Source organism: Dendropsophus ebraccatus, chromosome 12, assembly GCF_027789765.1.
Source record: "Dendropsophus ebraccatus isolate aDenEbr1 chromosome 12, aDenEbr1.pat, whole genome shotgun sequence".
Classification (NCBI taxonomy): Eukaryota; Metazoa; Chordata; class Amphibia; order Anura; family Hylidae; genus Dendropsophus; species Dendropsophus ebraccatus.
In genome coordinates, this window is record NC_091465.1 from 20,001 (window position 1) to 247,500 (window position 227,500).

Here is a 227,500-nt window from a genome sequence, read left to right on the forward strand (position 1 = left end):
AAAAAAATTGCATTTCTCTAAATTTGAAAGTCTCTGCTAATAAGAAAGATAGTTATACCATATAAATTATTGATTAATTCATATCTATAACATGTCTACTTTATGTTGGCAGCATTTGGTGAGCATGCTTTAACTTTTTTAGGATTTTAGAGGCCGTGATTGTTTAGTAGCAATTTTCTAAATTTTTGTGAAAATTTTAACTGGGATTTCTTTAGGGACCAGTTTAGTTTTGAAGCATATTCTAGAGGCCTGTATACTACAAACCCCCATAATTCACCCCATTTTGAACTCTTCACCCTTTGAAGTATTCAAATTGACATTTAAAACAGTTTTTAACCCTTTAGGCATTTCAGAGGAATAACTGCAAAGTAAGTGTGAAAAGTAAAAATTTCCATTTTCTTGGCAGACATTCCAATTCAATCCTATTTCTTTCATACCGCACAGCTATAAAAAGTAAAATACAATAAAACATTTATTCCTCTGAATCTGCAGTTTTTACAAATACCCCATTTGTGGGTGTAAACTGTTGTGCAGGCGCACAACATGGCTCAGAAGAGAAGGAGCACCCTTTAAATTTTGGAGTGGGGATTTGGCTGGAATAAATATAGGAGACCATGTTACAGTTACAGAGCCCCCCTAGTGCCGAGACAGTGGGAACCCTCCATAAGTGACCCCATTTTGAAAACTACACCCCTTAAAGAATGTAACAAGGGGTACAGTGGGCATGTGGACCCTACAGGTTTTTCACAGTTTTTTGCAAAAGTGGGCAGTGAAAATGAAAAATCACATTTTTCACACTTATACATTGATGAAACCTCAAATTTTTCAAATTTCAAAAAGCTTGGAGGAGAAAAAGCCCCCCGATATTTGTAAAGCAATCTGTACTGAGCACAGAAATACCCCATTTGTGAACATAGAGTATTGTGTGGGCGTACAACAGGGCTCAGAAGAGAAGGAGCACCTATGTCTGTGTGTGCACAGACGTTTACTGACACTTACTAATGGACACTGACTGACGGTTACTGACACTGACTGACGGTTACTGACACTTACTAATGGACACTGACTGACGGTTACTGACACTGACTGACGGTTACTGACACTTACTAATGGACACTGAATTACGGTTACTGACACTTACTAATGGACACTGAATTACGGTTACTAACACTTACTAATGGACACTGACTGACGGTTACTCACACTGACTGACTGACGGTTACTGACACTTACTAATGGACACTGACTGATGGTTACTGACACTGACTGACGGTTACTGATACTTACTAACGGATGCTGACTGACACTGATGTTTACTAACGGACACTGACTGACACTGACGCTTACTAATGGACGCTGACTGACACTGACGCTTACTAACGGACACTGACTGACACTGACGCTTACTAATGGGCGCTGACTGACGCTGACGATTACTAACGGATATAGACTGACACTGACGCTTACTAACGGACACTGACTGACGCTTACTAACAGACGCTGACGGACGCTTACTAACGGACGCTGACTGACGCTTACTAACGGACGCTGACTGACGCTTACTAACGGATGCTGACTGACGCTTACTAACGGACGCTGACTGACGCTTACTAATGGACACTGACTGACGGACGCTAACTAAGATCTCCCTTATTACTGGGAGATCACAGGGGAGGGGGTACTTTTTATTATATGTATGTGTGTGTGTGTGTGTTTTTTTTTTACAGTATATGGATGCAGGCTCTGATCTTCTCACAAAGTGAGTGATCAAAGCCTGCATCCATGCTCTGCCACGATCAAATACTGTGATTGGCAGCTCTGATCACAGAGCTGCCAATCACAGTATATAGCAGCATGTACCAGCGTCATCACACAGACGCTGGTACATGCTGCTGCAGCACTGGCTCCCCGTTCCCGGAACTCTCTCTAAGCTCCGGGATCCGGGGAGCCAGTGCTGCCAGGAGGAGGGGGAAGGAGACATCTCCTGTGACCCCCTCCGGTGGCAGCGACGGCGGCTGTAGCGGCGATCCGGGGGGGATCATGCTGCAGCAGGAGGGGTTCATAGCAGAGATCGCATCTGCTGTGACCCTCCAGCACATCGGCGGCGGCGGGATGGCCCGGGCGGCAGACACGGCGGGAGCGGCGGGAGGGGCGGGGGGGGGGGGCGGGACATCGGCGGACATCTTCAGACACGGCGGGGGGGGGGGGCGGGACATCGGCGGACATCTTCAGACACGGCAGGGGGGAGGCGGAATGGATCGGCAGCAGCTTCCCCCGGATCCCGGAACTCGGCAGAGACCGGGACCCGGGGGTTTACTGCTCGCTTTACCGGTATCAGTGGATCGTTACCGATCCACTGATGCCGGTGATTGGCTGTGCTGGACACCTTCAAAGGGTCCAGGGGCAGCTACACTAAACTGTCAGCTATCAGCTGACAGTTTAGTTTAGTTTTTGTGTAAACAGTGAGCACCGGGAGCCGGGAAGTTATAGTACGTCCTGGTGCGGAAAGTAACCTCCTGCCAGGACGTACTATAACGTCCTAGTGCGTCTATGGGTTAAATATAGATACAAATCATAATTCATAAATCACTCTTGCCACACATGCTTTACCAATTTTCTTATTGGCGATAATAAGCCATTGTTTTCATGTGAGATCCATACATAGGGAGAACCCTATACCATCTTGAGCCCAAAGGAACCAACTTAAATTTATAATTCTTGTACCATATTGATACCCTACTCCCGTGCCATATTAAGATGGTGATAAGCATAGTACTCTGATATCATATCCAAGCCAGGATAAACCTGCCCTACTTGTTATATTACCATGCCCCATACACAAATTGCATCATGATTGGACACACCAGATACTATCATATAGTTCTGGTGGACACACAGTAATCTAGTAGCCTGTTCAAAGCGTGACTCTGATACCACATTTGTTAGACTATTGTATTTATGATACTTATGAACAATAAATCATAACCATAATTTTTGATAGAGATTATTAGATTATATTGCGTTACACATTTATGATTATTAGATTATATTGATTTACACATTTATGATATTAGTTACATATCACTATGAACTTCTTCATCACGTCTGGAATTGTAGTGGATTGGAGTGGGGAAGTGTTTTTTGTTCACTTTTTGTTTGTTTTTTACTTGTGTGTTTTTGTTGTGCTCTATTTTGTGGTTCATGTATATGTGTCTTTTTCCAGGGGATCTGACCATACAGCTAGTGATTTGGGGGAATATATTGCCAGTCATTGGGAAGTACTCCATACTATATCCAGAGCCAGTCATTGGGAAGTATTCCACATTATATCCAGAGGTCTGAGAATACAGAGATCATGGAGGACGATCATATGGGGTTCTCAGGATCTGACATCCAATAACAGTGGCGAGTGATGTGCGATGGGGCTTTGTGAGGTCTCTCTACATAAGGAAGTAAAGAAGGAAGACTTTGTTACAGGAGACATAGATGGGAGCTGTGTGGAACTAAGGACTTTGGATTGAAGCGAAAAATGCGGGTCCCATCTGTGACTTGGGCTAGCATATAATACAAATTCATGATACATGATATATCATTCCACTGAACATATTGATTGTGTATATAATATTTTGTGTTTTGTTATTATTTTTTCAAATTATATTGATTCACACTCACAGGTGTCTATGTCCATTGAGGGGGAACATCCATTGTTGTCAGCTCTATGGAGTATCTTGGTTATGATTTATTGTTCATAAGTATCATAAATACAATAGTCTAACAAATGTGGTATCAGAGTCACGCTTTGAACAGGCTACTAGATTACTGTGTGTCCACCAGAACTATATGATAGTATCTGGTGTGTCCAATCATGATGCAATTTGTGTATGGGGCATGGTAATATAACAAGCAGGGCAGGTTTATCCTGGCTTGGATATGATATCAGAGTACTATGCTTATCACCATCTTAATATGGCACGGGAGTAAGGTATCAATATGGTACAAGAATTATAAATCTAAGTTGGTTCCTTTGGGCTCAAGATGGTATAGCGTTCTCCCTATTTATGGATCTCACATGAAAACAATGGCTTATTATCGCCAATAAGAAAATTGGTAAAGCATGTGTGGCAAGAGTGATTTAGGAATTATGATTTGTATCTATATTTAATAGCCTTTGCCGCTATGGTTTAGAGATAAACATAGGTTTATAGAAGAAGTAACATAAATGTGCTGAACATATATTTGTAAATATTATTGTATACGATTTACCACATCTAGATGTTCTAGTTAATACATGTAAGTATTAGTTAGTAAGTATGCATTCAATTTAGTAACATTTGGTTGGTATTTATCATGTTTGGAATATTGTTTATGTGAGTAGCGTCACCTAGCGATCATGTGGCTTGGTGGAACGCAATCATGTGACTCCAGATGGAGCGCATGGTCGAGTTCCGGGATTCATCATGGTGAAAAGCACTTCCGGTCATGCGCATCTGGTGACACGCACACCGGCAGGGTCGGACTGGGCCACCGGGGAGCGGAGGATCCCCTTGGTGGGCCCCGGCCCCACCCCCTCCTCCCTCTTGCAGGGCCCTTCCCCTAAGCCAGAGAGGGGCCTCCCGTTTGGAAGCTGCCTAGTGTCGGGAGCTCAAGGGGCCCCCTGCTGGCTCCCACACTGCTGGGGTGAGTTCAGCACGGCATCAGGGCCCGTTCTCTCTGTAATCATGGGCCCTCCCTCCCCTCCCCCTGCTCACCTGGCTCCTTACATCAGCTCCGGGCCTCAGCGCTGCCCTCTTCCTGCCTGTCACAAGATGCCGAGAGCAGCAGCAGCAGGCCCCTCCATCCCCCTCCCCTCTGCAATCACATGACTCTCCTGTTGCTGTGTGTGCAGTCGGTGCACAGGAGATGGGGAGAGGCTGCAGGCTGCCCGGCCCGGCTGGGAGAAGATGGAGACAAGAAGACTGAAGCTTCCTGCCCTGCTGAACATGTGAGTGTGTGTGTATATACTTGTCTATCTGTCATCAGTGTGTGTCTGTACATGTGTCATGTGTTTATGCATGTGATATATATATATGTGTGTTTTCTATCATGTATATAGTGTATATTATGTAATGTAGTTCTATAGATGGTTTATATGTGTAATCTGCATGCTTTTGTAACGGAATCCATGTTGGTGAGTCTGTGTGTGTTAGTATGATTAGATGTATATATGTAAGGTGAGTTGTGTCTGCATGTTTGTGTATGTCTGCAGTATGTCTATTTGTGTATATATGTATACAGTGTGTATGTCTGCAGTATGTCTATTTGTGTATATATGTATACAGTGTGTATGTCTGCAGTATGTCTATTTGTGTATATATGTATACAGTGTGTATGTCTGCAGTATGTCTATTTGAGTATATAAGTATACAGTGTGTATGTCTGCAGTATGTCTATTTGTGTATATATGTATACAGTGTGTATGGCTGCAGTATGTCTATTTGAGTATATAAGTATACAGTGTGTATGTCTGCAGTATGTCTATTTGTGTATATATGTATACAGTGTGTATGGCTGCAGTATGTCTATTTGTGTATATACGTATACTGTATGTATGTCTGCAGTATGTCTATTTGAGTATATAAGTATACAGTGTGTATGTCTGCAGTATGTCTATTTGTGTATATATGTATATAGTGTGTATGTCTGCAGTATGTCTATTTGTGTATATATGTATACAGTGTGTATGTCTGCAGTATGTCTATTTGAGTATATAAGTATACAGTGTGTATGTCTGCAGTATGTCTATTTATGTATATACGTATACCGTGTGTATGTCTGCAGTATGTCTATTTGTGTATATATGTATACTAGGGATGGTCCAAACCCGCAGAGGTTCGGGTTCGGCTGAACCCGAACGCTCGGCATCGGATTACCGCTGTCTGCCCGCTCCGTGCAGCGGGCAGATAAAGCAGGAGGACCGCCTGGAAAACTGGGATACAGCCTATGGCTATGACTGTATCCCAGTTTTCCAGGCGTTCCTCCCGCTGGATCCGCCCGCTGCACGGAGCGGGCAGACAGCGGTAATCATTGCGGATGGTTCGGGTTCGTACAAACTCGGTTCAGACCATCCCTAATGTATACAGTATGTATGTCTGCAGTATGTCTATTTGTGTATATATGTATACAGTGTGTATGTCTGCAGTATGTCTATTTGTGTATATATGTATACAGTGTGTATGTCTGCAGTATGTCTATTTGTGTATATATGTATACAGTGTGTATGTCTGCAGTATGTCTATTTTAGTATATATGTATACAGTATGTATGTCTGCAGTATGTCTATTTGAGTATATATGTATACAGTATGTAGGTCTGCAGTATGTCTATTTGTGTATATATGTATACAGTGTGTATGGCTGCAGTATGACTATTTGTGTATATATGTATACGGTGTGTATGGCTGCAGTATGTCTATTTGTGTATATATGTATACAGTATGTATGTCTGCAGTATGTCTATTTGTGTATATATGTATACAGTATGTATGTCTGCAGTATGTCTATTTGTGTATATATGTATACAGTGTGTATGGCTGCAGTATGTCTATTTGTGTATATATGTATACTGTATGTATGTCTGCAGTATGTCTATTTGTGTATATATGTATATAGTGTGTATGGCTGCAGTATGTCTATTTGTGTATATATGTATACAGTGTGTATGGCTGCAGTATGTCTATTTGTGTATATATGTATACAGTGCGTATGGCTGCAGTATGTCTATTTGTGTATATATGTATACAGTGTGTATGTGATGAGAAGTTCACACTTTGGAGGTCCAGTTGTGCAGGAGATCCGTGAGGCTTGGGCTCTGATCAGCTGAGGATTCTCACATCAAAGATGATAGGAGTTGTAGTAGATACAACAGTAATTGATTTGATTTGACATTGATTTGTCTTACTCCTACGTCTACTACAACTCCTATCATCTGTGATGTGAGAATCCCAAGCCTCACAGATCTCCTGCACAACTAGGACCTCTAGAGTGCAAACTTCTTCTCAACTATTGTACCAACTCAAGAATAAAAATATAATGCCCCCCTCACCAGACTGCACCCCCTCCGGAGCAGCAGCAGTATCAGTGATAGGTAGGATTATGCCCCCCTCACCAGACTGCACCCCCTCCGGAGCAGCAGCAGTATCAGTGATAGGTAGGATTATGCCCCCCCTCACCAGACTGCACCCCCTCCGGAGCAGCAGCAGTATCAGTGATAGGTAGGATTATGCCCCCCTCACCAGACTGCACCCCCTCTGGAGCAGCAGCAGTATCAGTGATAGGTAGGATTATGCCCCCCTCACCAGACTGCACCCCCTCCGGAGCAGCAGCAGTAGTATCAGTGATAGGTAGGATAATGCCCCCCCTCACCAGACTGCACCCCCTCTGGAGCAGTAGTATCAGTGATAGGTAGGATAATGCCCCCCCTCACCAGACTGCACCCCCTCCGGAGCAGCAGCAGTATCAGTGATAGGTAGGATAATACCCCCTCACCAGACTGCACCCCCTCCGGAGCAGCAGCAGTATCAGTGATAGGTAGGATTATGCCCCCCTCACCAGACTGCACCCCCTCCGGAGCAGCAGTAGTATCAGTGATGGGTAGGATAATGCCCCCCTCACCAGACTGCACCCCCTCCGGAGCAGCAGTAGTATCAGTGATAGGTAGGATTATGCCCCCCTCACCAGACTGCACCCCCTCCGGAGCAGCAGCAGTAGTATCAGTGATAGGTAGGATTATGCCCCCCTCACCAGACTGCACCCCCTCCGGAGCAGCAGTAGTATCAGTGATAGGTAGGATTATGCCCCCTCACCAGACTGCACCTCCACCGGAGCAGCAGCAGTATCAGTGATAGGTAGGATTATGCCCCCCTCAACAGACTGCACCCCCTCCGGAGCAGCAGCAGTATCAGTGATAGGTAGGATTATGCCCCCCCCCCCCTCACCAGACTGCACCCCCTCCGGAGCAGCAGTAGTATCAGTGATAGGTAGGATAATACCCCCTCACCAGACTGCACCCCCTCCGGAGCAGTAGTATCAGTGATAGGTAGGATAATGCCCCCTCACCAGACTGCACCCCCTCTGGAGCAGCAGTAGTATCAGTGATAGGTAGGATTATGCCCCCCTCACCAGACTGCACCCCCTCCGGAGCAGCAGTAGTATCAGTGATAGGTAGGATTATGCCCCCCTCACCAGACTGCACCCCCTCCGGAGCAGTAGTATCAGTGATAGGTAGGATAATGCCCCCTCACCAGACTGCACCCCCTCTGGAGCAGCAGCAGTAGTATCAGTGATAGGTAGGATTATGCCCCCCTCACCAGACTGCACCCCCTCCGGAGCAGCAGTAGTATCAGTGATAGGTAGGATTATGCCCCCCTCACCAGACTGCACCCCCTCCGGAGCAGTAGTATCAGTGATAGGTAGGATAATACCCCCTCACCAGACTGCACCCCCTCCGGAGCAGTAGTATCAGTGATAGGTAGGATAATACCCCCTCACCAGACTGCACCCCCTCCGGAGCAGCAGTAGTATCAGTGATAGGTAGGATTATGCCCCCCCTCATCTGACTGCACCCCCTCCGGAGCAGCAGTAGTATCAGTGATAGGTAGGATTATACCCCCCCCCTCACCAGACTGCACCCCCTCCGGAGCAGTAGTATCAGTGATAGGTAGGATTATACCCCCCCTCACCAGACTGCACCCCCTCCGGAGCAGTAGTATCAGTGATAGGTAGGATTATACCCCCCCTCACCAGACTGCACCCCCTCCGGAGCAGCAGTATCAGTGACAGGTAGGATAATACCCCCGCACCAGACTGCACCCCCTCCGGAGCAGTAGTATCAGTGATAGGTAGGATAATACCCCCTCACCAGACTGCACCCCCTCCGGAGCAACAGCAGTATCAGTGATAGGTAGGATTATGCCCCCCACTCACCAGACTGCACCCCCTCCGGAGCAGTAGTATCAGTGATAGGTAGGATTATGCCCCCCCTCACCAGACTGCACCCCCTCCGGAGCAGTAGTATCATTGATAGGTAGGATTATGCCCCCTCACCAGACTGCACCCCCTCCGGAGCAGTAGTATCAGTGATAGGTAGGATAATACCCCCTCACCAGACTGCACCCCCTCCGGAGCAGCAGCAGTATCAGTGATAGGTAGGATAATACCCCCCCTCACCAGACTGCACCCCCTCCGGAGCAGTAGTATCAGTGATAGGTAGGATTATGCCCCCCTCACCAGACTGCACCCCCTCTGGAGCAGCAGCAGCAGTATCAGTGATAGGTAGGATAATACCCCCTCACCAGACTGCACCCCCTCCGGAGCAGCAGTATCAGTGATAGGTAGGATAATACCCCCTCACCAGACTGCACCCCCTCCGGAGCAGCAGTATCAGCACTAAAGTAGTAATAATTCTTGTGATTTTATTCTCACCCTCTAGCGCGATGTTTCGTTTTAGTTCTGAGAAAGGCAAAACATTGCACAAGAGGGAGTGAATAAAGTCACAAGATTTTTGACTACTTTGGTGCTGTCTTCGCTGCTGAATTATTGTACCAAGTCTCCTGGTTCCTTTGAAAGGGCTGCAAGTGGCATCAAGGTGTACAAACCACCGCTAAAGTGACTGGCGGTATTGGGCTTGTAGCATGACCGCCCAAGGTGAGCAACAAGTTTAGCCACTTACACACATGTTCTGCAGTAATACGCTATGTGCGCCGCATGGTGTTCTCTCTCTTCTATTAGTAGATGTATAAAATGGCAGATTACATCTTAAAGCCATGTTCACACAACGTATGTTTTGCATAAATCTTAGCTGTTGTTGCAATTTGCAATAACAGCCGCGATTTATGCAAAACATACGTTGTATTGGAATGAATGGAATCCCAGACGGAGCGTATACACATAGTATATGCTTCAGCCCCACGAAAAACTGACATGTCATTTTTCTGCGGCCGCTAATAGGCCGTACAGACATGGCAGTTCACACAATGGAGCGTGCAGCTCCGGCCACACGCTCCATTGTGTGCAGTGGTGAATTCGGATGCGGGTGCACACTGGTGCACCTGCATCCGAATTCAGCAGAAATGAAGATCATCCGGCCAGTACTGCAGTACTATCCGGGATGATCTCCAGTAACATTGGCCGCTCTGTGACCCAGCTGCGTCACAAAATGGACGGTGTTATATGTGGTGTGAACCCAGCCTAAATCTAGGTTCACACACAGTATTTTTGCTCAGTATTTTGCAACCAAAACCAGGAGTAGATTGAAAACACAGAAAGGCTATGTTCCCACACTGTAGAAATTTAGTGGACGGCCGCCATTTAATGGCAAATAATTGGTGTTATTTTAAATTTCAACAGTGTGTGAACAGAGCCTTTCTGTGTTTCAAATCCACTCCCGATTTTGGTTACATAAAAATGACCAAAATACTGTGTGAACCTAGCTGTGTGACACCATGCTTACCGCTTTCTTTCCACTGCAAAAACGCTTTTCCTTCCACTAAAAACTTTTGACATCATGCAGACGTGTGAAATGTTTCGATCAGTCGGGGTGTCAGTGCTGGGACCTCCTGTGGTGGCTAGATCATCACTCCATCAGTCATGTTACACATGACGGGCCCATAGACTATAATGGAACCCATCTCCTATAATGAGTGCTCTGCCCCTCACTTGCATTATGATGGACTGAGTGACATTCTGGACATTGTTGGGTGTCTCAACCCTGAGACCGATTAAACTTTTAATCACATCTGTCTGACATTTTGTATTGACCTTAATGGTGCGTTCACACCTACAGGATCTGCAGCAGATTTGATGCTGTGTTCAGTTATTTAAATAAAATCTGCTGCAGAAAATCAGCTGCAGATCCTGTAGGTGTGAACGCACCATAAAGGGGTATTCCGGTGAAAAATATTTTTTCAAACTAACTGGTGTGAGGAAGTTATACGAATTTGTTTATTACTTCTAATTAAAAATCTCCAGTCTTCCAGTACTTTTCAACTGCTGTATGTCCTGCAGGAAGTGGTGTATTCTCTCCAGTCTGACACAGTGCTTTCTGCTGCCACCTCTGTCCATGTCAGGAACTGTCCAGAGCAGGAGAGGTTTTCTATGGGGATTTGCTGCTGCTCTGGACAGTTCCTGACATGGACAGAGGTGGCAGCAGAGAGCACTGTGTCAGATTAATAAGAATACACCACTTCCTGCAGGACATACAGCAGCTGATAAGTACTGAAATACTGAAGATTTTTAATTAGAAGTAATTTACTAGTCTGTAACTTCTGACATGAGATTTAAAAAAATATATATATTTTTTTTATCAGAGTACCCCTTTAACGCTTTAATGACCACTGATATGACTTTCATGATGGTCCTTTAAAGTCTTATTCTATCCCAACACCTTATGGTGAGGCTAGAATAAACCGTCATGGGTCTCCTTTGCTGGAGATTGTAATAGAGGAGCAGACTAGATGGTCATTTTTTCCTTAATCTTCTGAGGCTGTGTTCACACATGACATTTGTGTTTTTACAGCAATATTGTTGGAATTTCATTAAAGTTTCTACATAAATGGTGCAGTTTTACCACAACTGCATAAACCAGTAACAACTGTATAAGTGACTGGCACTGCACTAGCGTTGCTGGTCACATACACAGCTCTATGCAAAGTCGCTGTAGTAACGTTAAAGGTTTGGCGCTGATTATGTCTTTATATATTGGGTGGACCCCAAGAATCAATTTCCCTGGTGGGCCAAGGTACCCCAGTCCGACACTGCACACCGGGATCCGCCATGATGGGTGCAAGTGGATGTTCTCCCTCAGTGGATACGGTAATGGGCACCTGATTGTTGTTGGTATTCATGTATTTTTTTGGGCAAATGGGTATATAAGGATGTATTAAATGTAGAACCATTACCCCTGACGAAGTCACGTGATGTGACGATACGCGTAGGGTTTGCAGACCGGATATACGCTGTTATACACTATTATACGCTGTTATACCTTATTATAGGCTGTTATACACTGTTGTACACTGTTATACACTATTATATGCTGTTCTACACTATTAAACAGTACTCCTATACAAGGCTCAAGTAGTGCGGTCCATGCGCACCCAACACTAACCAACACAAAACCGAAAAAGAATCTATCACGGATGCAAGACCAGTATATATAAATTTACTTTATTGTTTGCATATCAGAAAGTGAAATTGTTTAAAAACAGATACATCACAAGGGGGCTAGAGCTGATACAAATCCCCATAAAAGCGGTGGATTAACAAGGTTCTTGGTTATAAAATATACCGTCACAGAGCAAAATACAAAATGATGAACCTATACATGTACTGGGCACTGGGCTGGGATTACATACAATAAATAAGTATAAATATAACTCACAGTGAGTATACAAAGATAAATAAATACCATCCTCCTATGATAAAACATTACCCATACGTGTCCTTAGTTCATGTATCCACCTCACCGTACACCCGACGCACGTTTCGCTTGTTGCTTTATCGAGGGTGATAAAAGCAAACAAGCGAAACGTGCGTCGGGTGTACGGTGAGGTGGATACATGAACTAAGGACACGTATGGGTAATGTTTTATCATAGGAGGATGGTATTTATTTATCTTTGTATACTCACTGTGAGTTATATTTATACTTATTTATTGTATGTAATCCCAGCCCAGTGCCCAGTACATGTATAGGTTCATCATTTTGTATTTTGCTCTGTGACGGTATATTTTATAACCAAGAACCTTGTTAATCCACCGCTTTTATGGGGATTTGTATCAGCTCTAGCCCCCTTGTGATGTATCTGTTTTTAAACAATTTCACTTTCTGATATGCAAACAATAAAGTAAATTTATATATACTGGTCTTGCATCCGTGATAGATTCTTTTTCGGTTTTGTGTTGACTATTAAACAGTGTTATACATTATTATACACTCAAGAAGGTTTCACTCATCTGAGGTACGATGCGTGGAGTCCCTGGAAGCCTGGCGCAGAGCGAATCAGCCACGGATAGTAGTCCGATAGATGATGGGAGTCGTGGTGTTAGATTGTTAGACACCTTTAATAATATGACGTAAAAACCATACGTTTCGAGGGTGGCCCTCTTCATCAGATTATTACAAACATAGATCCTTCTCAGGGCTTTATAATCAGCCTTTCCTAACAAACTGATTGAAGATGCTCAAGAAAGAGCCGCTGCTCTCACCCAGGTAGACTGCCTAGAAGAAAAAAGAATGGTGCGGGATGGCGAAATAAGGCCATCTACGAGCTTTATCACGACCTATACCACGGACCATAATAAATTAAGCAAAGTTCTAAAAAAACATTGGCACATTTTGAAATTAGACCCTTTCTTTAAGGATAGCATACCTGAACAGCCCAGGATCATCTATCGGAGAGCACCGAATCTCAAAGGGTTATTGGCCCCCAGTCGTTTGAGGAAACATACTAAAGGAGCATCGGAATCAATCCCCCTACCTAAAGGGATTTACAAATGTGGCAAAAAGAGATGTCTATGCTGCCAATCGTTAAAAGTTGGAATCACCGAATTCAACAGCAGAGATGGAAAAAAGTTTCCCATTAAAAATCATTTTACATGTACCTCCAGCCACGTAATTTAAGTGATCGAATGCCCTTGCACATATTAATATGTAGGGCGTACGACACAACCGTTACATTTAAGACTAAATGGTCATAGATTGAATATAAAGAGGGGTTTTTTAAAACACGGGGTATCCAAGCATTTCCTTGAGGAACATGAGTGTGATTTTAGTCAACTGAAGATCTACCCGATTGACCATGTACCAGAATATATGAACAACAGATTTAGTAATCTGGTAAGGAAAGAAATGTATTGAATTTACCGCTTAAACACGCTGCAACCGAATGGCCTTAACGAAGTTACTGAAATGATAGATTAGTAGAAAACACAATATTGTATTCCATACTAGACCATCTCTATGTGATAAGAATATTGGAAGAAGCCTTTATTTCAGCAAAAACTATGCATTTCACCATGCATTTGTGAATTCACACAGGAGAGAAGCCACACCTACATGCAGAATGTATGGAAAGTTCTACTATCCTTGAGAACAAACATCTAGTAATCCTTTATATTCTCACCTCCTAGGGTCCACTTGCTTTCTTGCTACTTTTCTTTTCCACATCTCATTTTTCTTTTCCACATCTTATAATATCTTATCTCTATAGTGAACATTTAGCAAAGTCATTATGTAAAAAAAAAAAAATATAGACATATATGTTTTAGGTAGATACTATAAGGTCAAACTGGATTGTCATTTTAATTTATCTCATTAACTTCATTTTAAGCATTATCTAAAAACCTATCCCTCTCTGCTAGGACTCGAACCCAGGTCTGAGAGCACAGCAAACCCAACACTTACCACTGCACCACAGGTAGGTGCTGCTCAAACAGGGGAGAATTAGTTGATGAAATAGATCCCACTTCTTATAAACAAATAAAAAAGATGCTTTTAAAGAGTTTATTATATTTTTATTATATTGTTGTAATTTAGATACAATTCTATTTCAGCTTTTCTAGGCATGTGTTTTATGTTAGTTTAAGGAGGTTTAGAGGAAATAGGCAGTGTTAACAATGTATCCAATGACTGCATGACCCAGGGAACGTTGAAGCACCTGTGGGTCCTGATTATAAAGCCCTGAGAAGGATCTATGTTTGTAATAATCTGATGAAGAAACGTATGGTTTTTACGTCATATTATTAAAGGTGCCTAACAATCTAACACCACGACTCCCATCATCTACTGGATTACTATCTGTGGCTGATTCGCTCTGCGCCAGGCTTCCAGGGACTCCACGCATCGTACCTCAGATGAGTGAAACCTTCTTGGATCTTCTCACCGAATTTACAGACCCTCGGATGGGCAGCGGGCATTAAGTTGGTTCAGCTAAAGCTTCAGGCGGTGTCGGCTCGTAGCGCAACCGCCAAAGGTGATACTATTATACGCTGTTATACACTGTTATACGCTGTTATACACTATTATAGGCTGTTATACACTGTTGTACACTGTTATACACTGTTATACGCTATTATACACTATTATAAGCTGTTATACACTATTATACACTAGTAGATGCTGTTATACACTGTTTTACAATATTAAACACTGTTATACGCTGTTTTACACAATTATTCGCTTTTATACACTGTTATACACTATTATACGCTGTTAGGCTGGGTTCACACTATGTAACTGTGCGGCTGTATTTTTTATGCGGCTGTAAATGTGCGGATGAAACTACGGCCGTGGGAAAAAATAGACATGCGGCTCAAAACATACGGTCATTTACTTGGAAATCTGGTTCAACTAAAAATAACAAATAAAATCTTAAGAAAGTGATGGAAACACCTCTGGATGCATCTGGGAAAGCAGGGAAACAGTTTACATGAATCGCTATTACCGGGGTTTGCGATCCTCTGCAGTATGCCGATGCCTCTAATAGTTAATATATTAAAATAATAAAACACATTTTCGTTGTAATAAAGTCCCTTTCATTGGTCAATAATTAAATTTAAACTAATCCATCATTTTGCAATTAAATATCCTGTTAAAATAAATATATATATAAATAAATGTATATTTATATATATAATTATTTTTTGACAGTATATTTAATTGCACAATGATGGATTCATTAGAATTAAATTATTGAATAACGAAACTGAATTTATTTCAACGAAAATGTGTTTTATTAATTAAATATTAATTAGTACAGGAAGCTCTATAAGCCGTTAATTCATATTGCCGGTAATAGAGCTTTCTGTACTAATCATCACTTTACTTTAATGAAAACATCAAATGTTTCTTCTAATTATGTTATCACAATAGCATTATTAGAGGAAACATTTAGAATTATATGTGCGCTCAGCTGATTGGCTGATCGGCTGAGCGCACATATAATTAGCGGGTCCGCAGTACAGTGACTTCATTGTGCTGCGGACCAGCGAAGAGACAACATCGGGGTGAGTATAGAGCTCTCCCCACCCCCTCCCCAGCACTGCACCCCTCCCAGCAAGGAAGGGGGGTCACTTAACCCCTTCCTTGCTGGGATGGGTGCAGTCTGACATCAGTCTGGCCCCCAAGGGGTTAAGGGGGATACAATACATCCTCCCTTAACCCCTTGGGGGCCAGACTGTAAGCAGCGATCTGTAAAGATGCTGCATACTGTAAGGAGCACAACACCGCTCACAATGATGGGTGTTGTACTCCTGTTTGTGTGTTTTTTGTGTGTTTCTCCCTTTTTGTTTTTCAGATATCGGTATCCTGGGGATTACGTCGGATTCCATGGACTACGTCGATGACCAGCGTTTTTTTTGTTGTTTTTTTTTTAATAAAATGGTCAATGAGGGGTGTGGAGGTGTTTTTATTTGAATAAGAAATTTTTTTTAACTTGTGTCTTCTCTTTATTTCTTTACTTTATAGACTTAGTAGTGGAAGCCGTCTAAGAGACGGAATCCATTACTAAGTTGGGGCCTAAACCAATGGCTCTTCCCACCCTGGTGTTATCAGGCTGCTGTCGTTTGGTTTTTAACCCGGCTGGTTATAAAAATAGGGGGGATATTTATTTATTTAAAAAAAAAAAAACACGCATAGGGTCCCCCCTATTTTTATAACCAGCCGGGTTAAAAACCAAACGACAGCAGCCTGGTAACACCAGGGTGGGAAGAGCCATTGGTTTAGGCCCTCCCCAGCCTAAATCTTACCAGCCTGCTGCCGCCCGGTCCAGGAGCGCCAATTTTGACGCTCCGGGACCACTGGCACCCGGCTCTTCCCAGTACCCCTGGTGGCATTGGGTACTGGGGTAATAATGGGGGGTTAGTGTTAGCCATTTTATACCGGCTAACACTAGGCCCCAACTTAGTAATGGATTCCGTCTATTAGACAGCTTCCACTACTAAGTCTATAAAGTAAAGAAATAAAGACAAGACACAAGTTAAAATTTTTTTTAATCAAATAAAAACACCCCCACACCCCTCATTGACCATTTTATTAAAAAACAAAAAAAACCGCTGGTCATCGACGTAGTCCACGGAATCCGACGTAATCCACAGGATACCGATATCTGAAAAACAAAAAGGGAGAAACACACAAAAAACACACAAACAGGAGCACAACCCCCATCATTGTGAGCGGTGATCTTTACAGATCGCTGCTTACAGTCTGGCCCCCAAGGGGTTAAGGGAGGATGTATTGCATCCCCCTTAACCCCTTGGGGGCCAGACTGATGTCAGACTGCACCCATCTCAGCAAGGAAGGGGTTAACTGACCCCCCCTTCTTTGCTGGGAGGGGTGCAGTGTAGGGGAGGGGTGGGGAGAGCTCTATACTCACCCCGATGTGTCCTCTTCGCTGGTCCGCAGCACAATGAAGTCACTGTACTGCGGACCGGCTCATTATATGTGCGCTGAGCCGATCAGCCAATCAGCTGAGCGCACATATAATTCTAAATGTTTCTTCTAATAATGCTATTGTGATAACATAATTAGAAGAAACATTTGATGTTTTCATTAAAGTAAAGTGATGATTAGTACAGAAAGCTCTATTACCGGCAATATGAATTAACGGCTTATGGAGCTTCCTGTACTAATTAATATTTAATTAATAAAACACATTTTCGATGAAATAAATTCAGTTTCGTTGTTCAATAATTTAATTCTAACGAATCCATCATTGTGAAATTAAATATACTGTCAAAAAATAAATATATAGATAAATATACATTTATTTATATATATATTTATTTTAACAGTATATTTAATTGCACAATGATGGATTCGTTAGAATTAAATTATTGACCAACGAAAGGGACTTTATTACAAAGAAAATGTGTTTTATTAATTTAATATATTAACTATTAGAGGCATCGGCATTCGGCATCATTGCCGGCTATTTTTGAAGTACGGACCGCCTGTCAATCCACGGCCGCGTTTCCAGCCGCAAACAATGGTCTTGTTCATTTTTTACGGGTCCGTTTACGATCGGGCTGTAGATTCATACATAGTGTGCACTGTGCAGCCGTATATCGTATACTTTCCAGCGTACGCATGAACCACCAAAAATACCGTCGCACAATTACAGCCGCAAATACAGCCGCACAGTTACATAGTCTGAACCTGGCCTTATACACTATTATACGCTGTTATACACTATTATTTGCTTTTATACACTTTTATACACTATTATACATTGTTATACACTGTTATACGCTGTTATACACTATTCTATGCTGGTTTACACTATTATACGCTGTTATATACTATTATATGCTGTTATACACTATTATATGCTGTTATATACTATTATACACTGTTATACGCGGTTGTACACTATTCTACGCTGTTATACACTATAGTACGCTGTTATACACTATTATACACTTTAATACACTGTTCTATGTTATACACTGTTACACGCTGTTATACACTGTTTTAGACTATTATACACTGTTATACACTATTATTCGCTGTTATACACTACTGCACTGTTATACACTATTATACACTGTTATACACTGTTCTACACTATTATACACTATCATACACTGTTATACGCTGTTATACACTATTATATGCTGTTATACACTATTATACGCTGTTATGCATTGTTCTACACTGTTATACGCTGTTATACACTATAATACGCTGTTAAACACTGTTATAAACTGATATACACTATTACACACTGTTATACACTGTTTCACACTGATACGCTGTTATACAATATTATACGCTGTCATACACTGCTATACGCTGTTATACTCTATAATACACTGTTATACACTAATATACGCTTTAATACACTGTTATGCGCTGTTATACACTATTATACGCTGTTATACACTATTATACACTGTTATATGCTGTTATACACTATTATACGCTGTTATACACTGTTATACACTATTATACGCGGTTATACACTATTATACACTGTTATATACTATAATACACTGTTATACACTATTATACACTATTATACGCTGTTATTCACTATTATACACTATTATATGCTGTTATACACTATTATACGCTGTTATACACTATTATACGCGGTTATACACTATTATACACTGTTATATGCTGTTATACACTATTATACGCTGTTATACACTATTATACGCTGTTATACACTATTATACACTGTTATATGCTGTTATACACTATTATACGCTGTTATACACTATTATACGCGGTTATACACTATTATACACTGTTATATGCTGTTATACACTATAATACACTGTTATACACTATTATACACTATTATACGCTGTTATTCACTATTATACACTATTATACGCTGTTATACACTATTATACGCTGTTATACACTATTATACACTGTTATATGCTGTTATACACTATAATACACTGTTATACACTATAATACACTGTTATACACTATAATACACTATTATACGCTGTTATACACTATTATACACTGTTATATGCTGTTATACACTATAATATGCTGTTATACACTATTATATGCTGTTATACACTATAATACACTGTTATACACTATTATACGCTGTTATACACTATTATACACTGTTATATGCTGTTATACACTATAATACGCTGTTATACACTATTATATGCTGTTATACACTATAATACACTGTTATATGCTGTTATACACTATAATACGCTGTTATACACTATAATACACTGTTATACACTATTATACACTGTTATATGCTGTTATACACTATTATACACTGTTATATGCTGTTATACACTTTAAGGCTATGTTCACACTACGTAAGAGACCGGCCGTTCCTTGACCCTGGCTGGGTCATGGAATGGCTGGTCTCTGGCCGGATCATCTTGGCCGGATCATCATTATACGCTGTTATACACTATTATACACTGTTATATGCTGTTATACACTATTATACGCTGTTATACACTGTTATACACTATTATACGCTGTTATACACTATTATACGCTGTTATTCACTATTATACACTGTTATATGCTGTTATACACTATTATACGCTGTTATACACTGTTATACACTATTATACGCTGTTATACACTATTATACGCTGTTATACACTATTATACGCTGTTATACACTATTATACACTGTTATATGCTGTTATACACTATTATACGCTGTTATACACTGTTATACACTATTATACGCTGTTATACACTATTATACGCTGTTATACACTGTTATACACTATTATACGCTGTTATACACTATTATACGCTGTTATTCACTATTATACACTATTATACGCTGTTATACACTATTATACGCTGTTATATGCTGTTATACACTATAATACACTGTTATACACTATAATACACTGTTATACACTATAATACACTATTATACGCTGTTATACACTATTATACACTGTTATATGCTGTTATACACTATTATACACTATTATATGCTGTTATACACTATAATACACTGTTATACACTATTATACACTGTTATATGCTGTTATACACTTTAAGGCTATGTTCACACTACGTAAGAGACCGGCCGTTCCTTGACCCCGGCTGGGTCATGGAATGGCTGGTCTCTGGCCGGATCATCTTGGCCGGTACTTAAGTACCGGCCAGATGATCCTTCTGGCCGCAGAGCTCTGATGCGGGCGCATAAGCGTGTGCCCGCATCAGAGCTTCCCATAGCCCACAGTGAAGCAAGCGGATGGAGCCGCTCGCTTCACTGTGTGAACTGACAGGGCTTTCTGCGGCTGGAATGCACTAAATTCCGGCCGCAGAAAACTGACGTCAGTTGTTTGTGGCGGCGTATGAGATCCAGGCCGGAGCACACACGATGTGTGTACGCTCAGGACGGGATCCCATAGAACAACAGGCATTGTTCCACCGCAGTAAAAGTACGGCCGTTGTTGCCATCAGCAACAACAGCCGTACTTTTACGTAGTGTGAACATAGCTTATACTGGAATATTAAGGAAGATACAGGTGCCGGCACTGTCTGAATACTGCTCAAACAGTGGCTATGCGCTGGAGTCGGATAAGGGGCTTAAGAAGGTGCACTGATCAATGGCTGCGGTGCTCAGAGACAAGGTAGAAAAAAGTCCAAGCAGTCACCGAATCCAACATCCTGGCAGAGCACATTACTACTTGGGTTGAGACTCTCACGGCACCCTCCTCTCTACTACGCCATCTCAGCACAACTCTACCAACTCTGCTACATCCTACTCAGCACTTATCATACAGATCTGGTGGTCCTATGTTCAAGTATTTATTGGAACTTTATTAAGTGTATATCCAGGCTCATCTGTATTACCTGTTGCACAATAGTAAATCAAGTCAATGTTATCCACGGAGTCTGTGATTATTCACTACCACCTGCACAGCATGAGACATCTCCCCTTTCTGTGGGTGGCGGGCCCTACTACTCGGGAGGGTCATTACACCGCTCTGGCCACCTGTGACTGCATCATCCATGACTACACTATCCCAAAGGGACCCGGTAGCAACCTGACAGGACACCGACCACAGGGGAAAAAGGGTACAACCGGCCTTACACCTTATCTCGACCTGTATCTCGGCCATCCACCACTGGAGTGGCGTCACACTTCCATCTAGCAAGTGACCGTCCGTCCCACCGCTGTAACACCATCCGGGGGCTCACCACACATGCATGCATTTAGACCAGAATAGAGGATTCAGGATTGGGAGAGGCTGGTGCCCCTTTCAGCCTTGCACCTAAGGCAGCTGCCACCCACGCCCCTGCTCTTATAATTCTGGGTCACCCTGGACAGGTGTGGTTATGAAAATGGTAGGAACCCTACACATTTTTTCATTAATAAATTTTAAAAAAAAGCGTTTAGGGTTCCCCCTATTTTCATAACCAGCCAGGTTAAAAACAAAACAAACAACAGCAACCTAATAATAGCAGACTGGGAAGAGCCATTTATTTTGGCCCACCCCAGCCTAAGAATACCAGCCTGTAACCGCCCAGTCCAGGAGCGCCAATTTTGAGGAACCAAAACTACTGGCACCCAGCTGTTCCCAGTACACTTGGTGTGGTGGGTACTGGGGTAATAATGGGGAAGTTACTGTTGGCCATTTTACCCACTAACACAAAGCTGTTTATCAGACAGCTTCCACTACTAATCCTGTAAAGTAAAGAAGAAAAACACAATACACATTTGATCAATATTTTTATTGATTATTATTTTTATTCTTTCTTCACCAGAGCCCGGCACACTGAACTTGAAGTGTGTCGGGCTTTGGATCTTCAAATTCCTCAGCCACTGATTAGCTGATGAAGTAAATACTGTGAGAAGCCCTGTAGGGTAAGTTGAACCCCCCCTTCCCCAACGGAGCACAGTCTGGCCCACACAAGGTTAACTTAACCCCCTGGGAGCCAGACAGTGGCCTTTTCTGTACAGAAAAACACTACTTAAAAATGCCACAAAAGCTATGGCTAGTTTGCCAAAAAAAAAGCCATACCCTCAGCTTGCTGCAGAAAAACTTTCAAAGAGCCTCAAAAATGCCAGAGAGGAGAGAAAAATGCAAGTGTAAGGAATATCATAAAGTACCATTGACTAACATCTGGCCGCCGGAGTTTTTGTTGGCGTTTTTCCACATGCCAATGTACACTGCTCAAAAAATAAATAAAGGGAGCACTTAGGGTCCATTTACACAGAAGGATTATCTGACAGATTGTCTGCCAAAGATTTGAAGCCAAAGCCAGGAATGGATTTGGAAAGATAAAATATCTCAGCTTTCCTTTATGACCTGACCTCTGTTTATAATCCATTTCTGACTTTGGCTTCAAATCTTTGGCAGATAATCTTTCTGTGTAAATTGACCCTTATGCTGCGTTTACATGGAACGATTATCGTTCGAATTTCGCAATAACGATCGCATTTGAGCGATAATCGTTCCGTGTTAACACAGCAAACGATCAAGCGACGAGCGAGAAATCGTTATTTTTGATCTTGATGTTCTCAAATCATTGTTCGCAAAAAAATCCCAGATCGCTTTGTGTAAACAGTGTTTCAAAGATTCACCCAATGTGAAAGATGGGCTTAAGCGATCTTAAAAACGATCGCAATAACAATTTTTCTTACAAATTTTCTAACGATTTATTCGTCTAAACGTTGATCGTTATAAAAAACAAATAGTTGCTTCAAAATCGTTAGACGATCGATTGGGTGAATTATCGCTCTGTGTAAACTCAGCATTAAACAACACAATATACCTCCAAGTAAATCAATCTTCTGTGAAATTAAACTGTCCACTTAGGAAGCAACACTGATTGACAATCAATTTCACCTGCAATTAGCAAGACATATGGTGCGTTTACACAGACAGATTTATCTGACAGATCTTTGAAGCCAAAGCCAGGAACAGACTATAAACAGGGATCAGGTCATAAAGGAAAGACTGGGATCTATCCTCTTTTTAAATCCATTCCTGGCTTTGGCTTCCAAAATCTGTCAGATAAATCTTTCTGTGTAAACGCACCCATACTCAATAAAGGAGTGGTTCTGCAAGTGGGGACCACAGACCAATTCACACTACCTATGCTTTCTGGCTGATAGTTTGGTCACTTCTGAATGTTGGTGGTGCTTTCACACTCGTGGTAGTAGTGCAGTTCTTCCAGGATGACACATCAATGCGAGCTGTGGCAAGAAGGTCTGCTGTGTCAGCCAGTGTACGGTCCAGAGGCTGGAAGCCCTACCAAGAGACAGGCCAGTACACCAGGAGATGTGAAGGAGGCCGTAGGAGGGTAACAATCCAGCAGCAAGACCACTACCTATGCCTTTGTGCAAGGAGGAGCACTGCCAGTGCCCTGTAAGAAGACCTCCAGCAGGTCAAGAATGTGCATGTGTCTGCACAAGTGGTTCGAAACCAACTCCATGAGGATGAGACAAGGGCCGATGTCCACAGATGGAAGTTGTGCTTACAGCCCAACACAGTAGAGGACTCTTGGCATTTGCCAGAGAATACCTAGATTGGCAAATTAGCCACTGGCGCCCTCTACTCTTCACAGATGAAAGCAGGTTAACACTGAGCATGTGACAGTCTGGAGATGCTGCAGAGATCGATCTGCTACCTGCAACATCCTTCAGCATGAGCGGTTTGGCAGTGGGTCAAGTAATGGTGTCAAGTGGCATCCTCAAAGCTCTTGTGAGACCATATGCTGGTGCAGTTGGCCCTGGGTTCCTCCTAAAGCAGGACAATGCTAGACCTCATGTGGCTGGAGTGTGTCAGCAGTTCCTGTAAGATGAAGGCCTTAAAGCTATGGACTGGCCTGCCCGTTCCCCAGACCTGAATCCGAATAAGCATATGAGGGACATGATGTCTAGCTTCTTCCACCAACGTCACGTTGCACCACAGACCGGCCAGGAGTTGGCGGATGCATTAGTCCAGGTCTGGGAGGAGATCCCTCAGACCATCCACCACCTTATCAGGAGCATGCTCAGGCGTTGTAGGCAGGTCATACATAGAACATGGAGGCCACACACAATACTAACCCTTACTATGACTTTTTCAGTTTTGTTTTTTGTGTGTGACTCCAAATTAAGGCCTCTGTTGTTTAATAAATTTGATTTCCATTGATGATTTTTGTGCGATTTTGTTGTCAGCACATTCAGCTTTGTACAGAACAAAGTATTCAATGAGAATATTTTATTTATTCAGATCTAAGAGCTGTTATTTGAGTGTTTCCTTAATTTTTTCAAACAGTGTATGTAACTGAAGAAGAAAGTAAGAATACGAATAAAAGACTAGAGGGAAATGGGAATGTCCCCCAATTCTTATAATCACACAATGAGGTGACACTAACAGATTGAGTCCTTGGGCCACGCGTGAATATGCTTCTGTGAGTCCACCCTCATCTTCCCCCTGGCATGTTCTGATATTTGTGGTCTGGAGTTCTTGTATGCAGATGATCCTGGTAACACTTCCTCTGCTCTTCTTCCTTTGTGTCTCCTTACGCTATTACTTCGGTACCTACGGTATTTAGAATAATTCCTTTATTATAAAACTTGTTACGCAGCACTTTATGTAACTCATATAGCTCCCTTCACAATGTAAATTCCAAACTCCCCTATCTCTATTATTTGGAGTGTTGCAGATAAACCATACACACACAGGGAGAACATGCAAACTCCTTGCAGACGCTATTTGTGGCGTGTGCGACTGGGGTGACCCACCAGTGGAACTGATCCTGGAGGCCACCATTGAAAAGCCAGTGCAAGGTGACATACTGACCCAGTTTTATCCTGGATTGATCTGTAGCTGCGTTGGGAGGTTTCCCAGAACTGGTCCAGGTTTTCCCAGCACCCGGGGAGGAGCGGCATGGAGTGGCAGTCAGATATAGGGCAGCTGGGAAGGAGCGGCAGTGAGATGTAAGGCAGCCGTGGAGAAGCGGCACAGAGGTGAGAAATAAAGCACCCGGGGAGGAGCGGCAGTCAGTTATATGGCACCAAGGGAGGAGCGGCACGGATGTGAGATATAAGGCAGCTGGGGAGGAGCAGCAGTCAGTTATAATGCAGCGGGGAAGAAGTGGCAGGCAGTTATATGGCAGCGGGGGAGGAACAACACGGAGTGACTGTAAGTTATAAGAAAGGGAGAAGCAGCATGGAGGTGAGATATAAGGCAGCCGGGGAGGAGGGGCACGGAGTGGCAGCCAGGGAGGAGCAGCAAGGAGAGTTGTTATAAATACCCCAAAGCCCCTTCCCCAATAGAGATTAAAATCACCCCCCTATCCCATTATATAAATAAAACATATAAAAATAATTAAACAAGCATATTATATACAGTAGCGTGCATAATTGTCCCATCCATGAAAATATAACAAATCATCATCCCGTACGGTGAACGACGTAAACAAATTGAGGGGGAAAAAAGTGCCATGATTAACGATTTTTTGTTACTATATATATATATATATATATATATATATAAAAAAAATAATAATAAAAAGTGATCAAAATGTCCGAGCTACACAAATGGTATTAATAAAAACTAGATATTATGGCACAAAAAACAACGCCCCATACAGCCCTGTAGGTGAAAAAATAAAACTGAGTCACAATAGGACCATTTTATTAATAATTAATTGCAAATATAGAACATTAGAAAATCTGTGTATCTGTTTACCATATAGCGCATTGCGTAGACACAGTAACCTCACAAAAGTTACCATATTGCATTCTTTTTTTCTAATTTCACCAATATACATATAATATTTTTGGGGTTCCATCATACATGTTTAGTAGAGATGAGCGAACGAGGTTCGGGTTCGAGTCCATCCGAACCCGATCTTTCAGTATTTGATTAACTGGGGCTGCTGAACTTTGATAAAGCTCTAAGGTTGTCTGGAAAACAGGTATACAGCCAATGACTATATCCATGATTTCCACATCGCCTTAGGGCTTTATCCAAGTTCAGCAGCCACCGCTAATCAAATGCCGAAAGTTCGGGTTCGGATGGACTCCAGCTGCTCCAGGTTCCCTCATCTCTAATGTTTAGTGATGAGTGAATACTGTTCGATCGAATAGATATTCGATTGATAGTAAGGTATTCGATCAAATATTATCGAATAGTTCGCCGAATATTTGATAAATATTCGATAAGCGTTCAGATCCCCCAGCTTCCGTTTTTTACCTCCAAGTGGTTGAATAGATGTTTTTCAATAATCCAATACTTGTTCCCATAGAATTTAATGGGATCATGTTATATTAGAATGAAAGGCACCACTACAAAGTCCACCTATTCCTGAATAATACAAGCCCTTACATGGCTCTGTAGATAGAGAAATTAGTGCGCTCAGAAGGTGAGGAGGAAAAAATAAAAACACAAAAATGAAAATTGGCACGGTCCACTTGGTCATTTTGGGCTTGGTCCTCAAAGGTTAAACCTGCCTGGGATAAACATATATCTATCCTAAGTAGAGATGAGCGAACCTCGAGCATGCTCGAGTCCATCCGAACCCAAATTTGATTAGCGGTGGCTGCTGAAGTTGGATAAAGCCCTAAGGCTACGTGGAAAACATGGATATAGTTATTGGCTGTATCCATGTTTTCCAGACAACCTTAGAGCTTTATCCAAGTTCAGCAGCCCCAGCTAATCAAATGCTGACTGTTCGGGTTCGGATCGACTCGAACCCGAACCCGGTTCGCTCATCTCTAATCCTAAATTAATAGAAAAGGAAAATACTAAAAGGGACGACTAAATGGTCTTTTTCTGTCGACAATTTTCTATGTTTCTATAAGGGAGCTGGGGAGGAGCGGCACAGAGCAGCAGTCAGTTATAAGGCAGTGGCTGATTAGCGCATTGTAGACATAACCAAGCACTTCATTTCATTATTACTGTAAATGCTCTCTGCTTCTCGATTTTTTTAATTACCTTTTTAAACAACGAACAGTAAATGCAGAACATTTAATAAAACAAGCATCCACTACTGGGAGCGGTGGCAACAGTGTCAAAACGCTTACAATTCAAATAGGATGTAAGGAGGGGAAGCGAGAAAAGTTACATGAAGATTCATAAGGTTGTTAAAATACTCAATATAGTAAACGTTCACCAGATTTAACAGTGCATTTTGCTTTAATCCCTTAAAGGGGAACTCCAGGTAGAGGTTAAAAAAAATGAAACTTCTGCAGAAGCATAACGCATTACTTACCTGTCTATCCCAGTTTTTGAAACTACCAAAAATCCATTTGTTTGAGGGGTTTTTGCTCTGTCTTGTGTTTCTGTCCTTCCTGGTTTAGCATTTCCCAGAATGCAATGCTTTCCCTCAGCTGATCACACAGTCCCCCACCCATCCCAATCAGTAAAATTAGTGCTGCAGCTGCTTCTGGCTGGTCAGAGGTGGTGAATCACTTAGGTGATTGTGTTATCCAGCCCCGCCTCCTGTGACATCACGCCCTGCCCCGTCTGCATCATCAGGAAAAACACACACAATGTGAGACAGAGGCATGGATGACAGGAGACAGTGAAAAAAAAAATGGCCTCTGTGCCAATTCACATTACCAGTGTGGCAGAACCGCACAGATATGGTAATACATTGTATAGACACATCTATATAAAACTTTTAATGTAATTTTAATAGAAAACAAGTTTTTCTTATCCGGAGTTCCCCTTTAACCCCTTGCCGCAAAATGACGTTCCAGGAAGGTCATGTAAAGCAGGTAGTTCCTGCAACATGACATTCCTGGAATGTCATGCTTTCCTTGCCTCCCCCAGCTGCCTCTAGCGGTGATCGGGCAGCGGAAGGAGGCTGTCTAACACAGCCTCCTCCCGCTGCCACTACCTGGAGAGGAGGAGCTCCCCCCGGGCAGTTAACCCCATAGGCGCAGCGTCTATGGGGAATCCGGAGGAAGGTCGGCTCCCTCCACCCCCCCCCCACCGAAGTCGCGCAAGCGCACAGGGCATAATCATTGCAACCCAGACACTGCCCAGTGCGTCTGGGCTGCTATGGATTATAGCATTATAATCTCTTTATTTTTATATTTTTTCCCCCTTTCAATTTTTTCATAAAAATAACATCATTACTGCATCATAACAGTATTCCATATACAAACATGTTACAGGAAAAAAAAAAGAAATAAAAACATCATACAGAAATTTGCCAAATTCAACCCCCCCCCTCCCCCAGTCTGCCATAAGAAACCCCCCCTTCAACCCCTAACCTCTAGTTCCCTTCTCCTTCACACTTTTCATAACACCTTTCCCATTTCTCACTACTTGGTGTCGAGGGAGCCATCCATTGTTTCATTAGAATAAGTCTAGCATAAAAAAGCATTCTCTGTACCATTTTATTACTCCTTTTTCTTGCTTTAATATTTGTAATATCTCCCAACAAAGCAGTAACTGGGTCCAGCTCAAATTTCTCCTTGCTCTTTTCCTCAATTCCTTTGTACACTCTCCCCCAGTACTCCTGCAAAGAGCCGCATGACCACAGCATGTGAGCAAAATCCGCCTCCCCACAGCCACATCTCGGACACTTACTATCCTTCCACTTCCCTATTTTAAAGAGGAGCCTTGGGGTGTAATATAATTGATGTACTATGTTAAATTGAATTATTCTATAGTTACCCACTCTTGACACTTCTTTAATACTTCTCAACACTTTTTCCCACCTATTTTCATCTATCCTCCCGATTACTCGCTCCCATTTATCCTTACTTTTAGTCCCTATATGTTGTTCCATTGTAAGGTGCGAGTATATATTGTGATCTCTTTCTTTTTAATTGATCCACTCCTTAATTTTACAACTAATGGGCCGGGGCTACATACTTGCAACTTAGTATTATTCTGACTTGCAACTAACACTTTTCTGCATCTAACATAAGAGAACCAGTGTCTTTCCTCTATCTTGTATTCTGCTTTTAGAGTGTCCCAACTCTTTATGTTGTTTCCGTCCATTATGTCTCTAACTGTTTTCACCCCCACCCCATCCACTACTTTTACTATTCCCAATTTCCTAACTTCTCCTAACTCATCATTTAACCATAATGGGGCAAATTCCAATACTCTCTGATTGTTTAGAGCTTTTTTTTACCCACTCCCACGTTCTAACTAAGGTCTTTACTATGGCCAATTTACTCCAAGCTTTCTTCCCCAGAACTCCTGTCTCCAGGATTTGAAAAATATCCCAAGTTCCATTACTAATGCTATTACTCAAATACAAAAAAAAGCCATCCTGCTTCCATCTGGCCAACCAATATATTTGAGAAGCATAATAGTATTTTTCCTTGTCTGGGACCCCTAATCCACCTCTAATCATTGGGATACATAAGTTCTCCAGTTTTGTTCTTACTCTCTTCCGTCCCCATATTAATGCATTTAACATTACCTTTATTCTTTTAAAATATTTTCTCTCTACCAGTGTGGGCGCAGCACTAAATACATACAAGAGTTTAGGTAGCAAGACTGTCTTAATTAGTACTATTTTGTCTGCCTTGGAGATCATCAGTCTTCCCCATATTCTCACTTTTTTTATCCATTGTGTTAATGATGGCCCCTATATTTGACTCATCCCTTGATACCTGGATTCCCAAGTATCTAAAACTTGTCCCCTCTTCTAAATTAGATAATGACGGAAAAAATACCTCCTGTTTCTTACCCAGGGTCATCAAAGTGGATTTGGACCAGTTTATTAATAGTCCCGAAAAAGTCCCCATTTCTTCCACTAGTTCTATAATTCTTGGGACCGCTACCAAAGGATTTAAAAAACAAAACAAAAGATCATCTGCATACAGGGATATCCTGTCCCCTCCACCCCAAACCCCTCTATTTGATGATCTGACCTAACCATAATTGCAAGGGGTTCAATTCCAAGGGCGAAGAGTAGAGGGGAGAGAGGACATCCCTGCCTAGTTCCCCTAGTGAGCCTAAACATCTCCGAATGGGTCTCCCCAGTCATTACCGCAGCCTTGGGGTTTTTATACAGTAACTGAACCATCTGCTATGGATTATAACGATCAGGCCCCTGCACTGAGGCAGTGACCTGATCGTTGTATGAGCTGTCAGTGTAATGCGGACAGCTCATACGCTGTATAATGCATTACAGCATACATCACGTGCTGTAATGTATTATATACTGTATATCTGCAAAAGTTAGTTAAAACACACAAATACATAAATAAGTTAAATAAATAAAATTTACACATTCCCCATCCCCCTTTATAAATGATCCCCTATAAATGAAAGACATATATTTGGTTTAGCCGTGTCCGTAACGACCCCGACTTTTAATCATGTTACATCTGTAAAAAAAAGCTATCAAAACGTCACATGTACCCAAAAGGTGAACCACTAAAAACGTCAACTTATGCTGCAAAAAAAAAAAAAGCCCTCACATAACTCGATTGGCGAAAAATAAAAATCTTACTCCTCTTACAATATGCAAGGCACAGTTTTTATAATATAAATACCATAAACTATAACAATTGCTATATAAAATGGATATCGCAGTAATCGTACCGACTTGACGAATAACGATAACATGTCATATGTGACGTATAGTGACAGCTATATAAAATGGATATCATTGTAATTGTACCGACCTGACGAATAATGATAACATGTCATATGTAACACTGCATACAAAAAAAATTATGTACCACCTCATTAAAAATAAATTAAAAAATTATCAGGGTGTCACAAGTCCCCAAAATGGTACCAATGGAAACGTCAACTTGTCTTACATAAATATTCTGGCACCGCAAGGCCTCTGTGACATGGTATAATGGCTAAAAAAAAACCTGAAATAAAAAAAGGCCCCAAAATTCACCAGTTCAGAGTCAGGTGACGCACTGCGAGGATTTCTAGAAACATTGGAATAAGGAGAATAAATATTTCAATTTCTCAGTTAGTATTTGCTGTGTTAGAGGAAAAAAATGAATTAAAATAGAATATCTGCCCAAAAAAAAAATTTAATAATTTCTCCTCCAACTTGCTTACATTTCTGAGAAATGCTTAATAAACTTAATAATAAAATGTTACCTAGAATACTTTGAGGGGTGCAGTTTTTACAGTGGAGATATACTAACATACAGGCCCCACAAATCTATTTCAGAACTGAACTGGTCCCTAAAAAAAAAATCAAAATTTTAAATTTTCCTGAAAATTTGAAAAATCATTGCAAAATTCCGAAGCCCTCTAACATTCTAAAAAGTAAAAGGACGTTCACCAAATGATGTCACCATAAAGCAGCCATGTTGTAGATGTTGCAGTAATAATTAGTTCATGTGCCATGACTATTTTTCTTAGAACAAGAGAATTTTGAATATAAAGAAACATATTTTCTAATTTTTGCGCAAATGTGTGTGTGTTTGTTTTTTTAACAAAAAAGTATACCACAAACAAAGAGGAATATGTCCCGAAAACAATCTCAGAATAACCGCGATAGTTGAAAGTATCACAGAGTTATCACTACATAAAGAGAGACAGGTCAGATTTGAAAAATAGGCCCTGGGCATTAAGGTCAAAACAGGCTGCGGAGGCAAGGGGGTAACAAGCTGCGGAGGCAAGGGGGTAACAAGCTGTAGAGACGAGGGGGTAACAGGCTTCAGAAGTGAGGGGGTAACAAGCTGCGGAGGCAAGGGGGTAACAAGCTGTAGAGACGAGGGGGTAACAGGCTTCAGAAGTGAGGGGGTAACAAGCTGCGGAGGCAAGGGGTAACAAGCTGTAGAGACGAGGGGGTAACAGGCTTCAGAAGTGAGGGGGTAACAAGCTGCGGAGGCAAGGGGGTAACAAGCTGTAGAGACGAGGGGGGAACAGGCTTCAGAAGTGAGGGGGTAACAAGCTGCGGAGGCAAGGGGGTAACAAGCTGTAGAGACGAGGGGGGAACAGGCTTCAGAAGTGAGGGGGTAACAAGCTGTGAAGGCAAGGGGTTAATGACTAAAATGGCCTTATTGACCCGGCGCCAATTTTCATTTTTGCGTTTTTGTTTTTTCCTTTCTTTTATTTCTCCACCTACAGGGCCATGTACAGGAATTTTTTTTTTTTTCAGGAACAAGTGTACTTTGTAAACGCAAATGAATGAGGAAACCCCCCAAATAATATTTATGGGGTGAAATTAGGAAAAAATGCAATTCCCAAATTTTGTGGGATTCTGTGTTTATGTAACAGTACTGTGTTTTACTTTACAGTAAATATGCAGGTTTACAGCTTTTCTAATGGTTTACACATTTTTTTAACAGTAAAAATGTATTTTTTTTGCAAATAGATGTGTGTTAAAATGGCTGTATTGTGACTTTATTTTTTCACCTTTGGGGCTGCATGGAATGTCATTTTGTGTGCCATGATCTTTAGTTTTTATTAGTATCATTTGTATAACTGAGGTATATTGGCATATTTTAAAAACTTTTTTTTTTTTTTTTTACAATGGGGGACTATTACATGTTATCATTGGATTGCATACACTAGTTGATGCTAAACCATAGCCTAGCATTGATCGTTGTTATCTGCCATCTTCTAGTAGAGCCTGCCTGTGGCTGAAGATTAGACTATAGGAGGTAAGCGGTATACCTCCGGCAGTCAGGCAATTTGCTTAGGACCGCCCAGTCACGCCGTGAGGGTCCCGATTAGAAAGTGACAGGAGTGGTTCTAGCCAGTCATAGTCCTCACCCACTATGAAGTGAGCTGTATACGCCAGGAAGGTGTAAATTTATGCCCAACTGCGTTAAAGCCCAGGCTCCAAGGGTCTATTTGTACACCCTCGGTCGTTGAGGGGTTACAGAGTGCATCTGCTCACCACTTTCATATAGTTCTTGGGCACTGTACCTCATCCCTCAACCTGAGCCTGTTTCTGTACCTTCTTCAGGGTCAGGGTAAGTCTGCAGATTAATGTATCTTATAATTGTGTTTTGAAATGTATTATTTATATTCCCATCTTTTTTTTTTACCGTGCTGCTCGTCAGCCCCTTTGCCTGGGGGGGCTGGGAGTGGGACCACCACCATGACTCAAGACTGAAAAAAATGTTTACATTCTCAAATATAAAAAAGGTGAAAATGTTCAAACTTGGTTTAATAAAGTTTTGTTTTTTTTTATTGATTACAAGTATATAAAAAGTATCACGATAGCCCCATCTAGAAGGTTAAGTGCTTTAAACAGCATAAAAGTTTTTGTTTAGTTTTTTCATTTTAAAACACGTCTGACAATCACAGGATTTCATGCCAGAATAAAAATAGCATAAACCACATTTTATGTTGTGTATACCTCTAAGTAAAATATATTTGTCAATGTTGCAAGGTTTAAAAGCAGTGACAACCGTAACTGTTCTTCTCAACAGTAATAAATTTCAATAAAATAGATTTAAAATCACTTATCAAAGTAAACAAGTAATAATAATAATAATATTAATAATGGAGAAAACAGCAAACTTCAGTACATAAACAACTTTTTTGTTTTTAGATTCACATCCCCAAAATATAAGCGGAAAAAAAACACAATACAAGCAACATGTTCGAAAACAATTTAAATAATTTTAAATATTTTTCTTTTTTTTTCCTTTTTATACTTAAACTTACTACAAATGCTTTGTACAGTTTCTGAACTTCCTTTCGAAGTTCCCTTTAGAGAATTGTAACAAAAAAAAAAAAAAAAAAAAAGGGAATGATAGTAAAAGCGATAAAGTGGCACAAATTCACCAAAACAAGTGTGGAACTACAGTCTAGGAGGTAGATTACTTGTTAAACTGATGGAGAAGGTCATATAGATGAATAAACCGAAGGATTACTGCTCTGAATAGTAGTGATAAAAACAAAAAAAACTAATTGTAGAATTTTCTAACAGGCCAAAATGACTTCTAGTTCCCTACAGTCCTAAGAACCAGACATGTGCAATAGATAGAACCAGTTACTTATCATACGGCCCCTATAATCATATGAAATCTATGTTACATACCTTTTAGACTACAGCTCTGTGTGAATATAAAAATGTGAAATTTGGTAAAAACAATGTAGTAGTAGTAAGAAGAGTAATGAAATCTTATTTCCTGTGTCTATTGGCTAGTGCTAGGAATCTTTAAGTTCCAAACTGTAATTGATATAATATTTTAGGCTTCAATTGCAGGATTAATAAAAAAAAAAAAAAATTCTATCCGTTTGGTACTTTCCATCAAAGTACTTGTGTCAAATGCAGCAATATTTGCAAAACCCTGAATTGCCAACGTTTTACATTTTTAGAAATACAGTTTGCAGTGGGAAAAAGATAAAATCCACATTCCCGTCTATCATTATCTTCACACTGGACTTGGCATGGCAATGAGCAGCTCCATGGTCAATGTTTGGAGTCTTCCTGGAATGAATAGTATTTCAGCATGCCAGACAAACATGGAGGAAATGCGGGAAAGCTGCAGAGATCGGCCATCAGTCAGGGTGCAGCCTGGATCTGTAGTGCTTATTTTATCCTCATCATGCAACAGCTCTTCCATCTACTGCTGATTACTGGGAAAGGATGAAACTTAGAACAACCCCCTGTAAAATTAAAAATGTTGTGTTAACCAAAGGCAGCCATAGACATCATGATCATACAATCCCCTGACTGATCTTCACATAGCAGCCATAGACATTACATACATACAGTCTTATCATACAATCATCTGACTGATCTTCACATAGCAGCCATAGACATTACATACATACAGTCTTATCATACAATCATCTGACTGATCTTCTCACAGAAGGCCATAGACATTACATACATACAGAAAAAAATTGAAATTTTGGCAGCACATCTATGACTCTGTTCACACTGCAGGTTGCACACTGCTTGTGGCTTAAGTACAGACAAAAAACAAAAGGTGCAACAACAACCCACAGGTGCAAGGGCTTACCGTATATACTCCTCCCAGCATACACACGGTAAACAACTGCTCTGTAGATATAAAAAATTAAAATATATATATATATATTATTTTTTTTTAGAAAAGTGAGGATCTTAGCAAACTATTTGATCAAAAATGTCCCTTTTTTTTTCTGTTGAATGTGGGGTGTGTGGCTACCTCCTGTTATATGTGGGGTGTGTGGCTACCTCCTGTTGTATCTGGAGGGGTGTGGCTACCTCCTGTTGTATCTGGAGGGGTGTGGCTACCTCCTGTTGTATGTGTGTGGGGTGTGTGGCTACCTCCTGTTGTATCTGGGGGGTGTGGCTACCTCCTGTTGTATCTGGGGGGTGTGGCTACCTCCTGTTGGCCTGCACTCCACCCATGTCCCAAGGCTGCTATAAAAGAGATCATTTGGCTCCTATCTGCCCAGTTGTAGCTTATTCAGCCCAGGAGAGGCCATTGCTAGTGTGAGGATGCTAGAGTAGGGACCATGTCTCTGAGGACGCCTTAACGTGGCGACATGGTACACTCTGTTTGATCAAATAGTTTGCTAAGATCCTCACTTTTCTAAAAAAAAAATAAAAAATATATATATATATATATATATATATATATTTAATTTTTTCATTACATACATACACACATGCAAACAGGTATACATTAATACATTTTGGAATCTGAGAAAAGTTAATAATTTTTAAAATGTTCACTCACATTTACCTAGATTCTTGCCTTCCATCTTCCCTCTTATCTGAATAGTCTGCAGAGCTTCTAGTTCGGGGACCACTTATCCTCTCTCTGGACTTTACACTGAACTTGTCCTTTTTTTTCTTCTTGGCTACATGCTTGTTTGGCAACTTGTTCTTCTGCATTCGCATGTGCAGCTTCCTTTGTGTTTTCCCAAAAGTTTGTTGCAGAACTTGGAGTGTGGCTTTCTTAGATTTTTTGCCCTCATAGATCATTTGGCCTTTAGGTAGTCTCACAGGGCTGGAGTTTCTTACAACAGGTACAGTCTGCTTTTTGGACTTCACGGGAGGAGTAGATTTCACATTCTGCTTAGATCTCATGGGCATTGTTGATGGTGGAACAGGGGCAGGTGCCAAACTCCTTGCTCTAGTTTTACCCAAATTTAACTCTGTGTTTTGCATCTGTATCTCAGCATCTGCCGTTCGGCGAGTGATGGTGGATTTTTTTTTCTGGATAGGCAATGGCTTCTTTGAAGGTTTGAGGCTTGTTTTTTTGGTGGGTGGTGAAGCTGGCTTTTTGGGACAACTAAAGGAAGCATGTTTGTTCAAGCTTTTAATATAGGTAAACTCTCGATTGCAATAGGGACAAAAATGAGGGGCTGAGTCGGTAGATCTTTGCCTTGCCTTCTTGTTCTTTTGTAAAATTGCCTTTTGAACTAGCTGGTTTTTCCTTTTTATTGCACCCAATTTGAGTTTTCCAGAAGACATTTTGCCAATTTCAATAGTAAAATTAAGTTTTTTAGGCGGACCTATTCGTCTGAATGAATTCTTATCTGCAGCCTCCAGAACTACAAGCCCTACTCCATTCTTAGGCTGCACAGTCTGTTTCAAGGGTATGGGATTTTTTTTGGGAGTGTACCTTTTCTTGTCACTGGCAGAAGCACATACCAATATATGCTTGTGTAATTCTGGCATATTGTCAACACTCTTTCCGCATTTAGTGCAACGTATAGCAGTAGTGAAAGTTTGAGGAATATTATGGGTAGTAAAATTTGTTGCAGTTGCCCCAAGACCCATGGGATTTTTGTTATGGTATTGGAAGGGTGGTGGCTTAAAGCTTGGGTAGTGCTGATTAAGTCCCATGCGCACATCTGGATCTTTACATTTTTCTCCAGCAGCCATAATTTTAATTGTCGTATATAGTTCTTCAGAAGAATCATTTAGATCGCCATCATCCTCTGGAGATGGCGTCATGGGGTCCTCATCCATTCTTTGACTTTGGATTAAACTTGCTTTGTTAGGATCTGTAAAATTCTGTGGCCTAAGAGTCCCACTTTCTAACTCCCTGTGTGTGTACTCTTTATCTGCATGCAGGTCCTGTTGATGTTGTTGCAAATTACAAAGAAAAGCAAACTCCTTTTTGCATATAGAACATACAAAAATCTTCCCCACCCCATGAAGCATCGAACGATGTTCTGAGAGATGTGAAACATCCTTAAAAAGTTGCACGCAGAATTCACATTTGAAAGGCCATTCCTCGGCATGCACAACAAGATGCTTGGCAAGGTCCTTAATAGAGACAAATGGAGAGTCACAAACATTGCAGACGAAGGACTTACTAAAACTTTCACAAATGGCGTCATTTTGACTTATCTGCAAAGAGTCTTCGGTTGGTGCTTCCTCATGATGCTTCTCTTGCTTAAATATAGGTGTAGAGGATTCTGAAGTCAGAGATGGAGATACAACTGAAGAAACTATGGACAAAGGTGGAGGAGAAGAACATGATGACGAAGGTGATGATGAAGTGGTAGAGGATGACGATGAAGAGGAAAGGGTAGGTGGGCCAGGAGAAGCACACCCAGAAGGATCATCAGTAGTAATGGAAGGAGATGGTGATACTGTGCGAGAAAGAACTGGAAGTGGAGATTGTGTACTGGCAGAAAGAGGTGAAGCACAGGATGGAGTAGGAGGTACACTGCATGAAGAATCTGGAAATGAAGGAACATTAGTTGTAAGAAGAGGCGGTGGCAATGCTAAGAATGGCGGACATGGTGTTGGTGAAGGAGCTTCAGAAGGTGTTAGTATTGGTGGAGACTCGCATACTGCTGCACATGTGCTCTCAACTAAAGCAACTTCCAAAGGAATAGGGGCATCTTCACTTGAGCCAGCACTAAGTTCTCCTAAAGGTCTAAGCTCATCTGTTCTGCAAGGAAGCACAAGAGTATCTGGTTGCAAAACACATTCCCCCGGAGTCTCTAAGCCATCATATTCATTTAACAGGACCTTTTTTAGCATACATGTTGTAGGCTTCTTCTTTTTTCCACCAATATTATTCCCTTTATATTCCTTTGCTTCACTGTCACAGAAGGGCTTCCTACTTATGCTGAGATCAAGTACAGACTCCCAGGGAACTTGTGATCGACACTTGCTTTCACATTTCTGTTTTACTCCGCTGGATAAGTCCAAGGGTTGCTGGTTACAAGCAGTGCCAAAGGATGCACTGGCAGCCCAGTCCTTAGTGACCTTTACGTCTTCACATGGGCTCAAGTTCTCTCTTTCTTCTCTACCAGATAAACTCCAGACAGGTGAGCTGCTTTGACTCTCCAATTTTGGTATTTTTGGGCCAAGTCCTTCATTCCAGGTGGTTTTTCCTTCTTTAGGAGCTGGGCTGATCTGTGGAGAACTTGGAGGAGAGCTGGTACGTCTTTTGAATCTGTTGGAGTTAGATGGCAAGGAAGACACGGCGGGGCTCAACTTTGGAATTTCAGAGAGTAATGATGGACTAATCTGAGACTTGTTACTTTCTTGCATTTGAAGAAGCTGTTTTAGTTTAGAGGATAAATAAACACTTTTTTCCTTAGGAAAGGGCAAATTGTCACCTACAGAAACACTTAAAGGGATTGTCAAGGAGCAAGATGGTGTAACTGGCTCAAGCTCAACTTCAGTTTTAATTTTTGACAGCAATGGAGGGCTAACTGTCCGCCTCTTCTTAGGCTCCAAGATTCCGCTGCCAGAAGAGTCACTGAGTGTATTATCAGGAGCTGCTTGGAGGGGTCTTACATTTTGAGAGACTTCAACCTTGATAGGGGTAAGCAAGCAGTTAATTCCTAGGACATCAGCAGTGTTGGTCTCTACTTCTATCACATCACATGTGCTACTTGTGCATGTCGGCAATTTCCCATCAATAAAGTAGGTTAGATTCTCAGATATGTTGTTGGAGATATCCATAATATATACATCGTCTGCTTCTCCATCTTCCTCTATCTCTGTGCTTGCTACATATATGTTCTCAGCTGGCGAGGACTGTTCGGGTTTTAGCTGTGGATCTTCAAGCAGGTGCCCTTTTCGTCTTACTCCCTTTGGAATAAGATGACGCTCATGAACTCTGCGTTGGTGCCGACGCATGTTTGTATGAGTTCCAAAGACTTTCTTACAGTATTTGCATGGGTGCAGTTCTCTGCTCGACTCACTGTTTTCTTCTGAGATTACTGAATGGGAAGTTTCCCTATCAGAATCAGTCATCTTACTTTGCATTTGAGAACTGCAGTATTCATCAGTTGCTTGCAGAGAATCTATTATGTGTTTGTGAGTGTGACCAAACTCACCAGAAGGGGACAACACCAAAGATTTCCTTTTAGGGCCTGACTCATGACGTCTCTCGTGTCTTCTCCGGTTAATTTGCGTTCCGAATGCCTTACCACAGTATCGACACTTAAATGCATGATTTACTGTAGAAACATGAATATGCATGTGTCGCTCCAGCCCTTGTTTTGTGGTGAATTTCCTCTCACAATGCTGACATGGGAACATAAAAGCCTCTGGTAAATCCCCATTAGGTTTTGGGATTTTAATAGGTTTCTTTTTGGGAGAACCCTCGGGAGTCTCATCAGATGTACTCCTCAGGTCATCCAGCATCTCTGCACTCTCTTCCTCCAAATTTACAGACTCTCGCTCCGAACTTTCTTTCTGCAAGTCATCAATAGGCTCCAGCTCGGTGAGTGCATCCTCCACAGCCAGGTTGTCTGGTAATGTAGGGAGTTCAGTGGTAGGGATGGAAATCCCATCTGGAAGGACATTATGATTTACCATTTCTTGAATCACAGCTGTCTGTTCAAGAGACAGGACAGGAGATCCTAGAGGCTTTGCGTTCTCTTCATTGGGAGCTGCAAAGAGGAGAGAAATTGTTTTAGACAAAAACTCCACCATAAATGTGCCACTACTTAACACATGTCCAGCAAATTAGAGTGCAGAGAGTGTCTTCTTTAGTCCTGGTCTCTGTATAATGATTCCAAACACCTTAGGCACTGGGCCAGGAATCTGCTACTAAATCTCATAGTTCAGGGACGCACAAAAAAAAAAAGCAGCAGTGCTGGACCGCTATTTACTTCAGCACACATGTGAACAGTAGGAGATTTCAGCTCAGAATGATAAATATAGCTCTGAACTAGAACACAGTATGTAAGTGATATAATGAATAACTAAATGTGAAGAATATGTAGCTTATGTAAACTTTGAAGAGGCAAACACTTAGTGTAGTATATAAGCCAATGCATAGGGCTGTGTTTACACGTTTCGCTTGTCAGTTTTACAGGTCTTACCGTCTGGTGAATCTTTCATGGCGGCAGAGGCAATGTCTGAGCTGCTCTTCTTTTCTTGTTTGCTTGTGTTTAGCTTCTTTTTAGCATAGAGCAACCTCCTCCTCCCTAAAACACATAAAGTACAGCGTCATTCATACCATAATATGTCAAATCTTTAGTGGTGCTGGATAGGTTGTTTTTCTATTTTTTTTCTATTTCTGCATTACCTTTTAGCTAAAAGTAGATAAAGAACCAGATTGAATAAAGTAAAAAAGAAAAGGCAAGAGCACTCGTCTCTTTCAGGCATTTCTATAGGAATGGTCACATGCTGTACCCGTGCCTGTATTCATAACAAAGGAGCCGAGGCCAATAAAGGAGATGGACGAGGGGGTACGGAGGTTGGACCCCCCGCGATCTATTACTTGTCTCCTATCCTGTGGATAGGGGACCAATTAGTTTTGCCTAGACAACCTCTTTAAAAAAAATCAATGAAATTAAAAACTAGCTTAAAGAAAATGTAGTAAAATAAAATAAAAAAGTGATATGAATTGGACTTATTTTCCCGATTCATTCTACAGACCAGAAGAAAAAATAAAAAACCCCAAAAAGTGGCCACCTTATTAACCTCTTAGTGCTGCAGCTAGTTTGGGCGCCATAATGCTTTAACATATGCTATTGATTCTGAGATTTTTTTTTGTGACATATTGTACTTTATATTAGGGGCAAAATTTGGTCACTATCTTGTGTGTTTTTTCTGAAAAACATCAAAATATCATGAAAAATTATCATTTATTTTTCCTGTTTTTTAATTATCAAACATACACTATTCAGCATGCGGTAAAAATAATTATTGTATTCTCTGGGTGATATTATTAATGATGTAGTCTTATAGATTGGGCTGTGGTGATACCAAACATGTATCGGTTTTAGGGTTTTTAGGTGGTTTTAGTTAACGATTTATTATATATGGGGAATTTAATGCATTTTTATTATTGGGGAGAGCTGGTGGGGATTTTTTTAATATGTTTTGGTGTTTGTTTTTTTGACTTTTTGACTAGTGTACATTACCGTACACTACTTTTGATCACTGTTACAATACACTGCAATACTACCGTAGTGCACTGTAATGCCCATGTCAGTACTGAGCTGGCATGGCTGTGTAGAGGCTTCACATACTGACAGCTGATCTCCTGCTGTATCGGCGCCTCTGTGCCAGAAGCATTTATTCTGTTCCCGCCGTTAAAAGCAGACGGGGACAGAATAAAGCCCAGTAGTGACCACCGTAAAAAGCCAATACAGTGTTCACTAAGGAGTTGTCTACTGCACTGCTTCTCAATTCCAGTCCTCATGGCCACCATGTTATGAGGATATCCCATACAAAGAACAGTAATAATACCTGATAAGTATAATATCACATGTGATACTACCTGATGGGTATAATTATATATCACCTGTGATAATACCTGATGGGTATAATGATATCACCTGTAATACTACCTGATGGGTATAATTATATATCAGCTGTGATACTACCTGATGGGTATAACGACATCACCTGTGATACTACCTGATGAGTATGATATATCACCTGTGATACTACCTGATGAGTATGATATATCACCTGTGATACTACCTGATGAGTATGATATATCACCTGTGATACTACCTGATGAGTATAATGACATATCACCTGTAAAACTACCTGATGGGTATAATTATATATCACCTGTGATACTACCTGATAAGTATAATGATATATCACCTGTGATACTACCTGATAAGTATAATGATATCACCTGTGATACTACCTGATGGGTATAATGATATATCACCTGTGATACTACCTGATGGGTATAATGACATCACCTGTGATACTACCTGATAAGTATAATGATATATCACCTGTGATACTACCTGATAAGTATAATGATATATCACCTGTAAAACTACCTGATGGGTATAATTATATATCACCTGTGATACTACCTGATGAGTATAATGACATATCACCTGTAAAACTACCTGATGGGTATAATTATATATCACCTGTGATACTACCTGATGGGTATAATGATATATCACCTGTGATACTACCTGATAAGTATAATGATATATCACCTGTGATACTACCTGATGGGTATAATGACATCACCTGTGATACTACCTGATAAGTATAATGATATCACCTGTGATACTACCTGATGGGTATAATGATATATCACCTGTGATACTACCTGATGGGTATAATGACATCACCTGTGATACTACCTGATGGTTATAATTATATATCACCTGTGATACTACCTGATAAGTATAATGATATCACCTGTGATACTACCTGATGGGTATAATTATATATCACCTGTGATACTACCTGATGGGTATAATTATATATCACCTGTGATACTACCTGATAGGTAGTATCACAGGTGATATCATTATACTTATCAGGTAGTATCACAGGTGATATATAATTATAACCATCAGGTAGTATCACAGGTGATATCATTATACTTGATGGTTATAATTATATATCACCTGTGATACTTCCTGATGTGTATAATTATATACCACCTGTGATACTACCTGATGAGTATAATGATATCACCTGTGATACTACCTGATAAGTATAATGATATATCACCTGTGATACTACCTGATGGGTATAATATCACCTGTGATACTACCTGATAAGTATAATGATATATCACCTGTGATACTACCTGATGGTTATAATTATATATCACCTGTGATACTTCCTGATGTGTATAATTATATATCACCTGTGATACTACCTGATAAGTATAATGATATCACCTGTGATACTACCTGATGAGTATAATTATATATCACCTGTGATACTTCCTGATGTGTATAATTATATACCACCTGTGATACTACCTGATGAGTATAATGATATCACCTGTGATACTACCTGATGAGTATAATGATATCACCTGTGATACTACCTGATGGGTATAATATCACCTGTGATACTACCTGATGGGTATAATGATATATCACCTGTGATACTACCTGATAAGTATAATGATATATCACCTGTGATACTACCTGATGGGTATAATGATATATCACCTGTGATACTACCTGATGGGTATAATGACATCACCTGTGATACTACCTGATAAGTATAATGATATATCACCTGTGATACTACCTGATGGTTATAATTATATATCACCTGTGATACTTCCTGATGTGTATAATTATATATCACCTGTGATACTACCTGATAAGTATAATGATATCACCTGTGATACTACCTGATGGTTATAATTATATATCACCTGTGATACTTCCTGATGTGTATAATTATATACCACCTGTGATACTACCTGATGAGTATAATGATATATCACCTGTGATACTACCTGATGAGTATAATGATATATCACCTGTGATACTACCTGATAAGTATAATGATATCACCTGTGATACTACCTGATGGGTATAATGACATCACCTGTGATACTACCTGATAAGTATAATGATATATCACCTGTAAAACTACCTGATGGGTATAATTATATATCACCTGTGATACTACCTGATGAGTATAATGATATCACCTGTGATACTACCTGATAAGTATAATGATATCACCTGTGATACTACCTGATGGGTATAATTATATATCAGCTGTGATACTACCTGATGGGTATAATGACATCACCTGTGATACTACCTGATGGGTATAATGATATATCACCTGTAAAACTACCTGATGGGTATAATTATATATCACCTGTGATACTACCTGATAAGTATAATGATATCACCTGTGATACTACCTGATGGTTATAATGATATATCACCTGTGATACTTCCTGATGTGTATAATTATATACCACCTGTGATACTACCTGATGAGTATAATGATATCACCTGTGATACTACCTGATGGGTATAATAATATACTACAAAATACGACATGGAGAGAGAGGAGCGGCTGCACATGTCAGTACCTCCATGTTTTTCCCATTCTGTCTGCAGCAGTGGTGGTGAGTGTAATACCATATTCATACTTGTGTTGTTTGGGGGCAGCCTTCTCCACCGGTGGTGCTGGCTGGGAATTGGTGGGGCATTTTGGGTTTGGTCCTGTGACATTGGGGTTGCAGGGCCATTCCATAGCCTCCCTTCCCTGCACGTGCACGCTTTTTGCAGGGTTGGCAGTCGCTAACCGACACAGTGTGGAGTTAGGGACCCGTGTGAACCAGGAGACTTCATACAGTCACACCCCATACTGACAGCAGTTCACATTCTTAATTTCATACTTCTTAAGAACTAAATGACCTAATGTCAGACTTAGTTCTTTATCTACCTTTAGGACCTGTGTGAAAATCTGAAGTCATTTTAGGTTAAATTTAAGGAAAAAAAAATAAAATCTGTAGGGTTCACAAACTTCCACGGTTTGGGTAATTTTTAAATACGCACACATCATACATAAAAGTTAGGTCAAACTGTGATGGCTTTTGGGCTTTAAAGGGGAAATCCAGGAATAGAAAAAACATGGCAGATCCCATCCAGAGACAGCTCCACTAAAGTGAATGAAGCTGTAATACCACACACAACCTAAAGACCGGGGTGATGCTGTGAGGTTTTCTCAATCCTGGTCAAGGTTTTAGGCTCGAGAGGTGGCATTTTCCTTCTATAAGATTGAATAGGAGATCCTCCTTCACCTTTGCACCAGTTGAGATAAGTCAACTTATTGTAAACTGGAATAAAAAAAAAGGAAGTTGCGAGAGATAATAGGTGGGGAATCTACAAATCTATTCACATCCAATAGGCTAGTGGTTACATCAACACCTGTCATGACAAAGGAAGGTAACAAACACAAAAAACAATAGTAATTCTATAATAAAGTCATGTATCTAGCTCCCTGATGGTGAGATTAACCCCTTCAGGACTGGGCTCATTTACGCTTTTGTTTTTTCCTCCCACGTCTGACCGCTCCTTCAGTGCATCATTCTCTGGCTCTTCTTCGCCCTAACCTCTTACTGTTAGGGTTCCCCTGGGATCAGTCCTGGGTCCCCTCCTCTTCTCCCTCTATACAGCCCCCAGCGGACAGACCATGAGCAGGTTTGGCCTTCAATACCATCTTTATGCCAATGACACCCAGTTATATACCTCCTCCTGTGACATCACCCCCAGTTATATACCTCCTCCTGTGACATCACCCCCTACTATATACCTCCTCCTGTAACATCACCCCCAGCTATATAGCTCCTCCTGTGACATCACCCCTGCATTCCTACATAATACCAGTGACTGTATCTGCTCTCTCTAATATTATGACCTCATTATTTCTCTAACTTAATCTAAAACTGAACTTATTGTATTCCCACCCTCTAGCCAACCTAAACTTAACATCTCACTCTTAGGGGCCTATTCCACGGAGCGATAATCGGACGAATCTGAATTCAGCCACTGAGGAGGGAACCCAGGAGTGATTCTGAAACGCGTTTGAAATAAACACAACACTGGCATACATTTTATTCATCTATATATCCACCGCATGTAGCCAGGGGCCCCGCTACCAACGATCAGATTGAGAACCCACTGGCATTAGGACCCAGCGATTTAGCACCTCAGCTCCCTGCATCTATCTGAGAACAAGGCCATGCTACTGATCAGCTGGTGAGAGCGCTCCCCATGAACTTAAACTAAGCCTAACCTGAACTGAACCGGCCTGATGACATCTCCAAGCCGAGGGATGAGTGAGAGGGGCCGCCGTGCACTGTACCTCTATTATAACACCAATATCACAATATTGTCTGGATTTCTCCTTTAACATCTCTCCCCTATGCTAATGAGCAGAGAGTCCATGGACTAACCAGGAGTCCAGCACCAGCACTCCATATACTAACCAGGAGTCCAGCACTCCATATACTAACCAGGAGTCCAGCACTCCATATACTAACCAGGAGTCCAGCACTCCATATACTAACCAGGAGTCCAGCACTCCATATACTAACCAGGAGTCCAGCACTCCATATACTAACCAGGAGTCCAGCACTCCATATACTAACCAGGAGTCCAGCACTCCATATACTAACCAGGAGTCCAGCACTCCATATACTAACCAGGAGTCCAGCACCAGCACTCCATATACTAACCAGGAGTCCAGCACCAGCACTCCATATACTAACCAGGAGTCCAGCACCAGCACTCCATATACTAACCAGGAGTCCAGCACTCCATATACTAACCAGGAGTCCAGCACTCCATATACTAACCAGGAGTCCAGCACTCCATATACTAACCAGGAGTCCAGCACTCCATATACTAACCAGGAGTCTAGCACTCCATATACTAACCAGGAGTCCAGCACTCCATATACTAACCAGGAGTCTAGCACTCCATATACTAACCAGGAGTCCAGCACTCCATATACTAACCAGGAGTCCAGCACCAGCACTCCATATACTAACCAGGAGTCCAGCACTCCATATACTAACCAGGAGTCCAGCACTCCATATACTAACCAGGAGTCCAGCACTCCATATACTAACCAGGAGTCCAGCACTCCATATACTAACCAGGAGTCCAGCACTCCATATACTAACCAGGAGTCCAGCACTCCATATACTAACCAGGAGTCCAGCACTCCATATACTAACCAGGAGTCCAGCACTCCATATACTAACCAGGAGTCCAGCACTCCATATACTAACCAGGAGTCCAGCACTCCATATACTAACCAGGAGTCCAGCACTCCATATACTAACCAGGAGTCCAGCACCAGCACTCCATATACTAACAGGAGTCCAACACTGATGCATTCATCCATGCTATGAGATTTTTATTATTATTATTAAATTGCATTTGATTTGGAATATCGAGTAGACATTAGGAATATTGCCTGGACATCCAGGCTCCTGGCTCTCTCTTCTTTTTTTTGGTAACTTAGGGTTGTCATTGCCTTTGATTTTAATTAGCTGCTTCTATTCTTGTCATTTTGTTGATTTTCACTCATCCATTTTACACATACCAATTTTTATGCATCTGCATACCCACACTAGCTGTGAGGTCTAGGCATGTTTCTTTTATTCTATGTTTGACATTTAGTGATTAGGGTAGTCACTGCCTAGTTGTGACCTCGGCCCCGGAGATTATAGTGAGCTGCACCCACCGCCTTTACGATCCTTGTTTCCCCTTCTGTTGTCCCCTTATCTTCTACTGTATATCTTTGATTCCATGCAATTCCATCCAGTCCTCCTAGTGTGTAAGCTCTTATGTCACCCCCCCAGTCCTCCTAGTGTGTAAGCTCGTGTCCCCCAGTCCTCCTAGTGTGTAAGCTCTTATGTCACCCCCCCAGTCCTCCTAGTGTGTAAGCTCGTGTCCCCCAGTCCTCCTAGTGTGTAAGCTCCTGTGTGCCCCAGTCCTCCTAGTGTGTAAGCTTGTGTGTGCCCCAGTCCTCCTAGTGTGTAAGCTCCTGTGTCCCCCCCAGTCCTCCTAGTGTGTAAGCTCCTGTGTCCCCCCCAGTCCTCCTAGTGTGTAAGCTTGTGTCCCCCAGTCCTCCTAGTGTGTAAGCTCCTGTGTGCCCCAGTCCTCCTAGTGTGTAAACTCGTGTGTGCACCAGTCCTCTTAGTGTGTAAGCTCCTGTGTGCCCCAGTCCTCCTAGTGTGTAAGCTCCTGTGTGCCCCAGTCCTCCTAGTGTGTAAGCTCGTGTGTGCCCCAGTCCTCCTAGTGTGTAAACTCGTGTGTGCACCAGTCCTCTTAGTGTGTAAGCTCCTGTGTGCCCCAGTCCTCCTAGTGTGTAAGCTCCTGTGTGCCCCAGTCCTCCTAGTGTGTAAGCTCCTGTGTGCCCCAGTCCTCCTAGTGTAAGCTTGTGTGTGCCCCAGTCCTCCTAGTGTGTAAGCTCCTGTGTGCCCCAGTCCTCCTAGTGTGTAAGCTCGTGTGTGCCCCAGTCCTCCTAGTGTGTAAGCTCCTGTGTGCCCCAGTCCTCCTAGTGTGTAAGCTCCTGTGTGCCCCAGTCCTCCTAGTGTGTAAGCTCCTGTGTGCCCGTCCTCCTAGTGTGTAAGCCCCTGTGTGCACCAGTCCTCTTAGTGTGTAAGCTCCTGTGTGCCCCAGTCCTCCTAGTGTGTAAGCTCCTGTGTGCCCCAGTCCTCCTAGTGTGTAAGCTCCTGTGTGCCCCAGTCCTCCTAGTGTGTAAGCTCCTGTGTGCCCGTCCTCCTAGTGTGTAAGCCCCTGTGTGCCCCAGTCCTCCTAGTGTGTAAACTCGTGTGTGCCCCAGTCCTCCTAGTGTGTAAACTTGTGTGTGCACCAGTCCTCCTAGTGTGTAGGCTCTCGTGAGCAGGTCCCTCGTTTCTTTTGTATCTTTATTTATTTTAATTATTTATTCCTTTAATGTGTAAATGTAACCCCTGTATTCTGTGTGAAAAAGCAATGAATCTGCGCTATGCAAATAACTATTATTATTACACATCCTAACAAGTGCCACACAGACTGCTAAGTATTATTCACATATTGTGACCTACATCCCCACAACAGCTTAGGTTCATGAGCCTAGTGATGCACCTACATCCCCCGCACCCTACACAACAGCTTAGGTTCATGAGCCTAGTGATGCACCTACATCCCCCGCACCCTACACAACAGCTTAGGTTCATGAGCCTAGTGATGCACCTACATCCCCCGCACCCTACACAACAGCTTAGGTTCATGAGCCTAGTGATGCACCTACATCCCCCGTACCCTACACAACAGCTTAGGTTCATGAGCCTAGTGATGCACCTACATCCCCCGTACACTACACAACAGCTTAGGTTCATGAGCCTAGTGATGCACCTACATCCCCCGTACACTACACAACAGCTTAGGTTCATGAGCCTAGTGATGCACCTACATCCCCCGTACACTGTACAACAGCTTAGGTTCATGAGCCTAGTGATGCACCTACATCCCCCGTACCCTACACAACAGCTTAGGTTCATGAGCCTAGTGATGCACCTACATCCCCCGTACACTGTACAACAGCTTAGGTTCATGAGCCTAGTGATGCACCTACATCCCCCGTACAACAGCTTAGGTTCATGAGCCTAGTGATGCACCTACATCCCCCGTACACTACACAACAGCTTAGGTTCATGAGCCTAGTGATGCACCTACATCCCCCGTACACTGTACAACAGCTTAGGTTCATGAGCCTAGTGATGCACCTACATCCCCCGTACCCTACACAACAGCTTAGGTTCATGAGCCTAGTGATGCACCTACATCCCCTGTACCCTAGCTTAGGTTCATGAGCCTAGTGATGCACCTACATCCCCCGCACCCTACACAACAGCTTAGGTTCATGAGCCTAGTGATGCACCTACATCCCCCGTACCCTACACAACAGCTTAGGTTCATGAGCCTAGTGATGCACCTACATCCCCTGTACCCTAGCTTAGGTTCATGAGCCTAGTGATGCACCTACATCCCCCGCACCCTACACAACAGCTTAGGTTCATGAGCCTAGTGATGCACCTACATCCCCTGTACCCTACACAACAGCTTAGGTTCATGAGCCTAGTGATGCACCTACATCCCCCGTACCCTACACAACAGCTTAGGTTCATGAGCCTAGTGATGCACCTACATCCCCTGTACACTACACAACAGCTTAGGTTCATGAGCCTAGTGATGCACCTACATCCCCCGTACACTGTACAACAGCTTAGGTTCATGAGCCTAGTGATGCACCTACATCCCCCATACACTACACAACAGCTTAGGTTCATGAGCCTAGTGATGCACCTACATCCCCTGTACCCTAGCTTAGGTTCATGAGCCTAGTGATGCACCTACATCCCCCGCACCCTACACAACAGCTTAGGTTCATGAGCCTAGTGATGCACCTACATCCCCCGTACCCTACACAACAGCTTAGGTTCATGAGCCTAGTGATGCACCTACATCCCCTGTACCCTACACAACAGCTTAGGTTCATGAGCCTAGTGATGCACCTACATCCCCTGTACCCTACACAACAGCTTAGGTTCATGAGCCTAGTGATGCACCTACATCCCCCGTACCCTACACAACAGCTTAGGTTCATGAGCCTAGTGATGCACCTACATCCCCTGTACCCTACACAACAGCTTAGGTTCATGAGCCTAGTGATGCACCTACATCCCCTGTACCCTACACAACAGCTTAGGTTCATGAGCCTAGTGATGCACCTACATCCCCCGTACCCTACACAACAGCTTAGGTTCATGAGCCTAGTGATGCACCTACATCCCCTGTACACTACACAACAGCTTAGGTTCATGAGCCTAGTGATGCACCTACATCCCCCGTACACTGTACAACAGCTTAGGTTCATGAGCCTAGTGATGCACCTACATCCCCCATACACTACACAACAGCTTAGGTTCATGAGCCTAGTGATGCACCTACATCCCCTGTACCCTAGCTTAGGTTCATGAGCCTAGTGATGCACCTACATCCCCCGCACCCTACACAACAGCTTAGGTTCATGAGCCTAGTGATGCACCTACATCCCCCGTACCCTACACAACAGCTTAGGTTCATGAGCCTAGTGATGCACCTACATCCCCTGTACCCTAGCTTAGGTTCATGAGCCTAGTGATGCACCTACATCCCCCGCACCCTACACAACAGCTTAGGTTCATGAGCCTAGTGATGCACCTACATCCCCTGTACACTACACAACAGCTTAGGTTCATGAGCCTAGTGATGCACCTACATCCCCCGTACACTACACAACAGCTTAGGTTCATGAGCCTAGTGATGCACCTACATCCCCCATACACTACACAACAGCTTAGGTTCATGAGCCTAGTGATGCACCTACATCCCCTGTACCCTAGCTTAGGTTCATGAGCCTAGTGATGCACCTACATCCCCCGCACCCTACACAACAGCTTAGGTTCATGAGCCTAGTGATGCACCTACATCCCCCGTACACTGTACAACAGCTTAGGTTCATGAGCCTAGTGATGCACCTACATCCCCTGTACAACAGCTTAGGTTCATGAGCCTAGTGATGCACCTACATCCCCCGCACCCTGTACAACAGCTTAGGTTCATGAGCCTAGTGATGCACCTACATCCCCCGCACCCTGTACAACAGCTTAGGTTCATGAGCCTAGTGATGCACCTACATCCCCCGCACCCTGTACAACAGCTTAGGTTCATGAGCCTAGTGATGCACCTACATCCCCTGTACCCTAGCTTAGGTTCATGAGCCTAGTGATGCACCTACATCCCCCGTACACTACACAACAGCTTAGGTTCATGAGCCTAGTGATGCACCTACATCCCCCGTACACTGTACAACAGCTTAGGTTCATGAGCCTAGTGATGCACCTACATCCCCCGTACAACAGCTTAGGTTCATGAGCCTAGTGATGCACCTACATCCCCCGTACACTACACAACAGCTTAGGTTCATGAGCCTAGTGATGCACCTACATCCCCCGTACCCTACACAACAGCTTAGATTCATGAGCCTAGTGATGCACCTACATCCCCCGTACCCTACACAACAGCTTAGATTCATTGGCCTAATAAACAGATTTCCAATTTAGATACTTGTACTTCCTGTTTTTCATATTATCACAAAGAAAATGCCCACCAATCAGTGCGGGACAGTCACTGTGGATACAGCACTGGTAGGAGACTAGTGATAGGTACATACATGTAGTTATCTTTTTAACCTTAGGCTATCAATGTAAACCGCATCAAGTCTTCTGCTTGGGCCCAATACATAATAATTCTGTACAGAGCCATTTACCTACATGAGCACAATTTATGTCCTAAGGCCAAAATCTACAAGTTGGTAAAAATTCTTTGCAAGCAGTGGGGTTGTCTCAGGAATAGATCTAACAATTACATTGATCACCTCCGCACTGCAGAGATCAGGAGAAGGGTCAGTACAGATCAAAGCAGCTAGGAAAGCTGGATGACAACCCCCTTAGGCACGGAAATGTAGGCCATATTGGCTTCTGAAACGTCCAGGGAACTCCCAGATAAAGGGAAGAACAGAATGTCACCCATGTGCCCCTGTGTCTTTTAATAAAAACCATTGCCCTGTAGTCTCTCTCTCTCTGACTCACCACAGAGAACATCAATCTCTATGATGTGTCGGGCTACTACCAGGAAGTCTAGCTTGAGGTCTTTTTTTACCTGAGGTCTGTATAACCTTAGCGGTCTAACCTGAGGTCTGTATTACCTTAGCAGTGTAACCTGAGGTCTGTATAACCTTAGCGGTCTAACCTGAGGTCTGTATTACCTTAGCGGTCTAACCTGAGGTCTGTATAACCTTAGCGGTCTAACCTGAGGTCTGTATTACCTTAGCGGTCTAACCTGAGGTCTGTATTACCTTAGCAGTGTAATCTGAGGTCTGTATAACCTTAGCAGTCTAACCTGAGGTCTGTATAACCTTAGCGGTCTAACCTGAGGTCTATATTACCTTAGCGGTCTAACCTGAGGTCTGTATTACCTTAGCGGTCTAACCTGAGGTCTGTATAACCTTAGCAGTCTAACCTGAGGTCTGTATTACCTTAGCGGTCTAACCTGAGGTCTGTATTACCTTAGCGGTCTAACCTGAGGTCTGTATAACCTTAGCGGTCTAACCTGAGGTCTGTATTACCTTAGCAGTGTAATCTGAGGTCTGTATAACCTTAGCGGTCTAACCTGAGGTCTGTATTACCTTAGCAGTCTAACCTGAGGTCTGTATAACCTTAGCGGTCTAACCTGAGGTCTATATTACCTTAGCGGTCTAACCTGAGGTCTGTATTACCTTAGCGGTCTAACCTGAGGTCTGTATTACTTTAGCAGTGTAATCTGAGGTCTGTATAACCTTAGCAGTCTAACCTGAGGTCTGTATTACCTTAGCGGTCTAACCTGAGGTCTGTATAACCTTAGCGGTCTAACCTGAGGTCTGTATAACCTTAGCAGTGTAATCTGAGGTCTGTATAACCTTAGCAGTGTAATCTGAGGTCTGTATAACCTTAGCGGTCTAACCTTAGGTCTATATTACCTTAGCGGTCTAACCTGAGGTCTGTATTACCTTAGCGGTCTAACCTGAGGTCTGTATTACCTTAGCGGTCTAACCTGAGGTCTGTATTACCTTAGCGGTCTAACCTGAGGTCTGTATTACCTTAGCGGTCTAACCTGAGGTCTATATTACCTTAGCAGTCTAACCTGAGGTCTGTATTACCTTAGCGGTCTAACCTGAGGTCTATATTACCTTAGCGGTCTAACCTGTGGTCTGTATAACCTTAGCAGTCTAACCTGAGGTCTGTATTACCTTAGCGGTCTAACCTGAGGTCTGTATTACCTTAGCGGTCTAACCTGAGGTCTGTATTACCTTAGCGGTCTAACCTGAGGTCTATATTACCTTAGCGGTCTAACCTGTGATCTGTATAACCTTAGCAGTCTAACCTGAGGTCTGTATTACCTTAGCGGTCTAACCTGAGGTCTGTATTACCTTAGCGGTCTAACCTGAGGTCTGTATAACCTTAGCAGTCTAACCTGAGGTCTGTATTACCTTAGCGGTCAAACCTGAGGTCTGTATTACCTTAGCAGTGTAACCTGAGGTCTGTATAACCTTAGCGGTCTAACCTGAGGTCTGTATTACCTTAGCGGTCTAACCTGAGGTCTGTATAACCTTAGCGGTCTAACCTGAGGTCTGTATTACCTTAGCGGTCTAACCTGAGGTCTGTATTACCTTAGCAGTGTAATCTGAGGTCTGTATAACCTTAGCAGTCTAACCTGAGGTCTGTATAACCTTAGCGGTCTAACCTGAGGTCTATATTACCTTAGCGGTCTAACCTGAGGTCTGTATTACCTTAGCGGTCTAACCTGAGGTCTGTATAACCTTAGCAGTCTAACCTGAGGTCTGTATTACCTTAGCGGTCTAACCTGAGGTCTGTATTACCTTAGCGGTCTAACCTGAGGTCTGTATAACCTTAGCGGTCTAACCTGAGGTCTGTATTACCTTAGCAGTGTAATCTGAGGTCTGTATAACCTTAGCAGTCTAACCTGAGGTCTGTATAACCTTAGCGGTCTAACCTGAGGTCTATATTACCTTAGCGGTCTAACCTGAGGTCTGTATTACCTTAGCGGTCTAACCTGAGGTCTGTATTACCTTAGCAGTGTAATCTGAGGTCTGTATAACCTTAGCAGTCTAACCTGAGGTCTGTATTACCTTAGCGGTCTAACCTGAGGTCTGTATAACCTTAGCGGTCTAACCTGAGGTCTGTATAACCTTAGCGGTCTAACCTGAGGTCTGTATAACCTTAGCGGTCTAGCCTGGGGTCTGTTTTATTTTAGGGAGTCAAGCATGGGGTCTGTATTACATGAGGAGGTCTAGCCTAGGGGTCTTTATTACTTTGGAGGGTCTAGTCTGGGGTCTGTACTACGTTAGGGGCTCTAACTTGAGGTCTTTATTACTTTAGAGCAGGGGTGGGGAACCTTTTCCCTATCAAGGGCCATTCGAGCATTAATAAAATCATTCGAGGACCGCTGCACTCAATGTTATACTTTGCATGGCAGTGTGGTAGCGTGGGTTAGCAGCACCCGAGCCAAGGCAAAGTATTGTTTCCCTAATGCCCCTGCTATTGTAGTTAACCCTCTGTAATGCCCCTGGTACCTGATGTAAATCCTTAGTGATGCCCAGTAGCCAGAGTTAACCCCCAGTGATGCCCCTGGTAGCTGCAGTTAACCCCTTAGTGATGTCCCTGGTAGTCTAATCCTCAGTGATGCCCCTGGTAGTCTAGTTAACCCCTTAGTGATGCCCCTGGTAGTTGAGTTAACCCCCAGGGAGGCCTCTGGTAGTCCTAGTTAACCCCCAGGGAGGCCTCTGGTAGTCCTAGTTAACCCCCAGTGATGTCCCTGGTAGTCCTAGCTAACCCACAGTGATGTCCCTGGTAGTCCTAGCTAACCCACAGTGATGTCCCTGGTAGTCCTAGCTAACCCACAGTGATGTCCCTGGTAGTCCTAGTTAACCCCCCAGTGTCTGTACCAAAAGAAAAAATAAACATCCCACACAGCCCAGGTCCTCTTCTTTGTCCTCTAGTCTGTGCTGGTCTTCTACTGAAGGCAGCGCGCAAAATAATGTCATCATGGGCTGCAGGAGCCTACTCTGGTAGTGTTTGGAGGCCGTTGCATTCACAGACACAGGAGGATGCTCTGCGTACCGGCTCCTGCCCCACCAGAGTGGCTCATGTCACAGGAGAGTCGTGGGCACGCATCAGGAGATCTCAAGGGCCGGAGGTTCCCCACCCCTGCTTTAGAGGGTCTAGCCTAAGGACTGTATTACCTTTGGGGGTCTAGCCTGAGGTCTGTATTACTTTAGAGGGGATAGCATGGGTTCTGTATTACCATAGGGGTTCTTGCCTGAGGTCTGTATTACCTTAAGAGATCTAGCATGAGTACTAACTTAGTAAGTAAGGTTGAAAGAAGACAAGAGTCCATCAGGTTCAACCTGTATTACTTTAGGGTGTCAAGCCTATCTGGTTGTCTCTAAGGTTCCAAAGAAGGGGATACAGGTAAGAACAGCCTGGGCAGCAGAAAAGACTCAAAGACCCTTTCGGCCAGATCGAACAGCTGCCATGTTTGCTAGTCTGAGGAATATGTATGAAATAAGGAATTCACGCTCAAACACTGCCTGCCAGAAGAACAAGCCAGACCGCTGAATACTTCACAGAACATCTCCAGGCACTACCTGCTCATATTACACAGCAAGCATGTGAGCACCAGAGGAAAGACAGCAGAGCCCATATAATCTGGAGGAACACTGCACCTAGAATGAATTCTGGGTCTTCAGCTACAGATACAGAGTTGTAAAAATCATGCAGCAAACACAGAGGCTATAGCCTCCTGACCCCTGAAGGAGATATGAGGGGCAAATTTACCCAATGGACAATCCTGGTCTCCTATTGGAAAAACAGCAGTGGGAGAGATCACAGGAAATGAGGAGAAGTTAACAATAATCTTGCCATTCAGCCATCCCTTGCAGGTTTCTGGCAGGAACTCTTGTCCTGTAGCTGCACATCATCATTCAGTTTAGGCTAAACCAAGGTGGAAGATGGGAGAGGGGTAGGGGAGTTAAAGGATAGGTAACAAATATCTGATTTCCCCACCAGTCACTGGAAACAGGGCACCCCCCCCCCCCCCATGGGAGTTTGGTCCAGCAGCATGCAAGCTTGATCGCCCCTCCAATAAAATGTGCCCATACACCTTATACTAAGTTTGGGTGAACCTGCCATGGGGTTTGGTATGGTGGTCTCTCAACTCCCCCAAACAGATTGCACCAGTGGAGTGAAGGGTTAAGTATGTTGGATTTTCACTACCCAAACTTATCGTTCTCAAAGAGATAAGATGGTGCCAAAGGTGTCTGCAGCTGTCCCCTCCCCATAGACAACACATAAATGTTAAAGCGTCCCTTTAAGACCAATTTTGGTACAGTCCCTTTAGGAGCAACTTTGGTATAGTCCCTCCAGGAGCGACTTTGGTGCCAACGCTTTGAGTGAGGTACCACCATTTGAAGACCACCTTGGGTACAGTCTCTTTAAGAGCGTCTCGGGTACCGTCCCTTTAAGATCGTCTCGGGTACCGTCCCTTAAAGAGCGACTTATGTAATGCCCCTTTAAGAGCAGCTTGGGTACCATCCCTTTAGGAGCGGCTTAGGTGCCGTCCCTTTAAGAGTGGCTTGGATACCGTGCCTTACTGAGCTACTGACTGAACTCTGCTACTTATAATGGTAAAGATCATTGCTCGGTTACCAGGACAATCTTACTCATGTCAGTGAGACAAAATCGTTAAAAGGGGTTATCCAGCGCTACAAAAACATGGCCACTTTTCCCCCTCTCTTGTCTCCACATTGGGTGGGGTTTCAAACTCACTTCCATTGAAGTAAATGGAGCTTAATTGCAAACCACACGTAAACTGAAGAGAGAGGGGGAAAAGTGGCCATGTTTTTGTAGCGCTGGATAACCACTTTAAGGACCTTCCATCTTCTACATCTTCTATTGGCCAATAGTGGACATGTGACTGTGTGGATGTCGTGAGGCATTAACTGACAAGACCTTAATATTTCTATTGGCTGCTATATTTCAGCTATTTGCATATGTGCTGTGATTGGCCGTTAGAGTTTACAGCGTGGCCATTATTTTCTATGGGAAATTAGGGGTCTCTAACCCCTTCCCACATATGGACGTAGCGGCACGTCCAAATCTGCATGTCGTTCCTGCAGATGGAAGCGCCGGCACATCCTCGGGATGACAGGGGTGCAGGAGCTGCGCTCCTGTCATCCCCGGCGGGGTCCGGCTGTCAGTGATAGCCGGGCACCCGCCGCAACTGCCGAGATCCGGGCCGTGCCCGGATCTTGGCACTTAACCCCTTAGTGACCGCCAATACGGCGGTCACTAATGGGCCAGCGCCACCGCTGCCTTTCCTCTCCCCCCACCGTGAATCCACGGCGGGGGAAGATGAAAAAAGTGAAACCAGACCCCAGATCAGCCCCCCTAGTAGGGCGATCACTAACCCCCCTCCCCCGACAGCCATCAGATCCAAGATGGCCGCCGCCATCGCTCTGAACAGACTATGTCTGTACACAGCGATGGAAAATAAATAAATAATCAAAGCCCCATGCTCTCCCGCACCGGAGGTAGCGGAGAGCATAGGGCAGTGTTTGGGACCCATAATCGCTTGTGCCATGTGCTAACCAGCTAACCCATGTGCTAATGTGCTAACCCATGTCACCATAAATCATTGGTGACAGGGGATAAAAAGTGATATTACTAGCTGCGGTTTTGCTCCAGCAAATTGGCGCTCCTTCCCTTCTGAGCCCTGCTGTCTGCCCATACAGTGGCTTATGCTCACATATGGGGTACCGTTGTACTCAGGACAACCTGCGTTACAGATTTTGGGGTACATTTTTTCTCCTGTTCCTCGTGAAATTTAGAAATTTCAAACTAAACCAACATATTATTGGAAAAATTCGCGTTTTTCATTTTTACTGGCCAATTTTGAATACTTTCCTCTAATACCTGTGGGGTAAAAATGCTCACCACACCCCAAAATAAATTCTTTGAGGGGTGCACTTTCCAAAATGGGATGACTTTTGGGGGGAATTCTATTCTGCTGACACTACAGGGGCTCTGCAAACGCACCTGGCGCTCAGAAACTTCTTCAAAAAAATCTGCATTGAAAATGCTAATTGGCGCTCCTTCCCTTCTGAGCCCGGCTGTGTGCCCATACAGTGGTTTATGCCCACATATGGGGTACCGTTCTACTCAGGAGAACCTGCGTTACAGATTTTGGGGTACTTTTTTTCTCTTGTTCCTCGTGAAATTGAGAAATTTCAAACTAAACGAACATATTATTGGAAAAATTCGAGTTTTTCATTTTTACTGTCTAATTTTGAATACTTTCCTCTAATACCTGTGGGGTCAAAATGCTCATCCTACCCCAAGATGAATTCTTTGAGGGGTGTACTTTCCAAAATGGGGTGACTTATGTTTTTTTTTCTCTCTGCTGACACTACAGGGGCACTTCAGCAAAATCTGCATTGGAAAAGCTAATTGGCGCTCCTTCCCTTCTGAGCCCGGCTGTGTGCCCATACAGTGGTTTACACCCACATGTGGGGTACCATTGTACTCAGGAGAACCTGCATTACAAATTTCGGGGTGCTTTTTCTCTCATGTTCCTTTTGAAAATGAGAAACTTTAATCTAAACGTATATATTATTGGGAAATTTTAATTTTCCATTTTTTTACGGCCTTAGGCTGGGTTCACACGACGTATATTTCAGTCAGTATTGTAACCAAAACCAGGAGTGGATTAAAAACACAGAAAGGCTCTGTTCACACAATGATGAAATTGAGTGGATGGCCGCCATATAACAGTAAATAACTGCCATTATTTCAATATAACAGACGTTGTTTTAAAATAACAGCAAATATTTGCCATTAAATGGCGGCCATCCACTCAATTTCCAACATTGTGTGAACAGATCCTTTCTGTGTTTTTAATACACTCCTGGTTTTGGTTGCAATACTGACTGAAATATACATATACTGACTGAAATATACGTAGTGTGAACGCAGCCTAATGGTGAATACTTTTCTCCAGCCCCTGTAGGGTCAAAATGCTCATTATATCCCAAGATTAATTTTTAAGGTGTGTAGTTTCCAAAATGGGGTCACTTATGAGTGTTTCCTGTATACAAGCCTCCTAAATCAACTTAAAAAAAGAACTGGTCCCTAAAAAAATCAGTTTTGGAAACTTTCACGAAAATGTGGTAATTTGCTGATAAATTTCTAAGCCCCATAACACCCTAAAAAAGGAAAATATGTTTATGAAATGAAGCCGGAATAAAGAGGACATATCGGTAATGTCACTTAGTAACTAATTTAACTAATACAACTTTCTTTTTTTAGAAGCAGAGAATTTCAAAGTTCATAAAATGCAAATTTTTAAAATTTTTTATGATATTTTGATGTTTTTCACAAAAAAAACACACAAAGTAGTGACCAAATTTTGCCACTAATATAAAGTGCCATATGTGACGAAAAAACAATCTCAGAATCGCTAGCATACGTTAAAGCATCACTGAGCTATAAGAGCATAAAGTGAGACAGGTCAGATTTTGAAAAATGAGCCTGGTCATTAAGGCCCAAATAGGCTTAGTCTTGAAGGGGTTAAACATAAATTTCTTAAAAACGACAAATCCGATCAAAACCGATCAAACAAAAATAGATAGCACACCTGTCACCCCCGAGGGCTTCGAAACGCAGAGTCTGTGCGCAAAGAGGTTTGGGCTGTATTAATCGCAGAAGAATTGCTGGAAGAAGAATACGGATTACAATATAGGGATTTGTACAGTGTCTGCAATCTAAGTATTGGAGGTAAAAGTCCCCCAGGGGGACTTAAAATGTGTTTTAAAAAAAAAAAAAAGTTAAAAAGTTTTTAAAGGAACCCCAAAGCCCCTCCCCCAATAAAAGTTAAAATCACCCCCCCTTTCCCATTATATAAATAAAACATATAAAAATAAACATATTATATACATATAAACATATTATATACCGTAGCGTGTGTAATTATCCAATCTATTAAAATATAACAATTGTCATTGCCAACAGAAAATGGCGTAAACGAAAAGAGGGAAAATAGTGCCAGGATTACAGATTTCTTGCTACATTTTATATATATATGTATTAAAAAGTGATCAAAATGCCCCATCTACACAAATATGGTGAAAAACTAAAACCGTTATAAGTGTCTCAATAGACACATTTTATTAATTGCAAAAATAAAAAGTATTTAATAAGAAAACATATAACATTAGAGAATCTGTATGTGGTTGTGTTCAGACCTATAGAATAATGGTATCATGTCGCTATTACTGTATACTGCATTACGTAGACACAGGAACCCCCCCAAAAGTTACCATTTTTTTACGATTTCACCAATTTATATCTTCATAAATAATATTTTGGGGTTCCATCATACATAATATATTTAGGGTTCCATCATACATGTTATGGTAGAATGAAAGACGCCATTACAAAGTACAACTATTCCTGTAAAAAAAAGCCCCCACACGGCCCTGTAGATAGAAAATTGAAAGTGCTAGAGCTCTTAAAAAGGGGAGGAGGAAAAAACGAAAACACAAAAATGAAAATTTGCGCGGTCCGCTGGGTCATTTTGGGCTTGGTCCTCAAAGGGTTAAAGCATCAGTCCCGGGCCCACTGCACCTGCATATCGTCTTACAATGGGTGTGAGGATCTCATCTTGGTACCTAATGGCAGTCAGGGTACCTCCGGCTAGCGCATGGAGGGCTGTGGGGCCCTCCGAAGAAATGCCTCCCCAGACGGTTACTATTACTGACGAAACCGGTCATGCTGAAGGATGTTGTAGGCAGCAGAACATTCTCTACGACATCTCTGCTCTCATCCGTCAAGAATACAGGGTGCCAATCTTAACAACTTGTCTTGGTCCTGTAACCCCACCCCCCACCCCATTCCCTTAATGACCTTGGTCGCCTCCTCTGCACCCGCTCCAGTTCAGCTGTGTTCTTCTTATATACCGGTGCCCTAAACTGTACACAGTATTCCATATGTGCTCTGACCAGTGATTTATAAAAAGGATAAACTGTTCTCATCTTTAGCATCTCGGGCTCTTTTGATGCCCCCCATTATTTTATTAGCCTTGGCAGCCGCTGCCTGGCACTGATCACTAAAGTTAATGGGGTTGTCCAGCGAAAATTGTTTTCTTTCAAATCAACTGTGTCAGAAAGTTAAATAGTTGTAACTTACTTCTATTTAAAAATCTCATCTTCCCATACTTATAAGCTACTATATATCCTGCAGGAAGTGTTGTTTGATTTACATTCAGAAACAGTGCTCTCTGCTGCCACCTCTGTCCATGTCAGGAACTGTTTAGAGCTGTAGCAAATCCCCATAGAAAACCTCTTCTGCTTAGGACAGTTCCTGTCTCGGCCAGAGATGTCAGCAGAGAGCACTGTGTCTTAATGTAAATAAAACGCTTCCAGCAGTACAATTAGTAGCTTAAAAGTATGGGAAGACTTGAGATTTTTAAATCGAAGTAAATTACAAATCTATATAACTTTCTGACACCAGTTGATTTGAAAAAAAAAAAATTCCGCTGGACAACCCCTTTAAGTTTATTGTCCACCAATACCCTCAGGTCTTTTTTTTTGCAGCAGTGTTACCCAGTGCTTTATTATTTAGCACAAAACGGTACTTATTATTTCTACTGTTTACGTGCATGACTACATTTATGCACATCAAAATTCATATGCCATTTCGGCTTCTCCAAATCCCTTTGTAATATTATATTTTCCTCTTCTGTGGTGATTGCCCAGTTTAGTATCATCTGCAAAAATGAAGATTCTACTCTGTAGCCTCTCTACATTTGTGCCGCCTTGTCGTCCAATCCTGCGCCAGCACCTACTAAACTATCTACAGTCCTGAAGAAAAGATGTGTTAGGCCTGTTATTTTAGATTGTGATGATGATAATGGGAATAATAATAATAATCCTCCATCTGATGTTGAAGATTGTGAATGTGTGATCCTTTTCTCATCCTAGATCATCCCCCTAGAAAGTAGCTGTTCAGTCTAGAGGATACCCAAGAACTTGACAGACAACCTTTGAGGTTTTGGGCCCACCTGGGATGTCCTAATTCCTAATTTTTGAATAGTTCAAGTCATCTCACCGATATCTTACCAGATAGAATTTGATTCTCTCTCTCGTTTTGTAGTTACAACTCAGGGCCCTTAGGGTGCGTTTACACCGAAAGATTTATCTGACAGATTTTGGAAGCCAAAGCCCGGAATGGATTTGAAAAGAGGATAGATCCCAGTCTTTTATGACCTGATCCTTGTTTATAGTCTGTTCCTGGCTTTGGCTTCAAAGATCTGTCAGATAAATCTGTCTATGTAAACACACTATTAGACTCAGAATCAAATATTAGCAGATGTTCAGCATCTCATTCAACTAGGAGAAGTTTGTCCAGTGCCTCTGAATAAAAGAGGTCAGGGCCATTACCTCCATTTATTTTTAGTAATGAAACTGAATGGAAAGGCACGTACCATCATCAATCTGAAAACACTCAACAAATGTGTCACTTAAGGAAAATTCAAAATGGGAACCATGAAATCTGCCACTCAACTAATAAAGGAAGGAACTGTTATGGTCACAATAGATTTAAAAGATGTTTACTATTATCTTCCTAATCATTAAGATCCTCAAGTTTCTCTGGTTTGCAGTGAAAATCACCGATCAAGTCAGCCTTCCATTCGGGCTTTTCTCTGCACCAAGAATTGTCATGATAGAGGTGATGGCAATTCTCAGGGAAGAAGCCATTGTTATTGTTCCCTATCTGAATGACATTCTCATTGTGGCAGATTTCGAACCCAAGCTTCAGAGAACCATACATCTTCTGAGCTCTCTGGGGTGGATTCTGAATATGGAAAAATCGGACTTGACACGCAGCCACAAGAAAGTGTTTCTGGCGACTTTTTTTTTTTATCTGGGGGAGAAACAATTGGCCCTTCAAACTCAGAGAAATGTATATGCCTAAGATCCTGCTCCATCCGTGTGGCACTATCTGTCCGGGGCCATCTAACAGCCTGCATTCAGATGGTTACATTGGCTCAATTTGATTAAAGACCACTACAAAAGCTAGTCATGTCAAATTGGAACAAGAAACAGGTTTCAAAGTGGGACAAAAAGAATGGTCCTCCCGCACAGAACCGAATCAGCCCTACACTTGTGGTTTCTAAGAAAAAGTTTATTCCACTGGCATCATGCAAGTCTTACAGAGATGATCACTGATGCAAGGGCCTCAGGGTGGGGGTGGGGGGCTCTCTCAGGATTAACCCTTTAGGGGAAATAGAGTCTAACATCTCAACAAAGGTCATCAAACTACTGAGAACTTCTGGCAGTTTGGAAAGCTCTGAAGGCCTCAAAACATCTTACACAAAACAGACATGTTCTAGTCCACTTGGACAATGTGACAGCGGTAGCATGTCTTCAACATCATGGAGGATCAAGACACGGACCCCTTCAGAACCTAGCACACAAGATATTTTGGGGGCAGAAAGACCGTGATCTCCCCTGAAACATTGGCTGATTGTTTCTTTAGGTCCAGACCTAAAATCATCGACTACACACCCGTTCCTGGCCAGTGATTGGCTGTAATGTATTAACTATTTGGGCATCTAACGATGTCCATGCAGCTCTTGTTAAATGATTAGGTCCACGTAATAGGTCCAGTAAACAAGCGCCGATCAAGCGCCTTACCCCCAATCCCACTAATATCTTGGGTCCCGGCAAAATTTATGCACCTTACCTCCAATCCCACTAATATTTCGGGTCTAAGCAAAATTTCTAGCTGCACACTAATATTGGTAGTTCCATCTTGGCCAAGATAAGCATATCCTCTTCTAAAAAATATGTCCATAGAAAATATAATACTGTTTCCACAGTCCCAAGACCTACTGATGCAGGGCCCAGTTTATCATCTCAACATCCAGAAGTTACATCTTTCGGCCTGGATACTGAAAAAGACTTACTAAGGAAAAAACTTGGAGGTTTGGAAGAAGGTTGCTTCCTGGTGCGGCTTAAATGTTTCTGTAGTCTCTCCAGAAATCCCCCTCATACTTGACTTTTTACAGGATGTTCTATAATTGGGACTAGGCCCCAGTCCCAAACGTATATTATATATACGTATATTATATATTTGTTTATTTTTATGTGTTTTATTTATATAATGGGAAAGGGGGGTGATTTAAACTTTCATTGGGGAAGGGGCTTTGGGGTATTTATAAAGACATTTTTACTTTTTTTTTTTTTTTTACACATTTTAAGTCTCCTTGGGGGACTTTTACATACAATTATTAGATTATACACACTAATCATTGTTATGCCTAATGGTATGTTTACACAGAGAGATTTATCTGACAGATTTTTGAAGCCAAAGCCAGTAACAGACTATGAACAGGGAACAAGTCAAAAAAGGAAAGATTGAGACAACTCCTCTTTCCGAATCCATTCCTGGATTTGGCTTCAAAAATCTGTCAGATAAATCTCTCTGTGTAAACACACCAATAGGCATAGCACTGATCAGTGTAATAGGCACTCTGCTGATTAAGCCTGCCTGTGGAAGACTTAGAGAGGATGTACCACCACAACAGTAACATAGACTTATGCATACCATCTCGTTGGCGCTGTTCTCTAGAATCCGGTGCTGTGGAGCATTTTCAAATCCGTTGCTGCTAAATCCGCCAAAATATAAATATGCTAATTAGCAGTGCTAAAGCACAGGAGGGCGGCCCGGCGTCTGTGTTTCAAGCTCTTCTCCTCCCCCCCTCAGTGACGCACCGGCCGCACACCCCGCCTCCTGTCTTCTGCCCGGTGGCTTAGCATAGGAGGCGTGCCAGCATGAACAGAGGCCGTCACGGAGGGGGGAGGAGAGGAGCTTGAATCACAGACGCCGGGCCGCCCTCCTGTGCTTCAGCACATTTATATTTCGGCGGATTTAACAGCAACGGATTTAAAAATGCTCCACATCGGCCGATTCTAGAGAACAGCGCCAACAGGATGGTATGCATAAGTCTATAATAGTGTTGTGGTGGTACATCCTCTTTAATCATCAGAGCGTCGATCGGACCGCACGGAGGAAGGTGAGAGACTTCCGGAGGACCGTTAAAACGATCCCTGTCACTTACACTTAAACGCTGCGGTCGTGCCGCAATCGCTGCGTTTAAGGGGTTAATGACACACTGCAGCCTGTCATTAACGGTGAGGGCCAGGCTGCTCACCGCAGCGGGCCCCCACCTCCTATGAAGAGCGCTCCTCTCCGAAGCGTGCTTCATAGCCCAGGACGTACCGGTACGCCCAGGCTCGTCTGTGGACAGTGACCCATAGCATACCAGTACGTCCTGGGTCGTCTAGGGGCTAAAGGAGAAGTCTGGCGGAAATTTTTATTAAAGTATTGTATTGCCCCCCAAAAGTTATACAAATCACCAATATAGACTTATTACAGGAAATGCTTATAAAGGGCTTTTTTCCCTGCACTTACTACTGCATCAAGGCTTCACTTCCTAGATCCGACTCCCAGAGCTGTGCGGGCTGTGGCTGCTGGAGAGGATGATGGCAGAGGGATGCTCAGTGTCCCTCCAGTGCCCCCCTGCCATCATCTTCTCCAGCTCAGCTCTGGGAGTTGGGTTGTGACATCACCATGTTATCCAGGAAGTGACGTCACCATGTTATCCAGGAAGTGACGTCACCATGTTATCCAGGAAGTGACGTCACCATGTTATCCAGGAAGTGAAGCCTTGATGCAGTAGTAGGTGCAGGGAAAAAAAAGCACTTTATAAGCATTCCCATATTAAGTGTATATTGGTAATTTGTATAACTTTTGGGGGGCAATACAATACTTTAACAACAGTTTTCACTGGACACATGACAAGTTATAGAGACAGTGATGTCTTGTTAGGATATACCCATCACTGGCGGATTATGTTTCAATAATATGTGAGAGATGAGGAATAGCATACTGTTACGCTCTGTCAAGGCCTTGATGGCTGTAGTCCGGAAACCTTTCTCCTCTCACTGGCAGAATATTTTATGGATTCATGAAATAAAGACTGTGAGCGCCGCTACAATGGTTTAAATACAATCTAAGCCCCACAGTATAGTCGCAGGATGGGAATTATATTACCCGGAAGAGAAGCCACAATGTTGACAGCAGAATTGTGAGTAGTTCAAGTAAACACACAGAGGGGATTTAACAAGATCGGCACCTCATGCACCAGTCTTAGAAAATTCTGCAGCTTAGTTGCTGTTAAATTCAAAGTTGAGCCCCTGAGCCACCTGGAATAGCTATTGCACAAGGAACATAGTTGACGATTCTGGCTCCTTTCATTTTGTATTTTTTTATATATATTTTTGCTAAACTTTGTCCTAGAACCACATCAGATTCCTAGCCCTAAAAGAAACTGACAATCTTGTCCTCAGTTTGGTTGCAGTTTTGCAACTTCATTTCATTTAAGTAAATGGAGCTGAACTGAAACACCACACACAATTTTTGCTATGCTTTGTCTAATCCTATATAACCCCCTTTAAGAAGGTAATTGGTGATCGGTCCTTCACATTCGTTTGGAGGAATTGTACCCACTCCTCATTACAGTCGGTGCTCACTTCAGGCCCTTCCACATTTGTACTAGATTAAGGTCAGGACCGTGACCTTACTGTGACCAGGGCTGGTCGTTCTAGAGCTGAACCTTTTTTTTTCTCCCTATAATCATTGTTTGCCAGAATATCTTGCACTCTTAAGGCTATGTTCACATCACGTTTTCAGCCCCACGTCGGGCTCCACGTGGAGAATCAATGAAAAAAGAACGCTGACGCGCAGCTCGGCATGTGGCCAACGGCCCCATTGACTTGAAAGGGCAGGACGGAGTCATTTTGTGACTATGTTTTGTCCATCTGGCCGACAGATACTTCTTTTGTGCTGGACTCAAAAGCACAGTCTTCCACACTCTGAAGATTTAGCTCATGGCCTGACCCAAACCCTGATCCTCCCACCCCTGTGTGTCACAGATAGGGTGAGGGTTAATGGTGGAATACAGGGTTCTCTCCAAGCATAACTTATCTCATTTATACCAGAACATTCAATTTTGATCTCGTCTATCCAGTTGCCTCCTGCCTTTTTTTTAATCTTAAGTAAAATGCAGAGGGGAAGCAATGTTCTCCTGTGATCTTTAACAATCTAAAGAGGGGCAACAATGATTACCTTGGATTCCTTTGTGACCTTGCAGACTGTTATCCAACTTGCTCTTGGCGTGATCTTTATTGATCACTTTTGAGTAGGCTAATATTAGTCTTGAATTTCCTCCATTTGTACACAATGACCCTGATTTAATAATCCGACTGAAACCAATACTGTCTAGTTTTGCCCACAGTACGCAATCACAGATCAATTTAAATTTTACCACAGTTTATAAAAAATTCAGACAGTATTGGTTTCAAACAGATAGATGAATCTGGGCGGTGTTGTCCAGACTCATTACAGGTGTTTTTTTTGGCCTTTTCTTACCTGATTGCCATCAACATGATCCCTTATTTTTTTGCGGCACCAATTGTACTTTGTAATGACAGACTTAATTTTTCCATAAAATATGCTGCAACACTGGGAGAAAAACTATTTGTGTATATGCAAGTTTTTGATCACTTTGCCATAATGTAATAGCTCTGGCAATTCCGCAGGCAGCGACACTAAATATGTTTATCTTTTTTTTTCTAATTCATAAAATGGAAAAAAAAGGGGGTGATTTAAACTTTAATAAATTTTCCCTTCTAAGACTTCTATATAAATACACTGATTGTTAATATAGATCAATGCAGTACATATACACTGCATTGATCTATGTTATCTGCACTGGATTACTATGGGCTGCTGGGGACCATAGTAATTCAATGCCGAGTCGGGATCTAAGGAGTGGATCGTCCCTCCAAAGAGACTAAATTACAAGAAGTCCTGTGTTTTTCAAGTCACCTGGGCTCACAGAGATTTGATGCTGTGACACTCAGCACTGGGCGGTACTTCAGGTGTCTAGTCTCTTTTTCTTAAGTCTAAAAAGCTTTAGGAGACTGGACCTGGATACAGTAAGTATAGCTGTTATATAGAAGCCTTCAGGAGACTGGACCTGGATACAAGTAAGTATGGCTGTTATATAGCAGCCTTCAGGAGACTGGACCTGGATACAAGTAAGTATGGCTGTTATATAGCAGCCTTCAGGAGACTGGACCTGGATACAAGTAAGTATGGCTGTTATATAGCAGCCTTCAGGAGACTGGACCTGGATACAAGTAAGTATGGCTGTTATATAGCAGCCTTCAGGAGACTGGACCTGGATACAAGTATAGCTGGTATATAGCTGCCTTCAGGAAACTGGACCTGGATACAAGTATAGCTGTTAATAATGATAACTAAAAAAAAATATAATAAATGTATATTGCAGACTTGCTTTATATCACACCCCCTGTTGATTTAGATATTGAAAGTTATAACAGGGACACTTTAATGCCCGGGCAATTATTGTATCCTTAAATTTTTAGTCAGGATCTGGGTACTTAGAAAACAAGCAAAAGGTCAGGAGCACAGGATAACAATGCAGGGCAAAGCTGGCGATGCAGGAAGACCAAACAATCACAGGCAGCTTTGAGGAACCCATAACCTCTCCTCTGGACTATTGCCTTTCCAATGAACAAGATAATGCCAAGATCCCTGGACTCTTCAGCAATCTAGAATTTGTGAGACCTTGCACTCCAACTGTCCCTCAACATCTACAGGAGGTCTCAAAGGTGATGGAACAAGAAGAATATATAGGAATTCAGCAGGGTAAATATTTCCCTATATCGCACAGGAAACAGAAGATGAAGGTAAGTTTCTTCATCCTCTGTGCCATTTCTGTGCTATTAGGAGTTTCATCTTTATGCTAATTGGGCCCCAGGCCGCCCCCCCTTTTTACTGAATATCAGCGGAGATTAAACTAATAGAGCGGAAACAGTGCTGAGCATGAAGGTAAGAAACTTACCTTCATCTTCAGAGCCCTGTGCGCTATAGGGACATGATAGCAGGTTAGACGCTTCTTTAATAGGGATCTATAGAGAATGTGTTATGAATGCAGAGACACCTAGGAATTTTAGGACAATAAGCCCCTGAATTTATAACCTCTAAAATCAAATATGCACCAATAAACCTAATTTACCAGAGGAGAAGTCCGGCCACAGGATTTGACGACAGATTATCTGCCAAAGATTTGAAGCCAAACCCAGGAGTGGATTTGAAAAGAGGAGAAATTTCAGTTTTCCTCTATGACCTGTTCTCTGATTATAGTCTATTCCTGGGTTTGGCTTCAAATCTTTGGCAGATAATCTGTCATCAGATCTGTTGGTGGAATGGGGCCTTTACTGAGCCTTTCCATCTGCCCATTGGATAACAAATAGAAGGCAGAGGAAAGGGTGATACCAAAGGCCTTACAGAGAGCTGCCCAGAAATGTGACAGTTTGCGCCCCCCCCCCCCCACACTGGAAGATCAGTCATGAAGTCCATAGGGGTGTGGGTCCAAGGAGACCCATTGTGACAAAGTCCACCTGCAAGAGGAATCCTTGGAGCCTAGGCTCAAGCACAAGCACATTTACAGACAGCTACATAGGATCCTACATCTTAGGTTAGGGATGGCCACCAATAAATTGGGGTCCCCAAAAATATAAATGGGAAAATCTCCTGATTTAGGCAAGATTGATAAAAAAAAATAAAAATTGTTTTTGGAGTGCCACAGACTTAATAATTTTCTGTTGTTTGTGATCTTTACCCCCGTCCCCGCTAACCTCCGATATTAGAAACTGAAAAAGTAGTAAATGCTTGGAACAAACTTTCAGCAGATGTGGTAGGTGAATCTACATTAAGTTAATGTAAACCCACCTGGTATATACATATATCTATCCTAAGATAATAAGAAATGAAATACTAACAGGGCAGACTAGATGGACCAAGTAGTCTCTTTCTGACAACAATCTTCTATGTTTAACTACTAGCCATAAATTACCAAAACAAAACAGCAAACGGTCCAATTTAGAGATTATTAGAGCCCTCCCAATGTCTTCACATGATGTCTCCATAAGACATCAAATTTTCACGAGGAAGTAATGCTACACCTCTGTAACATTGCACTGAGCCCCCACATTTCACTTCCAGCAAGAAGGACGTATACTGTATGTATATGATTTACAAGACGGAAGCATTACTTTTGCATACAAGATCACACGCCACAAACGCCATGACCTACATACAGGCAATGCTGCACATTACCCATTTCTTAGTCAGAAGCAAGACCAAGGAGTCATGGCAGCTCTTTATGTTAAAAGCTGTAAATCCAATAAAGGGAGAAGCTTAAAAGGAATGTATAGACTTTTTTCTCAGATACTGAATAATGTTCTTTTTGTATTTTTTTTACATTATTATGGAGGCAGCCATCTTGTCTGAGCTGTATAGAGAGATGTTTTACAGCAATCCCCATGGACCTAGCCAATAATGTCCCAACGACATGAATAGGAAATGTGTCTAGGCATGATCTGAGACTTTTGAAGAGGCCATTCCACAGGGAGGGGGAGGATGAGTTGTGAGCTTCATCTATTATTTTCTCTATCTACAGGTGTTATCTATACAGATTATTTTACAGCAGCCTCCTCCTTATCATCGCAGACAGAACAGAAAGTTATACGACCCGATAATCGTGCAGCAGGGGCTGTGTATGTATTGTTAGTGATGCCGCAGCACTGTCCCGGTGATTGATTGAGCGGCCAGTCACTTTAGACACTGCGGGGAGCGGGATGAAGCTAGCAGGACATCAAAGTGCATGGAGAGTTATGCTTTACTTTATTTTTATATTTTTTACAGATTTACACCACCAGGGTAAGGCCTTCAAAGCAAAACGTGACTGGTGCTATGCCGCAGTGTGCCCATAGTGATGTCACGTGTTTGGCTCTAATCCACATTGACATCAGATACCATATGAGATGATGTGAACAGGGGGTTTAATGAGGCCGGCACTTACATGTTCACAGCGGGATGACAGTCTGACTGCGAGTATGTAATCACATTGGAAATGACCGGAGAGTTATCCACCCGTGGATATGTTACAAGTGAATCTAGCCTTAGGGTGGTATTACACGGAACGATTATCGTTCGAAAAATCGTTAAATCGTTCGGATTTGAACGATACTCATTTCGTGTAATAGCAGGCAACGATTAAACGACCAACGAGAAATCGTTGATCGTTTAATAGGATCCGGACCTATTTTTATCGTTTGATCGTTCGCTCATCGTTCGCTGGAATAAGAATTCACAACTGAAACGTACGCAATAGCGACGACTAAACGACCGCAAAAACGATCATAAATAACGATCATCGTTTCGTGTACTTGGACAAACGATTTCGGGTCGTTTGCCTTAGCGGTCGTTTAAGATCGTTTATCGTTAGTCGTCGGAAAATTGCTTGGTGTAATAGTACCCTTAGACCATGTGTCTCCAAACTGCGGCCCTCCAGCTGTTGCAAAACTACATTTCCAATCATGCCTGGACAGCCAAATCCAAAGCTTTGGCTGTTCAGGCATGATGGGAAATGTAGTTTTGCAACAGCTGGAGGGCCGCAGTTTGGAGACCCATGCCTTAGACACTTCAAACTTTTTGGGCAGTGTCCTGAGTGAGGTAATCTTGATACAGAAGCGGTGGGGGGCACAGACTGCCAAGGAAAACACGGAGATGGGCCTCCAATGGTTAGTGTAGCTGAAATAGCGAGGAATGAGAGGCCACAGCACAGTCTCTTCCTTAGCATAGTGCATCAAGGGTTGGAGCTACAATAGCCAAACCCAAGAAGAGGAGATACAGAACATATTAGTCCCCGTCCTCGCTCCAAAACTGACCCTGCAACATCACGAGCACAGGACCCACAGGGTAACACCCCAATCCTTCAGGTCAGCTGATCTGCTTCCCTTTAAAAAAAATGGCAGCAGCTAATGGAGGCCATTACATAGTTATTAGAGATAATCACTCAGCTTTCCCAGAAGCCTGAAGAACAAATCATTGAAATGTGGTGAAAGGGAAACATCCAGCACTAGATATGACAGTCTGGAGTCTAAGAAAGCTGGATGATAACCGAGATCCTGGAGTCTAAGAAAGCTGGATGATAACCGAGATCAGAGATGTGATGGCAGCCATAGGGGCAGTCATCCAGCTTTTCTAGGAGCAGATAACTTCTTTAATGTACACATCAGCCTCTATTCACATGTGACTTCTTACACTGGAATTTCATCTCAGGATGTTGTGTAAAGGCCCTATTCCACCAACAGATCTGATGACAGATTATCTGCCAAAGATTTGAAGACAAATCCAGGAACAGACTATAAACAGAGATCAGCTCATAAAGGAAAGACTGGATTTCTCCTCTTTTCAGATCCACTCCTGGGTTTGGCTTCAAATCTTTGGCAGATAATCTGTCGTCAGATCTGTTGGTGGAATAGGGCCTTTACAGATCTAGAGAACTACATTAAAGTACAGACTAGGGCTGGGCGATTAATCAAATTAATTCGATTAATCGTCCAGAACGTTGAAATCGATTAGATTTTTTGTGAAAATCGTAAATTCGATTTTCACAAAAAATCATTTCGGGCTGCGGTGCCGGGGAGGAGCTGAGAGAAGGGGGGTTGCGGTGCAGGCCGGCGGGAGAGCCGTAGAGGGGCGGTGTGGGTGAGCGGGGAGAAGATGCTGGGTGGCCAGGCTGGAGAGGGGCGGTGCAGTGCCGGCGGCCTCCAGCCACTGACAGCGCCGCCGCTGATCTGCCCCCGCCCCTTCCACTGAGCGTCCCACTCCCCTCCCGGCCAGATATGGAGGTCCCGGGTCTGTGGAGGAGGAGGCCGCAGGGACTACAGTAGGTGGTGATCGCGGCGCTGCTCGTCCTGGAGCTATACAGCGGGAACGGGGGGCTCGCTGCAGACCCCCGTTCCCGCTGTATAGCTCCGTGACCCACAGCTATGTGATCACCACCTACTGTAGTCCCTGCGGCCTCCTCCTCCACAGACCCGGGACCTCCATATCTGGCCGGGAGGGGAGCGTGTGTGTGGAGGTGAGAGGAGGAGGAGATGTATGTGCCCTCCTGCTCCAATCACCTCCAGCTGCACCAGTCACCCCCCAGTCCCCTCAGTGTCCCCCCAATCCTCTCATTGTTCCCTCAGTGTCCCCCCCCCAGTCCCCTTCAGTGTCCCCCCCCCAGTCCCCTTCAGTGTCCCCCCCGTCCCCTCATTGTTCCCTCAGTGTCCCCCCCCGTCCCCTTCAGTGTGTCAACCCCCAGTCCCCTTCAGTGTCCCCCCCCAGTCCCCTTCAGTGTGTCCCCCCAGTCCCCTCATTGTTCCCTCAGGGTCCCCCCCCCAGTCCCCTCAGTGTCCCCCCAGTCCCCTCAGTGTCCCCCCAGTCCCCTTTAGTGTCCCCCATTGTCCCTCCAGTCCCCCAGTGTCACCCCAGTCCCCTTTAGTGTCCCCCAGTGTCACCCCAGTCCCCTTTAGTGTCCCCCAGTGTCACCCCAGTCCCCTTCAGTGTCCCCCCCCAGTCCCCTTCAGTGTGTCCCCCCCAGTCCCCTCATTGTTCCCTCAGTGTCCCCCCCCAATCCCCTCAGTGTTCCCTCAGTGTCCCCCCCAGTCCCCTGAGTGTTCCCCCCCAGTCCCCTCAGTGTCCCCCCAGTCCCCTTTAGTGTCCCCCATTGTCCCTCCAGTCCCCCAGTGTCACCCCAGTCCCCTTTAGTGTCCCCCAGTGTCACCCCAGTCCCCTTTAGTGTCCCCCATTGTTGTCCCTCTAGTCCCCCAGGGTCACCCCAGTCCCCTTTAGTGTCCCCCAGTCCCCTTTAGTGTCCCCCAGTGTCACCCCAGTCCCCTTTAGTGTCCCCCAGTCCCCTTAAGTGTCACCCCAGTCCCCTTCAGTTTTACCCCAGTCACCCCTCATCTATACCTGTACTACTACACCCCTTATCCACTATACCTCCACTCCTACACCCCCTATCCACTATACCTCCACTACTACACCCCCTATCCACTATACCTCCACTACTACACCCCCTATCCACTATACCTCCACTACTACACCCCCTATCCACTATACCTCCACTACTACACCCTACGTAGATGGAGGCACAAACATGATTTCCTATACTATATGGGGCCTCTGTTACACTGGAAATCAATACAGTTGTTGTCTAAAATATTAAAATAGTATCTGATGCTGCAGGGAGAAAATGTTCTGTTTATTTAGCAAAAAAGGAAAAAAAATCGAGATTTAAATCGAGAATCGTCAAAAAATTTAAAAAAAAAAATCGAGATTTTATTTTTTGCCCATACCGCCCAGCCCTAGTACAGACAGATCTCAATTTCCTTGTTCCCCCAACAGGCCCTGCACCAACCAACATTCATAACCTAACGTATATACCCACATACAGACAACACACATGTATATACTAGTACTGGACTACAATATAGTGTATGTATATATGCATTTACTGCCCAGCAAGTGTGTATAGACTAACAGTAACTGTAACACACATAAGCACACTTTATACACACAATATATAGCATATACATGACCTATACACTGGATAATATATATAGGATGTGACATGTACAATGTATACCGCCTTAAAACACAGACTATACAAAACATAATATATACACTACATGCATACAATATTTTGCATATAAATGTTGTGCACCACATAAACTATACACCACATATACTATACACAGGACATATATAAGTATACAGAGGGTGATGTGATAAGGACAGGTGGTCATATATTGGGATATAGAGGGTGATGTGGTGTAGACAGGACGGTCAAATGTTGGAGTGTGTATATATATACACACACACACACACACACACAGAGGGAGATGTGGTGAGGACAGGACAGGTTGCTATATACTGGGGTATACATACACAGAGGGGGCGATGTGGTCAGAACAAGACAGGCAGTCATAAACTGGGGTATAAATACGGGGAGATGTGAGGACAGGACAGGCGACTATATACTGGAGTATACAGAGGGTGATGTGAGGACAGGCGGCTATATACTGGGGTATACAGAGGGTGATGTTGTGAGGACAGGACAGGCGGCTATATACTGGGGTATACAGAGGGTGATGTTGTGAGGACAGGACAGGCGGCTATATACTGGAGTATACAGAGGGTGATGTTGTGAGGACAGGACAGGCGGCTATATACTGGAGTATACAGAGGGTGATGTTGTGAGGACAGGACAGGCGGCTATATACTAGGGTATACAGAGGATGATGAGGTGCGGACAGGACAGGCGGCTATATACTGGAGTATACAGAGGGTGATGTGGTGCAGACAGGACAGGCGACTATATACTGGAGTATACAGAGGGTGATGTGGTGAGGACAGGACAGGCGGCTATATACTAGGGTATACAGAGGATGATGTGGTGAGGACAGGCGGCTATATACTGGAGTATACAGAGGATGATGTGGTGAGGACAAGACTGGCGACTATATACTAGGGTATACAGAGGGTGATGTGGTGAGGACAGGACAGGCAGCTATATACTGGGGTATATATACAGAGGGTGATGTTGTGAGGACAGGACAGGCAGCTATATACTGGGGTATACAGAGGGTGATGTGGTGAGGACAGGACAGGCGGCTATATACTAGGGTATACAGAGGGTGATGTGATGTGGTGAGGACAGGACAGGCGGCTATATACTAGGGTATACAGAGGATGATGAGGTGCGGACAGGACAGGCAGCTATATACTGGAGTATACAGAGGATGATGTGGTGAGGACAAGACTGGCGACTATATACTAGGGTATACAGAGGATGATGTGGTGCGGACAGGACAGGCAGCTATATACTGGAGTATATAGAGGGTGATGTGGTGAGGACAGGCAGTAATCTCAGCCAATGATTGTTCTTTCCTCCACTGATATCCTCGGCTCTGATCTGCAGTGTAACCTCAATAACCAGAAGCAGCCGCCCCACGCACCTCTTGCCAGGCCAAGAACTTCACTTGCCATCAGAACTCCTGTCTGACACATAGAGAGGGGCTGCCAGCTCACCACCCGGCATACTGGAAGCTGCAGCAAAAGAAAAAACTAAGGATTTCGGCCTTCTGTGGCTGAAGGAGGAGGGGAGTCTATGCGGAGCTGGCACATACACATCATATGATTCAGCTGTAAGACATCATGCAGACAGTGCAGTCTGGGAAAGGTCACAGCGACATCCAACAGACACACGCACGGAGACATCCCCCCCCTCGCCCCCCATGATCCCAGCACTTCTTACCCCTCCTGGATTTGGGCGAGCTCTTCTTGCTCCTGAGGCTGGCAGCCCTCTCTTCCTCTATGGCAGCTGCTATCTCTGGGTTGTCTACTCCATTGTACCAGACTAAGAGCTCCTCTCCCGGCTCAATTGGCTGCAAGAATTACAGAGACAAATATAACACCAATCAGAGCGGAGGTTGTTAGTACATTGCAAAAAGGGAGAGGGAGAGAGACGCAGGCTGAGGGCCAGAGGGCGTGGAAGCAGCTCAGGGGATTATAAACAGCTGTACTCTGCACGGCGACATACTAACCAAACAGGAAGAGCAGCCTGCAAGACAGGAGGAGGGGAGAAAGCAGGGGGGGGGGAGGTGACAGCTACAGCCAGCTGCATGGCTGCCAGCCCCTCTGCTGGAGGGAGGACCGTATGACCCTCACAGGATAACAGACTACAGCCCAACTACCAGCCCCCTGCTGGAGGGAGGACTACATGACCCACAGACTACAGCCCGACTACCAACCCCCCTGCTGGAGGGAGGACCGTATGACCCACAGACTACAGCCCGACTACCAGCCCCCTGCTGGAGGGAGGACCGTATGACCCTCACAGTATAACAGACTACAGCCCGACTACCAGCCCCCTGCTGGAGGGAGGACTGTATGACCCACAGACTACAGCCCGGCTACCAAACCCCTGCTGGAGGGAGGACTGTATGACCCACAGACTACAGCCCGACTACCAAACCCCTGCTGGAGGGAGGACTACATGACCCACAGACTACAGCCCGACTACCAAACCCCTGCTGGAGGGAGGACCGTATGACCCACAGACTACAGCCCGACTACCAGCCCCCTGCTAGAGGGAGGACTGTATGACCCACAGACTACAGCCCGACTACCAAACCCCTGCTGGAGGGAGGACTATATGACCCACAGACTACAGCCCGGCTACCAGCCCCCCTGCTGGAGGGAGGACCGTATGACCCACAGACTACAGCCCGACTACCAGCCCCCCTGCTGGAGGGAGGACCGTATGACCCACAGACTACAGCCCAACTACCAAACCCCTGCTGGAGGGAGGACCGTATGACCCACAGACTACAGCCCGACTACCAAACCCCTGCTGGAGGGAGGACTACATGACCCACAGACTACAGCCCGACTACCAAACCCCTGCTGGAGGGAGGACCGTATGACCCACAGACTACAGCCCGACTACCAGCCCCCCTGCTGGAGGGAGGACTATATGACCCACAGACTACAGCCCAACTACCAGCCCCCTGCTGGAGGGAGGACTACATGACCCACAGACTACAGCCCGACTACCAAACCCCTGCTGGAGGGAGGACCGTATGACCCACAGACTACAGCCCGACTACCAACCCCCTGCTGGAGGGAGGACTGTATGACCCACAGACTACAGCCCGACTACCAAACCCCTGCTGGAGGGAGGACTATATGACCCACAGACTACAGCCCGACTACCAGCCCCCTGCTGGAGGGAGGACCGTATGACCCACAGACTACAGCCCGACTACCAGCCCCCCTGCTGGAGGGAGGACTACATGACCCACAGACTACAGCCCGACTACCAGCCCCCCTGCTGGAGGGAGGACTGTATGACCCACAGACTACAGCCCGACTACCAAACCCCTGCTGGAGGGAGGACCGTATGACCCACAGACTACAGCCCGACTACCAACCCCCTGCTGGAGGGAGGACTGTATGACCCACAGACTACAGCCCGACTACCAAACCCCTGCTGGAGGGAGGACTATATGACCCACAGACTACAGCCCAACTACCAGCCCCCTGCTGGAGGGAGGACCGTATGACCCACAGACTACAGCCCGACTACCAGCCCCCCTGCTGGAGGGAGGACTACATGACCCACAGACTACAGCCCGACTACCAGCCCCCCTGCTGGAGGGAGGACTGTATGACCCACAGACTACAGCCCGACTACCAAACCCCTGCTGGAGGGAGGACCATATGACCCACAGACTACAGCCCGACTACCAACCCCCTGCTGGAGGGAGGACTGTATGACCCACAGACTACAGCCCGACTACCAAACCCCTGCTGGAGGGAGGACTATATGACCCACAGACTACAGCCCAACTACCAGCCCCCTGCTGGAGGGAGGACCGTATGACCCACAGACTACAGCCCGACTACCAGCCCCCCTGCTGGAGGGAGGACTACATGACCCACAGACTACAGCCCGACTACCAGCCCCCCTGCTGGAGGGAGGACTGTATGACCCACAGACTACAGCCCGACTACCAACCCCCTGCTGGAGGGAGGACTGTATGACCCTCATAGGATAACAGACTACAGCCCGACTACCAACCCCCCTGCTGGAGGGAGGACTACATGACCCACAGACTACAGCCCGACTACCAACCCCCTGCTGGAGGGAGGACTATATGACCCACAGACTACAGCCCGACTACCAACCCCCTGCTGGAGGGAGGACTATATGACCCACAGACTACAGCCCGACTACCAGCCCCCTGCTGGAGGGAGTACTGTATGACCCTCACAGTATAACAGACTACAGCCCGACTACCAACCCCCCTGCTGGAGGACCGTATGACCCACAGACTACAGCCCGGCTACCAGCCCCCCTGCTGGAGGGAGGACTGTATGACCCTCACAGTATAACAGACTACAGCCCGACTACCAACCCCCCTGCTGGAGGGAGGACTGTATGACCCACAGACTACAGCCCGGCTACCAGCCCCTCTGCTGGAGGGAGGACTGTATGACCCTCGATTCCTGACCTACAAACTGTAAGATTATTACACTCCAGAAATGACACATTCTACAGTCTTGCTGCTCAGTAAAGAAAACTGGTGTGGTTAGTGTAGAGATGATGCCACCTATAGCCCTGACCTCAGAATCATAGACATGATTATCAGCTAAGAAAAGTGTGCAAGGTGGTCTGGGTTTCGACAGAGCTTTCATATGCCTTCTGAAACTCTAACCCATCAGACCTGGACAGCCTAAGCTTTCAAGGGAATCTGTCAGTACCCAGGCCTACCTAAGGTGCTGACCCTGTGCTGTAGCTGGCAGTCCCCTAGTGAGCATGGGGTCCATGCAGTGGATTATGCACCATCCTACTGTAATGCAGTGTCAAAGAGGAGTTGTTTGTGTTGCACTTCGGCACGCCTCACCTCCTACCTCTTCATGAGTAATCAATGCTTCCTGGCCTCCTGCTCACTGAGCTGTCAGCCAGTGTCTCTGCCGCCCGGCCTCCTGCTCGCTCAGCTGTCAGCCAGTGTCTCTGCCGCCCGGCCTGCTGCTCACTGAGCTGTCAGCCAGTGTCTCTGCCGCCCGGCCTGCTGCTCGCTCACCTGTCAGCCAATGTCTCTGCCGCCCGGCCTCCTGCTCACTGAGCTGTCAGCCAGTGTCTCTGCCGCCCGGCCTGCTGCTCACTGAGCTGTCAGCCAGTGTCTCTGCCGCCCGGCCTGCTGCTCGCTCACCTGTCAGCCAATGTCTCTGCCGCCCGGCCTGCTGCTCGCTCAGCTGTCAGCCAGTGTCTCTGCCAACTGGCCTCCTGCTCACTGAGCTGTCAGCCAGTGTCTCTGCCGCCCGGCCTGTTGCTCGCTCAGCTGTCAGCCAGTGTCTCTGCCGCCCGGCCTGTTGCTCGCTCAGCTGTCAGCCAGTGTCTCTGCTGCCCGGCCTGCTGCTCACTGAGCTGTCAGCCAGTGTCTCTGCCGCCCGGCCTCCTGCTCACTGAGCTGTCAGCCAGTGTCTCTGCCGCCCGGCCTCCTGCTCACTGAGCTGTCAGCCAGTGTCTCTGCCGCCCGGCCTCCTGCTCACTGAGCTGTCAGCCAGTGTCTCTGCCGCCCGGCCTGTTGCTCGCTCAGCTGTCAGCCAGTGTCTCTGCTGCCCGGCCTCCTGCTCAGTGAGCTGTCAGCCAGTGTCTCTGCCGCCCGGCCTCCTGCTCACTGAGCTGTCAGCAAGTGTCTCTGCCGCCCGGCCTGCTGCTCGCTCAGCTGTCAGCCAGTGCCTCTGTCGCCCGGCCTCCTGCTCGCTCAGCTGTCAGCCAGTGTCTCTGCCGCCCGGCCTGCTGCTCACTGAGCTGTCAGCCAGTGTCTCTGCCGCCCGGCCTGCTGCTCGCTCAGCTGTCAGCCAGTGTCTCTGCCGCCCGGCCTCCTGCTCACTGAGCTGTCAGCCAGTGTCTCTGCCGCCCGGCCTCCTGCTCACTGAGCTGTCAGCCAGTGTCTCTGCCACGCGGCCTGCTGCTCGCTCAGCTGTCAGCCAGTGTCTCTGCCGCCCGGCCTGCTGCTCACTGAGTTGTCAGCCAGTGTCTCTACCGCCCCGCCTTCTGCTCACTGAGCTGTCAGCCAGTGTCTCTGCCGCCCGGCCTGTTGCTCACTGAGCTGTCAGCCAGTGTCTCTGCCGCCCGGCCTCCTGCTCACTGAGCTGTCAGCCAGTGTCTCTGCCGCCCGGCCTGTTGCTCGCTCAGCTGTCAGCCAGTGTCTCTGCTGCCCGGCCTGCTGCTCACTGAGCTGTCAGCCAGTGTCTCTGCCGCTCGGCCTCCTGCTCACTGAGCTGTCAGCCAGTGTCTCTGCCGCCCGGCCTCCTGCTCACTGAGCTGTCAGCCAGTGTCTCTGCCGCCCGGCCTGTTGCTCGCTCAGCTGTCAGCCAGTGTCTCTGCTGCCCGGCCTCCTGCTCAGTGAGCTGTCAGCCAGTGTCTCTGCCGCCCGGCCTGCTGCTCACTGAGCTGTCAGCCAGTGTCTCTGCCGCCCGGCCTGCTGCTCACTGAGCTGTCAGCCAGTGTCTCTGCCGCCCGGCCTCCTGCTCACTGAGCTGTCAGCCAGTGTCTCTGCCGCCCGGCCTGTTGCTCGCTCAGCTGTCAGCCAGTGTCTCTGCTGCCCGGCCTCCTGCTCAGTGAGCTGTCAGCCAGTGTCTCTGCCGCCCGGCCTCCTGCTCACTGAGCTGTCAGCCAGTGTTTCTGCTGCCCGGCCTGCTCCTCACTGAGCTGTCAGCCAGTGTCTCTGCCGCCCGGCCTGCTGCTCGCTCAGCTGTCAGCCAGTGTCTCTGCCGCCCGGCCTGCTGCTCGCTCAGCTGTCAGCCAGTGTCTCTGCCGCCCGGCCTGCTGCTCGCTCAGCTGTCAGCCAGTGTCTCTGCTGCCCGGCCTGCTGCTAGTATCTCCTCTCTACAGTATAGTGTAATACTACATGTCCTGTACTGCTGTGTGTGCCTTGGGCACCAGGAGAGGGCAGCTTCATGTTATTTTTCTGGGACCCCGTGTGATCTGTACAGAACCCTCAAAACGCTCTAGTCCTCTACATAGAAATTTACAGTCTCTTGTAGCTCTGATTGCTGTGTATAAGGACTTGCTGTATCCATATTAGTTAGCTGCTTATTTTTGTTTAAATTTTCATTTTGTCTCATTTTGGGGGATTTAAAACCAATTACCAGTTTTACAATAGAGTTTTGGTCTCAACATAGAATGGTCATCCTGGAACCAATAAATATCATATGTTAAGGGACCCACTTTATTTGATTTCCATGAAGAGATTCAAACCAAAAGATGAACTGCTGGCAGGTCTGTAGCCAGGTAAGTTACTCCTAGACCACAGCCCCAACACATTTGGTCTTAGAGGTACAACTACAGTGGTGCCTTGGATTAGGAGCATAACTTATTCCAGGGCTGAGATTCAAATCCAAATCACTCTTAAACCAAAGCAAAATTTTCCTATAAGAAATCATATAAATGCAGATAATTGGTTCCACACCCCAAAAATAATGTTGTTTTTTCTTTAAATTCTGAACAGGCAAAACAAATAAAAAAAATCATTTAGAAACAGCTGAATATGTGATCGTATAAGTTAATGCACAGTATAGCAATCAGCATGTGGTGTATAATGTATAGTAACTGTATAACCCTGATAACACAGCAGCTGGATATGTGATATATAAGTTACTTACAGTATAGCAGCATGTGGTGTATAATGTATAGTAACTGTATAACCCTGATAACAATGCAGCAGCTGGATATGTGATATATAAGTTACTGTACAGTATAGCAGCATGTGGTGTATAATGTATAGTAACTGTATAACCCTGATAACACAGCAGCTGGATATGTGATATATAAGTTACTGTACAGTATAGCAGCATGTGGTATATAATGTATAGTAACTGTATAACCCTAATAACACAGCAGCTGGATATGTGATATATAAGTTACTGTACAGTATGGCAATCAGCATGTGGTGTATAATGTATAGTAACTGTATAACCCTGATAACACAGCAGCTGGATATGTGATATATAAGTTACTGTACAGTATAGCAGCATGTGGTATATAATGTATAGTAACTGTATAACCCTGATAATACAGCAGCTGGATATGTGATATATAAGTTACTGTACAGTATAGCAGCATGTGGTGTATAATGTATAGTAACTGTATAACCCTGATAACACAGCAGCTGGATATGTGATATATAAGTTACTGTACAGTATAGCAGCATGTGGTGTATAATGTATAGTAACTGTATAACCCTGATAACACAGCAGCAGCTGGATATGTGATATATAAGTTACTGTACAGTATAGCAGCATGTGGTATATAATGTATAGTAACTGTATAACCCTGATAACACAGCAGCTGGATATGTGATATATAAGTTACTGTACAGTATAGCAGCATGTGGTATATAATGTATAGTAACTGTATAACCCTGATAACACAGCAGCTGGATATGTGATATATAAGTTACTGTACAGTATAGAAAGATAGTAGGCAGATTATAGCAGCAATGTGTATAGCTGAGTGTGAGTGCAGGCACATTAGAGGAGGAATGGAGAGGATGGGAAACACAAGGGCTGACAAAGACTGCAGAGTAAATAAAGGAATGAGCAGGTCAGATGTGAGCACATAAATGCAGCACAGTTTGTCCGGGGAGAGAGGGGTTATAGTTATGAAGAGATTCGTCCACAGTCCTGTCCCCTGATGAAAGCCCCAGCCTGAAGTGGATCTGCCGTGATTTGGAAGGCGAGGGAGACTTCCTGGGTCAGAGTACAGTGCTGTAGGCCACTCTATGCAGACCATGCCCCTCCCCCACTACCCCCCTCCTCCCACCCAGTACAGGGAGCTCTTAAACCAAAGCAATGCTCTTAAACCAAGTTAAAATTTTAAAAACTTTGAGCTCTTCTTGCAAAGCACTCTCAATCCAAGTTACTCTTAAACTGAGGTACCACTGTACATCTGAGTGTTTCTTTTAGACACAACCGGCCTACAGAGAACTGATCTGCAATCAGAGACACTAGCTGACAGCAGAGTGAGCAGGAGGCCGAGCAGCAGTAATTATTCATGAACAAGAGGGAGAAGGAGGGAGGGGTGAGGCGGCCAGAGGCACATACAATACTTTGAAACGTCATTACAGTGGGATTATGCATAATGCACTGCACAAATAGATAAATTACCATATGGCACCATGCTCACTAGGGCAGTGATTTTCAACCTTTTTTGAGCCGCGGCACACTTTTTATACTTAAAAAATCTCGGGGCACACCACCAACCAAAATGGCACAAAATGACACTAAAACAGTACATATTATACATATAGTTAATAATATAGATTCTAAATGTATTTATACTCACTCAGTGTGAAACCTGGGCCTGTTTTCTTCTTCCCCCTGTGCTTCTCTCCACCATACTTCTCCCTGTGCTTCTCTCCACCATACTTCTCCCCCCTACTTCTCTCCTGTGCTTCTCTCCACCATACTTCTCCCCCCTGCTTCTCTCCTGTGCTTCTCTCCACCATACTTCTCCCCCCTGCTTCTCTCCACCATACTTCTCCCCCCTACTTCTCTCCTGTGCTTCTCTCCACCATACTTCTCCCCCCTGCTTCTCTCCACCATACTTCTCTCCCCCATACTTCTCTCCACCATACTTCTCCCTGTGCTTCTCTCCACCATACTTCTCCCCCCTACTTCTCTCCTGTGCTTCTCTCCACCATACTTCTCCCCCCTGCTTCTCTCCTGTGCTTCTCTCCACCATACTTCTCTCCCCCTGCTTCTCCCCACCATACTTCTCCCCGTGCTTCTCTCCTGTGCTTCTCTCCACCATACTTCTCTCCCCCCTGCTTCTCTCCCCCATCCCCATGTTTCTCTCCCCCCTGCTTCTCTCCCATGTTTCTCCCCCATCCCCAGGTTTCTCTCCCCCATTGTTTTCTCCTGTTTCACAGGGGCACCATAGTTTGGGGAACTTTCCCTGCGGCACACCCGACCATGTGTCGCGGCACACTAGTTGAAAATCACTGCACTAGGGGACTGCCAGCTACAGCACACTGGCAGCACCTTAGGTAGGGTCCGGGTGCTGACAGATTCCTTGAAAAAAAGTCTGCAGAGAAGTGAATGTAAAGTGTGTGACAAGATGTTGTAGACTCCTTGGTCATTTCACTGTCTGATGGCTGGGAATTGATAAAGACAGTGCCTAACAAAGGCCACAAACCTTCCTATGCATAGAAAATGATTGGGCCAAAGCATAATGGAAGAATAAAAGTAAAATTAGGTTTATAAAGGTTCATTAAAAACAACATGTTGGATTATTTGCTCCCCACAAAAAAAGAAGATAATTACTGAAATGACACTACTCATACTCACACTCAGCATATTTGGCCTGTAGGTGAAATTAATAAACAACCTAAAAGGTTCCATCTCCGGTAATATGTGGGGAATAAATATAGAACAACCACAACCACAAGCTTGTACATATAGTTCGGGTGGTTGTCCCTCTTGACAGAGTGGCGACTCCAAAAAAAGAGAACCCCCGATTTAAAGGGGAACTCCAGATAGAGGTTAAAAAAAATGAAACTTCTGCAGAAGCATAAAACATTACTTACCTATCTATTCCAGTCTTGAAACGACCAAAATCCATTTGTTTGGGGGGGGTGTTGTTCTGTTTCGTGTTTCCGTTCTTCCTGGTTGAGCAGTTGTACACAGTACTACAGGTTCCAGAATGCAATGCAATGCTGTTCATCACAGTCTTCCACCCTGCACATTCCCCGCCCAACATCTAGGCTGTGTTCACACATTGCAGTTTCATTGTGTTACTGAATTATTTGCAGTACTTTATCATTTCATTGTCCCATCCGCACAGCACGCTGTATTCTCTACCTGTAGCGCTGATATTGGAATAAAGTAAAAACTTTTTGAAATTTTTTTTCTTTTCATTTCCACGCACATATTATGATCAAGCATCTGTTATCTTTGAAGTTGAGCCCCACAATAAGGCTCTGATCCTCTCTGCCGATTAGCATCATTTACTTGTGCTACTGCATCATTTTTGTGAATATGTTGCAGTACTGCAATGACACTCCAACATGTGTGAACACAGCCCTAATTTCACTGAACACTTCTGCACCATCAGTGCAGCACCTGCTTCTGGCTGGTCAGAAATGGTGAATCACTCTGGATTGGGGGATCCAGCCCCGCCTCCTGTGACATCACACCCTGCCCCCTGTCTGCATCATCAGCCTGTGCTCAGCAAACACACACAATGTGAGACAGAAGCATGGAATATTTGTCTCCTAAGGTGGGAGAGCAGAAGGAGCAGGAGACAATGTGGATTGGCACAGAGGCCATTTTTCTTCACTTCCTGGATTTCAAACAGCTAACAGTGTGGCAGGACCGCACAGATACAGTAATACATTGTATAGACACATATATTTAACTTTTAATGTATTTTTAATAGAAAACAAGTTTTCCTTATCCGGAGTTCCCCTTTAACATCCATGACAAAGCCTCTGAAATTACAGCATTGCAGCTTCTCTCTGTTCAGGACACTGTTAGCCCGGGTTCAGCTATCCCCTGCTTCCTAATGCTGCCTACTAGTGGTGGTGTTACAGTGTACAGGACAGGTGTGTCTAGTGGTGGTGGTGTTACAGTGTACAGGACAGGTGTGTCTAGTGGTGGTGGTGGTGGTGGTGTTGTTACAGTGTACAGGACTGGTGTCTAGTGATGTTACAGTGTACAGGGCAGGTGTATCTAGTGGTGGTGTTACAGAACAGGACAGGTGTGTCTAGTGGTGGTGGTGTTACAGAACAGGACAGGTGTGTCTAGTGGTGGTGGTGTTACAGTGTACAGGACTGGTGTCTAGTGATGTTACAGTGTACAGGGCAGGTGTGTCTAGTGGTGGTGTTACAGTGTACAGGACAGGTGTGTCTAGTGGTGATGTTACAGTGTACAAGACTGGTGTCTAGTGGTGGTGTTACAGTGTACAGGACAGGTGTGTCTAGTGGTGGTGTTACAGTGTACAGGACAGGTGTGTCTAGTGGTGGTGGTGGTGTTACAGTGTACAGGACTGGTGTCTAGTGGTGGTGTTACAGTGTACAGGACAGGTGTGTCTAGTGGTGGTGGTGTTACAGTGTACAGGACAGGTGTGTCTAGTGGTGGTGGTGTTACAGTGTACAGGACAGGTGTGTCTAGTGGTGGTGGTGTTACAGTGTACATGACAGGTGTGTCTAGTGGTGGTGTTACAGTGTACAGGACAGGTGTGTCTAGTGGTGGTGGTGTTACAGTGTACAGGACAGGTGTGTCTAGTGGTGGTGGTGTTACAGTGTACAGGACAGGTGTGTCTAGTGGTGGTGGTGTTACAGTGTACATGACAGGTGTGTCTAGTGGTGGTGTTACAGTGTACAGGACAGGTGTGTCTAGTGGTGGTGGTGTTAGTGTACATGACAGGTGTGTCTAGTGGTGGTGATGTTAGTGTACAGGACAGGTGTGTCTAGTGGTGGTGTTACAGTGTACAGGGCAGGTGTGTCTAGTGGTGGTGTTACAGTGTACAGGACAGGTGTGTCTAGTGGTGGTGGTGTTACAGTGTACATGACAGGTGTGTCTAGTGGTGGTGTTACAGTGTACAGGACAGGTGTGTCTAGTGGTGGTGGTGTTACAGTGTACAGGACTGGTGTCTAGTGGTGGTGGTGTTACAGTGTACAGGACAGGTGTGTCTAGTGGTGGTGGTGTTACAGTGTACATGACAGGTGTGTCTAGTGGTGGTGTTACAGTGTACAGGACAGGTGTGTCTAGTGGTAGTGGTGGTGTTACAGTGTACAGGACAGGTGTGTCTAGTGGTGGTGGTGTTACAGTGTACATGACAGGTGTGTCTAGTGGTGGTGTTACAGTGTACAGGACAGGTGTGTCTAGTGGTGGTGGTGTTACAGTGTACAGGACAGGTGTGTCTAGTGGTGGTGGTGTTACAGTGTACATGACAGGTGTGTCTAGTGGTGGTGGTGTTACAGTGTACAGGACAGATGTGTCTAGTGGTGGTGGTGTTACAGTGTACAGGACTGGTGTCTAGTGGTGGTGTTACAGTGTACAGGACAGGTGTGTCTAGTGGTGGTGTTACAGTGTACAGGACAGGTGTGTCTAGTGGTGGTGGTGGTGTTACAGTGTACAGGACAGGTGTGTCTAGTGGTGGTGTTACAGTGTACAGGACTGGTGTCTAGTGGTGGTGTTACAGTGTACAGGACAGGTGTGTCTAGTGGTGGTGTTACAGTGTACAGGACAGGTGTGTCTAGTGGTGGTGGTGGTGTTACAGTGTACAGGACAGGTGTGTCTAGTGGTGGTGTTACAGTGTACAGGACAGGTGTGTCTAGTGGTGGTGGTGTCACAGTGTACAGGACAGGTGTGTCTAGTGGTGGTGGTGTCACAGTGTACAGGACAGGTGTGTCTAGTGGTGGTGGTGTCACAGTGTACAGGACAGGTGTGTCTAGTGGTGTCACAGTGTACAGGACAGGTGTGTCTAGTGGTGGTGGTGTTACAGTGTACAGGACAGGTGTGTCTAGTGATGGTGGTGTTACAGTGTACAGGACAGGTGTGTCTAGTGGTGGTAGTGTTACAGTGTACAGGACAGGTGTGTCTAGTGGTGGTGGTGTTGTTACAGTGTACAGGACAGGTGTGTCTAGTGGTAGTGGTGTTGTTACAGTGTACAGGACAGGTGTGTCTAGTGGTGGTGGTGTTGTTACAGTGTACTGGACAGATGTGTCCAGTGATGGTGTTACAGTGTACAGTGATATATGTCTATATAACAGTGTACAGTGATATATGTCTATATAACCATCAGATAAGAATGATGTATACTGACCACTTTGTACTGTGATAAAACTGGAAGTCACACACCGCGGTGGGGGAGGGTCATATATGTTTATATATCCATCAGATAAGAAGAAATATATAGTGACCACTCTGTACTGTGATATAGCTGGATGTAACACCACGCTAAGGGGGTCAAATATGTCTATATAACCATCAGATGGCACTGCACTACATTACGCTACAAGGAGACCAGGTGACAGGCTGGAGTAGAGGTCTGTCCTTCTCAATGATGAGCCGCCATGAAGAGGCCATCACAAGGGAACTTCACACCAGTGCTCCACCCTAAATTATGGTGATGGGGGGAGGGTTATAATGTACAATAGTCAGACTCCGCTATTCTTAACCCCTTAAGATCAAAGCCAATTTTCGTTTTTGCACTTTTGCTTTTTCCACTTTATGTTTAAAAGGCCATAGTGTTTGCATTTTTTCACCTAGAGACCCATATGAGCCCTTATTTTTTGTGAAACTAATTGTACTTTGCAATGACCGGCATTATTTTTCCATAAAATATGCTGCAAAACCAGAAAAAAATAATTTGCGCTGTCAAATTGAAAAAAAAAAAAAAAAAAAAAAAAAAGGAATTTGTTTTGATTTCAAGGAGTTTTGCATTTACGCCATTCGCCCTATGGTAAAACTGACTTGTTATCTATGTTCCTCCCATCAGAACTATAACAACGATATGTAATGTGCATAACTTTTATAAAATTAAAACCTTTTAAAAAAAACCTGTTTAAAATTGCCAGCCTTCTAACGCTTTTATTTTTTGGTCTATGGGGCTGTTTGAGGTGTCATTTTTTGCCCCGTGATCTGCTATGGATTGATACCTGGCCTTGGTTTTTCCCTTGTCATTACATTGACTTATAGGGCCACTTAATATGGTGGTTTCCCTACAGGAGCCGCACCTTGGCTGGGTCCTTCCCGGATGGATATCTGGCTAGTCCTGTGTTTTGAGACTTTTAAATGAGGCTCCACATGCTCTTCTTTTACATATTTATGTTACTGTGGGCAGACTGCGCAGTTGCTCAATACTACAATTCCCAGAATGCATTGCTTTCCCTCAGCTCTTAATTACAGACTTCCCACAGAACCCCAGCACTTGAAAAAACTCATTTCATCAATGAGATTGCAGCACCTGCACCAATGCAATGCACCATTTGTGACTAGGCAGCATGCTGTGAACACTCTGCACTCTTTCTAAATATCCCAATAAAGATATATATGAATCTTTGTGCATGACAGGAGAAAGTAATAGGGTAGGTTGTAGGGGCTGGGCAGAAGAGATTATTTCACTCATTAAGCGTGGCTAGAACTCAGAGACAAGATCCTGACAAGCCTCCTGTGACATAAGAGGATAAAGCGTAGTCTCTGGAAAGAGGAAGGAGCTGAAGACAGTACGCAACTGGTGACATCACTATATTACTATATCCTGGTGAGGCCGGCACTATTAGTGATATATATATATACTGGGGTGATCACACAGAAGGGGCCGGTACTATTAGTGATATTACTATATCTATATCATAAAAATGAAAGTCTGTCTGTCTGTCCTCTATAGACTTCCAAACGCCTGAACAGTTTGACGCCAAATTTGGCCCACAGATACATTGGGTGCCCGGGAAGGTTAGAGCGAAGGTCCCGTCCCCGCCAGATGTACAGGAGGGGAGGGGGAGGGGAAAGAGAGGCGCCCCATAGAGATGAATGGGAAAATCTCCTCACTGCACACACAGGTGATATAATTAGTGCTGCAGCTCCCCAGCAGAAACGTCAGCTGGAAGCCTTAGCAACCAATAGGATTACTGCTTTCATTTTCACAGGGAGCTGGAATCTGATTGGTTGCTTAGACCAGCTGCCTCACAACAGAGCCACAGAAATAAACACAGTAAGGATGTCTTCACACCTACTGAATGCGCAGCGGATATCCTGCTGCGGATGCAGTGTCATTCAACACTATGACACTACATACTCGCATTCCCTAACTCCCTAACCCTAACCCCTCGACAGCCAGAGCGTAACTTACATTGACAGAGACCTCCATCATTCTGCCCGCACAGACCGCTGTTAGATGGTGCAGGCTCCCCTCCAGTGTGTTCAGCGCTGTGCTGCTGCCAGGCACGGCTCTCTCCTCGCGGTTCTGGACGCTGCACACACCGCTCCAGCTTGCTTTGAGGGGGCCGTCCAGAGCCGTGAGGAGAGAGCTGTGCCCGGCAGCAGCACAGCACAGGCATATAAGCGCGTGTATGACCGTGCGCAGCGCTCATACTGAATACCATTTTTGACATGTCTGTCACTCCTGGGATCTCCATGGCTTCATAAACATGGAGACTGCAGCGGACTGGCAGACAGATCAGAGCCAGCTCAGGGGTCGGCAGCTGCTACCAATGCTTTGCTACAGGTGGTAAAGATTTCGGATTTTAATTGGAGAGAGCTTGGACTTTACCCCAGAATAAGAGGAGATTTGTTGTAAAACATTAACTGGGCTTCTGTAAGGAATGGTACAGAGCAAACCCCCAGAAGGGTGAGTGCAGGCAGTAGTGGTCCCATTACTGTATATATGCCCCCCTTTACTGCACTCCTTCACCCAACAAGGCTCATACAGGTCTAGAGCCTTCCTCTTGTGGGCACAGAGGGTGCAGACTGAATCCTGTGGGTCATGTATACAGACCCAGAACACTGGAACACAAAGGGGGACATTCATCACATTTACGGCCCGGCACAAATTTGCACCTTCTCCCTGGCGTACGCCTGCCGTATACCCCGCTCGCTCAATGGACAGGGGGGGTGTCGTGGCAAGTCGGAGAGGAGGCGTGGCCTCCTCCCGCACCTCATTTATCATGATTTACGCCGCTTGTGGGAGTAAATCATGATGCAAATGTACACCAGCTTGTAGATTTGGTAGGCCGGGTACAGGGTCAGGCGCATGGGGGGCCGGGTACAGGTTATTACTGCATGGGGGGCACAGGAAGGGAGATTATGAGTACTCATCAATTATTGCTACATGAGGGCACAATAGGAAGGATTATTGCTTCCCGGTGGCACAGGAGGATAGACTATTGCTACCAGGAGGCACAGGAGGTGGAATGATTGTTACCTGAGGGCACAGAAGGATGGACTGTTGCTACCGGGGGACACAGGAGGTGGGATTTTTGTTACCTTATGGCACAGGAGGGGTATTAGTGCTACCTGGGGACATAGACGGGGGTATTAGTGCTACCTTGGGGCACAGGAAGGGGGATTATTAATACTCAAAGGAGGCGGATTATTACAATTAAGGGGAACCGGATTATTGCTATTTGGAGACAAATAAATGGGGATTATTACTTAAGGGCATTTGAGGGTATTAATGCTACCTGGGGGGAAAGAAGGGGGATTACTACTACTTGGGGCACAGGAGAAGGGTTAGCAATATTCCGCTCTACTGTGTCCCCTAAGCAGTACTATTTGGGGACAAATAATGGGGATTATTGTTACTTAGGGGCATGAGAGGGTTAATGCTGTTTGGGGGGCACATAGGGGGGGATTATTGCTACTTGGGAAAACGGGAGATGGTATTAACGCTTCCTGAGGGCACAGGAGGTGGATTATTGCTACCTGGAGTTTTTTTTTTTTTTTTGGGGGGGGGGGGGGGGGGGGGGGGGGATGTGTATTATTGCTACCTGGAGGTTTTGGGGGGATTATTGCTACCTGGGGGCACAGATTAGAGGATTATTACTACTAAAGGCACAGGAGGTGGGATTATTGCTACCTGGAGGTTTGGGGGGGGGGATGTGTATTATTGCTACCTGGAGGTTTTGGGGGGGGGGGATTATTGCTACCTGGGGGCACAGATTACAGGATTATTACTACTAAAGGCACAGGAGGTGGGATTATTGCTACCTGGAGGTTTGGGGGATTATTGCTACCTGGGGGCACAGATTAGAGGATTATTACTACTAAAGGCACAGGAGGTGGGATTATTGCTACCTGGAGGTTTGGGGGGGGGGGGGAATGTGTATTATTGCAACCTGGAGGTTTGGGGGGGGATGTGTATTATTGCTACCTGGAGGTTTGGGGGGGATGTGTATTATTGCTACCTGGAGGTTTGGGGGGGGGGATGTGTATTATTGCTACCTGGAGGTTTTGGGGGGGGGGGGATTATTGCTACCTGGGGGCACAGATTACAGGATTATTACTACTAAAGGCACAGGAGGTGGGATTATTGCTACCTGGAGGTTTGGGGGGATTATTGCTACCTGGGGGCACAGATTAGAGGATTATTACTACTAAAGGCACAGGAGGTGGGATTATTGCTACCTGGAGGTTTGGGGGGGGGGGGGGAATGTGTATTATTGCTACCTGGAGGTTTGGGGGGGGATGTGTATTATTGCTACCTGGAGGTTTGGGGGGGGATGTGTATTATTGCTACCTGGAGGTTTGGGGGGGGGGGAATGTGTATTATTGCTACCTGGAGGTTTGGGGGGGATGTGTATTATTGCTACCTGGAGGTTTGGGGGGATGTGTATTATTGCTACCTGGAGGTTTGGGGGGGGGGGGATGTGTATTATTGCTACCTGGAGGTTTTGGGGGGGATGTGTATTATTGCTACCTGGGGGCACAGATTAGAGGATTATTACTACTAAAGGCACAGGAGGTGGGATTATTGTTACCTGGAGGTTTAGGAAGAGGGATTATTGTGTACAGTGTCCATATTAGGACATAGTCAAAAGTCAGAGTGAAGAATCATTTTGAAACAAGTGTGACAACTGACTTCTGACACCTGACAAATGATCTTGACTCCTGACTACTTATACCTGACTTCTGATAAAATAATGTGTGATATCTGATCTCGGAAAACTCAGTAGTTAAGTATTACAAGTCCCTATTCAGTTTGACTTCCACTTTCACATGATGTGTAATATCTTAACTAAGTTCCTATTCACTTTCACTTTCATTTGCTAGGCAGCCCCTAGCTTGCATTATTCAGGTAACAAAATTAAGTGATATCTGATCTTTGACTTGTCAGAAGTGAGAAGTCAGACATTCTGTCTCACTTGTTCATTGCATACAGAGCTGAATGTTGGAACATTGTATTTGTTTCAGTTATGCAAACAGCTGACCGGGAGCAGAATCCCAGACTGAATGTGCGGAATGTGTGGACTGAGTGTGTGGAGCCCTAAAGCTTCCCTGCATGAAAAATAAGTGCAGGACCGTTTTTACCACCATGGAAGACTAGGGACCACACTGAGCGCCAATCACAGTGATTGCATACTAGAGCTCATTGCATACTGACACCACTGCTCTGTCTGCAGCTGTGGGGATGACGCTGCCAGGGATGGGATGTTTGCAGTTGGACATGCTGCTTCACAGCTGGATGCTGTTGGCCGGAGGTAGAAAATATTGCTCATCACTTGTGCGGTCCCCAGTCTTCCACGCAGGGAAGGTTCTGGGCTCCACACATTCAGTCAGCAACTTTAGTGCTTCTGCTCCACGTCAGAAACAGGTCAGTTATTTGCAAAACTGAAACAAATACAGTGTTTCAAAACTCAGTTCTGTATACAATGAACACATAAAATATGACTTCTCACTTTTGATTTCTCACTTCAGAGATCAGATATCACTTCATTTTGTTGCCTAAATGATGCATGCTAGAGGCTTCCTAGCAATTGAAGTGAAACTCAAACTGAATAGGGACTTGTAATACTTAACTATTGGCATTTCAGAGATTAGATATTACATATTTTTTCAGGAGTCAGTTATAAGTAGTCAGATGTCAGTAGTCAGAAGTCAGGTGTCAGAAGTTAGTTCTCAATAATCAGGTATCAGAGTCAGGTGTCACTTGTTTCAAAATGATTGTGTGATATGGACACTGTAATTGCTACCTGGGAGCACAGATGGAAGGATCATTACTACTAAGGGCACATAAAGTAAGATTATTGCTCCCTTGGGGCACAGGAGGTGAATTATTGCTATCTGAGACTTGTATGTAGACCAAAGCGGGCTGATGGACCATGGATTACTCGGTTTAGGGTGGCCGAAACGCGTTGTGCCTAATAAATTTTAAAATACAGATTAACCATTGCCATATTCGTTTCTTTCTGAACACTTGCGCCCACACTAAGCCGAGTAATCCATGGTCCATCAGCCCGCTTTGGTCTACATACAAGTTACAGAATCGCACGTCCTCCTTGACGTGCTTCGGCAGGAGCTGCAGTGTTCCATTTTACCTCTTATGTGCTACATAGAGTTGTGCCTATAACTTTGCACAACTCCACCAGGTGAGTGAGACTCATCTTTGTTTCCCTGTAAGGACATCTTCCTCTCCCTGACATACTACACCAGGAGGCGCCCCCGTCTTTTCTCTTCCTTTGTTCCCCACCTATTGCTATCTGAGGGCACAGGAGGATGAGCTTTTGCTACCTGGGGGCACAGGAGGTGCGGTTATTGCTACCTGGGGCATAGAAGGGGGGATTATTGCTACTTGAGGGCACAGGAGGGTGATCTTATTAAGTGTCACCGTAAAATGGGAGGTATTAATAGCGTGGAGGAATAAAAGGAGCTTATTGCCATGTAGGTCTTAAATATTGGGAACTATTCATGTTTTGGACATAATTGAGGAGGTATAGATAAAATTTGTACCTGTAATTTTTCTTCAGAAGGCGGCACAGAAGGGATTCTCCATATCCAGTCTCCTCCCTAGGACCGCCCACCTAGAACAATTAACTTAATTGAGATTAGACACAGTATAAAGGCCTAGCAGGCAAGAACCACACTGTGATGAATAGATCAAAATAATGTAAAATTAACATTAATGGAAGGATATAAGTGTGCTGCCTTTTGACTCAAGGAAATAAAAATTACAGGTACAAATTTTGACTTTCCTTTTAGTCTTCAGGCAACACACAAGGGATTTGCAAAGAATCTGACCAATATAACATAACGGGAGGGGTTAAGATTGCAATCCTGTACCAAAGGCTGGATTCTGGTTGGAAATGTCTAGCCTGTAATGTCTTGAGAAAGTGAAAGCAGATGACCAGGAAGCAGCATTACAAATTTCCTGTAGAGGTTCCTGCGCGCTTTCTACTCATGACGTTGTGGTTGAGCAGGTAGAATGGGCTTTTATCAAGAACTGAGGCTCCCTATCTTGCAATTTATAGACTTCGTGAATCAAGGTCTTGATCCACCTTGCTAGCGTATCTTAGTACGTTTTTTTTCCCCTTATTGGGTCCAGCGAACTGTACAAAGATTCTCTTCTGAGCAAAAGGAAGCTCTGAAAGTATACATAAAAAGTGCTCTTTTGACATCCAGCGTATGTAACTTCTCTTCTTCATTACCAGGATTTTGACAGAACACAGGTAAGAACGTCTCTTTAGTCACATTACTGTCTGATTCAACTTTAGGAACAAACGACGGTACTGTCCTTAGGCTGACTCCATCTGGAACAAACTTAAAATAAGGCATACAGGAAGAAAGGGCAAGACAAGACAGACAAGAAAATAATTTTAAGTCAACCTCCTCCAGAGGTTCAAAAGGCTCTGTCATAATTCTTCTAAACACCAATTTCAAGTTCAAGGTAGCCACCGGTGGTCTAAGCAGAGGCCTAAGATTTGTTAATGCCTTAAATAATCTTGTAATCAAAGGGTGATTAAAAAAATTTACCATCAAAAAACGCATTAATGGCAGAAATATGAGAACGAAGGGCATTAGGCTTAAGACCTTTGTCAAAACCACTCGGTAGAAACTGAAGACCGACAGCAATCGTAAGGTCTTGATAATTATGTTGCTGCATCCAATAAGAGAATGTTTTCCTTAATTTGTTGTAGGTGGTATTAGTAGAAGGCTTCCTAGATGCCAAAAAGGTATCTATTACTTCTTGAAGAAGACCCTGTTCTTTTAATAACCAGGCCATCAGATGCAACTTGAAAACTTGTAGATGGAAAAAACCTTTCTGGACTAAAAAATCCTTGCACAGAGTCATCGTCCAGTATATAACTCGAGATAATTCCAGAAGAAGTGTTGACCAAGACCTGCGAGGCCAGAATGGTGTTGCAAGTATTGCAAGCAGCTTCAATATCATGATTTTCACAAGTATTCTGGGAATCAGTGGTACTGGCGGGAAAAGATACATTTCTTCTTCCGGGACATAGCGAAGGCGTCTAGGACATCCAGCCTGTCCTGTTTGTTCAAAGAGCAGAATTTGTGAACCTGCAGATTTTCTCGTTGCCATAAGATCCCAATCCGGAATCCCCCATGTCTCCACAATCTGTTTGAAGTAAACAGGATTCATGGACCACTCACTTGGCTTTATTGGAGTTGCGGCTGAGCAGGTCCGCCCTGTTCTTGCCTGTTCCCCTGATATGCACTGCAGATGGGGATAACATGCTCTCCTGCCCATAGCATGTTCTGATGACATACCTTCTATAATTGGTGACTCCCGGGGCCTCCCTGTTTGCATAGCAAACGGAAACATAGTTGTCTGAGTGAACGGTTTGTCCTTCAGTATGGGCTGAAAATGCTGCAGACCTAAAAGAATGGCTGAAAGCTCCTTCAGATTGGACAATACACCTCCTCTCCAAGTATGGGTCAGCTGGGTGCAGGTCCAATGGAAATTAAAAAATATTTACCATAAGGTAAAAATAACCACATTATTCAGACACAACGCGTTTCGAGAACGGTCTGGTCTCTATCAAGTGTCATGTGTCAAGTGTCTCGAAACGCGTTGTGTCTGAATAATTTATTTTTACCTTATGGTAAATATTTTTTCATTTCCATTGGACCTGTGCCCAGCTGACCCATACTTAGAGAGAAGGTGTATTGTCGTATGCTTGTTCCTATGAGGATCATATGGGAGTGGCAGCGGTCCTGTTTGCATGCTTACTCAAGAGTTGTGCCTTGCAGTTAGCAGAACTCCACTAGGTGAGAACCTCCATTACTGACTCACCTTTGTTACCTGTCAGAATTATGCCATGGAGCGCTGTGTTTTATTGTTTGTAGTATCCTGAACCTTCAGATTGGAGGACTTCTCCTTCAGGCTCTAGGACATTGTCCCTCAACAGTCCATATATAAGAAATAATGTGTGGTGTAATAGGTAGTATAATCTACCTTGCGATATTACCTCGTTCTTGCAGCGTTTTTTCAAGATGAGCTGTCCTTCTAAGATTAGAGAGACACATACTCACAATAGATGCTTTCCATTGTTTTATTTTTCTTTTTCATATGCAAGGTATATCGCAAACGTAGCTCACAGGCTGAGTAATTTCATGAACACATGCCAAACACCATGGCCTCCCGCCGGACGTTTCGGAGGACGGGACTCCTCCTTCCTCATGCGTGGAGAACGTAAGGGAAAGGAACGTCTTATAGGTTAAAGCACGTCATAAGATTAACCCTCAATGAGACTAAACCTAATACATATACCCTAAATTTATATCAATATTCAAATAATACTAAGACGCATGATCTAACAGGGAAGGAACCACTATTAGTCTATATACAATGATCGCATCACAAAAATGCTCGGAAGCTGCACACTTCATTAAGCCCTTGCGGGCTGAGTGTGCCCAGTTTAGTTATCCAATAGGTCTCTTTACGTAACAAGCGTTTACGGTTCTCATCACTGTCTGTGCACACCTCTATCTGCTCAAGCACCTGCCACCTGAGATCACATACATTGTGTCTCATTTCGGCAAAATGCCGCGCCACAGATGTCTCTCCAAATTCCGTACTCTCTTTCTGTTCTTTACTATTACTGAATTTCCTTATTGCAGCTTTATGTTCATTCAATCTAATTTTTACATTTCTGCTTGTCTGTCCGACGTATCCTAACCCACAGGGGCATTTCAGGAGATACACTACGTTCTTATCATTACAAGTGTAGAACCCTTTAATCTTAAATCTGGTACCCTGACTGGGATGGTGTATAGAATCCCCTTTAATTATACTATTGCAATGCTGACATTTCATGCATGCAAAAGTCCCTTTTCTACTACTGGCCAAGAATGTTTGTCTACTTTTTTTCTTCTTTTGGATATCACTTCTAACCAACATATTACCAATAGATGTATTCTTTTTGTACGCAAAAACTGGTTTATCTTTGAACAGTTGTCCATATCTGGGATCACTAGCCAGTAATCCCCAATACTTAAGGACACTCTTCCTAATTAGATTAGAATGTTTGTCATATGTCATACTGAACAAAGGTCTCTTATTACCCTTACTCTCCTTCTTTTTCTTACATCTTACTGTTCTCCTCTCCATACTCTTTACATCCTTTTCTATCTGCTTTACCTCTCGTCTATTGTAACCGCGAGCTACAAATTTTTCTGTCATCTTGATGGCATTCTTTTGGTACTCATCATCTGTACTCGAAATCCTTTTGGCCCTGATAAATTGAGATTTAGGAAGGCTTTTGAAAACATGCGGAGCATGTTGGCTCTTCCGGTGTAGCATGTTATTCCTGTCCATGGGCTTCGAGTACAGAGTGGTACCAAAAATATAATTTTCCTTTTTAACCTGTACATCCAAAAAATTTATTTTTTCAACATCGTAATCCAAAGTGAATTTGATAGAAGGATGACATGAATTTAAACGTGAAACAAACTCAAGTAAATCACTCTCGCTGCCAGTCCATAGCAGGCACACGTCGTCCACATAGCGAAGCCACGTGGACGACGTGGGCATGCCACAAGCAGCAATAAACCTCTCCTCAAAATTATGCATAAATATGTTGGCCAGGCTAGGTGCTACTGATGAGCCCATAGAAACGCCATACAGCTGTAAAAAGAAATCAGAATCAAACCTAAAATAATTCTTGGTCAGAACCAGATTAAGAAGACCCATGAGAAAATTAATCATTTCATTGGTTAACCTACAGTTCTTGCTTAGCTGTTCTCTGACACAGAACATTCCCTCATCTTGCGGAATATTAGTATAAAGACTCTGGACATCCAGAGTACAAAGAAATGTGATATCATGACAACTCACGGTCTCAAGGACATCCAGAAAATGTCCCGTGTCAGTCAAGCAGCGATCAAGTTTCTTAACTATATCCTGCAAAAATGAGTCTACATAGACCGACAAGGACTGCAGCAGCGAACCTGAGCCAGACACAATGGGTCGGCCAGGTGGGCTGCTGCAGTCCTTGTGTATCTTAGGAAGCAAATACAGAACAGGGACCCGAGGATGATCCACATACAACATTTTGGCTGTTTTTTCTGAAATAATGCCACCCAAGACAGCATCATTAACATACATATCCACATCTTTTTTAAACAATTTGGTGGGGTCACCACTCAACTTGCGATAGACCTTATCATCAGCCAACTGTTTCATGGCCTCAGCGACATAGGAGGAGCGATTCTGGACAACTATCGCTCCCCCCTTGTCTGCTTTCTTGATGATAATGGAGGAATCATTCTGTAAGTCCCTCAATGCATCCAATTCAGCTTTACAGAGGTTGACATGTCCAGAAGGGACCTTGTCCCATTGTGCTACGACCTCCTGCGTCACCATCCTTTCGAATAAGGTTAGGGAATCATTGTTCACCACTGGATCAAAGGTACTACGTTTCTGCAATGCAATAGGGATAACATCCAATGGAGATACATGACATCTCTCTTGCCTTTGTATATCATAGAAATGCACTTTGATCCTCATTTGTCTACAAAATTTGTAAAGATCAACTAAAAAGTCAAACTCCATCATACTCTTAGTAGGGACAAACCCAAGTCCTTTGTTAAGTACACTGATCTCCATATCATTTAATGGTCTATCGGAAATATTAACCACCAAGTTCTCTTTCGGTACACCATTAGCCATATTTACTTTTTCTTTCTTTCTCTGTTTTTTCCACGGTCTTTTCCTATATCTTTCTTTTCTTTCTCGGTTCCCTGAGATGTCCCCTCCTCTGACTGACTGCTTGTCCCTGATTCCTCTGTTGTTACTTTTTTGTGCGTCGTTTTTCCTAAAAAACGCAATTGCTTTTCTTGTGTCTTAATGCCTTGTTCAGACCCAGACGCGTCAGTGGAATAGTCAGTCGACTCTGAGGGTCTTTCACCTCTATTTCTGAATTTCTCTTGTCTACCACGTCTCCTCTCCTCTGCCCAGGTATAAACTCGGTTGAGGAGGTAATCGCGCGTATCGCGCTCAAATTTTTAAATCTTCCCTTGCAAAATGATATTACGCAATTTGTCCATAGACTCAGTTAAATCATCATTGATCTTTTGACATTCCTCAATGCTTTTAACAGTTTTAATTTTCTCTTCCGTTTCATAGATTTCCTTATTTACTTTTTCAATCGCTCCCTGTAGGTGCTGGACAGTCAGAAACATTAAATCAAGCGAGTGTTGGTTGTTTAATGCATACCATTTATGGTGATATACCGCGTCATCATGTAATAGAATTGGAGATAGTCTGCAGCGTAAACCGCGTGGTATCCTCTGTACCTTTAAGTATTCAGTTAAGGTGGAAGCATGCAATACCAAGCTGAGCTGTTTCTTTTTAAGGGTCTCAAGATGTTTAGCATAATCAACTTTACATAGATCTTTAGCTTTAGCTAGTGTCAGCCCCGCTGTGGTAGCTTGAGTAAGTATGCTCAAACGATCATCTTGTGTAAATGAAAAAACATCAGCCTTATTTTCTGTGAGCTGTGAGATTTCACTGAACGACATGTTCACATAGTGCGTTAGACAGACACAAAGCTGCAGTGGAAAATAGTCACTTTAAACAACCAACCAACATCGCACTTTCTAGGATCCTAATCCAAATCCACACATGTCCAGACTTCCACAGATCCGGTAATACAACAGTCCATATATAAGAAATAATGTGTGGTGTAATAGGTAGTATAATCTACCTTGCGATATTACCTCGTTCTTGCAGCGTTTTTTCAAGATGAGCTGTCCTTCTAAGATTAGAGAGACACATACTCACAATAGATGCTTTCCATTGTTTTATTTTTCTTTTTCATATGCAAGGTATATCGCAAACGTAGCTCACAGGCTGAGTAATTTCATGAACACATGCCAAACACCATGGCCTCCCGCCGGACGTTTCGGAGGACGGGACTCCTCCTTCCTCATGCGTGGAGAACGTAAGGGAAAGGAACGTCTAATAGGTTACTAAGAGTATGATGGAGTTTGACTTTTTAGTTGATCTTTACAAATTTTGTAGACAAATGAGGATCAAAGTGCATTTCTATGATATACAAAGGCAAGAGAGATGTCATGTATCTCCATTGGATGTTATCCCTATTGCATTGCAGAAACGTAGTACCTTTGATCCAGTGGTGAACAATGATTCCCTAACCTTATTCGAAAGGATGGTGACGCAGGAGGTCGTAGCACAATGGGACAAGGTCCCTTCTGGACATGTCAACCTCTGTAAAGCTGAATTGGATGCATTGAGGGACTTACAGAATGATTCCTCCATTATCATCAAGAAAGCAGACAAGGGGGGAGCGATAGTTGTCCAGAATCGCTCCTCCTATGTCGCTGAGGCCATGAAACAGTTGGCTGATGATAAGGTCTATCGCAAGTTGAGTGGTGACCCCACCAAATTGTTTAAAAAAGATGTGGATATGTATGTTAATGATGCTGTCTTGGGTGGCATTATTTCAGAAAAAACAGCCAAAATGTTGTATGTGGATCATCCTCGGGTCCCTGTTCTGTATTTGCTTCCTAAGATACACAAGGACTGCAGCAGCCCACCTGGCCGACCCATTGTGTCTGGCTCAGGTTCGCTGCTGCAGTCCTTGTCGGTCTATGTAGACTCATTTTTGCAGGATATAGTTAAGAAACTTGATCGCTGCTTGACTGACACGGGACATTTTCTGGATGTCCTTGAGACCGTGAGTTGTCATGATATCACATTTCTTTGTACTCTGGATGTCCAGAGTCTTTATACTAATATTCCGCAAGATGAGGGAATGTTCTGTGTCAGAGAACAGCTAAGCAAGAACTGTAGGTTAACCAATGAAATGATTAATTTTCTTATGGGTCTTCTTAATCTGGTTCTGACCAAGAATTATTTTAGGTTTGATTCTGATTTCTTTTTACAGCTGTATGGCGTTTCTATGGGCTCATCAGTAGCACCTAGCCTGGCCAACATATTTATGCATAATTTTGAGGAGAGGTTTATTGCTGCTTGTGGCATGCCCACGTCGTCCACGTGGCTTCGCTATGTGGACGACGTGTGCCTGCTATGGACTGGCAGCGAGAGTGATTTACTTGAGTTTGTTTCACGTTTAAATTCATGTCATCCTTCTATCAAATTCACTTTGGATTACGATGTTGAAAAAATAAATTTTTTGGATGTACAGGTTAAAAAGGAAAATGATATTTTTGGTACCACTCTGTACTCGAAGCCCATGGACAGGAATAACATGCTACACCGGAAGAGCCAACATGCTCCGCATGTTTTCAAAAGCCTTCCTAAATCTCAATTTATCAGGGCCAAAAGGATTTCGAGTACAGATGATGAGTACCAAAAGAATGCCATCAAGATGACAGAAAAATTTGTAGCTCGCGGTTACAATAGACGAGAGGTAAAGCAGATAGAAAAGGATGTAAAGAGTATGGAGAGGAGAACAGTAAGATGTAAGAAAAAGAAGGAGAGTAAGGGTAATAAGAGACCTTTGTTCAGTATGACATATGACAAACATTCTAATCTAATTAGGAAGAGTGTCCTTAAGTATTGGGGATTACTGGCTAGTGATCCCAGATATGGACAACTGTTCAAAGATAAACCAGTTTTTGCGTACAAAAAGAATACATCTATTGGTAATATGTTGGTTAGAAGTGATATCCAAAAGAAGAAAAAAGTAGACAAACATTCTTGGCCAGTAGTAGAAAAGGGACTTTTGCATGCATGAAATGTCAGCATTGCAATAGTATAATTAAAGGGGATTCTATACACCATCCCAGTCAGGGTACCAGATTTAAGATTAAAGGGTTCTACACTTGTAATGATAAGAACGTAGTGTATCTCCTGAAATGCCCCTGTGGGTTAGGATACGTCGGACAGACAAGCAGAAATGTAAAAATTAGATTGAATGAACATAAAGCTGCAATAAGGAAATTCAGTAATAGTAAAGAACAGAAAGAGAGTACGGAATTTGGAGAGACATCTGTGGCGCGGCATTTTGCCGAAATGAGACACAATGTATGTGATCTCAGGTGGCAGGTGCTTGAGCAGATAGAGGTGTGCACAGACAGTGATGAGAACCGTAAACGCTTGTTACGTAAAGAGACCTATTGGATAACTAAACTGGGCACACTCAGCCCGCAAGGGCTTAATGAAGTGTGCAGCTTCCGAGCATTTTTGTGATGCGATCATTGTATATAGACTAATAGTGGTTCCTTCCCTGTTAGATCATGCGTCTTAGTATTATTTGAATATTGATATAAATTTAGGGTATATGTATTAGGTTTAGTCTCATTGAGGGTTAATCTTATGACGTGCTTTAACCTATAAGACGTTCCTTTCCCTTACGTTCTCCACGCATGAGGAAGGAGGAGTCCCGTCCTCCGAAACGTCCGGCGGGAGGCCATGGTGTTTGGCATGTGTTCATGAAATTACTCAGCCTGTGAGCTACGTTTGCGATATACCTTGCATATGAAAAAGAAAAATAAAACAATGGAAAGCATCTATTGTGAGTATGTGTCTCTCTAATCTTAGAAGGACAGCTCATCTTGAAAAAACGCTGCAAGAACGAGGTAATATCGCAAGGTAGATTATACTACCTATTACACCACACATTATTTCTTATATATGGACTGTTGTATTACCGGATCTGTGGAAGTCTGGACATGTGTGGATTTGGATTAGGATCCTAGAAAGTGCAATGTTGGTTGGTTGTTTACATTGTCCCTCAACCCAATGATCTCTGAGATGAGCTCCCCTCCTTACATGGAAGTGTCAGTCACAAAAATAATGTGTTCTGGATTGAGAAAAGATCTCCCTTGAAGCAAGTTACTGTCTTTCAATCACCCACACATATCTTTGAGAGTAGATGGTGAGAGCTTTATGGGGAAGCCAAGTGGTCTAAAATCCTTGTTCCAAGTACTGAGAATCTCCTGCTGCAATGTCCTTATGTGAGCTTTGGCCCAAGGCACTGCCTCTATTGCAGTGGTCAAGTATCCCAGAATTCTCATTGCTGAACGAATATTCACTAGAGGGGCTTGAATCAGCAGATGAACTTCCTTCTTGATTTTCAGAGCCTTCTCTTCTGGTAGGAACAACCTCATGGATAAGGCATCTATCAGAAAACCCAGAAACTGGATCTTGGTGGTGGTAGTGAGATCTGACTTCTGCAGATTGATAATGAATCCTATCTTCTGAAGAAGGTGATGACAATCTGAAGATGATGTTCCTAAAGACGAGCTTCTGAATCCGTTATGATGATCCAATCATCTAGATAGGCAACAAGGTGGATTCCTTTTAATATGAAGGCAGCCACCAGGACCATAGCAACCTTTGTGAAGATCCTGGGGACAGGAGAGAGGCCAAAGGGCAGTGCTCTGAACTGAAAATGCCAAACCTTTCCCTGCACAGTAATGGCAACCCTGAGGAACCTTCTGGACTGATGGTAAATTGGTATATAAGGGTAGGCATCTTTTAGATCCAGAGATGCATTGATCCAGACATCATTTGGCTGACTATCACAGTTCATTTACGTAGTGTCCAATTTGAATTAGTCTTTCTGAAGACTTTGACTTGGGACTGGGATCTATGATGAGACACCATTTTTTTTGGCTTTGGAACAGGAAAAAGCCTTGAGTAGATCCCCAAGACGCCTTCTTCTGGGGGAACTGCTTCCAGAGCACTTTTTAGTAAGAATTCTGTGATAGGGTTTGTGACATGGTGATCTTCCGCATTATTTACAAAGCATCAATCTGGTGGCTGCTGCACAAACTTTAGAGCATAACCACCAGAAACAACAGACAGGACCCACTTGTCGTTGGTGACTTCTTCCCATTCCGATGAAGGCACTGAGCCTTGCCCCCACCGGAATGTTGCTCTGGGCATCATAAATCTTGAGATTTTTGGAGTCATTCTGTTTCTTCTGACTCTTGCCTTGAAATTTTCCCTTGAATTTCTTATCAGACTTGTCTTGTCCCATACAAATCGGCGAAAGTTTCCTCTTTAGGAACGAAACCGTCTGGTACCTCTTCCGCTGAAGAACTGAGGTAGAGATAACGATTTATTCCCATTTTTATTCTCTTCTAAAACTTTGTCAAGCTGAGAACCTATCAATCTGCCAGGTTTAAACGGTAAGGATATGAAGTTGTTTTTAGACACGTCACCAGTTCATGGTTTGAGCCAAATTGTCCTCCTGGCAGAATTAGCAATTGCCATATTCTTAGACGCCACCTTGAGAAGCCAGGTTACAGTGGGTCTTTTTTTTAACAGAGCATCGGCTTTCCTATCCATGGGGTCTTTTAATAGGGTAGAGTCATCTTCTGGAAAACAATGACTTCCTGCACACCTTTGCCACAGCCCAATCAACTCTAGAGGGATTTTCCCATTTCTCTAAAACAGAAGGATCAAGCTTATACACAGTTTTGAACCTAGAGCCTAGGTCCAAATGCTTCTTCCACTCTTTCTCCATAACAGTGTTTAACACCTGATGCCCAGGCAAGACACATGATTTCTTTTTAGGGCAGTAGAAGACTCTCCTTGTCCTGTGGGGTGGACTCATCCTTCTTGGACTCAATGCTTTTCTTTGCTAATATGATAAGTCTCTCAGCAAATTCTTTTTTAACCTCTTAAGGACATATGACGTACCGGTACGTCATATGTCCTCACTTGCACTTCAAAGCGGGGCCGCGCGGCGGCCCCGCTTTGAAGTGCCGCGATCCCGGGTGCCGCGAGTAGCCCGGGACCGCTGCTATTAGCGGGCACGGTCTGATCGCCGTGCCCGCTAATTAGCTAATCGGAGGCAGCTGTCAAAGTTGACAGCTGCCTCCGATTACCGGAGGCAACGTTTCCCTGGTGTCTAGTGGGGGAGATCGCTCCTCCGGGACCTTGTCCCGGAGGAGCGATCTCCGTTACTGATGCCGGCCGGGGACGCGTCCAAGATGGCGCCGTCCTCGGCTCGGCACTCGTTCGTTTTCGGCTGCAGCAGCCGAAAGCAAACGAGTGCCGATCTCATGGATCTCTGCAGCATATCTATGCTGCAGAGATCTCAATGAGAGATCCAAGTGTATATACTAGAAGTCCCCCAGGGGGGCTTCTAGTATATGTGTAAAAAAAAAAAAAAAAGTGTTGTTTATAGTAAAAATCCCCCTCCCCTAATAAAAGTCTGAATCACCCCCCTTTTCCCATAAACATGTTTGGTATCGCCGCGTGCGTAATCGCCCGAACTATTAATTAATCACATTCCTGATCTCGTACGGTAAACGGCGTCAGCGCAAAAAAATCCCAAAGTGCTGAATTGCGCATTTTTGGTCGCATCAAATCCAGAAAAAATGTAATAAAAAGCGATCAAAAAGACGTATATGGGCAATCAAGGTACCGATAGAAAGATCACATCATGGCGCAAAAAATGACACCTCGCACAGCCCCATAGACCAAAGGATAAAAGCGCTATAAGCCTGGGAATGGAGCGATTTTAAGGAACGTATATTGGTTAACAACGGTTTGAATTTTTTACAGGCCATCAGATACAATATAAGTTATACATGTTATATATCGTTTTAATCGTAACGACTTGAGGAACATGCATAACAAGTCAGTTTTACCCCAGGGCGAATGGCGTAAAAACACATTTCCCCCAAATAAAAGAAATGCGTTTTTTTTTTCAATTTCACCACACTTTGAATTTTTTTCTGGTTTCGCAGTGTACTTTATGCAAAAATTCAGCCTGTAATTGCAAAGTACAATTAGTGACGCAAAAAATAAGGGCTCATGTGGGTTTCTAGGTGGAAAAATGCAAGTGCTATGACCTTTTATGCACAAGGAGGAAAAACCGAAAACGTAAAAACGAAAATGGGCCATGTCCTTAAAGGGTTAAAGGGAACCTGTCACCCCCCGTGCTGGGGTGACAGGCTCACGACCCCCCGTTAGAGCCCTCTATACTTACCTAATCCCGCCGGGTCCCGCTTCTGGAGGTGGTCGGGTGATGAAGATCTCAGCCGCTGCAGCCCAGCGCGCGAGCTGAGAGATGAGTCCAACGCTCATAGAGAATGACGGAGCACTGGACTCTCCTGTCATTCTCTATGGGTGTTGGACTCATCTCTCAGTGCGCGCGCTGGGCTGCAGCGGCTGAGATCTTCATCACCCGACCACCTCCAGAAGCGGGACCCGGCGGGATTAGGTAAGTATATGGGGCTCTAACGGGGGGTCGGGAGCCTGTCACCCCGGCACGGGGGGTGACAGGTTCCCTTTAAAGAGAATGATCCTTGGATATATCGCTGCCAGAGTCCCAAGGGGTGGACCCTTGTTCATCTAACTTGAGGACGAAACAGTGGGCTTATGATAATGCTTTTTGCAGGAACCAACTCTTCCTTATGTGAGCGTAACCATACCAGCATCTCATTTAATTCATTCATTAGCCCCTGAGATTATTCTCTGGGGACACAACCAGGACAGATGTTTGATTCATGCCCTTCTGGTATGCTGTGAGAGCACACAAAGCAAAGGTTAGTCCTATGCCTGCAATGGGGCACTGGAGAGGAACTCTGTCTCTGAGCTAAACATGGGTCACATACATTTTCGGACAGCTCATCTGGCAAAGGTTGATCACAATCCTCACAAGCCCTGTAATGCGATTTTCCTTGCCTCGCTTGACCTCGCTTGGCAAGACATCTGTAAAACACATAACAGACAGTGAAGCCTATAATACACATAAACAACTCAGCATGGCCCTAAGGCCCCCAAGTACCCTACCACCATAATCTGGCTGCCAAGAAGCTACAGTGGCAGGGAATGCTGAATCCAGCGGCTTTATAAATACCCTGCAATTTGTGCATGCACGTGTAACGTGGCGCAATGTCGTGCCACAGCGACTCTTAAAATTGACATCAGCGCAGCATACGACACACATCCCCGCATGCCAACGCCAGCACCTGGCCCACGTGACACCGCACTCCAAAGACACACACTAAGCCTACCAGAAGGATCTGAAGTTGTGGCCACCATACTGGAGCTCCAGACAGCAAAGTTAAATATCAGGAATCCAAACTATTGTGGAGCTGCACTATTGTACTATTGTGGAGCTGCAGCTGGTATCTACACTTGACTCTACTGACATATATGAGCTACACACAACCTAATCAGGTGAGCCTTCAATCAGCGCCACATTATTGCCTTACTGTGGTCCCGAGCGTACTACCCCATCAGGCGCTCTGCCTGTTTTTTGTTTTTGTCAACTGTCAATCAAAAGGGCTTTGTTGCAGCTAGGACCCTGCAAGGCTGTATGCTTAAAGGGAACCAATCACCTCAAAAACACATAACCAGCTTTTGAAATGTGCGCCCAGAGGGGCGTGATTATAGTGGAAGAACGCCCAGGGGACCGTGACTACCTGCTAGCCACACACCGCCCGGATGACTACCTGAGGTAATTTGCATACAGGGCACCAGTTTTATAAAGTTACTTTGCGGCTTACACGGGGGAGGCAAGAAGGCTATGAAAACTGAAAACGTGTGGAAAGTGTGCTGTGTGGTCTAACAGCACATTTCAAAAGCTGGATATTTTTGAGGTGATTGGTACCCTTTACCCCCCCCCCCCCCCCAACAACATGTCTGCTTTATGGTGGTCATTTGGTGAACGTCCTTTTACATGCCAGAATGTTAGAGGACTTTGAAATTTTGCAGCGATTTTTTCGCATTTTCGTGAAAATTTAATTTCTGATTTTATTAGGGACCAGTTCAGTTCTGAAGTGGATTTGTGGGGCCTGTATGTTAGTTACCCCCATAAATCTCTCCACTGTAAAGACTGCACCCCTCAAAGTATTCAAAGTAACATTTCATAAGTGTATTAACCCTTTAGGTTTTAATAAATTTTTTCCTCTAACACAGCAAATACTAACTGAGAAATACCACTCACTATTGATTCCCCTTACTCCATCCTGATCATTTTTATAAAAATTTTTATGCCGTTTACTATACGTTACATATGACATGTTATCATTATCCGTCAGATCGGTACGGTTACAGTGATATCCATGTTATATAGCGGTTACTGTACGTTACACATGACATGTTATCATTATCCGTCAGGTCGGTACGGTTACAGTGATATCCATGTTATATAGCGGTTACTATACGTTACACATGACATGTTATCATTATCCGTCAGGTCGGTACGGTTACAGTGATATCCATGTTATATAGCGGTTACTATACGTTACATATGACATGTTATATAGCGGTTACTATACGTTACATATGACATGTTATTATCCGTCAGGTCGGTACGATTACAGTGATATCCATGTTATATAGCGGTTACTATACGTTACATATGACATGTTATATAGCGGTTACTATACGTTACACATGACATGTTATCATTATCCGTCAGGTCGGTACGGTTACAGTGATATCCATGTTATATAGCGGTTACTATACGTTACATATGACATGTTATTATCCGTCAGGTCGGTACGATTACAGTGATATCCATGTTATATAGCGGTTACTATACGTTACATATGACATGTTATATAGCGGTTACTATACGTTACATATGACATATTATATAGCGGTTACAGTGATATCCATGTTATATAGCGGTTACTATACGTTACATATGACATGTTATTATCCGTCAGGTCGGTACGATTACAGTGATATCCATGTTATATAGCGGTTACTGTACGTTACATATGACATGTTATATAGCGGTTACTATACGTTACATATGACATGTTATTATCCGTCAGGTCGGTACGATTACAGTGATATCCATGTTATATAGCGGTTACTATACGTTACATATGACATGTTATTATCCGTCAGGTCGGTACGATTACAGTGATATCCATGTTATATAGCGGTTACTATACGTTACATATGACATGTTATATAGCGGTTACTGTACGTTACATATGACATGTTATTATCCGCAGGTCGGTACGAGTACCGTAATATCCATGTTATATAGCGGTTACTATACCTTACATATGACATGTTATATAGCGGTTACTATACGTTACATATGACATGTTATATAGCGGTTACTGTACGTTACATATGACATGTTATTATCCGCAGGTCGGTACGAGTACCGTAATATCCATGTTATATAGCGGTTACTATACGTTACATATGACATGTTATATAGCGGTTACTATACGTTACATATGACATGTTATCCGTCAGGTCGGTACGAGTACCGTGATATCCATGTTATATAGCGGTTACTATACGTTACATATGACATGTTATCCGTCAGGTCGGTACGGTTACAGTGATATCCATGTTATATAGCGGTTACTATACCAGGGCTCCAGACTAAAAAATTTACCTAGGAGCCATTGGCTCCTAAACTGAAAAATTTAGGCGCCAAATAGAATATTTGGTCGCCAACATTTTAAAACATGTAAAATTAATGTTATGTTAAATGGGACTTACTGTGTGCAGAGGCCGCGGCAGCCTCCTCCTCCTCCTCCTCCTCCACCTCATCCTCCTCCTTTAGATCCTTTCTTTTCTTAATTTGAAAACGTTCAACATGGAAACTTGCAACTTGCAGTGTATACATACACACACTGAGGGAAGTGGTACTGTGCAGTGTATATACATACAGACACTGAGGGAAGTGGTACTGTGCAGTGTATATACATACACACACACTGAGGGAAGTGGTACTGTGCAGTGTATATACATACACACACTGAGGGAAGTGGTACTGTGCAGTGTATATACATACACACACTGAGGGAAGTGGTACTGTGCAGTGTATATACATACAGACACTGAGGGAAGTGGTACTGTGCAGTGTATATACATACACACACTGAGGGAAGTGGTACTGTGCAGTGTATATACATACAGACACTGAGGGAAGTGGTACTGTGCAGTGTATATACATACACACACACTGAGGGAAGTGGTACTGTGCAGTGTATATACATACAGACACTGAGGGGAGTGGTACTGTGCAGTGTATATACATACAGACACTGAGGGAAGTGGTACTGTGCAGTGTATATACATACAGACACTGAGGGAAGTGGTACTGTGCAGTGTATATACATACAGACACTGAGGGAAGTGGTACTGTGCAGTGTATATACATACACACACACTGAGGGAAGTGGTACTGTGCAGTGTATATACATACAGACACTGAGGGAAGTGGTACTGTGCAGTGTATATACATACAGACACTGAGGGAAGTGGTACTGTGCAGTCTATATATATACAGACACTGAGGGAAGTGGTACTGTGCAGTGTATACATACAGACACTGAGGGAAGTGGTACTGTGCAGTGTATATACATACAGACACTGAGGGAAGTGGTACTGTGCAGTGTATATACATACAGACACTGAGGGAAGTGGTACTGTGCAGTCTATATATACAGACACTGAGGGAAGTGGTACTGTGCAGTGTATATACATACACACACACTGAGGGAAGTGGTACTGTGCAGTGTATATACATACAGACACTGAGGGGAGTGGTACTGTGCAGTGTATATACATACAGACACTGAGGGAAGTGGTACTGTGCAGTGTATATACATACAGACACTGAGGGAAGTGGTACTGTGCAGTGTATATACATACAGACACTGAGGGAAGTGGTACTGTGCAGTGTATATACATACACACACACTGAGGGAAGTGGTACTGTGCAGTGTATATACATACAGACACTGAGGGAAGTGGTACTGTGCAGTGTATATACATACACACACACTGAGGGAAGTGGTACTGTGCAGTGTATATACATACAGACACTGAGGGAAGTGGTACTGTGCAGTGTATACATACACACACACTGAGGGAAGTGGTACTGTGCAGTGTATATACACACACACTGAGGGAAGTGGTACTGTGCAGTGTATACATACAGACACTGAGGGAAGTGGTACTGTGCAGTGTATACATACAGACACTGAGGGAAGTGGTACTGTGCAGTGTATATACACACACACTGAGGGAAGTGGTACTGTGCAGTGTATATACATACAGACACTGAGGGAAGTGGTACTGTGCAGTGTATATACATACAGACACTGAGGGAAGTGGTACTGTGCAGTGTATATACATACACACACACTGAGGGAAGTGGTACTGTGCAGTGTATATACATACAGACACTGAGGGAAGTAGTACTGTGCAGTGTATATACATACAGACACTGAGGGAAGTGGTACTGTGCAGTGTATATACATACAGACACTGAGGGAAGTGGTACTGTGCAGTGTATATACATACAGACACTGAGGGAAGTGGTACTGTGCAGTGTATACATACAGACACTGAGGGAAGTGGTACTGTGCAGTGTATATACATACAGACACTGAGGGGAGTGGTACTGTGCAGTGTATATACATACAGACACTGAGGGGAGTGGTACTGTGCAGTGTATATACATACAGACACTGAGGGGAGTGGTACTGTGCAGTGTATATACATACAGACACTGAGGGAAGTGGTACTGTGCAGTGTATATACATACAGACACTGAGGGAAGTGGTACTGTGCAGTGTATATACATACAGACACTGAGGGAAGTGGTACTGTGCAGTGTATATACATACAGACACTGAGGGAAGTGGTACTGTGCAGTGTATATACATACAGACACTGAGGGAAGTGGTACTGTGCAGTGTATATACAGACACTGAGGGAAGTGGTACTGTGCAGTCTATATATACAGACACTGAGGGAAGTGGTACTGTGCAGTCTATATATATACAGACACTGAGGGAAGTGGTACTGTGCAGTGTATATACATACAGACACTGAGGGAAGTGGTACTGTGCAGTGTATATACATACAGACACTGAGGGAAGTGGTACTGTGCAGTGTATATATACAGACACTGAGGGAAGTGGTACTGTGCAGTCTATATATATACAGACACTGAGGGAAGTGGTACTGTGCAGTGTATATACATACAGACACTGAGGGAAGTGGTACTGTGCAGTGTATATACATACAGACACTGAGGGAAGTGGTACTGTGCAGTCTATATATACAGACACTGAGGGAAGTGGTACTGTGCAGTCTATATATATACAGACACTGAGGGAAGTGGTACTGTGCAGTGTATATACATACAGACACTGAGGGAAGTGGTACTGTGCAGTGTATATACATACAGACACTGAGGGAAGTGGTACTGTGCAGTGTATATACATACAGACACTGAGGGAAGTGGTACTGTGCAGTGTATATACATACAGACACTGAGGGAAGTGGTACTGTGCAGTGTATATACATACAGACACTGAGGGAAGTGGTACTGTGCAGTCTATATATATACAGACACTGAGGGAAGTGGTACTGTGCAGTCTATATATATACAGACACTGAGGGAAGTGGTACTGTGCAGTGTATATACATACAGACACTGAGGGAAGTGGTACTGTGCAGTGTATATACATACAGACACTGAGGGAAGTGGTACTGTGCAGTGTATATACATACAGACACTGAGGGAAGTGGTACTGTGCAGTGTATATACATACAGACACTGAGGGAAGTGGTACTGTGCAGTCTATATATACAGACACTGATGATAGTGGGTTCACTGCTCTACATGTCCCCACAGCTTTCCGGGAGTCCTGAATGGCAGCTCTACATGCGGGTAGACACATCGCATTGGGATAAGCTGCTCTGAACGCTTGGAAAGCTGGATGAACACCAGTAAGGGACATATTAGATAAAGTGATTTTTTTTTAAACAATGGCAAACGAGATCATTTATCGTTAACCTGAAATCGTTCACAGTCTCATTTGCAATCGTTAAAAATCGCTTCATCGCATATGACTCTTACAGTGAAGTTTAACAATGATTTTGCCGTCAGCACCAAAAGAACGATGAATGATTTCTTATTGGTCGTCTGATTGTTGCTGCATTTACACAAAATGATGATCGCTTAAATTTGAACAATATAACGATAATTTGCACGATAATTGTCCCGTTTATTAGGGCCCTACATCCTACATTACAGCTACCACAAGGGCTGTCATCCAGCTTTCCTAGAGCCCTGAACGACAGATAACCTACACAGGCTCCTTGCTGACTTCACCCAGCTTTTCCAGGGTCATGAGTGGCATGTGGATACAATCTACATGGGTTATGCTTCACTGAGCTACCGGAAAGCAGGGTCATCGGTCCTCCATTACAGCTCCCGCAAGGCTCTTGAAGACTGCTAGGGCTTAATGGGAGCTGGAGTTATGGAAACCCACAAGTTGGTGACGGCAACACATACGTTCAGGTGATCTGGTCGGCTGGGCAGGCAGGATTCAGGAGACGGTGCTGGTGAGAGGCGCTGGAGGAGTGTGGCGCCTCTGCGGCCGTCCGTCCAATGAATGACGGACGTGCTGGATGACGTCACTGGAGAAGCGTGTCCCCGCACACGTCATCCAGCACGTCCGTCATTCATTGGACGGACGGCCGCAGAGGCGCCACGTGCTTCTGTGCAGCGTGCGGAAGGCGGAAGTCCTTAAAGAGACAGCCGCCGCCGGGGCCAGTCGCAAATGGCGCCCAGATTAATAAATCTGGGCGCCATTTGCAAGATGTTAGTCGCATTGTCGACCATTTTGGTCGCCATCTGGAGCCCTGTATACGTTACATATGACATGTTATATAACGGTTACTGTACGTTACATATGACATGTTATCATTATCCGTCAGGTCGGTACGAGTACCGTGATATCCATGTTATATAGCGGTTACTATACGTTACATATGACATGTTATCATTATCCGTCAGGTCGGTACGAGTACCGTGATATCCATGTTATATAGCGGTTACTATACGTTACATATGACGTTATCATTATCCGTCAGGTCGGTACGAGTACCGTGATATCCATGTTATATAGCGGTTACTGTACGTTACATATGACATGTTATTATCTGTCAGGTCGGTACGAGTACCGTAATATCCATGTTATATAGCGGTTACTATACGTTACATATGACATGTTATCCGTCAGGTCGGTACGGTTACAGTGATATCCATGTTATATAGCGGTTACTATACATTACATATGACATGTTATATAGCGGTTACTGTACGTTACATATGACATGTTAATTATCCGTCAGGTCGGTACGAGTACTGTGATATCCATGTTATATAGCGGTTACTATACGTTACATATGACATGTTATTATCCATCAGGTCGGTACGATTACAGTGATATGATATCCATATTATATAGCGGTTACAGTGATATCCATGTTATATAGCGGTTACTGTACGTTACATATGACATGTTATCATCCGTCAGGTCGGTACGAGTACTGTGATATCCATGTTATATAGCGGTTAATATACGTTACATATGATGTTATTATCCGTCAGGTCGGTACGGTTGCAGTGATATCCATATTAAATAGCGGTTAATATACGTTACATATGACATGTTATCTTTATTCATCAGGTTGGTACGATTACCGTGATATCCATGTTATATAGAGGTTACTATACGTTACATATGACACATAAGCGAAATTAGGGGGGGGGGGGCATGGGGGCAGTGGCTCCTGGGCCCACACTGGCAGGGGCCCACTGAGGTCTCAGAGGCTTAATGCTGTCTGCAAAAGCTATTTCTTTTGCAGACAGCCTGCAGAGCGATGAGGAAGGACCTGTGGTGACGTCATAAGGGGGCGGGGCTGAGAACGGGAGAAGATGCTGGTGCATGAAGGACATGTGATCATTGTCCTCTTATATCTCCTCATGTAATGAGATAGATAGATAGATAGATAGATAGATAGATAGATAGATAGATAGATAGGAGATAGATAGATAGATAGATAGATAGATAGATAGATAGATAGATAGATAGATAGATAGGAGATAGATAGATAGATAGATAGATAGATAGATTAGATAGAGTATTCCCTTTATTATTCAGAAAGCCTTCTCACCTGCTGAGGTTCCCTATTGGTAAGGTTGTTTGGGCGCCCACTCATACTCACTCGCCCCCCCTAGGCTGAACCCCTAGCTACGCCCCTGATATGACATGTTATCATTATCCGTCAGGTCGGTACGATTACAGTGATATCCATGTTATATAGCGGTTACTATACGTTACATATGACATGTTATTATCCGTCATGTCGGTACGATTACCGTGATGTCTATGTTATACAGCTTTTGTTATAGTTTATGGCATATATACTATAAAAACTGTCTGTGTCTTGCATATTGTAAGTGCTGTAATATATTTTTATTTTTTCGCCAATGGTGTGAGGGCTTTTTTGTTGTGGTATAAACTGACGTTTTTAGTGGTTCACCTTTTGGGTACATGTGACGTTTTGATAGCTTTTATCTATATTTTTTAGGGGATTCGTTTTTTATTTATCGGGCAGGATAATTAATGTAATAGGGTTATAGATGGGGTCATTACGGATGCGGAAATACCAAATACAGTGGTGCCTTGGATTAGGAACATAATTCGTTCCAAGGGCCGTGCTTGTAATCCAAATCTACTCTTAAAACAAAGCAAATTTTAAAATAAGAAATCATAGAAATGCAGACAATGGGTTCCACACCCCCAAATATAATGATTTATTATTCCGTAAAACAAATGAAACAAACATTCAGAAACAGCAGAATCTATGATATTATGAGTTACTGTACAGTAATGGAGAGGATGGGAAACACAAGGGCAGCGCCTGCAGGGAGCATTAGGGAATGAGCAGCGTATCGGGTGAACACAGTATAGCAGCGCTCTCTGTCCGGGGAGGGAGGGGTTACAGCTATGAAGAGATTACCCCCACAGTGCTGTCCCCTGATGCAAGCCCCAGCCTGAAGTGGATCTGCTATGATTTGGAAGGTGAGGGAGACTTCCTGGGTCAGAGTACAGGGCTGTAGACCCCGCTATGCAGGCCATGCCCCTCCCCCACTCCCCCTTCCACCCAGTACAGGGAGCTCTTACACCAAAGCAATGCTCTTACACCAAGTCACTATTTTGAAAAACTTTGAGCTCTTAAACCAAAACACTCTTAAACCAAGGTGCCACTGTATGTGTATTTTATTTATAGGGGATCATTTATAAAGGGGGATGGGGAATGTGTATATTTATTTATATTTATTAAATTTATTAATTTTTTCGTGTATTTGTGTGTGTGTGTGCTGTAACCTTTGCAGGTCCATCTATATTACATTACAGCACATGATCAGAACCTGACAGCTCATTCACACGATCAGGACCCTGCCTCAGTGCAGGGGCCTGATCGTTCTCATCCACAGCAGCCCAGACGCATTACGCAGCGTCTGGGTTGCTATGGTAACCCCCCCCCCCCCCCCCCCCTCAGAGAGGTAGCGGATCTCCCTCTGGTTGCCCCATAGACACCGCGTTGCCTATGGGGTTAACTGCCCGGGGGCGTGAGTGCGGCTCCCCTACGGGCAGGGGCCGCAGCCTCCTCCTGCTGCTCGATCGTTGTTTTAAGGACAGCGGGGGGAGGCAGGGACAGCATGTTGCAGGAACTACCTGCTTTACAAGACATTCCAGAAAGTTCATTTTGCGGCAAGGGGTTAAAGCGACTCTGTACCCACAATCTGCCCACCCCAAACCCCTTGTACCTTCGGATAGCTGCTTTTAATCCAAGCTCTGTCCTGGGGTCCATTCGGCAGGTGATGCAGTTATTGTCCTAAAAAACAACTTTTAAACTTCCAGCCCTGTGCCAAACTGCTGTGGTCTAGAGTATCTAACCTTGTATGCCCTAACCTTGCACCACCCCTGCCCTCCTCATCATTAGGAATGCCACTGGCAGGGTTTCGCCTATTCCTCTGCAATGAACACTGCACAGGTGCCTTAACGATCCAGCCTAAGTGCAGTACTCACACAGCTGATGAATAGGAGAATACCTGCCTGGGGCATTCCTAATGATGAAGAGGGTGGGGAGGAAGGACAGAGAGGGTGTGCCAGCCTAATACACAGGCACTCTTGGCTACAGCAGTTTGACACAGTGCTGCAAGTTTAAAAGTTGTTTTTTAGGACAATATCTGCATCACCTGCTGAACGGACCACAGGACAGATCATGGATTAAAAGCAGCTGTCCGAAGGTACAAGTGGTTTTGGGGGGGGGGGGGGGGCAGATTGTGGATACAGAGTCGCTTTAATGATGACTAGGTAGGCAAACAGGTGGAACATGTCCCAAGCTGGAAAGGAAGAGGACATGAAAAAACTGAATGTGGTTCTTGCCTGCTAGGCCTTTATACTGTGTCTAATCTCAATTAAGTTAATTGTTCTAGGTGGGCGGTCCTAGGGAGGAGACTGGTTACAGAATATCCCTTCAGTGCTGCCTGAAGACGAACATGAATGTTTAGGGATGAGGAGGGTGTTGGAAACATGCAGAGCCTGAAATGTTTGTCTGATAGATGCTGTGGCGTCAAGTCACAGTGACTCTTGCTGTCCAGGCTGCAGCTCAGTGCGCCTTGCTGGACATATTGGCAAAGATCTTGTCTGTTTAGTTCCCAGTCTTGCAACTTAATTGGCTCCTAAAAAAGTTTCACCTAAAACTTTGGTCCCATGACTTTGTGAAGACAGCGCTGGTGTTTCCAAGGAGTTTGGCAACTTTTCCTTTCATGCAATTTTACCCGGGCCCCACTCAAGGAGCATCCCGGCGTGCTACTCCATACTAGCTTGCAGTCTTGGGCACCAGGACCAGTCGGACTCTACATCGGTACCCCATTTCAGGGGTGATATGCATTAAGCCCAAGGGGCAACAAGGTGAGCCTCATACTCACCTCACCTTTCTTTTCCCTCACTGTACGGTATCACACGTTTCCTTTTTTTTTTCTACTACTCTCTACTCTCCTAGAGGTGAGTCAAGCAGTGCTCTGCTATCTCCAGTAGGTGGCACTAGAGTTCACGCTTTCTTTCTTAGGGTGCATGCACACTACGGAATACGCACATAATGGCCGCGGCGGATTCCATCGCTGGCCCCTGCTTGCGGGCACGCATCTCCGCCTGTGCCATAGACTCAATTCTAGGCACAGATGGATTCCGCCTGAATTGATGTCAATTCTTTTGGCAGACAGCGGAATCGGCCCAGTCATAAAATGGTGTTTATGGCACGGGTAGAGATACAGGCAGAGATGCGTGCTGGCGCGAGCAGGGCAAGCGACGGAATCCGCAGCGGCCTTTACGTGCGTATTCTGTAGTGTGCATGCACCCTTATGGTGGAGAGCGCGTTTACTTTCCCAGTGGAGCATTGCATGGTCTATAAGAATCCTCATGGTGGCACATTACCTTTTCAGTCCTGATAAGATACCAGAGGTACCAGAGTATCAGACAGTGATATATGAAATACAGAAACTAGACTGTAGATGTATGCTGGAAACCTTCTATAACACTGGATGGACAACAAATAAGAAGCAGGTAAGGTAGGTGACATGGTGTACACTAGGAAGGTCATGTATAGCCTGGGCTCAGATGTCATCAGATCACACTATGAAGCTTTCCATTCAGTGATGCAAAAAACTTAGCAGAGCCTCATTAAGGAGTCAAAACCCAGGACTGCAGGGAGGGACCTAGCCAAGGTGTGTCACCTGTACAGAGACCACCATATTAACGGGTCCTGGAGCGGCAAACCAGCTATGGCAGAGGGGAGAGGAGATTTGTGATTATTTGTTCCCCCCTGCTGGCTGGGACAGTTACCCGGCACTATCACTATCCAGCTCAGTCTGACTTTTTAGCATGTCTGAATTTCCCCAGGGGCAATGCACCTCGGTTTCCACTGTGTGGAGGGCTTTGAATTACAGGGTCTTCTTTATCTGCTCTCCGTGAGATGAGTGATGGTTTGTCTCCTTTATGCTGATGTAATGGTATTAGACTTTACACAGAAGGGGTTATCCACGGAATATACCACCTATCCACAGAATCGGGGACAACCAGCTAAACGGTGGCATCAGACAATCAAAGTGAATGGAATGGCAGTGTGTATGCTCAGCCACTCTATATGAGATCCAAACACTCAGCTATTGTAGGAAATCCTACAGGGTCCAGCATGTGTGCTTACACGCTGTTCACCCAAGGGGTAGACTGACCCCCATTAATCAGCTAATTATCACCTTATATAAGTATTGTTACTACAAGGGAAATTTAGAATCTCCCAAAAAGTGGCGGTAATCCATCTGGACCAGTGTTTCTCAACCTGCGGTACGCATAACATAGGGGGTAAGCAGCGCAGGTTGAGGGGGTACGCGCAGGGCCCTATCTGACACGAGTATCGGGCTACCCAGCTGCTCACACTGATTCAATTATATTCACAGCCGATAGACAGACTGTCAGCTGTGAATGTACCATATCTGGCCTTAGCACTGCAGCCTCCACTCACTAGGGGGCAGCATATCAGACATGTGTTCCCTTAGTGTGCAGCAGGTCTGTGTGGTACCTCAGAAGAGCAGGAGTTCAGCAGTCTAAAACAAGTAATCTGCAGACTGCCAAACTCCTTGTATTACCTAGTGTGAAAATGAGAAGATAGGCTGCTCACCTCCAGCAACAGAGCGTCCTGCATCTCCCATCCCCCCTCCTGCTCTGTTCTGCTTCACTGTGTACTGTATCAGGTACTCCGGGCTGCTGGCTGTAGATAGGATGGAGGGAGGTCGGAGCAGAGAGGAGGGGGAGGAGAGGGATGAGAGCAAGACACACACTGGAGGCTTCTGTGCTTGCTGTGACCCCCCTCCCCTCCACTATGGCTGCTGTGACCCCCCCCCTCCCCTCTACCACGGCTGCTGTGACCCCTCTCCCCTCCACTATGGCTGCTGTGACCCCCCCCCCCTCCCCTCTACCACGGCTGCTGTCACCCCCCCTCCCCTCTACCACGGCTGCTGTGACCCCGTCCCCTCCACTATGGCTGCTGTGACCCCCCCTCCCCACCACTATGGCTGCTGTGACCCCCCTCCCCTCCACTATGGCTGCTGTGACCCCCCCCCCCCCCCCCACTATGGCTGCTGTGACCCCCTCCCCTCCACTATGGCTTCTGTGACCCCCTCCCCTCCACTATGGCTGCTGTGACCCCCCCTCCCCTCTACCACAGCTGCTGTAACCCCCCCCCCCCTCCATCATGGCTGCTGTGACCCCCCCCTCCATCATGGCTGCTGTGACCCCCCCCCCTCCATCATGGCTGCTGTGACCCCCCTCCCCTCCATCATGGCTGCTGTGACCCCCCTCCCCTCTACAATGGCTGCTGTGACCCCCCTCCCCTCTACCACAGCTGCCGTGACCCCCCCCCCACCACCACCACCATGGCTGCTGTGACCCCCCCCCCCCCCTCCATCATGGCTGCTGTGACCCCCCCCCCCCCCTCCATCATGGCTGCTGTGACACCCCCCCCCCCTCCATCATGGCTGCTGTGACACGCCCCCCCCCCCCCCATCATGGCTGCTGTGACCCCCCCCCCCCCTCCATCATGGCTGCTGTGACCCCCCCCCCCCCCTCCATCATGGCTGCCCTCCCCTCCGGCTACTGTGACCCCCCCTCCCCTCCACTATGGCTACTGTGACCCCCCCTCCCCTCCACTATGGCTGCTGTGACCCCCCTCCCCTCTACCACGGCTGCTGTGACCCCCCCTCCCCTCTACCACGGCTGCTGTGACCCCCCCTCCCCTCTACCACGGCTGCTGTGACCCCCCTCCCCTCTACCACAGCTGCTGTGACCCCCCCTCCCCTCTACCACGGCTGCTGTGACCCCCCCTCCCCTCCACTATGGCTGCTGTGACCCCCCTCCCCTCCACTATGGCTGCTGTGACCCCCCTCCCCTCTACCACAGCTGCTGTGACCCCCCTCCCCTCTACCACGGCTGCTGTGACCCCCTCTCCCCTCCACTATGGCTGCTGTGACCCCCCTCCCCTCCACTATGGCTGCTGTGACCCCCCTCCCCTCTACCACGGCTGCTGTGACCCCCCTCCCCTCTACCACGGCTGCTGTGACCCCCTCTCCCCTCCACTATGGCTGCTGTGACCCCCCTCCCCTCCACTATGGCTGCTGTGACCCCCGCCTCCCCTCTACCACAGCTGCTGTGACCCCCCTCCCCTCTACCACGGCTGCTGTGACCCCCCCTCCCCTCTACCACAGCTGCTGTGACCCCCCTCCCCTCTACCACAGCTGCTGTGACCCCCCCTCCCCTCTACCACGGCTGCTGTGACTCCCCCCCCCCACCACGGCTGCTGTGACCCCTCTCCATTCTACCACGGCTGCTGTGACCCCCCCCCCCCCTTTTCCATCAAGGCTGCAGTCTGCAGGGTACTCTAGGTATACCTTGGCATATACTGTCGAAGGTCTATATACATCACCAGGTCCAGCACAGTGTACAGGAAGGAGACTGCCGCAGTATATAAGGAGTCAGTATATACTGTGCAGTGTCTCTATACACTGTGCCAGCCCTGATGGTGTGTATAGCCCTGCTGCACTGCCACAGTATATCCAGAGTCTGTATATACTGGGGCAGTCTCCTTCATGTACGGACATGGAGAGAAAAAGGAGCTGTTCACCTCACACCTATGGCTGACACTAATGCCTCTCGGCTACATTTAAAAACCAATGCCAGGTTGTTGGTATATTATTTGATCAAACCATATTGCCTCATGTACCACGTTCAGGTCTCCTGGCCAACATGAGTCCCTACACTAAGTCAACACTGGGTCGGTCAGCGACCGCCAACCCCGCAAAGTGCACTTCAGCAGCAATAGTAAACATTCATTAGTCAACATTTATAACCAATGGGGGTACTCGGCTGGAGCATCCCATCACATGGGGGTACTCGCTGGAGCATCCCATCACATGGGGGTACTCGCTGGAGCATCTCATCACATGGGGGTACTCGGCTGGAGCATCCCATCACATGGGGGTACTCGGCTGGAGCATCCCATCACATGGGGGTACTCGCTGGAGCATCTCATCACATGGGGGTACTCGGCTGGAGCATCCCATCACATGGGGGTACTCGGCTGGAGCATCCCATCACATGGGGGTACTCGGCTGGAGCATCCCATCACATGGGGGTACTCGGCTGGAGCATCCCATCACATGGGGGTACTCGGCTGGAGCATCCCATCACATGGGGGTACTCGGCTGGAGCATCCCATCACATGGGGGTACTCGCTGGAGCATCCCATCACATGGGGGTACTCGCTGGAGCATCTCATCACATGGGGGTACTCGGCTGGAGCATCCCATCACATGGGGGTACTCGCTGGAGCATCCCATCACATGGGGGTACTCGGCTGGAGCATCCCATCACATGGGGGTACTCGGCTGGAGCATCCCATCACATGGGGGTACTCGCTGGAGCATCTCATCACATGGGGGAACTCGGCTGGAGCATCCCATCACATGGGGGTACTCGCTGGAGCATCTCATCACATGGGGGTACTCGCTGGAGCATCCCATCACATGGGGGTACTCGGCTGGAGCATCTCATCACATGGGGGTACTCGGCTGGAGCATCTCATCACATGGGGGTACTCGGCTGGAGCATCCCATCACATGGGGGTACTCGCTGGAGCATCCCATCACATGGGGGTACTCGCTGGAGCATCTCATCACATGGGGGTACTCGCTGGAGCATCTCATCACATGGGGGTACTCGCTGGAGCATCCCATCACATGGGGGTACTCGCTGGAGCATCTCATCACATGGGGGTACTCGCTGGAGCATCCCATCACATGGGGGTACTCGGCTGGAGCATCCCATCACATGGGGGTACTCGCTGGAGCATCTCATCACATGGGGGTACTCGGCTGGAGCATCCCATCACATGGGGGTACTCGGCTGGAGCATCCCATCACATGGGGGTACTCGCTGGAGCATCCCATCACATGGGGGTACTCGGCTGGAGCATCCCATCACATGGGGGTACTCGCTGGAGCATCTCATCACATGGGGGTACTGGCTGGAGCATCCCATCACATGGGGGTACTCGCTGGAGCATCCCATCACATGGGGGTACTCGCTGGAGCATCTCATCACATGGGGGTACTCGCTGGAGCATCTCATCACATGGGGGTACTCGCTGGAGCATCTCATCACATGGGGGTACTCGGCTGGAGCATCTCATCACATGGGGGTACTCGCTGGAGCATCCCATCACATGGGGGTACTCGCTGGAGCATCTCATCACATGGGGGTACTCGCTGGAGCATCCCATCACATGGGGGTACTCGCTGGAGCATCTCATCACATGGGGGTACTCGGCTGGAGCATCTCATCACATGGGGGTACTCGCTGGAGCATCTCATCACATGGGGGTACTCGCTGGAGCATCCCATCACATGGGGGTACTTGGCTTGAAAAGGCTGAGAAACTGATCTGGACCAATAGGCTATCACAGACAGTAACCCCTAAATGGCTGAGCTAAGTTACAGCAGCTCCCATTGCTGCAAACTGGGCTCAGCCACATATTACATTATGTAATAGCACATTTCTCCTGCAGGGGTCCCTGCTGGGATAAGTCTGTCAGGGAGTCCAGTGGGCAGGCCTATAGGGTGGCTGCTATATGTGACATGGCGATTGGCCGCCCCGTCGGCCCCTCTCATCCATAATACACTGTACCTTCAGGGTTTTATAGAACACGGCTCGGTTAATCTCCAGAGGGCAGAGGTTTTGCTCCTTCGCTGATCGAGCACAGTTCACATAGCGTAGCCAGTTTCCTTTGTGTGGATCTGTGGCATCAACGCACATCCAGCCCAGGTTCGGGTAATAAACCTAAAAACACAAGAAAACAAATCAAACTCTAATGTAACAAATTACAGCACCAAAGGTGAGAAAACAGAATGAATCACTGATGGCAGCCTCAGCGTGGCACAAGCAGACGTGGTACATATCACTGGGGGGTACAGGCAGCCTCAGCGTGGCACAAGCAGACGTGGTACATATCACTGGGGGGTACAGGCAGCCTCAGCGTGGCACAAGCAGACGTGGTCCATATCACTGGGGGGTACAGGCAGCCTCAGCGTGGCACAAGCAGACGTGGTCCATATCACTGGGGGGTAACAGGCAGCCTCAGCGTGGCACAAGCAGACGTGGTACATATCACTGGCAGTACAGGCAGCAGACAGGCAGCAGACGTGGTACAAATCACTGGCAGTACAGGCAGCCTCAGCGTGGCACAAGCAGACGTGGTACATATCACTGGGGGGTACAGGCAGCCTCAGCGTGGCACAAGCAGACGTGGTACATATCACTGGGGGGTACAGGCAGCCTCAGCGTGGCACAAGCAGACGTGGTACATATCACTGGGGGGTACAGGCAGCCTCAGCGTGGCACAAGCAGACGTGGTACATATCACTGGGGGGTACAGGCAGCCTCAGCGTGGCACAAGCAGATGTGGTACATATCACTGGGGGGTACAGGCAGCCTCAGCGTGGCACAAGCAGACGTGGTACATATCACTGGGGGGTACAGGCAGTCTACACGGCAAGGAGCCATTTATGCCTCAACCAGTGACTTCAGCACTCAGATGGTGGTGGTGTAGGTAGGGCGTAGGCGATGATGTGGGTGACTGTGGGCTCTGGGTGACTGTGGGGTGTAGGTGGATTCTAGGTGGTGGTGGTGTGCGCGGTGTGGGTGACTGTGGGGTGTAGGTGGATTCTAGGTGGTGGTGTGCGCGGTGTGGGTGACTGTGGGGTGTAGGTGGGCTGTAGGTGATGGTGGCGTGTAGGTGGGCTGTAGGTGATGGTGGGGTGTAGGTGGGCTGTAGGTGATGGTGGGGTGTAGGTGGGCTGTAGGTGATGGTGGGGTGTAGGTAATGGTGGGTTGCGCGGTGTGGGTGACTGTGGGGTGTAGGTGGGCTGTAGGTGATGGTGGGGTGTGCGGTGTGGGTGACTGGGGTGTAGGTGATGGTGGGGTGTAGGTGGGCTGTAGGTGATGGTGGGGTGTAGGTGGGCTGTAGGTGATGGTGGGGTGTAGGTGGGCTCTAGGTGATGGTGGGGTGTAGGTGGGCTCTAGGTGATGGTGGGGTGTAGGTAATGGTGGGTTGCGCGGTGTGGGTGACTGTGGGGTGTAGGTGGGCTGTAGGTGATGGTGGGGTGTAGGTGACTGTGGGGTGTAGGTAATGGTGGGTTGCGCGGTGTGAGTGACTGTGGGGTGTAGGTGGGCTGTAGGTGATGGTGGGGTGTAGGTGGGCTGTAGGTGATGGTGGGGTGTGCGGTGTGGGTGACTGGGGTGTAGGTGATGGTGGGGTGTAGGTGGGCTGTAGGTGATGGTGGGGTGTAGGTAATGGTGGGTTGCACGGTGTGGGTGACTGTGGGGTGTAGGTGACTGTGGGGTGTAGGTGGGCTGTAGGTGATGGTGGGCTGTAGGTGACTGTGGGGTGTAGGTAATGGTGGGTTGCGCAGTGTGGGTGACTGTGGGGTGTAGGTGATGGTGGGGTGCCCGGTGTGGGTGACTGTGGGGTGTAGGTGGGCTGTAGGTGATGGTGGGGTGTAGGTGGGGTGTGGAGTGTAAATGAGCTGTAGGTGACTGTGGGGTGTAGATGGGCTCTAGGTGATTGTGGGGTGTAGGTAATGGTGGGTTGCACGGTGTGGGTGACTGTGGGGTGTAGGTGACTGTGGGGTGTAGGTGACTGTGGGGTGTAGGTGACTGTGGGGTGTAGGTGGGCTGTAGGTGACTGTGGGGTGTAGGTAATGGTGGGTTGCGCAGTGTGGGTGACTGTGGGGTGTAGGTGATGGTGGGGTGCCCGGTGTGGGTGACTGTGGGGTGTAGGTGGGCTGTAGGTGATGGTGGGGTGTAGGTGGGGTGTGGAGTGTAAATGAGCTGTAGGTGACTGTGGGGTGTAGATGGGCTCTAGGTGATTGTGGGGTGTAGGTAATGGTGGGTTGCGCAGTGCGGGTGACTGTGGGGTGTAGGTGATGGTGGGGTTTTCGGTGTGGGTGACTGTGGGGTGTAGGTGGGCTGTAGGTGATAGTGGGGTGTAGGTAATGGTGGGCTGCGCGGTGTGGGTGACTGTGGGGTGTAGGTGATGGTGGGGTGCCCGGTGTGGGTGACTGTGGGGTGTAGGTGGGCTGTAGGTGATGGTGGGGTGTAGGTGAAGGTGGGGTGTAAATGAGCTGTAGGTGACTGTGGGGTGTAGATGGGCTCTAGGTGGTGTGCACAGTGTGGGTGACTGTGGGGTGTAGGTGATGGTGGTGTGCACGGTGGGGTGCAGTAGACATGGTACTTTTTGTTCACTCGTCAGTGGAGCAGAGACCGTTATCCTTGTTTCCTTGTTGTAATGAGCAGTTGTGTCCATGTACGTCCATGCCACGCTCTGCCTCATCGCTGCTCACTCCTGCCATTCCAGCTTAGCCTCCATGCACATTGTTTTTAAAATTAGTGCTTGTGTCGCAGATGTATAGGATCACACACATCATGCATACTAAACCCATAGTCAGGATGAGCAGCGCACACAAACTGAGTTTCCCACTGAGGAAAGTGGCTTCAGGGGTTTAGTACACTGCTATTCCTGGTACACCGCTATTCCCAGCTACGGGTTTAGTATGCAGGACATGTGTGACCCTATACATCGGCGACACATGCATATTTTGAAATCAGTGCGCTTTCTGGAGGCTGAGCCGGAACGGCAGAAGGAAGCAGCGATGAGGCAGATTGCAGCAAGGACGTACAGACAGAACTCCTCATTACAACAAGAAAAAGAGGATTGCTCCGTTTCTGCTCCACAGATGGGTAAACAAAAGGTACCATGTCCACTAGTGCACTGTCCCCTACAACCCCCCCCCCCCCCCCCCACACACACACACAGTCACCTACACCCCACCGCCGCCCACACCGGTCACGTCTGAGCGCTGACATGTTACTTAGGAGTATAAAATTTGTGTTCCAGATGACTCTTACTGGGCCCATGGGGAGTACACCACAGTATATATGTTGGCGTTCCACAGGCTACTTATACTGGCACAAGCATACTAAACATGTAAGAGTTTGGTGCAGCCACTGGCTCCAGGATGGCGGGTGCTGTAACCTGTATGGCCACCTTTGTGGGTGACGCTCAGCATCTCAGGAGACATCGTAATAATGGAGAATGTGTTAGTAAACTGATCAGGATAGGAGGATTAGACCAGGAGTGGATGAGCAGGGTCCTCCCTCTCTTCTTTACCAGCCACCATCATGGCACATAGGTAAGCTCCTAACATGGGTGGAGGCGAATAGGTGGGACCCTCTACTCAGAGACACACAAAACAAGAATAAGGTTTTCATAGTCAACTATATAACTATAGGTTATTTGTTTCTTTGTTTTTTATGGATAAACATGAGGCCTCAGGATTTTCAGGAAAGAATTTGGTGCATTAAACCCAAAATGTGAAGAGTAGCCCCAAAATAACAAATAAACCTACAGCAGGCAGGTCACATGACAATGGGGCGCACGGTTATATCCAGTACATTAGAGATAAGCGAACGGGTTCGGGTTTGAGTCGATCGGAACGCGAACGTTCAGCATTTGATTAGCTGGGGCTGCTGAACTTGGATAAAGCTCTAAGGTTGTTTGGAAAACATGGATACAGCCAATAACTATATTCATGATTTCCACATAGCCTTAGGGCTTTATCCAAGTTCAGCAGCCACCACTCATCAAATGCTGAAAGTTCGGGTTTGAATCGACTCGAGCATGCTCCAGGTTCACTCATCTCTACAGTACATGCATCTGCAAGCGATAGGATAAAATGCCTGGTGCAAATAAGCCGACAGACATAACAGCAGCAAATGTGGTAGAAGTGGCAGCAAAGCAGCATATGTGCACAGCTCAGAAAGGAAGGAGCAAAACCACAGCTATTTTTTACATTGAAAAATAATGGTTAGTAGTAAATGAACTAATAAATGTTTACTAAAACGTATGACACATTATATATATATATATGCATAACCGTTATAAAACATATAATGCATAAGTGAGCATATAAAATAAAAATATATATAACCTAACAATTTTCAAGTAGGATCTTGTGGTGAATATTAAAAGTGCATGCTATTCTCCGTTGGCATCTTTGCAGGGCCCTTGCAAGTCGCCGATGATTTCCATATTGCACAACTGTGCTAAAAAGAATTGAGGTGTTTGTCCTCTAATTAAAAGTTGTAATAAGCTGTTTATCACTTATTAATAGCGGTCCCCATTGTCAATATTAGTGTATAGGTAAATAGTATGGAAAGTTGGGGGAAGTCCACCTCTCACCAATCCTGTAGCTGGTGATTCAGTATAGTCGTCATATCTGCGGCCGTAGAAGATTAGGAGCATATGAGCTGGATTGTAGCTTCCCTCGCTAATGTGTAGCGTCTCAGTGGATACTTTCCTTTAGTTCAGCGGCAAAGTTTTTGCATCGGAGGCCGTTGGTTTCAGAGAGATGTATTTGATGTCCAATGGTCTCTCCCGATGTGACCAGGTATTCACCCTTTTCTGGGCGTTCCTCCCGTGGTTGATGCAATGGCAGGAGTGTTCATAAGACATCCAGTATATGGATCAGATATATATATATATACTTGGGACTAACGTTAGAGAATGGCCCAGTGTGTCACTGTACTATATTCACCACTTGTTTCAGAATACTACTCTATTCCTACCTCAGTAATGAGTTGCAAATGACTTCTGTTTGCTTGTGTGGGATTTCAATATATGTTAAGTTCATGCTAATTACTGAAATGGAGTTTTCCAGGTTCCAGGAAACTGACGGACGTGATTTCTATCGGTCATTTAAAGAGTCACTGTCGTATTTTTTTTTTTTTGCAGAAATCAATAGTCCAGGTGATTTTAAGAAACTTTGTAATTGGGTTTATTAGCCAAATCTGCCATTATCTGCATGTAAAAAGCCTTTTCCCAGGTCCCCCCCTCCTTCCTCTTTTTTATCCACTCTGAAAAATCTGAAAATTGTGACTTGTTGCAGGAGTCGTCCCCTGTCTGCTCTATGGAGAGGGGAGGGGGGAGGAGGAAGGAGGGAGTTAGCCGGCAGCAGAAAGCAGATAACAGAGGATTACAGGCACGGAGCTGGGTGACAGCTGTAATCCGAGCTCAGACAGGTCACTGGTGATTGTCACAGGAGATATCCCGTGAGGGATTTGTAGATTAACTCTTTGTTGTCCTGTTTTGGTCTTGTATTTAGCTCTCTCCATAGGAGAACAATGAAGACAGGGGGGAGAGCTTCAAACGGCTTTTTCATGATAAAAATGCATTTTTCGGATAATAAACCCAATTACAAAGTTTCTTAAAATCGCCTGTACTATTGATTTCGGCAAAAAAAAAATGTCACGACAGTGACACTTTAACCTTAATGTAGAGAGGCTGTTATACAGTGCATGAACATACTTTTAAGGAAAAATATGAAATACTTATCTGTGTTACATTATGAATACCATTAGACATAGCACATGAAGTGTGTACAGGAGCGTATAGAGATATTTATAAGTGTATAGAAAACAGGTAGAAAACTTTATCATAAGGAAAAACTTTTAAATAATTCACGTGTCTTATAATGTACTGTAGTGACACACTGGGCCATTCTCTAATGTTAGTCCCCAGTATATATATATATATATATATATATATATATATCTGATCCATATACTGGATGTCTTATGAACACTCCTGCCATTGCATTAACCACGGGCGGAACGCCCAGAAAAGGGTGAATACCTGGTCACATCGGGAGAGACCATTGGACATCAAATACATCTCTCTGAAACCAACGGCCTCCGATGCAAAAACTTTGCCGCTGAACTAAAGGAAAGTATCCACTGAGACGCTACACATTAGCGAGGGAAGCTACAATCCAGCTCATATGCTCCTAATCTTCTACGGCCGCAGATATGACGACTATACTGAATCACCAGCTACAGGATTGGTGAGAGGTGGACTTCCCCCAACTTTCCATACTATTTACCTATACACTAATATTGACAATGGGGACCGCTATTAATAAGTGATAAACAGCTTATTACAACTTTTAGTTAGAGGACAAACACCTCAATTCTTTTTAGCACAGTTGTGCAATATGGAAATCATCGGCGACTTGCAAGGGCCCTGCAAAGATGCCAACGGAGAATAGCATGCACAAGCCAAAAAGACAGAAATGGCTGCACATCGCACCCATGGCTGACACGAAAGCTTATTCAGCTACATTTAAAACCAACATCAGAAGTTAGTATATAATTTGGCCAAACCATATTGCCTCATGTACCACGTGCAGGTCTTCTGATACACATGAGTCCCTAACCAAAAAACATCACTGTGCCGGTCAGTGACCACAATCCCCGCAAAACGTGCGCAAGCAGAGAAGGGGGGCCACGGAATGGCCCTGCAACCCCATTGTCACAGGACCAGACCCTAAAGGCCCCCCCAGACCCCACCGGCGGAAAAAGTGGACTCCAAGCAACACAAGTGTGAACAAGCTCTTACCTCTCTCTCCATTCCTCTGCAGGTAGAATGGGAGAATACTAGGAGATCCTCCCCTTATGTACACAGGTGCTTCCTGCTAATTTGGATCACATGGGTCTTACAAAGCACGAGTGCTAGCCACAATGAAAAAAGGGACAGAATACATAAAATATGCACAAGCCACAAATACAGAAATGGAGAATAGCATGCACTTTTAATTTTCACCACAAGACTCCTACTTGAATATTTTTAGGTTATATATGTTTTTATTTTATATGCCTACTTTTGCATATATGTTTTATAACGGTTATGCATAATATATATATATGTGTGTGTGTGTGTGTGTGTGTGTCAAACGTTTTAGCAACCATTTATTAGTTCATTTACTACTAACCATTATTTTTCATAGGAAGAATAAATAATGTATGTTCGCTACACCCTACTCTGGATATTGGGAAATATTGAGGAGTGTGTACTCCGAGTGCACTATTATTCCCAGTTACGCCAATCTTTTTATGGCGTACTGGGAGGAACACCATATCATACCCCTCCTGGGAGCAGACCTGTGGAAAAGATATATAGACGATATACTTATTTTTTGGACAGGGTCAGAGTCCGATTTCCCACAATTTGTCAACCATATGATACAAAATCAGTATAATTTATCATTCACATCACATCATAGTAAATTTTCATTCGAATATTTGGACTTACAAATTACGACACATTCATACAAATTACAGTGTAATACATTCCACAAACCAACTTCTAAAAATGGTTTTATACTTTTTGACAGTTGCCATTTACCCCAATGGCTACTCAATGTCTCATTTGGACAATTTAGGAGACTCAAAAGAAACTGTACCCTAGAGAGCCAATTCGAGGAAGAAGCACTGACGCTAAAAGATCAGTTTAGAGAAAAACAATACCCGGAAATAGCTCTAGAAAAAGCTCTCAACAAAGCCAGAAATTTAGGCAGAACCAAGCAACACAGAAACTATAGTAGACAAAAAACAGCAAGAAGCCAAACTCATTCTTCCATTCAATATCAATCACAAACACATTAGTAGAATAATCAATAAACATTGGCACCATTTCCGAGATAACAAGGTAATTGTCCTCCTCATACCTCACAAACCTCCTGTGGTCTACTCTAAGGCCCCAAATTTAGGACTTCAGATAGCACCCACAGTGAGTAGGAAAACCAACAGTACACAACCCACCATCTGCCCCGAAATTAAAGGTTTTTTTAGGTGCAGACTATGCAGTAATTGCAAAGTTACACAATTTCATAGACGAACAGAGAAAGTAACCTCAACACTTATTGGCAGGGAACATAGAATTAGAGAAACCTTATCATGCAACTCTGAGAATATCATTTACATGATCGAATGCCGGTGTCACAAACAATATATAGGGAGGAGATCACAAAGCATAAAGAAAAGAGTGGCCGAACATTTTTACAACATCAAAAGGGGATACGAGAAACACACACTCTCAGCTCACTACAAAGAATTCCATCACAGTAAACTTAGGGGTACGACATATACAGCCATACAAAAAATAGAAACAGATTGGAGAGGTGGAAATGTTATATCTAAGATGGCTAGACAAGAATCTCGCTACATTTTTGATTTTCAAGACTCTCACACCATACGGTTTAAATGCAGAGTTAGAAATCTTTGGTTTTCTGTAACAATTCCAGATTCTCTGGGAATAAGGTTGCGTGTGGGATTTGGGATCCAATCGACAGACGGTACAGTGCCAGACTGCTTATCAGTGCCTGGACCGTCTCTTAATGGATCCCATTCCTCTAACGCTATTCACCATTTACAATACGTATCTTTAAAGAAAAATGAAATGCTGACTAATGTGTTCCCCATACACCAAGAACAACTATATTGTGTCTTCATTAGGATCTATTATGTTTACTTCATTTCCCCCCCCCCCCCCCCCCCCCCGGTGATTTTATCACCACCATCCTCCTTTGTCCCCTCCTTGTCCCTTTCAACCTAAGTATTGCAAGTCTAAAAGTTTCCATAGAGAGAGTGAACGGTAGGCTGGAGATCGACCGACGGGTGGCCCAGTGCCCGACTGTTTATCAGTGCCTAGGCCCCCCTCTGTGACCTCCTGTCCTCTCATTTGCACCTTTTTATTGCTTCTATATTCTCCTATACTCTTCTATATTCTTCTATTTTTCACATACACTTTCTATGATTTTACATTACTAGGTCTACTATAGACAACACCTAGGTACAACATTTCATTCTCTATGTCAGTATATACATTACATACACACAATTGGTATATATATTACATACACACAATCCTTAATACAATATAACCATTTCACATGCACCATATGAATGAGAATATAAGTCATTATCATCATTCATTCATTATTTTCTAGCTCTCTCTTCTGCACTCTTAATAGCATATTACAACTATGTCACAATTCAGACTATATATGCGGTTTTCCAATCTATATGATGCGTTTTTTCTAACGGCACTATAATACATATTTCTATTTCTACTACTATACAAGTTAATTACATGTATTTCTCTACATCCTTTTTGTCCTCTATAGCCTCTATAAGATGTTACAAATATGCCGCAGTCCAGACTACACATGCGATTTTTCAATTTACATGTGTTTTTTTAATTAATTTGTGTCACATACCTCATAATACAGTATAACCTACGTATAACATGTTTCAAAAAAAAAAAAGGAGAAAAAGAGAAAATTATATATGAAGAGACACAAAAGTTCATCTGAAGGCAACTAAATGAAAATATGGAGAGAGACTGGGAAATCCAGTACATGTCTTATGAATCACCAAGAAAGAGATAGAAGATTAAACTATCACTATACGTACAGAGTTATCCATTCTTCACTGAGGAAAGGAGTGAGCATACTCCAGAAACGCGTCTGAAAAGGATAACTAAGTCGATAAAGATATTCTGGCTCATATCTATATACTCTCACAGCCTCCACCCTGCACTCGTAGGGACCGGTATTCAAACGAGCGCGAGCTCTATACCATGCTGACAAAGTGACAGCCTCCTACACACGCCGGCAAGTGAGAACAGCGGAGATCAGAAAGCCATACGCTCCTATACGGCTGCTGATCACTGGATGTTCGGTGAGAGGTGGAACATCCACCAACAAAGTTTGTTTATAATGTCAATTAAACAAGTATTTACCACATAGTACTGCACATGTGAGACATAATAAATCACCACTTTGATATGTGCACACAAAGTGGGATCTATTGAACTAAGCCCCAAATGTTGGACACAGTATATCCTCCAATTGGACAAGGGCATATAAATCAAGTCCTATTGAATTACTGAAACAATACGGCAATATTGTAACTATCACCATCCTGTCCCAAATAAGAACAAGGCAAGAGGCTAGAGAGTTTGGGAACATTCAAATATTATAAGGATACCTCTATTGTATGTGAGCCACAATCCAAATTGATAGATTAGTCAGCGCAAGGGCCCTGCGCTGACACTCTATTTTGGCAAATTATTGAATTACAGAACTTTGAATTTTGGATTTTAACCCATTATTGGTTTTTATGAACTGAGCTATTTATTTGTTTTTTATGATTTTGTTTTACATGATTATGTTTATGATATATGAATTTAGGATACATGAATTTATATTGGTTTTAAGTAGATAAAGATGTGACATATTTTAAACGTTAAATACCTCTCTGCAATTAATTCGCCTTCTACAGACATTAGACATATAGGACCTACTCCTTGAGAGCCTACGCATTATTTTTCATAGTCATTGCAAGGGGGTTTGCTAGAGAGCCTACTAGTATACAAAAATTACCTGGTTTATAGGTGCCAACCAAGTAGTGCACTCACAATACACCCCCACATCCCCATTTGTGTTACTAGGTAGAGTTCTTACTACACCAGAATAATTTTTTAGGGTAGCTTCACACGTACCGGATCCACAGCGATCTCACGCTGCGAGTTTGCAGCGGAATCCGCTGCGGATCCTTACTGTGAAGCTGAATAGGTCCCATACACGCAGCGGATCTGGCGGTGCGGTGCAGGGCGAGTAGTGATGTGCAGAGCGAGTGGGCAGTCCGCTTAACAGCCTCCAGCCGCGGCTGACCTGCCCCAGCCCGCTCCCCTCCCAGCCACACATGCAGGTCCCCAATCTCTGGAGGAGGCCGCAGGGACTGTACAATAGTGATAGCATCGCTGCGGGTCCTGGAGCCGTACAGCGGGATCGAGGGCTGCAGTGTCTCCTCCAGAGACCGGGGACCTGCATGTGTGCCAGGGTGAGGAAAGGAGGAGGAGGGCTATGGGCACTCCTGTCTTAGTCACCCCTGTACCTGTATTACTACTACACCCCTCATCTTTACCTGTACTACTACTACTATTATTACACCCCTCATCTTTACCTGTACTACTACAACTACACCCCTCATCTATACCTGTACTACTACTACTACACCCCTCATCTATACCTGTACTACTACTACACCCCTCATCTATACCTGTATTACTACTACACCCCTCATCTATACCTGTACTACTACTACTACACCCCTCATCTATACCTGTACTACTACACCCCTCATCTATACCTGTACTACTACACCCCTCATCTATACCTGTACTACTACAACTACACCCCTCATCTATACCTGTACTACTACAACTACACCCCTCATCTATACCTGTACTACTACACCCCTCACATTTACCTGTACTACTACTATAATTACACCCCTCATCTTTACCTGTACTACTACAACTACACCCCTCATCTATACCTGTACTACTACTACTACACCCCTCATCTATACCTGTACTACTACTACACCCCTCATCTATACCTGTATTACTACTACACCCCTCATCTATACCTGTACTACTACACCCCTCATCTTTACCTGTACTACTACTACTATTATTACACCCCTCATCTTTACCTGTACTACTACAACTACACCCCTCATCTATACCTGTACTACTACTACTACACCCCTCATCTATACCTGTACTACTACTACACCCCTCATCTATACCTGTATTACTACTACACCCCTCATCTATACCTGTACTACTACTATTATTACACCCCTCATCTTTACCTGTACTACTACAACTACACCCCTCATCTATACCTGTACTACTACTACTACTACACCCCTCATCTATACCTGTACTACTACTACACCCCTCATCTATACCTGTATTACTACTACACCCCTCATCTATACCTGTACTACTACTATTATTACACCCCTCATCTTTACCTGTACTACTACTACACCCCTCATCTATACCTGTACTACTACTACTACTACTACACCCCCATCTATACCTGTACTACTACTACACCCCTCATCTATACCTGTATTACTACTACACCCCCATCTATACCCGTACTACTACTACTACACCCCTCATCTATACCTGTACTACTACTACACCCCTCATCTATACCTGTACTACTACTACTACTACACCCCCATCTATACCTGTACTACTACTACTACACCCCTCATCTATACCTGCACTACTACTACACGCCTCATCTATACCTGTACTACTACTACACGCCTCATCTATACCTGTACTACTACTACACCCCTCATCTATACCTGTACTACTACTACTACTACACCCCCATCTATACCCGTACTACTACTACTACACCCCTCATCTATACCTGTACTACTACTATTATTACACCCCTCATCTTTACCTGTACTACTACTACACCCCTCATCTATACCTGTACTACTACTATTATTACACCCCTCATCTTTACCTGTACTACTACTACACCCCTCATCTATACCTGTACTACTACTACACCCCTCATCTATACCTGTACTACTACTATTATTACACCCCTCATCTTTACCTGTACTACTACTACACCCCTCATCTATACCTGTACTACTACTACACCCCTCATCTATACCTGTACTACTACTACTACTACTACACCCCTCATCTATACCTGTACTACTACTACTACACCCCTCATCTATACCTGTACTACTACTACACCCCTCATCTATACCTGTACTACTACTACTACACCCCTCATCTATACCTGTACTACTACTACACCCCTCATCTATACCTGTACTACTACTACTACTACTACTACACCTCTCATCTTTACCTGTACTACTACTACACCCCTCATCTATACCTGTACTACTACTACACCCCTCATCTATACCTGTACTACTACTATTATTACACCCCTCATCTTTACCTGTACTACTACTACACCCCTCATCTATACCTGTACTACTACTACACCCCTCATCTATACCTGTACTACTACTACACCCCTCATCTATACCTGTACTACTACTACATCCCCTCATCTATACCTGTACTACTACTACTACACCCCTCATCTATACCTGTACTACTACTACTACACCCCTCATCTATACCTGTACTACTACTACACCCCTCATCTATACCTGTACTACTACTATTATTACACCCCTCATCTTTACCTGTACTACTACTACACCCCTCATCTATACCTGTACTACTACTACACCCAGGGCCGCCATCAGGGCAGTATTAGCAGGACAGTTGTAAGGGGCCCGGGCCCAAACTAGAATTCAGGGGGCCCGCTGAAGCTCCTAACAACTGTACTGCACACAAGCGCACTGCTCCTGCTGTCTGTCAGCCGCTCACTGTCAGGAGCGGAGCTGAGAGAAGACACAAGCAGGGCCCCCTTCTCACTCCCCCCAGGCCTCTCCCCAGCCACCTCAGTACCTTCTCTGGCAGCGTTCTCTGTCGGGACAAGAAGGGGAGGGGCCCGGAGCCGGCTGTGTGCAGGAGAGAAGATGAGGACTGCACCTCATGCTGCCCCAGACTTTCCCTGCAGAACGTACGTGGACTGGTGCGTGTGTTAGTGAGTTGTGAGTGTGTTAGAGAGTTGGGGGGGGGTCATCTGGAGTGGGGGTTCTGCAGCATCTGAGGTGTATGATGAGGTTCTGCAGCAGCTGAGGTGTATGATGAGGTTCTGCAGCAGCTGAGGTGTATGATGAGGTTCTGCAGCAGCTGAGGTGTATGATGTTCTGCAGCAGCTGAGGTGTGTATAAGGTTCTGCAGCATCTGAGGTGTATGATGAGGTTCTGCAGCAGCTGAGGTAAGTATGAGGTTCTGCAGCAGCTGGGGTGTGTATGATGAGGTTCTGCAGCAGCTGGGGTGTGTATGATGAGGTTCTGCAGCAGCTGGGGTGTATGATGAGGTTCTGCAGCAGCTGAGGTGTATGATGAGGTTCTGCGGCATCGCTATCCAAGCAAAACAATGGTTTGGTACACAGATTTCCTGGTATTCGATACTTCATGTTAGGCTATGTTCACATGCCGGAAGAGACCGGCTGGGTCACGGAACGGCCGATCTCTGAAAAGATCATCCCGGCTGGTACTGCAGTACCGGCCAGATGATCTTTCCAGCTGCAATGTTCTGATGCGGGCGCATCAGCACGCGCCCGCATCAGAACTTCCTACAGCACATAATGAAGCGAGCGGCTGCTCCATAGTGTGCACTGACATGTCAGTTGTTTGCGGCGCCGCAAGGGATCCCGGCCGGAGTGTATACTATGTGTATATGCTCCAGCCGGTATCCCATAGTTGGTAAAGCAACGTATATTCTCATAATAATAATCACGGCCATTGTACAACGGCCGGGATTTTATGAAAATATACGTTGTGTGGACATAGCCTTAAGCTGCATAATAGCACAGTTTAACATAAAGTATAATACCGAGAACACAGCGGCCAGCTAACTGAGCGACGGCCATGTTCTCTGTGTGCCCTTAGTGTCACCCCCACAGCCCAGCCCAATCTCCGCTTCCAGTGGCCTCAACTTCAAATAGTCGGCACTTAGAGATCGCTTGTGCCGGCTATTTTACAGTGTAGATACCGCCGTCACAACTGACAGTGGCATTTAACCCCTCCAGAGCCGCTCCATATGAAGCAGGGGTCTGCTGTATATGGAGCAGGCCCTCACTGCCAATGACTGCGGCCCGCACTCACGCAGACAGCAGTCATTTTACCATTGCAGGGAACGCCCAGACACCCCTTCTCCCCAGGACCTGCAGGTGCAGCAGCAGCGGTCCCGCCCCCATCCTCTCCCCAGGACCCGTCATTGCAGTGGTCCTTTATCTCCCCCCGGGGACCACTGGTCCGGTGGTACAACAACTCCCAGCATACCTTCTTGTGCATTACAGTAGTACACAAGAAGTAGTGCACAAGAAGATATGCTGGGAGTTGTTGTGCCGGGAGGCTGTTGCTGCAGTGTCCGTTGTGCACTACGACTCCCAGCATGAGGTTCTGCAGCAGCTGAGGTGTAATATGAAGTTCTGCAGCAGCTGAGGTGTAATATGAAGTTCTGCAGCAGCTGAGGTGTAGTATAATGTCTGCTTACCTTCATAATACACCTCAGCCGCTCCATTACATCATAATACACCTCAGCTGCTGCAGAACCTCATCATACACCTCAGCTGCTGCAGAACCTCATCATACACCTCAGCTGCTGCAGAACCTCATAATACACCTCAGCTGCTGCAGAACCTCATAATACACCTCAGCTGCTGCAGAACCTCATCATACACCTCAGCTGCTGCAGAACCTCATCATACACCTCAGCTGCTGCAGAACCTCATAATACACCTCAGCTGCTGCAGAACCTCATCCTACACCTCAGCTGCTGCAGAACCTCATAATACACCTCAGCTGCTGCAGAACATCATCCTACACCTCAGCTGCTGCAGAACCTCATCCTACACCTCAGCTGCTGCAGAACCTCATCATACACCTCAGCTGCTGCAGAACCTCATCCTACTACACCTCAGCTGCTGCAGAACCTCATCCTACACCTCAGCTGCAGAAGAACCTCATCATACACCTCAGCTGCTGCAAAGCATCATCCTACACCTCAGCTGCTGCAGAACCTCATAATACCTCAGCTGCTGCAGAACCTCATCATACACCTCAGCTGCTGCAGAACCTCATCATACACCTCAGCTGCTGCAGAACATCATCCTACACCTCAGCTGCTGCAGAACATCATCCTACACCTCAGCTGCTGCAGAACATCATCCTACACCTCAGCTGCTGCAGAACCTCATCCTACACCTCAGCTGCTGCAGAACCTCACATTACACCTCAGCTGCAGAAGAACCTCATCATCCTACACCTCAGCTGCTGCAGAACCTCATAATACCTCAGCTGCTGCAAAGCATCATCCTACACCTCAGCTGCTGCAGAACCTCATAATACCTCAGCTGCTGCAGAACATCATCCTACACCTCAGCTGCAGAAGAACCTCATCATACACCTCAGCTGCTGCAAAGCATCATCCTACACCTCAGCTGCAGAAGAACCTCATCATACACCTCAGCTGCTGCAAAGCATCATCCTACACCTCAGCTGCTGCAGAACCTCATCACACACCTCAGCTGCTGCAGAACCTCATCATACACCTCAGCTGCTGCAGAACATCATCCTACACCTCAGCTGCTGCAGAACATCATCCTACACCTCAGCTGCTGCAGAACATCATCCTACACCTCAGCTGCTGCAGAACCTCATCACACACCTCAGCTGCTGCAGAACCTCATACTACACCTCAGCTGCTGCAGAACCTCATACTACACCTCAGCTGCTGCAGAACCTCATCATACACCTCAGCTGCTGCAGAACCTCATCCTACACCTCAGCTGCTGCAGAACCTCATCCTACACCTCAGCTGCTGCAGAACATCATCCTACACCTCAGCTGCTGCAGAACATCATCCTACACCTCAGCTGCTGCAGAACATCATCCTACACCTCAGCTGCTGCAGAACAACATCCTACACCTCAGCTGCTGCAGAACCTCATCACACACCTCAGCTGCTGCAGAACCTCATACTACACCTCAGCTGCTGCAGAACCTCATACTACACCTCAGCTGCTGCAGAACATCATCATACACCTCAGCTGCTGCAGAACCTCATCATACACCTCAGCTGCAGCAGAACCTCATCCTACACCTCAGCTGCTGCAGAACCTCATCCTACACCTCAGCTGCTGCAGAACATCATCATACACCTCAGCTGCTGCAGAACCTCATCATACACCTCAGCTACTGCAGAACCTCATCACACACCTCAGCTACTGCAGAACCTCATCATACACCTCAGCTGCTGCAGAACCTCATCATACACCTCAGATGCTGCAGAACCTCATCATACACCTCAGCTGCTGCAGAACCTCATCATACACCTCAGCTGCTGCAGAGCCTCATACTACACCTCAGCTACTGCAGAACCTCATCACACACCTCAGCTACTGCAGAACCTCATCATACACCTCAGCTGCTGCAGAACCTCATAATACCTCAGCTGCTGCGGAACCTCATAATACACCTCAGCTACAGCAGAACATCATACACCTCAGCTACAGCAGAACATCATCATACACCTCAGCTGCCGCAGAACCTCATCCTACACCTCAGCTGCTGCAGAACCTCATCATACACCTCAGCTGCTGCAGAACCTCATCATACACCTCAGCTACTGCAGAACCTCATCATACACCTCAGCTGCTGCAGAACCTCATCCTACATCTCAGCTGGTACAGAACCTCATAATACACCTCAGCTGCTGCAGAACCTCATCACACACCTCAGCTGCTGCAGAACCTCATCATAATACACCTCAGCTGCTGCAGAGCCTCATCATACACCTCAGCTGCTGCAGAACCTCATCATACACCTCAGCTGCTGCAGAACATCATCCTACACCTCAGCTGGTACAGAACCTCATAATACACCTCAGCTGCTGCAGAACCTCATCATACACCTCAGCTGCTGCAGAACCTCATCCCACACCTCAGCTGTTGCAGAACCTCATCATACACCTCAGCTGCTGCAGAACCTCATCCTACACCTCAGCTGCTGCAAAGCATCATCCTACACCTCAGCTGCTGCAGAACATCATCCTACACCTCAGCTGCTGCAGAACATCATCATACACCTCAGCTGCTGCAGAACATCATCATACACCTCAGCTGCTGCAGAACATCATCATACACCTCAGCTGCTGCAGAACATCATACACCTCAGCTGCTGCAGAACCTCATCCTACACCTCAGCTGGAGCAGAACCTCATAATACACCTCAGCTGCTGCAGAACCTCATCATACACCTCAGCTGCTGCAGAACATCATCATACACCTCAGCTGCTGCAGAACCTCATCATACACCTCAGCTGCTGCAGAACATCATCATACACCTCAGCTGCTGCAGAACCTCATCCTACACCTCAGCTGTTGCAGAACCTCATCATACACCTCAGCTGCTGCAGAACCTCATCATACACCTCAGCTGCTGCAGAACATCATCATACACCTCAGCTGCTGCAGAACATCATCATACACCTCAGCTGCTGCAGAACATCATCATACACCTCAGCTGCTGCAGAACATCATACACCTCAGCTGCTGCAGAACCTCATCCTACACCTCAGCTGGAGCAGAACCTCATAATACACCTCAGCTGCTGCAGAACCTCATAATACACCTCAGCTTCTGCAGAACCTCATAATACACCTCAGCTTCTGCAGAACCTCATAATACACCTCAGATGCGGCAGAACCTCATCATACATGGAAAAAAACAGGCTTATAATGTTAGTCTATGGTGTCTTTTTTTTTTCGTACACAGAGCGGGGGAGAGGATGCGCTGCAGTGGTCTTCTCCTGATCGGTATGGGTTTGACCGATCAAAACTTTTGATATGTCTCTATAACATGTCAAAAGTTTTTTTTAAATGACTGGTACCATTTAAATCAGTGATGGCTAGACTTGACACTCCAGCTGTGTCAAACCTACAATTCCCAAGGTTAGCCATCACTGCTTTAACGGGTACCTCTTTCAAAGTTGATGTCTCTGGAGTGGTGTTCAGACGCAGGTGCTACTGGGAGATTGGGTGGAACTGGTCTGGTGTGGGACATATCGAATAAAACCAAATCCTCTACAGGCAGCTGTGTCCCACGCCACACCAGAGACATCAGTCAAAGATATGTCCCGGATTTTTTATTAATGGGGGGCCCAGACACTTTGGGTGTATGGGGCCCAGAAATTCCTGATGGCGGCCCTGACTACACCCCTCATCTATACCTGTACTACTACTACACCCCTCATCTATACCTGTACTACTACACCCCTCATCTACACCTGTACTACTACTACTGCACCCCTCATCTATACCTGTACTACTACTACTACACCCCTCATCTATACCTGTACTACTACTATACCCCTCATCTATACCTGTACTACTACTACACCCCTCATCTATACCTGTACTACTACTACACCCCTCATCTATACCTGTACTACTACACCCCTACTACTACTACTACACCCCTCATCTATACCTGTACTACTACTACACCCCTCATCTATACCTGTACTACTACTACTACTACACCCCTCATCTATACTTGTACTACTACTACACCCCTCATCTATACCTGTACTACTACTACTACTACTACACCTCTCATCTATACCTGTACTACTACTACATCCCTCATCTATACCTGTACTACTACTACTACTACACCCCTCATCTATACCTGCACTACTACACCCCTCATCTATACCTGTACTACTACTACTACTACACCCCTCATCTATACCTGTACTACTACTATACCCCTCCTCTATACCTGTACTACTACTACTACACCCCTCATCTATACCTGTACTACTACTATACCCCTCCTCTATACCTGTACTACTACTATTACACCCCTCATCTATACCTGTACTACTACTACACCCCTAATCTCTACCTGTACTACTACTACTACTACACCCCTCATCTATACCTGTACTACTACTACTACACCCCTCATCTATACCTGTACTACTACTACACCCCTCATCTATACCTGTACTACTACACCCCTCATCTACACCTGTACTACTACTACTACACCCCTCATCTATACCTGTACTACTACTACTACACCCCTCATCTACACCTGTACTACTACTACTACACCCCTCATCTATACCTGTACTACTACTACTACACCCCCATCTATACCTGTACTACTACTACTACACCCCTCATCCATACCTGTACTACTACACCCCTCCTCTATACCTGTACTACTACTACACCCCTCATCTATACCTGTACTACTACACCCCTCATCTATACCTGTACTACTACTACACCCCTCATCTATACCTGTACTACTACTACTACACCCCTCATCTATACCTGTACTACTACTACTACACCCCTCATCTATACCTGTACTACTACTACACCCCTCATCTATACCTGTACTACTACTACACCCCTCATCTATACCTGTACTACTACTACTACACCCCTCATCTATACCTGTACTACTACTACACCCCTCATCCATACCTGTACTACTACACCCCTCCTCTATACTTGTACTACTACTACACCCCTCCTCTATACCTGTACTACTACTACACCCCTCATCTATACCTGTACTACTACTACTACACCCCTCATCTATACCTGTACTACTACTACTACTACTACTACACCCCTCCTCTATACCTGTACTACTACTACTACACCCCTCATCTATACCTGTACTATTACTACTACACCCCTCATCTATACCTGTACTACTATTACACCCCTCATCTATACCTGTACTACTACTACACCCCTCATCTATACCTGTACTACTACTACTACTACACCCCTCATCTATACCTGTACTACTACACCCCTCATCTATACCTGTACTACTACACCCCTCATCTATACCTGTACTACTACTACTACACCCCTAATCTCTACCTGTACTACTACTACACCCCTCATCTATACCTGTACTACTACTACACCCCTCATCTATACCTGTACTACTACTACACCCCTCATCTATACCTGTACTACTACTATTACACCCCTCATCTATACCTGTACTACTACTATTACACCCCTCATCTATACCTGTACTACTACTACACCCCTCATCTATACCTGTACTACTACTACTACACCCCTCATCTATACCTGTACTACTACATCCCTCATCTATACCTGTACTACTACTACTACACCCCTAATCTCTACCTGTACTACTACTACACCCCTCATCTATACCTGTACTACTACTACACCCCTCATCTATACCTGTACTACTACTAAACCCCTCATCTATACCTGTACTACTACTACTACACCCCTCATCTATACCTGTACTACTACTACTACACCCCTCATCTATACCTGTACTACTACTACACCCCTCATCTATACCTGTACTACTACTATTACACCCCTCATCTATACCTGTACTACTACTACATCCCTCATCTCTACCTGTACTACTACTACTACACCCCTCATCTATACCTGTACTACTACTACACCCCTCATCTATACCTGTACTACTACTACACCCCTCATCTATACCTGTACTACTACTACTACTACACCCCTCATCTATACCTGTACTACTACTACACCCCTCATCTATACCTGTACTACTACTACACCCCTCATCTATACCTGTACTACTACACCCCTCACATTTACCTGTACTACTACTACACCCCTCATCTATACCTGTACTACTACTACACCCCTCACATTTACCTGTACTACTACTACTACACCCCTCATCTATACCTGTACTACTACTACACCCCTCATCTATACCTGTACTACTACACCCCTCATCTATACCTGTACTACTACTACGCCCCTCATCTATACCTGTACTACTACTACACCCCTCATCTATACCTGTACTACTACTACACCCTCATCTATACCTGTACTACTACACCCCTCATCTATACCTGTACTACTACTACACCCCTCATCTATACCTGTACTACTACACCCCTCATCTATACCTGTACTACTACACCCCTCATCTATACCTGTACTACTACACCCCTCATCTATACCTGTGCTACTACTATTACACCCCTCATCTATACCTGTACTACTACTACTACTACACCCCTCATCTATACCTGTACTACTACACCCCTCACATTTACCTGTACTACTACACCCTACCTAGATGGAGGCACAAAGAAGATCTCCTACACTATATGGGGGCACAGAGTGGCACATATTTGGGAAAACTGCTTATATGGAGCACACAATGGGCTTGTCTACTACAGGGGGAGCTGGTACAGTGGGACAGAATACAGTTGTTGTCTCAAACATCATTAAAATAGTATCTGACGCTGCAAGGAAAAAAATGTTCTGTTTATTTAGCAAAAGGAAGAAAAAAAACAAACAAAAAAACCCGAGATTTAACCCAATCGAGAACCGTCCCAAAATTTTATTTATTTATTTTTAAATCAAGATTTCATTTTTTGGCCATATCACCCAGCCCTGGGGGGAGGGACATGTATTCTGCTACTCTACTGTGGATTCACGGTGAGCAGAAATTAAAGCGTGCCCGTTACCGATAGCCGTTATATTGTTAACAACAGCAATCGCTGGTGCAGGGATTGGCCGGGATGGACCCCAGACTCTGCCCCAACCCCACAGCTACCTCCAGGGGTTGTGGGCCTTACTGGTGCCGCTGCACTATTTTGTGCCAGCGCCGTGAAAAGCTGATGGCAGCACAATAGAGCCCATTAGGGCCCGTATCGGCGGTCACTAAGGGGTTAAACTTCCGCTATCCAGTGTACGGTAAAAATAACATAATAAATGTCTTCTCTGGGTCACTATTTTTTTAACCATTACCACTTTGGTACAATAGAAACTATCTTCCAAACAAAACCCCACAAAAACTGTCACCACATAATATATTTTGCGCCACAGTGCTGGTTTTGGGCTAATTTTTTGCGGGAATATGTGTAGTGTTTATTGATACCAAGTTTTACATATCCATGGTAATCCTTCAATAGGCCCCCGGGATTACCATGGAGGACCGTAGGGCGCTGCAGGACACCACAATCACGTCAGTATGCCCCACGGCCACCGGAACCAGTTACATGCCACTATAATGATTTAACAGCGGCATTTAACAGGTTAAACTACCCAAAGCGGAGGATCCTCCGTTCCAGATAGTTACAGGGGGAAATCAGCTGTCATAACAACAGCTGATCCCCCGCTGTGGCAGAGCATTCTGATACATACGCCATTAAAAGGCGTATATCAGAATAAAGCCAATTAGTGACCGCCGCGAAAACACGTATGGTCATCTTAAAAGATGCGCCTAACATCAGATGAAGTAACTTCCATGAGTCATTTGATTATTACCTGCATACATGGTCATGGAAAGAAACAGAGACCAGTCATAGAGACATAGAGACCTCGGAGACGCATCCTAAAAACCTGAGAAACACAGAGACACGTCCTAGAGGCCTCTAACATAGACACATGTCCTAGAGACCTGAGAGACATATCCTAGAGGCCTCTAACATAGACACATGTCCTAGAGACCTGAGAGACATATCCTAGAAACCATAGAGACGCATCCTAGAGACCGGAGAAACACAGAGACACGTCCTAGAGGCCTCTAACATAGACACATGTCCTAGAGACCTGAGAGACATATCCTAGAAACCATAGAGACGCATCCTAGAGACCGGAGAAACACAGAGACACATCCTAGAGGCCTCTAACATAGACACATGTCCTAGAGACCTGAGAGACATGTCCTAGAGGCCTCTAACATAGACACATGTCCTAGAGACCTGAGAGACATATCCTAGAGGCCTCTAACATAGACACATGTCCTAGAGACCTGAGAGACATATCCTAGAGGCCTCTAACATAGACACATGTCCTAGAGACCTGAGAGACATATCCTAGAGGCCTCTAACATAGACACATGTCCTAGAGACCTGAGAGACATATCCTAGAAACCATAGAGACGCATCCTAGAGACCTGAGAAACACAGAGACACGTCCTAGAGGCCTCTAACAGACATGTCCTAGAGACCTGAGAGACATATCCTAGAGGCCTCTAACATAGACACATGTCCTAGAGACCTGAGAGACATATCCTAGAAACCATAGAGACGCATCCTAGAGACCGGAGAAACACAGAGACACATCCTAGAGGCCTCTAACATTGACATGTCCTAGAGACCTGAGAGACACGTCCTAGAGACCTGAGAGACATATCCTAGAAACCATACAGACACATCCTAGAGACCTGAGAAACACAGAGACACGTCCTAGAGGCCTCTAACATAGACACATGTCCTAGAGACCTGAGAGACATATCCTAGAAACCATAGAGATGCATCCTAGAGACCTCTAACATAGACACATGTCCTAGAGACCTGAGAGACATATCCTAGAAACCATAGAGACTCATCCTAGAGACCTGAGAAACACAGAGACACGTCCTAGAGGCCTCTAACATAGACACATGTCCTAGAGACCTGAGAGACATATCCTAGAAACCATAGAGATGCATCCTAGAGGCCTCAAACATAGACACATGTCCTAGAGACCTGAGAGACATATCCTAGAAACCATAGACTCATCCTAGAGACCTGAGAAACACAGAGACACATCCTAGAGGCCTCTAACATTGACATGTCCTAGAGACCTGAGAGACAGGGGCGTAACTACCACTATAGCAGCCATAGCGGCTGCTATGGGGCCCGCCGCATCAGGGGGCCCCATGGCCTGCTCCTGCAATACACTGGGCCCCCTGAGCCGTCATCTTTTGCAGCACCGGGTGGCCCTGCTGGCTCCTGGGTTTTGCAAATGTCCCTTTAACTGCAAGCAGTCCTGACCAGAGCAGGTATGTAGTTATGACTTCACTTGACCGTTTAGTGGTCAGTCGGGGGGGGGGGGGGCACAATCAAAAGTTTGCTATGGGGCCCAGGCATTTCTAGTTACGCCCCTGCTGAGAGACATATCCTAGAAACCATAGAGACGATTCTGGCCGTGTTTGTATGCAGTGTTTAAACTGATAATTTCAATAAAAAATAAGTCATAAAAAAAAAAAAAAAAAGAAACCATAGAGACGCATCCTAGAGACCTGAGAAACACAGAGACACGTCCTAGAGGGCTCTAACATAGACATGTCCTAGAGACCTGAGACACATATCCTAGAGGCCTCAAACATAGACACATGTCCTAGAGACCTGAGAGACATATCCTAGAAACCATAGAGACGCATCCTAGAGACCGGAGAAACACAGAGACACGTCCTAGAGGCCTCTAACATAGACATGTCCTAGAGACCTGAGAGACACGTCCTAGGGACCTGAGACATAGAAACACATCCTAGAGGCCTCAGAGACATCTGACAGACAGCTCTATGTAAGAAAAAAAAAATCAAGCTCATAATGGAAGTCTACGGAGCTGGACGTGTCTCTACGTCTATCAGGTCTCTGGGGCGTGTCAAAAGTTTTTTGAAACGACAGGTACACTTTAAATTCAAACGATAACGGCAGGACAATCTTTCTGAGTAATAGAGCCCTTAGGCTGTGACCCCTGCGATCAAATGCAATGGCCGACATGGGTGACAGAAACTAAAGGCATTTGGGGTCCCTCAGGGCTTAAAGGGAACCAATCAAGTAAAAAATGTCTACTAAGCTCAGGAAGTGTGCTGAGAAATCATTCAGCACACTTCCCATACATATCCTCATCCCCCGTCCCTGCAAATAAAAAGGTATAATCTTACTTTTATACATTGGCGCGCTGTATAGTAATCCGCCCTAAGTAGTCTTCTGGATGGTGGGCTGTGGGCAGGTAGCCACAGTCCCCTGGGCGGTTCGGCAATGTAATCACGCCCCTCTGGGCGGGAGGGGCGTGATAACTCGAGTGAAGCTGTGACGTCCTCCGGAGACGTGCTGTAGCACCCGGCCGTGCACCAACATTTTGATTACGCTGCACAGGCGTAGTACATCCTATTCTGTGCTGTAGGCGGCGTGATGAGAACGTCGGCACGTCGCCGGGCGCTAAGGAGCGCCTCCAGAGCACGTCACAGCTTCACTGGAGTTTGAATCACGCCCCCCCCCCACCCAGAGGGGCGTGATTACTTAGCCGAACCGCCCAGGAAACCGCGACTACCTGCCCACAGCCCACCACCCAGATGACTACTTAGGGCGGATTACCATACAGCGTGCCAATGTATAAAAGTAAGATTATACGCTTTCATTTGTAGGGACGGGGGATATAAGGATATGTATGGGAAGTGTGCTGAATGATTTCTCAGCACACTTACTGAGCTTAACCTCTTAAGGACCCATGTCGTACCAGTACGTCATGGATCACTGTCACTTAAGGACCCATGACGTACCGGTACGCGGGTCCTTTAAGAGGGCGCTGCGGCCGGCCGGGTCCCGATCGGGGGAGATAGCCTGCTATAATACATAGCAGGCCATCTCTCCCTGTCGGCATGGAGGGTTGTTAACCCCCCCCCATGCCGACGATCGCCGCTATTGGCTGATAAGCCCATAGCGGCGATTGGAACCTTTCCGGCCCATCGGTGGCCCGATGACCCGGAAAAAAATGGCGGTCGGTGCTGTCCGAGGACGGCACCGACCGCCATTACTGTAAAAAGTAATGGTGGTCACGGTACCACCGTCCCGATCGCCGTGAACGGCCGGCCGGCCGTTCACGCCGATCAAAGTCCCCACAAGTAATAAATACCTGCTCCGGACCCCTCAGCTAGGTAGCTGAGGGGTCCAGAGCAGGTATTTGTACATTACTCACCTGTCCCGGGGTCCTGATCAGCGTCTTCCGGGTTCCCGGCGTCCTCTTCATCTTGTCGGGTCTTCGGCTTCTTCCGTGAGTCCCGATCGGCTTTTTTCGGCTCCAGCGTCGTCTTTTTTCGTATTTTTCCGGCTCCAGCGTCGTCTTTTTTCGGATCTTGCGCTCTGCTGCCCCCTAGCGGCTGATAAGTGTAATACACGTATCAGCCACTACAGGGATGTTCAGAATGTAGTAAAAAAAATTATTTTTTTCCCAATTTTTTTTTTTTCTATTTTCCGCACCCTATCGCCGCTGAGTGTTGATCAGCATCGCACGAAAGTGCGCTGCTAATCAGCAACTCCTCCTTTTTGGCGTAGGGTGGTTTTTTTTTATATCCTACTGCCACGGTCTGCTGATAAGTGCCGAACATAAGTGCGGCATTTATCAGCAACACCATTTTTGGCGTAGGTTTTTTTTGTATACTTACTGTAAAAAACACGTAAAAAAACACTACATTACACCACACTACATTGAATAAAGTTTTACACTACACCACTACATACCCCATATACCAATCCCTATATAAAAGTGGCCCCCAGGGTGTTTTCAGTATCGGACGCATACGTTATTATTGCCTCCGACACTGAAACAGCCAGTGAGGATAAATGGGGGGATCCTTCGTTCCTCCATTCATCCTCATCCTCCAATGACATGTCTGGGAGTAGCGTAGCGTACGCTGCCCCCCAGACACGTCTTTTCCGCCAGTACCGTCCCAATAAGAGATGACGGTATGGCGTGAAATTCTACAAACTCTGTGAGAGTACCTCAGGGTACTCTTACAGATTTAGGGTACGTGCACACTGCGGAATGGCGAAGGATAACCCTTCGTGCATTCCGCAGCTGGCACCCGCCGGCGGACTGATGCAGGCGCGCGTCTCCGCTCGTGTCATAGACTCTAACCTATGCATGGGCGGATTCCATCATCCGTCATTCCATCAACACGTTGGACGGAGAGCGGAATCCGCCCGTGCATAGAATGGAGTCTACGACACGGACGGAGACGTGCGCCTGCATCAGTCCGCCGGCGGGTGCCAGCTGCGGAATGCACAAAGGGTTATCCTTCGCGATTCCGCAGTGTGCACGTACCCTTAGAGTGTATGAAGGAAGGGACACCCGAATCCAGCCCCCAGATGCCCACTCCCCCCCCCCCCATCCTCCGAGTTAGTGGGAAGATCGTCCGGGAACTGATCATCCCACTGCTGGATAAAGGTCACCACCACCTGTACGGGGATAACTTTTATACCAGCACCCCCTCTTCTGCTTCCTCGCTGCCTGAGCTACTGTAGCTTGCGGCACGATCCGTAAATATCAGAAGCAGTAATAGCGCCCTAATATTTAGCAGCCATGGAGCGGACCCAGCGCTTCTGGATATGAAGGACCCCGGATCGCACCAGGACAACATTTTCCAGGTGACGTCCCCCACACTGGAGAAAGGGAGACCCCAGAAGAAGTGCAGAGTGTGGCGTAACAGGGGGATCAAAAAGGACACCATTTACCAGTGTGACACCTGTCCTGATCCCCCCGGCCTCTGCATACTGGATCGCTCCAAGGCGCACCACACGTCATTGGGGTTCTACATTTTCTAAATTCCGTCCCTTATTCCTATTTCAGGGGTCACGTCCTGATCCAGGGATTATTCTGATCGCCATTATGGAGTAGGGAAGGAATTTTTCCCCTGTGATGAGGCTACTGTCGTCTGCATCATGAGGGTTTTTTGCCTTCCTCTGGATCGACACAGGTTGAATTTGATGGACACCTGTCATTTTCAACCTTATAAACTAATAATTGGCCTAATACCCCCAAATAAATTAAAATTGTCCCTTTTCCCCAGCTAAATAGGTATGGCCGCCATGATGCAATTACAAAGCCTCTGTGCGGCCAGGACAGTAGAAACCCCCACAAGTGACCCCATTCTGGAAACTACACCCCATAAGGAATCTAACAAGTGGGGCAGCGGGTATATGGCCCCCAAGTGACGGCCACATTTGGGACGTGAAAATGAAAAAAATGGTATTTTTTTATTTTCACGGCACATGTTCTACACATGTGCCCATCACTAGTGGGGTCCATATGCTCACTGCACCCCTTGTTAGATTCCTTATGGGGTGTAGTTTCCAGAATTGGGTCACTTGTGGGGGGTTTCTACTGTCCTGGCAGCACAGGAGCTTTGTAATTGCAACATGGCCTCCATCCCCCATTCCAGCCTCTAAATGGCGCTCTGTCCCTTTGGTGGCTTGCCCTGTGCCCATATGGCACATTATGTCCACATGTGGGGTATTTTCGTACTCAGGGGAAACTACCCTACACGTTTTGTGTTCATTTTCTTTTTTAACCCCTTGTGGAAATGGAAAAAAAATCAAGGCTAGACCAACATTTAGTGTAATTTTTTTTTAATTTTTACTCTAAAATCATTGATCTTGTCTTGATTTTTTCATTTTCACAAGGGGTTAAAAGATAAAAAAAAAACACAATGTGTAGAGCAATTTCCCCTGAGTACGGGAATACCCCACATGTGGACATAAAGCGCCATGCGGGTGCAGGGTAAGCCTCCAAAGGGAAGGTGCGCCATTTGGTTTTTGAAGGCTGGATTTGAATGGAATGGATTTCGAGGGGCCATGTTGCATTCAAAAGGCCCCTCTGTTGCCAAGACAGTTAAACCCCCCCACAAGTGACCCTATTATGGAAACTACACCCCTCAAGGAATGTAACAAGGGGTGTAGTGAGCATATGGACCCCACTGGTGACGGGCATAAATGTGGAACAATGTGGCGTGAAAATGAAATATTAAATTTTTTACACTATAATGTTGGTCTAGCCTTGAATTTATCATTTTCACAAGGGGTTAAAAGAGAAAAAAAAAACACAAAATGTGTAGAGCAGTTTCCCCCGAGTCCGTAAATACCCCACATGTGGACATAAAGCGCCATGTGGGTGCAGGGCAAGCCTCCGAAGGGAAGGAGCGCCATTTGGATTTTAGAGGTTGGATTTGGCTAGAATGGATGATGAACGCCATGTCGCATTTACAGAGCCCTCGTGCTGCCAAAACACTGGAAACCCCCCACAAATGACCCCATTCTGGAAACTACACCCCTCAAGGAATCTAACAAGGGGTGCAATGAGGATATGGACCCCTGGATGACGGGCACATTTGTGCCATGAAAGTAAAAAAAAAGAAAATTTTCACTTTCACGTCACATTTTTCCACATTTGTGCCCGTCACCAGTGGGGTCCATATGCTCACTGCACCCCTTGTTAGATTCCTTGAGGGGTGTAGTTTCCAGAATGGGGTCACTTGTGGGGGGTTTCCAGTGTCTTGGCAGCACGAGGGCTCTGTAAATGCGACATGGCCCTTGAAATCCATTCCATCCAAATCCAGCTTCCAAAAGCCAATTGGCGCTCCTTCCCTTTGGAGGCTCGTCCTGCGCCCCCTTGGCACTTTATGTCCACATGTGGGGTATTTCTGTACTCGGGAGAAACTGCGCTACACATTTTGTGTTTTTTTTTTTTCCTTTTATCCCTTTGTGAAAATGAAAAATTGAAGTCTAGAACAACATTTTAGTGTAAAAAATACTTTAGTCTTTTTTCAAGCCATATTGTTTGGAAAACCTGTGAAGCACCTGTGGGGTCCAAATGCTCACCGCACCCCTTGTTACATTCCTTGAGGGGTGTAGTTTTCTAAATGGTGTCCCTTTAGGGGTGTTTTTTAGGTTTTGGCACCCCAGAGCCTCTGCCAACCTGAAGTGGTACAGTCAAAAATGACCAAAAATAACGGAGCCATTGAAATTCACTAGGCGCTCCTTTATATCTGAGGCTTGTGGTTGCGTCAAATAGCGCAATAGGGCCACATATGGGGTATGTCTATAAACTGCAGAAATGGGGCAATCAATATTGGGGTGCATTTCTCTGGTAATAAACTTATAATTATGAAAAATATTGGATTACAATAAAATCTCTGCACAGAAAATTAAAATTTTCAAATTTCTTACACACTTCGCTTTTATTTCTGTAACTCCCCTAAAGGGTTAAAAAACTTTCTGGATGTGCTTTTGCAGAGTTTAGGGGGTGCAGTTTCTGAAATGGGGTGCTTCGTGGGGCTTTCTAACATACAGGCCCCTCAAATACACTTTAAACCTGAACAGGTCCCTAAAAATATCTGATTTTGAAATTTTACTGAAAATTTGGAAATTTGCTGCTAATGTTTTAAGCTCCCTATTGTCTATAAAAAATGAAATATAGTTTAATAAATGGCGCCAACATAAAGTAGACATGTTGCTAATGCTATTTAATATATAATTTATGTGGTATAACCATTTTCTGTATAAGCAGAAAAGTTTTAAAGTTGGAAAAATGCATTTTTTCACAATTTTTCACGCTATTTTGGGTTTTTTCATAAAGATTCGTTATAAGTATCGATCTAGCAGATCGGCGCTCATTTACAGTTATTATTGGGCCCCCATCGGCCCTTGTAATAACACTCTAAGCCAGAGGTGTCAGTCAGGCGTCCCTCTAGTTGCAGCAAAACTACAATTTCCCTGATGACTGGACATCCAAAGCTTTTGATGTCCAGACATGATGAGAACACCCAGAGGGTGACAGTCTGACATCCCTGCTCTAAGCTCTCTAACTTCAGCCACATCCCTGTTTTTTTTCCCGGGAGTTTTTAGCAATATTCATGAAGTCACAACCATAAAAAAACTGAACATAAGCAAGCGATGCAGCCAGGCAATGAGAGGGCAGCCGCCATAGTGGCTGAAGTAGGGGGATTACCAGTGGGTGGAGAGAGGCCACATCAGGAGGAGAGCACTCACTGCTGGAGGTCACAGAGTGCTAATACCAGGCTAGAAAAAGAGATAACAGCAACTAGAGTGCACCGTCTCCAAGCAATAAAAACAGACAACAACCACTGAGATGACCATTAACTTGCAACTTCATCCCCGTAAGGACCCAACCAGGAGGCTGGATACCTTTATGGGCAACACCCTTGTCTATTTGCTGGGATTGGTATTATGACTCCCACTAACGTGACAAGGTCTGAGCTGTAACACCAGACACAATCCATGGACATGTGTGGCGGGGCGGTGGAGAGAGGAGAGGAGAGGAGAGAGAGAGAGAGAGAGAGAGAGAGAGAGAGAGAGAGAAGGAGGGAAGAGAGGAGGGAAAAGAGAGAGAGAGAGAGAGAGAGAGAAGGAAGGGGTGGAGAGGAGGGAAGGGGAGAGGAGAGAGAGACGCCCATGGGAGGAGGATCCACGTATAGTAATCTCTAAGCAGAGACCATGAGAGGAGGCTAGTCCTATGGTAAGCAGACATCTTACCTCCCACATGTAGACATTGTTCTTCACTTGAGAACGCTTTTTCTTCTCCCCAATAAAAGGTCCAAATTTCTTTCCCCTTGGAAGTGGCTTCTTGGCCCAGACACCTGAAACCATAATGATAATGGGAATTAAACCAATGACCTCCATATCTATACATCGGTAACAGTCTCCTACTGATGTCTCTCGATTTCTACATTCCCTTTGTTATGAGTGCATTTACATCCACAAAGGCTGAACACTTTTCACAGCTGAGGGTTTGCTACATTGTTATTACATTGTTAATGATACTGTGAACTGTGACACACAGCAATACATCAGCTGCAGCACTTGATGCTGTATATCTATGCCGTAACACATCACCCACTGGCCATACCGTGCAGTGTTGTTGGGGTCCATGGGACTGTGTGACGGCAGATGACAGGCTGTGTGACGGTGATGGCTGTGTGACAGATGTTACCTGTACATCATATTAGGACAGCAGTACGAATTGATTACAGTTGTGTTTCACAGGATAAAACGCAGATACAGTACTGTATATTAGCAGACACAATAAGTCACTGGACGACTTTAGTGCTTGCAGTGTGAAGAACCCTTCCATTCACCTCCAACAATGGAATTCACAATGCCGGTGTTATCGCCGCCCACAACATTCAGAAAATTCATACAATTCTCAGCAATTCTCCACAGCAAGCCGTTGCGGGAGTAACAGGGTCATTCTGACACCCAGCACCTTCTTTGCCATGCACCAACTCTTTTTTGCCGTATTAGCTTTGTTATACTTTAGCTTCTTATTGTTTGTTACTTCCTTGGTGGTTCTGTTGCTCATAGCCGCTCTGTCTCTTATTAGTGACAAGCGGAAACGGTGGGTGTGGCAACTCTAATATGGCTTCTAAATGGCTGATATTGGTGAAATAGGCCACAAAACCATCTGTAATGAGTCGGGACCCCACCGGTCCACAGTCAGACAGTTTGTAACCACTAAGCAACTAATGTCCTAATGCTCATGAGTCCACAGGAGGACCAACAATGGAGAGCATGGCAGGACTATAGGGAGAGAGCTGCTACTCCCCAAAGAGAACATTTATAGCCTGTCTTCAGATTGCTAAAGATCACAGGAGAACACTGTTACCCGTCTGCAGATTGGTACAGGTCACAGGAGAACACAGCTGCCCATCTGCAGATTGCTACAGGTCACAGGAGAACACAGCTGCCCATCTGTTATAGGTCACAGGAGAACACAGCTGCCCATCTGTTATAGGTCACAGGAGAACACAGCTGCCCATCTGCAGATTGCTACAGGTCACAGGAGAACACAGCTGCCCATCTGCAGATTGCTACAGGTCACAGGAGAACACTGTAGCAGACTGGAGTGAGGGGAATTTAGGAAAGAGGTTTTGATGAATAAATGAAGATATATCCTTGTCACAGGCCGAGTGGTAATAACTCTCCCCCTCCCTGAGGTAAATACGGCCACAGAGGTTATAGAGGGGACTACAACTATGTGGCTGGTGATGATGGTACTTGTAGTTCCCTCTGGGGCTTCTCTATTACTGCTGCCTGAGGTGTTGATGGAGAAGCCCTTGATGGTAATGAGGTGCAGAGAAAATCAGAAAACAGGGAGTGAAGGCAGTGAGGTGCAACAGTGACTTTTACTCACTGTCAATATGGCCGTCTGCCAGAGATGGGTCACTGTTAATACAGTGGAGATTGTTGGTGTATATGGAGTCGCCCTTTTGTATGTTGGCAGTGAACCACAATCCAGTCGCATAAGAATCCTTAAGAAGTTATGTGGGCCTAACATTTCAGATCCCAGAAGAACTAAGGAGACTTTGAGAAATTTTGAATTATAACTTAACGATAATTCGGTTTTCATGAGCCCATCATGACAGCACCACTGGAGAGATTGCCCCTTGACCCTGCCCGTTTACCAAACAAGAACTAGACCAACAGACATATACCAAGAGAGGGTAATATAAAAGTGTGCTGTCATGATGGGCTCTTGAAAACCGAATTATCGGTAAATTGTATTTCTAAATTTACAATTCGCCATCATGACAGCACCACTGGAGACATACCAAATTATAAACCTAGGGGGGGACAACAGCCTGGAGCACTCTGCGCCGAAGGACAAATCCTGTGCACACTCTAGATCCAGCTTATTGTGTCTGAAGAACATGTGCGGAATAGACCACGTGACAGCCCCGCAAATCTGCTTAATAGAAGTAGCAGCTTTCTCAGCCCAGGAGGAGGCTTTAAAGGACAACTCCGGCCAAAACTATTTTTTAATATGCTATTACTTACGGAAAGTTAAACAAATTTCTAATGTACATTAATTATGGGAAATGCACATATAGGGCTATTTCCCTTAATTTAGTAGATCAGGGAGAGTTCAGATTCTCTGAAATTCTGTGACATCACAAACCGGGGGTGTAATTCCTATGGAGTGTCCAGTAGGGGGCGCACTATATATAGAAGTCAATGAGTACCATTGACTTCTATATATAGTGCGCCCCTGCTGGACACTCCATTGGAATTACAATGGATGTGTATGTGAATGTAATATACAGTATGTTTTTGACTGAATACATTTATGGAATACTTTGGGGAGCAAGTGTCCTTGCTCCCCAAAGTATTCCATAAATGTAATCAGTCAGTACATATGGAGGGCACCGAGCAGGGAGGGAGAGGTGCATCTACCTCCCCCCTCCCTCCCTGCTCGGTGCTGCTGCCGCCATACATGCACACTATACTACTCCCCCATCATTTGCTCATAGTATGAGCAGATAATGGGGAAGTAGTACCATGGTCGATCTCCATGGTAACCCTGCCGAACCGCCACTCTGGACTACTAGTAGCTTGGTTATCGCTATTACATGGCTGATGCTGCGCAGGGGGGAGCAGCTCATCAGAGTGCAGCCATCATGTCCCTCCGCTCCCCTCTACTCCTCCTTCCTGGATCTTCAAACCCTATCCCATGGCTGACTCCCCGCCCGCCCGATCACACATACCGGCTCCCGCTGCTTCCTGGTGTCGCCGGCCGGCACGTGTGGGAGAGGGGAAGCACCGGGAGCCGGTATGTGTGATCGGGCGGGCGGGGAGTCAGCCATGGGATAGGGTTGAAGTTTGGCCGGATCCAGGAAGAAGGAGGAGGAGGGGTGAGCGGAGGGACATGATGGCTGCACTGTGATGAGCGGCTCCCCCCTGCGCGGCATCAGCCATGTAATAGCGATAACCAAATTACTACCACCCATCACCTGCTCATGCTATGAGCAGTTGATGGGAGTAATAGTCCAGAACGGCGGCGGACAGGCAGGGAGCGGCGGGCTTACCATGGAGATGGGCCATGGTACTACTCCCCCATTATCTGCTCATACTATGAGCAAATGATAGGGGAGTAATACAGTGTGTATGTATGGCAGCAGCACCGAGCAGGCAGGGAGGGGGGAGGTAAATGACTGATTACATTTATGGAATACTTTGGGGAGCAAGGACACTGAGCAGGGAGGGAGGGGGGAGGTAGATGCACCTCTCCCCCTCCCTGCTCGGTGCCCTCCAAATGTACTGACTGATTACATTTATGGAATACTTTGGGGAGCAAGGACACTTCCATAAATGTATTCAATCAAAAACACTGTATATTACATTTACATACACATCCATTGTAATTCCAATGGAGTGTCCAGCAGGGGCGCACTATATATAGAAGTCAATGAGTACCATTGACTTCTATATATAGTGCGCCCCCCGGCTGGACACTCTATTGTAATTACACCCCCGGTTCGTGACGTCACAGAGTGTTAGAGACTCTGAACTCTTCCCGATCTACTAAATTAAGGGAAATAGCCCTATATGTGCATTTCCCATAATTAATGTACATTAGAAATTTGTCTAACTTTCCATAAGTAATAACATATTAAAAAATAGTTTTGGCCGGACTTCTCCTTTAAGATCTGTAGGAACCTCTTCTTTTATGAGCTTGTAGGACTCGTGGATAGCACACTTTAACCATCGAGCAATGGAGGCTTTACATTCTTTCTTAGGACCTTGGAACTGGAGAAAAAGAGTGTTAGATTTTTTCCAATCGGCAGAACATTTCAAGTAGAGAAGCACGGCTCTTTTCACATCTAAAGTGTGCAACAGTCTTTCCTTATCATTGCTGGGATTACTGCAGAAGGATGGTAGAACGATGTCCTTCGACCAATGGAAGTCAGACACGACTTTAGGAAGGAACTCCGGACTAAGCCTGAATAAAATTCTATAGGAAAAAAGGGGGGCATAGCGAGGATCAACTAAAAAGAGGTGAGGAACAAAGGTGTATGGTAACCCTCACCTGGTAAGGTTGTGCTGTCAGGAGGCACAACACTTGTGAGCACATGTATAACGAACTGCAGCCACTCCCGATCTCCACAAGGGAATAACAGAAGAAAAACAGCCTCCAATCACACAACACGGGTAGTTAGGGCGCAGGTCCGGCACAAATGGGCACAAGGTAGATGTCCAAATTAAGAAAGTTTTTATACTAAAAAGACCCAATGCGTTTCAGAACCGTAGTAGTTCTTTTTTCAAGAGTCATACTACAAAACAGAAAAACATCACAATTTATACTAAAAGGAAGTAATGGGTGGAGCCAACAAACAGCTTTAACCCTTTCCATACTATAACTTGACTATATGAATATATACATATAAGAATTCATATACAACATAATACATACAAAGACATACATAGAACATATAAAGATGCATTAGAACAGTGATTTTCAACTAGTGTGCCGCGACACATGGTCGGGTGTGCCGCGGGGAAAGTTCCCCAAACTATGGTGCCCCTGCAGATCGCCCCACTGCTGCTGTCCGCCTCACCTACTGGCCGCCTGTAGAGCCCGGACGTGCTCCTCCTATCCAATCAGCGGAGACCGGGAGCGTGGAGCACTGTGGCGGGCCGTGATGCACGCATCCAATCAACGTGTGCGCTACGGCCAGTGCGCTATGGCCACAGCGCACCACGCTCGCGGTCTCTGCTGATTGGAGGAGCACGTCCAGGCCCTACGGGCGGCCAGTAGGTGAGTCGGACAGCAGCGGCGACCATCTCGGAGGAGGTGAGGAGGAAGGGGGGGAGAGAAACCTGGGGATGGGGGAGAGAAACCTGGGGATGGGGGAGAGAAACAGCGGAGAGAAGTAGAGGGGAGAGAAGTTTGGTGGAGAGAAGCAGGTGGGAGAGAAGTATGGTGGAGAGAAGCACAGGAGAGAAGCATGGGGGAGAGAAGCACAGGAGAGAAGCAGGGGGAGAGAAGTATGGTGGAGAGAAGCATGGAGGGGAGAAATATGGTGGCGAGAAGAAGGGGGGAGAGAAGTATGGTGGAGAAAAGCACAGGAGAGAAGCATAGGAGAGAAGCATGGGGGAGAAGTATGGTGGAGAGAAGCACAGGAGAGAAGTAGGGGGGAGAAGTATGGCGGAGAGAAGCAGGGGGGAGAAGAAAACAGGCCCAGGTTTCACACTGAGTGAGTATAAATACATTTAGAATCTAACAAAGTCCAGTGAAGTAAAGGAGAAACTGCGGCAACTCACCGGTCTGTAGTGAAATCTTCTTTATTAATTCAACATTCTTGTACAGAAAGGCATCAGGGGGGTGAATGGGAGGACGTACACACGGACATAGAGTGGATAGCGACAATCGTTTTGTGTGGACTAGCCACACTTTGTCTGGCTAACACGGTGTTAGCTAGATGAAGTGTGGCTAGTCCACACAAAACGATCGTCGCTATCCACTGTATGTCCGTGTGTACGTCCTCCTATTCACCCCAATGCCTTTCTGTACAAGAATGTTGAATCAATAAAGAAGATTTCACTACAGACCGGTGAGTTGCCGCAGTTTCTCCTTTACTTCACTGGACTTTGTTTGATACTATTAACTGTGTGCGTTCTGCTGAGCACCACCTGCTGTAATCACCCTTTCAGCTATTGGAACCCTGGACTCTCTGCTTGTTGTAGTAGTGCTGTAATAGTGCTTACTTCCTTTGTTTTGTACATTTAGAATCTATATTATTAACTATATGTTTATTATGTACTGTTTTAGTGTCATTTTGTGCCATTTTGGTTGGTGGTGTGCCCCGGGATTTTTTAAGTATAAAAAGTGTGCCGCGGCTCAAAAAAGGTTGAAAATCAATGCATTAGAAAATATAAATAAATATATATATATATATATATATATATATATATATATATATATAAATTATATAAAAAGATAAACACTAGCTGAAATAGAACATAGTTCAGACCTTAGTATTCTCTAACATTTCTTTTAGTCCACCAGGAGCATAATCTAAAGACTCAATTGGATTCTCTATTTATTAGTTGACTAAACTTATTTGGTACCTCTTCTGCAATATGTTCCAAGATTGTCAATTTGAGACTACTGAGGTCAGAGTTATGCTTAAAGGACACCTGTCACCCCCCGTGCCGGGGTGACAGGCTCCGGACCCCCTGTTAGACCCCCCTATACTTGCGTGATTCCGCCGGGTCCCGCTTCCTGAGTCGGCCGGGTCCCGGAGATATCAGCTCCCGAAGCCCGGCGCGCGCGCTGACAGCAGAGTCAGGCGCCCATAGAGAATGAATGGGGAGTCCGATGCTCCGTCATTCTCTATGGGCATCGGACTCACCTCTCAGCGCGCGCTCAGCGGGCTTCGGGAGCTGATATCTCCGGGACCCGGCCGACTCAGGAAGCGGGACCCGGCGGAATCACGCAAGTATAGGGGGGTCTAACAGGGGGTCCGGAGCCTGTCACCCCGGCACGGGGGGTGACAGGTCCTCTTTAAGGTAGTAGTGTCTAGAGACACTATGCTGCAGAAGATCATTTTTAATGTTGGCTCTGTGTTTGTTCATGCAGCACCGCATCGTCTGAACGGTGTGGCCCACATACTGCAATTTACACGGGCATTCAAGAAGATAAACTACGTACTGAGTCGAACAACAGTATATGCTACGGACCAGAAATATCTAATTAATAAACGTAGGTGATGGTATAACTCATAAACATCTGGCCACATTACATCGTATGGTACAAGTAGGACCAGTATTTTGAGTACTATTGTAAGTATCGAAGGTAATTTTCCGAAGCTTACTAGGTGCTAACTGGCTGCGCAGAGTTTTTGTTCTGCGGAAAATAACAGAAAGATGTTTGGGAAGAATAGGTTTCAGAACGAGGTCACCAAGTACTATCCCCCAATGTTTTGTTAAAACTTTCTTTAATTTCATGTGTACCACAGTTATACTCAGTGATTAATGATAACCCATAATTGTTCTTTTTCTCGGAAATGCCTTGGATCTGTGTTTTTCTCTCATCTTACCCAGAATGTTTTTCTGTGTATTATTTTTATTTCTATTATAAGCACTAGATAGTAAGCGTATGGGATAACCCCTATTAACAAAACTATTGTATAAAATCTGAATGATCATGAAAATCAGAATCCATAGTGCAATTCTTCCTAATGCGCCGATACTGTCCAAACGGCACATTTTTTAGCCAATTAGGGAGATGACAGCTAGTGAAATCTAAGAAGCTATTCACATCTACTTTTTAAAATATGTGGAACTAACAATAGAAGAGTTAGGACCATTACTGATCATTAAGTCTAAAAACTCTAGACCCGTATCTCCATAATTTTGTGTGAATTTAATACCCACTCATCCTGATTTCAAAGATTAACAAAAAGAAAAGCACAGTAGAGCTGCATATAATAATGGCCATAGGGATAACCTGACAAAAGGAGAAAGAAGTGCTTTAAGCACTTTAAAATCGAATACCCAGTTGGTTATACACCCTGTTGATAAAGGGGGTGGTACAGTTTTGCTAGATAGGTCTGATTACTTTGAGGAGGCTTACAGGAAGTTGTCCGATACAGATCTATATAATAAAAATGAAAGTCTGTCTGTCTGTCCCAAATAGACTTCCAAACGCCTGAACCGTTTGACCCCAAATTTGGCCCACAGATACATTGGGTACCCGGGAAGGTTATTGCGAAGGTCCCGTCCCCGCCAGATGTACAGGAGGGGAGGGGGAGGGGAAAGAGAGGCGCCTCATAGAGATGAATGGGAAAATCTCCTCACTGCACACAGGTGATATAATTAGCTGCAGCAGACACGGCAGTTGGAGCCTTAGCAACCAATAGGATTACTGCTTTCATTTTCACAGGGAGCAATGGTTGCTAGGGAAGCTGCCTGACAACATCCACAGTAATAACTGGTAGACCCCCTACTCCATCTATACAGTACATGTATACAGGGCCCCCTACTCCATCTATACAGTACATGTATATACAGGACCCCCTACTCCATCTATACAGTACATGTATATAGGACCCCCTACTCCATCTATACAGTACATGTATATACAGGACCCCTACTCCATCTATACAGTACATGTATATACAGGACCCCCTACTCCATCTATACAGTACATGTATATACAGGAGCCCCTACTCCATCCATACAGTACATGTATATACAGGACCTCCTACTCCATCCATACAGTACATATATATACAGGACCTCCTACTCCATCTATACAGTACATGTATATACAGGACCCCCTACTCCATCTATACAGTACATGTATATACAGGACCCCCTACTCCATCTATACAGTACATGTATACAGTACCCCCTACTCCATCTATATAGTACATGTATACAGGACCCCCTACTCCATCTATACAGTACATGTATATACAGGGCACTACAGGTATACCAAACTGACTGGGTAACACTGGATAACACCGCCACACCAGACCTGACCAATACCGCCATACTGTGCTGGATAACACTGTCATACCAGGCCTGACCAATACCGCCATACTGTGACTGGATAACACTGCCATACTAGACCTGACCAATACCGCCAAACTGTGACTGGGTAACACCGCCACACCAGACCTGACCAATACCGCCATACTGTGACTGGATAACACCATCATATCAGACCTGACCAATACCGCCATACTGTGACTGGATAACACCGCTATACCAGAGCTGACCAATACCGTCACACTGTGACTGGATAACACCGCTATACCAGACCTGACCAATACCGGCATACTGTGACTGGATAACACCGCTATACCAGACCTGACCAATACTAACATACTGTGACTGGGTAACACTGTCATAACACACCTGACCAATACTACCATACTGTGACTGAATAACACTGCCATACCAGACCTGACCAATACCGCCATACTGTGACTGGATAACACCGCTATACCAGACCTGACCAATACCGCCATACCCCCTCGAAAAGACACCAGATTTTCTGGCAAGTCTGAACTGGAGGGTACTGCCCCTCTGCAAGGTGCTACCCTACGCACCAGTCCATGGGTGCCTAATGGTAAATACGACCCTGCAGGTATACAGGACACTACAGGTATACAGGACCCCAAAACTATATACTACAGGTGCACGGGACCTCCACCAACTATATACTACAGGTATACAGGACCCCAAACTTTACACTACAGGTATACAGGACCTCCACCAACTATATAATTCAGGTATACAGGACCTCCACCAACTATATACTAGAGGTATACAGGACCCCAAACTATACACTACAGGTATACAGGACCCCAAAACTATACACTACAGGTATACAGTAACTCCACCAACTATATACTACAGGTATATAGGACCCCAAACTATACACTACAGGTATACAGGACCTACACCAACTCTATACTACAGGTATACAGCACCTTCACCAACTCTATACTACAGGTATACAGGACCCCAAAGCTATATACTACAGGTATACAGGAACTCCACCAACTATATACTACAGGTATATAGGACCCCAAACTATGCACTACAGGTATACAGGACCCCCGAACTATATACTACAGGTATACAAGACCTCCACCAATTATACACTACAGGTATCCAGGATCCTCAAACTATAAACTACAGGTATACAAGACCTCCACCAACTATACATCACAGGTATACAGCACCAACTATATACTACAGGTATACAGGACCCCCGAACTATACAGTACAGGTATACAGGACCTTCACCAACTGTACACTGCAGGTATACAGGACCTCCCTCAACTATACACTACAGGTATGCAGCCCCCCAACTACACACTACAGGTATACAGGACCCCCCCAACTATACACTATAGGTATACAGCCCCCCCAACTATGAACTACAGATATGCGAGACCCCTAAAAACTATACATTGTGGGTATACAGAACCCCTCCAACTATGCACTACAAGTATACACTAATTCCACTGATTAACTCAAATGAAACAATACCTTTAGATTGGCCTCCTGGGCACCTTAGAACAAATCTAATTAACACACTGACACTTTATACCCGGGCAGCGCCGGGTAAATTTTCTAGTTATTATATAAAACTTGATGCAGATCCGACTCATGAATACACTAGTGCTTATATTTCCTTTATACAGGTGACAGTTGGTGTAGGTATTTTGAATAAAAATGAAAAAGATTTCTGGTTTCTAATACTAGCCTTCTGTATTTTTATTATTTACCTAAAGTGCGACAAAAAAACACCAGGGAGGCCTATTACTTTGGGTGTGGGTTCTCTCACTTGTAATCTAATCTATCTCACTATATAGATTTGTTTCTTTAAAAAATATGTTTGGGAGTTACCTTCTTTTCTTAAAGACTCATCTCAACTCATTTCTGAACTACACGCTCTCACTTTACCTTCTGCATTGTACTCCAACTAGGGCTGGGCGATATGGCCAAAAAATCTTGATTTTTTTTTCTCGATTTAAAAGTAGTAGTAGAGCAGTATTGGGGTGGTAGTAGTAGAGCAGTATTGGGGGTAGTAGTAGAGCAGTATTAGGAGCAGTATTGGGGTGGTAGTAGTAGAGCAGTATTGGGGTGGTAGTAGTAGAGCAGTATTGGGGGTAGTAGTAGAGCAGTATTGGGGGTAGTAGTAGAGCAGTATTAGGAGCAGTATTGGGGGTAGTAGTAGAGCAGTATTGGGGTGGTAGTAGAGCAGTAGTGGGGGTAATAGTAGAGCAGTATTGGGGTGGTAGTAGTAGAGCAGTATTGGGAGTAGTAGTAGAGCAGTATTGGGGTGGTAGTAGTAGAGCAGTATTGGGGGTAGTAGTAGAGCAGTAGTCGGGGGTAGTAGTAGAGCAGTAGTGGGGGTAATAGTAGAGCAGTATTGGGGTAGTAGTAGTAGAGCAGTATTGGGGGTAGTAGTAGAGCAGTATTAGGAGCAGTATTGGGGTAGTAGTAGAGCAGTATTGGGGCTAGTAGTAGAGCAGTAGAGGGGGCAGTAGTAGAGCAGTATTGGGGGTAGTAGTAGAGCAGTATTGGGGGTAGTAGTAGAGCAGTATTGGGGTGTTAGTAGTAGAGCAGTATTGGGGTGGTAGTAGTAGAGCAGTATTGGGGTGGTAGTAGTAGAGCAGTATTGGGGTGGTAGTAGTAGAGCAGTATTGGGGGTAGTAGTAGAGCAGTATTGGGGGTAGTAGAGCAGTATTAGGAGTATTGGGGGTAGTAGTAGAGCAGTATTGGGGTGGTAGTAGTAGAGCAGTAGTGGGGGTAGTAGTAGAGCAGTATTAGGAGCAGTATTGGGGGTAGTAGTAGAGCAGTAGTGGGGGTAGTAGTAGAGCAGTATTAGGAGCAGTATTGGGGTAGTAGTAGAGCAGTATTGGGGGTAGTAGTAGAGCAGTATTGGGGGTAGTAGTAAAGCAGTATTGGGGGTAGTAGTAGAGCAGGTCGGAGGGCATTTTTTTTTTTTGCAGGTGATGTATTATACAGAGGTGATGATACGGGTTCCCTATTGTGATCCTCCCACCTCTCTTCTCTGTCCTGCAGCCTCCGCACAGAGTGGAAGACATAGCATCTGTAATCCCACACCCCCTTTACACAGAAGCTGCAGCCCTGCTGGCTGTGTCCTATGTCCTGGCTGTCAGTCATAGCTGCACTCACTCTCCTTAGGACGCGTCATGGTCACGTTCGTCCTCTTCCCAGTGACCTGCGACCCCTCAGCCTGTCCTCGTTTTCCCCTCATTACGGGGCAGCGGGTGGTTGTTATGGGGGTGGGCGGCTGCGGTTCCGCTCTGACCTGCAGGAGCGCCACTGGTCGGAGGGCATATAACCGAATCCTTCAGTCCCTGCAGCCTCCGGGGAACTCCATGTGCGGCCGGGAGGGAGAGAGTGTATACGTCCTGCTATGGGGGTAGGTGGACGCTGCTGGCTGCTCTCCCTCCTCAGTCTGTTTCATTAGCTGGAGGATGTGAGCAGCGCGCCTCCCTCCCAGCCGCCCGTGCACCCGCATCTAATGATTTTTTTTAATGATTTTGAAAAAAAATTTAATCGATTCTCAAATTCTGGGCGAATTAATTCGATTAATTGCCCAGCCCTAACTCCAACATCGACATTGAATTAGGGTTAGAATCTGTTTACTATTATTTGGTTAATGATTCTTTGTTATCTACACCACAATCCACATTCATTGTGGACAACAAGCATTTTTTTCTTGTAACACAATGCGTTTTCTTTTGAAGAGGAAGTGTTTCGTCAAATTAGGGGCTGTGCGATGGGCTCTCGCTTCACCCCTAGTTTTGCAAATTTATTTATGGGTCGTTTTGAGAGGGGAACTCATCGCATGGTCCCTGGTTTCAGATCATATTTTAAAAAGTAGATGTGAATAGCTTCTTAGATTTCACTAGCTGTCATCTCCCTAATTGGCTAAAAAAATTTGCCGTTTGGACAGTATCGGCGCATTAGGAAGAATTGCACTATGGATTCTGATTTTCATGATCATTTAAAAATTTTATACAATAGTTTTGTTAATAAGGGGTATCCCATACGCTTACTATCTAGTGCTTATAATAGAAAAAAAAAATAATACACAGAAAAACATTCTGGATAAGATGGAAGAAAGACACAAGATCCAAGGCACTTCCGAGAAAAAGAACAATTATGGGTTATCATTAATCACTGAGTATAACTGTGGTACACATGAAATTAAAGAAGTTTTAACAAAACATTGGGGGATAGTACTTATTGACCCCGTTCTGAAACCTATTCTTCCCAAATATCCTTGTTATTTTCCGCAGAACAAAAACTCTGCGCAGCCAGTTAGCACCTAGTAAGCTTCGGAAAATTACCTCCGATACTTACAATAGTACTCAAAATACTGGTCCTACTTGTACCATACGATGTAATGTGGCCAGATGTTTATGTTGTTACAGGATATGAGTTATACCATCACCTACGTTTATGTTCTCTGTAACCAATTAGATATTTCCGGTCCGTAGCATATACTGTTGCTCGACTCAGTACGTAGTTTATCTTCTTGAATGCCCGTGTAAATTGCAGTATGTGGGCCACACCGTTCAGACGATGTGGTGCCGCATGAACAAACACAGAGCCAACACTAAAAATGATCTTCTGCAGCATAGTGTCTCTAGACACTACTACCTTAAGCATAACTCTGACCTCAGTAGTCTCAAATTGACAATCTTGAAACATATTGTAGAAGAGGTACCAAATAAGTTTAGACAACTAATAAATAGAGAATCCTATTGAATCTTTAGATTATGCTCATGGCCTCCTGGTGGACTGAATAAAATGTTAGAGAATACTAAAGTCTGAACTATGTTCTATTAGAGAATACTAAAGTCTGAACTATGTTCTATTTCAGCTAGTGTTTATGTTTATATAATATATATATATAATATACAATATACACACACGCACACACTACTGTTCAAAAGTTTGGGGTCACCCAAACAATTTTGTGTTTTCCATGAAAAGTCACACTTATTCACCACCAGACGTTGTGAAATGAATAGAAAATAGAGGCAAGACATTGAGAAGGTTAGAAATACTGATTTGTATGTGAAATAACATTGTTCTTCCATCACACTTTGCTTCCGTCCCAGAATCCCCCTTTTGCAGCAATTCCAGCATTGCACACCTTTGGCATTCTAGCTATTAATCTGTTGGGGTAAACTGGAGAAATTGCCCCCCACGCTTCTAGAAGCAGCTCCCACAAGTTGGATTGGTTGGATGGGCACTTCTGGCGTACCATACGGTCCAGCTGCTCCCACAATGGGGTGGTGATCTGGTGACTGCGCTGGCCACTCCATTACCTATGATAGAATACCAGCTGCCGCTTCTGCTGGAAATAGTTCTTGCACATTTTGGAGGTATGTTTAGGGTCATTGTCCTGTTGTAGGATGAAATTGGCTCCAACCAAGCGCTGCCCACTGGGTATGGCATGGCGGTGCAGAGTGATAGCCTTCCTTATTCACAATCCCTTTTACCCTGTACAAATCTCCCACCTTACCAGCACCAACCCCAGACCATCACATGACCTCCACCATGTATAACAGATGGCGTCAGGCATTCTTCCAGCATCTTCTCATTTCTTCTAAGTCTCACAAACCTTCTTCTTTGTCATCCAAACACCTCAAACTTGGATTCATCCGTCCACAACACTTTTTTCCAGTCTTCCTCTGCCCAATGTCTGTGTTCTTTTGCCCATCTTAATCTTTTTCTTTTATTGGCCAGTCTCAGATATGGCTTTTTCTTTGCCACTCTGCCCTGAAGCCCAAAATCCGGCAGCCGCCTCTTCCCTGTAGATGGTGACACTGGTGTTTTGCGGGTACTATGTAATGAAGATGCCAGTTGGGGACCTGTGAGGCGTCTGTTTCTCAAACTAGAGACTCTAATGTGCTTATCTTCTTGCTTAGTTGTGCAACGTGGCCTCCCACTGGACTGTCGAGTTTCAGATGAAAGTTCTCTTTTTCTGGCCATTTTGAGCATTTAATTGACCCCACAAATGTGATGCTCCAGAAACACAATCTGCTCAAAGGAAGGTCAGTTTTGTAGCTTCTGTAACGAGCTAGACTGTTTTCAGATGTGTGAACATGATTGCACAAGGATTTTCTAATCATCAATTAGCCTTCTGAGCCAATGAGCAAACACCTTGTACCATTAGAAGACTGGAGTGATAGTTGCTGGAAATGGGCCTCTATACACCTATGTAGATATTGCACCAAAAACCAGAGATTTGCAGCTAGAATAGTCAGTTACCACATTAGCAATGTATAGAGTCTATTTGTTTAAAGTTAGGACTAGTTTAAAGTTATCTTCATTGAAAAGTACAGTGCTTTCAAAAATAGGGACATTTCAAAGTGACCCCAAACTTTTGAACGGTAGTGTATATATTTTTATATTTTCTAATGCATCTTTATATGTTCTATGTATGTGTTTGTATGTATTATGTTGTATTATTCTTATATGTATATATTCATATAGTCAAGTTGTAGTATGGAAAAGGGTTAAAGCTGTTTGTTCTGGTGGACTGAATGAAATGTTAGAGAATACTAAGGTCTGAACTATGTTCTATTTCAGCTAAAGTTTTTATAGATAAATGTTTTATATATATATATATATATATATATATATATATATATATATATATATATACACATACACTGTGTATATATATATATATATATATATATATATATATATATATATATTCATATAGTCCGGTTATATATTTATATTCATATAGTCCGGTTATATATACACTGTGTGTATATATATATATTTATATTCATATAGTCCGGTTATAGTATTGAACGGGTTAAAGCTGTTGGCTCCGCCCGTTATTTTCTTTTAGTATAAATTGTGGTATTTTTCCTCTTGAAAAAGAAACCGGTACAGTGCCGAAACACGTTGGGTCTTTTTAGAATAAAAACTTCCTTTATTTGGACATCTACCTTGTTCCCATTTGTGCCAGACCTGCGCCTTAACCTCTTAACGACGCATGACGGGTATACCCGTCATGCGGCCGTTAAGAGTAAACAGAGAGGGCTCCCGGCGTGAGCCCTCTCTGCAGCGCGCGGTCCCCGGTTGCTATGTGCAGCCAGGGACCGCGTGTATTAGCCGGCGCGGCCGATCGCCGCGGCCGGCTAATTAACCATTCAAATGCCGCTGTCAAAGCTGACAGCTGCATTTGAACAGTGAATGTGGCCCCTCTCCCTGGTGTCTAGTGGGGGATCTCCCCCCCCCCCCCCCGCGATGCGATCGCGGCGGGGAGATCCGTTGTACTGAGCCAGCCGGGGCTCAGCGTCGCTCTGACGCTGTTCCCGTCTCGGCAATCTATTTAGATGGTCTGCAGCAGACCATTATAATAGAGCCATGATCTGATGGATCATTGCTCTATTATATACACAGGATTGATCTCAATGGGAGATCAGTTCTGTGTATATAGAAGTCCCCCAGGGGGCTTCATATTACTGTAAGTGAAAGTAAAAAAAAAGTGTTTTTATTAATAAAAAATCCTCTCCCCTAATAAAAGTCTGAATCACCCCCCTTTTCCCATTTTACAAATAAATAAACAAACATGTTTGCTATCGCCGTGTGCATAATCGCCCGAACTATTAATTAATCACATTCCTGATCTCGCATTTTCAGTCGCATCAAATCCAGAAAAATTGTAATAAAAAGTGATCAAAAAGTCGCATATGCGCAATCAAGGTACCGTTAGAAAGTAAACATCATGGCACAAAAAATGACACCTCACACAGCCCCATAGGCCAAAGGATAAAAGCGCTATAAGCCTGGGAATAGAGCGATTTTAAGAAACGTATATTTGTTAACAATGGTTTTAATTTTTTACAGGCCCTCAGATACAATAAAAGTTATACATGTTACATATCGTTTTAATTGTAATGACTTGAGGAACATATATAACAACTACGTTTTTCCATAGGACACACGGCGTAAAAATGAAGCCCCCCCAAAGGAAAATAATTGCGTTTTTTTTTTCAATTTCACTGCGCATATAATTTTTTTCTGGTTTCGCAGCATATTTTATGGAAAAATTCAGCCTGTCATTGCAAAGTACAATTAGTGACGCAAAAAATAAGGGCTCATGTGGGTCTGTAGGTGTAAAATGCAAGTGCTATGACCTTTTAAGCACATGGAGGAAAAAACGAAAACGCAAAAACGAAAGTTAGCACGGTCCTTAAAGGGTTAATTGCCCGTGTTGTGTGGTTGGAGGCTGTTTTTCTTCTAAATACAATTCTGTGATCCAATACTGAAAAGTAAGGTTCTTCTATAGAAAGAGCCTGGAGCTCACCAACTCTTCGAGCTGTAATAACTGCAACCAAGAAGAGTTTTAAAAGGTGAGAAACCTCAGAGAAGCTTCTTCTAAAGGTTCAAAAATAGCCTGAGTAAAAACCGATATCACCAGATTAAGATTCCAAGGCGGGGCCCTGGTGGCCCTGGAGACAGCTTTGAAAAATCTCATGATCCACTTGTGATCACCCATAGGAAAATCATACACACAACCCAGAGAAGCCACTTGGACTTTAAGAGTACTTGGAGAAAGACCCTTATCAGGGCCATTTTGGAGAGTCTGGAGAGGAGTAGTCCCCAGAAGGACCAAACTTATTCCATTGTTTGAGATAGATTTTAGCTGTAGAAGGTTTTCTAATCAAAAGGAGAGTCTTGACAACCTTGTCTGAAAGGCCCTGATCTAGAAGCCTGGACTTTTCAAAATCCACACAGCCAGATGAGGGCTCCTTAGATCTGGGTACAGAACTGGACCTTGAAACAGCAGATCCTCCTTCTTCTTGGTAAGATGTAAGGATCCTCCTTTGACAGAGGATTCAGGAGACTGAACCAGCTCCTCTTCGGCCAGTGGGGAGCCACAACAACACTTGAGCTCCTCAGCCCCAAGCGCTGGAGTCTGTTGTAATGGATATGATGGGGTCCAGGATCCAGGAGAAACCTTTTGACGTTCAATCACCAATTTAGGAAGGTTCTTACAGACAGTGAAAGAGTCATCTTCTTCTCTAGGTGAAGAGGATTTTTGTCCCAAACTGCCAATAGCCTGCCCTGAAGAGGGCGCCAATGGAAGTGGCTCCAAAGAAACTGCTGGGATGCAAGAAGTCATGATACCCACCACCATCGCTTCCCGGATGGAACAGATATCTTCTGGAAATTCTGCAGCTTCCGTCTCACTGCTGACAGCTTCTCTGAAGGCAGAAATGTCTTCTGAGAAGAGGAATCTAGAATCATGCAAATAAAAATTATATAGTCCTCCAAGTCACAGCAGCCCTATGTGATATGGTATAGAAACATAATAAAATAAAATAAAATTTAATTATAATTTATAAAATCACATAATGCTCAGGGAAACAATACAGTACAATAAAAGGACAGAGATACTAGTAAAATGACGCCGAGCCCTGGCGGGAAATTAAATAAATTAATAAAATGATAAATTAGTGGAGATACCAGAACTGCGGGTTAAGTCTGTAATGGGTAATGTCCAAACAGCAGTAGGCAGAGTAGCTAAAGATGAACCCCTTACCGACCGTGGGCGTACATTTACGCCCCCACTGCCCGTGCCTTAGCGCAGGAGGGTGTAAATGTACACCCTGACGCGGTCCCGGGCTATGGATCGAGCTCACAAGCTGAGCTCGCTCCATAGCAAAAAAAAAAAAAAAAGTTTTACTGCTAAAAAAAATTAAATAAATAAAAAATAGTAAAATGTTAGAAAACATGCATATTGCTGTGTTCAGACTGACCTATAGAATAAAGAAAAAAAATGCCAGTTTTACCGCAAAGTGCATTACATAAACATGGAAGCCCCCCAAAATTTGTGGAATCGCATTTTTTGACCCAAGTTCACCTCATAAATGATATTTTGGGGGTTCCTTCATTCATTTTATGGCAGATTGAATGCCATTACAAAGTACACATGTTCCTGAAAAAAACAAGCCCTCACATGGCCCTGAAGGTGGAAAAATAAAAGAGTTATAAGTCTTAGAAGGCGAGGAGAAAAAAACGAAAACGCAAATGTGACAATTGGCCAAGCCCTTAAGGGGTTAATAGGTAGGCAGATATTAGCTTGCGGTATACAATACATCAGATGAAATCACATAGTTGTGGCAGTTTGTGCTACCCAAGGAAGTGATCTTGTAACAACCAGCAACAGTGAATGTTATCGGAACAAACAGATAGCAATCCATAGATAGTCTGTAACATATAGTAGAAAGCCACAAACTAGATTTTTAGCAGGATTCTTAGTGATTAGCTGCTGCCAAAACTGCTCAGGAGACATGAGTTGGTGAGTATCTGTAGTATGTTTTCAGTGTACCGGTACGGAGAAAACTGGGATTGCTGGGATCTGTAGTTCTATACAGTGCTAGTCCAAATATATTCTACAGATACTTGCTTATTTGTCTAGGGGAGAGGTTATGTAGTAGTAAAGAAAGAGCCTGGTGTCTGTGACACGTCTCACCTGTCCCGATGAACAGAGGAGCAGGAGCGGTCAGGGCTGGCCCGTGGCAGTGCGTCCTTGTGGAGTGGCACTAGCTGTTCACACACTCTGTGTTGCCTCCTTCTGGATGCATTCACTATTTTATAATTATAACACTATATTTAGGGTTTTTCAAACAAAAAGATACACAATAGGCAAAGTTGAGTCCAGTTTATAATGCAGGCACGCACTCATTGTCCTCTTGATGTCAGTTTCTAATGCAGCAATATTGAGGTATAACCAGCAGTTTGTTTGGAGAAAATGGATGTTGAGAGGGGCCCCAATAGTTAAAATGGTGTATATTTTGTTTGCATTTCTTGGTACACTATGCCACTTAAGGTAGGAACAGACCATATTTTAACCTTGGTCATTTGCGCTTAGACCTGTGAGCTACACCACCTCCTCCTTTCATTCTAGAATCATCCCTAGCTGCGGAATCTGTTGGCGCTATACAAATAAATATTATTATTATTATTATTATTCCTAGAAACAACTTCTTCTGGGAAGGGGACAAGTTGGACTTTGAAAAAATTACAATCCATCCCAGCTTCTGAAGACTTTGGATCCCTTGGGCTACTTGATGTAAGAGCTGAAGTCTGGATTCTGAGATGATCAGCAGATTGTCCAAGTAGGGTACCAGAAGGATCTTGGAAAGCCTTAACCAGGCCACTAACTCCACCATGATCTTCGTGAATATCCGAGTAGCAGATGCCAATACAGCTACAAACTGAAAATGCAGGATGTTCTTGCCTTTCTTTATGGCAAACCTGAGGTACTTCTGACAGTCCTTGTGGATTGGTACATGGAAGTAGGCGTCCTTCAGGTAGATTGTGAAAAGAAAATAATTTTTCTTGATCAACGGGATTGTTTTCTTCAAAGTCTCCATTTTAAAATGTTTGTAAGCCACAAACAGATTTAAAGCTTTTAAATTTATTATAGTCCTTGTGGTTCCTTTTGGCTTCAGGACCAAGAAAAGAGTGGAATAGTGGCCTCTTCCTACCTCAGAAAGGTGAACTGGACAAACTGCTCCTAACCGTAGCAGCTCGGCTATTCCATTAAAATTTTTTTGAAGCATCTGACGACAAGAAGGGTCCGTGATTTGGAATCTCCGGGGAGGCAAAGATGAGAACTCTATCCTGTAACCTTCTCTTAAGACGCTCAGAACCCACTGGTTTGAAGTTCTTTGTCTAGGCCGGATAGAAATGGAGGCAAATAGCAAAAAAAAGCGTCTAAGTCCTAGATGCCAGCTCTGGCATCTAGGAGTTTGACGCTTTTTTTCCGCTATTTGCCTGCACTTCTATGGGCCCCTTTGGGAGCATCACGGTCTGTCTCTCCCAGCTAGCTGCAGCCCTGAATACAGACGCCAAGTTGAAACAGGACACAGTACCCCATAAAGGGGTGATATGCAACAAGCCCAAGGGGCTTTAAGGTGAGCCTACATCTACCTTTCCATTCACCCACTGGCACCTACGGTATCACACGAGGCGCCGCCTCACGCCTTTCGCTTTTTTTCCTTTATCCTATCCGGATAGAAATGGGGCAGTCTGCCTTCCACGGGCCAGGAGTCACTGTTAACGCTCTGAGGAGTTGGGATTAAGAAAAAAGTCCTTTCCCTTGTCTCCTTTGGAATAGCTCCATCTCTCACCTTTCCCCTTCCCTCTATAACCCCGACCTCTGGAGTTTGAGAGACCAAAAAAAAAAAAACACTTTTCTTTTGGGACTTTTCTTCCAGAAACCTTTTCGAAGCCTCTTCTACAATTTTGTCCAAATCTGGGCTGAAGAGAAGCTTCCCTTCGAATGGGATGGAACAGAGCTTGTTCTAAGAAGCTGAATCCCCCCGCCAACGTCTAAGCCAGAGGGCCCTGCAGGCCTAGTTAGACGAGACTGCTGACTTGGCCAACATCCTCACTAATTCCGCAGATGCATCCGCTAGAAAACCCGCAGCTTTTAACATGGGTATAGAACAAGAATCTTCGGAGTCTTGGATTCAAGGTGAGCCTCCAACTGACTCAGCCAGACATACATATATGTAGCTATGCTGGTGGCCGCTATGTTGTGTTTTAGAATAGAGGCCTACGCCTTCCATGATTTCCACAGGAGACCTTCCATCTTGCGGTCCCATTGCCTCCTTCAGCTGAAAAGCATCTTCTAAAGGTAAAGCAGTCTTTTTGATTATCTTTGCCACTTGCACATCCACTTCGTGAATTTCTTCCCAAAGAGCTATATCTTACTTCTCAAAAGGGAAATCTGGACTTGAACTCTTTTTGGCCAATTGAAGGCACCGCTCAGGGTTTTTGCACTCATCTAAAATTAGAGCCTTGATGTTTTTATGGACAGGAAAACGTCTCTTTTTCGCTTTAGGCCTCCAAACATCTCTTCCTGGATAGACTTTGGCTCCACTGGGTCTTCAAGATCCAAAGTGCTACGGACAGCTCTCAGCAATGCATCACTCTGATCGTCCGGAAGGTCAGAATTATTACTCACCGATAATTCATTTTTCATGAGTCCATCATGACAGCACCACCTGGAGATTGATTCCCATAGGTCCTAATAGGAACAGGAAGCACAAGAGGTTAAAAAGGGCCCCACCCCTCATCACCCTCAGTGTTTACAGATTACTACTAACATAGTATAACAAACAAATCATCACGGGAGGGTAATAAATATCGGTGAGTAATAATTCTGACTTTTCAGAAACGTCCCTCATGACCGCAAAACCTGGAGACATACCAGATAATCCATTTAGGGTGGGACCACAGCCTGTAACGTCCTGAGATGATGTCACATTTAGCTTGTAATGTCTGTAAAACGTATGTGGTGACGACCAGGTTGCCGCTCTACAGATCTGCTCTAATAAAGCTGTGGATTTTTCGGCCCAGGAAACAAAGACCGCTCTGGTGGAATAGGCTTTAGGTTTTTCCGGAACTTGTTTCCCTGATGACTTGTTAGGCTTCAGATATTGTTGTTTTCATCCACCTGGCTATTGAAGCTTTGGAAGCCTTCTTCCTTTTATTAAGCCCTTGGAATTGCAGAAGTAAATTGGAATCCTTCCTCCATTCTCTGGTAGCTTTTAGATAAGTCATGACCGCTCTGCAAAACATCTAGAGAATGAAAACGAGCTTCTTTGTCATTATTTGGGGGATCACAGAATGAAGGCAGTACAATGTCTTGAGATCTGTGAAAGTCTGTTACTACCTTTGGAAGAAAAGACGGGTTTAATTTAAGGATAATTCTATTGTCTAACACAGTTAAGTAAAGCTCTTCAACCGACAATGCCTAGATTTCACAAACTCTTCTTGCTGAGGTTATTGCGATTAAGAACACAGTTTTGGAGGGTCAAAAATTTTATAGACAGGTTGTCAATTGGTTCAAAGGGCTTTTGGGTTAAGGCTTGGAGGACTAAATTAAGGTCCCAGGGAGAAGCAAGATTAGCGATTTTCGGTTTCATCCAGGAAATTGCTAAAAAAAAAAAATCTCTTAACCCACCTGTGTTCAGCGATAGGAGAATAAAAAAAAAAAAACATCCCAGCGCAGATACCTGGACCTTCAAGGACAACTCCCACGAAAATTTTTTTTAGATTATTTAACACACATTACAAAGTTATATAACTTTGTAATGTGGTTAATTACCCGGTCTGGCCCCCTTCCCCCACTTTCGGACCCCCGACCCCCCCGTCCGGAAGTTAAAGAATGTATACATTACCTATTACGATCGTCACGGTCCTCTTCTCCCTGGCGGTATCTGGTGACGACGACGTCAGAGCTGGGGGGCGGTCCGGGTCTTCTTCCTCCTCGGCGTCTTCATAGAGAGTGAATGGGACGGAAAAGGCTGCTGGTGCACATGCGCACCAGCAGCCTTTTCATTGGCTGGAGCGCATCACATGGCTTCCAGCTTGTTCAGCCCTGATTGGCTGAGGTTGCTGGAAGCCTTTTCCATCCCCAGGACCCGGAAGTCAGAGACATCGCTGGACGGCGGTGACGGTGAGGCATACGGCGGGCGAATCGAGTGGCGATCGTCACCGGAGGGATGGTGAGTATGATGTCTGTGTGTGTCTGTGTTTTTTTTTGGGGGGGGGGGGGGGCTACCCGGGTCTGGCTTGTTAATATTTTGTGTAGAGCTTTCCCCAGCAGTGGAAAGGGAGGGAATGTGTAGGCTAGGTGAAAGTCCCATGCTTGAACTAGTGCGTCCACTCCTTCGGAGAAAAAACGCTTTACCTTTTTGTTTTTCTTTGTTGCAAATAGGTCTATTTCTGGGACGCCCCATTTTTCTGCCACAATCTTGCTTGACCCCTTTAGGTAGACTGCTGTCAGAGATTGTAGGTGCAATTCTGCCAAGATGAAGATTTTTCCTGATAATCTTTGTAGAAGAGAGTGGCGTGTTCCTCCCTGATGATTTAGAAACGCCACAGTCGTCGCATTGTACGAATACACTTTGACATGTTGCCGGAAAAGCTGATGTTCTGCTTGTCTTAAAGCTTGGTATACTGCTCTTAGTTTCCGAAAATTGGAGGAACAAAGACTTATTCTCTCCTACCATCGTCCCTGAAGGTATAAGCCCTGTACATGGGTGCCCCAGCCCTGTTGACTGGCATCCGTGGTCAACGGTGTCACCAGAAACCAGAGAAGACCCTTGGTTAGGTTTTTTTTTCGTTTACCCACCATTTTAGTGATGCCTTCACTTGTCCGGATAGGATCCTTTTCGTATTCCATGACTTTAGGATTTGGGACTGCAATGTACGAGAGTGACTTTGGCACCAGGGTACTGCCAGGATACAAGAGGTCATCGATCCCTCTCGTATGGTCATCATTTTTCCTTGGAGAACTTCCTGAACTTTCGAGAGTTGACCTTTTCTTGTGGAAGGAATGTTGTCTGAAGTTCCGTATCCAAAAGCATGCAAGAAATTTTTCCCTGTGGGAAGGATGCAAGTCCGATTTTTGCAGGTTCATCCTAGTTTCTGGAGACAAGAGATGGTTACTGCAATGTGTGTCTCTAAGAGATTTCTTGACTGGGCTACAAGTAATAGGTCGTCTAGATATGGAACAATCGTTACATTTTGTAGTCTGAGATAGCCCACTACTTCTACCATGACCTTTGTGAATATACGTGGTGCCGAGGATATTCCAAATGCAAGGTGTCGTTGTGAACTATTGCGAATCTCAGATACTTTTGATAATTTTCGTATATGGGTATATGAAAATAAGCGTCCTTGAGGTCTTTCGTGGCTAACCAAGCACCCTTGGAAATGAGAGGGATGGCCGATTTTAGTGTTTCCATTTTGAATTATTTGTAAATGATCGCCCGGTTTAGCGGTTTGAGATTTATAATCGTTCTGTAGGTACCGGGAGTAATGGCCTTGACACTGTTGATCCAGAGGCACCTAGACAATTGCATCTAATGTTATAAGGTCTGTCACCCCTTGCCACAGACGCTCGTTTAACATGTCTGATCCTAGAGAGGTAGTACAATTTTTCTGAGAATTCTATCTTGTAACCACTTTCTAGAGATGACAGGATGAAAGGATTCTTTGTTATACTTTCCCACTGATAATAGAACTGAAAAAGTCTGCCCCCCACCGGAATGATATAATTGTTTTTTGTCGGAGGACTTTGCGTTGAGAAGGAACTCTCTCCCTTTTCCTCCCTTGGGGTAACTCCATCTCCCCGTTTTGCCTTTACTTCTATAGGATTTAGAAGGATTTTGCTTGAAGGAACGAAAATAATGTTTACTTTTGCAGACTTCTCCTCGGGGAACCCCTTCTTTCTGTTGGCCCCGTGTTCCAGGATAGTGTCAAGCACTGAACCGAACACCATGGAACCTTCAAAAGGAATGGCACATAATTTACTTTTAGATGTACTATCCCCCTGCCAATTTTTCAGCCATAGGGCTCTTCTGGCTGCAGTAGTCAGGGCCGCAGACTTGGCAGAGAATCGGACCAACTCGGCGGATATATCTACAAGAAAAGCAGTGGCCAGCTTGAGCATAGGAATGGAACCCAACATTTTTTCTAGATGACTCTCTAACTCCTGGAACCAGATAAATAAGGATCTGGCCACAGTAGTGGCTGCTACATTCGGATTTATAGCAGCAGATGTGGAGTTCCTTGCCCTGCGCAACAGTCTGTCTATTTTCCTGTCCATTGGGTCCTTTAATTGTGAGGCATCCTCAAAGGGGAGAGAAGTTTTTTTTCACCACTTTGGCAACCTGCACATCAATTTTTGGAGACTCAGTCCATAATTTTGTATCCCTATCATCAAAAGGAAACCTAGCTCTAAACGCTTTTGCAATTTGTAATTTCTTTTTCTGGTTCTTGCCACTCATCCAATTAACCCTTTTATGTTTTCATGTACAGGAAAACCCAGTCTTTTTTTAGGTTTGAGCCCAGCAAACATTTAATCTCGTTCTTTGGGGGTTTCTGTACCTCTTCAATATCCATTGTGCTCCTTATAGCACTTAGGATGTCCGTATCCTCCGCAGAGAAATAAAAATATTTTTTAACATCCTGCACAACATTTTCACTAACAGGCTCTATGTCTTCAGATTTGCCCCCGGAAGATATCTGAGTCTGACTGGGCTTGCTACAGAGGCCTGCTCTGCAGATTCAGAGCGGGGAGCATCCATGATACAAAGGAAGACTGGGCTTCTCTTACCTTTTTTTTTTTTTTTTTAATATTCCAACGTTACAAATTCACATAAAATACATTAAAAGGAAGCATTAATACAGTTATGTCTTAATTGCCGCACAAACAAAAATGATACTTTTTGCCAGTTTAGGTCACGATATCCAATTCTTCTCTCTTACCTTTAATATGCAGCAGATCTCAGATCAGCTTTAGGTTTGGCGCCAAAATGCCCGCAGCGTCCCCCCTCCTGCATCCCCAGTGTGGCGCCGCGCGACGCAGCGCAATGACGTACGTCAGCAGGGATCCTAGACCAGAAGAGGCCAGGGGAAACACACCCGTGCGCCTGAGACCAGGCTAAACAGCACAATAGCTGTTTCCCCGCTGCTTAAACACAAGGAGCGCGGCAGCGGGAAGAAGATGGGACCAGGACTACAGACAGTGTTGCGCAACCCGGTGCGGGCAGCCAAAGAGGAGCGGGAAATTCGGTCGCCTTCGCCCGCCTGGCAATCTAACACTGATCCCACGCCAGTCCCAGGACCAGGAAGGGGTAAACCTCTGTGTGCTTGTGTCCTGTAGGAACAGGAAAACACTGAGGGTGATAAGGTGTGGGGCCCTTTTTAACCTTTTGTGCTTCCTGTTCCTATTAGGACCTATGGGAATCAATCTCCAGGTGGTGCTGTCATGAGGGGAGAGCTCCCCTTCTTCTACAGACACTACTTCACCAGTAGCGTCATCAGAGTCCGAGTCAGACATAAGAATACAAGGCCTCTTGGACTGGGTACAGAGGGCGCAGTAGAAAACAAGGACATAGCCGCCTGAATCTTTTGCCTGATCATATCGTTAACGATTGTTATTGCGAAAGACCTGAAAACGTTCACTCATTTCCATGGAACGATAATCGTTACTTATGATCGTATTTGCGAACGATTGTTATTGCGAAAGACCTGAAAACGTTCACTCATTTCCATGGAACAATAATCGTTACTTATGATCGTATTTGCGATCGTTGTTTCTTCGCTATTGCGTTCATATCTACTGCAAATGACCGAAGACGTGTTATTCAATGCGAACGATTTGCGTAAGTTTTGCGAATGAGCACCGATAAAAATAGGTCCAGGTCTTATAAAGCGATCAACGATTTCTCGTTCGGTCGTTAATCGTTAACTTCATTTCAACCAAACGATTATCGTTTAGACTCAAACGATTTAACGATAATCTGAACGATAATCATCTGGTGGAATGGGGCCCTTAGGATCCCCCATTGATCTGTAGAGCATGGTGATGACAGATTAAACAGAATTGTAGTACTTGCTATCTTAAGAGATTATTCATTATAACGCAATTTAATAAAGGGGTTGTGCAGATTTAGGGCCCTATTCCACTGGACGATTATCGTTCAGATTATCATTAAATCGTTCAAATCTAAACGATAATCGTTCGGTTGAAATGCAGTTAACGATTAACCACCGAACGAGAAATCGTTGATCACTTTATAGGACCTGGACCTATTTTTATTGTTGCTCGTTCGCAAATCGTTCGCATTGAAGAAGACGTCGTTTGCAGTAGATACGAACTCAATACCAAAGAAATAGCGAAGAAAATCGCAAATACGATCATTATCCGGAGCTTCTGATTTCTCCTTGTCCAAGACCTTAGAAATAAAGGATCTGGATATCGATTTCTTATATATCTCAGGCAGAGAGTGCATTTGTTAAGGTGACTTTTCCCTCTCTCTATCTTTATCCTTTTTAGAAGGCATTTTCACTCCCTAAAGGAGAGAAACACAGAGAGGGGAGAGACAAACATAAATAGCCATAGTAGCAAACAAGACCCCACACCCAAATCACCCACCGACCCCACACCCAAATCACCCACCGGCACCACAACTTACTGTGCTGGCTGCAGAGGAGGACTGCAGGATTCATAATGCATAAGACACCAAGTGAACGCACCAAACTCAGACGTGCGCTGTTTTGAAGAATTCCCTACCGTATCTGCATTTTCCCTCCTCTGAGAAATAAAATCTTGGCGCCAAATGGACTGGTGGACGTCCCATCCGTGCCAGCCCGGAGACTGATGCACGCTAAATGCCAGCACCGAAGGAGACGCCGCCTCCAGGACACTCTTCCGGCCCCAGCGCTCCGTCATTTGGCATCATTTGGTGAATTTCCTTTTTCAACGATTTTTAAGTTTCAGGAAAATTTTTAATTCTGATTTTATAAGGGACCAGTTCAGTTTGAAGTGGATTTGTGGGGCTTGTATGTTAGTTACTCCCATAAATCTCTCCACTGTAAAAACTGCACCCCTCAAAGTAGCATTTCATAAGTGTATTAACCCTTTAGGTATTTTGCATAAATTTAAGCAAGGTGGAGGAGAAATTTAACATTTTCATTTTTTTGGCAGATATTCCATTTTAATCCATTTTTTCCTCTAAGGGTGCCTTCACACCTACCGATTTGCAGCGTTAATAACGCTGCAAGTCGGCTAGGTCCTGGCAGATCACTGTCTGAACGCCCGCTGCGTGTATGTAAATCTGCCGGCCACTAAACCCCTTCTGATGCCGGCCGCCTCCCGCTCAGCTCTGTATACATTACCTCCTCGTTCCACGGGGTCCCGGCGTACTGCTCTCGCGCCCGGCCAATCAGTGTGTTGCCCTGCCGCAGCCACTGATTGGCCGGGCGGGAGAGCAGGACGCCGGGACCCCGTGGAGCGAAGAGGTAATGTATACAGAGCTGAGCGGGAGGCGGCCGGCCGGCATCAGAAGGGGTTAAGTGGCCGGCAGATTTACATACACGCAGCGGCTGTTCAGACCACTGCGTGTATGTACTGACAGTGATCTGCCAGGACCTAGCCGACTTGCAGCGTTATTAACGCTGCGAGTCGGTAGGTGTGAAGGCACCCTAACACAGCAAATACTAACTGAGAAATGGAACTCAATATTTATTCCGCTTATTCCAATGTTTCTAAAAATCCCCCATACTGTATGTGATTGCAGTGCTTCACCTGACTCAACCACAGGCCGCAGAAATGACAGAGGCCTGATGAATTTCAGGTTTTTTATAGCCATTATACTATGTCACAGAAGCCTTGCGGTGCCAAAATATTTGTGTAGGACAAGTTGACATTTCCATTGTTACTATTCTGGGGGACATGTGACACCCTGATCTTTTTTTAATTTTGTTATGAGGTGGTACGAATAAAAAACACAATTTAGCAGCTGTTTTTCAGAATTTTTTTGTATGTTATATATCGGTTACTATACGTTACATATGACATGTTATTCGTCAGGTCGGTACGGTTACAGCGATATCCATTTTATATAGTTTGTTTTATTTTATGGCATTTATACTATAAAAACTGTTTGCGTTTTGCATATTGTCAGAGCTGTAATATTTTTATTTTTTCGCCAATGGAGTTATGTGAGGGCTTTTGTTTTTTTTGCCTCAAAGGCTGACGTTTTTAGTGGTACACCTTTTGGGTACATGTGACGTTTTGATAGCTTTTATCTATATTTTTTTAGGGGGTGGGGTTAACAAAAAGAATGTCATTTTGGTTAGTTTTTTATTTTTATTTTTTTACAGCGTTAATCGGGTGGGATAATTAATGTAACGCATTAACAGAAGGGGTCATAATGGACGCGGCGATACCAAATATGTGTATCTTATTCATATGGGATCGTTTATAAGGAGGGGGGGGGGGAATGTGTATATTTATTTAACTATTTATGTGTGTGTGTGTGTGTGTGTTTTTAAACCTTTGCAGGTAGATCTATAATACATTACAGCACCTGATGTGTTCTGTAATGTATTATACAGCATATGACAGCTCATACAATGATCAGTCCCCTGCCTCAGTGCAGGGGCCTGACCGCTATAACCATAGCAGCCCATACGCATTGGGCAGCATCTGGAAGATCAGAGGGAGTGCAGTTTCCCTCCGGGCAGTGGCAGCAGGAGGAGGCTGTATGAGACAGCCTCCTCCCACTGCCTGATCACCACTAGGGAAAGCGGGGGGGAGGCAGGCACAACATGACGTTCCAGGAACTACCTGCTTTACATGACGTTCCTGGAGTGTCATTTTGCGGCAAGAGGTTAAAAAAAAGTGTAAATAGTACGTAGGCTCTCTAGGATTAAGTCCTATATGTCTAATGTTTGTGGAAGGCGAAATAATGGCAGAGGTAGTTAACGTTAAAATATATCACACTTTTATCTTCTTAAAAACACAATAAAAAAATTTCATAAATTCATATATCATAAACATAATCATGTAGAATAAATCATAAACAAATAATTCAGTTCATAAAAAACAAAAGAGTTTAAATCCAAATTCAAAGTTCTATGATATGATTTGCCAAAAATAGAGCGTCCGAGCAGGGCCCTTGCGCTGACTATTCTAACAATTGGGATTGTGGCTCACATAATACAGTGGGTATCCTTATGGCATTTGGACTCTCTAGCCTCTTGCCTCGAATTAGTTTGGGACCGGATGATGAAAGTTGCAATATTGCAATATAATTTCAGTGTTTCAATGGGGCTTGATTTATACGCCCTTGTCCAATTGCAGGTTACACTGTATCCAACTTATATGGCTTAGATCAATAGATCCCACTTTGTGTGCACGTATCAAAGTGGTGATCTGTTACATATGCAATATGACAACAATCACAGAGGGTGCCCCAGAACTTCATGCTATGTACACTAGTACCATACCCAAAATTCCAACAAACTATGAAGTTCTAGAATTAAAACATAACTTTTATTAATAATATTATTAAGATAAATGTGCAAAAGTGATAGTTAAAAATTGGATGGAAAAGCTTCACTATTTATTGCTATAATTAAAGAGTTGCTTATATTGATTGCTACACACTGTCCTTAATTATATGAACGTCTAGGTATCGTGGGAACCTAGTTCCTAACCACCGGCTCTTTAGACACCCTGTTACGGATATTGTATGCAATTGCTTGTTGCTGTAGCGATAATTTTACTGTAATAGTGGGATTGTCGATGTAATGCTAGCAGGAATAATGTGCTGAATAAATATACAAACACTAGGATTGGTAATAGGTACCCGTGCGGTACTAGGATCTGGTGATAAATAACCGTATAGTGCTATGGACAGCGATCCAGGGATTATCCCCTTTAGATATCGCTGTACTGCACAGAAGGTGAACACCAGATTAGTGACCGTATAGTGCTATAGACAGCGATCTAGGGATTATCCCCTTTGGATATCGCTGTACTGCACAGAGGGTAAGTACCAAATTAGTATCACTAGTTATTGCGCTTAGATAGTAGTAATATTGCTAGCAGATGCGTAAATCCCAGAAAGCAGTTATATTGGGAGATTGTCATATCCAGCATACACTTGGATGCGTGTTCGCTATGGTGTACAGACTATTGCTGAAAACTAGTATCAATAGCAGGTAGTAATGTTGTTGTAATCAGACACAATAGCGTTTATCGGTCCTGCTCGGCACAGCGGCCGCCTGTGCCGGGACCTATATGAACGCTAACTTAATCTACAAATATTAATAGTATAGAAGCTATTCCATCATATTAAAACCTATTACAAAACCCACCACCACCCCCCCAACGTTTCACCACTAAGTGTGGCTTTATCAAGGGGACCCAGACTATAGTGACGTGCCCGCGATTTGCGGTATCTTTTAAAGGGGTTGGAGTATTCAAAACCACCCACTTATTCAAAACAGGCCAATGAATAGATGAATATGCTAATAGGCCAATCAGGTGACCAAGGGGAGGTATTACCTTAGCGCATGGCAATTAACTTAGAAGACTCAAAAGGAAAGTGCTTCTAATGCGCATGACAAGAGACTTAGAGGATAATAGGAAGATGTGGTTCCCTTGCGCATGACATTGAACTTAGAAAATAGCAAGAAGATACGTCTCCTTTGCGCATGACATAGAACTTAGACGATATTGAGTGAAAAAAAACCCTGTGCGCATGACAAAGGACTTAGAGGATCGTGGAGAAATGTCGCTCCATTGTACATGGCCCGGGATTTGTCTAGGATTCACACCCTATTGGAAAGAATATGACGCTGTCGCGGATGTCAGGGAGATTAGAAGTTTTTATCTCTGATATCAATAATATAGGTATGAGGATCCAAGCTCTCTTCTAGTCATGGCATAGTCTAAGGGCACATAGGTCGTACCTTATATATATATATTTAAGGCTAGTATCAATAGCCATGCCATTACACATTATATATATTATTATCAGGTCTTTAACTTTTTGATTTATTAACAGGTACCTACGTGTCTATTTGTTGGATATGATCCAAGAAAAAACGAGTTTTAACCCCTTAGTGACCGCCGATACGGCTTTTTACGGCGGTCACTAAGGGTCCTTATTCTGCTGCCATCAGCTTTTTACGGCGATGGCAGAGAATAAGGCTGCGGGGCCGGGACGGCCCCCACCCCATCCCCCCGGCTACCGGAGGTAGCTGAGGGGTTGGGGCAGTGTGTGGGGTCCGTCCCGGCCCCCCCCCCCCCTAACCGACGATCGCCGCTATTAACGTTATAGCGGCGGCCGTCGGTAAAGGGGATTACCGGTGCTGCCGCCGTCTTTCATCTCCCCCCGCCGTGAATCTACGGCGGGGGGAGATGAAATAAGTGTCCCCCAGACCCCAGATCAGCCCCCCCTAGTAGGGCGATCACTAACCCCCCTCCCCCGGCGGCCATCATTTCCAAGATGGCCTCTGCCATCGCTGTGAACTGACTAATGTCGGTTCACAGCGATGGAAAAGTTAAAATGAATGAAAGCCCCATGCTCTCCGCCACCGGAGGTAGCGGAGAGCATGGGGCAGTCATCGGGGACCCCCCTGTTGGGTCCCGTTACAAGCGATCAGCGGTATATACGATATACCGCTGATCGCTTGTACCATGTGCTCCTGGCACTTTTTATAAAAAGTGATGTCCCCCCCACCCCCCAAGTCGCCCCCCACCCCCCCCTGTCACCCCCGTCCCCCAGTCACCCCCCCCCCTTCCCCATATACTCACCTGATCCTGGGGCTCCTTCCTCCTCGGTGTCCTGGCTGGTTATGAAGTGCGCATGCGCTTGACAACCAGCCAACTCTGAAAATTTTAAGTGACAGAGACCAATTTGGTCTCTGTCACTAAACTATGATTACTGAGATAGAAAATATCACAGTAATCATAGTAATACAGTGAAAATGAATATGTAAAGTACAAAAAGTGACAAACATACAAAAAAATAAAACACTTTTTATTATAGTAATAATTGCAGTTTACTCCCAAATTACCCCTAACCCCTCCCCAGATTACCCGTAACCACCGCACGTTGCCCGTAACCACCGCAAATTGCCAGTGACCCCCTCCCGATTGCCCGTAACCACCCCAAATTACATGTACCCACCCCAGATTACCTATAAGCACTTCAGTTTATCAGTAACAATCCCAGATTGTCTGTAACCCTTCCAGGTTGCACATAACCCCCCCAGGTTCACCGTAATCATGCCAGATTACATGTAACCCCCCCAGATTGCACGTAACCACCGCGCGCTGCCTCTGAACACGCCACGATGCCTATGACCACGCCACGTCGCCTCTGACCACGCCACGTCGCCTCTGACCACCGCACGTCGCCTCTGACCACCGCACGTCGCCTCTGACCACCGCACGTCGCCTCTGACCACCCCAAATTGCCAATGACCCCCTCCAGATTGCGGTGCCCATGCCAGATTACAGGTATCCACCCCAGATTGCCTATAAGAACTTCAGTTTATCCGTAACCACCCCACATTGCCCGTAACCACCCCACATTGCCCGTAACCACCCCAGATTGTCAGTAAGCACTGCAGGTTGCCCGTAACCACCCCAGATTATCTGTAAGCACTGCAGGTTGCCCGTAACCACCCCACGTTGCCCGTATCCACCCCAGATTGTCTGTAAGCACTGTAGGTTGCCCGTAACCACCCCACGTTTCCCGTAACCATCCCAGATTGTCTGTAAGCACAGCAGGTTGCCCGTAATCAGCCCACGTTGCCTGTAACCAGCCCACGTTGCCTGTAACCACCCCACGTTGCCGTAACCACAGCAGGTTGCCCGTGACCACCACACGTTGCCCATAACCACCCCACGTTACCTGTAACCACCCCACGTTGCCCGTAACCACCCCACGTTGCCTGTAACCACCCCACGTTGCCGTAACCACAGCAGCTTGCCCGTGACCACCCCATGTTGTCCGTAACCACCCCAGGTTGCCCATAACCACCCCTGGTTGCCCGTAACCACCCCACATTACCTGTAATCTCTTTTTTTTTATTTTATTTTAGTAACTGCGCTATTCTAATAACCATTACTAGCTGCGGTTTTGCTCCTGTAAATTGGCGCTCCTTCCCTTCTATGCCCTGCTGTGTGCCCATACAGTGGTTTATGCCCACATATGGGGTACCGTTGTACTCAGGAGAACCTGTGTTACAGATTTTGGGGTACGTTTTCTCTCCTGTTCCTCGTCAAATTGAGAAATTTCAAACTAAACCAACATATTATTGGAAAAATTCGAGTTTTTCATTTTTACTGGCCAATTTTGAATACTTTCCTCTAATACCTGTGGGGTAAAAATGGTCACCACACCCCAAGATGAATTCTTTGAGGGGTGCACTTTCCAAAATGGGGTGACTTTTCGGGGGAATCTATTCTGCTGACACTACAGGGGCTCTGCAAACGCACCTGGCGCTCAGAAACTTCTTCAGAAAAATCTGCACTGAAAATGCTAATTGGCGCTCCTTCCCTTCTGAGCCCGGCTGTGTGCCCATGCAGTGGTTTATGCCCACATATGGGGTACCGTTCTACTCAGGAGAACCTGCTTTACATATATTGGGGTGACATTTCTCTCCTGTTCCTCGTGAAATTGAGAAATTTCAAACTAAAGGAACATATTATTGGAAAAAATCGAGTTTTTCATTTTTACTGTCTAATTTTGAATACTTTCCTCAAATACCTGTGGGGTCAAAATGCTCACCACACCCCAAAATAAATTCTTTGAGGGGTGCACTTTCCAAAATGGGGTGACTTATTGGGAGATTTTACTCTGCGGACACTACAGGGGTGCTGCAAACGCACCTGTCGCTCGGAAACTTCTGCAGCAAAATCTGCATTGAAAAAGCTAATTGGCGCTCCTTCCCTTCTGAGCCCGGCTGTGTGCCCATACAGTGGTTTACGCCCACATATGGGGTACCATTGTACTCAGGAGAACCTGCGTTACAAATTTTGGGGTACTTTTTTCCTCTTGTTCCTCGTGAAATTGAGAAATTTCAAACTAAACGAACATATTATTGGAAGAATTCGAGTTTTTCATTTTTACTGTCTTCTTTTGAATACTTTCCTGTAATACCTGTGGGGTCAAAATGGTCACCACACACCAAGATGAATTCTTTGAGGGGTGCACTTTCCAAAATGGGGTGACTTATGGGGGGGTTTTCTCTCTGCTGACACTACAGGGGCACTGCAAACGCACCTGGCGCTCAAACTTCTTCAGCAAAATTTGCATTGGAAAAGCTAATTGGCGCTCCTTCCCTTCTGAGCCCTCCTGTGTGCCCATACAGTGGTTTACGCCCACATATGGGGTACCGTTGTACTCAAGAGAACCTGCATTACAAATTTTGGGGTGCTTTTTGTCTCATATTCCTTTTGAAAATGAGAAACTTTAAAGGGGTTGTCCGGCGATAAAAAATTATTCACAGAATAACACACATTACAAAGTTATACAACTTTGTAATGTATGTTATGTCTGTGAATGGCCCCGTTCCCCGTGTCCCACCACCCCCACCCGTGTACCCGGAAGTGTGGTGCGCTATACAATAGGATGCGGTAAATGTTTGTAATTGATAGTATAAACAAACTGCGTTGGTGGATATTCCACCTCTCACCAAACATCCAGTGGTCAGTAGCCGTGTAGAAGATGGATTGGTCCGGCTCTAGTGCGTATCGCTCTCCGGTCTCCGCTGTTCTCACTTGCCGGCGTGTGTAGGATCCAACAGGAGGCTATCACTGTGTCCGCATGGTGTAGAGCGTGCGCTCGTTTGAACCTTTGATAACGGTCCCTACGAGTACAGAGTGGAGGCCACGGGAGTATGTAAATATGGGCCAAAATGTCTTTATCGGTTAAGTTATCCTTTTCAGATGCGTTTCTGGAGTATGCTCACTCCTTTCCTCAGTGAAGAATGGATAACGCGTCTGAAAAGGATAACTTAACAGATAAAGACATTTTGGCCTATATTTACATACTCACGTAGCCTCCACTCTGTACTCGCAGGGACCGTTATCAAAGGTTCAAACGAGCGCGCGCTCCACACCATGGGGACACAGTGACAGCCTCCTGTTGGATCCTATACACGCCGGCAAGTGAGAACAGCTGAGACCGGAGAGCGATACCCTCCAGAGCCGGACCAATCCATCTTCTACACGGCTACTGACCACTGGATGTTTGGTGAGAGGTGGAATATCCACCAACGCAGTTTGTTTATACTATCAATTACAAACATTTACCGCATCATATTGCATATGTAACAGATAACCACTTTGATACGTGCACACAAAGTGGGATCTAGTGAACTAAGCCATATACGTTGGATACAGTGTAACCTGCAATTGGACAAGGGCGTATAAATCAAGCCCCATTGAAACACTGAAATTATATTGCAATATTGCAACTATCATCATCCGGTCCCAAACTAGTATGAGGCAAGAGGCTAGAGAGTCCAAATGCCATAAGGATACCCACTGTATTATGTGAGCCACAATCCCAATCGTTAGAATAGTCAGCGCAAGGGCCCTGCTCGGACGCTCTATTTTTGGCAAATGATATCATAGAACTTTGAATTTGGATTTAAACTCTTGTTTTTTATGAACTGAATTGTTTGTTATGATTTATTCTACATGATTATGTTTATGATATATAAATTTATGAAAATTTTTTAATTGTGTTTTTAAGAAGATAAAAGTGTGATATATTTTAACGTTAACTACCTCTGCCATTAATTTGCCTTCCACAAACATTAGACATATAGGACTTACTCCTAGAGAGCCTACGTACTATTTACACTTTGCATTATTCCTGGGCGTCAGAATAGTAGTGCACTCGGAGTACATACCTCCCAATATCCATAGTAGGGTGTAGCGAACATACATCACATATTCTTTCTAGGTTAAAAAAAGAGTGAAGTGCATCAGGCTCCATCTCTGGTCAATAATAAGAATAAATAAGTTTAATAGCATCATAGCTGCCATCTGTCACACTGGCACAGCCCTTGTTCACTGGCTCCTAAGAATCTCCTCACAGAGCTCGTGGTCCCCTTCGCTGATGAGGTTCCTCCTACCACAGGGGCAACAACTCCCTGTGCCAACTGCCTCTAAAGGGGAGCTCATTAGAATAGCTCCACCCTCCTTCTGGACCTTTCTCCTATCTGATTTAGTTACTCCCTGAGAGAGGGGGGGTGTGAATAGCTATAATAACCCATCTCCAGCATGGCTCCTTTATATAATACCCCAAAGAACAACCAATATATTAACCAATCTATATCAATGCAATATAGGGTCCATTCTCTGCTCAACCTTAGGGAGACCCCCAACTCCTGTACACGACAGAACTGCTGTACACAAAGTACACAGGGAGCGGCTGTCAGTATATACAGTGAGTACAGGGAGCGGCTGCCAGTATACACAGTGAGTACAGGGAGCTGCTGTCAGTATACACAGTGAGTACAGGGAGCTGCTGTCAGTATATACAGTGAGTACACAGGGAACTGCTGTCAGTATATACAGTGAGTACAGGGAGCGGCTGTCAGTATATACAGTGAGTACAGGGAGCGGCTGTCAGTATATACAGTGAGTACAGGGAGCGGCTGCCAGTATACACAGTGAGTACAGGGAGCTGCTGTCAGTATACACAGTGAGTACAGGGAGCTGCTGTCAGTATATACAGTGAGTACACAGGGAACTGCTGTCAGTATATACAGTGAGTACACAGGGAGCTGCTGTCAGTATATACAGTGAGTACACAGGGAGCTGCTGTCAGTATATACAGTGAGTGCACAGGGAGCTGCTGTCAGTATATACAGTGAGTGCACAGGGAGCTGCTGTCAGTATATACAGTGAGTGCACAGGGAGCTGTCAGTATATACAGTGAGTGCACAGGGAGCTGTCAGTATATACAGTGAGTGCACAGGGAGCTGCTGTCAGTATATACAGTGAGTACACAGGGAGCTGTCAGTATATACAGTGAGTGCACAGGGAGCTGCTGTCAGTATATACAGTGAGTACACAGGGAGCTGCTGTCAGTATACACAGTGAGTACAGGGAGCTGCTGTCAGTATATACAGTGAGTACACAGGGAGCTGCTGTCAGTATACACAGTGAGTACAGGGAGCTGCTGTCAGTATATACAGTGAGTACACAGGGAGCTGCTGTCAGTATATACAGTGAGTGCACAGGGAGCTGCTGTCAGTATATACAGTGAGTGCACAGGGAGCTGCTGTCAGTATATACAGTGAGTGCACAGGGAGCTGTCAGTATATACAGTGAGTGCACAGGGAGCTGCTGTCAGTATATACAGTGAGTACACAGGGAGCTGTCAGTATATACAGTGAGTGCACAGGGAGCTGCTGTCAGTATATACAGTGAGTGCACAGGGAGCTGCTGTCAGTATATACAGTGAGTGCAAAGGGAGCTGCTGTCAGTATATACAGTGAGTACACAGGGAGCTGCTGTCAGTATATACAGTGAGTACACAGGGAGCTGCTGTCTGTCATGAATGGAACTTTGGCGCAGTCCTCGGTGTGTAAGGTACGACCGAGACTGCGATTTTGGCCATAATCTTCCATTTATTCTGTGTTTTGTTTGCCTTGTTTTTGCCCTGTCTGAACTGTGTCTTATTTCTTCTGGTATGCTAATTGTTTTCCCTGCCCCACCCGTGTCTGTGCTGCTAAGTTTCCTCTGGTCATGTAACAGTTAACCTGCCTTGCCTCAGTGATTGACAGCTGGTCCCTCCAATCATTTTCTGTACTTGGTTCCTGGTCTCCTATTTTAGTTAGCTGTTTCTGCCTGTGCCTTGCCGGTTATTGACTTAGTCTCTGCCTGCTTGTGTGTTCTGGTTTCTGGTTTCTCCTGATTTCTGCCTTGTATCTTTTGACCTCACTTGCTTGCTGCATGCCCCCGACCATATTGCCTGTTATTTGACTACTCTTTTGGATCCTGATTTTGTACCTTTGCTGCCAGACTGTTGTGACCCGGATTGTTGACCATTCTTATTGTGTTTGTTTGTTTTGTCTTGTCTATTGTTTCACGTATCCAGGCCAGGGATCGCCGCTAAGTTGTCCGCTGCCATTTTAGGGCAGATTGCGGCAATTAGGTAGGGACAGTGGGTGGGGCTGAGCTCAGGGCTCACTGTCTCTGTGTGTTTGGTGTGACTGGTCCTGACACTGTCAGTATATACAGTGAGTGCACAGGGAGCTGCTGTCAGTATATAAAGTGAGTACACAGGGAGCTGCTGTCAGTATATACAGTGAGTGCACAGGGAGCTGCTGTCAGTATATACAGTGAGTACACAGGGAGCTGCTGTCAGTATATACAGTGAGTACAGGGAGCCGCTGTCAGTATATAAAGTGAGTACAGGGAGCGGCTGTCAGTATATACAGTGAGTACAGGGAGCAGCTGTCAGCATATAAAGTGAGTACACTTACTAATACTGTAAACTGAGCAATTTTTCTATTAAGTGGCCGACCCCTTCAATCTAGTACAAATGTGGAAGGACCTGTAGTAAGCACCGGCATAGCAGAGCTGAAGCTGTGCTGAGGAGTGGCTACAATTCCTCCAGGCCGATCCGCAGGACTGATCACCAATTACCAGGAAGGTTTAGATGCAGATATTACTGTACAAGCAATGGTTCACATACTTTTACCACTCACAGATACTCGATATTTGATCATTTACCTCATTAAATAAATGACCAGCTCTGTTTTTGTTTGATTTGGTTCTTTATTGAGTTTTAGGTCAAATTATACAGAAATATAGAATATTATGAAGAGTTCACAAACCTCCTCTCATAGCGGTCACACACTGGGCACCCTATGACGTTTCAGCCGACATGGCCAGCAGGCTCTCTCTATTGGGAACAACATGAATTGGAGCTCGGAGGGAAATAGGTTATTGTGATCCACTTACCCAGTCGTATTTTATCCACAGCAGAGGGAGCAAGCAAGACCTCCTCAGGGAGCCCTCTGCGGACATGTTCAGGCACTTCCGCCAATGTCTCTGCCAGCTCGGGAGGCTTCACTGCATCCTACAAGTCACAGCATCAATACAATAGAGAAAATTATCACAAAAAATCTTCTAACTACAATCCCCCAAGCCAAATGCATCATATCTGTATGATAACCCCTTGACCTCTGACCCTGGGACATTCTATAGGGACTGGCAGATACCTGGTCACCCACTGAGGTCAATCCCCAAGGGGGGGGGCGACCAAGAGAATATTAGCATGCAACTATTTTTTACACATTTATTTCCATGGTGGCCAAAAATCTGCCGGCATGTGTACAGGGTGAGAAGAAGCCCCATAAACCTGCACTGCATGTGTAGCGGCATATACTTAGAATATTGCCCGAAATCCCCACCAAATTCTCATCATATTGGTGAAAACGCTGCGTTAAACAGTTTCTGGGATAAGGCTACGGGGCTAGCCGATGGGAGAGGGCACCGCTACGGGGCTAGCCGATGGGAGAGGGCACCGCTACGGGGCTAGCCGATGGGAGAGGGCACCGCTACGGGGCTAGCCGATGGGAGAGGGCACCGCTACGGGGCTAGCCGATGGGAGAGGGCACCGCTACGGGGCTAGCCGATGGGAGAGGGCACCGCTACGGGGCTAGCCGATGGGAGAGGGCACCGCTACGGGGCTAGCCGATGGGAGAGGGCACCGCTACGGGGCTAGCCGATGGGAGAGGGCACCGCTACGGGGCTAGCCGATGGGAGAGGGCACCGCTACGGGGCTAGCCGATGGGAGAGGGCACCGCTACGGGGCTAACCGATGGGAGAGGGCACCGCTACGGGGCTAACCGATGGGAGAGGGCACCGCTACGGGGCTAACCGATGGGAGAGGGCACCGCTACGGGGCTAACCGATGGGAGAGGGCACCGCTACGGGGCTAACCGATGGGAGAGGGCACCGCTACGGGGCTAACCGATGGGAGAGGGCACCGCTACGGGGCTAGCCGATGGGAGAGGGCACCGCTACGGGGCTAACCGATGGGAGAGGGCGCCGCTACGGGGCTAGCCGATGGGAGAGGGCACCGCTACGGGGCTAGCCGATGGGAGAGGGCACCGCTACGGGGCTAGCCGATGGGAGAGGGCACCGCTACCGGGCTAACCGATGGGAGAGGGCACCGCTACGGGGCTAACCGATGGGAGAGGGCACCGCTACGGGGCTAACCGATGGGAGAGGGCACCGCTACGGGGCTAACCGATGGGAGAGGGCACCGCTACAGGGCAAGCCGATGGGAGAGGGCACCGCTAACCGATGGGATGGAAAGTGTCATTCAGGCAATTGCATCATACTGTTACCTGAGCATCGTCAGCCATTTTGTATCTGCTCGGTAAGGTGCATCATAAGGTGGTGGGGTACTGATCAGAGAACCAACCTAAGACACACACACACACTTGTGGACAACATGGCCACCATCAAGAGCCATCTGGGGAAAGGGGATAACTTAGAAATCATCTTATAGGCAGTAAAGTTTTTTGAGTGAATGGGGCACTCACCTGATTCATTGTGGGGTCTGCAAAGCTGCACATCACTGAGTCGCCACAAAGTCTCCGATCACACGTGCGCTGAAAAACAAAACCAGTGAATTATAGATTCTGTACCGATATGGGCGACGTGATGAGCGATATGTGCCGATACGGGCCACGTGATGAGCGATATGTGCCGATATGGGCCACGTGATGAGCTATATGTGCCGATACGGCCACGTGATAAGCGATATGTGCCGATACGGCCACGTGATAAGCGATATGTGCCGATACGGGCCACGTGATAAGCGATATGTGTGCCGATACGGGCCACGTGATCAGCGATATGTGTGCCGATACGGGCCACGTGATCAGCGATATGTGCCAATACGGGCCACGTGATGAGTGATATGTGCCGATACGGGCCACGTGATGAGCGATATGTACCGATACGGGCGACAGGATGAGTGATATCACCCAGAAAACGACCGGCAAAACACACAGGGAAATGCCCAGAAATAGAGAGATGAGGGACACGTGGATGACACCAGGATAATACCACCTACCTGCCATGCTTACCTACTGACATCTATAGAGATGAGGGACACGTACATGGGTTCCTGCCAAATCCACCATCACAATAAATCTAAGGTGACAACCACAGTGATATGACTACAGCCAGCACACTCACATGATATCATACATAACACAATCAGAAGTGCAGGAACACTAAGGCTATTGTAGTATCATGCCAATACCATGACAGTACCATGTAACTACAGAAACACTGATTCAGTGCAGTGACAGTACCATGTAACTACAGAAACACTGATGCAGTGCAGTGACAGTACCATGTAACTACAGAAACACTGATGCAGTGCAGTGACAGTACCATGTAACTACAGAAACACTGATGCAGTGCAGTGACAGTACCATGTAACTACAGAAACACTGATTCAGTGCAGTGACAGTACCATGTAACTACAGAAACACTGATTCAGTGCAGTGACAGTACCATGTAACTACAGAAACACTGATTCAGTGCAGTGACAGTACCATGTAACTACAGAAACACTGATTCAGTGCAGTGACAGTACCATGTAACTACAGAAACACTGATGCAGTGCAGTGACAGTACCATGTAACTACAGAAACACTGATTCAGTGCAGTGACAGTACCATGTAACTACAGAAACACTGATGCAGTGCATTGACAGTACCATGTAACTACAGAAACACTGATTCAGTGCAGTGACAGTACCATGTAACTACAGAAACACTGATGCAGTGCAGTGACAGTACCATGTAACTACAACACTGATGCAGTCTAGTGACAGTACCATGTAACTACAGAAACACTGATGCAGTCTAGTGACAGTACCATGTAATTACAGAAACACTGATGCAGTGCAGTGACAGTACCATGTAACTACAGAAACACTGATGCAGTGCAGTGACAGTACCATGTAACTACAGAAACACTGATGCAGTGCAGTGACAGTACCATGTAACTACAGAAACACTGATGCAGTGCAGTGACAGTACCATGTAACTACAGAAACACTGATGCAGTGCAGTGACAGTACCATGTAACTACAGAAGCACTGATGCAGTGCAGTGACAGTACCATGTAACTACAGAAGCACTGATGCACTGCAGTAACAGTACCATGTAACTACAGAAACACTGATGCAGTGCAGTGACAGTACCATGTAACTACAGAAACCCTGGACTATGGGCCGGCGTATTCCGCTACCCACCGAAAGAAGGGACATGTTACTTCTTTTGGCGGATAGCGGAATACGCCGGCCCATAGAATGGTGTCTATGGAGCCGGCGGAAAGGCGCGCGGACAGCCGATGGAATTTCGCAGGCTTTATCCGTGAGAATTCCGTAGTGTGAACCCACCCTATGATCAGAATCCCCCTTTATCCTGATCCCTACAGCTATATACTATATAAGGGGGAGGGCAATACTATGTTAAAGGGAACCGCTGATATGGTTCCCAGGAGCGCTGTATAAAGCTCCAGCAGCAGCCATGGCATGTACCGGCCACGGCTGCTGGAGAAGCTTTATACCCGAGGAAAATGTCAGCCACAGGGGGAATAAAACGCATTTCCCCTGGTATAAAGCTTCTTCAGCGGCCGGTACATGCCATGGCTGCTGCAGGAGCTTTATACAGCGCTCCTGGGAAACAAATCAACCCAATCAGGCTGATTGGTTCCCTTTAACCATTTGAGGACCAGGCCCAAAATGACCCAGTGGACCGCGCAAATTTTGATCTTAGTGTTTCCGTTTTTCCCTCCTCCCCTTCTAAGAGCTCTAGCACTTTCAGTTTTTTATCTACAAGGCCATGTAAGGGCTTATTTGTTACAGGAATAGTTGTACTGTGTAATGGCGTCATTCATTTTACCATAACATGTATGATGGAACCCCACATATATTATTTATGAAGATATAAATTGGTGAAATCGCAAAAAAGAATGCAATATGGTAACGTTTGGGGGGTTCCTGTGTCTACGTAATGCACTATATGGTAACAGCGACATGATACAATTATTCTATAGGTCAGCCCGAACACAACCATATGCAGGTTACACAGATTCTCTAATGTTATATATATTTTTTAAATGAAATCCTTTTTTTTGGCAATTAATTATAAATAATTCACCTACGGGGCTGTATGGGGTGTCATTTTTTCCGCCATGATCTCTAGTTTTTATTAATACCATATTTGTGAAGATCAGACGTTTTGATCACTTTTTATTAATTTTTTTATATATATAATGTAACATAAAATCGGTAATCCGCGCACTTTTTTCCCTCTTTTCGTGTACGCCGTTTACCATTCGCAATGACGCTTGTTATATTTTAATAGATCGGACAATTACGCACGCTACGGTATATTATATGTTTATCTATTTATTTATTTTTATATGTTTTATTAATATAATGGGAAAGGGGGGTGATTTCAACTTTTATTGGGGGAGGGGTTTTGGGGTAGTGTGTTAGTGTTTTTAACTTTTTTTTTTTTACACATTTGAAGTCCCTTTGGGGGACTTGTACATACATTAGTCTGATTTCTACACTGATGAATGCTATGCCATAGGCATAGCATTGATCAGTGTTATCGGCGATCTGCTCATTGAGCCTGCCTGTGCAGGCTTAGAGTAGGAGATCGCCGATCGGACCGCATGGAGGCAGGTGAGAGACCTCCTGCAGTCCGTTTTACCGATCGGGACCCCCGCAGGTCCCGATCGGTAAGTGACAGGGGACTCCCCCTGTCACTTACACTTAATGCACTTACACTTAATGCAATCGCTGCAGCGTGTCATTACCGGTGAGGTCCCGGCTGCTCACTGCAGCCGGCCCCCACCTGCTATGAAGCGCGCTCCGCTCCGGAGCACGCTTCATAGCGGGAGAAACACCCAGGGCGTACAGTTACGCCCTAGGTCGTCTGGGGACAGACTTCCATGGCGTAACTATACGCCCTGGGTCGTCTAGGGGTTAAAGCATAACTGTCATGTTTTTTTTTATTGCAGAAATCAGTAGTATAAGCGATTTTAAGAAACTCTGTAATAGGTTTCATCAGCCAAAAAAGCCTCCTTCTGTACTCAAGAAGCAATCTCCCAGCCTCCCCCCCTGACTCCTTATCTGTGCATTATCAGGCAAACACGTCTTCATTACAGAGAAGCAGGTGAAGACGGGCTCTGCTCTCTCCATTGTAAGCCTATGAAGGGGGGAGGGGCTGAGATAGATGAGGGAGCAGGAAGAGGTGACATGAAGGTCAGCTGTTTGTAGACTCTCTGGGCACCTAAACCGCTAAATGCAGGTGTCAGAAAGGTCAGTGCTTATCTATGAACTTACTGAGAGAAGACTGCAGGGTGTTGTGCTTTGCAGAAATCCTCCGTGCTCAGTCACTCCTAACAGCCCCTCCCCTCTCCATAGCCACATAATGGAGACAGAAATCCTGCTTCATCTGATGTGAGGGGGGAGGCTGGGAGATTGCTTTTTCACTACAGAAGGAAACTCTATTAGTACATAAAACCTATTACAGAATTTCTTAAAATCGCTTGTACTGTTGATATTAAATGTTTTCAGAAAAATGGCCCTGAAATGAGTTACACTTTGAGGCTGGGTTCACACTACGTATATTTCAGTCAGTATTGTGGTCCTCATATTGCAACCAAAACCAGGAGTGGATTGAAAACACAGAAAGGATCTGTTCACACAATGTTGAAATTGAGTGGATGGCCGCCATTTAATGGCAAATATTTGCTGTTATTTTAAAACAACGGCTGTTATATTGAAATAATGGCAGTTACTTACTGTTATATGGCGGCCATCCACTCAATTTCACCATTGTGTGAACAGAGCCTTTCTGTGTTTTTTTTTTTTTTAATATATTTTTATTAGCACTCCGCCAAAACAGTGAAAACCATATTGGCGTCGCAGCGCCCATTTTTTGTTTTATCGTAGAAACAGTATGAGTAAAAAATAACCGGACAGGTTCGAATATCTAAAGCCAATGCAAACAGTAATTAAACAAGTAAAAGCATCACAACAGAAATTCGCTGGAACAAAGATTGTCAGGTATATATCAGAGCACAAACTCTAGATTTAGTCCTAAAGGCCTTAAAGACCCTAAAGAGTGGGGCAGTTCTAAATGTGCCCTACTGTTCAGGGACTGGGCTACCAGTAACATCTGTGTCACCCCCAAGGTGCCAACAGTGCCTGGCAGAGAGAAAAGGAGAAGAAAGAGAAAGAGAAAAGAAGAGGAAAGGGAGAAAATAATAATAAATAATAATAAAAAAACACTACACCACACACATCAATACAATGCACCCCGGGAAGGGAAGGGAGGGAAGCAGGGAAGAGCTCAACAAGGGTCACAGAAAGGGTCTCATGGAATGCTATCCTGCCAAGGTCGACCTCACACTATAAGCCACCTCAACCAGGTCCCAATGCATCTTTAAGGTCTTCCGTCAGGTACCAGGTGGAAAACCTGTAGGGATATACAAAAGAGTGGACTTGCTCTCTCGTAAAATGCGTCAGAAGAAACGTCCTCCATTTAAGGAAAAACTGCTTCGCGTGTTTCTCAGTATTACGTTCCGCTTCCAAGCGGTCCGCTGCCAAAAAGGCCTTCAGATCTTCAACCACCATAGATAGCGTGGGTGGGGAGGAATTGAGCCACTCCCAAAGCAGTATCCTTTTGGCTATCAGTAGTACACCATGAACCAAGGGCGGCACCCGCTTCATCCCAGAGGCATCAACAATTGTAGAGTCGATGGACTGGAAAACCAAGGGGAGGGGATCGTCAGGGAGTGTCAGTTTCCAATGTCTGGCTATAAACAGAATAACCTCCTTCCAGAAGGACTGGGACAGAGAGCAGGACCATATACCGTGCCAGAAATCCGTGGCCGGGGTCCGGCACTTAGGACAGTGCAGGATTCGGTTCGGGTACAGAGGTGAAGCCGGTAGGTTGAAACCAAAGTAAGCGCTATGCATCACCTTAAAAAAGGTTTCCCTCCAGACTTCGCTTTCTGTGTTTTTAATCCACTCCTGGTTTTGGTTGCAATATGAGGACCACAATACTGACTGAAATATACGTAGTGTGAACCCAGCCTAAGTCTTATGCCAAGTTTACACAGAACGATTATCTGCCAAAGATTTGAAGCCAAATGCCCCTATTCCATAGGTCGTCTAGAGGAGCAAACAAGCGTTCTCAGTGCTCGTTTCCCGCTCGCTGCCGCCGCTATTCAACGCGGCAGCAGCGAGCGGGTGAGTGTGGGAGGGGCGGCGGGGAGCTGCGGGAGGGGCTGCCCGGGTGATCGCTGATCGCCCGGGCAACCCATAGGATAAAGCAGCATCTGCTGCCTCCTATTCAATGGACCCGCCGCAGCAGATCGCTGCTGTATCAGCACGATGTCGGCTGATCGTTGCACTCTATTCCACGGGACGATTATCGTCCATAGCAGCCGATATCCGCCGAATACGGCCAATATTCGTTCGTGGAATAGGGCCTAAAGTCAGGAACGGACTATAAACAAAGATCAGGACAAAAAGGTTGTCCGGCGAAAAAAAATTATTCACAGAATAACACACATTACAAAGTTATACAACTTTGTAATGTATGTTATGTCTGTGAATGGCCCCCTTCCCCGTGTCCCACCACCCCCACCCGTGTACCCGGAAGTGTGGTGCGCTATACATTACCTGTCGCGTGCCGACCACGGTCTCCGATCGTCAGCAGTGACGTCTTCTTCGGGAGCTTGGCGGATCTTCCCGAGTGCCGGCCGCCCTCTGCAGCGTCATCCGAAGCTCAGCCGCGATTGGCTGAGCATAACTGTGCTCAGCCAATCGCGGCTGAGCAGCTGATGACGTGGCCGCGTCATCAGCCGCTCAGCCGCGATTGGCTGAGCACAGTTATGCTCAGCCAATCGCGGCTGAGCTTCGGATGACGCTGCAGAGGGTGGCCGGCACTCGGGAAGATCCGCCAAGCTCCCGAAGAAGACGTCACTGCTGACGTTCGGAGACCGTGGACGACACGACATGCGGTGAGTATAATGCACCACACTTCCGGGTCTAGCGTGGGTGGGGGGAAACACGGGGAAGGGGGCCATTCACAGACATAACATACATTACAAAGTTGTATAACTTTGTAATGTGTGTTATTCTGTGAATAATTTTTTTTCGCCGGACAACCCCTTTAAATCTTTGGCAAATAATCTGTGTAAACGCACCATTAAGAAAGTCAGAGCTCTGACCCCTGAATCTCACTCCTCTCCTCACAGTCCGGTACACACGCTGCGGTTCTCTCCTCACAGTCCGGTACGCACACACGCGGCGTCTCTCTCTCTCCTCACAGTCTGGTACACGCTGCGGTTCTCTCCTCACAGTCCGGTACGCACGTGGCGGCTCTCTCTCTCTCCTCACAGTCCGGTACACGCGGCAGCTCTCTCTCTCCTCACAGTCCGGTACACGCGGCAGCGGCGTGTCTCTCTCTCCTCACAGTTCGGTACACGCGGCGGCGCGCTCTGTCTCCTCACAGTCCGCTACACGCGGCGGCGCGCTCTCTCCTCACAGTCCGGTACATGCACGGCGGCACTCTCTCTCTCTCCTCACAGTTCGGTACACACGGCGTCTCTCTCCCCTCACAGTTCGGTACACGCGGCGGCTCTCGCCTCACAGTCCGGTACACGCGCGGCAGCGCTCTCTCCTCACAGTCCGGTGCGCGCGGCAGTATCTGTCTCTGTGTGTGTGTGTGTGTGTGTCTGTCTCTCTCTCCCCACAGTCCGATACACGCTGCGGCTCTCTCTCCTCTCACAGTCCGGTACACACGCTGCGGTTCTCTCCTCACAGTTCGGTACACGCGGTGGCGCTCTCTCTCTCTCTCTCCTCACAGTCCGATACACGCTGCGGTTCTCTCCTCACAATCCGGTACACGCGGCGGCGCGCTCTCTCCTCACAGTTCGGTACACGCTGCGGCTCTCTCTCCTCACAGTTCGGTACACGCTGCGGCTCTCTCTCCTCACAGTTCGGTACACGCTGCGGCTCTCTCTCCTCACAGTTCGGTACACGCTGCGGCTCTCTCTCCTCACAGTTCGGTACACGCTGCGGCTCTCTCTCCTCACAGTTCGGTACACGCTGCGGCTCTCTCTCCTCACAGTTCGGTACACACGCTGCGGCTCTCTCTCCTCACAGTTCGGTACACACGCGGCGGCTCTCTCTCCTCACAGTTCGGTACACACGCGGCGGCTCTCTCTCTCTCCTCACAGTTCGGTACACACGCGGCGGCTCTCTCTCTCTCCTCACAGTTCGGTACACACGCGGCGGCTCTCTCTCTCTCCTCACAGTCCGGTACACACGCGGCGGTTCTCTCCTCACAGTCCGGTACACACGCTGCGGCTCTCTCTCTCCTCACAGTTCGGTACACGCGGCGCGCTCTCTCCTCACAGTTAGGTACACACGCGGCGGTTCTCTCCTCACAGTCCGGTACACACGCGGCGGCTCTCTCTCTCCTCACAGTCCGGTACACACGCGGCGGCTCTCTCTCTCCTCACAGTCCGGTACACACGCGGCGGCTCTCTCTCTCCTCACAGTCCGGTACACGCGGCGGCTCTCTCTCTCCTCACAGTTCGGTACACGCGGCGGCTCTCTCTCTCCTCACAGTTCAGTACACGCGGCGGCTCTCTCTCCTCACAGTTCGGTACACGCTGCGGCTCTCTCTCTCCTCACAGTTCGGTACACGCGGCGGCTCTCTCTCCTCTCACAGTCCGGTACACGCACGGCGGCACTCTCTCTCCTCACAGTCCGGTACACGCACGGCGGCTCTCTCTCTCCTCACAGTTAGGTACACGCTGCGGTTCTCTCCTCACAGTTCGGTACACGCTGCGGCTCTCTCTCTCCTCACAGTTCGGTACACACGCGGCGGCTCTCTCTCCTCACAGTTCGGTACACGCTGCGGCTCTCTCTCCTCTCACAGTCCGGTACACACGCGGCGGCGCGCTCTCTCCTCACAGTTAGGTACACGCGGCGGCGCGCTCTCTCCTCACAGTCCGGTACACACGCTGCGGCTCTCTCTCTCCTCACAGTTAGGTACACGCGGCGGCGCGCTCTCTCCTCACAGTTAGGTACACGCGGCGGCGCGCTCTCTCCTCACAGTTAGGTACACGCGGCGGCGCGCTCTCTCCTCACAGTTCGGTACACGCGGCGGCGCGCGCTCTCTCCTCACAGTTCGGTACACGCGGCGGCGCGCGCTCTCTCCTCACAGTTCGGTACACGCGGCGGCGCGCGCTCTCTCCTCACAGTTAGGTACACACGCTGCGGCTCACACCTCCACGGCTCTGCAGCTGCATCAGGCGAATCGGGTGACAACTTTCCCGGGTCTCTGTGTCGCTCTACCCCCTCAGGGTCCCCATCACCGGGGTGAGCAGAGCAGTGTCCCGCTCACTCACCTGTCCCGCCTCCGGTCCCCGGTCGCCCATACGGTCCCTCCATGTACCAGCTGAGCCCGATCACCGCTGATCCTATTCTCCTCACACACACAGGCCGCTCCCAGCATGCTCAGCTTCAGCACCAGCTGCGGCTCATCTTAAAGGAGCCGCGTCTATTTATTGTAAAGAGAGGAAGGCGGCAGCGGTGTGTGATGGGATGTATGACTGGATGTATGATGAGTGTGAGTGTGTGTGTGTGTGTGTGTGTGTGTGTGTGTGTGTGTGTGTGTGTGTGTGTGTGTGGTGGGATGTATAATGAGATGTATGATGTGTATGGTGGGATGTATGATGAGATGTATGATGTATAACGAGATGTATGATGTGTGTGGTGAGATGTATGGTGGGATGTATGATGGGATGTGTGGTGGGATGTATGATGTGTGATGGGATGTATGATGTGTGTGGGGATGTATGATGGGATGTATGATGTGTGTGGGGATGTATGATGGGATGTGTGGTGGGATGTATGATGTGTGTGGGGATGTATGATGGGATGTGTGTGGGGATGTATGATGGGATGTGTGATGGGATGTATGATGTGTGATGGGATGTATGATGTGTGTGATGGGATGTATGATGTGTGTGATGGGATGTATGATGTGTGTGGGGATGTATGATGGGATGTGTGGTGGGATGTATGATGGGATGTATGATGTGTATGGTGGGATGTATGATGGGATGTGTGGTGGGATGTATGATGTGTCTGATGGGATGTATGATGTGTGTGGGGATGTATGATGTGTGTGGTGAGATGTATGGTGGGATGTATGATGGGATGTGTGGTGGGATGTATGATGTGTCTGATGGGATGTATGATGTGTGTGGGGATGTATGATGGGATGTATGATGTGTGTGGGGATGTATGATGGGATGTGTGGTGGGATGTATGATGTGTCTGATGGGATGTATGACTGGATGTATGATGTGTGTGTGTGGTGGGATGTATGATGTGTCTGATGGGATGTATGATGTGTGTGGGGATGTATGATGTGTGTGGTGAGATGTGAGATGTGTGTGGGGATGTATGATGGGATGTATGATGTGTGTGGGGATGTATGATGGGATTTATGATGTGTTATGGGATGTATGATGTGTGTGATGGGATGTATGATGGGATGTATGATGTGTTTGGGGATGTATGATGGGATGTATGATGTGTGTGGGGATGTATGATGCGATGTATGATGTGTGATGGGATGTATGATGTGTGGGGATGTATGATGTGTGTGGGGATGTATGATGGGTGTGTGGTGGGATGGGATGTATGATGTGTGTGGGGATGTATGATGTGTCTGATGGGATGTATGATGTGTGTGGGGATGTATGATGTGTCTGATGGGATGTATGATGTGTGTGGGGATGTATGATGGGATTTATGATGTGTTATGGGATGTATGATGTGTGTGATGGGATGTATGATGTGTCTGATGGGATGTATGATGTGTGTGGGGATGTATGATGGGATGTATGATGTGTGTGGGGATGTATGATGGGATGTATGATGTGTTTGGGGATGTATGATGTGTGTGGGGATGTATGATGGGATGTATGATGTGTGTGGGGATGTATGATGTGTGTGGTGAGATGTGAGATGTGTGTGGGGATGTATGATGGGATGTATGATGTGTGTGGGGATGTATGATGGGATTTATGATGTGTTATGGGATGTATGATGTGTGTGATGGGATGTATGATGGGATGTATGATGTGTTTGGGGATGTATGATGGGATGTATGATGTGTGTGGGGATGTATGATGCGATGTATGATGTGTGATGGGATGTATGATGTGTGGGGATGTATGATGTGTGTGGGGATGTATGATGGGTGTGTGGTGGGATGGGATGTATGATGTGTGTGGGGATGTATGATGTGTCTGATGGGATGTATGATGTGTGTGGGGATGTATGATGTGTCTGATGGGATGTATGATGTGTGTGGGGATGTATGATGGGATTTATGATGTGTTATGGGATGTATGATGTGTGTGATGGGATGTATGATGTGTCTGATGGGATGTATGATGTGTGTGGGGATGTATGATGGGATGTATGATGTGTGTGGGGATGTATGATGGGATGTATGATGTGTTTGGGGATGTATGATGTGTGTGGGGATGTATGATGGGATGTATGATGTGTTTGGGGATGTATGATGGGATGTATGATGTGTTTGGGGATGTATGATGGAATGTATGATGTGTGTGATGGGATGTATGATGTGTGATGGGATGTATGATGTGTGTGATGGGATGTATGATGTGTGTGATGGGATGTATGATGGGATGTATGATGTGTGTGGGGATGTATGATGTGTGTGATGGGATGTATGATGTGTGTGGGGATGTATGATGGGATGTATGATGTGTGTGATGGGATGTATGATGTGTGTGTGTGGGGATGTATGATGGGATGGATGATGTGTGTGTGGGGATGTATGATGGGATGTATGATGTGTGTGATGGGATGTATGATGTGTGTGAGGATGTATGATGGGATGTATGATGTGTGTGGGGATGTATGATGGGTGTGGGGATGTATGATGGGTGTGATGGGATGTATGATGGGATGTATGATGTGTGTGGGGATGTATTATGTGTGTGATGGGATGTATGATGTGTGTGATGGGATGTATGATGGGTGTGGGGATGTATGATGTGTTTGGGGATGTATGATGGGATGTATGATGTGTGGGGATGTATGATGTGTGTGGGGATGTATGATGGGATGTATGATGTGTGTGGGGATGTATGATGGGTGTGGGGATGTATGATGGGTGTGATGGGATGTATGATGGGATGTATGATGTGTGTGGGGATGTATGATGGGATGTGTGGTGGGATGTATGATGTGTCTGATGGGATGTATGACTGGATGTATGATGTGTGTGTGTGGTGGGATGTATGATGAGATGTATGATGTGTGTGGTGAGATGTGAGATGTGTGTGGGGATGTATGATGGGATGTATGATAAGTGTGGGGATGTATGATGGGATTTATGATGTGTTATGGGATGTATGATGTGTGTGATGGGATGTATGATGTGTTTGGGGATGTATGATGGGATGTATGATGTGTGTGGGGATGTATGATGCGATGTATGATGTATGTGGGGATGTATGATGTGTGATGGGATGTATGATGTGTGTGGGGATGTATGATGTGTGTGGGGATGTATGATGGGTGTGTGGTGGGATGTATGATGTGTGATGGGATGTATGATGTGTGTGGGGATGTATGATGTGTCTGATGGGATGTATGATGTGTGTGGGGATGTATGATGTGTCTGATGGGATGTATGATGTGTGTGGGGATGTATGATGGGATGTATGATGTGTGTGGGGATGTATGATGGGATTTATGATGTGTTATGGGATGTATGATGTGTGTGATGGGATGTATGATGTGTCTGATGGGATGTATGATGTGTGTGGGGATGTATGATGGGATGTATGATGTGTGTGGGGATGTATGATGGGATGTATGATGTGTTTGGGGATGTATGATGTGTGTGGGGATGTATGATGGGATGTATGATGTGTTTGGGGATGTATGATGGGATGTATGATGTGTGTGGGGATGTATGATGTGTTTGGGGATGTATGATGGGATGTATGATGTGTTTGGGGATGTATGATGGGATGTATGATGTGTTTGGGGATGTATGATGGGATGTATGATGTGTGTGATGGGATGTATGATGTGTGATGGGATGTATGATGTGTGTGATGGGATGTATGATGTGTGTGATGGGATGTATGATGTGTGTGATGGGATGTATGATGTGTGTGGGGATGTATGATGTGTGTGATGGGATGTATGATGTGTGTGGGGATGTATGATGTGTGTGATGGGATGTATGATGGGATGTATGATGTGTGTGGGGATGTATGATGTGTGTGATGGGATGTATGATGTGTGTGGGGATGTATGATGTGTGTGTGGGGATGTATGATGGGATGTATGATGTGTGTGATGGGATGTATGATGTGTGTGGGGATGTATGATGTGTGTGGGGATGTATGATGGGTGTGATGGGATGTATGATGGGATGTATGATGTGTGTGGGGATGTATTATGTGTGTGATGGGATGTATGATGTGTGTGATGGGATGTATGATGTGTGTGGGGATGTATGATGTGTCTGATGGGATGTATGATGGGATGTATGATGTGTGTGGGGATGTATGATGTGTTTGGGGATGTATGATGGGATGTATGATGTGTGTGGGGATGTATGATGTGTCTGATGGGATGTATGATGTGTGTGGGGATGTATGATGTGTCTGATGGGATGTATGATGTGTGTGGGGATGTATGATGGGATGTATGATGTGTGTGGGGATGTATGATGGGATTTATGATGTGTTATGGGATGTATGATGTGTCTGATGGGATGTATGATGTGTGTGGGGATGTATGATGGGATGTATGATGTGTGTGGGGATGTATGATGGGATGTATGATGTGTTTGGGGATGTATGATGTGTGTGGGGATGTATGATGGGATGTATGATGTGTTTGGGGATGTATGATGGGATGTATGATGTGTGTGATGGGATGTATGATGTGTGATGGGATGTATGATGTGTGTGATGGGATGTATGATGTGTGTGATGGGATGTATGATGTGTGTGATGGGATGTATGATGTGTGTGATGGGATGTATGATGGGATGTATGATGTGTGTGGGGATGTATGATGTGTGTGATGGGATGTATGATGTGTGTGGGGATGTATGATGGGATGTATGATGTGTGTGGGGATGTATGATGTGTGTGATGGGATGTATGATGTGTGTGGGGATGTATGATGGGATGTATGATGTGTGTGGGGATGTATTATGTGTGTGATGGGATGTATGATGTGTGTGGGGATGTATGATGGGATGTATGATGTGTGTGTGATGGGATGTATGATGTGTGTGTGGGGATGTATGATGGGATGTATGATGTGTGTGATGGGATGTATGATGTGTGTGGGGATGTATGATGGGATGTATGATGGGTGTGGGGATGTATGATGGGTGTGGGGATGTATGATGGGTGTGATGGGATGTATGATGTGTGTGATGGGATGTATGATGTGTGTGGGGATGTATGATGTGTGTGGGGATGTATGATGTGTGTGGGGATGTATGATGTGTGTGGGGATGTATGATGGGTGTGGGGATGTATGATGTGTTTGGGGATGTATGATGGGATGTATGATGTGTGATGGGATGTATGATGTGTGTGATGGGATGTATGATGTGTGTGGGGATGTATGATGGGATGTATGATGGGATGTATAATGTGTGTGATGGGATGTATGATGGGATGTATGATGTGTGTGGGGATGTATGATGTGTGTGGGGATGTATAATGGGTGTGGGGATGTATGATGTGTGTGGGGATGTATGATGTGTGTGGGGATGTATGATGGGATGTATGATGTATGTGGGGATGTATGATGTGTGTGATGGGATGTGTGATGGGATGTATGATGTGTGTGGGGATGTATGATGTGTGTGGGGATGTATGATGGGATGTATGATGTATGTGGGGATGTATGATGTGTGTGGGGATGTATGATGGGATATGGGATGTGTGATGGGATGTATGATGTGTGTGATGGGATGTATGATGGGATGTATGATGTGTTTGGGGATGTATGATGGGATGTATGATGTGTGTGATGGGATGTATGATGTGTTATGGGATGTATGATGGGATGTATGATGTGTGGGGATGTATGATGGGATGTATGATGTGTGTGGGGATGTATGATGTGTGATGGGATGTATGATGTGTGTGATGGGATGTATGATGGGATGTATGATGTGTTTGGGGATGTATGATGTGTGTGGGGATGTATGATGTGTGTGGGGATGTATGATGTGTGATGGGATGTATGATGTGTGATGGGATGTATGATGTGTGTGATGGGATGTATGATGTGTGTGATGGAATGTATGATGGGATGTATGATGTGTGTGATGGGATGTATGATGTGTGTGGGGATGTATGATGTGTGATGGGATGTATGATGTGTGTGGGGATGTATGATGTATGATGGGATGTATGATGTGTGTGATGGGATGTATGATGTGTGTGATGGGATGTATGATGTGTGTGGGGATGTATGATGTGTGTGGGGATGTATGATGTGTGTGATGGGATGTATGATGTGTGGGGATGTATGATGTGTGTGATGGGATGTATGATGTGTGTGATGGGATGTATGATGTGTGGGGATGTATGATGTGTGATGGGATGTGTGATGGGATGTATGATGTGTGTGGGGATGTATGATGTGTGATGGGATGTATGATGTGTGATGGGATGTATGATGTGTGATGGGATGTATGATGTGTGTGGGGATGTATGATGTGTGTGATGGGATGTATGATGTGTGTGGGGATGTATGATGTGTGATGGGATGTATGATGTGTGTGGGGATGTATGATGTGTGGGGATGTATGATGTGTGATGGGATGTATGATGTGTGATGGGATGTATGATGTGTGATGGGATGTATGATGTGTGATGGGATGTATGATGTGTGATGGGATGTGTGATGGGATGTATGATGTGTGATGGGATGTATGATGTGTGATGGGATGTATGATGTGTGTGGGGATGTATGATGTGTGTGGGGATGTATGATGTGTGATGGGATGTATGATGTGTGTGGGGATGTATGATGTGTGTGGGGATGTATGATGTGTGATGGGATGTATGATGTGTGATGGGATGTGTGATGGGATGTATGATGTGTGATGGGATGTATGATGTGTGATGGGATGTATGATGTGTGATGGGATGTATGATGTGTGTGATGGGATGTATGATGGGATATGTTACCCTCAGGTTTCTTGTTAGATCAGATCTTCCCGGCCCCGGGGGTCTTCACCTTTTCTCTCTTCCATTGCTTCGCCTTGTGTGTCAGTACCCCCCCCCCCCCCCCCCCGGGTCTGAGGTAACATGGACCACCTTACTCCCATCCCATGGTGCTTTGAGGCTGTAGAGGAGGACCACCCTCTTTGGAGTGTAGCTAGGAAGGGTGCAGATGTGGGAGCCCATCACCCCATTATTATAGGGGCACCTGGTGCTTCTGTCATTGGCGTAGATGAGACCCCAGGTGGGATTCCGGCAGCCATTATCATCTCTGGGAGACAACAGCCGTACGGGAGGGAGGGGCCGGTCAGGTCATTGGGGACTCCAGCGCTGGTTGGGGTGTGATCCTTTACTGATCCCTCTGCCCTGTCACTGGCGGCCCTCGCTGTTACTGCCACAGGGGGCTCTGAATTGTCTCCATATCCGGGGGGACAAGATAATATGACCTTCAGCATAAACAATCTTCCTGCTTGCAGATGTAGCAGAGCTGATTTTGTCTGATTTAACAGACTTCCCAATGATAGTCTGTCAGTGATTGGTGGAGACCCCTAAATCTAGACCCTGAGCATGTATGTGTGATTTTTGTGCGTCTGTCAGTGATGACTATATCCAGTGCGATCTGTGCACAGGACTCCTCACCCCCGGCCAGCTGAGGGGCGCTCCAGCAGGCAGAGAGATGCACTGCACATCTAACTACAAAAAAGGGTTAAAGGGTTAGTGCGGCGCTCAGCAATTATTCACAGAATAACACACAAAGTTATACAACTCTATAATGTATGTTATGTCTGTGAATGGCCCCCTCCCCGTGTCCCACCACCCCCGCCCGTGTACCCGGAAGTGTGTGGTGCATTATACATTACCTGATCCGTGTCGAGGCCGTCTGCCATCTTGTGCCAAACGTCATCTTCGGACGCACGGCCAAATCGCTGCTGCCGTCCCCCCTCCGCCGCGTCAGCAGCTGCTCAGCACAGTTATGCTCAGCCAATCGCGGCTGAGCACAGTTATGACGCGGCGGAGGGGGGGGGCGGCGGCAGCGATTCAGCCGTGCGTCCAAAGATGACGTTTGGCACAAGATGGCGGACGGCCTCGACACGGATCAGGTAATGTATAATGCACCAACACTTCCAGGTACACGGGACACAGGAAGGGGGTGGTTGGGGGTGGTAGTTTTCATACCTTTTCCATACAGCTGCAGGTCCCCCGTTGGCACGGCCTAGTGGGGCTCCCTGAGGGCAGAAGACTGTCTTCGGACAGCAGCATGTAGTCTGGTGGCAGTCTGGACTGTGCGGTCTTCCTCCTGCAGCTACCCGGTTCTGTTCCCCTGTTGCTGCGGCTGGTTCCGCAGGTGGGGTGGGGATTCGGGTGGCTGTGGATTCGAGCAGGCCATGTTCTGTTCCCCAGCTTTCCGGCTCGGTGTGTGGATGCCTGGCCATGTCGCATCCGGCGTGATGCGGAGTTCGGCATAGGAACTTTAATAAAGCCAGGTGGATCCCCAGCACATTGTCCTTATCTCCCGGCGTCTGGGGAAACCAAGACTACCCACCAGCCAGCTAAGAGCAACTCCAGTCTGTCAGCAAACAGTCTCTGCAGACAAGGGAGCAAATGGACGCCATGAATGATCATCCAGGACCTTCAGCATGCTACCTATGTGACGTTGAGACCCTACATTTGGTGAGCGTATCTCATACATTCAAATAGAGGTTCTTTATGTATCTGATAAATCCTCTAGAAAAGCTGCATCTGAAAAACATCATCAAACATCATAACCACTTGGTGATAACTATGCTAGATCCCTATAAGCCATATGATTGAGGGCCCGAAAGGGTGATGTTACCTCAAAGGGGAATTGTGTTCTAGCCCATGTATGGGTGATCTCCTATTTGGACCTGTACTAGACACATTGTTACAGAAAGTCTCTAGTAAAGGAGGCTTTCCTCCCCAGTACAAACGGGGTGGAGATTCTGTTTTCCTGCAATGGTAAGACAGATGGTGGAGCACTTGGAGACTTGATTGCCCCACCTGGAGAGCCTAGTCTGGTGTTTCTGTGACAGGTGGAAGAGAGGGAAACATACATGTGTAGTTTTCTGCTCTCTTTCCAATAGTAGTTCTTTTTCACATGGCGTGTGGAGAAGGGAATTTTATGTATATGTACTTTTTTTTTTCTTCTCTCCTCCCCGCTGCTATCACAGTGGACTGCTCAGTTTCTATGTCCTTGTCAGCAAGACTATGGCACTGTTCAGATCTGAGCTGCATGCGAACGCTGCCAATGGTGCTGCTCAGACAGGATACTCCGGGCCTAGGAGACTGTCTATTGGAAGCCTGACCTGTGTTGCAGGAGGCTTGTCTGATGTTAATGGATATATATTTTTCATTAGATATTTAGCCTATTAGGTTCATGCTTTTTATGAACTACCTGTTTGGTTGTGCTATGTAATAATGCAGTGTCCCAGAACAGCCCTTCTTATGCTCACACTTTTATTATAACCAGTTCTGTTCTGGAAAGCTATGGTCCACTCCAAACTGCGTGTATTGTGTTACCCTTCTCAGTATTCAGGTCTGCTATTCCATTCATTTATTGTATATCTATTCGGGTATCAGTGCCTAATGGTATTATGTCGCCCCCCAGTGTTCAAGTATGGTACTTCTCATGTATATTTCTCTGTATATGCCTAATGGTGTGATGATGCAATGGCTGGATGTCACGTGACTGCCCCTGCTTCCATGGTAACTCCAATGGTCTTTGCGCTTTTGGCTGGGGTTACCATGTGACTTCCTGTTCTACCTCAGTCTTGTCCTCCACCTTCAGGCTGGGTTCACACTACGTATATTTCAGTCAGTATTGTGGTCCTCATATTGCAACCAAAACCAGGAGTGGATTAAAAACACAGAAAGGCTCTGTTCACACAATGGTGTAATTGAGTGGATGGCCGCCATATAACAGTAAATAACGGCCATTATTTCAATATAACGGCCGTTGTTTTAAAATAACAGCAAATATTTGCCATTATATGGCGGCCATCCTCTCAATTACACCATTGTGTGAACAGATCCTTTCTGTGTTTTTAATCCACTCCTGGTTTTGGTTGCAATATGAGGACCACAATACTGACTGAAATATACATAGTGTGAACCCAGCCTCAGGAGACAAGTTCTGTGTCTATCTCTTGCCCCTTAGGGGACAGGTTGTGTCTGTCCGTCCTCTCTCCCTGCTAAAGAGAGAGGCCTGCGTGTGCTCTGCTGCTCCAGTCCACTGGCTGTGTTCCTGTCTCAAGTCTCAAGATTCTCATCTGGGTGTCGATTCTTCAGTCATTCCTCAGTTCCTCTCATCATCATCTCCTCAAATCATCAACAGCAAGTATTTCATTCAAATCTCATTCCACCCAGCATCTCATCCTCAGTATCACTACTACTCCCATCATTCAGCACGCTACTCTCACAGCCTACTGCAGCATCACCCATTACTCTGCCTTATCCAAGTCTGCCTTATTCCCGGTTGCATCCGGAGAGACTGTTGCTATTAGTTACCACCGTTATAATAAATATACAACTACCGTTGTTTCTGAACCTTGGCATTGGTGTGATAATTGGTGCCCTGACTAAGGACAACGAGGAATCGCACGCCCAGTATTCCCGCATGGTCAGGAGCCCGGTTTCCAGCTGTATCACCCTCGTGCCTACACCGTGACCACACTACATCCTACAGCTGCCCCGGTTCCTGCACCCTCACAACATCTGCACTGCGGAAGTGGCCCCCAGGGGCCAGGGCATCGCAATAATACTGTGATATTAAAGGACAACTCCCGCGCTAAGGAAAAAAACCAAAAACCAATCAGAAACCTAGCTTTTATACTTCTCATCCCTCCTGAGCTGTCACTGTTTGAATTTCCCACCGTCTGTGTACCTTCTGATTTCTAGTCTTGTTCTTTATTTCTTCCTTGCTTCCTGGTTTCAGCTTCCCATGATGCACTTTGGCTGCTGTGACACAGCAAGTGCCTGCCCCTCCATTCACTACAACTCCCATCATACACTACACATGACCCCCTCTGGCTCTCCTCAGTCAGGCTGCTATATACACACACACATACTGTCACCTCACTGTAGTGTACATTCTGCAGGATTAGGTCAGGGCAGCGAGGAGAGATAAGACAGGGTCTGTGTAGCTGAGATGCCGGGAGTGAGGAGAAAGATAAGCAAGTGACATCACTCACTCACTGAGTCCACTGGCAGCAGGAGGGAGTATGGGGGAGGGGGTCCTGTAGCTGGTTATGTGCCGGGAGTCAGTCACCAGTCATTATGGAGTTGCAGAATGACAGATGGCTTACAGTTGCTCAGCCAATGGGAGCTGAGCAAGCTGAGTCACCTGACCAGGCAGGGGAGGGTGAGGCTGGTGTGACAGGACCTAGACCCGCCCTCCTGCTGATGATTCATTGTCACTAGAAGGAGCTGATAGAGCAGCCTGGTGACGACAGTAATTAGGTATGAAGGAGTTTCTTACACTTCCTGGTGGGGGGTGAAGGGGGGAAAAGACAGGGAAGGAGGACAGACAGGTGATTGAAGTATATTACAGAGTTATATAACTTTGTAATGTGCTTCAATTACTGGGAAAAAGTTTTTCATGGGAGTTGTCCTTTAAGTACTACAACTTTAAGATTTAGTACTGCTTTTAATGCTACAGTGAAGTTATGAAACCACGGTTTATGAGCTCAGTTTACAGTTGCTATTTGTGTGTTTAGTAGATGCAATGTGTAAACACAAATTTTGAGTTGTGTATTGAGTACATCTGATGTCTCATTTATTACTCTAGTACTCATATTAAAGAATGCAGAGAGGCTGTGGAGCTGCTAGTGCTGCTAGTGAATGCTGCTATGAAGCTGTTATGTGTAAACACAACCTTTAACCCCTTAAGGTCAAAGCCTATTTTCGTTTTTGCGCTTTTGCTTATTCCATTTTATGTTTAAAAGTCCATAGCGCTTGCATTTTTTCACCTAGAGACTTATATGAGCGCTTATTTTTTGCGAAACCAATTGTACTTTGCAATGACAGGCATTATTTTTCCATAACATATGCTGCGAAACCGGAAAAAAATCATTTGCGCTGTCAAATTGAAAAAAAAACGAATTTGTTTTGATTTCGGGGAGTTTTGCATTTACGCCGTCCGTCCTATGGTAAAACTGACTTGTTATATATGTTCCTCAAGTCGTTACGATTACTATGATATATAACATGTATAACTTATATTGTATCGGATGGCCTGTAAAAAATTCAAACCATTGTTAACAAATATACGTTCCTTAAAATCGCTCCATTCCCCGGCTTATAGCGCTTTTATCCTTTGGTCTATGGGGCTGTGTGAGGTGTCAGTTTTTGCGCCATGATGTGTTCCTTCTATCGGTACCTTGATTGCGCATATACGACTTTTTGATCGTTTTTTATTAAATTTTTTCTGGATTTGATGCGACCAAAAATGCGCAATTTTGCACTTTTGAATTTTTTTGCGCTGACGCCGTTTACCGTGCGAGATCAGGAATGTGATTAATTAATAGTTCGGGCGATTACGCGCGCGGCGATACTAAATCGTCTCGGATCTTACTCCTCTTTTCCTACTCTCCTTTCTCTCTTTCCCCTTCTACTCGGGTGCCCAGATGTCTACTCTCAAAGTTGCCTCATTCAACGTTAGGGGCCTTAACGAGCCAGCTAAACGATCCAGGGTGTTATACTCTATGCATAAGCAACATGTACATATTCTTCTCTTGCAGGAGACCCACTTCCGTACCGGTCATGTGCCTCGGCTGCAGTCTCGTCATTTTCCGTACTTTCTACACAACACCAATCCAGATTCGAAATCAAAGGGTGTCTCCGTTGGTGTCCACAAGTCTCTCCAGCACGTCCTTCTTGACACGCTTGTAGATCCTAAAGGCAGGTATGCATTCCTCAAACTGACTATTGCCTCCACACTATACACCATAGGCAACGTATATCTTCCCAACTCTGGCCAGGGTAGGGCTCTCAGTGATATACTACTTGAGGCGGACCATTTTATCGACGGCATTTTTGTACTGGGGGGCGACTTTAACATGACGATGGAACCTCTCTTAGATTCCTCCACGGGTACATCACTAGTCCCCAAATCCTCTCGGGTCCTGGCGAAAAGGGCACTAGACTCACAGAGTTTGGTAGATGTGTGGCGGGTTTTACACCCAAAGGATAAAGACTTCACTTATTATTCTCCTGCGCACCAATCCTACAGCTGACTGGACATGTTTTTTCTATCACAATATGCTCTCCTGCACACCCCACATGCTTCTATTGGCACGGGAATATGGTCTGACCATTCTCCTGTCTTTCTATCTCTCTCCATTCCTGGTGGCGCACCTAAAGAATGGTCATGGCGCCTCAATGAAACTCTCCTGCAAGATGTGGTGTGCAGGGCAGCAATTGACACCGCTATTACTGACTTCCTTTTGGTGCACGCTGACGATCCCACATCCCTCCCTATACAGTGGGGAACCTTAAAATGTGTTCTCCGCGGTGTTCTTATACAAAATGGCGCGCGGTTGAAGAGAGAGAGGAGTGCCAAACTACATAAGCTTCTTACCAATCTATCTGACCTCACGGCCACTCACAAACGCACGCTAGACACTACCACCCTACAGGCTATGACCGTAGTGAGGGAACAGGTCAAGACCTTGATTCTGAAAGCAGAGGCCTCCCACAAACTGAAGTTCCAGGGATATTTATACGCCCAGGCCAACAAATGTGGTAGGGCACTTGCTAGATATATCCACCCACGAACTGCCCCCACTCATGTCCCTTTTATTCAGGATGCAAACGGCACTGTCCATCATAGTCCGAGGCTTATTGTCAACACATTTAAAGAATATTATAACTCTTTGTATTCCATTTCTGGGCACTATGATGAGGCTCCAGAGCGTGTCCTTGACAATAGGCTTTTGGATTATATGAGAGAGACGGTAGATGAAGAAACTAGAGAAGGCCTTGATGCACCTTTCACAGAGGAGGAAGTGGGAACAGCTATAGCGGCCTCTAAGAGTGGCAAGAGTCCTGGGCCTGATGGCTTCACGGCACCGTTCTATAAGATTTTTAAAGAACGCCTACTTCCCTTCCTGACTAAGGTCTTCAACGCTGTATCGTCTGGCGTACAGTTTCCGACGCAAGCATTGGAGGCTCATGTGGTGGTCCTGCCCAAACCAGGGAAAGATGCAGCTCTGTGTAGCAGCTACCGCCCTATATCCCTTATCAATTGTGACATTAAAATGTATTCAAAACTGCTGGCAAACCGCCTAAACCCTGTTATTTCTAAAGTGATACACCTAGATCAAGTGGGATTCGTTCCTGGACGGGAGGCAAGGGACAACACCCTGCGCACCATTTCTCTTATAGCTCATGCCCAGACATCTAAAAGCCTGTTGTGCCTGATATCAGTTGATGCGGAAAAGGCCTTCGACAGGGTCCATTGGAAATTCTTGGCAGCGACTCTGGCGCAGATAGGTCTTAGCTCCGCTTTCATTGCTAAAATCATGGCGCTCTACACCTGTCCTTCTGCCCGTGTCAGAGCCAATGGAGTCCTGTCAGAGGTCTTCTGTATTAAGAACGGCACACGTCAGGGGTGTCCCTTGTCTCCCCTCCTATATGTGTTGACTATGGAACATCTGGCTGTCTCCCTCCGCAATGATCAGAACATAAAGGGGCTGGAAATTGGGCAGGACCACCGTAAGCTGGCATTGTATGCAGACGATTTGCTGCTGTATGTTTCATCCCCACACACATCCCTACCCTCAGTTCTAAGGGCCTTTGAAGCCTTTGGACGGCTTAGCAATTTTAAAGTAAATCTATCCAAGACGGTGGGCCTAAATATCTCCTTGTCCTCATCTGACCTGGCCCAGCTGAAACTTAATTTTAACTTTCGCTGGCAAACAGACAACATCACATACCTGGGTATACAAATACCGAGCAAACTTAATCTGTTGTTTTCTCTAAACTATGCTCCCTTACAAAAAACAACATTGGAACGCCTCCAAGCTTATCATAGACAATTCTTATCATGGTTTGGCAGGATGAGTGTGCTCAAGATGGACATTCTGCCCCGCTTCCTCTATGTTTTTCAAACGGTCCCTATTACTGTGTCGGTGGCGTATTTCCACACGTTGCAGAGGGCCTTTTCAAAATACATCTGGGGAGGCAACAGAGCCCGCTTGAGCAGGCTGACTCTAACAAAGCCTAAAACTGACGGTGGGGTGGGCCTTCCGGACCTGCGTCTTTACCATGAAGCTGCAGTGTTGGCTAGAACACTAGACTGGGCACACAAGGGGGTTTCCAAGAGATGGGTGGGTCTGGAACAACAGCTCGCGCCAGGTAATTTACTCACATCCCTATGGATACTACCATCAGACAGAGAAACAATGGTGGGTTGGCCATTCCTGGCTAAACATACCTTCCGCACATGGGACAAGTGGGTGAGGCAGTTTCATATATCATCCCGCCCAGGTCCCATGACGCCCCTACTTGGGAATCCGGCTTTCCCGGCCGGCTTAAATTCGGGGGCCTTTCTAATATGGCACCAGAACTCTAACCCTCGCCTCCATCAGATTGTGATGGACAAACGGCTCCCCGCGTTGCAGGCCCTGCGGGAGGCTAACCCTGAGAGAGCTTTGTCCTGGTTAGCATACAACCAATTGCAGTCATTCCTCCACACACCCACAATACAAGCAGCGTTAGATCTTCACCTGACAGACTTTGACCAATGGACGCTAGATTCAGATGGAGGTACCCGTATGTTATCTAGACTTTATTGTATGCTCCTCTCTCTCAGCAACCCTGGCATTGCTTCTTATTTTTCCTCATGGGAGCAAGATCTGGCAGTCTCTTTCACTGCGGAGGACATCACGAAGATGTGCACCTTCGCGCATGGCATGTCCATGGCATCCCATGCAAAAGAAAAAAACTTCAAAATTTTGTCACGGTGGTATCGCTGCCCGACCTTGCTCCATCACATATACCCCGACGTGTCAGAAGTGTGCTGGAGGTGCAATCAAGAAGAGGGGACCTTATTGCACATTTGGTGGGGTTGCACCCGCATCAAACCTTTTTGGGAGGGGGTCCTAAGAATGTATGTGGACTTCTCTGGGAAGCAGGTTGCTAACTCCCCTCAAACTACCCTGTTGTCCCTAATGCCCGGTACACTGTCCACACTCAAGAAGGGCGTGCTGAGACATTTTCTTACTGCCGCTAGAATGGTGATTCCACGCCATTGGAGAACTGTAAACGCACCCACCCTGCCGGAATGGTTCACGGAACTGTGCACCATACAACGTGCGGAGGAGATGGTGGCCGAGGCACAGGGCCGCTCGGACGCTTTTAAGAAAGTATGGTTAGCATGGTCTTTACATGTCGAGGCTCCTGGCTTCGCAGATACCCTGAGGTGAGTTGGGAGCGGCCGTTTGGGTCCCCCGTGTGGTCCCTTACTGAATCTTCTCTTCTCGTTTTCTTTCCTTTCTATCTATGTGTTTGTCTTTCTTTCTTCTAATGTTTTGTTGTTGGTCTTATATGGGAGAGCCTTAGTACCCTAAGCTTGTTCAGAGGAATTTAAGCAGATGACAGGATGTAGTAGAGTACTATACTGTGCAACATCCAGAGGGCTAAGCCCTCCTCTTATGTCTCCTTGTCTGTAATGCGAGTTCATTGGCCTTACTATGTGCAAGCTCTACATTCTGTTTGTATGTATATTGTGTTTCTTTTTCCTAAAATTTGCAATAAAATAAGAGTAAACATATATGTTATTACTGATGGAAAGTTATACAATTTTGTAATTTACATTAATTATGGGAAATGCTCATATACTGCTATTTCCCTTAATTTAGTGTATCAGGAAGTGTTAGAATTCTCTCAGAAGCAGTGACGTCACGACGAATGGTGTAATTCCTATGGAGTGTCCAGCAGGGGGCGCTCTATATATAGAAGTCAATGAGTACCATTGACTTCTATATATAGTGCGCCCCTGCTGGACACTCCATTGGAATTACAATGGATGTGTATGTAAATGTAATATACAGTGTTTTTAAATGAATACATTTATGGAAGTGTCCTTGCTCCCCAAAGTATTCCATTAATGTAATTAATCAGTACATCACAGTAAGCCCGCCGAACTTCCGCCGCTCTGGACTACACTCAACTACTACTCTCATCACCTGCTCATAGCATGAGCAGGTGATGAGAGGTAGTAGCTGGGTTATATCGGGATGAGATCACCGCCGCTGATGCTGATGGGCGCAGGAGGAGCCGCTCATCACTGTGCAGCAGCCATCATCTCCCTGATCTGATGGCTGACTCCTCGCCCGGCCGCTGCTCGCCGATCACACGTGCCCGCCAGGGGCACCAGGAAGTACTGGGAGCCGGTATGTGTAATCGGAGAGCGGCGGCCGGGCGGGGAGTCAGCCATCAGATAGTGGAAAGTTTGGCCGGAACCCGGAAGAAGCAGGAGGGGGATGATGGCTGCTGCACAGTGATGAGCGGCTCCCCCTGCGCCCGGCAGCGGCGATCTCATCGCGTTATAACCCAGCTACTACCTATTATCACCTGCTCATGCTATGAGCAGGTGAAGAGAGTAGTAGTTGAGTGTAGTCCAGAGCGGCGGCGGGTGGCGGTGGTTCGGCGGGCTTACTGTGATGTACTGATTGATTACATTTATGGAATACTCTGGGGAGCAAGGACACTGGCTGGGACTTGCAGTGCTGCTACCACGATTTCAGCAGCACACTGTGGTGACCGGCTGCTGGCAGAAAGGGGACATTAGGTGTTGCATACAGACCCCTAAGAAGTGCACAGTACTCTTTTGATTTTGGGGCTGGTGGTGCTGCTGTACTACATTGTATTGCTGCGATTTGTAGTACACCTGCGTTGAACTTCACTGCTCATTGGAAGGGGGTATCACAGAGTGTGTATAGGTCCAGCCACTACCAGATTGTACCGTACAGCCCCCCCTAAACTAGTGGGTACTACATTGTATTGCTGGGATTTGTAGTACACCTGCATAGAACTTCACTGCTCATTGTAAGGGGGTATCACAGAGTGTGTATCTAGGTCCAGCCACTACCAGATTGTATAGCACAGCCCCCCAAAACTAGTGGGACCACAAGTATTTTTCCTGATTTCTGTATTTCATATGCAAGGCGTGGGCGTGGGGTTCCAAGTGATGCCGTTGGCAGAGGCCGTGGTTCAGGGCAGAGTGACACAGCAGCACCTGTTGAGGAGGGAGCAGTGGCACCGCAGACGGCCACTCCCTAGCTTCTTTTCCCAACTCATGGGGTCTCATGGTAGACTGATATTAAAACCGCTGCAGTGTGAACAGGTGATCACGTGGATAGCGGATAATGTGTCCAGTAACTTATCCACCACCCAGTCTTCCACGCAGTCCACCCACGCTACCCAAGGGAGAGGAACCCTTGCTCCAGTAGCTCCGCCTCCTTCCCCACAGCCTGGCCCCTCCATCCACCACCACCATGCTCCCAGGAACTCTTTTCTGGACCCTTCCCTGAGTCTGAGCAACCGGAACAGTCGATCTGTCCCAATGCCCAAACTATGCAGCTCAGGCAGTCAGTGGGTGATGAGTAGGGACTTGCAAGTGGGGTTGGAAGAGGTGTCTGATGATGACGATGAGACCCGGTTGTCAGACAGTGAGGTTGTTGTCATGGATGTAACTCAAAGTGAGGAGGAGAGTGAGAGCTGGTGGATGAGGACGAGGTGACTGACCCGAGCTGGGTGGATAAGCCTAGTGAAGACCGTGCTTCTGAGGGGGGGGCAAGTTCACCTGCAGGAGCGGTTGGAAGAGAAAGAGGGGTGGGCAGAGGGAGAGGCAGGGGCAGAGGGAGAGGCAGGGGCAGAGGGAGAGGCAGGGGCAGAGGGAGTAGATCAGCAACTGTTTCACAGAGTCAAACTCCCGTGGCCAGGTTTGTAGTGTGCCACGCCAGGATCAGCAGAGGAGCCACCACTACCAGCATGTGCAGGCATATGAGGGCTAAACCCCCCCACTCAGTGGAACCAAGGCCGTTCAGTGACTGCAAGTCGCACCCCTGCTCCTTCCCCTGTGTCAGGTGCTGGCTCTGTCAGTCCCCCCGCCCAGGCCCCAAGCACGAGCGCCTCCTGCCCTACATGCACCCCTTCCCCTCCATGATGCTCCACACCCTCCAGCAAGGT

At 45.4% G+C, this 227,500-nt stretch overlaps 1 protein-coding gene across 11 annotated transcripts; it reads right to left on the reverse strand.

Annotated features, from left to right (window-relative positions):
- Nucleotides 1-33,569: 33,569 nt before the first annotated feature.
- PRDM2 (PR/SET domain 2) lies at nucleotides 33,570-208,476 on the reverse strand. Of its 11 annotated transcripts, none has more exons than XM_069946895.1 (10): nucleotides 203,286-203,301; nucleotides 199,999-200,065; nucleotides 199,450-199,518; nucleotides 197,858-197,975; nucleotides 157,696-157,799; nucleotides 125,815-125,967; nucleotides 77,051-77,180; nucleotides 40,652-40,756; nucleotides 36,088-40,216; nucleotides 33,570-35,017 (listed from the first exon to the last, which is right to left on the reverse strand). In XM_069946895.1, exons 3-10 carry the CDS (start codon nucleotides 199,480-199,482, stop codon nucleotides 35,005-35,007), a joined length of 4,785 nt encoding a protein of 1,594 aa, XP_069802996.1. In that variant the 5' UTR covers nucleotides 199,483-199,518; nucleotides 199,999-200,065; nucleotides 203,286-203,301; the 3' UTR covers nucleotides 33,570-35,004. The 11 variants fall into 11 exon arrangements, with proteins under 11 accessions (XP_069802996.1, XP_069803000.1, XP_069802999.1 ...); XM_069946899.1 differs by lacking the exon at nucleotides 203,286-203,301 and adding an exon at nucleotides 194,791-194,839 and having other exon boundaries at nucleotides 199,999-200,084; XM_069946898.1 differs by lacking the exon at nucleotides 203,286-203,301 and adding an exon at nucleotides 199,252-199,328 and having other exon boundaries at nucleotides 199,999-200,084.
- Between the last annotated feature and the right edge of the window lie 19,024 nt (nucleotides 208,477-227,500).

Bases quoted from the DNA above. Each gene is read 5' to 3' on its own strand.
- PRDM2 (XM_069946892.1), bottom strand. From the start codon at position 208,405: ATGGGCGACCGGGGACCGGAGGCGGGACAG. The intron at 197,976-199,449 runs GTGAGTGCCCCA...TGTGACTTGTAG, and splicing joins CAGACCCCACAATGAATCAG to GATGCAGTGAAGCCTCCCGA. The intron at 157,800-197,857 runs GTAAGTGGATCA...TTATGGTTTCAG, and splicing joins TGTGGATAAAATACGACTGG to GTGTCTGGGCCAAGAAGCCA.